General features: G+C 49.0%; 9 protein-coding genes, 1 long non-coding RNA gene and 1 other non-coding gene across 23 annotated transcripts in view; 6 read left to right on the top strand and 5 right to left on the bottom strand.

Moving 5' to 3' along the window:
* The first annotated feature begins 108,062 nt into the window (after positions 1 to 108,062).
* LIG3 (DNA ligase 3) lies at positions 108,063 to 121,647 on the top strand. 3 transcript variants are annotated; one of them, XM_039562724.1, is made up of 20 exons: positions 108,063 to 108,110; positions 108,329 to 108,891; positions 109,381 to 109,497; positions 110,361 to 110,558; positions 110,954 to 111,105; positions 112,001 to 112,167; positions 112,796 to 112,873; positions 112,973 to 113,141; positions 113,746 to 113,901; positions 114,303 to 114,434; positions 115,216 to 115,295; positions 115,691 to 115,778; positions 116,656 to 116,733; positions 116,984 to 117,107; positions 117,432 to 117,574; positions 118,327 to 118,401; positions 118,983 to 119,129; positions 120,113 to 120,287; positions 120,903 to 120,994; positions 121,116 to 121,647. In XM_039562724.1, the coding sequence occupies exons 2-20, from the start codon at positions 108,348 to 108,350 to the stop codon at positions 121,347 to 121,349; spliced, it is 2,949 nt and encodes a 982-aa protein (XP_039418658.1). In that variant the 5' UTR covers positions 108,063 to 108,110; positions 108,329 to 108,347; the 3' UTR covers positions 121,350 to 121,647. The 3 variants fall into 3 exon arrangements, with proteins under 3 accessions (XP_039418658.1, XP_039418657.1, XP_039418659.1); XM_039562723.1 differs by having other exon boundaries at positions 121,113 to 121,647; XM_039562725.1 differs by having other exon boundaries at positions 108,068 to 108,110; positions 108,464 to 108,891; positions 121,113 to 121,647.
* A 234-nt stretch (positions 121,648 to 121,881) lies between these two features.
* Positions 121,882 to 149,458, bottom strand: RFFL (ring finger and FYVE like domain containing E3 ubiquitin protein ligase). Of its 5 annotated transcripts, XM_010402483.4 has the most exons (8): positions 148,958 to 149,042; positions 147,361 to 147,423; positions 132,923 to 133,107; positions 128,352 to 128,756; positions 126,733 to 126,822; positions 126,184 to 126,391; positions 124,953 to 124,976; positions 121,882 to 124,432 (listed from the first exon to the last, which is right to left on the bottom strand). In XM_010402483.4, the coding sequence occupies exons 3-8, from the start codon at positions 133,100 to 133,102 to the stop codon at positions 124,251 to 124,253; spliced, it is 1,089 nt and encodes a 362-aa protein (XP_010400785.1). In that variant the 5' UTR covers positions 133,103 to 133,107; positions 147,361 to 147,423; positions 148,958 to 149,042; the 3' UTR covers positions 121,882 to 124,250. The 5 variants fall into 5 exon arrangements, with proteins under 5 accessions (XP_010400785.1, XP_019143140.1, XP_010400782.1 ...); XM_019287595.3 differs by lacking the exons at positions 132,923 to 133,107; positions 147,361 to 147,423 and adding an exon at positions 149,354 to 149,458 and having other exon boundaries at positions 148,958 to 149,036; XM_010402480.4 differs by lacking the exon at positions 147,361 to 147,423 and having other exon boundaries at positions 148,958 to 149,036.
* A 5,775-nt stretch (positions 149,459 to 155,233) lies between these two features.
* Positions 155,234 to 161,334, bottom strand: RAD51D (RAD51 paralog D). Of its 3 annotated transcripts, none has more exons than XM_039563030.1 (11): positions 161,233 to 161,334; positions 160,543 to 160,652; positions 159,878 to 159,939; positions 159,603 to 159,721; positions 159,298 to 159,379; positions 159,060 to 159,194; positions 158,542 to 158,637; positions 158,268 to 158,358; positions 157,462 to 157,532; positions 156,427 to 156,594; positions 155,234 to 155,770 (listed from the first exon to the last, which is right to left on the bottom strand). In XM_039563030.1, the coding sequence occupies exons 2-11, from the start codon at positions 160,622 to 160,624 to the stop codon at positions 155,687 to 155,689; spliced, it is 990 nt and encodes a 329-aa protein (XP_039418964.1). In that variant the 5' UTR covers positions 160,625 to 160,652; positions 161,233 to 161,334; the 3' UTR covers positions 155,234 to 155,686. The 3 variants fall into 3 exon arrangements, with proteins under 3 accessions (XP_039418964.1, XP_039418963.1, XP_020440353.1); XM_039563029.1 differs by lacking the exon at positions 161,233 to 161,334 and adding an exon at positions 160,969 to 161,075; XM_020584764.2 differs by lacking the exons at positions 159,603 to 159,721; positions 161,233 to 161,334 and having other exon boundaries at positions 160,543 to 160,962.
* Positions 161,335 to 162,622: 1,288 nt separating this feature from the next.
* On the top strand, positions 162,623 to 173,673 carry UNC45B (unc-45 myosin chaperone B). 2 transcript variants are annotated; one of them, XM_019287577.3, is made up of 21 exons: positions 162,623 to 162,809; positions 162,971 to 163,054; positions 163,179 to 163,348; positions 163,616 to 163,652; positions 163,921 to 164,096; positions 164,647 to 164,736; positions 165,203 to 165,370; positions 165,593 to 165,761; positions 166,038 to 166,208; positions 167,048 to 167,219; positions 167,467 to 167,767; positions 167,938 to 168,032; positions 168,700 to 168,841; positions 169,282 to 169,422; positions 169,608 to 169,735; positions 170,204 to 170,270; positions 170,600 to 170,713; positions 170,804 to 170,919; positions 171,782 to 171,899; positions 172,000 to 172,155; positions 172,872 to 173,673. In XM_019287577.3, the coding sequence occupies exons 3-21, from the start codon at positions 163,187 to 163,189 to the stop codon at positions 173,136 to 173,138; spliced, it is 2,790 nt and encodes a 929-aa protein (XP_019143122.1). In that variant the 5' UTR covers positions 162,623 to 162,809; positions 162,971 to 163,054; positions 163,179 to 163,186; the 3' UTR covers positions 173,139 to 173,673. The 2 variants fall into 2 exon arrangements, with proteins under 2 accessions (XP_019143122.1, XP_010400788.1); XM_010402486.4 differs by having other exon boundaries at positions 162,623 to 163,054.
* A 1,475-nt stretch (positions 173,674 to 175,148) lies between these two features.
* On the top strand, positions 175,149 to 176,493 carry LOC104691097. Its single transcript, XR_752101.3, has 2 exons — positions 175,149 to 175,337; positions 176,081 to 176,493. It is a non-coding gene; the product is annotated as an uncharacterized LOC104691097 (long non-coding RNA).
* LOC120411039 lies at positions 175,532 to 175,627 on the top strand. The gene has a single exon (XR_005603426.1). It is a non-coding gene; the product is annotated as a Z30 small nucleolar RNA (small nucleolar RNA).
* Positions 176,494 to 177,403: 910 nt separating the features above from the next.
* Positions 177,404 to 180,989, bottom strand: PEX12 (peroxisomal biogenesis factor 12). Its single transcript, XM_039563112.1, has 3 exons — positions 180,837 to 180,989; positions 179,895 to 180,439; positions 177,404 to 179,233 (listed from the first exon to the last, which is right to left on the bottom strand). The coding sequence occupies exons 1-3, from the start codon at positions 180,960 to 180,962 to the stop codon at positions 178,834 to 178,836; spliced, it is 1,071 nt and encodes a 356-aa protein (XP_039419046.1). The 5' UTR covers positions 180,963 to 180,989; the 3' UTR covers positions 177,404 to 178,833.
* A 127-nt stretch (positions 180,990 to 181,116) lies between these two features.
* AP2B1 (adaptor related protein complex 2 subunit beta 1) lies at positions 181,117 to 258,958 on the top strand. Of its 4 annotated transcripts, none has more exons than XM_039562792.1 (22): positions 181,117 to 181,185; positions 185,322 to 185,379; positions 187,348 to 187,453; positions 189,410 to 189,545; positions 191,139 to 191,384; positions 203,108 to 203,298; positions 205,298 to 205,519; positions 206,523 to 206,643; positions 208,756 to 208,851; positions 213,383 to 213,498; positions 214,582 to 214,747; positions 215,723 to 215,821; positions 218,601 to 218,860; positions 222,820 to 223,012; positions 232,361 to 232,402; positions 234,135 to 234,281; positions 235,508 to 235,653; positions 238,108 to 238,237; positions 246,561 to 246,645; positions 247,369 to 247,455; positions 255,513 to 255,667; positions 256,699 to 258,958. In XM_039562792.1, the coding sequence occupies exons 2-22, from the start codon at positions 185,343 to 185,345 to the stop codon at positions 256,771 to 256,773; spliced, it is 2,856 nt and encodes a 951-aa protein (XP_039418726.1). In that variant the 5' UTR covers positions 181,117 to 181,185; positions 185,322 to 185,342; the 3' UTR covers positions 256,774 to 258,958. The 4 variants fall into 4 exon arrangements, with proteins under 4 accessions (XP_039418726.1, XP_039418729.1, XP_039418727.1 ...); XM_039562793.1 differs by having other exon boundaries at positions 181,149 to 181,194; positions 256,699 to 256,943; XM_039562794.1 differs by lacking the exon at positions 181,117 to 181,185 and adding an exon at positions 181,217 to 181,240 and having other exon boundaries at positions 256,699 to 256,943.
* Positions 258,959 to 260,604: 1,646 nt separating this feature from the next.
* On the top strand, positions 260,605 to 267,807 carry RASL10B (RAS like family 10 member B). The gene is given in 5 exon segments (XM_039563063.1): positions 260,605 to 261,253; positions 264,194 to 264,526; positions 266,969 to 267,093; positions 267,444 to 267,622; positions 267,625 to 267,807. Coding segments are annotated over 4 exon segments (609 nt in total). The 5' UTR covers positions 260,605 to 261,253; positions 264,194 to 264,310; the 3' UTR covers positions 267,714 to 267,807.
* A 1,972-nt stretch (positions 267,808 to 269,779) lies between these two features.
* GAS2L2 (growth arrest specific 2 like 2) lies at positions 269,780 to 275,232 on the bottom strand. The gene is given in 7 exon segments (XM_039563062.1): positions 269,780 to 271,577; positions 271,580 to 272,268; positions 272,436 to 272,706; positions 273,059 to 273,155; positions 273,656 to 273,763; positions 273,924 to 274,162; positions 274,800 to 275,232. Coding segments are annotated over 7 exon segments (2,286 nt in total). The 5' UTR covers positions 275,158 to 275,232; the 3' UTR covers positions 269,780 to 271,053.
* A 1,625-nt stretch (positions 275,233 to 276,857) lies between these two features.
* The window catches only part of MMP28 (matrix metallopeptidase 28), a 15,991-nt gene continuing 12,498 nt past the window's right edge, over positions 276,858 to 280,350 (bottom strand). Inside the window, 4 exon segments of the mRNA XM_039563091.1 lie at positions 276,858 to 278,689; positions 278,692 to 278,793; positions 278,796 to 278,930; positions 280,022 to 280,189. Coding sequence (XP_039419025.1) covers positions 278,538 to 278,689; positions 278,692 to 278,793; positions 278,796 to 278,930; positions 280,022 to 280,189 — 557 coding nt within the window. The 3' untranslated portion in view covers positions 276,858 to 278,537.

Genomic DNA, 280,350 nt, shown 5'->3' with positions numbered 1-280,350 from the left:
AGGCCAGACCAGCAGCTCAGCTCCAGCCACATCCCTGGATGTCCCTGAAGCACCTGCAAGACCTGCGGAGAACAGCCAGGAAATCACAGGAGAGGCTTCAAATTTGGATTGTGCTTCAGACCAGGTTTCCTGATAGGGAATGTCCTGGAAACGGCAGAAGGATGGGGGTTGACCTCCAAACAGAGCAGCCAACCCAGCCCTGAACAGGAGCATCCAGCACAGAGAAGCAAGGATCAAACCACTTCATCCCAAGACCTACAAGAAGTGGCAGCATTTAGCAGATACTAAATAAACAAAAACCGCCAGGGAGCTGCTAAAGCATCTCTCTGAGAGCCTGGAAACCTGCAGAGGGGGGTCAGGAGTGATGTGGGGCCATTTAGAGCATTGAACTGGATTAATTGAAACACCAGCAGGTTGAGAAGTTGGGATGGGGGCATGAATATGGGGTGTGAAGGATATTTCATCTCTCTGTGCTTAATTTTAGCCAATTAGCACCCGTCCAGGGAAGGGGGGGAGCTGTTAAGTGCTGAATAACAAGAGTGTGAGCTCAAGTGTGAAGAGGTACAAGCAGGAACAGAGAGCCCCTTTCAGCAGCATCTCCGTCAATATTCAGAGCTGGAAAAACACCGTGAAATTATTTCTCCTGCATTCTGGGAAAGGAAGGAAATCTTACAGTACAAACACACTAATGGGCTACGCAGGGATCTGAAGGAGGATTGGGGAGGTATTAGAGCAGGCTGCATTAGGGAGGAAAAAAAAAGAGCAAGAAAAGAGACAGGATTTTCAGGGAGATTTCATCCAAATCGATTAAGTGAGAACTGTAAAGGGGCAGCATTCCGTGGGGATGGAGCTGGTAATTGGCCCACGGAGCCCAAACAGAGAAAAGCACTCAGAATGCAGGCTGGAAGGGGAGCACGTGGCTGCCAGGTTCCCTTCAGCCAGGGGCCAGGAGAGACCACGGGGAGAGAAGTTTCTCCCGTGCTAATCCTGTGCACAAACCTGTGAAGCCCCACTTCTCTTCCTCTTCATCCCTCCTTAAAAATACCTGCTGCTGCAGTTCATGGAAAACAGCGCCAGTGGCAAAGCAGGAGCAGGCTTATCCCGGGAAGCAGATCCTGGGGATGGCTGTGTCCCATGCAGTGCTCCTTGTGTCCCCTGCCCGTCATCCCAGACTGAGCCCTGCGGGATGGGAACAGACTTTATGTTCCAAATGTGCTCCAGGTGGAGGGTTCAGGCCCCCGAGGGGAGGGGAGGGAAAGCAGCACACGAGGTCTCAGCAGCCTCTGCCTCAAACAGAATAGGGAATGAAAAACAGGGAGCAGGGTGAGAGCGGGCCTGGAGGGGAACAGACCCCACACAAGGGCTGTGACAACATCAGAGAGAGATTGTCACTCAAATCCTGCGTGTTTCAGATTTGTTCCCTCAAGGAAAGCAAAGAACCCACTCGTTTCTGGGTTTGTGATTTCCTCTTTTAGCAAAGAAATGCGAACTCAGAGCGAGAGAGGAAAAAAAAGCACCTCAAATGACCAAATCCAGTTTTTAAAATGCACTTTTTTGAAAAAAACCCCTGTGACTCAGGGGGGATTCATTAAAAGCAGCTCCTGTCTGCTCTCAAATAACCCCAGTGGACAAACCGTACATTAGGATAGGACAGGGATGAGGAAGCTGCTCCTGGAAAATGTTTCTGTGTCTCTGTGGGTTCACAGGTAACATTGACTTGGCTCACAGCTCAAGAGCTGGACAAGATTAGAATCATGGGCCTAAGGAAAAAAAAAAAAAAAGTCTTCTTTCTCACTTGTTTATTCTGGATATAAAAATGCTCTGGAAAGTGCAAACCAGACTGGTGGATCCAGCAGCAGCTCCATGGAGATCCTGATTCTGCCCTCGTGTCCTGGAGAACAGGGAGGGCTCTCCTGGCAGGATCAGGGCTGAATTTTGGCATCTCTGGCTCTAAAATCTCCGAGGGCTGACTGGGGAAAAAAGCGCTGTTTTCACATGTACCATTTCTGGTTGTGTTTTCTGTCAAGTGTCCACAAAATGGGTGATAGAATGTTTGGAAATTATTAATGGGTGTTTTAATGAATGATTAATCAATGCTTCCAGATTACTGTAAAGCCCAAACAGTCAATAGGTTGCTTATAATATTCTGTAATACCTTCTTCCTGACATGCTTATAATCACCTGCTAAATTATGCTCCTCGTGTCTTTAATGCCTATTAATCATTTATTAATCTTTTATAAGCCACTTGTGAATGAAAGCAGAATATAAACTGTGAGATCCCTTCCGTTCTGCCAGCTGTGAGCACCACGTTTTTGGGGGTTTAGGGAAGGATCCATCAAGCAGAGACATGATTTGAGCCCAATCCTACGTCTTTGTGGCTTTCTGGGCCATGGGTAATTCGCTACCTTGGGCAGGATTTGAGGGAGAGTGGGACTGGCAAGGGCAGCTGAGAGTTTTGTGGTTCAGGTGATGTTGAAGTGGTGCTTGGAAAAGATGAAATTGTCACGTCCACAAAAGCTTCATGGAGAAAATCCTTGCAGGGAGAGAGAGGGAGGAATTAACTTCAAGGCTTAAAGCAAAGAAAGGGGGGAAAATCTCCTCTGTGTAAGGACAGAGGATTGAAGCAAATGGACCACAGGTAGGGGAAAATAACTGAAAATTGGTTCGGGTAATCACAGGAAAATCAAAAGATGCTCCAACACAAAGTATGAGAAAAAGAACTGGCAACACAACACATCTATTTCTCCTCTCAGATAGGACCCATTCTCATCAAAATATCTCTGCATTTGGGGGATCACACCAGGGTCGCTGGAGCCAGGAGAAGCTCCATCAGCAGATCCCAGAGCTGACAGCCAGAGGCTGCCATGGAATTCTCTCCCCAATTACTGACACCTGCAATTTCTCACAACAACCCCTTTTTAACCACTTTTAGGGAGGAGCTCTGCAGGATGAGTTATGACAGGACCATCACAACCATCTCAGGCACTCAGGACCACTCTGTGCAATCCCTCTCCCATTCCATGCCCTTGGAGCACACAGAGCCAGCGGCTGCAGGGTCAATCAGGTGATTTCTCCCAACTGCTGAGGGTTTAAGCAGTGCCTGAGCTGTAAATCTGCCCAGCCCAGCCCCTTCTTCCCTGTCTGCCCAGGGGCAGCTTTGCCTTTTGGCTGTTCCTTGTTCTGTCAGCACCCAGCACTGCCCAACCCGTCCAGGTGGGACCACTCAGGGCACCTGGAAGGGCTGGAAGAGCCTCAGGAAAGGCAGGGACACAGAAAAATCACTTGGGGGGTAGGAGAAGCGATGATCCTGAGGTCATGTGGCTCCCCTGTGCAGATTTCCCAGGGCCTAATAATGAGGCTTCACTCCAAAGACTCATTTTCCTCAGCGTTTTCCTTTCCCTGCTGCCCATTTTCACCAAAAACGTGGGAATTTCACATCTCTGAGCTCTTCAGCCCTTTTTCAAACTTGCTTGAAAACAAACAGGTTCTAAAAATTTGTGCACTTGGGGTGTGCCAGGCAGACCCACGTGCACACAAAATGGATTGAAATCCCTCCTTTCCTTTGGGAAACGCCTTCTGCTCACCCCCAGCCATGAGGAACTGTCTCACTTTTCACCAATGCTCTCAGAACTGTGCAAGAAGCCACTAAATCCTCATATTTCTTGCTGGGCAACAGTTGAGGTTCATGGGCAGGCCCTGGCACAGGGTGCCCAGAGAAGCTGTGGCTGCCCCATCCCTGGAAGTGCCCAAGGCCAGGCTGGACAGGGCTTGGAGCAGCCTGGGATAGTGAAAGGTGTTCCTGCCCACGGAAAGGGGATGGAATGAGATGAGCTTCAAATTTCCTTCCATCCCAACCCATCCTGTGATTCCATGATTCTGGGATTAAGGAGGTGTCATCCCACGTCACTCCTCCTTGTTCCAGCAGATCCTTGCTGTTGATGCCCTGATTAATTTGCATTAAATTTCGCTGCCTCATTTCATGCCCTGCTTCCTTCTCTCCTCAGGGCTGGTTTTGGGTGCTCTGCTGCGTCACATCCTGAAGACGTGTGCTTGGAGGAGCAAATACTGTGAGGAGAAGAAATCCGAGCCTAAATTAAAAAGAAAACATAAAAATAAGAAAATACAATCCCCTTGATCAGTATGCCTGTCACTTTAGCGGCACTAAATACATTAAAATGGGATCTGCACACCAACTTAATTAAATGAGCCAATTGGAAGTTGCTGCCAAGTATTAGTTTAAGGTAGAAAATACACTTATTTTGGAGCTTATGCAGATTGAATTTGTAGGGCCTTGTGGGAAATGTGAAGCATTTTTTTGGGGGGGAAGACTCACAGTTTGGAAATTTATTGCAGCAATCTGAATTCTGCTTCATTCCGAGTGTCGAGCACAATCACAGTTAGAAGGAGTCTCTTGGCTGCTTCCCAGGATCCAACATCCCTTGGAAATTGATCTTTTCTTCCAAAGTGCTGCGGAAATGGATCCGGCTCTGCATATCCGGGGGCAGGGGATGTGTTTTGGCCACCAAGGAGGCGTTCCAGACTCTGGGAACATTAAATGGGAGCTGGGATTTGGTGTCCAGTATCACCGTGGGTGCTGTTGCCAGCTGCAATGTGATTACTGGAATCCATCACGGATTCCGGGCTTTCCTGAGCCGCGCGACGCCGCAATCAGGAATTAGTTGAGGAGCAGAACAATTGATTTGAAGCTGTTTCCGTAAATCAAACCGCCCGTTTCAGCTCGCTGACGGCCTCACCCGGGGCTGTGTCACCTCACTGGCACGGCAGGAGCACGAGGATGCTCCAAGCTGAGGAAGAAAGGTAATTCCAGAGGCAAACCCATGGAGCTGGACTCAGATTTTTCCCCGAATAAAATTAAACCACTTTGCCTCTGCGTTTTCTGAGACATTTCTTTGACCCAGAATTAAATGAATTATTATTTTTCAGTGATGTATTTTAAGATCTGAGTGTGGTTTTTTAATGGGAATCTAGCAGGCTTTTAAATGCATTGTTCCAAACTGATGGGAGGAAATGTTTCACTTCTCAAATATCAGAGGCTTTGATTTTTTTTTCCCTGATGTTTCTTTTCTACCCCACTTTGAAAAGAATAATTTGGGGAAATCAGTGTGGATTCAAACATTTTACTAAAGTCTTCATCTGATGTAATTTTTCTTGAATTTCAGTGTTTTGATAACATTTCAGAACTGGGAGATAAGTAGGTCAAAATTAAGGGGAAAAAATCTCTGCGGTGCTTTTTCCCTCAATGTTCTTTATTACGTGGCTGTTTGTAATCTGGTACCAGGCTCCGCTCGGCTCTGCCCGACTCTCCTCAGACACCCAGAGGTTACAGAGCTCTGCTGCTCCTAATTAATCCCGGCCTGGCAGGTGCTTTAACAAGCACAGCTCGCTCGGGCTGAGCCACAGCTCAGTGCCACAGCAGGGTCCCAGTACCAGGGGGTGACAGGGTGGGCTGCAGCCCCCAGCCCAGTTAGCACTGGTCACACTGGGGAGGAGGGACTGAGGGTGCTGCAGCCACCAGCCCGGTTAGCACTGGTCACACTGGGGAGGATGGACTGAGGGTGCTGCAGCCACCAGCCCGGTTAGCACTGGTCACACTGGGGAGGATGGGCTGCTCAGGGTAATGCTAGGGAGCTCAGGGGTGACCCTGCTGCTGAGGGCTTGGAGGGGGGCTGTTGGGATGAAGTTTCCAGCAGCATCCAGGTGAATTTTCATGGGACTTTAATGAGCTCCAGACACCCCACAGCTGTGCAGGACATGGCAAGAGCTGGGGTTTAGCTCATTTTCTCTCCATGAGACAGCTGAGTTTTCCCACCGTGGCAAAGCCAGCTCCGAGATTTCTGCTGGTATCTGCTCAGGCTGAGCCTGCTCCTCACCTCACTGATAGGAGCTCAGCCCAGACTGACCCATCCTTCCCTAACCCACTAAAAAACCCACAGAGCAAGGAAGTCTGACCTCAGAGGGCTGTTGGGAAGGCCAGCAGCACAGCCAGGGAGAGTGGTCAGCAGCCAGGCCAGGCTGCTGGGCTGGATGTGCATCACACACAGAGCTGGCTCTGCCAGGGACAAGCCATCCAGCACAGGGACTCTGTCCAGCTGCCCTCCCACTGCTCACCACTGGCTGAGTGCTCTCCAGCTCTCTCCCTTTTTGTCTCACAGTGCTCTGTCACAACATCTATTCATGCTACAGGACGCAGTTTATAAAGGAATAGAAGGAATTTCCATCTGTCACATCTCCTTGTCCCTTTGCTCCAATCCATCTCTCCTCTGAGGTGGATGGGAGTTATCAGGCTAAATGCAGACTTCATGTTTACCCTGCTCAAGTCACCTTGGGAGTCTCAAAAGCCTCTGCCACTGCTGGCAGAGACAGGAGAGTGATGTCTCTCCTCTAAAGTGGGCACCAGCAGCTGGGTACATGAATCAAAGTGCCCACTTTTCTCTCCAGAGTACCCAGGGAGTGTGAGCAGATGGATCTCCTCCCCTCCCCTCCCCTTCCCTCCCCTCTCCTCTCCTCTCCTTTCCCTGACTAAGCCCCGCTGGACACACACTCCCAGCACTGAGATGTTGTTATCTCTATTCCATTGCCTGCTGACCCCTCGAGGAAAATCCAACTTCAAGCCAGGTACCAAAGCAGAAGCTCAGCTCCAAACCCACTTCTGCCTGTGTCTAGCCCAAGCAGCTCAGAGTACTTGTTTTTAACTACTCCTGCTGATGAATGGTTTCTCTGCTTGCCATGGGTGAGTGAGCACCACCGCTCACAGCAGCCCCACAGAGAACGTGCAGGGAAGCTGTAAGATTGTGTACTGACCTTTCAGCAAACACGTGTGCCAGGAAATACCAGCCAGGCTGCGAATGTTAAACAAGTCACGGCCAGCCCTGCATTTCCTATTACCCCAAAGTCCTTCAGCCTGAATCCCGAGTCCAGCCCTGCATCTGCAATCATTGTTATTCCAGGTCCTTCTCTTCCATGCTGGACTTCGGGGGCTTGTCCAGCCTGGACACGGTGACTTTCTGAGCTGACTGCTGTCACAGCTGCCACCAGCTCCATCTCAGAGGTGACCAGTGCAGAACAGCACAATACCCCCAGGAAAGCCCATCCATATTGTCCAATGTCACTCAACATTGTGTACTTTTCCAAGACCTGCTGTAGCCAAGGACTCTCCTCTGTTTCCTGGAAAGCTTGCCCAAAATCTTTCTTGGATTTTCCATCACTGCCTCAGGGAATGAGGTTAATGTGGACCCACATGGACTGCAGAGCATCCCGGAGAGGGGAACTGCACGTGCGACATTTTCCCAGCACTTGGAGAGCTGCAGACATTCCCCCCATCTGTGAGTCATTATGGGATGTACCTCACCGCAGAGTCCCAGTCCATCCCAGGACATGTGCAGGTGTCTCCCAGACCTGTCTGTTATGCCAGGTGTCGCGTTTTAGCCATTCCATGCTATATTCCTGTGTCAGGAATTCTATCCCTATGGACTTAACATAGCCAAGGAGTGGTTTGACATGCACAAAAGAAACAACCCCACTCAGAGTAGAGCTGGCAGTGAATTTTGATGCAGCTTTTTAAACCTCTAAGTCAGTCTTGTTTCCCACCTTTCTATGCTTTGGGTGATCAGATTGGCTGGAAAAAAAACCTGGGACCAAAGCCGAGGATGAGATTTTGGAGATGGTTCCCTCATTCGACCTCTGCGTGGCACCTGTTGCTGCTCCCTTTATTTGTCACAGAGGATGTTTTATTGATGGCATCTCCCCCTTGCTGGCACTCGTTGGGATTCCAGGCACTCCTTGGCCTGGCTGAGATCTCAGTCCCAGCCTCTCTCTCATGGCTGGGCCTGACCTTCTCCGTGTGGCATGGAATAACAATCACACAGGGGATGGGAGTTGCCTTCTACAAAGGGTTGGTGTGAGCTTGGAGAGTTCCCTGCCTCCCCTCCCCACTCCATCCATCCACGTGTGGCTCCAGGACATTCCCAGCAGGGACTGCACATGCAGAGGCAGAGCCAGCATTGCTGACCACAGAACCTGCAGAAAGCCCTGGATTTTGGCCACCAAACAATCTCCTGGGAAAACAGAAGCCAACAGCAACTCCCAGCACAGCAACTCCCAGCCCTGGATCTCCACTCACCAATTAGATTTCCTCCCCCAGCTCGCAGAGGGAAAGGCAGAGAGGAAATGCCAGCTGCTGTTGGGCACGCAGAACAGACTCGGTGCGTGTGCTTAAAGCACTAAAAACTGCCTTCCTGCTGAAGGAGGGAAAAGACTTTCTCTTAATCCCTCCTTGCAACAGTAATCAGAGAGACGAGCAGATGGTGCCAGAAATGCAGGAATCTGCCCATTAAAATAACTTCAGAGCCGATGACTTAGCACCAAGAAACAAACACCTTCAGAAGAGCCCTGCTCCAGCAGGGAACAGGGGCTGCTGCCACGAGGAAATGAGAGCTGCCTTGGAACGACCCAGCTCCAAGGAATGACCCAGCTCCAAGGAATGACCCAGCTCCAAGGAATGACCCAGCTCCAAGGAACGACCCAGCTCCAAGGAATGACCCAGCTCCAAGGAACAACCCAGCTCCAAGGAATGACCCAGCTCCAAGGAATGATCCAGCCCCAAGGCATGACCCAGCCCCAAGGAGTGACCAGCCCCAAGGCATGACCCAGATCCAAGGAGTGACCCAGCCTCAAGGAGTGACCCAGCCCAAGGAGTGACCCAGCCCCAAGGAATGACCCAGCCCCATCTCCCCAGTGAGGCCAAAGCGGTTGTCCAGGAACTCCTTGGGCAGCAGATTTGCCCAGCAAGATTTGCCCTCCTCTGCACAAGGTGCCAGTCCTGTTCTGCCCTCCTTGTCACCAGAAGCCCGTGGTGTCTCCCAGGGGAGCAGTGCCCAGCTCCAGCACTGCTACTGCCGCTTCCAGAGTCCATTCAGCCCTCAAGAAGAATAAGCAGAAGGAGAAGAGCCTTTCCAATGATGGATTTCTCTCCTACAATTCCCATGGTAAGCTCTGTACATCAGCAATTTCTCTCTCTTCCAATCAGACCCAAGTCATACACTCATTTCTCAGTGGATTTATAAGGTTTTGTCCTACTTCATTTATCCAGGAATTACATTCTTCTGCACAGGCCGGCTGAGCAGCTTCCTGCAGGTTTTCCATAGCATTCATAATGCAAAACAGGAGAGTCAGCAGTCACCATACTGCCGACCTTGCAACCTTGCATGGCCAGCCCATCTGTCCCTGGACACAAAGCAACGATGTTGAAATCACAGCCCCCTCCTGGCTGCGAAGGCCAGAGGAACCAGCAGCTCCTGGGGTGACAACATTTTTGCTATTCAAGGTCTTAATTTCCAGTGGGAGTGCTGCCATCTCCTAAAGCAGCATTTGAAAAGCAGCATCCTGCAGCCCAGGTAACAGCCTTGCATTCTTCTTTCCCTTTCCCTGACCTCATAAATCTTCCAGGCAAAATTTCCATCCAAATAGCCGTGCTCCCACAGACATTTATGCCGAGTCACACCTGCGCCAAGCCGTGCTGCTCCACAGAAAAGCGCTGCATCCCAAATATTGCATCAACTCCAGCTCTGGGCTTCCAGAAGGGTGAATGTTTCTTTATTTTTAATTAACTCTTTATATGACATGGCATTTATTTCATTATCTCACTGAATGGCCAATTAGCTCATCCCAAGGAACAGGACCTAATTAACCAAGACAAGTAAAGTGAACTTCCACAACCTCCCTCTCCTGTAAATAAGTTGTTAAATATGTAATTACTCAGCAATAACTACCTCGTTAAAGCTTGGGTAAATATTCCTTCTCCCTTTCTTGGATTTATTTTTAAAGAAATCTCCAATTAGTCTCTTTGAACTTTGCTTGTTGCCATGTCTCAGAAGATTGGAGGGTCAAACCACGTTTTTTTCCAGCATCCACAGGTTGGAAGTGGTTGTAATAACAGCACCTCTCTCTCCATGGGTAACACTCACTGGGCAGTGGAAGCTTCCCAGAGGATGAATAAAAGGAGTTCCAGCCCACATCTGTGGCTTTGACACCCTCTGGAGAGTCTCACAACTGCCTCCCTTCCCCAAGCAGCTGAACTCAGCTTCCAGAGGCAGGAACTGTACAGAAAGCAGGAGGTTTCTTTCTGTTCACTTCTTGACCCCTGAGGGCCTGATTTGGTTGAAATCTGAATTTATCCCTCCTTCCTTTCATTATGATTTTCCTAATTGAATTATTTTAACTATTTCAGCAGCAAAGGGATCCCCTTTGCCTGTACTGGACCACAGGAGCACAGCTGGATCTCTGTCAGCTGGGTCATCCCTGCTCTGGGATGTAACTCCAGACCATCCAGACAGCTGCAGAGGACAGAGGGGAATGAGTGGCTCTCCCTGAGCTGATGCTTGCAAACAGCTTCTTTCCTTTGACAGTTTTTGCACAGGTAGCTCGGAGCGCTATTTTACACGGTGCCTGATTTGAAACACAGAGATGAAGGGTCGTGAGATGAAAGGGAAGCATTAATCTCTCCTGTTGACTCAGCATCACAATGAACTCCATCCCTTGATTGCTTTTGCTTGTGGCTGGAGGTCAGCATTTTCAGGGAGGAGTTCTCCAAAAGAAGACATTGTACTGGGAGGGAGCGCTAACGCAGCTGGGAGTGCCAGGATTTTTCCATGCTGGTGCAGAGACACCTGGGAGATATTCCATAAATATTCCTCACCCATGTCCCACTGAGCTCCTGGGTAATGGGAGTCAGAAAGGGTCATCAAAGGCCTTAAAGATCACCTCTCTCCGTGTACACAGGTCTTAAGGAGAGCAAAGAAACAAGATCTATGATTCTCAAAGTGTTTAGGGAGTGACTGGATGTGCACTCAGTGCTGTGGTTTAGTTGATGTGGTGGTGTTTGGTCAAATATGGACTCGAAGACCTTGCAGGTCTTTTCCAAGCTTAGGAATCCCATGATTTTATGCTTCTTAGTGGATGTCAAGAAGAAACAAGAGGAAGGTCTGTCTAAAACCCCTTTTGGGGTCATCTCACCCCTCAGGGATGTGCTGCTGATGTGTCGCTCCGCTGAGGAGCTCCTGGATTGAGCACTGCAGGCAGCAGGATCAGCCCCTCTTGGCATAGCTTGAGATGGAGATCCCAGTTTTCCTGGAGCAGAATCCATGGAAGACAGAAAAAAAAGACAATTTAGATGATGCCCCTACCTAGCAATGCCTGATGGCCAAAAGCACTGGCTGTGAACTCGGGCAGAGGCGTGACGGGAGGAGGCACCAGCTCCCCTCACCACTCCATTTATTTATTATTATTTTGTTTTCTATTTTCTCCTGGTGGGAAGCACAGCCATCCGTGGGGATGTAGAGCATGTTCCTGCCTGCTGCTGGCATCACTGGGATGGCAGGGTCAGAGTGAGCAGATCTTTACAGATGTTATTTCCTTGTTCTTCAGCTTAATGGGGCGTTCCATTTTATTATTGTATTTTTTCTTTTTTTAATTTTATAAGACATGTTTCATTAAATCTGAATTATGGCAATTCAGGGAAAGAAATTAGCCCATTAAAATTATAATGAAAACATCTTATAAAAAAAAGGCTGTCAACTGCCATTTCTGCTCTGCTGGGGGAGGAAATAAGGAGGAGAGAGAAATGTGTTGTCTCTGAGCAGGGACAGCACCTGGGAAAGCAGGACCTGCTCTGGAACAGAGTCAGTGTCAGGGAGAGCCAAAGGACTCCAAGAGGTTTTTCCATCCAAAAGCCCTTTTCAGGTCTTTCAGAAGGTCTGTGAGAAAAGAGGAGCATTGTCCTACGTTCCTGGTTGGTCCCACTTCCTTCTGTGCAGCTGGACAGCAAAGCTGAGCAGGGAATTCGCGCTTGGATTTCCCTCCTATGACAGTGATGGGCACAGGAACTGCAGCTTCCTGGGGCTTTCTGGAAGAGAGAAAGTTTTGTGCTGGAGATCAAGCCCAGGCCCTGCCAGACAAGGGAAGAAGGAATCTCTCTGGAGCCTCATTTAGGAAGGTTTTGCACTTTCCTTGGAACAAGTTTCTCTTGCTGTTGTCAGAGACAGCTCACACCACCAGGGCCAGGCTCAGGTGCTTCCATACAGTGCTTTGTTCCTTCTGTGGCAATGACATTCCCAGAGGAGGAAAGAGATTTGGGCAGAAATAAAGTGGGAAGGAAAATGAACTCCCTTAAGCTGCCTCATTGATGGTTAGAGGGGGGTAGCAAAAGAAAAGCCAGCTCTGTTCTCCAGTCCAGTTGCTGGGTGATTCCTGCCACTGTCCAAAACTCCCCACACCCTTCAGCAAAATTGTTCTGCATTTCTGTTTTCAGCAAGGTAGTGAAGGCATTAGCTGGAGAAAAAAAACCCCTCTGCCTGCAGGGGGATAAAGGTCAGCTCTGCTGAAATGAAATAGAGTTTGAAACTGCGTGTCAATTAGACACACACAAAAGAAACTAATAAAATTAATCCACTAAACTGCAAAGCTGAGGTAAAGCAACCCTGTAAGATATATAGAAAAGGAGCTGGGGAGGGGCTGGTAAACAGCAAGAGAAGTGAGGAACAAGATAAAAGAGGTACAGAAAAAGAAATAATGAGTAAAAGAGGAGCTGGAGATAAATGGGATATTCATTCTTGAAAAGGGAAAAGCGAATGAAATGAGATTGGGATGAAAGGCAGAACCCAAATAGTCCAAAATACACCAAACATAAGAAGGGGGAAGGTTTCTTCTTCCCAGATGAGATAATGGTGTTAAGAGCCCAGGAGAGCAGATCTGAGTTTGTAAGAGCACAGTGGAGGGGCAGCAGCAGCAGGAGGAGGGGGCACCTGCATGGGGACAGTGCAGAGTGCTTTGCTCCACGGGAGCTCTGAGTCAGACCTGAGGGCATCTTGCATGGACCTCAGCCCAGAACGAGCGTGGATCCAGCGTGGATCTGATGACAGAACTTCAGGGAATTAAGGAACAGTGTAAGACAAGGTTTCAGATGCCATAGACAAGCTGCTGTTGGGTGACACAGCCTTGCACAGCCCTCAGTCTGTATCACACAAATCTGGCACCAACTCGCAGTCAGCCTGAGGTGGACCAAAGACAGCAACCTAAGTAAACCCTTGGATCAACTTTAATTTATTCTGCCCATTTGATCTTTCAAAAAAGCTGCCTGGCCCTGAAAAGCTCTCCATCATTTCCTTTGGAGGAGTCTAGAGCAGGATTTGAAGAGGCAAACATTTCACCCACAGTTTTTTCCACCATTTAAAGCTTCCTCCACCCCAGATCTTCCTGTGTTTTGGCAGCGCTTCTGGTCACAGGCCAGGCTGTCTGGAGGCACCTTTGCCAGTGCCTGGATACCCCTCCTTGTGCTTCCACTTTAATTTTACAGTGGGAATCGCTGCTGAGCTGCAGGGCATTCCCTGGGTTTAATGAACATCAGGGGCCTCCTGCCTGACGCCTCATTAGTGCTTCCCACAGAGCCAGCCCCACACCGGAGTCATTATGGATTTGTTCCAGGCGCTGCCGAAGCATTTCCATATGGAGAGGCAGGCAGAGGAGCTGACCCTGCAAACGTGGAGTCTGACATCAAATGCAGAACTGGAGATGGATGGGAGAGCAGCAGGAATTCAGTACCATCAGAGCCTGGTGGATCTGCTGGGGCTGCAGGGATGGAGAGGAGGCCACGTGGCCCACTCTGCGCTGAGATTTCGGCTCCCTCACTGAGGCTCTTGCATGAATCCATTGTGTTTCTCAAAGAGTTCCTACCCCTGGCAGCAAAAACCTTCCTGGGTGTATCAGCCGAGCTGGGAGAACCGAGGGCATGAGGGATTCTCTCAGTGAGGGCCTGAGTGTGGGGTTCCACCGAGAAAGACGAAGAGAACGCAACACCTCCCTGCAAGAGGCAAACACCTCGCTGAGCGGCTCGTTAGGAGAAAAGGAGCTTGATTAAAGCTGGAATCAAAGAACAGCAATGTTAATGCTGTAAATACATGTGCAGGGTGTCCTGCAGCCTCACTCTCACAGGCTGGTGCCCCGGGTTCTGCTCTCCCTTGCCTTTTGTAACAGGAGAGACAGGAACAGGCTGATTAATAAGGCAGCAGAAAAACAGAGAAACATCTCCAGAGAAAGGCACACATTCACTTTTAACTCAGTTCCATATTTTTCTTTCCCCCCCCCCGATGAATTTTGACACAGATCTTTTCCCCTTTTCCTGTTTATCATTTTGGAATAGAAAGCTTCTGCTTTCAAAACAACTTCTCTCCAATTCCCCCCTTTCCTTCTTTATTAATCTCCAAACGAGGGAGTGAGCAGGTTCTCAGCTCCTCCAGTGAGGGACATGTTCAGTTCACATTTTCTGATCAAAAGCTGGGAGGTGTTTATCTGATTTCTGTCACACACACTACCTAGGCCAAGGCATGTCTGGGGAGGTGTACTCATGATGTGTATCAATGTGTGTTTATTGCAATGGCTTCCTCACCCTTTTTTTTTATTTATTTTTTTTTTCTGGAAGAACTTTATTCAGCTTTACCCATGGATCAAGCCCTGGATCAGCCCCAGGCTCCAATCAGAGCAGGATGGATGTGTAAGAGGAGCTGGCTACAGCTGGGTGGGGTGTAGGGAAGCCCTGACACCCTGTCCCAGGAAACCCGACTTGTGATGGATGCTCTGGCAAGGCAGCATCTCCCAGCAAATCAAAATCTGGAGTTTAGCCTGAATCCACGATATTTAACACCCCAAATGCAAAAGCATGACCGATTATTTACTAACTCAGGCCATGTTAATAAAGATAATACATAATTATCCCTGAAATAGTTCAATGCAAAGGTTCCCTCAGCAATAAACACATCACATTTCTTCTCTGTTTGATGGCCTAATTACAAGTATCACCGTCCATCTGAGTTAGAGCTAGATTAAGGCTCTTCTTGCATTTAAAGTAGCTGTTAGCATTGCTTAATAGTTAGAGATGACTAATTGGCCATCACACTGGTGATGAATGAAGCTGAGGCACGAGGCAGTGCATGAAAATTACCCGTGATTATTGCCAAAATTCACAGTGAGGGATAAAACCCTGTGTACACACATCCCACATCCTGTGTAAACCCCAAGGCTGAGCTCAAATCCCCCACCAGCACTGGAAACCAGCGGAAATGGGTCCATTCTGCAGCCAAGGCTTGGACTTGTGCTTCTCCCCCTGTTCCCACCTGCTGGGGTGTCACTGCAGGTGTGACAGGAGCTGCTTGTCACTTTGCAGCCGGTCTCTTCCTCACCAGCAGCACTCAGGAATAATCTTGTCACGTCCCTCAAGTTAAACGTGGTTTATCCAACTCCATGTGGTGCCCGTCCCTCCCCCTTCCAGGCCCTGGGGGAGCAGCTGTGTGTGGTTCCAGGTGCTACTTTTTGGGAAAACAGGGGAAACAAGTCCCTGACTGCATCGGCTCAGTGCTGGTGGTGTCCTGGTGTCACCAGAGCTAAATTCTTGCCAGCAGCTGTTGCAGTGCTGTGCTTTGGATTCAGGTGTTGATAACACACTGAGGGTTTGGGTTTCTCCTAAGTCGGGTTTGTCCTAAATCAAGGACTTCTTTCTTGTCTCCTGCTCTGCCAGTGAGGAGGTTTGCAGAAGAAACCTGGAGGAGACACAGGTGGGAGAGGTGACCCAAAGTGGCCAAAGGGATATTCCACACCACAGAACGTCCTGCCCAGTATCAAAACTGGGGACAGTTACTGGAAGGGCCAGTCTGGGTTCAGAAGGGGGGTGTGGCATTGCTCAGCAGGTGGTGAGCAATTGCATTGTTTTTTCCCTTATTATTATTATCATTTACCATTATTACTGTATTTTTACTTCATTTTCTATTACTAAACTGTTCTTAAGCCACATATTTCACTTTGATTCTCCTCCCCATTCCACTGGGTTGCAGGGGGAAGAGGGAATGCTGTTTAATTTCCAGCTGGGCTTAAACCCCGACAGGGGTCTAAGGGTGCCAGCGAGGCAGGGACTGGCGAGACAAGGAGTCTCTTCCTTAACCCAGTGAGGAAGTTAATGGGATAACAGGCTGGGAGAAACCAGCCTGCTGCTCCTCACGGCTGTGGGAATCTCCTCTGGGGGAATCCAGGCTGCTGGAGAGGCTTCTGAAGTCATTGTGTGTAGAAGATCCTTCCCCTCAGTTATTAGTGATATTTCTGAGGGTGCAGGGAGCTCTCTGAGGGTCAGGGCTCAGCCCACAAAGCCCCTTTGTGCTCAACCCTCGAGGTGGCTCGGGCTGAACTCATTCCTGGGTGGTTCTAAAGGCTTTTTTACCATGCCACGTTCACAAGCGCAAGGAGTGCTCAGCAAAGTGCTTCAACAAAGCTTCGTTTCTTTCCTGGAGCGCATGCCAGGAGTTGGGAACAATAAAACACTTTTCTGTCTGACCTACTTTCTCCCCCCCTCCCAAACAAGCTTCTTCCCCATCTCTCTCCACTCCCTGATACAAATCTTCCAGATTAAACTTAAAGAACGTGCTAGTGAGGCTAAGAAAAGACTTTGCTCTTTGCTGGCCTCATTTTTAGGACACTGATGATTGCAGAAAGCCCCAATTAAGGTGGGAAGCAGGGATTGGCCCACTGCACGCCAAATGTGAGATAAAGGTTGATATCTGTTCAGAACAAGAAAACAACAAAATCTTCTCAGGAAATTTCTGAGCTCTTAGTCTGGATGTTCATCCAGGCAAATCTGGGATGTGTGATAAGAATCCATAGTCTGAGTTTTGCCTACATGAAGAGGAGTTCACAAAATGCATCACAGGAGGTAAAGTTTGCATGGCAGGGACTGAATTCCCTCAGTATGACCAACCAGTGGACACTGATTGATCCCAAACAAGATTATGGAAACTTAGGGGTTTTTTCAGTTAATTTTTGGGGAAAAATGTCAACTTTTGCTGAGGGACATCCTCACTGTTGTGTTTTGGCACCTTCTCACAGCAAAGCCCAGGTTCATAAAGGGATGAGAGAGGAGGTCAGTTTATTCCTGTAAACACCTCCCACAGGAGCGTTGGGTTAAGGAGGATCCTGAGCCACATCCAAGCCCTCACATCTACGTGGAGAGCCTTTTGCTGGTGTGTGCCAGTGGGAAAGGAAAATGGGAATGATCCCATTACCCCTGAGGGCTGCTACAGCCCATGGTAGGTGCCAGCCCACGGGAGATGCTCTTAACAGTCCCCAATTGTCTGAAACTTCATAAATCTCAAAAATTACCCTAATGGCAAATGTAAATTTTAAAAATCCCTTGCTTCTCGCAGTCCTGTCATGCATTGCTTGGCAATCAGCTTGTCCCCGGGATATGAGGAAGCATCTGTGTTTGTAGGGTGGATGTGGGAGGAAACTGGCTTACCCAGGAAAATATTGCCCATTTCACCTTTTATTTCACACATTTAGCCACTGAGATGAAACAAAACTGTGTCGAAAAACTAATTTCATCTGCTGCACAATACCATTATTACCATAATCTGGTATAAAAGGGGGAACTTCACAGCACTGGTAAATAGATTATGAGAGTCATTTAAGATCCCGGCACATGCCAAGAGCCTCACATTTTGCAAACAAGGGATTACAAAACTAATGCTTCCTTCCTGCTAAACCCAGACACTCCAGCTCAGAGTCACCTGAGGAATAATGAAACATCTGACTGCTGTGGTTTGGTTTTTTTTTTTTTTTCCCCGTTTCTATTTTTAAAATATTTCTGTCTCTCACCCCACCCATAGCCTGGAACTGCTTCTTCAATTTAGCAGCAGAACTTCAGGAGGGAAAAGAGAAGACTTTGCCTGTTCCTGCCTCTGCCACCAGTTGCCTTTGAGAAAACCCCTTTGCTGTCCCTGCCTGGCTGTGCAGCACCCGGGGCTCTCCTCTCTGTTTGTGCAGCACACGGAGCAGGGGTGCAGCACTGTCAGAAGGTGCTTGCAGCCCAAAGCTGGCAGTAATTAGCACCAGCCACGGGCCCCAGCTCCAGGCTGCTCACATCAGCTGTCAGCTCCACGGCCAGGATCTGGCTTTGGCCAGACAGCCCCTCCCAGGACGAGAACCAGGGCTGCAGAACAGGGGGCGAGTTGTGACAACCAGATGGAGATCTGTAAACACACAGACACCACTTTGTCCAGGGGCTACAGTTTTCCTCATTCCCTCAAAAGAAACAGTCCATTTTTAGCAAAAGCCTTCCTGCAGACACGTTTCTCATTGCCCTTCCAGTATCAGGCTTTATTTTCCTTACTCCCTGTGCTGTGGCCAGGGGATATTTTCCACATGTCCTTCACTCCACACCCCACAGGCTGTGCACGGCTGGTACCTTGTACCTCACACTGAGCTCGTGCTTTCCTTACAGCTCTCTCCATCTTTTCCCCAGCTCCACAGGGAATTCTTGCCAATCATATTTGGTGCAAGGGTCACTTCCTGACCCAGCTGCCCACAGCCACTCACTGTGTGATGAGGCATTAACACTTCTGTTCAGGGCTGGCGCCCCGAGGGGCTCCTGAGATGAAAGAGAACTCCTGTGCACACCAGGGTAACTATTGGATTAAAAGGAGAAATCAAAACAGCCAGATTGGGGCTTGTTTACAGACACGGCTCGCTCCTGCCGGAGGTATTGAAGGCAAGACTGCCTGGTGAAGTTAAAACCTTTTGCCTCCAACTCCAAATCCTCCAGGAGGGGCGTGATCTCTAAAAAATCCCACCTGGAGGTTGCAGAGCAGCACAGGTGAACTCGCTGTTCCAAAGCACCTTTGGTGCAGGAGTGCAGAGCCCTCCTGGAGACCTCAGCACAGAGAGCCACGGGGTCCCAGCCATTTGCCTTCCCTGAGTGCTGCTCCCAGTTCACCTCGTGCTGGAGATGAGCTCTGAAGTACCAATCATGCAAAAATCGACTTTATGTTTGAAGGACAAATGCAAAGTCTCTCTTAATGTCCTTTTATAACCCACTCTCCATCACACCTGACACAACCACTCCTGTCAAATATTGTAGTTTAAATAGTGCTGTTGGTAAATGATAAATACATTTGGATAACCTTGCACCCTGGAGAGAAGAGGGTGCCCTGGATTTATTGCTACAGTGTTTAATATTGCTTTATTTTGGCCAAAGAGAAATACTGGAGATGTTCATAAAGCTCAACCCTGTAAATCAATAAAGACATTCTTGGTGAATCTGATTTTTACCTGGGAAAGATTTTAGCTGCATTGCTAAGAGGTGCAGGGGAGTGGAAGCTGGTTTTTCCCAAAGGGAAAAAAGCAGGGCATGAAGTGCTTCCCACTCCAGGTGCCCAGAGGTGGGAAGGCTGCTGGCCTGGAATATCTCCCCACAGGTTGTGAAACCGCCCAGGTGTTCAGAGGCAGCAGGGTAAAGCCCCTGAAGCAGGGGAATCCTTCCAGAGCACACCTCTGAGCTGGCCTGAATTCCTCTGTGGGCAGCTCTGGGATTATCCCACCTCGCAGGGCAGGATGGCCTTGGCTGTGCAGTTCAGAAGGGGAAAATAAGATTGTAAATGTGAATGACCCAGAGCTGAGCATGTGATGACCCAGGGAGCAGAGGCTTTGGCAAATCTATCCCAGAAAGTAGCAGGAAAGTTTCTGCCTGTGTTCCTACAGCTTGTTTATGTTGGACTCTGCTGCTTGCTTCTTTGAACTGCCTCGACTGTGAAGGTTTGTTGATGGGGTTTTTTTTGTTGTTTCTCTAATAAGCTGCGTACTGCAATTTATTCTGTATCACAGAAATGTCTCTGAGAGAAAGACAACTCATGCACAGAATTACTCAGACGTACATCCCATCCTGCAGAGAGGAACAATGATCGTGCCAGCGCAGCAGAGGCTGCGGAAAGCTGTAACGAGGCTGCTGGAAACGACAAGAGGAAGGTTAGACGAGCTATAGAAACAAAAGCCAGAGCCTCTGATCAAAGAATCGAATTAGAGACAAGAAAGCAAGAGACAGCTGGCTGACAGTCAAGCAGCCACCCTGTGGGACTCGCAGAACACAATTTAATCTGTCTTTGCTTCAGCTGTCCAACCATAAAATGGCTGTTGGCCACCTTGCCCAGTCAGTCCACGGGAGGCTGGGGTCAGACGGCCTCTCAGGAGGTGTCTGCTCTCTTTCCAGCCAAGTGGATCCTGTATTGCTATGAAGGTAAATAAAGATGAAACTCTTGAACACACGTACAGTGAAATCAAATTTGTAAATTATTTTGTATTTCACTCTTCACTGCCTGGGAGCTCTTGCTGAAGCTTTTTCAACTGTGGAGAGGTTCTGGACCTTTTTCTCCAGCTGAAGGTTGGAACTAGGGCCTATTTGAGCCTTAGAAGGGCCCTTTCCTCTTCCTCACCCCTACTTCTGTGAGATCTGTCTGGACATCATCCCTTTTAAGGCCATTACTGCTCCACCGAACAGGGCTGGAATTGGCTGAGATGTGCAGAAGTTGGGGAGTCAAAGCACCTGCAGCTGCACAACCCATTTCCAGGGAAAACAAACCCAAAATCAAGCTGGCTGGAGCAAAGCCAAACCAACTGTCTCATCTCAATCAGCAGATCAGTTTCTGTCTGAACAGTCCTGTCTCCTTTCCCACACAGCTTAAGTCCAAGGGAAATTATATCAAATGAGAGACAATCTGATTTTGATTTTTTATTCTGTCTCTGTCACCTTTGCTGTCTTAATACCCCAAGGGCCCAGTGGCTGCAGGCTGAGACTGCAATATTTAAATGGCATCTGAAACACAAATATTAACAGGGAGAGGAACTGTTCCCTGAAGAGCTGACCGAAGAGCAGGGCTAATTCTCCATCACTTAGATCCAAACCAGGAGAGCATGGGAGGAACCACAGCTTCTTAGACTCAGTGCAGAGGTCAGTCACTGTGCTTTTCTGAGCTTGAGAAGTGCAAGAGGCCAGAGCAGAGCAGGTTCTTTGTGACCAGAGGTTCTTTGTGACCAGAGAACCCCCAGGACTGACTCTGGCTCACACAAAGTCTCTGCTGCACCTGGCACCAGCCCTGGAGAGGAACCTGCACCACTCTTGGGGGGTATTTAAGAAATACAAACTAGAAAAGCACAGGACCCAGGATTAAATTTCAAGCCAAACCTGCATCATTTACAGCAACACCTCCAGTTTGACCACAGGGGTTTCCAGATAACAAAATGAAAGCCTTTATCATCCCATGCTCTTAAAATACTCACCTGGAAGTGAATCCCTCCTGGCTGCCCAGCTTTCCAGGGGGGCAGAACCTTGTTCCCTCACAGTCTCAGGGTGATGGCTCTGCCTGTGACAAGGGGATGTCTGTCTGGGCACACCCAGGGGCCTGGCACTGCACGTGTTAATGCAGATCCACTGGAGCCCATTCATCGATGTTGATAGGAGTCCACGAGCTCCTTAACCCCTGTTCAGCACTGTCAGGCTGAATAGATGGTTTGCTCTCGTGTTTGCAGCTTTCACTGCCTTGTCACAGAATATCTCCAGGGGCCAGAGGCCACACCACAGCTCCCATCAATCCAGCTGTGTGCCCTGCAGGGCTGCATTAGCCCTTTCTGTCTCTGTCAGACTCGGGCAGGCAGGCAGGGATGTTTACTGATATCCCCAGCACAGTCAATCTCGGAGCCAGCTCGGCTCTGTGACCCCTCTCTTCACAAATCACATTGGTTGAAGGCTATAATTATGGGTTATAATTAGAAGTGGAGCTTCATTTAATGGAGGCAGCAACGTGTCAGGTGTCCCCAGAGTCCACCAAGCTGCGAGCTATGATTCCTCCTCACTCCCGTCAGCTGCTGCTGCTGGTTTGGAGCACATCAAATGCCTGCTGAAGTTGAGGGTGACCTAGAGGATGATCTTGCCTCAGATGTTGTATCCCCAGCTAAGAAGTCAAGATCTAAACAGGAATTTAGCCCATCATTGCACCTGCCAGATCTCACAGGACAATGGATTGGATCCACTGGCTCTCAATGGTTCCCACAGGAGGATCCCTCCCTTTTCATAGCAAATCCATCCAACTCCAAAGAACATGCAGTGCATGCACTTTTACTCCCTTCCCAGATCACAAATTCAAGCAGAAATGAACATGTTGTAGAGGAAATTCCCATCTGTATGAAGGAATGGAAGATGATCCAGTCTTTGTTATATTTATTGTCCTGAGAGAGGTTTGTTCTACCTCCCAATAACCCTCCAGTAGCAAACAAACTCTGGAGAAGATTCAGGGGACCTCTTCGTCTCTTGATCAACCTGACCTTTTATGGCCTGGTAGACTCCAAAGCCAACCTCTTCTGGACTATCAGCACTATGAGAAGAAGGTATTGCCATGGAGCAGGATTAAAATCCAAAGCAGAAAAGCACAAAAAATACCTGGAAGAAAGAAAACAGCACACAAACCTAGTCAGGACAAGTTCCTGATGCTCTGCACTGCCCAAGTGGCCAGCCCTGTGTCACCAGGGTGCAATGACAGCCCTTGGCAGCCTTTGGGTGCAGGAAATCCTTGGCCTTTCTGCAGACTATGGAAAAAGCCAGCAGGGTCTTTGTTGTGAGATGACTTCAGGACACAAGGAGTCAAGATCATTTCTCATCAAGTCAAAGAAGTGAAGAGCACATTCCAAATTCAATTGGTGTCAACTGGAATTCAGCTCCTCTTCAGGCACTCAAAGCAGTGAAATTACACCAGGAATTTGCTCTGCAGCCTGGGCAAGGAGCTGGTAAAGGTGACATATTTAAGTCTCAACAAGGGGATGAGATACCACTTCCTATTTGGAAATCTTTGGGGTGTCTTTGGAAAAACACAATGAGAGAAATTCAAAAGAGAACTCACTGTACCTTGGAGTTGCTTTTGCTTTTTGTGCTTCTGAGAAGAAACCACCAAGGGAAGAAATAGAGCCACAACTTCCAGAGTGAGGTTCCCAAGGGCTCTCTCATAAGCACTTGAGTGGTGGCACCTGAAAATGAGAAGAACACGCTGGGAAGAACCAAACCCAGCCAAGGTGTTTCACAAGAGACCTGTCCTGCTCTGATGAAATCATTCCAGCCAGCACTGGCCTCCAATCAAAGAGGAATTTTAGAAGCAGCTTCCCAAGAATTTTGTGTGATAATCTGGCTCTCTTTCTCTCACCCTGACAGAGCAGAGACTGGAGAAAATGACGAGGATTTTATAGCTCTCTGCGGTAAGCAGTTAATAACTCTCTGAGGCGATAGATCTGGGCTCCACTGCAGGGCTGGAATAATTCACAATAAAATATGACTTTTCATTTATCACCTTGACACTTAATAAATACTTCCTGGTGAAGCCTGGGGAAGAAGGAGAGAAGGGAGAGGGGGGACAGCCCACACCTGTGGTCACCAGGTGCTTTCAGTGAACGCGGCACATGGGGAAGGATGGTGAGAGACCAACCAGCAAACACAGGCCTGGGAACTGGTGGGGGAATGGGGTGATGAGGCTTCAGCTTAATGGGGATTTTTTTTGTTCACGAGCATCCTAAGAGGCCCCTTCTGAGCCAGGCTGGGCCTCTGTGGACACTGATGTTTCTAGTAGTGATAGCAGTGGACAAAGGGTGAAAATGCTGAGGCAAAATGGTGTGTGGCCCTTTCTCCTCTCTTGTGCTGCCATCACCCCACTGTCCCCACACGAGGAGGGCTGGAGCATCCCAAAATCTCCGTGCTGCTGGCCCTGTGTGCCAAGATGCTTCTGCAGCTGCCTTTGTTTGGAAATGAAGGTGCCTCACAGATGTACATCCTCCTGTCACTGCAGACAGGCAGCAAAACATTGTCTGTGTACTCCGAGAAAAGAAATAAACCCGAGGCAGAAACTTGTCTGGAGAGAACCAACATCAGTTTGCCTGGGGCAGTCTCAGAGTTCTGCAGCACAAGGATCAGCCTTGCCAAGAAGGCGTCTTTGCTTCCCCTGCAAGCATGAGGGATTCCCACTGAGGTGCCACCTGAGAGCTGGGACGGGGCCTCCAAATCCCACCTGGCCCCAGAAGGAAGGGGAGCTCACCTTCAGAAAATGTAAAATCAGTGAGCACCTCTGGCAGGAGCTGCTGTTTGCTCCCAGCCCTCTCAGAAACCCCAGTGGCCTGCCAGGTGAGCGGCAGTGCCCAGGTTTGCTACACGGGAGAAACCTGCATCCTCTTGGAGTTTCCCTCTGCTGGATTCCCTTTGCCTTGAGCTGTCTGTGGAGACAGCACAGACACCAGCCTTAGTGTAGAAACACAGCTCCCCAGGACATACAGAACCAGGGAGATTGCTGGGAACATGATTTGCCTGTGGCTCCTTTGCAGTGTCTTTCCACTGCCTCCCGTCTCCTTGAACATCTTTTTGTCTACACAGATGCCACTTCCTCCTCAGTCCTTTGCATCCACACACTCATCATGATCAATGGAAGAGGCCCTTGGCTTCCCCCACTCTGAACAGGCCTTCACACAAAGCCCTGATGGACACAGAGCCCTGGAGGTGCCCAGTTCCCTTTTCCCTCCGTGGCTGTGTCCTGGTTTGGATGAGAAGCTCATTCCTACAGCAGGCAGGTGACAATGTTGCTGTGTTGCTCTAAACACTCTGCAAGTGTTTTAGCAACACAGGCAACCAACAAACATTCTCCTGTGCGCAATATCGACTCAGTTAATTGGCAAGTGAGGTGTTGGACTGGCCTCCTGCTTGGCTTCAATTGTGGATGCACCGAGCTCTCTCTCCGCTCATCACGCTGTCAGTGGGAAAGGCTCCATACAGGGTAATCACAGCCTGCTGCAAACTCGGTGCTCAGGAAAGCTGCAAATCAAAAGAAAATAGCAGACAAACACCGAGGGGAGATGGAAGGAGGGGTGGAGGGGGCCAAACTGGAGAACACGGGCAAACTCGCAGCCTGCAATTGTAGCTGCTCCTTCTGGGAGCTGCTGGGCTCCTGAGGAACTTCTTTGAGTTGGTTTGAGGCTTGTGTTTGGTGGCTACAGGCAGACCCCGATGAAATGCAGAGGAAGGGGAGAGCTGAGGACCTGCAGGAGGGAGTTTCCTTGTTGTTCAGCTAACGGGAGAGGGGACAGCTGGTGCTGCAGCGTAGCAAACTGGAAGAAAGGGGTTATTCTGCCACTGCCTTCTCACATAACCTCAGGCAAGTCACAGGTACTTCCTTTGCCACAGCTCCCACATGGCAAATGAGCACTGTGGCCTCTCCTATGCCTCTCCTGCTGTTACTGCTTAAGGACCAGATTTTCTAAGGCAATTTGCACCCCTGAGGATGCATGTGTGTGCCCAGAAGTATTTAAAATTGTTCTAAGCAATTATGTGCCTAACTCACTTGGGTCTTGTCCCATTTCAGTGCAGCCTCAGGCATCAAAATGCCTCTGCAATTCTGGCCCTTGGACTCTTTGAAGCAGCAAATTGTCTCTTGCTATGAGTGTCTGTATAATTGTGAGTGTCTGTGGATGCACGTACTCACATCACTGTCTTATGATGGCACAAGGAACCGAGGAGCTACAGAGCTCCAAAGCTAAATCTGTCCCCCAGGAGGTCTCACTTTGCAGGTTCTTATTGCAGGTGCAGTATCAGCTCAGCTACAAAACTGTGGATCTGATTCTCTTCCCACTTTGCACCCAGGCCACACGAGACTGTGCCTGTTCCTGCCTCAGGAGCTGGGCAGAGCTGATGGATGGCCCTGGTGGTTGTTGGCTCTCTGGAAGGGGTTCTCAGAGTCACACAGAAGCACACGGGGAGGCAAATAAACTGGGAACCTCTTCATGAGGTTACCATGAGCCTGGAGAGACGAAAAGCTGTAAGAACTGTGGCTGGCAGAGGTGGTTAATGCACCAGCCCCTCGCTTCCCCTGCAGACAGGCAATGAACTCACAGCAGCCAGGAAATCCCACACATTCGGAGATCACATCCACATTGGTGGAAGTGGTGTCACATCAGAGAAGCACAGGGCAGTCTGGCCACCGGGGACAAGGCTGCTCTCCATCATATCCATTCCTTTGAACAACTCTTCGCCAGCTCCAGACATGCCAGGAAGTGTGGGGGGCTCAGGGCAGTGCAAACTCACTGCTCAGCTCTGACAGCTGCCTGGGCTCGGGCCTGTTTGCTAGGCAGGCATTTGGACAGGAGTGTCAGCCTTTCTGTTAAGCTCTTGTTCAGAGAGGATGACAAAGAGGGGGGGAAAGGCACGTGGGTGAGAACAATCCCTAGTGCTGGAGCCAGGCCACGAGGCTGGCAGGTGTATTTCATGTACACGTCACTTCCAAACTGGAAAGCTGCAAACTGAATTTGTTAGTACAGGGCTTACTCTGCCTTTGTGCACTCTGTGTGTAACCCCAGCCCCCAGATTCGGCTGGAAAACAGACATTTCCATTAGCAGTGCTTAAAACTCGGCTCTGTCAGCACTTCCACTGCACGTCTGGAGGAGTTAACTCCCCATAAAGCACCCTCTCCCAGCTGGAACACAGCACACAAGAGGGGGAGATAGATCTGCATAACTCCCATTAGCGCTTTACATTCTTATCTCTGGGGCCCCGGAGTTGGAAAACACCTCCCCAGCTCAGTGCAGGAGCAGCATCCTTCCCAGATTTATTCTGCAGACATTTGGCTGGGGATTTTACTTAAGGTTTCACTCGATTGGCAGACGTTGTTTTTCCGGGTGGCTTCTGTTCCAGCTCTAGGTTTTTGTAAAGCAGCTCTGAGATGCATTGGCAGAGTGTGTTGGGTGTTAATTACCAGCTACAAGCACAGCCTCAAATGCAGAAGGATTTTTTCATTCACAATCTGGCATGGAATAACAAGGAGAGCAACAGGTTGTGGAGAAGAGTTATCTTCTTACCTGCCTCCAAATTGGATGAGAGTTTGGGAGCCAGGTGGGGAGAGCAAAGTCTGTGCCAGGGCAGCAAGGAGGGACAGATTTAGGAGAACACTAAAGTTTAGTCAAACTGAACACAGTTTCATGTGTGTGATCATCTGCTGCAGGATGAGCTGCATACTGGAACACTATGGAAACCCATCCAGGGAATCGGGGATGCTACAAATCCATGCAGAGCCACTGCAGATGTTCCAAGATCCTGGCTCCCCGACAGCCCTGCTGGTGCTCACAGCCCTGTATTTATAGCCCACAGTGCATACATTCCCTAGATCCACTGCCTGCAGGCCAGGGAAATTTGGGAAGGCAGTACCTCAGATGAACTTCTGTCTGAAGGAACAGAGGATCCATCCATACAGGAGCGATGTGAGAGCTCAGCCTGGCTCGCAGCAGAGAGGGAGCTGCTCCAATTCCAGGCACAGAGAGGAAGGCGAGGAACAACCACAGCACTTTATCTACCAAATATTTCCATGTCTCACATGAAATTGGATTTTCTCAGAGCCTGCATCTCCCTCCCCAGGAGTCAAGGTTGGAAACATCCTTCTGAGAAACACCGACGAAGGCAAAGAGAAACGCAGAGATATTTCAGCCTCACTGGGGGAGGGGGGGGGATGTTTCAAGGCTGCAGCAGAATTTCTCTCTCTTCTCACTCCTACCCTTATCTCCAAAGCTCTTCATGTTGTGCAGAGCCCAGCACCTTGTGAATCCTGGAGCAGAAAATAAACAGGGAGCAGCACCAGCAACAAGATTCTTATTAGAGATCACTCATGTCCACGTCTTGGAGCAGGCAGAGACAACCCTGGGAGCCTGCCAGCACACGGGGAACGCTTTCCTTGAGATTCCTGGCTGGATGTTGAACTTCCCCTCCCTTTGCCAGTGTGATTGCTGCCTAGGAGCAGAGAACACACCATTTCTGCCTTGCTTTGGGGAGGTCTCTTTCCGAGGGCAGCAGGGGAGAGAGAGGGGGGGAGAAATAGATATTTATGTTGGGAAGCCTCACAAAACCTTTGTTCAGGCTGTGGGGAATGAGCTTTCCATGGTCCTGCTGAGCACTCAGAGCTGTTTGAAATCTTGGTGCTTAGGGCAGGATTGAGGTGAATAAAACCATGGGCAAAGAACAGGAGCCCCAGAAGGAAATAAGGTTTGTGTCTTAGAGCAGTGCCTTAGAAATAACCAGGCTGGAAGGAACTTCCAGTGTGTGAGGAGCTGGTCAAGGGACAAGCTCTGCTCCAAGGAGCCTGAATCCAACCAGCTGAGATAGGGCAGGGGGACAGGCAAAAGGAAACCCCAGAAATACAGCAGTGCAAAGAGCAGGGAGAGCCCTGAATGATCCACTCCAACCTGCACACTCGAGCCCAAGCAGGATTCAAGCCAGTGCATTACCAGGAAGAGAAACCTTTAAGAAGAAACTTATCAATTACTATTAACTAATTAAATGACCCTCTTTGAGACACAGGTGTTAGAAGATGGAAAGTATAGTTTTTTTGGGAAGAAATAAACTCAGTCCCTGTCCTCAGTGTCTGTTTCTGTGCTGGATTTTTCTCCCTGCAGCTCCAGGTCTCCTGAACTTTGCTGGGGATGCTGCCTATTTTTAACCTGCCTTGGCACTTGTGTTATCGTTCATGTCAGAATGAGGCCAGGTAATGTATCTTCCCACCAAAACTCCCCAGATTTTGTTAATTTAGACACTCTAGTGTGAAGCCTACCACACTTAGGGAATGCTCCAGAAGGAATGGCTCAGTCCTGTGCTGAGAGCAGACTCCTGGCTCCCAGCCGAGGGGAAGTTTGTGGAGGCACATGGACACCCCATGTGCCATTGCCAGGGAAGCTCCTGCTCCTGAGCAGGACTATTTTTGTCACCTGCACGGGTCTCACTCCAGAACTGTGCTTCAGGAGCCTCAATATTTATGTGTCACCGATTTGTCAGCTGCCTGGGAACATCTGCTACAGGTAGGAAATCAATCCATGGCATTAGCACAGCCCAGCACCACAGCTTTCCATAATAAAACCTCTCTAGATTTCAAGGCTAAGAGAGCTTCCAAGCAAATTCCTGGGGTCTTGTATAATCCTTCCCAGCCTGACAAACTAATTGCCCTATAATTCAAACACAATTGCAATCTGTACTGGAAGGGATTATATGCAGGGGACAGGGGTGACTCTCATTTCCTCTGTTACATATTCTGAGCCCTTTTTTCTGGTATCAATTCCATTGAAAAATAACTCTTGGAAATTATAAACGCCCAAACCCCCATTTCATTAAACCTGTGTTAAACCCACACATAGATCCAAAGGCTCCCGAGGAATTGCTCCTCCTGTTGGAGTTCTCCAACAAAAGCCTCCCTGCTCTGCCTGCTGGGAATCCTGCCAGCCTGGAGCCTGGGAACTGGTGTAGTAATAAAAATGTAACATGATGTATTGTAAATTATACACGGGATGGGAGCGGGGAGGGAGGTGCTGCGAGTAATTGTCTTTCACCCCTCGCACTGAGCTCCAGCACTGCCTAAAGGTCTCTGGCTGACAAGGACTTGGGAGGAGATGGCTTTGTCTGCTCTGCACCTGCCAGGCTGAGCCTTCCCCGCTCAGAGCATCAAATCCCAGCAGAGCACGCCTTCCATGGAAGTGTTCCCTTGGGAAAAGGGTGGCAGGACCCCCTCCCTGCACACCCGCACCCAGCTGGGAGCACACAGCACACAATTAGCGGTGCCCAGCACAAAGGATGGGTCTCTGAATGGTTATTTACCACAGACATCAGTCCCTCGTAGCTTCATTTGCTTCTTCCATTTGTTCTGCAGGAAAGAGGAGGCTCCAGCACAGTCAGCAGTCCTGGAATGAGGACATTTGCCTGCTCCCAAACAGGCAGAAAAGAAGCTAAGGAGGGATTTCAGTCCCTTCCCTCTCCTCCGTGCCACAGCTTCCCTCCCCCGGACTCCCTGAGGCTGGCTGTCTCTCATTTTTACAGAAACTGTAACAATATCATACTTATAGCCATATGGAGAGCAAATTTTAAAGATTCTATTAAAATCTCAGCTGTTTGGTGGGATAGAAAAGAGACTTTCCCTCCTCCAGCCTTCCAGACTGTCCCACAGCCCAACTCTCTGCCCCAAACACCCCTTTTTTCTTTGCCTGCTGACTCCAAGGGCACATCCCACATGTGAGGCTCTGGCTCCCACATCATGCATCTTCCCTAGGTTGGTATTCCCACATTTCCTTGGCATTCCCCTCCTGTGGTAATAACTGGGAGCAGTTTGTGGCCAGCACTACCCACATGTGCCTGGAGGTCACAGCTGGCAGACAGCAGCCAGGAGAAGCAGGAATGAACTCAGCAGGAAGGAGAGGAGAGGAGAGATCCTGGTACCTGGAGATTTGCAATGGGACACGAGCAGCTCATTCCAGCCTGGAGTTGTGCATTTAATGACCTGAGGACAGGAGGATACACAAATTTCACAAAGCTCTGCCTAGTGCTGAGGGAGTACCAGGTCTCCCTGAGGGATGTGAAGGGCCTTTCATCAGATCCCAGCAAGCAAAAGCCAAAACAGAGTACAATTTTTGGAAAAAGACAGGTTTTGGGAGGTACTTTTTCTCTCCCAAATGTATGAAAGGTCTTTTCTTTTTGTTTCAAAAATGCCAAACCTTTTCATTGCCCCAGTTCCTAATAAAAATTCACCACTTCAATTCAAGGCTGCTTATTTTCAGTTTTCCTGAACACCCTGTGGGAAGCTACACGGAGTAAAATGTTCTTTTAATTTTCGATTTTGACTCAAAGAATTTTTTGTTTGCACCCCAAAGGTACAGCTTTACTCTGCTTGGCTCCAACAAGAGCCTGCTCCTTGTGTTTTTGAGGAGGGAAGGGAGGAGGGAAGGAGGGAAGGAGGGAAGGAAAGAAGACAACTCCAGCCTGGCTCACTGTTCACCACAGAGCTTGGGAAAAGCCATTTCCTCTCAGACTCCATTTCCCTTCCCAATAAAGGAAGGGCAATGATAATTCTCCCACCTTACACAGATTTTATGGGATACCTATTGTGCATCCTGTTAGTGGGATTGGGATTGGTCCATGCTTTTAGATACCCCCTAGAGAGACCCTAGAGTGGTGTCCAGGCTGCCTGGGAACTCCCCATGGAAAGGGCAGGGGTTTGCTCCAGGCTCCTTTTAATTCATGAGATGGCTGAGCAGGAATGCCTCTCCTCCTTGCCTGGGACGTCAAACACCTGTGAAAGGGGTACAAAGAGCCCTCACTGCCCTGTGCCACCCTCTGGGTCCCATTTGGGATGGAAGGAGGATGCTGTGCACAAATGAGGAGCTGCTGTGCAGCCTCCCCTGAGGATGACTTTTCCCAGGACAAGAGCCATGAAAGCAGCCACACCATCTGGGAGGAAACAGGAATCAACCCTGCCAGTTTGGATGGAGACTTTTCCTCACAAGCACCGTGGGGGTCTGGCAATGCCAGTTAAAGGCAAGTCCTCTCGACAGGTGAGGCTTTGGCCCCTGCCCAGCTATGCCAGCATGGCAGGGCAGCACAGAGGCCCTGCACACTCACAGGCCACTGACACCCTTGCATCCATCCCAGGGATTCCTGCAGCAGGCAGGAATCTGCTCCCTGCTCAGGGGGGACAAGGGCAGCTGCTCGACAAGGCAGAGCCCCAACACATCCCAGCCCGGGCCAGCCTGAGAAAAGGAACCATCTCCTGCTGCAGCAGCAGTGAAAATCCTTCACGACTGTTAAGGCCACAGGGAAACAAATGTTTTTCTTTTTTTACAGCCTCTCATCCTCTCCCCTCCTTCCCTGGCTGGTACAAGGCTGAGAAAAGCCAATTGCAATTAAACATTTCGCTCCTCCACGAACGGCTGGGTTTGTAAACAATAGCCACACAAAAAACCTGCAGCTCTCAGCAAAAGCAGCCCAGCTTCCCTCACAAAATATCCCAAGTCTCCAGCAGGAAATGGCTGCTCTGCACATCATCCCGAGCTCTCCTGCAGCACTCCCTCGCCCCTCCAACCCCTCTTTGCCCCAGATTTAGAGCCTGTCAGAGCTAATCTGAGGCAGTGGATGCAGGCAGGGAGACATCCTGGCCTGGAAGCCGTTCTCCTGGAAAAGCACTGCAAACCTGCTACTTTAGATAAATAAACAGCGCATCCCCTGCGAGACATCGTCTGCAAAGCACCAGCGTGCCGTGCCTCCGCTGCCATAATTCCCCATGTCCTTAGTGCCCGACAGCCTCCATAAAGAGCTGGCAGCTTTATGTGCCACTTAAACCCAGCCTATTACCACAGCAAACTTCACTCCACAAGGCTCAAAAGCAAAAGGATCAGGGTGAGCACCCAGTCCCACCTCACACCCTGCCAGTGGTCCCAGAACAGAGCTTGATCCTCAGTGCTGGTTCTGGGGCACCACATGAACCCCAGGACTGCTGGGAGAGTGTCCAACCCAACCTGCACAATTTATAAACTCCAGACATGAAGGATGCTCCCCGTGGGTGGAGGTTTTCCATGGATAGACAGACATGGACACTGGAGCAGTGAATGAGTCTTGCCTCACTCCAGGGCTTGATTCAGCTCAGGCTGCTGTGCCTGAGGGACACGAGGGATGCTGGCCGGATGGCAGCCCTAAAGATAAAGGGGTTGACCTGCATTTAGGGTGAAACTGGACGAGCTGCATGGATTTACAGGCTGCTCCATGCCAGCTTGCAAACACAGGCGGGTCCTGCAGGTCTCTGAACAGCAAGAGGAAAAGGTACTTCAAATCTCCCAAACCTTTCCAGCCTCCCTGTACATAGGTGTGTGCTTAAACACAATGATTTTTGTTTTAAGATACTGAGAAGTGGGGCTTTTTTCCCCAAAATTAAACCACAAAACACAGGGCCAAGCCAATTGCCCCAAACTATCCTATCTGTTGTATGGATCAGAGTTTCTGTGACAAAGGCCAGAGTGCTTGTTTTATTTTCAAACAAGTTTGATTTTTAAAAGCTCAGCCACTCAGCACCAGCCTTCCAGAAGAGCCTGGAGCACAGCAGCTCCTCTGGATCCACATGGCATGTTCTGGAAGACCCCAGCACCCAAGCATTTGAAGCCCCTGGAAAAGCTGCCCTTGTTTAGGAGAGGAGAAAGCAGAAAAGCACCTGATTGTGGCAGGAATGTAATCCTTCTACCCCAAAAGCAAGGAAAGCTTTAAACCAGAGGGAAAAAAACCCTCAGAAATATAATCAAACAGAAGGGGAAGAGAAAAGCAGAAAAGGGTTGAATAAATTCCGCTTTTGGTTTGAGACTTGTAACGCCATAAATGCTACTGAATAAATCACCAGCAGACCAGAGAGCTGAAATAATACAGGGGAAAACCTGAGTTGCCATCCATCACCCTCCCCCTGACACACAATAAATGCCTCTCCTCCAGCCAGCACGCATTAGCATAGTCGGCACAGCACGCCCAGCACTCTGACATCCCCCTGCCCACGGATTATCCTGCTCCTTGCTCTCCAAAGCCTCTATTCCTGCCACCTGGGGTCCTTGCTGCCACCCAGGACACTGGGCTCTCTCTGCTGTCACCACGGTGAGCGTGAACTACAAATTGTGCTATGAAAATAAAGGCCATGGGGAGCTGCTAATCCCCACGTCTCCCTGAGGATGGTTGCTGGCAGGTGAGCAGCAGAAGTGGAAATGGCATTTCTGAGCCCCCTGCAGCAGTTCAGAACCCAGGCAGTGATGTCTCACTTTGCAAGATCCAAGAATACGAGGATGAGCCAGTTTGGCACCACAAGGGAGCTCAGAGAGGGTGAAGGTGCAGTCGTGGAGCGAGGCCACCCTCACACAACTTCACACCAGCTACAGACAAACTGCAGTCCTGTTGAGGACATTCAGGATCTTGGGACATAGCAGGAGTTGTGGGAAGCCAGGTTTATCCCAGCAAAGCCAAGCCAGCAGCTGCCATGGGTGTTGTCATGAGCTTTGCTGTGATGGAAACTGGCCCCAGGCAACACGAGCCCAGCGGTGGCTGCAGTGGGACACTTGGGCCACGACATCTCCACCAGCCAGGGCTCCATCCTGACACCACCCTGAGGGGTGAGGGTGTGGTGGGAAGCATTCCCTCTGCTCCCTGGATGGCTGGAGCTGGGAATGAGGCCAGCCCCCAGCGAACCACAAGGGGCAGGGGCAGAGGGAGAGCGGTGACAGCTTAAGGGACATCTTAAATCCAACTTGAAACAACCTTTACAGATGTTCTAAAGGTTTGCAACCATCATTGGTGGATTAAATCCATTTCAGGAGGAAATACCTTGCCAGGCCTGAGTGATTGCCCAGAGTAAAGATGGAGAGATGTGAAAATGGGTGATAAATATTAAGAGAGGGAGATGAGAGACATATAATGGAATGCCTGACACAGCCTTAATTACAGCCTTGGATATACTCTGAGAAAATATATTTAGCTGATAGCAGCACTGGGGGTTTGAGGCTTTCTACAACAAGCTTAAGTTAAAATAAACATTTATTTTAAGCATAAGCAAGTCATTCAACTAGTTAGTTTAAAGCTGAGCTAGGTGAATAGCTTACAGTAAATAATCTGCTACATGCATTTATTCAAGTTTCTTTTCAGCCTAAATTTCCTAGGAGAACAAAAAAAGACCTGTTATTGCTGTGCAGTAGTCATTTCCTCCTAAGAACTCTCCAATTTCCTGCCCAATTTCTCTGAGATTTACCCAGAAAGGGCTTGGAAGTGCTGTGGTCCTCCAAATTGCTGATGATCCCCACTCCTGGAACAGCTTCCAGAAAACTCAGATTGGATGGCTTTGAGTTTCTTAAAGTCATCTTTGCTTGTTTATACCTGTCCTGACTCCTAAGACCAATAAGTGCTCCCTCAGATAGCCCAGCACTGATCCGAGGTGGATTTTGGTCAGGACATCATTTTTGTGGTAGTGTCTCATGGCTCCTTTTCCCTCCTGCCCCTGGCTATTTAAAGGCAGGAATTTTTCAGACTGACCCTTCCAAAATACCCAAATACTTCTCGCCTAAATCCTCTGCTGTTGATTATTCCTAATGCCAGGAATTCCTAATTCCCCTATCACAGCCCTGTGGGGAAAAGGGAGGGATCTCTGAATCAGGCACTTCCAAGCAGCTCCTGGAACAGTTCCTCATCCCCCCCACGCCTCTGGAAGAGCCCATGGAGCAGCTCACTTCCCCTCAGAGGATGTGGGATCACCCTCAGCCCGACACCCGGACACAGAGCTGGGCTCTGTACAGACAAATTCCCTGAACAATTCCTGCCCGGATGGATCCTGCTCTGTGGCAGGATGAGGAAGGGCCTCGCTGTGTAAGTGCTCACTCCAGCAGTGTCCATCACAGGGAAGGACCTGGGGACATCCTGTCCATTCCACTTGCTCCAAGGCAGGAATCTGACCCCTCACACGTTTGTCAGAGCTGTCTGATCTGTTCTCAAACACCTTGGTGACAGAGCTGCCACACTGCCCTTCCGTGCCCTCCTCCTGTCACTCCCCTTGTCATCTGCTGCCCCGGTCCTCCAGGACTAATGGTGTTTTTCCTGGGGAATGAGTCAATCCATGATGGGCTTTTCAATCCTCTGCTGTGCCAGAAAAGGTCATGCTCAATTCAGCTGCAAATGCCACTCCCTCTGTGATCTCCTCCAGGCTAGGAGCTCTCACAGCCCCATGTACACCAGGAGGCATCACAGACTGGGCCCCAAATACCCACTTTTTTCAGAATTTCAAGGCTTTTAGAGAGGCCTGGTGAGACCCTTCCATCCTCTTCAGACCATCAGGGCAGCAAAGGCAGGGAATTCCCTTCCCTCCTCCTTCCCAAGGTCTCAACCCAGCCCTTTGAGGCAAAAGGAATTACAAGAGGTTCATCCTTTATTGCAGGCTCATTTTTCCACCAATTGTTTCCAACCCAAAGAGCTCAAGAGGATGGGATCCCAGTGGCAGGTGCAGCTTCCAAGACAAGCCCAGAGCCTGAGGAATCAGCTTGTGTGCTCAGCCCAGCCTTCAGCAAGGCCATGCCAGCCCAGGCAGCTTCAGAGCACCCAGAGATGGATTGTGCTGTCACCTGTGCCTCCCACTCCTGGGTACCACCCAGCAGAGCCCATGTCCTGCTTTGCATAATGCCCGGCCTGGGAATATTATCCACCTCCTAGATCACTGGGACTGCACACAGCTCCCCTTTGCAGGGAATGCCAGGGCCAGCCCTGTTCAATCTGCTTCTATAAACTGACCCAAGGAGCAGTGAATAAGCAGGAGGCAGCTGTCATTAGAGGTCAGGGGTTTGTGTGGATGTTTTTCTCCTTTATAAAAGATAAATACATTCCACATTATGCTATGGATTTTCATCTTGTCGACCTCTCATAAACTAAGCAGGGTCAGGCACTGGGCAGTGCTTGGATGGGAGATCTCAAGGGAAACAAAATCCACAGCAGAGGAAGAAGAGAAATATTTGTGACTTGGCTGTTTAGGGAGTAACGCTCCTCTCTCTGAGCCAGCCCTGAATCCCCATTGCAGGCAGGGTTAATAAGGCAATCACAGCTGCAGAGCTTCCCTGCTCCCAGTGGAATGTGAAACCAGGGTGAGTTGATTCACAGGAATCAAAGGGAGTTAGGAACAAGAATTAAATGGCAGTCAAGTATTTGAGCTCCTTTAAGGAAATACCAGCCTTGATCATAAAATCTGATGTCTGTCTCACTCCAACAGGTATTAGCCAAGGGGCAGCTGTTTAATGCTCCACATAAAAGGCATTTTAGCCTACTTCTTCCCCTAAATTTAGGCAGCAATTTTATTTGAGTCCAATATGTTTGCTCCCCCTACTGAACCGTCCCACGTGCTCAGTGTATGTTTTCCAACAGCTCCCCACACGGTGTTCCTGAGCTGGCTGAATTTCCCCAGTGAGCAAAATGATTTCTATGCTCAGTAGCCCACAAAGCACCTCAGAATCTTTCAGATGAAAGGCCCTCATCGAGAAGTGTATAATAAGATTCCATTATTGTATCATTTATTCTCATTATGGCTAATAGCAGTGCTTGTATAAAATGTTCTCCCCATGATCAGAACCGACTCTCCAGCAAACAGCCCAGCCCTCGGAACTGAGGACAAAGGAGGCATCAGGGAATCGGTGCCCAGAGTTCACTCAGCTCTTCTCAGCTCCTTGCACCTCCTGCTTTGAAGATTTTAATTAGAAGCCCACGGAACAGCATTCCTGGAACAGCTCCAGAGGGATAAAGGACAAAGAGACCGGCTGGGACCCTCCACTCATGGCAGGCACAAGGCTTTGCAGAAGTGAAATGCAGATGGAACTTGCAAAGGAAGCAGGAGGAGAGGCAGAGTGGAGGTGTGGGCACACACAGCACAGCCAGCAAGGAAATGGGGTGGCTGGGATCCCTCAGGCTCTGGGTTTGGGGTTACCCAAAACAGAAAACAGGGTACTGAACAGAAAACAGGGTACTGAACATCCAGGGTGTGCTGGGGAGTGAGGCAGCACTTCCAGGAGGAAATGTGTGGGAAAAAGAGGAGTCTGGATTTAGCAGCAGTAAAATAGGGCAGAGAAAATTGGGCAAAATAGCGTGGAGAGGGAATGCCAAAAGAAAAGAAGGGGGAAAGAGGATGAAAAGCACTGCTAACTCACACTGACCTCTGTGCAGAGCTGCAGGACTAATTGCCCCAAACAAATACAACAACTAAAGCTGGGGAGATTTACAAGCAGGAGAGCTCAGAGAAACAGCTGGTGCAGTGGGGTTTGGATGGGTAATGGGAAGCATTTACAGTGTTGGCAAAGCAGGCTGACAGGCCAGAGAGGCCTAGGCATCATTTAGGGCCAGAAATAAAAGAAATGACAGCTGGAAGATCTCTCACCACCGAGAGAGACCCAGATTGAGGGATTTCTGCACCGTTCCTGCTCTCTTCCCTGTGTGCCCCAGATGCCGTAACTCCAGTGATTTGTGTTCCATTCAGACACTTGTGGCCTCAAAAATGTCAAACAGTGAAAGGACAAAGAAGAAAACTTCATCCAGGAGCTGGAGAAAACAGATGGGCAGGAAGGCATTTCTGACCTCTGTCATTCCAGGCTGAGGGAGACCAGGGAAAAGATTCACTCTGTGATTCTGTGAGAGCAATTAGAGCTGGATTTGATGCTGGAGCCTGGGGACTCTTCAGGCAGCAGCAATGTTTGGAGATGGTCCAGTATGAACAGAAGTCATTTTTCAGATGGAAGGGGATGAAAGATATGGGACAGTTGAGATTTGGCTGCAGGTGCAAGGGAATAGATAAGATACAGAGAACAGAGTGGTTCTGTGGTGCCCTGTGCTCAGTGAGAACAAGAAAACCAATATCCAGTTTCACTGCTGGGAGTTCATTTTCCTTGAGCACTAAGTGATAGTAAAGAGCACGAGTTGTGCTCTCCTTCTGGATCATGGTTTGTCTCCAAATGAAAGGGGGCACCATCAGGTTTATCCCTGGGTGATGCAGGAATTCCTTGTCCATTCCTCTTCACCAGAATCATTCGAAGATGACCCAGTTTCCAGGGGTTTGCTCCAGATCCAGTAGCCAGCAAAAGACCCAATTTCTGTGGCATCCCCACAGTTAGGCCAGGTGAGATCTGGTCTCTGGGGACTGGCAGAAAGAGGAGGATGCTCTGCTCAGCTGACAGGTGCCCTTTTTCCAGGATGACACATCTGAGCACCTCCATGGAAATTAAAATAATCCTTTCAAGATCTTGTCAGAGCTGCTCACCAGAACTGCTCTGATTAACAAGCAGTACTGAACAGCAGCTCCTTTGTCCGTCTGATCACGGCCGCTCCTCAAGTGATGGATGAATTAAATATTTAATGGCCTGGGTGACAGCTCAGGACAGCTCAGCTGCTCTGTCAAAATGCTCCTGGAAGGCCCCAGGTACCTTGGAGCAGTCAGCAGGCACAGGAGGGAGCAGTGGGAGGGTTGGCAGCAGCCCTGGCTGCTCTCCAGGCTCTGTGGCTGGAGGAGCCATGGCTTGCCAGCCAAAAAGATGGATCTGAGCAGGATGGGAGGATTTTAACCAGGATTTACGCTTTTCCAGAATAGACATTCTTTCCTGGGCTGCTACCAAACTGACAAAGGGGCTTTTTGCAAGACTTACCCAGTATTTATTCCATTGTGTATGTCTCCATATAATCCTGGGCCAGGAGAAACAATTCAGGGGCTGCAAAGCACACAGACGAGCTGGGATGCTAATTCCCAACTCCCACATGGAGAAATGCAGCACTGCGCAAGCAAGAAAACACCGTCTGGAACGGTCCTGCTGAATCCCATGGAATGCCAGCTCCACAGGTTGGGTGGTGAACTTTAGACAGTGAGCCCTGGGGCTCTGAACATTAGAGAGGTGCAAGAAGAGGCCTGGCACAGGTGGAGCTGGGGAGGAGCTGTGGCTGTGCTGATTCCTGCAATCCCTTTGGTACCTGCTGTTTGACAGCTGGGATCCTGGCTATGGGCTTCTGGCTCTGCCCCAGAAATCGAACAAGCCACAGTGACTGTGGTTACAAACAGGAGCACTTTAATTGCAACAAGGACCCTGCTAATTTAGCAGAAACCCTTTCAGCTCAGATAACTGCGCTGCTAATGAAATCAGAGCCATCACCACTCCTGGCTCCCCATGGTAAAACCTCTCTCCTTTCCAGGGAGTGAATCTCACCATTGCTTCAGACAGAAGTTTTAATGGGCTTTAGCAGCCTTCAAGAGAAAGTGCTCGAAGGACAAAATAAATCATCTCTCTTACTGTGCTGTCATAAAATCCCCCTGCCCCTTAATATTCTTCTTGCATCACCTTCTGGTTCTGCCATTTCCCTCTTTCAATGCTTAGACTTAACTTGAAAGAGCAGATCAACCCAAGGGGAATAAAAAAAGACTCCCAAAGTTTCCATTCCTCAGGCCTAGGATTTGGGAGAGCAGAACTGCAACACAACTCCAACCAAGAAACTGCCACGGGGAAACCCCTGTGACAGCTCTCCATGGGGAACACTTAGGGAAAACAGCTCTTTCTCCTCCTCTTCATTCTCCCTGCTGCTTTGGTGGGACACTGACAGTTGTTTTTAATTGGCTTTGGAAAAGGTTTTAGTCTTGTAGGAATGGGGGGCAGAGGGCAGCCAAGATGGCTCCAGAACTCTGCTCTGCAGAGGGAGTCTCCAGGACAAATCCTTGGAAGGATCCTGCTGGGCTGTTCCCAGACCTCAGGTACTGCAAGGCACAGGAAAAGCTGTAGATATCCAGAGCAGTCTATGCCAGACTGTAAAAAAGACAAAAATAAGGCAGCAAAGCCACCTCTGCATCCCAGCTTTTCTTAGAGCAGTAACAACAGAGCTAAACTGGGTCCCAAGTGTTGGCTCATATTTCCAAACACTTACTAACTATTGCAAGGAACAAGTGCCTCAGGGCTTGGCTGTATTTATGCTTTTGCTTTTCTTTAATAAAAGCTGCATTTATAATGCATGATTAATTGTTTTGCACAAGCCTCCCTTTTATGGGAACCTGTGAAATGTAAGTGATTTTTAATACCACCTCACAGACATCACTCCTTCTTCCCACCCCCATTACCATTAATCCACGTTGGAGAGAGATGTAACATTTGTCACTGCTTTATTATGAAGTGCAATGTTGCAAGTTATTTATGAGCCTGCTATTTATTGAAGTATTTGCTGGTAGTTTTAGCACTTCAACTTAGGGTGAGAATCAGCCACATTTTCCCCACTGCGAGGCAGAACCTTCTGCTGTTTAACCACTTCACTGCCTCTCTCTGGCTGTGCCCCCACAGCAGCCCAGGGAGGTGTTTTAGGGCAGATTCTCACCCCTGTCACCTCCAAGGGACTGGATAAGGAAGTTCAATCCCCTCTTGTTCTCTGTTGGAGGAAGGTGATGTTCGGAAAGGAGCCAGAGGCAACAGGCAGAAAAAATATTGTTGCAATAAGAGCAAAGAGAGAACAGGAGCCAGTGCTCAGTGCTCCAGCTATCCAGGGAGAACAGAAATCATCTCCATTGAAAGGTGTGGAATTATGAGAGCCACTGAAGTGTTAGACTGTGGGGTTTAGACATGCAAGATGTGGAAACTGAACAATCTGTTACCCTGCTTTATCCAAGCCATATAATCTACAGAAAAGCTCCTGGTCCATGGCAAACACAGAATGAACTCACATTATTCCACCATGAACAGAAGAAGTTCATCAGGGTTCAGACTGCTGAGAGACCCCAAGCCTAGGACTGAGCTCAAAGAGGCCTCTTAACTCAGAGACACAACTCCCAGCAGCTCCTGAGCTGCAGCCACCACTCCCACAGTGGCTGTGGGCAGAGGGATCTGAGCCGAAAACCCCACGGAAAGCCCAGTATTGCCTCGGCTGAGCTCAGCTGCTTTCACATTTGCTTTTTATCAACTGCAGCTACCTAAGCAGTCAGTTTTCAGCTCCTGAAATGTCTTGCTGGAAAGTGTTTACAGCACTTAGCACTTTGTGCTGTGATCCCTCACTGAAATGAAAGCCCATATTTTATTGAGGGGAGCAGACACTTTGCAGGCACAGTTTTACTCCAGTCTAACACAGCTCCCCGGCACAGGCAGGATGCAGGGATGCTGTCCTGGTCTGGGGTGTGCTGCAGGTACAGCTTTTGAAGGGTGTCAGTTAGAAGGACACAAATTCTGTTCAAAAGGTTTAATAGCCATGGGCAGAAATGTTTGAATGCGTTTCCTCTTTTTCTATACATTTTTGCTCTACTCCTGCTGTGCCTGTGAGCTCTCCTGTTATATTTCCTGCAACACCTTTGCTGACAGAAAATGCTATTCCCTCTAAACAAACCAACTTGATTTTCATGAAAATTCCATGTTTTAAGAGAAGCCTGCTGATTGGAAGCATTTTGTAAAAAATCAAAACAAATCTGGGAACTTTGAGGTTTGGCTTCAAACTACCTTTTGTTGTGAATAATTCAGGAGGGGAGGACCCACACTCCCACTGCATTTGTCAGAGCAAAGCAGAGTCACCTGTAATTTCTGAGCACTAAACACTCTGAAATGCTGCTAACAGAGCATTTGGATATTTCCAGGGATTGTTCCAAAGAGAAAGCAAGACAGAAAAGCACTCAAAGTCTTTTAACTCCCCTTTTAGCAGACTTGTTCCCAGCTGATCCAGCTGACTCCTGGACCCCCTCCAGAGGGTAAAATGACATAAATTCTCCACTCAACAGCATTTTATCCTGCACCTCACACTCGGCCGGGTTCTTGCCGATGGGAAGTTGGAGTAATTTCAAAGTCCTCAGAGCTGGTACAGATCTACTGAGGAGGCCTCAGTGAAGAAAGGAGGGGTTTGATTGAGCCTCAGTGGTTGCAGGGCCTCCAGCTGGAGTTCAGGAAAGGGAGTTCTCCACGGTGAAAGCAAGGAGCAGCTTCTGTGCATCACACAGTGGGTGTCAGCCCTGCTCTGCCCTTCCAACCCAGCACCTTTCCTTCCTCAGTTTCCCTCTCTGCAAACCCTCTTGGTGAAGCATCACTTCAGCCCCCCAGGTGTGGCTGAGCTCCAGAGTGGAAGCAGAAGCTCCAGAGCCTCTTTTCCCATCCCTCCTGAGAGCCCAAGAGGAGAGGCAGGGCAGGATGCTGCACCTTGGAGCTTCTATCCACAGACAGACTGGGCTGGCAGGAGCCGTGGAGTGGACACGGGATGAGCAGCTTTGCTAAGAGCAAGCAGGATAATAAGCACACCTTAATGACTGCAGAGGAACACAATCTGACCTCATCTATATGCAAATTGTGGTGCCTTCTTCCTCCTCTTTCAGGGCAGGTGAGCCAAGTATAAAGTGAGGATCACAGCGGCGCATTTGCATTCCAGCAGAGCTGCTAGGAACTCCTCTCTGCTTTGTTCAGTGACTTAGGCTGTGTTTAAAACACAAAATCCCTTCTGAATAGAAAGCAGCTCCATTTGGCTGCCACCTGCTATGGAATCACCAGAGGCTCAGGAAGTTCTCAGCCACCGGCTCCCACACCCTTTGTCAGCAGAGTTTGACTCCGTGTTCTCTGCCGTTGGGCTCCATTGGCATGGAAACCAGGCTCTGGTGCTGAAGAATCCATCTGTTCCTGCTGTTCCCTCCTCACCTGAGGTCAGGCAGTCCTACTTTGAGTGGTTTGGGTGCCTGTGAGTTGAAAGGACCTAAGAAGTTAGAGATTGGGAGAAAAAGATAAAATAAAAGTGAACAGCAGATGTTCTTCCATCTCGGGATGGTTCCCTGCAGAAGCAGACCTCAAGAATCCCAAAAATTGTGTGCCAGGCTATTTTTCTTTCCAAAATTAGAGGTGAAATGCAGCAGGAGCTCAGCAGGATTTGCCCGTACAAATAACTACGCTCTCCAAGGTTTCGCAGATTTGTGTTCCTATAGGCATTTTCTCACCAACCACAGTAAAATCCACATCCTCCATAAATTGACACAGCTCCCTTGTCCACCATCTCTCCCAATTTTCTGGCAGCTACTCCAACTCCTCCTGAGGACCAGTTACCTTTGTCCCAAATTCCCCCAGCTTGCTCCTATCTGAACCAGTCTGCAGCTGGATGAAATTTGGATGAACTTCCGAATTTGAGGCATTCTGCTCCTCCACAGTCTGGCATTAACCTTGCACAGTGGCCCACAGTTTTCAGGGGAAGAGAGTAAAGAGGAAGTGAGTTGTATCTTTAAAGGAAAAAATGAACATAATATTTTTATGCAAATTGCTTTCAACTCTGAGTGGGGGCAAGAGAGAAAATGGGGGAAGAAATCCATTTAAAAATCTTTCTGCTTCTATTATTTTCTCCTTTATGTTTTCACTGTGGCTTTAGTGGCTCTTTAAAGATGTACTACAAAGCTTTTAATAAAAGCCAGAATGAAAGGCAGAATCCTCTTTAAGATCCTAAATCAGTCTTGCAATACGTGTCTAGACTCACCCGTTACTAATACATTAACTTTTTAGAAGTGAGATATTGTAACACCCCCTAATCCCTTCAGCTCCTGCTAAATTCCCTGTCAAGGAGGGCTCTGTGTTCCTGTTTGGATGGGAAGCAGCAACATTAACAATGACCCCTTCCAGAGAACATTTAAAGGGCGAGTAGATCACTGCAAGTACTTTTCATTTGTGCCTCTCATTCATGTGGAGTCCCTTCCACCACTCCATGAGCACTGAGGGAAGGATTGCTTTGAACTCACTGAACAAAACAAGCGGGAGTTTGGTCCTGGTGCTGCTGTTGGCACTGATCCTACCAAATCCAGGGTTACACTTCTCCAGCAACAGCCATTCCATCCTCAGCGAGCAGCAGCAATTTCCTCTGGTCACAGCTCCGCAGTTTCTCTTCTCCAGGAATTCAATTTTCAGTGCTGCTGGCTTTCCAAACTGTGAGTCCTTGGCAGCTTTTATCAGCCCCAGTAACACGTTCAACTGTAATTTGCAGTTTGGAGACTTAGCAAGGTTTCTAGTTTGCTTCCGGGCCTAAGTGTAGCATCCACAAATTGTCTCTTGAGAAAAGGTAACAAGCAGTGTCTAAGGAAGCGTGGATTTGATTTTTTTCTTAAAAAGACTCAACATTCTCAGTCCCAAGCAGGAGCTGCAGGGATTTGTTTCCAGCGGAGATGCCAACCTGCTGATTCTTCTGCTGGGGAATGCCAAGGGCAAAACAACAGGTCACCGAGAAATCACTGGGTTTGTCTGGAGCTACAGAAAGAAATTGGTTGTGAACTCGGATCCCCCAAGATCCCAGCTCCGTTCCTGGCCTCCCCACTTCCCACACAACCACAGGCAAATCACTTCATCTCACAGAATTCAGCTACCCAGCTGTGAAGGGAGGATAAGAAGCCCTTTGTTCCTCCAGGCCCTTGTTTGACATTGCTGTGCAGACTGCAACCCCTGTGAGGCACAAGCTCTTGCTCTTCCTTTGTATGTACAACTGTTTGGTTTTTTTTAACAACCACCAAATGAATCCATGATCCCAAAGGCTTAGGAGAGGTATCTGGAAGCACAACAGAGTGAGTGTGTTGCTCTCCTGCATTGCCTGCAGCCTTTGGATGCCGGCTCAACTTCTGAGCAACTGCCCCAGCAGCCACAAACCTCAGGAGCCCCAGGCAGGCTGCAGCTAAATTTGGATCCTCTCTTCCATGCTTCAGCTGGGATTTTCACAGATTGATTTCTTCTCCCCAGTGCAGCCAGGCTGCTCAGAGGGATCCCTTGTTTCCCTGGTCAGTTATTACCCTCCTGCAGGGAGAAAGGGCCCTGTTTGCACTGGGAACACCAGACAAGCTGCTCTGAGCAAAGCAGAGAGTGCCAAGTCCCTCCATCAAAGCATCAAGGCCAGAACCTGCCCTGTGTGTGCCAGGAACCACGGGACACCACCCCTGGTGCTGCTGAGCCTCTGTGCAGAGCCAGGGGAAGGCCAGGAAGAGCAGAAATCCTGACGCAGCTCCTCTGGCGTGCTTTGTGCCAAGGCCAGCTGTCCCCTTTCCCCAGGGTCCCATTGGGAATTCACTCAGATGTGTAACCCCATCCCCTGCAGCATCACTTTCTGGAGGACTCCAATTATCAAACCCAAGACTCGGCCCTTGCCAGATCAAAAAAAAAAAAAGCTCAATGAAACTGAAACATCTTTGCCCTGGGGCCACTTGATGCTTCCTTAACTGCATCACTCCATTAAGGATGATACAATTTAAGGCTGAATGTCTGGTTAGCATTAAGATTGATAGCACCTGGTTAGCCATATTCCTTGGATATTAACAGCAGAGCTTTATCTTGGTGATTTCTCATTGCTCCTAACAAGATGAAGGACTCCAGGCTCAGCAAGCAGGAAACCAAGTTTGACTACTGCCAGCAATTAAACAGTCAAAAAAGAAGCCAAGATCACTCTGCATCAGCAGCCAGACACCCATCAGATGAAATGATTTCTAGGATCCCATGCACACTTTACTCAGGTTCCAACCTAAGCTGTGAAACCACATTTCAAAGGCAATTAAAGCATCATAAGCAATCATGTGTGAATGTTCCTGAATGCAGCTACTAAATAAGAAACAATGACAGATCAGCAAAGGAAGAAATCATAGTTTAATCTAATCTCTAATGGGTGCTTATTAACTAAATGATTACCTCAGTTTAGAATGATCCACTTGTTACAGACTGAACTCTATCACAGTTTTTGCCATGTTGGATCCAAGGCTCAGCATTCAACAGGTTTCTGGGCAGTGAAAATGAGATTCATGTACAGACTGACCATGCCTGATCCTGCTGGAACATCCTGTGTTGACTAAATCATCTGGACAGAGGCCACTGGCACAGATTGGAAAGTGGGGCAGCAAACCAAGGAGTCACAGTTAAAAATGGGGGTAATATAAGAGCACAGAAGAAGTGAAAAAAAATTTCATCCAGCCCCATGATTGCTGCAGAACAGAGAGAAATATTTACAAAAGCGCTCCCTAGAGGAAGAGGAATGGCTGTGTCTGAAAGAAGACCAAGGCAGCCAAGGCCTGGTGGGTTGCTGGAGAGAGGTTTGAGTTGCTCAGGCTGAGAAGGCAGGTGGGGCAGGAACTTGTGGGTGGAATTTAGACACATTCACGATGAGAAATGATGGAAAATGTCACCTTGCCAAACACTGCTGCTGTTCCCTGCAGCCATTAAACCAAGGCTGAACACCCTGGTGAAAGAGAGACCAGCTCAGCAGCCCCCTGGGTCTCCCAGGGGACACAACACTAGGGAAGCCTCCCCTGTCCACCAAACCCCCAGCTGGAAGAGCTGCAAGAACAGCAGCAATCAAACACTTCTTACAGCCCATGAGACAACCAGAATGGCCTTTGCCCTCAGAACTATAAGGCCAAGCTCCTGCTCAGTGCTGCAGTTGATCAGCTTCAGTTTATGTGCAAAAAAAACCCCAGCAGAGGAGCTCAGCAATGGCTGGGGCAGGGCTGGCCAGCTCTGGGCCCTGCTCTCTCTCTAATCGTGGCCACGAGCACAGGCCTAGCAGAGGATAGATGGCAGCGCTTAACTTCACATTAGAGTGGGTAAGTGCTGAATAGAAAAAGGGTCTGATCTTACATCCAAACCCTGCAGGGATAGGGCAGGAATTTAACTGAAGAGAAAAAGCAGTGTTCACCCACCTTTCATCCTCCTCTAATATGCTCTGTCTTTCCAGACAACTAATTCTGTTCTCTCAGGGATAAGCCAACATCTTGCTGAGCTATTTTTAATCCTCCTCAGCTACCCAGGTGGACAACTGTATTTGTGGAGAGCTCCCCAGGCAGGCTCAAACACGCTCAATTACTGAATCCTCAGGTCTTGGACTCCAGCTTCTGCTTCTCCAGAGGTAAATGTGTCACTGCCTCCTCGGGGCCTCTGGCCTGACACACATTCCTTCTTCCTGGAGCTCACTTCATTAACCAGCACTACCTACCTCTCACTTTATTGCTTCTTTGGCTTTAAGGGTGTCTAAAGTAAGGGTTTATCAAAGCAGATCATCCACAGCTGGCTCAGTGCTGCAGCAAAACGCTCACTAATGGCCCAGCTGGAATTCAGCTTTTGGTCTCACACCTGCCCAGGTGTCTCTGTGCAGAGTCAGTGTCTTTGTGTCACTGCCTTGACATTGGCCCGAGGTGTGAGGTGGGGGCTCAGTTCTGTCCTCTGTGCATGGAACAAAGGCACTCATTTGCATGAGTAACCACCCACCATGCCAGGCCAAATATTGTCCTTGTTTTCATTAGAAGATTAATTTGTGCTTGGGAAGAAAAGATTAAAGCGAGTTGTCTTTACTGCCCAGATGGAGGAGGAAGAAAATTGCTTTTGCTGTGTCTTCAGCAGTGGATTCACCCTCTCCATACCCAGTGCTGGACCACTAACTCATGGTGCTTGGACACAAACAGGACACCCTGGGATAACAAACAGTCCCTGATGGTTTGTGTCTGCAATATAGCTCATGTCACACCTCGATGGATTGTCTTCCAGTCAGATTTATTGCTCCAAAGCAAAATGGCTAAAAGGTAATATTCTGGGGCATTTTTTTCATTAAAAAAAAAAAAGAAAAGTGATTTATATTAGGAGGGAAAGACTGGAAGGACACCACTTTCTTTTTGCAGTTGTACATCCAAGGACCTGATTGAGCACTGGTGTTGGTTAAGGCATTGTGGCGTCTCATCCAGCACTACAAAAATTGTTCTGCCTCTACATCTTTTCCTAGTTGGAAAAAAATAGGTGATCTGTGCATTTATTTCAAGACAAAAATATATTTTTGGTAGATATAACTGCTGAGATCCAAGAGACACTCCCACCATCAGCCAAGGTGGAGAGGTTTGCATCAATCTGTTGGTCATGGGGGAGCTCATCATAAATCCCAACTTCTGGCATGAGCTACAAGAAGTTTCACCCCAAGGGCAGCACTGTGTGTGATACTGTGACCCTTGGATTTAATGTGCATATTAACACATCCCACATGTCTTTGGAAAAGGCTGCTGAGCAGCAAAGGACATTTGGAACTGCTGTACAGCAAGACACAGACATTTGCTGCTGTGTGACTTGCAATGCATTCTAATAATCACACAATTAGAGCTGCAGTCCACTCACCCTGCCAAAATGAAGAAGTGAAATGATTTGAGAATTCTCTCTGATGATCCTCGCAGATCCCATAAGGTGAGACCACCACAGGGCTCCTAAAGCCAGCAGAGGAGTGTGGGGTACTCAGGAATAGCAGTTTGTGTTTGCTAATGAACGATGAACCAGCACCAGCACAGGACAGACATCCAGGGATGGGACCCTCTCCAACAGCCCTCTGCTGCCAGGGGATCACCCTCTGAACTGAATCCTCAGCCTAGACACCTCCTAGGAAAAGAGAAGGGAAATCAGAGCTTCATGTGAGCTTCTGTGAAACGGATTTATTGCCAGTTGCTTTCCCAAGTCTTCTGCTCTCCTTCTTGCTGCAGTCCCGGTGTGGCAGAGAGGAACATGCCCCTTTTCTTCACTTCTCCTTTTCCCAGTGACCACAGCAAGCACAAGGAAATGCAGATTCCAAACAAACCTGCTGGGCAGCCCCAACCCAAGGCCAGTTCGGGCTGTTCAGGGGTCAGCAGGTGTTTTCCATGAAGGGAGCAGTTTGGGGATGGGCAGGATCAAGTGGCAGGACACAGGGAGAAGTGACACACAACAGAACAGCAGTCAAACACTGAACTGGCCAAGCAGACAGACAGACAGACATCTGCACTGCAGTGTGGAATGGAAAAGCTGGATGTTAACACCTGCACCATTTGGACATCCAGTCTCATCAGAAGGTCCTTAAAATCTGAAATCTGCTTTCCCTGAGTACAAATTACAGACAGAATGTCCATAGCACAAACTGCTCTGTGCCAGACGCCCACAGCCACTTCTCAGAGCCTTCCTGCCAGTATCAGATGTGTCCTAGATACACCAGATGTGAGCTCAAACCATAGCAAGAAGATCAGGACTGATGTGAACTTGATTCAAATCTCATGGGAAGTCAGTCTGGAAGGCAGAGGGAGAGAAAGCTGCAGAGCTGATGAACTTGGAGCAGCCTGTGTTGCTAAGGAGACACATCACAGCATCCTCCAGCCGGAGTTCCCTCAGTGATGAAGGGCTCCATGTCCCAAGGGGATGAAGCCACCTTTAGCCAAGCTCAGGTTAATGTCATGGCATGTCCTGGCAGGCAGGGGCAGATGATGTCCCAAGCCACTGGACCCGAGGGAGCAGATCTTCAGCAGGCACCAAACCCAACCACGGCCGTGAGTCTGGTACACACCCTCTGCCTGAGGCTTCAGAGCAGGATTTCACATTATCTCATCTTCCTCTCTGCTGAAGGTCACGAGTTCAGTCCTCAGCACCTTGGTTCTCACAGCTGGAGACAGGACAGAGCTGATGGCGGGACAAGCCTTGTGAAAAGGCAGCACTGGCCAGATGGCAGGGTGGCTTTCTGTGACACCTCTCCTGGCACAGCAAACTGTGACTCCTGAGGCTTCTCCCACCTACTCAGTGGCTCTGCATGGCTGGTTATTAACGCTGCTGCCAAGGATTTGCTTATCTCCTGCAGTGGCTGCTTTGTGAACGCCTGACAGCTTTCAGGATTGCTGCTGGAGACTTCCAGGAGGAAACTGAAAGGTGGAATCAGGCTAAGTTGTTTCCCTGTTCATAGAGCAGCTGCAGTTCTCAGCCATCGGAAGCAGGAGGCTGTGGATGGACAGACAACACCCCCAGGCTCTGTGACACTCCCAGGAGCACATCACACCCAGGACCAAAGCTTCAGCTCCTCAGGCTGGAGCCAGGCTGCTCTTGGATGAGAAGAAGCCAATCTTGAGGAAATGCAGCCTTGTGTCCTGTCTGTCCCTCAGTGAGTGGGGTCTGGGCTCTCACAGGGGGTTGGGTTGTGGGTCTGGAACAGGGCCCAGCCATGGATGGGGTTGGACCCCTCCTGGAGCTCTACAAACACACCAAACAGGCAGCTCTTGGCTGCCAAACACAGACTTAGGGCTTCCAGAGGGAAATTTGACTTTGGTGAGCCTTTCCCAGGCTTTGTTGGGATTGATGCTGCAGATCCCAGATCGCACTGCACCTCACACTGAGGCACTGCTTCAATGCACCCAGCATTAAGGCCCTGCCAGTCACAGGGCATGAGGGCTTCATCCCACCAGTCCTGTCCCTCTCCCATGTGCCTCAAAACCACTGGCTTGCACAGGCAAAGAACCTTGAGCCACAGGTGGCTGCAAAGTGCTCTGGAAATTGCCAGCTGCTGGGGCAGGGAGTTCCCCATAAATGTCTTTTTAAAAATTGGTTTAATGAGGGAAAGTGCACTCAGCATTCACAAACTCTGGCGTTTTTGTGTTACTGGTTCTTATTTCATCTATTATTTACAGAAAAAAATCTATTTGGGAAAAAAAAGAAGCCCTCTCTTCTGAACTCTTTCCAGAACTGACTCAGCAACTTAGTTTTTATGTTGGCTACTTTCTTGCTTCTCTTCTTCTTATTGCTAATTTTTTAAATTTTCCACTTAAAACCCTTATTTGCATGATAGGTCTGTCCAGCCTTGAGGAAATTTTTCTTGTCTTTAACTTTTATCTCATTTTCTCTTCACTTTTTTTTTTTTAATTAATTAAAAACCAGCTTTGAATTAGTTCACTGAAGCATTCCCTTCCCCATCTTCCCGTTCCCCCAGAGAGCTCCTCCCACTCTGCTCCTGCTGGATCCTTCTGCGATCTCAGCACATTGGCATCACAGGAGCAAACAGCCATGGAAAAGTGCAGATTCACCCCTGGAAATGAAGTGCTGACGGATTCCCAAGCATATCCTAGGACAGGGATCCCGAAAAAGCCAGGCTTTGGCTCTTGACCTGTCCCAGGGCTGGCCCAGGGGAGTTGTGCAGTTCATTAAATCCCGTTACTATGCAATAAACCCTAAACCGTAACCCTAAATCAACCCTAACCCAACCCAAACCCTAAACAAAACCTAACTCCAATGTTAACCCTAACACTAACCCTAGCTCTTCATCATGCAATAAACCCTCAAAGCTAACCTTAAATAAACCATAACCCAACCCAAACCTAACCCAACCTTAACCCAACCCTAACCATAACCCCAACACTAACCCTAACCCAACCCAACCCTTACCCAACCGTAACCCAACCCTAATTTTTATTTTCAGGGTGGTTTTGGTGTCGTCTTCCATGCTTTTAAGGCATTTTCACCTCAGCAGGATCAGTCAGGATCACACCCTCTCTGCTGTGCAGAGGAACATCTTTAACAGAAGGAATGAGCCTCTCTTCCCACTCCTCACCCTGCCCTGGCACAGCCTTTTAGGAAAGGGAAGAAGTCCCTGTCAGGATGGCTCACTTGGCATTTGTTCCGATCCTGATGAAAGGAATGAGAGAGATTTGTCTTTACAAACAAACTATGGGTTTGCTGATAGGTGAAACCAGATACTGAGAGGTGAAAGAAGCAATGGGAGGAACCACAAATTCCGTAGGAAAAGAAAAAAGGGAAGGGGAATATACATTAGAAGGGGGTCTGTATGAGGCGATTCGGGAAGTCTGTACCTCTCAAGTACCTCAGGCAATGGGGAAAGAGAGAGGGAAATGTGGCCGGGAAATTGGGATAAAAAGGAGGCTGCGTCTTCTGACAACTTGAGAGACCCCAGGAGAAACGCCCCATGGCCTCTCCCTTTATTCAAATAAAGTTACAGGACTCCTCTGTCTCCTTTTTGGACAAAAGCCTCTGGGGTTTGTGGATTAATTCCCCTGACACTAATGAGCCCCAGTTCCCCACCTGCTGTGCCACGGCCTCCAGCGATGCTGCAGACGCCTCAGGAAAACACGGGCAAGCCACGACTCCAGCAGCCACAAATCAAACTGGCACCAATCTGGGATGCTGCTGATCTCGGGTGAGTGGCTCCCTGCTCACATTAGAGTGAGGCAGCTCACAATATGACTTTAAATTTGCCAGGTAGTTACTGAAAAATACGGAGAGCTGATTGCTTTCTTTGCTAATTGTGGAATGCTGTAGAGACATGCCGGGCCTTGGGGAAGGAGGGAACGAAGGGTTACATGGCTCATGCGCCAGCTGAGGCATCAGTGGTGCTCCTTCCCTTGTTCCCACTCTGGAAATAGCTGCTGTTGAGCAGTAATACCAATATTTTTCAGCTCCATTTAATGCTAGCAGGATCATGCCTGCACTGAGGTCACCCGAACGACTGCAGTGTTTTGGAGAAGGAGATCCGTGTTGGCTTTCATTGTCTGCCAGGCGTACCTGGCTCATCCCAGCTGCTGCAGCAGGGAAAGCCACACAGGCTAAAACTGAGCTGGCTTTTCCAAAAGAGCTCTGTAATCCCACTGCTGCCCCAGGGAGACTGTAACCACCAGAACACAGCACCAGGAAAACATACAAGGATAAGGAGCAGCCCAAACATCAGGGTGGCTCTCCCTGACAGCAGCCAAAAAGAAGTGTCTGGGAAAAGCACGAGAATTAATAGCAAACACACCATTTTCCCCCAAACAGCCTCTCAGATTCCAACTTCTGTGTCTCATTCAGAGTTAGGCAGTGCTTTCATGTATTTAGTATCTCTAAGCAGATTTCTCTGCCATTAATCAGTGTGACATTCCCTGATATTGTATAAACCATCCTGCAGCGAGGAGTTCCTCAGCTGAACTATCAGTGCCAGCACCAACCTCTTTTCATTTCTTTTGATGCTGTCACCTACAAGGGGAAGCTTCCCCTGGTGCTTTCTAGTTCTTGTGCTGGAAGTGCACATCCAATGCCTGCCCACCCTCCACAGGCTTCTGACTCCACAGCCCTTCCTCACACACCCCTGCCATCAGAACTCTCTCAGGTGGAGGACTCAGAGCTGCGTGCTCACCCCTCGCACAGAGGATGTTATAAAATTCTGAAATTCTCCCAGTTATTCTGGATCCTTTCTGAAATGGGAAGCCCAGAACTGCACAGTGCAGGTGGGCTGCCAGAATGAACTGACTTGGCAGCAGTTCCCACATCCCTGTTCCACACTGTGATCACTCCTGACACGTCTTTGCTATGAAGAGAAGGGATCAAAGTGGGAGATGCATCTGAGTTCTGCCACTTGCTGCCATTCAGGAAAAGAGGCTGGACAAGATCTTCCTAAACAAAGGCTAAAAAATCAGTGTCCCAAACACAAAACAAGTCCCCAGAATCCTGGGCCCAGCCCCAGCCTCCATTATTTTGGGGCAGGAGAGGAGGAGAGAGACAGAAAAGGATTAGCTCTGCTCTGCTGAATAACTGGCGTGATCCAATTAGAGGCCTGTTCTAGGAACATGGACACAGCTAAGGAGAGGTGAAGCCAACTGAATCCTGTCCCTGCCCTCCTTTCACAATGGATGCCAAGTCTGGACTCCTCAGCACAGCTGCCCATCACTCAGCTTCCCACCAGGCACAACCAAGCGTGAAATCCTGGCCGGCAGAACGGGGAGCACAATCACCCACCACGGACCACAAAGCAGGAAGAAGCAGATGGAGAAGCCAAACCTTTCCCCCAGCCCCTTTTCCATAGGAAGCAGTTGCCCAAATCCTGCCAGGCAGTGCCAGCATGGAGCTGGCACTTCATTACCCATCTCCTGCCCAGCCCTTTGCCATCATTCCCTGCTCCCGCCATGCCTCTCCCTGGAAGCTGCTGCTTGGCCAAGCACAAGAGGCTCTCTGAAGAGAATCAGCCACGTGCCATTATCAGCTGGCATCTGCAGCCTTATCGAGTGTCTTTGGAAAGCTCCTCAACTCAGGGCAGCCTCCACCTTTTTAATTTCTAAAAGGCTGATGCTAAGTAATTGTTTAATATCTCCACAGCATTTGCTCCCCTTTATCTCGGGATCCCTGCTGCAATTCATTGACGGAGCTGTCTTTTCTCTTTCTCTATTCCACCGTGGATGTATTAGAAAATGCTTTCATTGTGGGCAGAGATACTTGCTGCTAATTGATGCTTATTATTCCTTTTAAGACTGTAATTGCTTTCTCTTGTCTAAATTTACTCCTTTCTCCTCCCCCCAACTCTTCCTCAAATTGCTTTGGTTTTCTCTTCTAATCAGCCCAAATCCTGGTGTTCCAAAGATTATCTGAACCGGTGCCAAAGGTTTTGCTGTTGCTTTGACAGGCTGGCTTTTCACATCTGTGGAGTTTACCTCAGCTCCTTGAATATTTACGGGCAAATTGGGTGGCCTACAACTGGTAATCTCTCAACTGCCTTAATGAGGGCAGACTTTAGGTGTCAGCTTCCATGCAGACTTTTGATTAGAAGGCTACAAAGGGTCCTTAGAATTATCTCTTACACAACACAGGATTTCTGAGTCAATTCTCTCAGCGGATAATGAAACAAATGGAATAAGTGGAAGGAAATGCAATTTTGTTTGGAACTGAGAGAGAACCTGTTTTTTTCTGATAAGCCCCATTATTTTTTCCCCAGACCTTTACTGGACTGACCCAAGGGAGTTTCCAGCCCATCACTCCCTGAAAGACCATACTGCCCCTCACTGAAGCCTTACCAGCCATACTTATCCTGATTTACGTCTTTAAAATTTTCCAAAGCCTATGGAGGTCTCTAACTCTGTTTCTTATCTTCATTTTCACGCTGTATCCACCTGATGCTTAGGGCTGAGCTCAGCAGCTGCTTTGAGCCACACAAGTTCTTCCCAGGCTGTTCCATTCCCCACAGGCAGCACAGGAGCTGTCCAGGCTGCCAGGACAGGGTGCAAAGCAGAGCTTTCCCTACACAGAGTCTCTGCTCTCCATCTGGACTTATCTCCAAAAAATGAAATGAGGGGAGGGGATGCAGAAGGAGGAGTGAGGATGATGAGCACAGGAAATCTCCCCACTGGGTTGACAGGAACGAGTGAGTTCTGAACATCCCTCGTCAGGAAGCGGGCACACGGCCGAACTCAGACCCACCCAGCAGCACTCCCAGCTGGCCCAGGTTTGCTCCCAGAACGGCTTCTGGGAGTGCTTGAAATCCTCCCATCCTCACCCATCATCCATTCCCTTGTGTCTACACTGCAGTCTGAGAGCCAGGGCAGCACAGGCCACCCAGGTCCCCGTGGGGGAGAAGCCACAGAGGTGCCTAGTGAGCAGCTGAGTCCCAGCCACGAGCAGACACCACATAAATATCCCCTGCATCCCGAAGCACCACGCTGGAGCACGGAGGCACGAGAACAATTACTATCACACAGCAACATTTACTGTTGGGAGCTTGCTGCATTTCATTTTAAACAAGTTGCTTTTGCAGCTCTAGTGACCTGAGGAGCCAGAAATATGAACATTAACAAAGGAAACAAATAAATAACGTATTCCAATTACAGCTTTAATAAGATGCAATGTGCTAGAAGTCCATGTGGATGCAACAGTAATTTCTAATTAAAACCACGCAATTAATTATTAACCTAAAAAAGTTCTAGTATTATTCCAGTGTGCTCAAATCAGAGTGTGCTCTCCGAGTGAATTCAGGATTATGATTGTTAATGCTGGGGGTGTTCTTCTGTTGGCTTGTTTCTAATCTCATCAAGGGAAAAGGTAATTTTCAGCCAGCAGAACTGCACAGCTGATTGGAGGCCATTAGGAGCTGCTGAGCTCCATCCCCCTCGCCCTGCTTTGAAGGACTACACCTCTGTCTCCTGAGGGAAACCTTCTTTAATCCCTCTCAGACACCCTTGGGAGCTGCTCAACAGATCCAAATCCAGCTGGTGGAGGGACCCCCTTCAGCCTGAAGCATCCATTGAGCATTTCAGGACACAAAGTGCTCTTTTCACGTGGAACGTGAGCTCTTCCAGGGGAACTGGTGAGGTTATCCAGCCTACGACCCCACAAACTGGGAGTCCTTGAGAAGGGAAATTGCGCAGAGCACCATGGGTTTGCTGTGCATCTCTAAGAGATCCTAATTTCTTCAGGAATTAGTAAGGAAATTTGTGGGCATTGTCTGCTGGGCCCATGTCCAGTGTGATTGATGCCAAGTGAGAACTCGCTACCCATCAGCTGCCTTTCCATGGAACAGAACGATGCCAACAAATTTAAACCGACCCCAAAGCAGTAAAATACAAACAGTTCAGATAAGGAAGAGGATTGGGCAGGTAGCTGGCAAATAAATCTGTGATTGAGGCACTTCCATGAAGACTTATCCTTCCATGGAGCCCGAAAGTAAATTAGGATGTTTGCCCTTGAAGCATGAAGCTGATAGCAGAGTAGATTACTCTGACTGGTATAAAAAGTGTGCCAAAAAATTAAAACCCAGTGGCTCTGGGCTGCTGGAATAGAAGCGCCCTTGGGAAAGGCCTGAGGCACCGAAAGTTCCGAGTTGGACATCAATAGCCTCGCATTTTAGAGCAGGGGGGCAGATTCAGCCCTGGTGGAAGTGAGCAATTTCAAACTACCAGACAGAGTAGCCTGATGGATCAAAGATTGGATTGAAGCTTAGGAAACCAAAGCTGATTTTTCAGCTCTCCCAAGTAATCTGGCTTCTCTCTGTGTCTTTGCTTCAAGCTCAGTGGAACAATAGTGTCCCTCCCTGTGCACAAAGCAGAGCACCTGGCAGCGTGGTCCTACCACAGCACAGAGATATTAATAGAGGAGCTGCGCTCCTGGATTTAGTTCCCTGTTTTGGATGAAGATGAAAACGAGCTGAACTGTGAATCCATCTAACAATGGCCAAAAGCTGCCCGGCTGGAACACGGCGTGATGACAATCCTCAGAATGCTTGGAGAGATCTCCTGCCAGCTGAACGGCTTTTCTGCAAGACAAAGGACAGCTTTAGGGGGAAAAGGGGAGCCTGAACATGAGGGATGGATGTAAAAAAGCTGGAGAAATAGCTGAGGGACTCTGCCCTCCCCTATGGAACCTGCTAGAGACAAGCACACAGCCATTCAACAGCCACACACAAACCCAACGCTGCAGCTGGCTTGTCTGGGCAAGGCTGTTGGCAGATTAATCCTTGGAAGCTCCCAAGGAGCCTGTCAGCACTAACACAGTGAGGGAAGCAGGGAGAAAGGAGATGTGGACTTGATGTGCCTCAAAACTCATTGATTACAATCTCCATCTTCGGGGCCAAGTGGTCACAAAATCTGGAGAGCTCTTGGAAATGCCTTGTGCTGAGCCCCACACGAGGCATTCCCAGCATTTCCCAAGTCCTGAGCTGTTTTCCATGCCACATGGAGGGTCAGCCTGGAGTCAGCCTGGGAGAGCTGTGGCTTGTTCAGCCTCTTTCTCTGGTGAAGACCTTCACCATACCATGGATTGCACCATCTTCTGCCCAGATTTAGCAACTTTTCAACTGTCTGGAGACCATACACTGTGGGTGTGGGATGTGATGTGTTTTGCACTTCTTTGGGATGGAAACTTGTTATGGATTTGGGATAGAATGTTGTTTTGGATTTAGGAAGGCAAGTTAGAGTCCTGCTACCAATAATGCCTCTTGTACACCTGCCTACTTGAGAGCTTTCCTTTGAGTCCTCCTATGCAGGACACAAGAAATTCTTTCCACACCTTCCACTTCTAGAGGTAAAATTACACAAGAAAGTTGCCTTTTTGAGTATTTAAGAGTGTACAGAAACTTGCCACTTTCCACAACACAACCCAATAACCAGCAGAGCAGCACAAAACCCTGCAGCATCTCTAAAGCATTTTCCCTCTCCACCCAGTGCTTTCCATTATGACCCATTTTCTGGCTTTTTTTTTCCCCTTCTCTTATTTCAAGTCAAAGCATTTTGACACCCTGCCCTTTGTGAACGCTGTGTGTCAGAAGATCTGCAGGGATGGCAAATCGTGTTTGCTTCTGTCTAATCTGTGCAGGCAGCTGGGCCACTTCCATCTATAATTGGGTGCCTCTGGGGGAGTGTCACTGTCACAGCTGTAGTGGTGGGCACCCCTGTACTGCAGCAAGCTAGCACAGCTGGTAGGCTAAGACAGAGGAGCTGACCTGGACCTGTGTTCTTGCACCTAAAAATAGGAAAAGATCAACCTGCAGTTGAATTTAGGAGGAGGAGAGTCAAAAAAAGTCACTTTTTCTTGAAGGCAGCAAGTAAAAGTCAGACTGTGTCAGAGCTGATGCTCAGACAGCGCAGGAGAGCAAAGCCAGGCTTACACCAGGAGACAGCTGGTGACAGTGTCTGCACCACAGTAATCTGTGTTTACAGCAGGGCCACCTTTGGCTTGGAAATGGCACTTAAATAGCAACTGGTTTGTTCTCCTTGTTTGCTTTAAACCTGTGTATAATCACCTCCACGGCTGCTGCCTGCCATTCTCATTTGGTAAATGAGACAAATCCAGATGTCTCAGCTTGTAAATAAGGGAACATGTAAAACAAGCCACACACCAGCTTCAATAAATACCCCTCTTAGATGTTTCAGATTTACTCATTCTTTGGGGTTTTGTTTTTCTTATTCAAAAAACAAGGTTCCTCCTCCCTATTTTCTCTTGCCACATGTGGCAACTACTCAAAAACATGAGGGGAAAAAAGCAGCTTTGTTGAACACAAAACAAACAAGCATTTGCATCTGGCAGTTCCCTTTGCATAAAGCAAGGCCCGTGTGGGATTTCAGAAGGAAGGGGGATTTGTCAGGTAGGCAGGAGCTCAGAGCAGCACTAACGTGTTCTGACACCCTCGCTTCTGTTTCCCATATGACAGCCTTGTTTTACACTGCGGTTTGAAACACTCAGGCCTTCCCTGCATGAAGGGACAGAAGTATCCATGGCTCCAGGGCTTTTCAGGGAGACCTGAGGTCCTGTGGGGAGGCAGCTCAGCACAACCAGGTCATTCGGGATCGCCCTGCTCAGCCGAGGCGGGACAGGCTGGGAACGCAGCCCACAGGAGATGTGAGGGGGGTGCAGAGCAGGAGAGGTGGTCCAAGGAGAAAAGGATGGGAAGAAAGTCAGGAAGGGCAGAGATCCACATTGCCTTTAGCCCCCAATATCTGCTTGTTCTCTTTGGATTTGTTCCTAAGACTGGACGCCTTTGAAGGAAGAAGAAAATCACCACAGCCCAGAGGCATTAGAGCGAGAGGAACACCTAAGTCCAGGATAAGTTCTTTCTAATAACCCATATCACACACCAGAGTTTCTTATTGCAAGTGCACAAATACATGAAATAAAACCTTTCTTCATACCTGCAGGGTTCCCCATCCCAACAATCCCTCTTTTTCTGAGCACAGTGTTCTTAAGACACTTTAAACCCTTGTTATTTGTTATGCACCATTATAATCCTCTTCTATCTCTGCGTTATTGGCAGGGATTTGGAGCCTGAGCATGCAGCACAGACTTTGATGCCTTGCTGAGACATCTTGTTACTCACTGTGTAAAGAGAGAGGAGCAGCTGGGCCCAACCCTGGCTGTGAGAAGACCCAGGACAGGGTATGGGAGAGCTGGAATTACACATGGTCCAAAGAAGCAGTAGCTCCACGTAGATGGAGCCAACTTGGAAGACAGTGTGGGCCCACCTCTCCAAAAAAATCCTGTTTAGTTATTTCTGAAGATGACAAATGTTTCTTGAGGGAAGAAAGAAAATCTCAGGAAGAAAATTGCTATTCTTTACCAAAAATCCCAAATAAAATAACAACAACTTAGCTAAGCCCAAGAAAAATGTAGCAGTAAAAAGAAAAAGAAATGCAGCCTGTGAAATCCTAAAAACGCAGAGGCAGATGTGAAAGGACAGAAATTCTTCAACAAGGATATTTTTACAGAAATCTGTGAGGCTTCTAAACACGAGAGCCTGTTTCTTGTCAGTCACCCAATATGAGCAAAAACCACTGAAAAGGGCTGCTCCACTTTTGGGGCCAAAGAGGAGCAGATGGGCCAGTTTCTCACTGCAGTGATGAAGGCAAGGAAAGAGAAGGAAGGGAGGGTTCTGGTTTGTGCTCAGCAGGGACAGCCCTGATAATTTGAAAAGCTCCAGAGATGGCCACTAAACCAAAAAGAAAGGGAAGGTGAAAGCTCTCAGAGGAGAGAAGTTGCAGCCCTGCTTCAGCCACTTCCAGCTGCTGGGCAAATCTGGGGGGGAAAGTGGGACTCATTCCATGGAGAATCCTGCTGCATCCCAGCAAGTAAAGGCAGGAATCAGCCCTAAAGCTGCAGAGGAACCTGGCTGGGCAGTGCTGGCCCCCAGACACTGCTCCAGCAAGGGGCTGCCGACCAGGGCTCTCAGCTGCTTCGCTTTTGTTTTGCTGAGAAAGGAGCAGGTGTTGAGGGAAGGTTTTTAAAGGCCAAATGCTTGGAGTCCAAGCTCCTTCCCTGCCCACAAAACTGTTAATTTCGTTCCATTCCTTCAAGAGAGCAGGCAGAGCCCCAGCTGTGGGAGGGAAGCTGTGCAGTCCTGCAGAGCTGTGGCCACCCCACACTTCGGCAGAGAAATAACCCCCAGCAGCCTCAGGGGGAGAAGAGAGGGGCTGGAGGCACCTCCATGGGGCTTTCTTGGGCTTTCCTCCAGGTAATTTTGGGCAAGATCCTTCTTTGTGCTGGCCAATGAATTGCAGGCTCTGATTGTAGAGATGACCAAAGAGTGTAGAGTGTGGGAGAAAGGGCTGCAAGTTCCCTATCCCCAAGCACTGCTTGGGTCTGTACATGGGGCTCTGAACTGTAAATATGAAGCAGCAAATGGTCAGCCAGCTCCCCTGAGCCAGCAGCTGCACCAGGGTTTGGCTGCCAGCATTTAGAAACACTCAGGTTCCAGGGGGTCTCAGCAGGGCAAAGACACTGGCAATGGATGTGCAGAGAGGCCACCCATTCACAGCCCCATCCATCTCATCCCATCTCATCCCAAAGAAATCCACCACAAACCCACAACCATGGCAACCCAGTGGGTGTTTTAGCCTGAAGATGGGCTCCAAACCACCAAACTCAGGGCAAGGTGTAGATCCCCACAAGGAATTTGCACCATGAACAAAAGCAAAAGGCATCTTTGTGGATTCCTGCCTGTCCTGATTTGATTTGGAAACTCATCAAAGCCATTAAGGGACAAACAGCAACCCTGAGCCTACCTGTGCAATCAGATAGGCACCTGCCAGAGTTAAGAAAACAATGTGTTGCTTCATTTCATTGCCTGCTTTTATTGTTTTAATGGAAGCAGATTTTCAGCACACACGAACCAGTTCCCTTTGCAAACAGCTGAACTGCTGGGCTCTGTGAGAGATTCGTGTGTACAGTGAGACTCAACTTGTTGACAGAGATGTTGGAGAAGTAGTTTCCCTGAGAAGCTGCACGTGGTGGGTTTGATTCTGCATGCACGAGCTGTACTCAGATCATCTCCATGCTTTGTTAGAAAGAAGGAATTCGACCAACGTGGCACTGATCGCTCCTCGTTACCCCAACCCTGTGATATGAATGGAGCTGACTTTGTAATCTCAGCACTGTTAATACTGATTAAAACCAAATTATTACATATTTGTGTCAGCCCTGGCAGCAGAGTCTCCCCTGTCCCTCAGCATTAGCAAGTGAAGCTCTGGAAGCAGCTGATGCCCAGGGAAGCAGATGATGGCCCTGGAGAAGGGGAAGGGAAGCAGCCCCCTGAGAAGGGAGGCGACAACAGCTCCTGGAGCCTGTGGTGCTCCAGGGTGGAAGTGTCAGGACTTGTGCAGAGCTTTTCTGTGCCTGTTGCTCGCTCCTCTCTGGATATCCTCCCCCTTTGGATGCGGTGGATCCAGCACACACAGAGGATTACAGTAATTAAACCCCTGCCACACTCCTTGCTGGAGCAGGCAGCAAGGCCCAGGGATGCTGTCACACCCAGCTCAGTGGGGAGTGAAGTGATTGCTGTCTACAGAACTAATACAACAGGATAAAGGTGCTGTACAGGCTGGGGATTATCTCCTGCTACCCAAATCCAGCACAATTGGTTCAAATCCCTACACCTCCTCTTCTTAGCAGATCCTGGGCTATTTACATTTTATTTAGGAAAGGAAAATGTTCCAGGGAAAGCCAAATAAAATCCTAACTCTGCTATAATTCCACACTGGGTTAAAAACACAATAAGGAGTTTTATAGTGGTCTCAGAGAGCCCTGGCCTTGCTCACAGCCCTGCTGGTGCTATAAAAATGTGGCGTGAGACACCCCTTGCCTCAATGACACAGATGTCTCTTAGGTCTTCCAATCCCTCTTTGATGAGACATCACAGAGCTCAACAGGAAGTCCTACAAAGTATTTTATTTCTGAGGGAACTCTGCTAAATTGTTTTGTTGAACTGGTGTAAAATATTTCAAGTTTACAAAAGAAAACCGATTTTCAAAGGGTAGAACTGTTGGGAAGTGATTTAATTGTTATTTTTCCAACACAAAAGAGTCCAGCAAAACCTCCAGTGAAATGGATTCCTACAGTAAAGGGTCATTTTTGATGAACTGTCATTTTTCTCCATTGTGAATTTCAACATTCCTCGAGAATCACTATCTCCAGTCTTCATGATTGAGATAAGAAGACTCAGAGTTAACTGAAAGGTAAGAACTGTGTTTCCAAAAGAGTTCCCATTTCTTCCACTGAAATTTTTGATTTTAAAAGATTTCACACATATCAAAGGTGGGAACAGCTTTAATAACTTTTCCCCTACTCCATTTCTCAAGTAGATACATCTTCAGGCCAGTGACTCTTACAGCCTATGTATGGACTTCAGCTCAACAGAATCCCAACTTCCAACAGTGAATTAATGTTCTGGGAGTAATTAGAAAAAGCCTTGGTTTTTTTTAAACTCTGATTTAAGACTGGATGCTGCTAGAGATGTTTGAACTCCATCCACCAAGAAGAAACTCTGCATATTATTCCTCAAAAAAAAACCCCAAAATTCCACTCATTTTTTTCCAGCAGGCAGCACTCGGAGCCAGTCACAGCCTCAGAAGGCAGAAGAAAGTGGAGTTCAAACCAAGGGAAAGGACAGGGAAATGGAGTAGAAACGAAGAGGTCTGAGGAGGGGCACCATTATTAACTCCCATTGCTCCCTCCCTAGGCAGAGCAGCCTTTGACATCTGATCTTGGGGCACCTCACTGGGTTCAGCTGACAAATGGCTCTCTCTGATTCTTAGAAAGGAAGAAAAATAATAATCCCCCCTCCATCCCCTTTGGGTCATGCTACCCCATCCAACTTAGAGAAACCATTTATCATTTATCTGATAGCTTCAGCACATCTGCATAGTAAATGGCACACACCCAGAGAAGCTCTCTCTATTTCACAAATCCTTAGCAGTGCATTTTTTAATAGAAAACATCAATCCCGAGTAGCCCGAAGGAATGATCCCTCTTTAATCATCCACCACGCTGAGGACTAATTTTAGACAAAGGCTTGATGCTCCCAGTCACCTACAGCATGGAATAACTCAGATGATTCCTAAATTCACAGGGAAAGGTTCAATCGCCTTTTCAAAGCTGGATTGCAGATCCTGTGTTAATTACTACAGGAAATTACATCTCCAGTAATACTCAGCAAGGCTTTACAATAAATGCTGTCTGATCTATTCCTGCTCAGCCTTGAACTCTTTGTGGAATATTTGTAAATGTAATGGGTACTTCATTTCCACCACTGCTCCTGAATAATTCATACAGGGGAAGATCCTTGCATGGTTCCGTGAATTGAGAGACTTGGGGTATTTTGTTCTCTAGAGTAAATGGATTAAAACAGGTTTTTTTCAGCTATGAAACCAGGTAATTTATCACCACAAAACCAAGCATGGTTCATACATCATTGGCTCAACTGAGAAACACATCTGTGAGTCTGGATATCAGAACACAACGACCAACAATTTTAAATCATCCCATGTTGTCCGAAAAACCAACAGAGTTGCAAAATGAAATGTTGAAAAACTGCCTCGGATCAGTCAAAATATTTGATTTCCTTTTTTTTTTCAGGCATTTAATTCAACCATTTTGTTCCCCCACAAAACAGTACATTTTGAAACATCACTTTGGAAAGAGAAAAAGAAATAAATCAAAACTCCTTTCCATTCAGAAAATGTCATAACTGGGAGCTCCAGCACTTTCAAGATATTCCTCCCCAGCTCCCTTCCAAGCAGAATTGTCAAAATTGGTAAGATTTCTTCAGCAATTTCTGTTTCATCAAAATGACATTTTTCCAGATAAAACTGTTGTGACAAAAAAAAAAAAGTCAAAACCAAAACTCAACAAAACCGAACGTCTCTGATGCAGTTGCCTTTGACAAAAACAGATGTCTCAAAGATGCAAAACCTCTCCTTGGGTGAGTCCCAGAACATCGGTCTGACACATCCAGGTTGAACATTCAAGTTCCTCTCAGGTAACAACAGAAGAGAAATGAATCAACCTGAACCTCAGGGGCCAGAGATACCTTCAAATATGTTCCAAGCCAAGTGGAGACTTCCTAAACTGCAATTCTTACAGCATCTTCACCATTTTAGTGAGGAAATTCCACGTTCCAGCCTTAAAACGTGGGGACAAGAACACGGACGCTTTGTCAGAGTCTGTCTCTGGAGGTGAGCGCTGACCTCTGGGTTCTGCACCCGTGCAGGATTTGGTGTTGGAGCTCCTTCCATGGGTTTTGGTGCAATTTGCACTTCAATCTCTGTTCTTCTGTCTGCTCCCACCACGCACCAGCTCTCAATTCCCACCTGATCTCTTCAGCTGGACGTGAGATGTGCCCAGCCAACAGCTGCCTTATCACTATCAAAGGAAGTCAATTAATCACAGCAAAATTCCGGGTGTCACACAATGCCGGAGTTTCCAAAAGCTGTTTACAAAGCTCTGCTGTGGGGCACCACCTCCATTTTCTCAGTGTCAGCAACAAATCTGCTCAATTCACCTGTCAAAATGACTCCTCAAACCCCTCTGCCAAGAGAAAATGCCCAGGAACGCAGCTGGGGAGAACAAATCATTTTGTCTTGGGCTCAGTCATCATCACCAGCTGTAATAAGATTCCCAGGACCTCATGCTGCTCGTGTCAGACACATCCACAACCCTGTTCCCGTGGAGGGATTGCTCAGCTGGAGCTCAAGGCACAGACACAAGGTCGAGCAGGATATGCTGAGGGAAGTTCATCACTCCATTGCTTCTCCAGGCAGAGAAGATGGAAGTGCTCTCCACAGCTGAGCTGATCCCGCAGAGTGGTGGTGAAAACACTGAAAATCACCTCTATTTCTTCTCCTCCAACAACGCAAACATAACTCAGGTGGTCACTGTTTGCTTTCAGGGAAGAAAGGCTCACTCTACACAGTCACCCCACCAACCTTCATCTCTGCAGCGGCGTGAGCAGGGTTTGGGTTTTAAAGCTCTGCAGTGTGTGGGGCAGGAGGGGCCTGACCACTGACCCCTGGGCAGGGATGGAGATGTGGAATGGCACATCACAGCTCAGGGCTGTTAAGCAGAAAAGTGCAGCGAGTTTTCAAAGGACAACAATTTTTTCATGTTGAGCAGAAGAGGTCACTGGTACCGCAGGTGCCTGTGATGGAGCAGGACAGATGCCTCCTTCCCGAATCACAGGGTTGGGATTACCCTTTTAACCAAATTCCAAGCCCTTATCTTGGCCAGAAAAAAATGCCCTGCACAGATGTGCAGAATTCAGGAGCAGAGAGGGCCTGATGTAGTGTCAAATCTCATTTCTTTCCATCACAGATGCCACATTTTTCTTCCTAAGCCCTACAAAAACCCTCCCTGGATGGAGGCAGCACATCCTCAGCCCACAGCAGCCAGCCTGAGCAACCTTGGTGTGAGCAGCTCTGTCTACCAGAGGAAAATTTCACAGTGAATCCCAAAGCCTGAGGAAAAGTCACCAAATTTTGCCAGTGATTATCAGGATAATGCCTGCCCAGCAGAAGTAAGAAACTTGCTATGATGGATAGCTCAACAAAGGGGAGTGTTCAGCTCCAATTTAATTAAAAAGGTATTTGGGAAAATGACAAATGCACCACGGAGCTCAGCACTGTCTGGGACAGACCTGGAGCTCTGCGTGCTTTAAAAAGCAATTAAGACAAGACAAGAATCACCATTAGCCTTGGGGAAAGAAAACCCACAAGGCATTTTTAGCCCAAGGCAAGAAAAAGAGGGGGGAAATGCTCCCTCCAACCCAGAGCACCCCCTTTGAAGGCCAAGCTGAACCCTCCAAAGCTCAGGAACACAAACAAGGTTTGGCTCTTTCTGACCAAGCTCAGCCAGGCTCTGCTCTGTGAGGGTAGCTCAGTTCAGTGTGAGACAGGGCCATGATTTATTCACACAGTTTTGAAATTCTGGGGCCTAAAATGACTGAATGCAGAGAACAGGTTGTAAGAAATAAGTAAGCAAGCAGCAGGGCATCCTTCCTCTGGCAGCCTCATTGGATGGCTCCAGTTCCAGACTCTTCTACCTGAAGACGTGTTCTGCCCTGTCCCTGTTGGTAGTTCTGGCTGAACATCCACATCTGCTTTCATAATCAATGAGAAATTGAAAATCTCTGACTAGGAATGCTAAGAATTCACTTTGGAAGCATGTGATTCCTCATTTCTGATAATTATCCAAAAAAGCAAAGATATAAATGAATGGTAAATGTGTTGTTTCCTTATTGCAACATAAAATAAAAATCATAAGTGTCTCACTCAAATCAAAATGAAAGCATTTGTTTTGACACATTCCAGTTTAAAATGATGCTGGAAGAGACGTGTTTCCATTCAATGTTTTGATTTTGACAAAAATGTTTCCAAAAAAAAAGAAAAAAGTTTTCCTGCAGTTTTTTCTGCCAGCTCCCAGAGGGATCAGTCAAAGCTTCCTGAAGCTCAGAGTCATTAGCAAGCTGTCACAGAACTGAGACCCTAAAATGCATTTGACACATCAGATCACAGCTCTGTCAGACCTGGCAAGCGTGCCAGTGCTGGATCTTCCCATCTAACTCTTGGATCAGACTCCTTTAGGATTCACTCTCTTCTCTGATTGAGCAAGAGAAAGGAAATTTGCCTCATTCATCCCTTGGGAATGAATCCCCCCTAGCCAAAACCCCAGGTTCAGCTGCTGTGCAGAAGGAGGAGCCCATGGATGATCTCCTGACGTTCCCACTGTCCAAGAAGCACAGCCACAGGCAGACATTCAATCCTTCCAGGGGAAGGAGAGCGGCAGCACCCAAGACTTCAAAAAAAGAGCAGTAGAAAACACATCCTGTGGTCACTCTAAGCATGAGGCTCTGAAGAGGCAGGCCCTGGGGATGTGGTGGGTACACACCTGAAGGGGCTCTGCCTGGGTATGCCACAGCCTGGAGATCCCGTGGAAAAGCTGCAAAGTGCAAAACATGCAGGTCTTGGCAGAGCAAAAGGTTGGAGTTGCCCCATCTGGCAGCTGAGCTCGCTTTTCCTACAGAGCCGAGCTATTCTGGCTGCTCAGATCACAAAGCTCTCCGGCTGCTCTCTCTTTGAGCATCAAGATAATGACTTTCTGGGAAAGAGATTGTTCCTGCTCCAGTAAGCAAACCCAAGGCCTCCACAACACGACCCCACACTCGGATTCCTTGTTGCAGTTGAAACAAACATATGTTCAAACAGCCCTGACTCGAGTCCATGGCCAGGTGGCCGCACAGAGCTGTTGGTGCAGGCGGATGTCCCCACTTAGGCACTGGCAGTTCTAGGGCACAGCTCCTTTCCCTCTTCCAGGCAGCCAATCCCACCAGAGCTTTGGGGGGATTTCCTGCTGGGAAGTGGCACAACTCCTGTGGCACATTTCCAGGCTCAGGAGCACGGGGAGCTCAGCTGAATCCCGAGTACGATCTCTTATTGTCACCACTGTGATCCTCCCAGAAAAGAGATCAGGTTCTCCTCGGACAGGAAGCATCACAAGGGGCACAGTGTCCTGTACCTGGGACATCAGGCTAAGAGATCAGAGCTCCAGCTGACCCTGCCCTCAGTGAGCTGCAGAAACCTGAGGGTTTAATGTGTGGATTTCTGCACCTGCTCTGGGAATGTCCCACCTTCTTGCACCCCACACTCAACTGAGACTGATGTTATATTAATAAATAAAATGATCTCACCCCAGATCTGACTAAAGCTCTCTTTTTTCATGCAAGGACATTCACTGCTTCCTTTTCCCCAGCAGAAACTTGTTCTCTAGGAAGGAGAAGATGGAGTAAAACACAAATGAGGAATTGACATTGATTAGCTTATGCAGCAATGCTAAACCATCCACTCGGATCACCCAGACCCTCTGGATGATCATTAGCTCTCAGGGTGTTTCAGCCAAGTTTGCAAGATGCTTTATATCGGTCAGGAGAGACTTTCCATTCAACTGACACAGTTTAAAGCATTTTGGATGGGGAGGCACGTACGTAGGAACGTGAGCCTGAGCACAGATGTAGAAAATTGTAGGTGATCAAAGGTAGTGCATCCAAGGCAGGATTAAAAGACGTTTAATACAGCTTTTCCCAATAAGCCTGAGAGATGAAAGAACTGCCACAAGGCCTTGCTGGAGGCTTAGAAATTGCTCTGTGAAATCAGCTGCAATTGGTAATTAAATGGAAACCTTGGGGGTGTTCTGAAGACTTTTTCATAGCCTGGCATAAGGGAACTCATCTTTAAATTACGTAGACTTCTACCTTCCACGGAGGTGGAGGTAAAACACCATCCTGCTGCTCCTGCATGTCCTGCCTCAGAGCAGCTGGCTCTGCGCAGGGGCAGCTCAGCCTCTCTGTGCCAGGATCAGGGCACACATTCCTGAGTCTGAGCCCCTCAGGACGTTCCTGTCTTCCCAGTGCCTGCCCTCAACTGAACCAGCTGTAAACCAGGGAGCTTGCCAGGGAACTGTGCCCCTGCCTCACACAACTCAAAACCAGCCATGCTCTAAAGTTCCCAGCAGCTTCCAGAGCACCTTCTCTTTCTTGGAAGTGCACACAGCTCCTCCACAACTGCTTCCAGCCCAAGTCTTTGATCTGCTCCAGGGACAGCCCAAGGCAGGCAGGAGATCCCTTGGTTGACTAGGATGTGGGGGGGAAAAAAGGAACATCCTCATCCTGATAAAAGACAGGAGAATGGCGGTGGGTTTTTTAATTGATTGTGATGGATTGGAACTTCTGAGTGTGCACATCTGGAAGGGAAACCAGAGCAGAGCAGAAAGCTCAGCTTTGTGGGCAGAGCATCCACACGGGCCTCAGGAGATTGTGATTGGACCCTCAGCTCTGCTACCACTTTGCTCAGTGCAGCTGAGGCTGAGCCCTTCTCATGGCCCATTTCCCTTCTCTTTGCAGTAAAAGGGGTCGGTCCTTTTTGATCTACTTGTAAGAACGGGTTACTCACAGTTTGCTTGAAGAGTTCCTAGGATAACAAGGGCTATAAACAAAGCCAACCTTCTACCCTGGATTGCAGTTCAACAGCGTTTAGAATCCTGTTTGATGCAAAGTGCTTTGGTTCCTGTTGCAGCCTTTCATTTCTAGATGGAACAACACTCACTCTGAAGCAAAGTACTCTTTCAGACAAAGCTGAATCTGCTGAAAGTAGCACTGAATATCCTTTTTTCAGCAGAACAACAGCAGGTGAGGGCAGCTCAACTGCAGACAGCTCAACAGCTGCTGAAAAACAAACTAAGACTAAAAATGTCTGAAAAATAATTAAAAGCAGGTTCGGTAAAAGAAATAGAAATAAAAAAAGGTGCTGAATCTTCCCTGAATACAATGCAGGTGGCCAGAAATAGCTGCCAGAGGGAGAGATCGACAGCTGATATAAATAGTAGTGACTCATGGTGTAATGGGGATCCAGTTCAGGGGAACAAATCCCTATCAGTGGCTCAGACAAAGCCTCCTACAACAAACACCTCCGAAGGCGCAGGCCTAAATACCTCCAGGGATTTGGAAACACAGAGCTTGGGATAATACCTCTCAGGCAGAAAGCCCTTTCTGCCAGTCCCCTGTCCAGGAAGCATCCAGTGCTGTGGACGGCTTTGGTTTGTGGCCCAGGAGAGATGGATTTATGCAGAGCATAAGGATACTCTCTCAGACAGATGTCAGAAAAAATCTCCATGCATCAACTGTGCTGTGCTGCTGCTGAAACCTGTCTGCCAAGAGTCCCTCCTTGAGGGCCTGGGAAACAAATAAATGTGCTTTCGTTTCCTGAGGACTCCGTGCTTTCCTAGCAGAGCCCTGGGCCTTTCCACCCTTGGTTTGCAGAAGGTGCCTGTCCTACACTTGCTGGCAATGGCACACAAGCATTTCACCTCTGGCACGCAGCCACTGCAGGATTTTTGCCAGTTCTATTTGGCTCTGCAATCTCATATAAAGTTCTCCAGCACATCCTACAGAGCCACCAGCATCCAAACCAAGCATTCCCAGTGGACACAGCCCCTCAGACTCATGACCATGGTGGTGGGCAGAGCCCATGGGCAAAGCCAAAGCAACCAGAGTATGATGAGGGAGAGATGGAGTTCTTTGCCTTGAGCAGAAGTCTGTTCCCATCCCTGGGATGCCTGGAGCAATGTTGACTATCCTTTACCTTCCTTTTTCTCTCAGGGTCCCTGTAGCCATCACTGGAGGAGATGCTCTTTGCATCCGGCATTTCCAGCCTCTAAAATTGCTGCCTGCCCTGTGCTGATGTAGAAGTCAATCCCAGAGGCAGAGCAAGCCTGAGAAATAAAGAAATCTGACCCAGAACAGGCAGGTCAGCAGCTGGATATTGCACAGAAATGGCAGTTTCTCCAACACAGGGATGCTTTTCTTGCAACTGCCTTTAATTTTTTTGCCCCTCCATATAATTCTCTAATAATCACCCTATTAACAATGTTCCATTTGCCACACAACTTGGGATATTAATCCTATTAGTTGGTACTAATCCTCTGCAAAACAAAATGGAAATATTCACTCTCTCATTTTCTCAGGGTAAAAAAAAAAAAGGAAAGAAAGAGGTGGGGAGAAGAGAAGACAAAGATGCTTTCAGAGGTTTGTGGTTTTGTAAGTTAATTGAATGGAACTGGGTCTCCTGTGGTCTCCATATAGAATTCCATTATCACGTAATGGGGAGTCACATCCAGCCTGTTGATAAGAGACAGTCTGTCAGATTAAGCATTAACTATCATATTTGGAAACCATGCCGTTTTCTACCCATTGGGGCATCCAAACACAATATCCCATTCAATATCCCATTTCCCTTTCCTTCCCCCAACACCTTTTCCTTTACTACACACTAATTAAAGAACAAGGGGAGGGGGAGACTGCTCCGTGCCACCGAGCCCAAGATAAACTTTGCTGAGTAGGGAGAAAGAAATGTAGTGAGCATCCCAGAGAGCAGAGGTCTTTCCTATAGGCTTTCATTTTTCCACCCACCCCCTCTTGTGCTGTATTTTTTTCATATTTCTGTGAAGAATTACTGGCAGTTTCCATCCTCCCCTGCTCCACAAGGTGAGACTGGCACCTACTGGAATGCGCCTGGAAAGGCTGAGACTGAGAAGACAAAAATAAACCTTTTCTCAGCTTAGTTTCATCTCCAGCTTCACATTATTTTTCCCCTTCATCAGGCAAACAAACAGCTCTGCAGACACAGCGACAGCACACGCTGGATTTGACACAGCTCCATTTTTAAGCTGTTCTGTGGTAATTGGGGGAACTATCACGAGTCACGTCATTTCTGTCAGCCCATGTGGAGGGAACCACAGGCACAGGTCCTGACAGAGCTCCCAAGGTTCCTGTGGGTCTGTGAGGCTGCTCCCTCTTCTCTCATGTCTCAGCACCTAATGGAAGCAGGAGCAAACATCCCTGCAGGTACAACATTCATCTCCAGTAGCTTCATCTCCCCTTCCCTCACATGCTTTTTCCTAGGGAGGATTTCCTTATGGGATCTGTCCACCCTCTGGGATTTAGATTTAGATCCCCCACATGCTGTTCTTCCATGATTATCCCCTAGCCTTAAACTTACTCTTTTATATCCCACTTCGAAGTCCCACTGACCAAACTCAATCGAGCAGCAACTTGGCTTCCTTCTGCCTTTCTCCCTGCTCCATCTGTTCTTGCTGGGCCCACTCTCCAGCCACACCACCAGCCTTGTTCCCACTCCAGACCTCCAAGATGGCTCATACAGACCTCCAGCCACCACTGCTGGTCTCCTGTGAGCCCTGGAGAACACATCCTGAATCCATCACTGGCTGATCACCCACGAGAGCTGCTCTTTCACAATGGTTCCCTCCTAGTTTTGCTCTGTGCCACACTGTGTATTTTATCATTAACTTCCTCACCTGGAGCAGAGAGCCTCCCAGCTCAGAGGCTGTCACACCAAAAGTCCCAAAACAGGCACCACAGGTTAAGCAAAGGCACATAGAACAGGGAAGTGAAATGGCTTCATGGCACAGCATGATTTGGAAAGAACAAGGGAGAATCAGAGGAGAAAAGCTGGAGGACAGAGCAAAAGCTGCAGACTTGTAGCTGAACAAAGTGCAGCTGGAGGCTGGGAACGTCTCCTGGACTGGAGCTGCCTCCTTTGGAGGGATGGAGCATTATTAGGAGCAAGTCCTCTCTGTTTGCACTGCCTGCCCCCAAGGCTGCTAACCTGAGCAGGAATGACTCACCAGAGCAGTAAAGCCACCCCAGCCCAGCGAGCAGACGCTTCCTGATTAGCAAATCTAATCCTCCCTCTCCAAACCTCTCCATCAGGGAGCTCTGGGCCCTTTTGTTGGAGAAGCAGCGGCTTCTCAGCACCAAGAGCTGGGGCTGCCAGACCCAGTTGAGCCCAGCTCTGGCTGGGGAGGATTCAAGCACTGCTCTGTCCTCGGGAGCTGCCTGAGAAACACAGAGTTCAGCACGTCCTAATTGCTCTGGGTTGCACAAACAAACAAACAGCCCTTTGTTTGCACAACAGCTCTCAGGAGAGGCCTCACACACAAGGTGGGCTGGGATGTTTCTCTCCAGCTCCCAGATTGATTGGCTCCCAGCTGGAAGGAACAAGGGGAACGTGGCTTGGAGATGCCCAGCGGGCTGCCCTCGGCAGGAGTGCCTGGGGCTGGCTGAAGGACATAGACATTCCTCCTTCCAGCAGAGCTCCAAGATGCCCTGCTGCTCTCAGGAACATTCTGAATAATGGCCAGGAATCATAGAGGAAAAGGAGCTCTGAGGCAAGCTTGGAAGGGCTGTTAGAGTGAAATTCCTTTGGATTTACACGGAGGTAAAACAGAGTCAATTCCGCATTCAGCTGGACTGACTGATGGCATCCAGAGCCTCTGATGGGAACTGGGACAAAGAGAGGAATCGGGTCCAGGGGAGGACGTAAGGGTTCAGCCACCAGCCAGCTCATTGCCTGGCAGCAATTCATAGCCTGGTTCTGAAATCAATACAGGCTGGGAGCACTCAGCAGCCAGACTAAGCCAGGTCTGTCATTTCCTGTAATTCTGAGCTGCTAGATTACTTTCTTCGGGTTTTCCAAGAGGAACAGTTAGTCACAGTGGTGAGTTACTCCCCTCTGTAGGCTCTGTTTTCTGTTTTTCCCCTTCCTAATTTTCACCCCAACTTCCTTTCCACTCCTGGAGAGCAGAGAGTGCTGTTCCAGCCTCCCATCACAGCCTCTGCTACCTCAGTGCTGTCAGTCTGTGAGAAGACAGAAGGTTTTGCCGGGTTTTAGGGTATAACTTCCTCTCCAGCTTCATGGATGTCCTTCCTTAACCCCTTTCTGAAGAGGAGCCAGCTCTACTGATGCTTCCAGGAACAACTATATCCCAATCACCACCAAGCTTTTTACAAGATCCACAGCCCATGGATTCAGCCAAAAAGGATCAAATGATCAAGTGGAGCATCCAGTGTCTTGGATTATCTCCTCCCCTGTGTTTGACAGTACAGGAGAGTCACCTGTGGGCAGCACATACAAACAGCTGCTCTGGAGAGGCCTGAGATAGACTCGATGGGACAATGGCCTTCCATTTCATGGGACAGTGGCCTTCCCTTTCATGGTCCACATTTGGGATCTATGGCTCCAAATGCCAATAGAAGGCAGAAGATGATGTTTTATTCTCCTGAGAATAGAAGGCCTTTCAACCAACTACCAGTACTGAGCTGTGACTCTTGCTGCTCTGAAGATACTCCTTTGTGTAGCTGGTTCTTTTAGGAAGAGGAATCACCTGCCAGAAAACTCTAGCTGGGTATCTCACTGCTAGAAATGGCTTGGGAAAGAAAAATGTTGACCTCTTTCATCCTGACTGGTCAAGGGAATGGTGGCTCTGGTGATGGATGGTTGCCTGTAATTCCCGCCTGCTCATTTAATCACTGAGAACAGGCAGCAGCGCGAGCATGCTCAAAAGAGAGAGCAGCAGGCAGGGGTGGAAATCCCAGCAGCTCTGCTGAGCAGGGAGGTGTGAAGGGGACAGGGGACTGAGAGTTCTGATAGCAGGGAAGGAACCTGGGGCATTTCCTTGGATGAAAAGCTAAAATCCAGTGTGGTGGCTCTGCTATTCCAGAGGCTGCAGCCGTGCTGCAAGGAAAGAGCAGCCCCCAGAGCCACATCAGCCACAGCATGTGCTGCATCCTGCCTGCCACGGGCAGCTGCCTGCTGCAAATAGAGAGGGGCACTCAGGCATGGAGGGGAAAGGAGGGATCCAGCCGCACTCAAAGCTGCTTTTGCAGTCTCTCAACATGAAAGCCAAATAAATCTGCTCTTAAGGGAGCCTCCCATCCATCAACAGCTACACACTCACAGAGTTCAAGGCCAGAATAGACCACATGGTCTGATCTCCTGCCTAAAAGAGGGTGGCCAGGAAATTTTCTCTGTTTCCTGACCCCAGTAGCAAGGCCTGAAAACAAGAGCACCCAAACTCTACCCCTCAGCTCAGCACACGTAGCCATGGGAGCATTTCCAAAACAAAATGTTGTGGTGTGGTGTGTGGGGGTCTCCACAACATCCCTGGAGCTGGCACCAGCCTCAGCCCCCCAGTGGGTCAAATTCCCCAAATTACAAATTAACAGTGTTGTGTAGCCATTGAGGTGAAAACAGGAGAGGCCAAAATGGCCTTTCAGCATTTCTGGGCCCCTGCACAGCCAAAACCAAGGCAGCTCCGTGGCTGCTGGAGCGGGGAAGCAGCAGGACTGAACAGAGACAAGCCGTGCTGTCAGTGAACAGCCTGCTCCGACAGGGGAAGGACGCATTGCGAACCCGGTCCAGCCCGGAATGTCTATGGTTGGTGTAGCAGGAGTACCCTCTAGTGGGAGAACAGCCTGGAGAAAGCCTTTCAGATCATCACACACACACACAAATGCAGGGGTTTAGATCTAAAGAAAAACTGCATTGAGAGTCACCATAAAAATGGGCTTGAAAACAGAGGGAAACGGAATATCTTAGGGAAATAAAGTCATAAAGTCTGATTATCACTTGCAGTACTGTTTTTTACTTTTCCAAGAAAGCCATTTAAAACCTGCTTCTTCAAGTATATCCGTGCAGGGAGAGCCCTGGGCTGGAAAGCAGACAGGAGTCTGCTCATATTCATGAAGCCAGGCCAAGACTGTTAAAATACCCAAAGGTCACAGCAAAGCCTAGGGCTGCATGTCTTAATCCTGCTTACTGCCTGAAAGCTTCTGGGTGTGGAAGGAGTCTCTGTACTCATGGCAGAGGCCCAACACATTTCCCGAGGACATCAGAGCTGGTGAAGTCGTTTTGCTTTGGCTCATGGATGAAAGGTTTTGCTGTTAGAGGAGGGGGGGAAGCTGGGCAAGGACTGCTGTGTTGGACATAAAGGATGCAGAGGATGCTGTGCTCTGGATCCAGATGGGATCAATATGCTCTCCCCAGTGCCCTGCTCTAAGATCACACCGACACTGCCTTGACAGGTGCAGCATTAGAACCTCAATAGAGAGGAATTATGTGGTTCCTTCGGGGCTCTTCCCATGCAGAAGCCTATCTAACCTGAATGTTTTATATATATATATATATATATATATCTCCCTTCATCCACTATTGAAATGCACCTACCCCTACGGAGACCTTTGAGGTGTCTAAGGCTCCAACCCTTCTGATTTGGGCAGGGATAAATACAGTAGGGGAGCCTGAGCCCTGGGGTTTTTTTCAGCTTAAAGATTTAAGCATTGTTTCCTGCAAAGCAGCAGTTGTAAAGAAGCGAGTGGATTTAAAGAAACACAGTCCACTTTTACAGCCAGGGGTAGGAAGGGAGCTAAAATCATCCATGCCAGATTCAAGGTGGTTGTTCCTATAGAGATGGTCCAAATTAAGCATCTCACAGGAATCTGTGCTGGTGTTCACACAATGAGGGTGAACCGGGAGGGAGAGCTGGGCATGGGAATGTGTCAGAGACCAGGTTAGAAATGTGGGATGGGGGACAGGCACAGGGAAGGGGTGGGTTAAGCCCAGCACCCCTCCTGGGAGATGGCACAGCCATTCCTCTGTATGATGTGTCATGTACAACCCACAAGTTGCCGACTTTCTTCAAGCTCCAGTTACTGCCAGCAGATTTGGCTGGGGACTCAAGAGTTCTGATTTCTGGTCATCAGCTCTCCAAATTCCCCTTCGATCCCACCTTCCTCTCACAGGGCATCCTCCCAAAGCGGGGATGCCCCTCAGCAGAGCTCAGCACCACCCTCCTGGGCCACTCAGCATCCACTGGGCTGCTCCAGCCCACAGGGACTGCCCCAGCAAGGCACAGCATGAAAATCAGCACAGAAAGATGCCAGTCCCAGGCACTGATTCCACCCTAGATGCTGCTTATTTCACTGGGAAGCCTCCTGGAAAAGATATTTACTCACCATAGAGAAGGGAGGAGCCTGGCCCAAGGTGACTGGGCTGCAGAACTGGACCAGAGCCCAGAGCTCTCCCAGAGGTTTTCTGAGAGGCAGAGGGAGGGAGGGTTTGGCTCTTTGGAGGGTTACTCTGCCTTCCAGAGCAGAAGGCTGTGAATTCCCCATTCCCACACTGCACGCTCAGTTAAAGTGACAGATGACTGTGTGCATGCACGAGCCTCCATCACCAGAGAAAGGGTAGTGCAGATGATTTCTTGGAGAGAAAGGATTAAAAAAAAGAGAGTAATTTGGAGTAAATGAGGAAAAAAAGGAGAAGAGATTCTCTAGATACATAACGTGCCACTGCAGAACCAGGGACATGCCTAGGGAAATTTTTTTAAAGTTTTTTAAAAAAAGCAAAGCTAAAAAAGAAAAAGGATCCTATTAAGATTAATGCTTTCTGGCTTTCCATCTCCCTCCAGCATGGCTCTTCCATTTCCATAAACCCATTATCCTCACTGCTGTTTCACTTAATTGGAAAATGTCTATTGCAACCTAGCATGTTCCAAGACAAACCTTGGATGTATATATAACAGGCACTTAAAAGCTTTCAAATATTTCAAATTTGCTCAACACAATTATGTGAACAAAAACCCTGTGGGACTTTTTTTTTTCTAGAAAACAAAAACCACCAAAAAAGAAAAAACCCAAGCCCCACAATAGTCATAAAGCATGTGTTCACAGGGCTAGAAACACCATTACATTTATCCTGATTAGCATTCCCTAAGCTTTTATGTTCACACAGTTATTGCCAGTGTAGGGAAGAGGGGAGAGTAGGAAATGACAGTCAATGATTTGGCTGCTGAAGGTCAGGGAACCGAAACAAGGAGATTTGTTTCACTGCAGTGACAGCCATCAAACAGGGACAGCGTGTGCCAGGTCCCCTTGGAGCTGCATCCTCCTGGGAAACCCCTGGGATGTGCTTGGGGAGGGCGGGAGGGAACAGGCAGCATTTGGGCAGTGAGCAGTGCTCCCAAGTGGAGCTACCTTAGAGGAATTGGGATTTCCTGGTGGTTTCTGGCAGTTCTACAACTGTTAAGAAGCAGATGAGCTCCTTCTTTCCACTCCTCCTGCTGTCTTCCTTTCCCTGTCCCCACTGACCTCTCCCAGAGCACTGCTTTGGGAGGACCAGGGCATCAAGACACATTATGTGGATTCAGATGCTCACTGTGGGAATTGGCAGAAGAGGCCCTGGAATTTGTCACTAGCTGGCCACAGGACAGCAGCTGTGGGAAGCAGGGCAGGAATAAGATAAAGTTTTCTCTCCTGATAAGTGGTGGCTTTGCTGTTTTTTAGCTGGAAAGGATCTGAGTCCTTGTGTGCGCCTATGCATGTAACAAGTTTACAGGCCCTTTAGAAAATAATGGCTGATTTTTACATTCTCACATATCCCAGCTCCTCTCCTCTTAGCTGGATTAGCTGACAGTGACTAAACTTGAACCCTGCAGTACTCAAGGTAAGTGCCAGCCCTGGCCCTGAGAGGCTGTGTTAGAGAACAAATCTCTCAAATATTTGTTCTGCTCTCCTCTCCAGCACATCTCGGCTGCTGTCCACATACATTATTGTCCCTCTGACCTGCCCACTGTGTAATGACATCACACCACTCCAAAAGATGAGATTTCTTCTTGCTGTCTGTGCAGCTGGCTCTGCCCAGCCATGCCTGTGAAGAGAAAGCCAGAAATGTGTCCCATCTGCAAGAAATGCAGGAAATCCCTTGACGATGCCTCTGAACGCATCAAGAGACCTGCCAGGGGTATTCCTGGCCCTGCACCTTCATCCTGTCTGTTATGGAAAGAGCTGAACATGCCAGGAGTTTATCAAGTCCAACCTTCTCCTTCCTCATCCACATCACCAACACCTTTCCTTGGACCTGCCTTTGCCTTTCTGGGGCAGTCCTGAAAGCACGTGATCCCCAGCTGAAGGCAGAGCTAAACCTTTACCTGGCAGCAGGAACCGAGCTGCGCCCTGCAGGGCGGGCTCTGTGTCCTCAGAGGCACATTCCCTGGGGTGGATGGCTGAGGCTGCTCCTTTTCCAGCACTGCTTAACAGGCACTAATCCTGCCTGGGGAAAGAGCCCAAGGTGCAGAACGGGCTTTGAAATTCATGAGGAATCTGCACTGGTGGAGGTGGAGGTGGTGGTGGATTGCACAGAAGCATCCAAGCAGCTCCCACACTTGGGAGGTGGCTCCTGTTGGGTTTGTGAGTGGAACGGCCACAACCTCAGGCTTGTCCCACTGCAGTTGTGTGACAGGTCTGAGGTGGGGAGGTGGCACCCACACCAGGCTGACCTGAGAATCACTCTGCTGCAAGGGAACAAGGAATGACAGGGCTCTCTAAGGTAACTCTTGGACATAAGAGCAGCTAAAGTCCAGCTTTGTGTGGCAAAGCTTAGCTAAACTTAAAAACCAGTGTGTGCTGAAGCCCAGGTGTGAGGAGACATGCAGCCCTAAAGCAGCTGTGGAACATTATTAGCAAGGGTTGAGCACCAAAGGGGAGAGCTAGGGAGAAAGTGAAATAAAGATTCCTGCCAGCCAGGCAAGGGAGAGCCAACTCAGAGAGCTTCTCATAAACCAAAAAATTATCACACAGTGGGAGAAAAATTTAGCTTGTTTTCCTGACAAGCACAATTCGACTCCAATGGCTCCACACCGGTTCTGTCTCTGTTGCCTCCTCCATAAAGACATTAAATCAACTGTAGAAGCTGCTTTTTAAACTACCAATATGATGCCACTGTCCATGCTGCTGACTGCCTTAGATGCAAGTGGTACTGAAAGCCCTGATAGCTTATCTGTAAAGAGAACAAGGCTCCTGAAAGACACTTCTGCTGTGGAATAAGAACAAAAGACCATCGGGACACAGGGTTCAGGCAGGGAAGAAGAGGCCAAGCTGTCTCAATGACTATCCAAAAGGCAGGAAGGGAGATTTAAAGAGCAGCAACTCAGGAGCAAACAAATAGAAATATCTCTGCACAATTTACTATTTCCTTCCCCTACACTGAAGTTCTCCTTGACCAAGACACAGATTTATTGTGCAGCACAGATGTCCAGACAGTGCAATTTACTGTTTCGAGACAGAGGCCAGGGATAAAAGGTCACAGTGCCAAGCAAAAGGATATGGTCTGGTCATGCTGAGAGCATGAGGAGCGAACAGGAAGAAACTGAAATTTTGAAACACAAGCAAAGAAAGCAGAAACTCAACTGACATCTGATTTTGCAGCATAAATGTTTTTCAGGGCAACTAATTTCCTCTTTTAGCTCTCTCTTAGTCATATCTTCACTTCTGCTAGTTTCAAAATCGCTGTTGGTCCAATCTAAGTGGCTTTCAAATATCTGCTATTCCAGATCCAAGCATAAATGGGTTTTTTCAAGGCCAGCACTACATTTCTCTGAGGTAGAGATCATGTCGTGTCCCCAGAACAGCTGGGGAGCTTTACAGCTCTGCCCAGCAGAGGACATTGAGGGCTGATCTGCCTCGCTGCTGCCTGAGGCATGTTGATGACCAAAGGCAGTGGTGTTATCTCAGCGGTTTTGCTCTGACCCTGCTGGCCCATCACCCTGACAGAACAGCAGCCCCAGGGCTGTTCTTCGCTTCCCAAGCCCTCCTCTGCATCCAAACACAATTTCCCAACGTGATTTCCTCCTTCCCCATCTTCACAGGAAGAAAAAAAACTTCTTTGCTTTCTCCTCTGGTGGAGGCTGCACCTGATGAAGCACCACTGTTATTATGGGAATGGACTGCTAACAGCATTTGGGCCTCTCTTAGTAATGAGGGCAGGGAGAGGGAAGAGGGAAGTAATCAAAATCCACACACCAGATGGGCTATTCCAGAGGCATTTTTCTCCCCAAGCACCTGTGAAGGGCACTGGCTTTCAGCAGGCACACTTTTTGTAATGAAGTTAAACCCAGGGAGCACGGTGGGACAATTTGTGTCTGCTCACAGGCAGGAGGAGAGAGGGAAAGGTATTGTCCTCAGAGTTTTCTGGCACTAAAGGAATTCTGCCCTGCCTTGGGGCCTGGAGGGGGGCCCATTTCTCTACCAAGCAGAGATTGATCCAGTCTCCACAGGCTTGTCCATCCTTTCTCAGTTATAGACTAACAACAAAGGGGACAGGGAACAGATGGAAAAGCTTGAGGCAGCTGCAGTGCCACAGAGTCACACTGAGTGGAAGAGAAGCCAGAACCTATCCCCAGCCCTCACATCATGACATTCACTGCTGCACTTGCTCAAATCTCACTGTGCCCTCAGGCTCTGCAGTGGTGAAACACTTCTTTGGATAGGAAACAACTCTCCTGCACTTCACAGAGCTCAAAAGTGCCAAACAGGGCCCAGAGTGGAGCCCTCTCCACATCTCCAGGGAGCCCAGACACTCTCTGGCAAAGCCATGGCTTCAGCCATTGCCTGGCCTGTGCAGGAGCTGCTTCAGGCAAGTTGCTACAGGGAGAAAGGATGTCAGGACAGCACTGGATGCCTCTGGATACGGAGAGGTTTTGCAAAATGAAGTTTGCAAAAGACTGGAAGGGTAAGTGCTGGGTGGGAGATGCTGGGCTGGGAGGGTGAAGTGTGAGTCAATGCATCTCTGGGTAACCCGCACACCCCAGCCAGGGGCCATGCTGTGATCCACTACAATCAGCAGTGTCTCCATCACAGCGCTGTGTCTGTCTGCTGCAGAGACGAGGACACTTTGTGGGTAGCTTTAGTACAACTGCCAGCACGAAGGCAAGAAAAGCACTGCAGTTTAGAATTTTTCCCAACCAACTTGCACCTTCCTATACCCCAAATTTCCAGCTTTGCATTACTCGTTGAACTGAGTGCATCTTCAGCACTGAAAGCAGCTCAGCTTTCAGCTCCGGTTGCTGAGAGCAGAAGACAATCAGCTGCTAATCCTGCGTGATGTGTGTGAGCTGTATTTACCCAGCTCTTACCTGCAGACACCATGGGATGGGACAGGCAGAGCTCAGCAATGCCAACACGCAAAGATGCTCCCTTATCTCTAAAGCTGACACAGCGAGGAGGGAGCTTTAATGTTTGTGCTGCAAACTCTCCCCTCACCCCAATCTGTTTGAAAACCAGCTCGCAGGAAATAGATGCTCTAAAGTAAAACAGCAAATCCCAGCTTTCGGTGTATGAATTAGGCAGCAGGAAATTGTGGGGAAAACCTGAGGCATTTGGCTTTGCAGGACAGCAAAAATCCCACCCAGCTGTGCTTGTGTTGAGAGGAGAAGGAGCCGTGGCCACAGGGCTATCAGCAACACAACAGAGCACCTGAGGATCGTTTCAGAGCTCAGCTAGGTTTGCATTTTTACAGTGATAAAGTAGCAGGAGTTCCTCGAGCGGGAAATGCTGGAATCAGCTTTACCTTTATTTAAAAGGGAATTTAAGGTGAGACTTGGGAAAAGGTTGGTGCTTGCTCTATTTATTTGTATCCCCTTTCTGGTCCTGTTTGCTTTCTAGTCAAGAACTCTGCTTCTTCAGTGTGCATTCAATATTGAATTGCCTCTTAATGTACTAACAGCCAGGCTTCTCTTGAAGAATATCCTCCAGCATACAGAATCTGCAGCATTTGTCAAGGAGAAAAGGATTAAGTGAATAGGGACTCCAGCCAAGTTTCCTTGATTTTCTTTTCTTCCAGGTACTGGTAGATAAAAAAAAAAAAAAAAATTCCTGGATCACTTATTTATTTATTTTTCCTATGCCTATGTAACCACTTTTTGTTGACAAAAACATTTCAAACTCACATCTCAGCCACCTCCATTACAAGCAGGACTTATCCAAGGTCACAGAGCCACTGGCAGGGAATCAGACTCCATCTCCCAGATTTTATTCTTATAAATCTGGCACCATGAATATCCCAAACTCACTCCCTCAGAGCTGATTTGGAAAAAGACTGAAACACCCCCTTGATGTTCAGAAAGGATTTTGACCCTGGAATTTAGTTACCAGCATATTCCCCAAGGAAGGCTTCTTCCCAAGGAGGCTGGCACACTTGCTGGAACGTGATGCTGAGTGCAAAGACATTTCTCATCAGGGAGGAAGAGAAGATCCTCCCCAGGAATTCTGATTGGGAAGAGAAATATTCCCTCCATCCACAGGGCAAGTGATAAAGGTAACCTGCAGGGCTAGAGCATTCCAAGAAGATGCAGGACTCTGCAGAGGGAGGAGGACTGGTATGATGAAGACAAAATTTCTGTTTCAAGGCTCTCTGAACTCAGTCCCTCTTTTTTATCTAGGAATTGCTGCCCTCTCTGAGGGGAGAGGGCTCCGTTTGGAAATCCTAAAGCTGCCTACAGAGAAAAATATCACTGGAAAAGTCCAGATCTGTTTATCCTCCCACACGTCATGAGGCTGCCCCCTCGAGCGGGATAACAGCTAATCCTGGGGATGGAAACCCCCTTCCCACTGATCAAACAACAGTGTGGCAAAAGCCCTCCCATTCCCATTCTCCGAGTATGAAAAGCTTTAATCCTGTTTAAAAAGCCTTTAAGGCAGCCTGGCTTCCTACCCAGCTTTTCCAGCAGCAAGGCAAATCCCAAGTGCCTTTAACTCCATTGCACTGTAAACATGTGAGCACTGAACAGTTCTCAGAAGCACATTTCTGAGCGAGCCTGAGGGAACTTGGGCAAAGTAAATAATGTGGCAGAAAGCCTTTCTAGAGGTTTCATAGCCTCTAATTTCCTCACCCAAGGGTCACAAGTACAGCAGCTGTCACTTAAGGCTCTCAGCAATTCACACATCCCAATCCATCTCTTGCTGTTCAGTGTTTGAGAAACACTCAAAGCCATCTCCTCCAATTGTCCCCAGAGTAAATAAAGTTCAAGGCAGTATGACAAGAAAATTAGAGGCCATGAAGTCATGAGAAGCAGCTGTAAGGTAAACTGCCTTGCCTAGTGCAAGGTGCATTAACTTGCAGCTCCCTGTCTCGAGTTTTTGCTCAGGAGAGATCCAGGATGGTCCAGAAGTCACCCAGCTGCACCATGGATGTGGCTACTGCAACCCTGACAGGTGGGGACACAAAGGGCACAGCACTCGAGTGCCCTGTAATAGGATTTCTCCAGCCCAGAGAGAAGGAAAGCAGAGGTGGCTCAAAGAGGAGTGCTGGAATGAAGGTCTGGAACTGTGGGATGTGCCTCTGGAAGCAGGACTGTTCGTCCAGGAGGGACTTGGGTGAGTGGAGGAGCAATGCAAGAGCAGAAATGGAAGCTGAGCATTAGCACAGAGACCACAGCTCGTTATGCAGCAGGAGTGAAACGGGAAGAGGACTAGAAAACCTAAAAGGTTCTAGGAAGGGATAAAGGAAAAACAAGAGGGCAAATAGAGTAAAACTGTGAAGGAAATGAGCAGCACAGCTGGAGAAGGACCAGGGTGCATTTAGGTGGGAATCTTAGGCCTACCACAGGGCTCTCACAGGGAAAGGGCTGACACAAAAACATGAACAACACTATGACAGATGTGACCTCAATGTGAGAAAAGTTCTGTTGATCCATCAGATTTGATCACATGAAGTAAATGCAGAATGTTCAGAACCAAAAGGAGGCAAAGGTGGAGTATGAGAAAATGGCAGGGAAAGAGGGCAGGCAGGGTGGCAGATGAAGACAGGAGACTTTAAATTGACTCAGTCAGCTTGGGGAGAGAGTTAAGAAAGGTAGTAGGAGGCTGCGGGTCAATTTTGAATCCCAGTGGAGAAACTAAAAGGTATTCCTGGGTAAGAGTGCCAGATTTCTACAATCTTGGGCTGGAGGCAAGAAGTGAAATTTGCTTTTCAGGAGATCTAAGCACGAGGATGTTCAGGACCAGCACGAGGATGTTCAGTGAGCAGGTTTAACAGATTTGCAATTGTTCCCAGGACAGAGCCTCCAGCTCCTCTGCTCTCCTCCCAGCCAGGCTGCCCAGGAGCTGGGAAGCTGCACTGGCACAGCACAAAGCCTGGCTGAACACACCTCCCCAGCAAATGGCCAAGAGGTCCAACTTGTTGTGGCCTTGGCTAAAGAGATCTGCCTTTAATCATGACAGCGGATGAGCTTCTGGGCTCATTCTCTAATGCAGAGACACAGCAGAAAAAAATTGCAGCCTAAAAGTTGTGCTTTTAGAGAAAAAGCTTTCTCTGCTACATACATCATTACCCAACAATACAGAGTAGCTACTTAGAGTATCTCTGCGTTCATTTAAAGACCTGATTTTAAAAGCCAGCAGCTTTATCCATGGTGTAATGTGTCAAGTGCAAGCTGAATTGACACTTATGCAAGTCAAAGCAAATGTTTTTAAGATGTGACAGCAGAGCCATTACCAGCTTCATATATTTCATTCTACTTTTGTGCACACAACCAAGCATATTATTGGCTTTTTATTTCCCTCCTTGTTTGCTTCAGGATTCTGATTAAAGCAAGGAAATATTTCATGAGCTGCCAGGTTATGCTTAGACCATTAGGCCCATCTATGAGAAATATTTATTGGTTTAGGAAATGGGAGAAAAGGAAAGCTGGAGCACTGGTGATACATCTCATCTGCTTTGAAAACAGAGCAAAAGCCTCTCAGATTCTTGTTAGCCAAAGAGATAGGATGAAGTTGGCTCAGTATCAAAAGCTGTAATGGCCAGATGATACAGAGCCCTGATCTGGTCTAAAGCTCCTGGATCCGTTCAGCTTTGGACTGAAAATGTTAATGATGATAAAAGAATTTATGCTTGGTTAATGTTTTGTAATAAAACCCCCCAGGTCTCTGAGAGTCCTTTTTTCACTCTTCACTCTCCTGATGCTGTCTGAGGTCACTGTAGGTGACTGCACAGCCCCTCAGCCTTAACACTGAAGCACTGAGTCTCCTTTGGCAGGAGCCGGGGGTTTTTACTGCCAGCAAATGCTTGCTGTGCCTGCCCTGGGATGGCAGGGAGACAAGCACAGTCCAGGAGTCACAACCACCTGCAGTTCACAGCACAAACACAAGCAGGGCACCCAGGCCCAGGTGAAATTACAACCTGAAAGACCCATCCTGCAGACAACAGACAACCCGGCTGAGCACAGCTGGGGCTCATGCACATTCTCCCATCACCCAAGAGGAAATAAGGCACAGAAGTGAGGCATTTTGTCTCCAGACTTGCTAAGGATAACAAGACACTCTAAGGATAATCAGGATACTTTTCCAGCCATACTGGAATGAGCACCTGCACAGTTTCACTGCATCTTAAAGGTGGATGCAGTCTGAAACCTGAATAGCCACAAGTAACAGAACCAACTCAGGGGCAGAAAAAACCAAAGCTCCTCTATGGGAACACATTGTCTTCCCTTTCCATTCTGCAGGAGCTGGTCTGCAGTGGAGCTGGAGACAGCAGCTCCTGAAGATTCTGCTGCTTGAGCTTTCCCAGAGGTGAGGGGAGGGTCACAGCAGAGGTGACAGCACACGGGTCCCCATCTGCATCTGCAGGGCAGGTACAGAGCTGAGTGAGGAATGGGCAGGGGTGAGAAAAAGAGGTGATTTATTTAAGAGGCTTCTAAATCAGTTCCCCGAGATGGCTGACCTGCTGACAGTGACTTAATCAGCACAAAACATTTTCTTGATTTGTCACCAGGGAACAGCAAAATATTCTCGGAAGAGCTTCATCTTTTATCTTAAGAACTATTTACATCAAGGAGGTTAAGACACAGCTTTAACCACACAGACAGCACCACCTCTGGGTTTGCTGTTCTTAAACACTACCTGGGAACAGAGTCTTTCTTGTCTTGACTTGCATCTGCCTACCCACAAAAGAAAAAGCTCTGTGCTGCATCATTTTTATTCATGAAGATAAACCCATTGTGTATTTTTCTAATGATCTCTTAAGTCTGCAATTTGCACCGTTTTATAGCAGTAAAACTTAGAGATGCAGTAAGCCATGTATTTAAGGCTGGTAACTTAATGGGAAAGGCATTAACTACCATTTCCGATTTTTAGTTATCTTCCCCTCCCCATCCTTTGTAATTACCTTGTTACTTAACAGCAGCATCAGCAATTTTATTGATGTGCTTTTAGCACAGGCCACTACCAGAGGACAAGAGTGCTGGAGCATGTTACTGACTCCAGAGTAAACTTTATCTCCTGCTCTTTTTAAAAAAGGATCAGAACATTACCCACCTCTCCTTCACCCTTAAAAATCTGCAAGCATCAGCAAGGCCTGCTTCCCAGGCAGTTCTAGTCTTTTAACAGATAAGAGATCACTTTAAGCCCCCAAGTCACAACTCATGTTATCCCAAGAGATAATATCCTCTAATAAGCTTGACTTTTTTATTTCTCTTGTACCCTTTTGTGGTGAGGGGATGGGGGGAACTCTGCAACCCCACTATGATCAAGTCTAATCATGACAGAAGTTCTTTTGAAGAGGCAAACAAGTAAAGAAAAACTTCCCAGAAATCTCATTGTGATCCTGCAGTTACTTCTGACGAGGGTGACACCGGCCTGGGAGCCCTTCACTGCCTCCTGTTCCTCACTCCTGCTCCCCTGGCTCTGTGGGATCCTCCCCATGGCCAGGCCTCTTCCCAAGGAGACCCCATGCCCACAACAGCCAGCTGGCATCGCCCTTTGCCAGCACTCCTGCCTTGCTAATCTACCTTCACAGCCTCCTGAGGCCATCTTATAAACCAAATAATTCCACATTTGGCAGTGTTCAACAAGCATCCGAATGACTGAATTTTCTGTACATCCCCACAGCTCCTGGGGAGAACAAGCACTGTCCTGGATCAGTTTTTATGACTGGCAGTGGATTTGGGGAGTTGTATCCACCACACCATTGTGCACGTTGGCCTGCACACATGCAGCAGGAGAAGACAAAAGGTCTAGCACAGAGCTTATCAGCACACGGCAGGCATTTTAAGCCATCTTGCAAAGGAAAAAAAACCATGTTGTGCATGTAAGAGAAGGAAATCGTAATTGGAAACACAATTGTCTGGTAAGAAGGGCTCCAAAATCAACAGCCACTCCAATTTATATGGTGTTTTATCAAGCCAAATAGCCCCCAAGGGCTTTGAAAGATGAGCCTCTAATAAGGCTTATAAAACAAGCCCTCCATAATAGAGGCTGGGGCAGGGAGGGGGGGTTAAAGGCCTTTTAGCATGTGAATTGTGACAGCAATGTAAGCCTGTCAAAGCTCCAGCTAACAAAGGCTCCAGAAGCTCCGAGAGGATCTGCAGGAGTTCCAAGTGCAGAGGTTCATGGGGAACAGGTGGGGCAGCTGGGATCCAGCCCCCAGACTGGGCAGCCAGTGTAGGGTCTGGTGTGGGACAAGGCAGCACTCTCAGCCCTGTGACATTGCACTCTCTGGGGCTGAGCCACATGTGCAGGACACACTCTCAGTCCATAGGGCACAGCTCTGGTGGATCAGCTCAGGAGACGCCCCCCAAGCGAAGTGGGAAGATCTCCTGTCCCTTCCCCACAGTTTCCAAAAAGAAGCTGTGCCTTGATCCTGCCCATTGAGACTTTGCATGGAAGAATGCAACTTTAGAACTATTTTATTTCGTCTTTCCCCCTTCCCCCACAGGAGAGGAGAGAGCCTGAAGGAAAAACAGAAGGGACATTTTTATTCCAGCCTTTATGGTGTATCTGGGAGACAATACTGCAGCAATGAGTGTGTGACAAGAAACATGAACAGGATGGGGAGTGTGACTGTAAAACGTGCCTTAACATCCCCTGCAGGAGCACATCCTCTGAGTACCATCCCTCCATCATCACTGTCCTGCCCAAGCGCTGATACACAAGTCAGGGAAAGCAAAACCAGCCAGTACAGGTCACACTTCACTGCACAGCTTTGCAAACCACGCTAAGAAACCCTCAGAGGAAAGAACCAACTAGTTTCAAGTCTATTTTGAGTTGCACAGTGGGGTTGTAAATACATTGTTTCTGGCAGTTCTACAGTGGTTAAAAAATATATCAAGTAGTCATGGAAAACCCAAGACATGTATTTGTTGCAGAAAGAAACATCTCTTTTCTTCTGCAACAAAGGCAACAAGTGCTTTAATTTGGTTTCCATTTTCTGGCTGATGCTGTTTTGTGAACAAGTCTGTAGTGGCAGAGCTGTGCTTGTGGAGATGATTCCAGAAGGATGTGCCGTGCTGTGAAGGTGCAAGGCTGCACATAGCCTGGTTTTAACCAACACACACACACACACATCTACCAGTCAGCTGACAGATTAAGTAAGGCTGTCACTAGTTTCAATGCCTTTAAGATCATCTTGCTGAAGTCTGGGGGAAAAGATCTGTTTTACCATTTTCTTAGACTTATAAATAATTGATATGTGAAAATCACAGTGATTCCAAGACTACAAAGCACACCCATGCATAGGGAAAATGTGTCATTTAGGAGTCACATCAGGGCCTCCAGTGCATCAAAGATCTTGCAATCTTCCCCACACAGGAACCTTTAGGATTCCTCCACAGCTCCAGGTAGACTTCCACACCTTGGCACAGACCTGTGGTCCTGCAGGCTCCTGGAACACATCCCTGCCCTCTTTTCTCCAAGCCATCTCAATTCAGCCACAGAAAAGGGATGAGCTCTCTGTGAAGCTCTGCAGGCCATGGCAAACACCCCGCTCCTGGCACAGCAGTGACCTGGCACCCCCTCCCCACCCTGCAGGACTGGGAAGGCTGCCTGTACTGGGACAAGCTGGCTGCCACCCCGAGGGACTGCTGTGGAGCCACGATGGATCCACAGCCAGCCAGCAGTGGTGCCTGTGCCTGGCCCTGGCCCTTCCTGATCCAGACCTGCTGGCTTCACTTCCCAGCTCTATCCCGGACCTGCCTTGGCACTGTGCACTTGGAAAGTGATTTCAGGGCCCTGGTTGTTGTCACTGGAGCTGCTCTGCTCTTCTTGCCGGGGATTACTGCAGCACTCATCAGCAAGGCCACAGCCTCTGCTTGTCCTGTTGTCACTGTCACCTCCCTGCTCATCCTCCCTGCATGATCCTGCAGTTCTGCCTGGAGTCAGTAACTCCAGAGCTCCAGAGGAACAGGAGCAGCCAGACAGGCAGTAACTGGCCTAAATAGGACAGCAGCTTCCTCTGAAAAATACAGCTCAGGTATGACTAATGTGCCAGAATGCTCATGTCTCAAGTAATCCCCTGCTCAAGACTTTATCAATAATGCACAATTGGATTGTGGAATACAAAACCCCTGGAACTTAATAAAAGGACTGGCTTAAGCACTGAGCTAACATCATTGGGATTGATGAGTGAGGACAGTTTCAAACAAATTACCCCTCACAGCCAGATAAGACCTGTCTCCAGGAGACTGGGTGAAAGACAAGTAGCTCAGCGTAGCTGTTCACCTGTCCAAAGTGAAGAGGTTCTGAGTGGAAAACAACAGCTTGAGGAATTAAACACATTTCCCAAGCAGACTCTTCAGAGATGAACGCTCATAGAGTGAAGGGGAGGTTCATCTAATGCTATTTTAAACATTCCAGTACTTCACAAAAATTTGTCTGAACGTGGGAGGTGGGGCCAACAAATGTGACTTTTACCCAACTCAGTTTTCCCTCACATGTGAGGATGCCTCTGCTAAAGCCTTTGTGCCCAAATGCCCCAGGACTGTCCCAGCCCAGGCATGTGCTCAGTGTTGGCAGCAAGAGGGTCAGCCCCAGCCCAGCACCCTGACCCCAAGCAGATGTAGCTTAGCCCCGGAACAGATGATACCTCTACAGGAAAACAGACTCTGAGGGAAATGGGACAAAACCAGCACAGAAGGGAAACCTCAGAGGCAGCAGACACCAAGGGTTGAAAGGACAGGGAATGTACACTGGGTATGGGACAAACTGGAGCCAGGGCTTTTGGAGGGAATGTATCAAACTCTGCAGCGTGCAGAAAGAAGGAAAGAAAAGTTAGAAGAAGGGAAGAAAACCTATGAAAAGGGGAGGTTCTTCAATGCACACACAATTAATTTGTGACCTGCAGAGCTAAGGCATGCATACCACTCTCTAAGACCTGCCAACCAAAATCCCAGCTTCTCAGGCTTACGGATGGAGCCTGATCCACCCATATCCTGGACCCTGATTGGATTGTTCTGAATTCTCTCTCACCGTGTCTGTGAGAGGCATCTTCAGTGAATACCCCCTCCCTGGCTAGCTGAAGACCAGGGCTGGGGTTTGGGTTGCATGTCCCTTATAGAGTCCACCCTTGTCCACTCCCAGAGGCTCTTTGGAGGTTGTACAAACACTCTGTGGTGTCCTCAGAAGGCAGCGAAGGATCAGCACTTCACATGACATCAGCCTCAGCCCCCTGCACTCAGCACCCACAGCCCACCCGCAGCAGATCCAGCAGAGCACCACAGGAGCCTGTCAGGAGGGATTAGTCCCACATGCCTCCCTCAGCATTAGCACAAACTAACAGGGCAGCATGGAAAGCCCAGCAATTCCCAGGAACACCTTATTTATTGCAATCCAGGGTAAGAACAGCTCATCTGGAGCCAGGCTCCAGCCCAACTCTGATTGCCAACTATGGGGAGACAGCTGAAATTACAGTAATGCAATTTCAATATCCTCGCTGAGGTAAGTGCGCTCAGTCGCCTCAAGGCCTCTGTAAACATTAATTATTAACTTGATGTCTGGCTTCCCTGAGGTATCCATTATCCTGTGTATTAATGGCCCTTCCAATAAGGCAGGGGGCAAACAGCTTGCAGATTACCTGATAGTATTAGTGAAAGTTTGCAAATTGATTTGGTTGGATTGGAAAGTGCTTGGCAGTTAACTGATCACAGAATTTGGAGAAAGAGCAGGGTACAATAAAAGATGTTTTCTTTCCTCACAGCTTTATCTGCTCAGAAAAGAAGAGGAGTCAGGCTGGCTGTTCTTTTGGATGCTTCTTTCCTGTCTCCCATCCAAAGTGTAATGAAGGAAAGCCTGAGGCAGAGAACCCAGCTGTAGCAAGAGGTAACATTAATGCTGTTCTAAATGCCTCCTCACAAAAGTTAAGTCAATCTTATTCCTAAGACCCAGCTCTTCCACATTTTCACTATCAGGGGATTTTCACATCCGTATGGGATAGGCCTGAGGGGTCAGATTGAAAGGATTTCAGTGAAGAACCTTCAGTCCACTCCAACACTGGGATCCTCAGAGCTGCCTAATCCTTTAAATACCTCCAGATCCACACACACGAGTGAGGCAAGGGCGACAGGCTGAGCATGCACACATGTACCATTTGCACTTCCTTCTTGCATAAACTGCTGCTCAGCTTATTTTCTCCTCCCAGAAAGCTGCTTTTACAACCCTCTGAAACACCTCATTTAACTGGAGAAGTATTTGTTCATTAGCGCTCCTTGCAGCAGGAAGCACATGTCAGCGTGGGAGTTCAGTCCCCCAGGATATGACAAGAGAATTCATTCCACAGCACAGGGACTCTGGAGACACTCCGGAGGCTGCAGCTCAGCTCTCATCCCAGTTCCACCAGCTGCCACCTCCACCCCGGTCAAAGCATCACACAAGCAGGACAGCCACGTCCACAGGCTGCTCGAGATAAGACCAGCCAATATTAAAAGCCAGCATCTTCCCCTTGGAAAGATAAGGCAAAACTGGCAGATTCTCATCTCTGTTTTTCATCCAGAATACCACATGCTTGGAACAGCCACACGCACAACAAGCAGCAGTCACGTTTCCAGTCTGCCGTGCTCTTTGCTGGGCCCCTTGTGCTTGGAGAGAAATCTGTATTCTCTGATTCTATCTGGATGCCAGGGAGTGATTTAAAGGGAGACCAAGTAACAGTCCTTGATAGAGTGTTGGTTACATTGCAGTTTGGTGTTTAGTCAGCTAACGTCTGTTCTTCAAGCAGAGAAACACGATACTGCTCTTTCATGTAAATTTATGGAAGAAGTTATGATTTTATCCTATATCCCAATAAGGATTCTGACTTAGCTTTTAAAAGGAGAACCTTGTTTGTGCTGGAGTTTTGTGTCTGTTATTTTATCATAATTTAAAATCAAACTAGTCAGACACTAAGTTACTTCCTGCTGAGAAACGTGCAAAAGCTCCCTTTATTCCTATATCCTCTTTACCGCTGGCATCTTGTATTTATAGAGTGTAGATGGAGGACTTAACATCCATGTTTTCTCCTTTTAAAGTCTCTCCTTTGATCTAGTTATCCATCCAGGAGATTGCTTTGATCCTTGCAGTTTTGCTAATTCCAAATACGCAATTATGCTTATCTAGTCCTGGAGGATCTAAGTGTTTCAAGCCGTCCCTCATCCACTGCTGGTTTACCAACACAGCCCAGCTTTAATTAGAAGGAACTTGTTCTTGCCCAGAGCACTGCAGGCTACAGACTCATCTGCCAGCCTCAAAAACCCAGGAGGACCTGTTTTTCCTTCCTGGCCACATGGCAGGGAAGCAGGAGAGAGAACAGGCTGGGAGAGAAGAGCATCTCATGTGCTGAACAGTGAGGTCAGGGAGCAAGTGGAAGAGTCCAGGAAGGAACCTTCAGTCCAGTCCAACACTGGGATCCTCAGAGCTGCCTAATCCTTTAAATACCTCCAGATCCACACACACGAGTGAGGCAAGGGCGACAGGCTGAGCATGCACACATGTACCATTTGCACTTCCTTCTTGCATAAACTGCTGCTCAGCTTATTTTCTCCTCCCAGAAAGCCACCCAGTCATGCTGCTGTTCTCGCTGTTCCTCCATATTTCAGTCACTCAGAAGCCAGGAACCAAGGGGATGTGAGAAACTGGACATCACAGGCCATGAAGGAGCTGAACTGAGTAGGGAAAGCAGCAAAAATGGGGAGCAGTTCTCCAGAAGCAGAACCATCTTTCACCTCCCATCAACCACAAGGAGAGTGAGCTGAGACTGATCCCAGGCCTGTTTGCTGCTTGTTTGAAAAATCTTCTCCCTTACAAAACCATTACGCCATGTGAATGAAGGTTATCTAAATCCTGCATGATCTCTCCCCCAGGGAGCAGGGAGGGAGGCAGAAGAGGAGAATGCCATTATTTCATGATGGGATCTGTAGTAGGGGATTTCCTTTCAGCTTCCAGAGGTTTGGAACAAAATGAGATGCATCATCCTAATGCTTCACTGCTGGGTATTTTGACACCACATTACTGCTTAGCACCTGAAACTCATCTGGTGGAAGACGTGACCACAGCCCTGCTTTCCTCTCTGCTACCAACTCCTTATGTGCCACTCCTCATTCTCAGACTAAGAAAGAAATTAAAATCTTCCCTAACATGTTAAAGAGCGATAGGGAAAAATACAAAAGGAAGAAGATAAAATCTGAAGAGGCAGCAAGCAGCCACAACTGAAGCACAGCATTTAAATAATTATCTCGTTATAAGAGCCCAGGCAAACCTGCTGGAGGGGCAGATTTCTCCCATCTGTGGGACTGCAGGTTCCCTTCCATCCTCATACGAAGGTTTTTATATACCTTATATAAAGGTATTTCTATTCTTGCAAATTGAAGGCTCAGGTGGCAGTTTCTTGCAAAAGCTTCTCCTACCACCAGCACGAGGAAGAAATAAAGTCTGAGAATAATGGTTTAGCACCACTCGCACTTCCAGCAGCTTTCCAAGAGGCAGGTTACACATGGAAGGCAGGAGATTAGCTGCTAAATTCCTTTTCTATCCTGCAACCCCCTCAGCAGCAAGGCAAAGAACAATTTTTCATGTTTTGCTTCAAACACGACTGACACTGCCAGGGCAACCCCAACAACACGATGTCTGTAAGCCAGCTGAGAGATGAGAGAGGACTTTATTTTGCCAGTCTGCCCTAATGAGAACTTTGCAGGAGCTCTCAGTAGTTCAGACAGGTGGGTGACTGAGGTTCAGTGTCTGCCCTCGCAGGGTGAGCCAGGATGCCAAAATGGGGCGCAAAAAAGAGGCCTGCAGGGGGAAAAGCCCCCTGTTAGTGCTGCTGTGTGCACAATCCTGGTACACTGCTCCCCTGGAAACCCTGCCAGGAAAGTTGCAGCAGTGGAAAAGGAGAGTAGGTGGCAGGTGGTGGAGCTTTTATGAAGTTGGCTTTCCTTGCCACACTGCAAAGCTCTCGTGCAGGCACAGTTTGCTTCCTGCAGAACTTCAGTGGCCACCATTAGCTGAAGTTTCAGGCAGGGTCACTGAAATCTGCCAGCACACTGACTCACAGCTTCAAAGCTACAGCCTTCTGAACGAGCTTTTCCAAGCTGAATTACTCACCTGACATTTGATAAATCTCAGTGAACTCCTTTTTGTTGTAAGGGAGAACCTGTAAAATTCATTCTTCTTTGTATTACAGAAATTCACACTGAGTCCTCCTCTGGAAAAGCTGAACACTGTGTTTATGCTGCAAGAAGGCAGCACAAACAGGGCAGCTTCCTGCCCGGACAGATTTTAGACCATCAGTCCTAAATCTGAGATCTGCCTGTTGCATGTTTCTCAGCTTTACCTATCAGTGCTTTGCCTGAAAGAGATTAGTCAAAAGTTTGTTTGTAAATTTAGCATGGTGTGAGTTTAGGCTCCCAAAATCATTAAGCGCTTAGAAAAGGGGCTTTTTATAACATTTTAAGTAACAGGCCTGATAACAAAGTTATGGTTTTTGTGACTGACTTGCAGTGAACAACTCCCACTATTGTCTCAGCACTTCGGTTTCAAAAATCTCTGTGTTACTGTAACACCTGGCCTCTCTAGGTGAGCCAGATACATTCCAGATTGTTCACTAAAAGTTCATCTTACTCTGAAGAAAGACTGAAGAAAGGTGATTCTACAGACATTGCAGTGAATTCTATTGAAAACTGTGAATTACAGTACCTCACTTTTCTGTCCTTGAGACATTTGTCTGCACAGGTGGTGCACCTTTGGTGGAATGAGGTGAAAACAGAGGGAAAATGGAAGTGTATAGAGGTCATGCATCTTGGAAGGAAAAGAGGGAGGGAAAGAAGGAATTGGGAAAAGATACCATGGTAATACAAAGTGTTCAAATCTCATTTCTTTGCATAGAATATAAGCATCAGACATCAGACAGGTAACATATGTGGTCTGAAGCAAATGCGAGCACCTAACACGCTCCATCTGCACAAGCAAACAATCCAAGCATATTTGAGATGATAGATGCAGGACTGGCAGGTATGTATCACGTAACTGTCTGGAGATTTGACTATCAGCTAAACAGGAACACTGCTAAAAAGCACCTGCCTCACAGCACAGAAATTTAGAAGCTCATACTCTGGAATCTGCCCAGATTCAAAAGCTGCTGCATTTGATTTCTATGCCTGTTTTACCATTACTTCAAAGACAGCCAGTTCTAAGTCACTTGACATTTGCTCTGAGAAGCCTGAGCAAACAGCCAAGGCTGGATCAGGGCGTCTCTGCGGTGTGAGCTAACAAAGAAATGGACAAACATGTCAAGTCAAAAGCCAGAAGCTCTGGGACGTGCATTGGGCGAGGCTGCAGCTCTTAATAGATCCAGGGAGAGGCTGTAAGAGTTTCATGTGGAGCACAGCCCTGCCAGCGGGCTCATTATCATGGCAGGCAGCTTGGGCTGTTGGTTAAGGCATCTTCTACGCTTCAGGGATGGCTCTGCAGGAGAAGCACATGGGAACACGGGGAAAACTGGAAATTTGGCTGTCCAAAGCATCTTCCACTCTTATGAACATGTGATCTGCACAGCTGCCACATGCACACTTACCCTCCTCCCAAACCAGCAGCTTCCCAGCTGGATGAGGCTGTGGAGATGGTGAGCGTGGGGTTTATATTACAGAGCAGAGACTCCTCACAGCTCTGTTAAAAATGCAGCCTGACCTCTGTTCTAAAGCACTTCAGGGAATCTTTGTCCCAGAGCTTGAGGAAAAGGTAGAGCTTTAAATTAAAATTGCATTAGTAGTTTCTTTGGTGGTCTGCAGAGCAGGCAGGAGAGGAGCTGGAAATATTTTTTTTTCCATTTATAAGGAGTTGTATCCCCAAATTATATGCAGTGCTTTAGCATGGAAACACAGATCCACTAAAAAAATAAAAAATAATGTTTAAACACTGTATAGCTCAGCAGAGAGGAAATGGCATTACTGAAAGACCTTGTGCATTAATCGCTATTTCTAGCACTCCTGGAATCCTCTGTGTCTTTGATATCTACATAAAAGCATAAACCTCTCATTCTTTCTGAAATAATTCTTTCAATGCAGTTTCAGATACATGAAATGTACAAAATTTGGGCACTTTTCCTTGTAGCTGCACTATTTCCAGGTGATTTCTTGTTACTGCTTAGAGAGCTTTGATCTACTTTTAGCTTAAAATCAAGGTATATTCCACACATTGGTTTTATACTGAGAGGGTAGTCAGAAATTAATCCATAGACACACTATTTTACTGCTTTTGCACTGTATTTCCTGTTTTAATGCGAGATTGTTTTGATGGAAGGTAGCAATCATTTAAACATTAAGAACAGTCATCTTGGGGACACAGTTGTCAGATTTAAGGATCAGAAATTATATAGGTAGCTGTAAAAGGATAGGAAGTGAGTAGATCAATATTATGAGGTCCAGTAATTCTTTGAAGTATTAAAGTGAAATGGGGGAACTGTTTGCAAGAACAACTTGATGATTTAAGTTATGCAGTAGCTCCAGGGGCAGGTGAGAAGCAGGTAGCAAGCTCTGTAGGGTCCTGAAAGGGTTAAGGACACCTTGATCAAACAGGTTTTTGCCCTGAAGAAAAGACAGGCTGAGGAGGACTTGCAGCAGGATCCCATTCCTGGCTGGAAAACCCTGGCAGCCACTCCCTCTGCAGGAGAGCCACTGGGGAAGCATTTGTAGGGAAAGACCCCTGACATTACACAACCCTTTGGAGGGTCCTGGCAGCACCCTCCACATCTCTATTTACATGCAGGGAGTGAGCAGCCCATCAGTGAATTAATCCTCCATTTCCATCATGCAGTTCAGCACGTTTATGAGCAAAGCCCTGAGCACACAATAACATTCTGCTTGATACCAGTCCTAAGAGAATCTGGCATTGTTTGGAAGCATTTGGTCAATGGCATTTTGGTGCTCATTGTGCATGCAGAGGAGGAAGGAGCATCCCAACGCAGTAATTACAACACAGGCTCCCCATAAGGATGTGGATATCTGAAAGCAAGCCCAGGATGCTGCAACCCCACCAGCTTGGAGATCTACTCAGAATTCAAATTAATTCAAGAGAAAGAACACAGTGCACAGAGAAATGCAGAGAGTCAGAGCAGACCAAACCCGCACATAGAGTTGGCCAAAGTTTCCTATTCCACTTCAAATTCCAAGCAGAGACAGGAGAGTGTCATTTGTTGTGTGGGAAGAGTGATCCAATCACGTCATTATTCATCCCAGCCAACTCTAAGATCCCAGTACAGGTGAGTTAAATTCTTAATCTAAGGTGACTTTATGCATTTCACTGGGATTTCAAAATCCAGCCTGTAGACCTCAGCATTCCAGACAGGTTCAAAAAGAAGTTACTTTATTTAGTGATTTTTCTAGGACACAGACACTTAAGGTTGCAGCATAAAAGTTTAGAACCTTCAATCATTTTGTGGTTCTTTGAACATGACAAAGTAGCTCCCCCTCACTGTGCAAGTCCAAACCAACAATCCAGAATTCTCTCCCAGTCCCACTTGAGGACAAACTTAGCTAGACACACCTTTTTATCTGCCTTTGGAAGGTAACTTCATAGCAGGAAAAAAAAAAAACAAACCCCAAACTAGTAAGATTATTTAATGAATTAAGAGAACAACTGCTTTTGGTTGATTTTCTTAGTTCTATTATTTCCCAACCAAGTCTTTGTTGATAGCTCATAGCAGGGTCTACTAAGACCCTGGATCCTGGTATGAATCCAAACAAAGTTCCAGCTCAGAGCACTCCTAAAGGAGGTGGGAATGTCCCAGACTGGTTCAATTATAGCAGGTAATGGAGAGTACACTGGGAGGTGGAAATCACTTTAAGGAGCACACTCCCAGGGAAACAGCCATGCTGGTTCTCCCAGTGAAGGGCTAAGGCAGGATCATTCACCTCACGTGTTTAGGGACGCTGCCTTCTGGTGCTCCAGAGCCTTGGGCACATCTGAAATTCAAATTGGAAGCCTCTGATTTGAAAGGTTTGTCAAAGCCGTGGTCTGGTTCTCAGCAGTGGTTCTCAGCAGTGCCATTAGTCCAAACCAGATTTAAGGTAGCATTTGCAATTCAAAGCATCTCAAGACAACGACATAATCCTTACAGGGAGTGGAAACTTTCCTTTCCTACATTTCCTAGCAGAAAATGGTATCCTAAATTAGCAAAACCAAGACAAAGTGTGGAAGGTCCCCATAGGAGAGAGGTTACCCCACTTGTTTCAGATTCAAGCTGAGAGGTTCCAACACCAGGTAACCTCAGTTCCTGTACTTTCTGTGGAGTGAACGCAGCAGCTCCACCTGAGCTGCTTCCAGCGATAACTCTCCTCACTTTGCGTAATGAGGTCCTCCCATCTGTCGCCCCAGGAGTTGTTTAACCCCCAACAGTGACTTATTCCAGGCTATCAGCCAAGTGAATGCTTAAGTGGAATCTATGTAGCAATGATCATCACAGGCTGGTATTCATCTTGTCTCAGAAATTGTTTAGGGCACAGAGGTTAAGAAGAATAGAGTGCAGGCTTAAAAAAAGATTTGTTTCTAAGAGACATTTCACTAGATTCATCCAATTTAGTGAGGAAACTGAGGTTAGGGGAATGCCTTTTAGGAACTATTGTCTCATGGTAATTTAACACACAGGTTTTCAAAAGAGGACAGCAGTTAAGCAAAGTCGCAGTTCAGTCAGATAAGAAATTCTCTCATTAGCATGGAATAGATGTCTCTCATTAGTATGGAATAGATCTAAGCACCTTAGAACAGCTGTCAGCCCCTTTACAAGGCAGATCCCATACCCCTTCCGTTTAGACTCCTCAAGCCAAGCTACCCAGAGCTTTTCAGGGCTCCTGGCACAGCACACACTTACCAACTAGTCTAAAAATACCCCTGAAATCGAGAAGGGAAAGATCCTGGTCTAGATAAGGTAATTAGAGCTGGCTTAGAAAAAACTCACTGATCGGACAAGCATTGTTCTGCAATAGTGCTACTCAGCATTCCCATTCTAAGGGGGAAAAGACTTCAGGAACAGAACTCCCCGTTCTGAAGCTGAACAGAGCCACATCCCCTCTCTCCCCAGGCAAAGAACCAGCAGAGCTCCTGCTTGACGTGCTTAGAACAGCCCTTAATTGGGTTAAGTGAGTTTCACCTGCAGCAGGTGGGTGTTTCTGAGCACCTGCTCAGACAGGAAACGTGACCCTGTGTGTGGAGAGGATGGTGCAACTGCACACGGAGTGGCTTTCCCCAAAACACCGACAGCAGATGTTATCTAAGGCACAAAAGCTCTTTTAAAAGGAGTTTTCAACGTATTTGTTTCAATGTGCTGCTGTTTTCACTCACGTGCGTTTCAATGAGATTCCAGGGGTGGAATAATGAAGGGGGACATCCGGGAGGCAGGAAGGAAGGAACGGGAAGGGAAGACAAGCCTGGACTTTGCCAGGGTCCTCAGCTGTCTGGAGAAAGGGGCCAGCAGGAACCTCCTGAGTTCAGCAAAGCTACTCTACCTGCACCCCATGGACAGGGACAGGCTGGGCCCTGATTTTTTCCCCTGCAGGGAAGGACCCTGTGGTTCTGACAGCAACAGAGTGAATGTGGAGTTATTTGGCTGGAGACACAAGTGGCAGCTCCTCAGTTCATCTACAAAACCCTTCAGAACGAAAAAGGAGCTCCATTTCGCTGAAAGGACAGGGATAAGATATCCCAGGCAGCAATAAATCGGCCTCCCCCAATGTGCTCTGAGGAATTACAGAAACAAATAGCCCCAGAAGCAACATTTGCAGATAGGTCAGAGGTTCTGCATTTGCTTTGGCTTTGTTTATATCCCATTTCCCGTGCCCCGGGGCGACACGAGTGAGACAGAGGCATTGTGACAACCCATGCACCCTCCAGAGAGGGAAAAGCAGCACTTTGCCATCATTAGGACTCGCTCACGCTGCTCCTGTAGGAACCCAAACCCCTGGTTCCAGCACTGACATCGCGGTGCGGGGTCTTTGAGCAGAAGCAACAGCAAATAGTCCATCCCTGGGGAGCTATTCCCTGCATAAATAGCTGCATAAACAGCTCTGCAGTGGCACTCACAGTCTGGCTCAGGAGACTTTTATGTCTCCAGTTTCTAATGAGGACCGGTTTAATTTTTTTTTAACATCCCATCTCCCCAGTAAAAGTCATCTCCGATGTGGAATAGGCTCTGAGACTTGCAGTTCCTTGATCATAAGTGCTTTCAAGTGATGTGGCAGGGTGATCAACGTGAAGGTTGGATTAAGGTTTAGACTGCAGCTTTTGGGAGTCATACAAGTCACTAATTACACATACAGCCCTCAGCACGGCAATGGTAACATCACAGAGCTACTTCAGGGAAGATTCAAAGAGAAGTAACACAGTTTAGCACTAAAGTAAGAAAGTTCCTGTAGCATTAAAAAGCAGAATTTCACTCCAAGCAGAGGTTTGTCTGTGCCTCCTGAGCTCTGTTAAAACCCAGAGATGACAACGCCTGAATGTGCTGAAGAGCCCAGGCCAAGAGCTGGGGTCTGCAGAAGTCACCCAGTAACTGAATTTCCATTTGCCTTCCAAAACATGGTCTTGCGCTGTGGAAAGCCCAAGACTACTATGTCATTTAGGTAATATTTCATTTAGCTAAAGAGATCCCTCAGCTTCCCTGGGCAGGACAGAATGGAGCGAGTGTCATTACTGCTCCTCAGGTATCAGGGTGAGATTAGATCTGCAATCAGGCACGGCTCAGCCCCACACCGCAGGCAGCAGGGCACAACCGAGATTGGATTTGTTTAGGAGTTTCTTTCATTTCACTTCGGATGTGTGACACCAGTCCAGACCAGCTGTGCAGATACGAAAGGTGTGGTTTGAAAGTACCTGGGAAAGTGCACAGCAACCTGGGACTACTCTGTACTGAAGAACAGAGATTTCCTGGGACACAAAAAGAAGCCAAAGCTGCTCGGCCCTGTCTGTTCTCCAGTCGTACACAGCTGCCACTTAGAACAAGGAAGAAATGGAGAAGAGAAATGGGGAATTTGAAACCTGCAGGATTCCTGGCTGTTAAGAGAATAAACAGTGATTTTCACCCCACAACCAAGCACAGATCCCAGGGGACAATGCAAGGTAGGCACCATTTTTTTCCTGGGCACAAGTGTTCCTTTGCAGCACTAAAAGTGTTTTAATAAAATGCTGTTTGCATTCAAAAATAGTCTTTTAACCAGTAGCCTTGAAGGTTTTTCAAAATAAAAAAAACTTTGTAGTCTGTCTTGAAAACATTGATGATTTTCTGAAATTAATTTGGATGTCTCAAAGAATGGTATCACAATGATCTCTGGTTTTAGCAACAGTCATTGCCTGAAAAGGTCAATTTAAAAACATCAACTGTGGTTTCAATTTCATTCTAAAGTATTCAAAGCTAAAATTTTCAATTAAAATTTTGAAAAAAGTCTTCTCCCTGCAAGCAAAAATGACAAATTAATTTGGGAAATGCTCTGAAACAAACTCCCCGAAAAATATCTGCCACGCTTTTATTTTAGATTTCCTTTGTTTTCCAAAATTAGGTGTCATCTTTCAATCAGCACCACCCCAGAGGATGAGATTTGTGTTCACTACCCTGGCATGTGTAATGATGCCAGGATAATTCGCAGCAGATGTACATTTGGGGAGAAATTATTTTCCTCAGAATCTATTTGTGTGGGAGGATGAAGTATGGTTATAATGAAGGTGCTGTGGGAGCTGAATGACTTTGCATCTCAAGTACAGGTGCACTTGGGTGTAACTTAAACATAGTTTGCAATCTCTCTAAATGGAGCATTTATAGCCAATTACACTTGTCATTCACCTTGCAAATACCTCTATCTAATTTAACAGCATATGCAGCAAGCAGAAAAATAAAGGATTTTCTATTAGGTGACAGCAGAATAGAGGTGGAGGTACCAGCTCTGTGTCTAACACACGTTTGGCAGATTTCTGAACCGAAATAGAATGAATTCAGAACGTGGCCTCCAATGCCCTCATTCTCCCTGCATCAGAAGCCTCCTGTCAAATGTAATTTCCTCCAGGAAGACATGTATCTAGCTGAGATTTTCCAAAACCTGTCCAAGTGATTTGGACACTCACTTCTCATTAGTATTAACAGCAAATGAACATGAGCATCTCTTAAGTGCCTTTGGAAATCTCTTGACACATTTTTATTTTGGTGGCTGTTAAATGACTCTTTGGGCAATCTGCACTAGAAATGACAAATTTCACATTTGTTTTCCTGCACTCGGATATTCCTAATGTCCATGTACCAGATGTCAAAATTTTCCCTCAAAAAGACAGCTTAGATGTGGTGAGAGGGAGGGCAGAGACAGACTTTTGCTGTGTTTGGATTAAAGGACAAAGTTCACATTCCAAAACTGTCTCCTCCACAGAGGGCTGCATATACCAATTTTAGGATAATACCACATTCATTGTCATCTTTTTGTCACTGCCCTAGGCAGAGATGTCACTGCAATGGGAGCAGGGATGCAGAGGGGTTCCATGGCTCTGTGTCACGGGCTCTGAATCACAGGCAGTGCCCTGGAGAACAGAACAGGAGGGAAGGAAAGGTGAACCTGTGTGGGAACACCTGGTCCATGCCCTGCAGCAGGGAACAGCTGCTCCTCTGAGAGTTCCTCAGATTGTCAGTGGTACACCTTAGATCACATCCAGTCCCTCTGACTGTTCCAGGAAACAGTAAGAGGAAAATGGGAACTGAAGAACAGCAAATTATTTTTTAAACTGACAACAGATTATATTCTCCCCTTTCCCCACTAAACTGAGGGAGCAGAAAGAGGCTTGGAAAAGATTTCATTCCCGCTGTATCCAGCTTCCACTTTTCAGCCCCACACAAGCCAGAAGAAAGCCTTGCGAGCCACTTCTCCATCCAAAACACTGCAAATCCCTTCAGACTGAACCATGGAGTTTTTCCTGTCCAAGCCCTCCCTAACAAAGTCAGTCTTACCAACAAACATAAATGCAAATAAGTGAGTAATATTGAGCTCTATAAATCCATTTTACGTGGCTTCTTGATCTGTTATTTAACTGACATCCCTTCCCTTTTGGCCAAATGTATTTCATGTATATATGTCTGTTTCCTATAATCTTTTCCATTTCTCTTATCGCTTATATTTTAATAAACCACATGTACAGATTCAGTATCTTCTTTAGCAGCCAGAGAGGGAGATATATTTGTTCATTGGGGTTATTAAAATTCTAAATATCTCCCTCCTTTTATTTGATTTTAGTGAGATTCCAGACATTTTCTCAATACGAAGAAGATTGGATTCATTGGAATATAACTCTGACAGAAGTCTTCCAAGGAAACTTTAATTTTAGTTCAAACTCCATTAATTTAAGATATCCCTAGAAGATGTGGACAAGGTGAACCTTTTTTTATGAACTATTTTCAACCCTAGTTTAAGATGTAGCTAAAATGGGGTTTTTTGCTTCTTAACACTGAGGAAAAAGCTCTAAAACCCTTGAGACCATTATTTCACTTTCATATATATTTTAACTCCTGACAGAACTCCTGATGACCACTTGGCTTAAGCAAGGACAGACTTAAACCTTTAAATCTGACTTTTTGGGCATTATCTTCCTGGTATTAGTGGAATAAACTACTTAAAACAGAGTTCTGCTTTCCTGGGGGCCTCTCTACTGGTCTGTCATTGCTGCCTTTTACATAGAGAGCACATTACATTAAGAGGCTCAGCTCAGCAATTCCAGATTTGCTACCAAGGGAGACTCCAGCAGTGATTTCTCCCTGATCCTTTGCGAAGCAGCAGTGATTTGTCTCCTGGTTTTCTCTCACTGAACTCCGTGTCCTGTGGTTTTGTGGATATATTCACTGGATAAATTGTTCTACTCACAGCTGTTTGAAGGTACATCCAGCCAAAGGGGGAGTTGGAAGAGTTTATTCCAATAAGAATCTAAAACCCAAAGTAATTTTAATTATTCCCCTTGCACACAAACCTTCCCACTCACAATAAGAACAGTGGATGCACGTTGCAGCTTCAGGGGAAGAAAGTGCTTACAGGGAAAACTTAAGAGCATTGACCAAAATCAGGGCCTGATGGGCCACTTGAAACTTTCTTATCACTTCCTAATGTCATCTCAGACCTGTTAGCCACAAAAAAGATGTCAAGATCAAACTGAAAAAGGGTGGATTTACATTAGATACTGGGAAGAAATTGTTCCATGTGAGGGTGGGGTGGCCCTGGCACAGGGTGCCCAGGGCAGCTGCAGCTGCCCCATCCCTGGAAGTGTCCAAGGCCAGGTTGGATAGGGCTTGGAGCAACCTGGGATAGTGGAAGGTGTCCCTGCCCATGGCAGGGGGTGGAATGGGATGAGCTTTAAGGTCCTTTCCAACCCAAACCATGCTGTGAATTCTATGAAGAAGCAAGTTTCAACTTTCCACCAATTCCTTTGGAGCCACAGTAGAAAATCAGCAAAATTAATGCTCCAGGCTGCAGAGTCTTCATCTACTGCTCAAGAGAAGGAGAGCTGGCATTAAGAGTGCACCAGCTTCGCTGCTGTTATTCCCAGGCCTTTCCAGAGCAACCAAACAGCAGTTGTGTGTGTTTCTCAGAAAGGAAATTTATCTCAAACTCCCAGTTTCTCGTGGCAGCCTTCTGCCACCTGCCTGTGCTTGCTGCATCTCTCACGGCCAGGTCATCAATCTCCAGTCCCTGAACCGCTCTCCAGAGGCAGCCTCCTACTCCCCTCACCTGTCCCTGCTGCCATCCAAACCCCCTCCAGGCTGAAAAGAGCCAGGAGCAATTCATCTCACCCTCACTGAGGCCTCTGAAATGTTCCTCTACTGATTGAAGACTCTGCCTAGTTTAGCTCATTTTGCTGACTTTTAGGCAGAGTTAGGGAAGCAGATCCCACCCCTGGCAGGTTGCTCAGCTGCCTTATTTAAACCTGATAATGATGTGCTGCAGTGTCAGCCCTTGCCTTTCCATCTCTTTTACCAGGCTCAAACACACAATGAATGAGAGATCTCACCGTGGTGCCATGAACTCTGTGCTCCCAGCAAGCTCTCTCTGAACATTGCACATTGTTACATCTGAACACCTCATCTTTACCTGGGTTTTGTTTTCTTCCCCTCTAAAATCCCAGTGTTCATACAAACTGTTGCACCCAGTCACTGCACGTTCTGTAAATCATTTCTCAAAGCAATTTGAACTATTAAAAATCAAATCTCATTAAACTCACATATTAAACCTTTCATCCAAGTCTGCCAAATGCATGGTCCTGGAGCTGAATGCACTCAGCCAAAAATCTGGAGCATGGGGGTGGTCTGGGTGCCTTCCACATAAAGTCCATAGCAGGAAGTCCTCTCTGAATCCTTCTGCAATTCCTCTTCTGTGACTCAAAGCTCCCAGCTGGATTTGGTTGGGGGAGCTTGTTCCTTTCTTTTGTTTTGGGGTTTCCACCTCTTCTGGGCCATGAGGGACAGGAAGGTGTACTTCCATCCTGAGGTCATGGATTGAATGCATTGTCTGAGAGCAAATATTGCAATGTAAAATATTGCAAATGAATGCAGACTGTCTGTTCACAGCCAGATCCCAGTGATCAGAAATGCCTGTGTCAGACTTCATCCCAGTTTTGTGCCTGGGCATAGTTGTTACACTCAATCACAGCTCCAGATAGTGTGGGTTTTTTGATGTGCTGGGAAGAAGAGGAAGACTGCCTGTAGCTTGCTTTGCAACCAGCTGGAGGCCAGCAGAAAGACAGATATGTGGCTGGTGAAGCAAATTCTGTACCTTATGTCTCATACACTGCCTTTGAGGTACAGCAAAGCAGGTCAGAGACTTGGCCATGTCAACCTACACAGCATCCTTTCCATGAATGAAGGCAGGAATCCTGTGGTGGCGTGTACTGCATCCATTCCAGCCTCCTCAGCAGCCTCCTGGCACAGCACAACAGCACTTCCATCAGAGAAACAGGGGAGGCTGCCACCAGCAGAGAGCCAACAGCTGGACTGCAGCTGTGTGCTCACCTGTACTGGGATGAAGGGCTGTTCTCAGGGGCCTGGGGGGATACAGCAGCACCTCAGGCCCACACAAACACAGCGTGGGGGGCTCGGAGGGACAATTTCAGGATGTCATAGGGCAGCACTTCAGGCCTCTGCAGGTACTGAGGGCCCAGTGACACGGCAGCACATCAAACCTGCACCAACATGGCACAGCACTATTGAAGGGGCAACTTCATGAGGCTGGGCATTGGGCAATGGCTCAGAGCTGCACAAACACGGCATAGAAGTCTTGGAGGGACCATTTCTATGGCCAGTTGATCCAACAGCACCTCAAAGCTGTGCTAACACAGCACAGCACTCTTGGGGAGCCAGTGTGGTGCAGCCAGGGGTAGGGCATCCCCTCAGACCTGCCTCGACTTGATGTAGTGCTCTGAAAAAGCAAACTGGGAGGTCAGGAATACATCATTGCCTCAAGGCGGGACACACAGGATACAGTGCTCCAGTGGAGTCACTCATGTGGTGCGGACCAGCCCTCACCTCGGGGCATGGACCTGGCACCGCCTCAGGGCCCAGACTCGACATCACCTCAGGGCACAAAGCCAGTACCGCCCCAGAGCGTGCAGCCTCTATTGCCCCAGGTGCGGTGCCGGTGCCGCCTGGGGGCACGATCACTCCATTGCCTCAGAGCACAGAGCCGGTACTGCCCCAGGGCGTGCAGCCGGTGCTGCCTCAGGGCGGGGACCCAGTGCCACCTCAGGGGCACGGACCCCTGCACCGCCCTCAGGCGCTGTCCCGGCGCCGCTCAGGGCACGGACCCTGCACCGCCTCAGTCGGATCCCGGTGCCGCCTCAGGGCACGGACCCTGCACCGCCTCAGGCGCTGTCCGGTGCCCCGGGGCACGGACCCTGCACCGCCTCAGGCGCTTGTCCCGGTGCCGCCTCAGCCGCGCCCGAGGCGGGAAACGGCTCCCGGCGCGTGCTGGGGGCGGGGCGAGACGGGCGAGGGGGCGTGGCCTGGCTTTGCCCCGCCCCTGGCGCTGTTCGGGGCGGAAGGGGCGGGGCCTGGCGCGGCGCGCGCGCGCGCGTGGCCCTACGGAGGCCGGGGTGGGCGCGCTCGTGTCCCGGCGCGGCGGCCGCGGCCTGAGGGGCTGGGGGGGGGCCCTGGGGTCCGGACGGAGCGGGGGCGGGATGGCGGCACCGTGAGGAGCTCGGTGGAGCGGCGGGGGGGCGGCCTGGGGCATGCGGCGGCGATGGGAGCCGGTGGTTGGCCCGGGACGGGCAGGCGGGAAAGCGGCCTCGGGCGGGAGAGGGCCTGGGAGCGAGGAGGGCGCCGTGAGGTGTTGGGGTGTGGGGCAGGGGAGCGCGGGCCGGGCCGGGGGTGAGGGTTGGGACCGCTGAGGGTGCTCAGTGTCTCCTCTGTCGCTCGCAGCACCCGCAGCGCAGGCTGGATGCCCACGGGCGGCAGGGCACTGTCACACGCTGCCCGCGCTCTCGGCAGGGGCACAGCGCTGTTCTGCCCTCGCCCACAGCTCTCCTTGCCCAGACCCTTCTCTTGCTGTGTCAGAGTCAAGCCCGGCCACTGGTGCCAGCTGCTGTTCCAGCCTGTCTCCCTGCCAGCCACAGACCAGCGCGGCGCTGCCGGAGCGTTTCGTCTCTCCCTGCTTTTGGGCGCACGGCCGCGCTCAGCCCGCACAGCTGCGGAGGACATGGCAGAGCAGAGGTACTGTGTGGACTATGCCAAGCGAGGCACCGCGGGCTGCAAGAAGTGCAAGGAGAAGATCGTGAAGGGGATGGTGCGCATTGGGAAAATTGTCCCCAATCCTTTCACGGAGTCCGGGGGGGACATGAAGGAGTGGTACCATGTCAAGTGCATGTTTGAGAAGCTGGACAAGGCCCGGGCCACCACCAAGAAAATCGAAGACATCACAGACTTGGAGGGGTGGGAAGAGCTGCAGGATGAGGAGAAAGAAACAATCAACAAGTACATATCAGGTGAGGCACGAGGCAGTGCCTGGGTCGCTTTTCTCCTTGCTTTCAAGTTATGCCACAGGTTGTCACCCAGCTGTGTCTTTGCCGTGAAATCCTCATGGATTAATTTGTATGCCTTAGGGACAAAGTGTGTGGTGCTGCTGCAATCCCTGTCTCAGCCATGTAGGAAAGGGAAGAAATGGTCACTTTTACAGTGGTACTCCTCAATTCATTTGTCACAACTGATTGTGGGCAAGGCCTAGGTGATTTAATTCAACAGCAAATAAAACCCATGAGGAAGCATCAGTTATTTTCCATTTTCACCTTTTTCTGTGATCTTTAAAAAAAATTACATGTTTTTTTAACTTCTGTTATCTAAAAAAAACCATCAACATTTTTTTTCTCCTTCAATTCTCATTTCTGTTAAGGCTTCTTACTCTCTAGCATACATAATATGTTGAGGGACGTATGAGATTATTCCTGACTGCCTCTTTGAACCTTTCTGCTTTCCAGAAGCCAATTCCAAGACTGGAGGTACCCCGAAGAAAAAGGTGATAGTGCAGGCAAAGCTCACTGCCACAGGACAGCTGACCACAAAAGATCCACCAAAGAAATTCTCTGGATTCACTGGTAAGAATCAAGAAACTGGTTCTGGGAAATCAGTTTCTTCTAATCTCAGCATCAGAGGTTGCCTCAGATCAGCAGGTTTTTTTCTGTAGGTGATTTAGTCTTAGTTTTTTTAAATTCTGGTTTGCCAGAAGGTGTCAATGCCTGCTTAGGCTGTCAGTCTTGAAAGATGTTGGAGTTTCCAATATTCCCAAGGAAACAAAGGTTCTGCCATTCCCCTCATTGTCAGACTGACTCCATCTGCCTGCATCCATTGGCTCATTCCAGTCAAACTGAAGGCATAGCCTAAAGTTATCCCATCTGAAGCTCAAAATCCAGGAAAAACTGGTGAGGGATTCTCAGTTAGGGTGTTCATGGAAGGGAAAACTTGTCTTGAGGAGCAGCTGCCAGCAGGACAGTCCCTGTGTGAGCTCTGACTGACCTGACACCCACCTGGAGCTCCAAACTGCCCAGAGCCACAACACAGCCAAAGGCATCACCTCCTGTAGGGGATTGGTGTTAGGAGAGAAAAGGGGATTGGGACATATTCCCCCATTTTAGAAATTACCTTAGGCAAACATCTTGCTGTGAAGGGCAAAAACCTGTGAAGTAGAAAAAAATGAACAAATAAATAAAACAGAGGCATCTGGAAGGAGAAATTCCTTTACACTATGGTTTAATCATATTTTTCTGGTAGAATTAAGAGCCAGAAAATTCTGGTGTAACGTGAAGGGTAAAAATAGTTTGAAGGTTTTTATAAAAGTCATCAATTTTAGCTCTGAAGCTTTGCCAGCACGCTGGGATTGTTCCCAGCTTGCCAGGCAGAGGCAACTTCAACATTTGCTCCTTATTGTTAAAAAAAGCAACTTGTGATGTGTTTGATGCAGCCAAGCCAAAGAATTCAGAAGATGCCCCTGCAAACTCTGCCCACAAGTCCAGCCTGTCTGCATCCAAGTGTGATCCCAAGCACAAGGACTGCCTGCTGCGGGAATTCCGGAAGCTCTGTGCCATGGTGGCCGAAAAGCCAAGCTACAATGTGAAAACACAGATCATCCAGGACTTCCTCAGGAAGGGATCTGCAGGAGGTATGGCTCCTGCTTGGCATTCTCAGCCCTCTCACAATCAGCCTCAAAGTCTGAGTTCAAAAGGAAAGGTGAAATTAAAATCTGATTGTTGTGTGGTCCCAGCCTTGTGCTGTGGTGATTTCTGAACTGTGGAGATAATCTTTGAGAAGAGAACTCCTCTTTAAATAGCAAATTCAGACAAAAATGTCTCACTCGTGTTGTAGGTGCCAAATTTAGTGCTGGGATCAGATTTAGAGGCAAATTGTGGGTATTTCCCCTAAGAACTCCTTTCATGTGGAGCAAACAGAAGCCCCGGCTGTGGGTTTTATCCCAGGGTTATTCAAATGGGCACAAACCAGAGCCAGGACATGAAAATAAATCATCAGAGTCATAATGTGACTTTTTTTTTTTCCCAGATGGTTTTCATGGTGATGTATACCTGACCATTAAGCTGCTGTTACCAGGTGTCATTAAAATAGTTTACAACTTGAATGATAAGCAGATTGTAAAGCTGTTCAGTAGGATTTTTAACTGCAACCAGGAAGAAATGGTCCGGGACCTGGAGCAGGTGAGTGCAGACAGCAGCTCTCTTAATTCCTGCTGTTCAGCCCTTTGCTTATGGGAATTCTGTAATGGTTTGGGTTTTTTTTACTCCTTAGCTTGACTGTTAGAATGGGAGCTGGTGATGTATTTTGGTTTTCCTTGGCTTTAGCAGTTTTTGTAGCATTTTCTGCCATCTGGAACCTGTAGAAAATCATGCTTGACCAGAAAGCAGGATAAGAATCCACCTGCAAAGCTTTAGAAAGCAAGACTAAAATTATCTAGGCAAGGTGGGCTGCATCTGTTTGTCTAAACTCCTTTGTCTGGTACATTCCTACAGAACTGATTTATGTGACTCCTTTTGTACCATCACATATCAAAACCTGGGATTCAATTAACAGACCTGTCACTGGCAGCTGCAGTTGGTTGATACAATTAAGTTGGTACAGTTGCAAATGCTCAGCTGTGCACTGAGTCCCTGTGCACAGGAGTTGGTGATTGACTGTGCACCCTCTGATTCACTGCAAGGTGCAGAAAAGGGGTGAATTAGATAGTAAAGGTAATTCTTTCATCTCTGTTCATTGCCTTGCTATGTAGTGCCTTCTAGTGACATCACTAGCCTGTCCCACATCCTTGGATTTACAAGTGGATTCATCCTGAGGAAATAAAGGGTCTGTGCTGCTGCAGCAGTGAAAAATAGAGCCATGAAATGATGCTGGTACTCTTAATTACCTTTTTTGGCAAATGAAACAGCTGAGCAGCTTTATGTGTCGTGGCAGCTTCCTTGAGTGTTTGATTTCTTTGCACAATCCCAGCATCAGTCCTGTCCTTTATCCTCACTGCAACCATGCTGAATCCCCAGTGGCACCCCCATTCTCTGGCCATGCCTCTCATCCACACCCTGGTTTTGTTTTTGGAGACAGGGAGATGTTTCCGAGACCATACGGATCTTCTTCGAGCAGAGCAAGACTTGTCCTCCAGCAGCCAAGAGCCTCCTGACCATCCAGGAGGTCGATGAATTCCTAATCCAGCTGTCCAAGCTCACCAAGGAGGATGACCAGCAGACTGTCCTGCAGCAGATCAGTCGCAGGTGAGGGCAGGAATCTGCCTCTGAAGGTTTGCCCAAACACTGGGAGTGGTTCTCTGCAAGCTGGAGTAGGTGAAAACTTGATTATGAGCCACCGAGACTGATTAATTAGCATCTGTAAGCTGCTGTTAGTGGTGTGATTGAGACACCCTTGACAGCAATGGAGAATATTTATGGCTCTTGTTCATGCCAGAGAACTTCATCCCTGCCTGTCAGGACTCTTCAGTCAGTACCAAACAAGTGATTTGCAGAAATACACTGATGGTGTTTAGCTGTTAATTAAGTTGTTGTTCTTAAATATGTTGGGGAAAGCCTTCAAGACTTTTAGACAAAAATTCTTGCTCTGAGGCTGAGGATTTTACTATTAGCTACTCTTGATGTGTTAATTAAGTAAATTTTGGAAGGTACATCAACACCGAGGCAGAACTAATGTTGGCATAAAGATGCTGGAAAGCCTTTTGGATATCCCCTTGTGCCTCTGAGGTGTCACTAGTAACGTGTGTTCTCAGTTTTGTTTAAACCCTCCACACAGGGAGGGCCTTTTTTTAAAGAGACCTGGATCAGTTCCTTCTTTTCAGCTGGAAAGCTGTTCAGTTCAATGTCTACCATTGCTGAATCTTCTCTTCTTCAGGTGTACGGGCAACGACCTGAAATGCATCATCAGGCTAATTAAGCATGACTTGAAAATGAATGCTGGAGCAAAGCACGTGTAAGTGCTTTAATAAACCCAGAAAAGCTCATTTCCTGAGGCAGCAGCAGCAGCAGGCCTGGGGCTGATCAATGTTCCCCCCTCCCCAATGGGTTGCAGGTTGGATGCTCTGGATCCCAACGCCTACGAGGCGTTCAAGGCCTCGCGGAACCTGCAGGACGTGGTGGAGCGGGTGCTGCACAACCAGCAGGAGGCCGAGAAGGCGCCGGGGCTGAAGAGGACCCTGAGCGTGCAGGCCTCGCTCATGACCCCGGTGCAGCCCATGCTGGTAGGTTGGGGCCCCTCCTGCCAGGCAGGCAGGGAGCAGAGAGCCCCAGCTGGAAGGGTCAGTGCTTGTTCAGCACGGGCTGACTGTGCAGGGCTCAGTGTTGTTTAATGCCAGTTCAGAAAGCATCTCCTTCCACGAGGCCAAGTATTCAGTATGCTCAGTACTTGCACCTTCAGTGCCACTGCCAAGCTAAAACCTTGCCTTGCTTTCAGTCTTGCTCTCAGTCTTTTATATTTGTTTGCTGTCATTGCAGAAGTTGATCCTTTCTCTGGAAGTAGCGTTAAGCTTTCCAGTGGATTAGAGATTCAAATAAGTCAGGCTTTTTGTGTGAACAAAGCAGAGTTAAATATTTACTTCTGGGCTGAGCACACTCCTACAAAAGGCACAGTGCATTTTAAAGCATTTGGAGGGGATAAGCACTGAAAAGCTGTAATTATCTGGGCATATGCAGATGATGCTAAGTGAGCGAGTAATTAAGGAAAACTTGGACTTGCTAACAGAGATTAGCTGCACAAGGGAATTCATTGTAGCTCGTTCATGAACTTAGGGAGGAGTAGCTTTATTTCCCATGTGTCACCTGGGTTCTGGATCCTCTGTCCCCAAGGCTGAGGCCTGCAAGTCCATCGAGTACGCCATGAAGAAGTGTCCCAACGGGATGTACGCCGAGATCAAGTACGACGGCGAGCGCGTGCAGGTGCACAAGAACGGAGATCACTTCAGCTACTTCAGCAGGAGCCTCAAACCTGTGCTCCCCCACAAAGTAAGCACCTGGGCACTGCCTCATCCCTTGTGCCAGCTCACCCACTGCATTCCCAATAGTTCCTTCTCTTGGAGACTTACTTGTAATTTATGGAGATGTGTAGGATCTGGAAAAGCAACACTTAACATTGTGATCATTTAATTTTGATGCACATTAAGAGCTTGGAACCAAATTTCATCTGTCTTCTGTAGAGTCCTCTTTGTGCACTGCATTTTGGGAGCCTTGGTGCCAGCTGGATGCCTTGGTTCTGTTTATTAAAGCCTCATTTTTCTATTTGTAGACTGCTGTGGGTACCAGAGCAGTGCAGATGTGCCACATGTGCCTCAGATACTTGTGGAGAAAACACCTGCATTGAGTGAATCCCTCTCTTCAGCCAGTTATTTTTCTTTTCTTTTCCCAAGGTAGCCCATTTTAAGGACTTCATCCCCCAGGCTTTCCCTGGTGGGCAAAGTATGATCCTGGATTCAGAAGTTCTCCTAATTGACAATAAAACTGGCAAGCCACTTCCTTTTGGGACTCTTGGTGTGCACAAGGTAAAAAAAAAAATTAAAAATGCTTTGTTGTGTTTGAAGGCTGTTACTCTGCTGATTTAAACACATTCTGTTAATTATCACAGCGTCATTTCAGAGCTCTGGTGCTTGTTAGAGCATCTGGGGGGAAAAAAAAGATCCCTGAGAAGGCTGATATTGAAAAGCTATTGCTCTAATACAGTAGATTGGATATTAACCTGACCACTGGCAGCACATTAACAAAACTTCATCTCACAATATTAATACTAAAATACTAATTTTAAACTAAGGTCATAATAATACTAAAAAATCTTTGGAAAATCTTGCAGTTCTGTCATTGTTTCTCATGGCTTGAGCAATGTATGGCAGCCTGGGAGACCACAGGGATGCAGTGATTATTCCATATAAGAGTCCTTGTGTCTAGACTGAATGGGGGTGAGGAAGAGGACAGGAAAATGAAAATTGAACTATAACTGCTTAAGTTAAAAGTAGCCATTAATCTGCTGTCTCTAGAAATGTGTTGGGTTTTTTGCAGCAGTAGTGACAGATGTTGCATTGCCCAAAGTCATTAATATTTTTAGCATTATTTCCCATTCCTAGGAAATGAACATTTTTTATCTTCTTAGCTTGTGCTTTGTCACATTCAATGTAAATCTTAATTCTCAGAATACTTGTAGAAGAGGCCTAAGCTTATCATACCTAAAACATTATAGAGAGAAAAATCCATCCTTTTGTTTTTATTACTTTTCTAAAATTGTTTGCTGTGCCTGCAGAATTCTCTGGGTTGATGTTCATTGTGTTTCAGAAAGCTGCTTTCCAAGATGCCAACGTTTGCCTGTTTGTGTTTGACTGCATCTACTTCAATGACGTCAGCCTGATGGACAGGTGTGTCTGGCAGGGGAGAGTGGCTGGGCTGGTTTCCCAGGATAAACTGGCTGGAAAACTCCACCAGTGCAGAGAGACCAGTTCACCTGGGCTGTCAGACTGGCCACTCACTGTAAAATCAGGGCTGCCTGGGAGGGATCTTGCCGTGCCAAGGAGTTTTACTGTGGAGCTCCTCTTGCTCTCCCAGATATTGGGATTAGCTGCATCTCAGCTGCTCATGTCCCCTAAACACACAATTAACGTGGAATTTCTGTTCTGTCACTTCCTGGAGGAAAGTAAGAACGAGTTGTCCTCTCTGGAACTCTGGGATGAATCATTGAATGACTTAAAGAGCTTTTTCTCAGTGTTGCTGTTGGGATTGTTGCTTGTCCCTCACTGTCCATGCCCTGCTCTAGGCCCCTGTGTGAACGGCGCAAGTTCCTCCACGACAACATGGTGGAAATCCCCAACCGGATCCTGTTCTCGGAGATGAAACACGTCACAGTGAGTCCAGGGTGCCCTTACAACCCTAACCCTGCTCCTTCACCACTTGGCTTTTTTTTAATGATTTAAGTCTGCAAATTCACCCTGGAAAAATGGTTCTGCTTCTGCTCTGTGTGCAAGACTTCCTGAGCCAGTTCTGTATTCCCATCTTGTGCTGGCTCCAACCCCTTCAGCATAATCTTAACTTGCATACCTCAAGTTTTTTGGCTTGTTAATGATTTTCCAGCCATTGTCGCTCTGACACTGTTAGGAGGAGCTAAAGCCTGTTGTCACTCAGTCTGTGCAGTGCAGAGCTGTGACTGCAGCGTGGTTGAAGGGAGCCAGACTGCTGCCGCTTCCCAAACTGGCAGCTTCAAGTGCCACACAGCCTGAGACACCCTGGCTGCTAAAAGCTGCCTTTAGGCAGTAGCATGCTGCGCTTTTCCTTTGCTTATGCACAAGCCTGATGTCCCATTATTTTTCCCCATTGCTACTGATTTCTGTAGCACTTTGGCTTTGGTGGAGAATGCTTGGAAATTCTGGGCAGAAGAAGGTTCATAGGTCCCAAGGCAGTTGGATAGAGAAGGAAGCTGGTGCTGCTGGCTGAGAAAATCTGATCTGGGACATACTGGGACACAGTCAGTGGGGCAGCCACATCTCTGGGGGGTACTTTTTAACTAGACAAACCTTTTCTTCTGGGGACATGTTCCCAGCTTGGTCACTGAATGTGCAGCAAAGAGGACGTGTACAGGATCCTCTTAGGAGAACTGTTGTGAAACTACCTGTTCATCTCTCTGCAGTTGCTTTGGGTTTAGTGCACCACTGCTCCAAACAAAAAGCCTGCAGACCTCAGCCCTTTTTACAGTCCTGAGCTAACCATGATCCGTCTCCTTTCCAGAAAGCTTCAGACCTGGCAGACATGATCACCCGAGTCATCCGGGAGGGGCTGGAAGGGCTGGTGCTGAAAGATGTCAAGGCAAGTTCACATTCACTCTTTACTGGTGTAAGCTGGGAATTGGGGAATGACAGCAGAACCAGCTCTGAGACAGAATCACACCCTAAGCATTCTTGAAACATCTCTGGGTTCCTCTCAATGCTGCCATCCAGTCTAAGCTGCTCCTCCTCCTGTGCTCAGGAGCTGCTGAGCTGGGTAAAGGCCAGGGCTGTGTGAGGTGCTGCTGCCACCAGGGGGATCTCTCTGAGGGGTTCTGCCTTGCTTTGCACAGGGTAGTTATGAACCAGGGAAACGCCACTGGCTGAAGGTGAAGAAGGATTATCTCAATGAGGGGGCAATGGCTGACACAGCTGACCTGGTGGTGCTGGGGGCTTTCTATGGACAAGGCAGTAAAGGTAGGTCTGGAGTTGGCTTAAGGCAGAGATCTGTTTGTTCAGGGAACTCCCAAGGTATTCCTGTTGCAGGCCTCCAGAAGGAGAGTGGCTGGAGCAGGGATTGCCTGCTGCAGCCCATCACGTGCTGGGCTGTGGGTTTGCTGTGGGCAGTTGGCACAGCAGAGCTGGAGGTGTTGGGCTGGGCTGTTGCACAGTGCAGAGGCTCTGTTCAGCTTTGAGTGGAGCTGATGCTCCACACCAGCCCAGGCCCCTTTGGCTCCCAAAGATGGAAAAGGGTTTTGGCTTGTCCTGTAGAAGGTGTGAGCCCCTGCTGTCCCTGTGCAGGTGGGATGATGTCCATCTTCCTCATGGGCTGCTACGACCCCAAGAGCGAGAAGTGGTGCACTGTGACCAAGTGCTCCGGTGGCCACGATGACGCCACCCTGGCACGTCTGCAGACAGAGCTGGACATGGTGAAGATCAGCAAGGTGAGAGGGGAGAGCCAAGGGCTGAGCTGCCCTTGAGGTGCTGCTTCACTGCAGGGTGGAAGTGCCCTGCCAGGAATGAATCAGAGTTAAAGCACATCAACCACTTCCCACAAGTGAGGTGTGAGTGCAGCCAGCTCCTGCATGAGGCACTGCCTGGGATCTGTACCCAGACACTGAGTGGGAAGCCAGGCACCATCTGTTTCCTGCTAGGGCAAAGTTTCTTTGGGAAGATAGCAATTTTTTATCTGGGTTTTTGGGCACATTGTGATTGGCGAAGGCAGTCACTAGATGGGGCTGTGGGAGGGAAGTGGTCAGTCAGACTCTGGTCTGGTGGCTCCATAACCTGGGGTTGGAGTTAAGATTTCTGTAAATTGCTTACCTTGCTTTTCAAGACTGGACAAATAAACAAAGAGCTGAATTTTAAAATTACCTTGACATCCTGAAGGCCATTTGCATCAAAGTTGTAGAAGCTTAAAAAAAAATCTGTAGTTTTACATGAATCACAATTGGAGCAACTGTTCTTGTTTCAGCCACAGAATGACAGGAAGTGAGGGCTGTTTCAGGTAATATTTGTGATTTTCTAGATGAGAGAAACTGCTGCAGATCAGTGCAAGTTTCATCCATGCAAAGGCAATGTAATACTTCTATGCTGATCTACTTCTAGGTTGTGTTTCAACAGCTTTTTTTGTAGAATTAGGTTTATATATGATGATAAGTGTCAAAAATTTTAATTTTGTGCTTTGAATTAATAGGATCCTAGTAAAATTCCAAGGTGGCTAAAAATTAACAAAATCTACTACCCAGACTTCATTGTCCCAGATCCAAAGGTGAGTGCTGTCATAATCATTTAGCATTTCCCAGCCCTTACTCTGGAATCTTCTATAAATCCTTTAGGACAACTTAGAAGTTGTCTCTGTTACAAAATTAATCTTCATACTTGGAACGGGAAATTAAGCACAAGTTTTTATCTCTCAATCTTGCAGGTGCATTTGAGGCTAAGAGCTTCATGAAGAAATCACACCTGCAGCAGTTTTGGGAAATATTCTTGTGCATTAAATCCCTTCCAGAAGTGAGCTTACTTTAAATTTGAGATATATGAGAAATCCGACTTCAAACGGTTGAAGCACAACTGCAACCCAAAAGTTGCTGTTGTTGTAGGGAATGTGTCAGTATGGTCTGTGCCATGTATCCTGAAACAGGAGGTGTTACTTAGAAATTGGCATTTTGTGTTAGTGAAGGATCTCTGGCTTAGTGAAAAATGAGCTTTTTCTAATGAAGGTGACCAGGAAGGGCAGTTTGTGTATGTGGAACCGTGCTGGGGTGGGGTGTGAGCGGGGCTGAGACACTTTGGAGCTGCCTCCTGAGAGAGCAGGGGAATGTGACGTGGCTTCCTCCCTGCTGTGTTTAGAAAGCCCCCGTGTGGGAGATCACCGGGGCCGAGTTCTCCAAGGCCGAGGCTCACACTGCGGACGGGATCTCCATCCGCTTCCCGCGCTGCACCCGCATCCGCGACGACAAGGACTGGCAGACAGCCACCAACCTGCAGCAGCTCAAGGTGGGTCAGCACAGGGCCCCACAGCAGCTCAGGGTGGGTCAGCACAGGGCCCCACAGCAGCTCAGGGTGGGTCAGCACAGGGCCCCACAGCACAGGGAGAGCTGGTTCTGGCTCCAGTCTGTGCTTCAGAGACAAATCACACAGCAGGGCATGCAGTGAAGGCACCTGCTGGCTGCTGCCTGCGATGGCACCTTCCATTCTCCCTTCATGCCAGGCTCGGGCTGGGTTGTTCTGCTGTGGAGGCCTCTCAGGTCCCTTGAGCTGTTGTGGTGTTGTGCCCTGTGAGGAAAGTCTGTGCTGGAAATTGGTTCTGTCAGCTCTTGTGCCAGGGTGAGGAATTGCCTTCCTCAGAGTGACCTTTATTCCCTCCATGGTCACTCGGTTTCCTGTCAGTTGCTGAGTTTGGGAGAGGCATTTGGGACGTGCCTGTGGGTGTCCTGGGGCACAGGGGCCAAGTGGCACCAGCCAGGCCCCCTGGGCTGCAGCCACCCCTTCACCCTCCTGTGCTGAGGGAAGGGGCCCAGTGCCAGCCCCAGCAGTGGGGGACAGCTCTGTGCTCAGAGGATTTGCTGCAGTTTGGGGCTGGCAGCAGCTGCCAGGGCTGCTTGTGCCATGGAAAGCAGGAGTGACGCAGCCCCCTGGGGCCTGTCGGGATCCCTGTGGGGAGGAGAGAGGAACAAACCCCTCTGCAGATGGGCTCTGAGCACTGGGCACTGCTCACTCTTCAGGCTCTGGTGAATGGGGCTGTCTTGCTCTGTGGCAGATGATGTGGATGTGGCTTTTGTTCCTCCCTGTGTGGCTTCCCTTAATGCCAGACAGAAGGGTGGAATGCTGGGGCAGAGCTGACAGGAAAATGACTGCAGAGGTGCAGGAAGAAAAAGCATCTGAGCAAACACTTCAGGGGGGAAAAATCCAGAGCAGTCTCTGCATCCCAGTTTGTGTCCAGTGTCACACATGATCAGTGCTCTCTTTCTGCTGGGCAGGAGCTGTACCAGCTCTCCAAGGAGAAGGCTGATTTCAGTGTGGTGGCTGGAGAGGAAGATGAGTCCACAGCTGGCAGCAGTGGAGAGAATGATGAGAATTCCAGGTCTTCCACACCTCACAGCAGTATTAAGAGTCCCCCAAGCAAGTCCCCTGCAAAAGCCCAGAAGGCAGAAGGTAAGATGGTGCTTTCAGGAGAGGAGCCTGGGCCTGTGTCCTCTGGGTCCTTGCCTTCTGTCAGAGGCTTGATGATCCCACCTTGCACATGAATCTCAGGGATCTTGGGCAAAGCTGTTCAGATCCTTGGCTTGGCCCAGTATGAATTGAGTAGCACAGCTCTGAGATGTCCAGGGATTGGGAAAAGATGGATGGCAACAGCTCTAATGATGCTGTTCAGGTTGGTGTTCGCTGCTCCCACTCCTGCAGGTCACAGCCCTTTGCTTTGACAGTGTTGGCCATGAGTGTTTGATTTTATTTGGGTGGAATTCATGTGTATAAAGGGACACGTGGCTGGAGGTGGTTTCCAGGTGAATTGAGCTGGAACATGAAGCAGATTGCTGAGCAGTTTCACACAGGACAGAAGGGTGACAGCAGAGGGCAGGTGGCAGCAGCAGCCTGGGAATGGGGGCAGGAGGCTGCCCCTCACCATTTCCAGTAGAAAAAATGTAATTCATGAATTTTCCTGAAAGAGGGGAGGAAACTTTCCCCTTCTACTCTTTACTCTCCCCCCACATTAAAACACAACCAAGTATCTGGACAGAGCACACACATGAGCCAAGTTTTTGTTTTTAGAGAGCAGAGGAGTCATTGGATCCCCTCAGAAAGCCGAGGAGAAACGAGGGGAGAAGAGAAAAGCATCGGAGATGGAGGACAACGGAAAAAAGGTACAGCCAGCTGGCAGGCTCCCACGGCGGGGTGGGAGGACGCTGGGGCAGTTGTTGTCTGTCCAGCTCCATTCCAAGCAATGTTTTGCCCAAGCTCTGCTTCTCCTTCCCCCCTCAGCAGCCGCTGCTGGACATTTTCACGGGGGTGAAGCTGTACCTGGCCCCCTCCGTGAAGGACTTCGCCAGAATCCGCCGCTACTTCATCGCCTACGACGGGGACCTGGTGCCGGAGTTCGACACGGCCTCAGCCACCCACGTGCTTGGGGACATTGATGCCAATCCCGGCGCCCAGCGGGTGACTGCCAGGTGGATCTGGGAATGCATCCGCAAGCGCAGGCTGCTGGCCCCGTGCTAGCAGAGGGGGCAGTGCTGGCACAGGAACAGCTGGGAATAAATAGGGAGGTGGAAGGAAAGGGGAGATTCCTTCTGGCAGATGTGGATAGACAGGAAATGCCCTCAGAGGTAGCTACAGAGATCCGGAGCAACCCTATGGAATGAATTTTAAAAACTCTGAAGAAATGTCACTGCTGAATCCCCTTTTCCTGCCCATTCTGTAGACCATTGCCCTTATCCAGGTGCTGGTTTAGTCTCCTTGGGTTTTTAAAGTTTGGGTATTTTTATAGATAAAGAAATAAAACTGAAGCAGCTTCTCCTTTGCTGTCAGGACTTATTTTCCACAGGTTCTTCTCTTCCTGTTCAGGAAAACAGACCATCAGCTCCATGGGACTCTTGGCTGTGGTGCCAAGGTCATTTGAGTTGTCAGGTAATTTTTTCCCCCTCCAACCTCTTCTGCACCCCCCCAATAACAACATTTAAACACCTGGGATCCCAACTTCTGGCTGAGGTTCAGCAGTAGCTCTGTCTGCTTGTAACAGTCAGAAACAAAGTTAACTAAACCACATTTCAACTTTATTATAAAATTATAAACCAGACTTCTGTACCAAAACTAGTAAGTTTAACCATCATAGTACCAGAGGATTTAATAGTGAATAACATGCCCTTTCAAGTAGAATATTAACTCTTTAAATCTTTAAACAATGTACAGTGTACATAAAGCACATAAATATTTCCATTTACTTTATTAGTTCAGAACATTATATTCCTTTGGATCATTAATCAGTTTCCTCCAAATTTTCATTTTCCTTTAAAAAAACCTCATATCCATAAGTAGAGAATCCATTTTTATAAGGGAAGCAAGAAGAGTCCTCCCTTCACAAAGCACATTTTGGAGTCACAGGGTGGGTGGATCTTTTCATCCCTAAAATTTCAGGCATTGATCTGCAGCTTGATTTACCTGCTGTAGAAAATAAGCCTACCCTCTACAAGGAAAAGCACATCTATCCATAGGGGAATCATCTTCCTGCTGAATTCCCCCAGCCCTGAGTTTATTGAAGAATATGACAACGTGAATTTTCACAGTGAGTTTCCCAAATGAGGCTGCTCAGCACTTTGTGTGTTGCTGCAGCTCTCTGAGCTCCCTGTGCCCTCTCCAGAGCAGAGTCTTACCTGTCCTCTCGTGATGCATTGACTTGTTCAGTTTGTTCTTGTGCTGGAACCTGTTAAAGTCAAAGATTAAAGAACAACCTGACCAGGGACAGAGGCAGAACTCAGAATGCTGAGTTCAGTGAACTGCAGCAGCTGCTGCATGTTTGTGGAGCTCTGAGAGCACCTCAGCAGCGCCTCTCCTGCTGCCTCCTGAGCCATGGATTTCTCACCTCAGGTGCTGTTCTGGCTGCAGCTCCCAGAGCAGACCCTGGCTCCCTGAGCTGAGCTGCTCTCGTGGCACTGTCCCTGTTCAAGAACACCCAAGGGGAATTTGCTGTTGCCACTTGCCCACTCACTGCACAGGAGCTTCTGTGCTGTCCCTGTGGCTGCCCTGCAGTGCCTCAGGAGCTGAGGGGACGCTGGGCCTGTGCTGTTCTCTGCTGCCAGCCAGGTTTGAGCACGGAGCCGTTCCCTCTCCCCACAGGCAGCCCGGAAAGCTCTGCTGCAGGGGGGAATCAGCTTCACAGCTGCCTTGGGATGAGGGAACACTCCCATGGTGCTGGACACTCAAGGCAGCAGGATGCTGAAGCTTGGCTGTGCAGCAGCCAAGTGCCCTGCATGCTTACAGGCCACTGAGGGGAAAATACACCAGCTACAATCACCTCCAGCAAGAACTGCCAGACTTCTCTAGGAAGTCTCTTCCAGCTGAACACACTGCTCAGGAGAGCTGTCAGGGATCAGACCACAGCCTCCCTCCTCCCCACCCTCACCAGCAGGAAGGACAAATAAATTGCTTTTGATGAGCAGTGGAAGTTAACAGAACTGTAGAACTGAGCACTGGGGAGGATGGGGGAAGCAGAGATTGCTCATGGATCCAAGGGAGACAAAGGCTTTTTTTTCTTGATTCCCTTTTAAAAAAAGAAAAAGTCACCTGTCCTTAAATATGATTGTGTAGCAGTGGAGTCCTCACGGCTCTGCAGCTGCGTGGTTTCCTCACTAAACCCTGGGGAAGACTCAAGCCTTGGATTTGTAGCTCCCTCAGCAAGTGAGGCCAGTTCAGTTTGAGCCCCACCTCTGGCACGTGCTGTGAAGTCAAAGTTGACAAAATCAAACCAGAAACCTCCCTCTGGCACAGAAACACAAACCCAGCACACAGGGCAAGGCTAAGCCTTCCCAGCCTCCCTCCCCTGACAGTTTCCATTAATACAAAGACAACCTTGATAAAAAATTACACACTTTTCCACAATTGCACTAGGCTGGAATTAGGGAAAGCAGGGGTGGTCTTGCCTGTCCTGCAAGCATAACAATTTTACATTAAGTTAAAAATAAAATTAACAAGCACAGTGACATTTTAATCTTTGAAAATCAACTTTTTGCTGGGTGTAGCCTGAGCAGCAAAACAAAGGACACTTTTTGAGATCCCAGTTCACTTTTATTATTCGGAGGAAAATACAAAGCCTCTGGAGCTGATCTTCCTGGTGGAAAGCTGGGTGTCCATCTGTCCTCAAATTATCCTAGGATGGAGGTGGTTAATGATTGCTGGCAATGAGCTCCAAGGAGTCCAGGCACTGTGGTGTAAAGCACGATGGTGGGACGAGCAGAGTCGGGCATGGCTTGAGCAGAGCAGTTTTCCCCAGGCTTCCTCCTTCCCTCCCTTGCAGCGGGGTCCATTGCTAATCTCCAAAGTAATTATTTGCAGGGATGTTGTTGGCCCTTTTCCTAAGAGCACTGAGGCTTTAAGGCAGCAGCAGCCCTGACCCCACAGCCACCCTTAGGTCCTGAAGACGTGCACGGCCCTGATCACGTACTGGCGGCAGATGGGGCACTCGCTCATGCGCTTCCCGCACTTGGTGCACGTCACCATGTGCCCACATTCCAGCAGCACGCAGTCGGTGGGAGCATCCATGCAGATCCTGCACAGGTTGTCCTCGGTGCTGGGGGGCCCAGCAGCACCTGAGGGGACAGGAGAGCACGGGTGGGTCAGACAAAGGGAGGCGTGGCGGGTTTGTGCAATTCGAGTGGGCTCTGCTGAAGGGATTCCCTAAGGGATAAGGTCTGCGAAGGAATTCCCCTTGAGGCTGCTCCAGCAGCTGGCGAGGAGCAGAAGTTTCAGCTTTTACACATTAATTTCTGTGAGATGGAAACAAATACCACTGAGATTCTCAGTGATGAGGCAAATGAAGCAACACGGGTTTCTCTTCCCAAGCAACAGCACAGGAGGAAACGGCCTCAAGCTGTGCCAGGGAGGTTTAGATAGAAATTTTTCCTAATATCCATTTTCAAAAGGGTTGTCAAGCTCTGGAACAGGCTGCTCAGGGCAGTGGTGGAATAAACAACCCTGGGGGGGATTTAAAAGCCATGCAGATGTGGCATTTGGGAGCATGGTTTACGGGTGGCTGTGGCAGGGCTGGTTGGACTCAATCTTGGAGGGTTTTTCCCAATAAACAACTCCATGATTAAGGATCTCACTCACCAGTTTGATCATCAGTGTCCAAAACTGCAACAGAAGAAGAGAGAGGGCTTTGGTGAGAATCTGAGAAGCTGGGATAGAAGTGTTACTAGGCAGGGGCTGAAAACCCTGAGGGAGTTGCTAAACCAAAACTGCTTTTTGCTGATGCCCATGGGAGGCTCAGGCTGGGGCTCTGATCAGGACAGGTTCAACAACTGGCAAGAAACTTCTCCTATAGAGAGCTTACACAACAGCTAAAGCCTTCCAGAGATAAGGGATCCCAAGGGATGTGTCAACTGTTAAGACAGCCTTGGAACATATGCAAAGTTTGGCTTCCCAGTGCTGCACCTGCAGCAGCCCCTTGTGCCAGGTCCTCTGCTGTTACACAATCACCAAATGGCTGAGCACAGACACAGTGAGTGAAGTAAAAGGATAAATTGCATCAAAAGCACAAGATAATGAAAGAATATAACCCCAAAGCTGGTGTCTTTAATCTTGGATCATCCATAGAGAACAAAGCCTAGAGAGATGTGTTTAAGAGAACAACACTGCTTTGGACAGCACTGAGAAACAAACGTATGAAATCAAAGTGTTAAAGTAAGTTTCTCTTGTAAGTAATTTACAAATATGTGTCTTTTTTAAGAAATCCCTTGGAAGTGCAAACTGGCACCTGGAAGATCAGGCCAGATACATTCTCTATGCACCTGTGTCCCCTCACAGCCACCTGTGCAGGCCCAGCATGTGCAGCAGGAACAGACTTGTGGTAAGAAAGTGAAACCCCAGCTACCCACAGCTGGGCAGCCCTGGAAGGCACTGCCCTGAATCTGCCAGCTGCTCTTTGGTGGCAATTTCCTGCCTGGGCAGGGCATTTCCCTGCTGGCTTTGTCAGGTACCATGAGCCAAGAGGTAAGAGCTCACCCCAGCACATCCAGTCGTGTACAGCCACCCACCAGCTGCTCTGAGGCTGAGGCAGTGCCCAGTGCGATCTGTCAGGGCCATGCACAACAGCAAGGTGAAGGATGCACAGCCCTCGTGCTGCTGCTTCAGCGCAGTCCCTGTCCAGAGCATCCAGAACTCTCTCCTCAAACAGCTACAAGAAGTGCTGAGCAGAGTTCAGCTCCTTCCATTCTGTACAAAACACTCCCTCCTTCCTCCTCACTCTGCTGCACCAGAAATGTGAGTTCTACTTCCTTGTACAGCTGTCCATAAAAAGGCAAAACCTGGGAAACAGGCACATGTTTGCTACGTTTCTTACCCAGATGTTGAAGGTCCTTCTCTTTGTAGAGGCGAGTGACCCTCTCCAGCAGCTCCCACTTCTCACAGCAGCCTTTGTAGTTGACGAAGTTGCGGGCGAGGATTTCCTTCAGCTGTCGCACGGAGAGCGCGTTGATGTCCCCGATGCTCGTCAGGTCAGACAGCGAGGCCTTCCTGCCCAGCACCAGGTTATCCTCAGAGTCAGTAGACTGGGAGGGAACAAACAGGGAATCACTCGTGCCCTCAACACCTTGAACTACAATTTCAATCAACTTTCAGCATGTGTGTGAGCAGGAATTCAGGTTTGGATGTACAGGCACTGCTTACTCTGTGAATTCCTCCATCAGAAACACAAAATCTGGAGATAGAACTAAGTAATTTCTATTACAGTGTCCAAGTGACACCAATTCTTTCCGTATGTGGAGGACAAGATGATGCCACAGAAGGGGTTGACTGGGTTTGGTCAGTCACAGTTACTGTTCATCTCTGGTAGCAAATCCAGCCTAGGAAACCTGGTATTCCCTGTCATCCAATTCCAGGACACACAAACCTGTGTCTCGTCCTCTGCTGCTGCTGCTTCTTCTGCTGCATTCTCAGCTGCTGTTCCACAGGCTGGGCTCGGAGGCACATGGCCATTGGCCTGGAAGAGGAAATAAAGCTTTCACCAGCTGTGGGTTTCTGGAGGGAAATCAGCTCCAGGGCAGTGTCACTGCAGTCCCTGACCTCTGGAAGGACATGGGCAGGACAAGGCACAAGCCAGGCACACTCACAGAGGGTTTTCCCTGTGCAGCAATCACACAAAGCAACACTTGCTGAAGCTGAACCTTTAAAGCCCCAGTACAGAACTCCAGGCTGGATCAGGAGCAGCCCAGATTTATACACCAAATTTGTATGTGTGTATATGCAGTCCTTCCCTGATGTCACACTGTGCTGGGGTGTCATGGCAGAACTCTGACAGCTCTCAGTGCAAGGCTCGGTAGAACCCTCCTCTAACACAGCTCAGACCTTCACAGTAACCAGGAAAACACCTCCTCAGGTGAGCTCTGGAGTGAGCAAACAGCAGACACCGAGTGAGGGAGCAGCAGCAACAGGGCCAGAGAAGGAAAGGTGCGCAGTTGCTTTGAACACTTGATAAACGAGCAGTGTAATTTCGGCTGACTCACCTGCAGGAGCCACTGTTCCCCCTGGTTTCCGACTGACAAAGAGACTGTAACATTACCACCCTTCTCATCCAAGTGTTAATATTTACAGAGCACAAGAATAACAATCAGGATCAAAGAGCTTGAAGTGCAGCAGGATGTCATGCAAGTCGAGACAAGAAGCTGAAATGTATCATGGGGCAGTGAGGGAAGACAGCAGAGCTGGTAAAAACTGGAATGGCAATACCCAGAAAACCAGGGAATGAAAATGCCTTTTAATGATTTGTAAAAAACATTCTCCCAGGAGAACTCTTCCTCTGAACTAGATATATCTGCTGAGGAAGCACAAGGTACACACATTTTTCACAGCTCTGATCCATAGGGAACTGAATACACCCATTAACTTTGTAATAAGACAAGGAGCAGATGTCAAACACTGAGTAAACTTCCCTTAGCAGAGAGCAGAAAGGCAAACAAAGCAAGGTCAATAAAAAATAATTAAGCTCAAATGCCCCTGCCAAGGTTCATCAGAACTGCAGGTTCATCATAAACCAAGACTTGGCAACAGATTCGGGGTTTGTCTTCTATTGATCTGACTGCAGGAGATACCAAAAACTTCGCCCACCCCCATCATCTCTGATCAGTTCCAGCTCCAGAATTGCTTTAGACTGTGTTTGCTATGTGGCACAGGAATTAAAGAACAGTATCAACTGTTTAATTACACCTACAAACAAGTGCCAGAAGTCATCAGCAAGTACCAAAGGAAGCAGTCACAGGAGCATCTTGTGGCAATGCAAGTGTGGACCAGAGCACCAGAGAAAACACATGCCAGAGCAATGATGTCCTGAGAGTGAATGCTCAATATATTCAGCACTGCCCACCAAATTCAATTCCATAAGGAACGGCACATCAAAGTTGGTGACAGCAAGTCACAGCTTTACTCAGCAAAACCACATGCAACATCTCAGTAGTTAATCCAAAAATAGAGATGAACGAGTTTGCAAAAGATGGTTCTGGCCAGAGACTGTACCTGTTGGTGTTCCTGAGCTTCTGAACTTGAGATGGGATCTGCAGACACTGAGGGCTCATCTTGTGAGGTAGAAGAGGCCAGGCTGGTTGGGGGGTGACTCACAAAGTCTTGCTGTCCATGGGCACTGGTATTAAATGTGTTTGTTCTTATCTGATCTTCCTGGGTAATTGCAGGCTGCTGGCCAAGGATCAGGAATACCAGGTCCTCCTTTTCACGACAGAACTCTGTGGAAATCTCGTGGAGTGCCAAGTAATCTCGCAGGTCCTTCACCTTCATCTTGATCAGCTCCTCCCGCTGAAAAGCCGTGGCTCGGAAGCGCTGGCAGAGGTGGCAGAGCAGGGGCCCACCTTCGGGCTGGTTTGAGCAGGACGTGCAAAAGTTCTTCTTACAGTCCAAGCAGATGTGCTGGGAAAGAGAGGGGGAAGGAATCAGACCCATCCCGTGCCCTCTGCCAGCGGGACACGGTGGCCGCAGGCAGCGCTTCCCTCCCGTCCGGAGCCCAAGGAAGCAGCAGCTGCTCTTAAAGCACAACCAAAACCTGCCCATTCATGAAAAAGTGCCAGGTAGTTACCCATGCTCCCAGAGAAGGACAAGGATTGATCCCTGAGCAATCCCCAGATTTCTCACAGTTCTTAGAGAAGCCCCATTCCCACTCCATTTACCCAGAATGAAACATGATATCCTTACAAGATTCCCTCATGTGCCAGGAATTTTCTGCACCTGCTCATGCAGTTCAAGCCAGAGGAAATCAGGAGATTGAGGCAGCAGACTTGGAAGCGAATTCCAGCTAGCTGTGCACATTGTTCTGTGCATTAAGAAGCTCCAGCACTGGGAGGAAACTACTTAAAAACATTTCTCTTTCATAAATACCTGCTATGAATGACCTTCCTCCCCCTTTTTTCCCTCCTCCAATTTGCTGCAATCACGGAATGAATTTCCTTGTTTCACCATAAGAGGGACAAGGAACAGCAAGGTCAGACAGACATCAAAGAATCTGATATTTATTTATACAAAAATAGCCTATTGTGACAACAATACACACACTTTATACCAGTTAGAGCTAGACAGAAAGTGTTGGAAGTTTTGGAAATATTATGCCCCAGACAGTTAAAAACTTTACAGATTAAATTCTGTTGTTAAATGTTTATATTTGATACTGTTCTGATCTTGTCACGCGGGGCTTGATTTTCAGAAGTTCCAAGCACTCACAGTCTGTGTTGACTTCTGCAGAAACTTGACTGTTTAACCCTCTGGAAAGGCAAATTCTACATTTTCCAATAGGAATAGCAGCAGAACAGCCACATTACATGCCTGTTAAAAAGTCCTGAGGGGAGAAAGAAGTGGTTTCAGTGCTGGTTAAAAATGCTAAGTCACAGTCTCAGGGAAGCCAAGCACCTCTGTGAAATTCCTGACTACCTGATCCTTCAGAGCTGTTCAAGGAAAAATAGACAGGTGGAGTTGGAGGAGTAATAAATACAAACTCAAAGACAAAAAAAACTGGTTTATGAACTGCTTCTAGTGATTGAAGAACATCTCTAACTTCCCAGCTGAAAGAAAGCAGATGTTGCTCATGTTTCACAGGATGTAAATACACTACTTGCTTACAAAAGCTCCTTCTGACCCCCTTCTCAGCCTGGAACCCCCCCTGCTCCCCAGTTAACACCTCCAGGCCTCTCATTTACAGCCTGTACTACACTCTCAGTGACAGGAAAGAATCCCAATTTCCTGCTCAAGCATTTTAAGACATGAAAATTTGTACCACACAGAGAAACTCTTGAAACCTCCTCTCAAAATTGCCATTTGGGAGCCTGCCAAGGAAAAGTGACTTTCACCAATCACAAAGCAAGGCAGGAAGGGCCATTTCCACAGAACATCCAGTTTTGAGGAGTTTTCCTTAACTTCATCACTATAAAAGCCATTAATATGTAATTGACTTTTTGTGACCCTGTGATTGCAGGAGCAATCCTGTTCCTCAGCATATTTTCAGGGCAGAGACAGGAACTGATGCTTGTGTGTCCCTAGAGCAGGGGAACAAAACAAATCCACAAAGGCAGAGAAGTGGAAAATAATCCTGTTGATAACACTTGCCCCTCTCAATCCCTCATCTCTGACATGGGAGCAATCAGAAGAATTGAGAGAAAAAAGCCCCAACAACACAAAAACTGCACAAAACAACCCAAAACCCCCAAGCACCCCCACTTTTCTCTGGCAGGGGAAGCCTCCCCATACCCTGCAGATTGCCAAACTGGCTCCAAAGGGAACCCCTGTATTGCCAAGGACCTTCCACCAGCCAGAAAAGCCCTACTTGAGCACTCCCATCTTTAGGTATCACAAAGCAAACACAGCACACGGGCAGTTCTATCAAACATGTTCCTGCAATTAACACTAATAACAGCCTGCCTCAGTTATCAAAGGATACATTTGGGAAGTGAAAATAAACCCAGGCATGTCTCTGACTTAGCAGCTCAGCATTAGGATTTATCTTCAGAGAAAAAAAACCTCGCCAGCCTGTATGTGAGCACCAAGTGTTTAAATGTGGACATTTGGGCCACATCTCAGCATCAAGCAGCTTTTACAACTTCACTGAACTCTGACTGAAAGGGCAGTGATTCAAGGCATTGGGTTCTTCAGAAGGATTAGTTTCAAATGTTGCAGTACATTAAAACTTGTTCCTAAAAGGTCAGGCCACGTCTGACTGCTGCTCACTGACAGCACACCAGGATGGTCAGACAGCCCTGAAATGTTTTTTTTTTTTTGGTTTGTTTGTTGGGTTTGGGGCTTTTTTAAGCAATCTAGGTGGTCACCAGTGCAGAAGGAATTAATTTTTATCCACTATATTTCAGAATAAACATTAACTAGACACTGGAGTTCAAAGGTGCTGCCTCTCCCAGGAGAGAATGCAGTTTTCCATGCTCTCCTTGCAGCACAGTGAGGTTTCATATACTCCTCCCTCCATAGCAACAGCACAGAAGAATTACCACAGCTTACAAACACACCAGTGTGTTCTAAGTGATGTTTCCAGCTCCCTTGGGAGACCTGAGGGATGAGCTCTGGCAGCTCCTCCTGCAGCTACCAGGCTCCAGTCACTCCCAGAGATCACTGCTCAGGAGCTGGGGCAGCAGGAAGGTGGGAGGGGAGTTTGGGAGCCCCCTTTGGAGTACAGAACCTCAGACTCAGTTTCACTGAAGGTCTGGAGTGGGAGCAGCCGGACACAAGCACAGGAACAGAGAGCAGCTCCCACAGGAAAAGGGGGAAGCTGCTGAGGGCAGGAATGTTTTCAACAGCTTTAGCAGATCCTCTGCAATTTGTGCACCAGAGCTTTCCCTCTCCCCAGTGAAAGTTCACCTGGAGGCAGTGATGGCTCTGTACAAGACACTGCTCTTAAGGGCAGCTCATATAGAACAGGTATTTTAGGAAATACTGGGGATAATGGAGCTGTGGTTCTGCTGCTGAGCTCACAACTGCCTGAAATGGTTTCATTTCAGAAGCAGAATTATCTCTATCCACTGTCTGCAATCATGCCCAACAGCAAGTGCTGGATCCAGGGTAACTCTCTCTGCAAGTACTTCTGAGGACACGTGGCTTAACGAGGACAATGTCAAAGACAACATTACAGTCACGAGCAGGGATGGCCCCATTGCAGCTGACCCAGCACCAGGAGAAGTCCAAAATGTATCACCAGAGTTTGATTCCTGAAGCAACTGCACTTCTCAGTGCAAAAATGCATCACCACCCCTGTTGTCCTGGGAGTAGAAAGCAGCAGCTCTGCCAAGACTCACCATTCTTCAGATGTGTGTCCTCATGCATGAATAAAAAAGTGCAAGGAAAACCAGTTTATGAACTTTCCCATATAATCTAAAAGGGCTGTGGCCAGAATTCACCATTATTTTTAAATTCTCACATAATTAAGTTCAGTAACTATAGATCTGACACTTCTTAAGCCACAGAGTGTGGACACAACAATTTTCCTCACTGGAACATTACAGGACCCACTATGTCCAAATAATGCCTCAGGCAGGGTATGCTGTTGAATTAAAAGTCTTGTGGTAGCAATTATTTTGGCATTTATATACCCACAAATCAAGTTTACAAGTAAGATAAAACAGATTTGGGTTTGGTCTGGGGCTATTTTTGCTCAGCAGTTCTACACACACCCTCAGAAAAACTTCACTTTTAGTTTGAGCAACAATAGTTTGAAAAAAAGGCAGGAAGATCTTCCTTTACTGAAAGCACAAACACAATTAAAACTTCTTGCCACAATATTTATTTTTAAGGATGTTAGTGTTTTAAAATAAGAAATTTAATAACTCATGTTCAAGTTAATGCTCCTTCAAGTGATTAACAGCAGTTTGGCTTTCTTCATTGAGATCTGGAAAGCCAAGTCTGCTGAAGGATTTCCAGTCATTTAATGATGCCTGTTAATTGTGACAGAATGACTGAAGACCCAGAACCAAGGTGAGGTGTCTTCTCCCACGTGAAATGTCCTCAGATCCGAGAATATGTGTAATAATGCGTGTCTCTCTTAAGTTACTGAAGGCAGCTGCCCCTGGCAGGACAGGCACTGGACTCACCTTCCTGGAGGAGCTGTCGAAGTGCATCCCACAGGCTTTGCAGCTCTGTTCAGAAGCAGTGGGAGAGGGGAAGGAGCTGTAGCCAGGGTTGGAATAGGCCTGGGCTCGGGCTGTTGGTGGCGGTGGCATCTCCTCAGTGGAGCCATCCACACAGAACCAGTTACAGCAGCTCGCCCACATAGTACCTGCCAGGGAAAACCACATGTCACAGGTGGCACGGGACACAGGCTGGCAGCTGAGGTGATGTCTTGGTTTGAAAGACAGGTGTCTGACAAGGAAGGCAGGAACCTCCCTTGGAATGGAGAATATGACCCCCCCTTCCCTCCGAATTATTATAACCTTGCAATTAAGGGGGTTTTCAGGTAAAGATATGGGAAAATAACAGTTCTTTACTAGTGTGTATGTGTATAACAAGGCAAACAACAACAACAGTGGCAGCAACAACAGACAGAAGAAAGAATAAACCAGGAAACCCAAAGAACGGTCTCTGCCCGCTCTCGGAGCCATTCCCCTCGGGTGCAGTTCCGCTCGCAGCCGGCAGGGGCGCTGGCGGCTCCCGGTGAGCGGGGCAGGTGCGATGGTTCCCCCGCGGCTGCAGGGGGGCGCTCCGGAGCGAGCTCGGGGAGCACGCGGCACCGGTGCCCCGGGATCCCGGGAAGGGATGGGACAAAGGCCTCACAAACCCCTGGGCAGCCGATCCCGGTGTCCGGCTGGAGCTTCGGGAACAGCAGGCTGGAACGGCAGGGACGAGCACAAATCCCGGGCTGGTAGACGAGATGTGTCAAAGCTCCGCAGGTGTGCTGGAACTGCGGGACAGGCAAGCAGGGGTGGCCGGGCTACAGTGTAGCCAAAAACCGGAGCAGTGGCAGAAGGATGGCGGCTGAGCAGCAACAGCCCGGCTCCCCAACACGGCAGACAGAGAGGGTCCCTGGAAGGGGAAAAGGGCTAGGGGATCTCGGGGGTTTCCCCTGGGGAACCCGAGCAGATGGTGAAAAGTCCCTTTTTTAGTGAGGCAGGGTGTTAATAAGGCCCCAGTGCAACAGCCGCTCCAGCGAGCAGAGCTCCGCTCAGGGCAGAAGGCAGCAGAAGGCAGCAGAAGGCAGAACCCCGCAGCCGTGGTGGATTCTCCCCACAGGGACTGGAGCCTCCTTCCCCTTGGAATGCCGAGAGAGCAAGGCAGCTAGGGACTGCCCCAGCCCCCTTTTTCCCACCCCCATTCTCTCGGTATCTCTGCCCCTCCGAGAGAAACCCTCGGACAAGAGGAGTGCAAGCCAAGCGCCCTCCTCCCCTGAGCACGGCAACTTCTTTTGTCTCTGTTAAGTACGCGGTCGTTACTATCTCCTAGCGACATATGGAAGAAAATTCCCTACGAGAAAGAAAGAAAAGGAAGAATCCTAAACCCCAACATAAGTGCACACAAACCCCACACGCCCAGTCCAGCACAATGCAGCTTTGGTGAGAAGGGACAAATAAAGTTCAGGACAGTTATTACTAGAATTTCATAAAGTTAAGAGATTACAGTGAAGATAAGATAAAATTTATGTTCTACTTGGCTATATCAAATTCTCAGTTTGCTGTAACAGGCTGGCTCTATTTCACATCAGCTGTAATACTTTGGGTTTTGTGCACACACAAAATGAACACACAAAAACTCCCATGACGTGGCAGAGAACAGTTAAATAACATCAGCAGCAAGATCATAGATGGCTATTAGTCAGCTTTATCCTAAATCCCTCTACAGATTTACAGCTATAAATCCAAAAAGATAAAATAAAAGCAAGGACAGTGGAGCCACTGAATTCACATATTGTGGTTCTTAGCTGAATTTACAGCATTACAAGGCTGACTCATCACAGCAGGTCAATGTCAATAACGTAAGAAGAATCAAATACTGGCTTTGGTAACTTGCTTGGGAAAACAACTGCAGCTGAGACACAAAATCACTTGTTTATTTTTCAAGTCAAATTTTATACATATATATACACATATACACACACACACTTACCAAAAATCCCAACACAGTCCAGTAAAAAATGCTCAGTTCCAAATTCTTCTGAGACCACCTCTGCAGCAAGCAATATTCCAGAAATTAACTGCTAGAAACTTGCTTTTGGGAGTTTACAAAGAAATCTGAATTCATCTGGGCATTCAGTTTCTGGAGCACACACCATGTGTCATCACTTACGGGTAAACTGAATACAAATTGCCTCCTCTGCATTTCTGCTCTCACATGGGAGTTCCTGAACTGTTTCTTTTATGTCTTAAAAATAAGCTCCCTCACTGATAGTGTTCAACAACTGCTTGATTTTATAAACTTCTGGAAATGAAACATCTCTCAGCTGCACAGCCAATTCACTGCTTTTTACTCAGTAAGTACTGCCACTGTAAAACTCCAGATTCCCAAGGGAACAGGGCTGGTATGAATCCTAAAGGTTATTGGGTATAATATGTTCTTTTTATTAAGCTGTGCTAAATCTTTGGGGCTGATGTACTTGAATTGGGAAGGTTTTGCACTCTGGTGCTGTTCCATCCAGTATCTGTTGTTTTAGTGGCATATTTAATGCTTTCAAAACCCGGCTGAATTTGGCTGGTCAGAGTCCCGGCTGTCCTGGACAGATGCCTTTCAAATCGCACAGTGTGAGCTCAGCCAGGAGCCCTCCCTGCAGGCTCAGCACATTGCAGTGTTTAAGTGAAAATCTACCCATTCACGACATGGATTCGTGCTGTAACTGATGTGCACGTTGCTGCAATGGAAGTTACACCTGGGTTAGCAACCAGATCTCAATAAATAGTGTGGATTGCACTTAGGCTGGCAATGAGATCCCAATAAATACATGGAGGGAAGCATTGCACGAACAGAAATAATCTATCATCCATCTGTATTAGCTTTGCCCTGCAATCAAACACGCACTTTAGATGGCACAGATAAAAGAAAAAATTACCCTTTTTCTCTCTGCACATTAACTGCCAAGCTCTCTGTCCCACTCACAAGTTAACAGAGCCTTTCTATTGAGAAAATACAGAATTTCTACTTGAAATTATGCTCTTTGGAGGTTTAATTTGTTCCTAGGAATGACAAATCTAAACAACATGAAAGCTGCACAGTCCAACAAGCATTCACGGCCTCCACAGCAGTGGAAAACTGCGTCCAGAGTTAAGCTCCCTTCCTGTTTCAAGGACCCCTGCAAGCTGAAGGCCACCCACGATAACAGAATACACAAATGCTACTGCCTGCCCCCAAAAACTTTGTTTTCCTAAAAAAAGACAGCCTACTAATTCACTCTGGAACATTGCAACATGTCAAGCATTGGGAAGAAAAACGCAAGGCCGTGCATAAACCGGGATAAAATAAGACAGAGCTCAGCATTCAGCTGGGGTTGTAGCTCTGTGATTGCCAGGAATTAAAAGGCCAACAAAAGGCTCAGACGTTGCTTTAGAAGAACCTTAATCCTGCTCAACTATAAAGGCATGGAAGGGAAATGCCCATAAACAAACAACTTAATAACCAGGACTGTCCTCTGATCCGTAACATTTTTCCAAAGGTATCTCTGTTCTTGAATAGAAAGGAGCACACATCTAAAACACCTCTGGTAGCTGTCTACAGCTGCACTAAGACAGCAACAAGAAATACAGGTAAGATTCAGCAGCTGCTTCAAGAGTTTTCCATTGTTCTGGACAGGATCAGCTTTAGACCCAAGGAAAAAAGCACTGCCACGGGGAGAGGACTCAAAGTTACAAGCAGAATGCCGCAGTGGAATTTCAGGATGACAATTTCCTTGGTAACTCTAAAATGTTTGCTACAGCCAAATTATTCCCTTATTTATTTTGTTACCCATCCAGAGGTACGTGGTCAGCACCATCCAGGAACTGCTCATTTCCTGCATGGATGGATGGTTGTTACAGATGTGGCAGAGTCTGAGGGTCAGAACTACAGCCCTGCCCTGTGCAAACCCTGTCAATCCCCTGCAAAGGAGCTGCTGTTCTGCACCCAAGGAGCTCCACAGCTACACCAAAGGGACAAATTAATGCCCAGACAAAAAGAACCAGCCAGTGGAAAGAGCTACTTCTGTGTTGTGCTTCAGGGCTGGGAAAATACTTAAAGTAACTTGACTACCAACAGTGTGACAGCTTGGAAAACTTAATGACAGGATTTCAGGAATTCTCAAGCAACATCTTGAATTAAAGATGTGGACTTACTGGCATGGCTGACATTACAGGCACTACTGATAGCAGCATTATCCTTGGACAAGGTGCCTGTACTGGCTAATGGAGCCACAGAAACAACTGCTCGAGCCACGCAGCTGAGCTGGGTTTGGCAAACTGGAAGCTCCATGGCAGGCACCCAACAGCGACTGCTGGCAGCCAAAAACCACCTGCCCTAAATCCTAAATGCACGTTGTGCTTGGAGCATCTGCCAGGGCAAAGGGAGAAGGAGTTTCATCAAGGGTGGAGACACAAGATCAAACAATCTATCCCGGACTTGCAAACACATCCACCCACATGGCAATCAGCACCTTGGGAAGGGGGGGGTGTTTCATCTTCTTTCTTCAGTTGCTTTAAGGAAAGCCAGAAGAAATCCAATAAATGGCAGGGAGTTGTTTGCCATGGACAAAGTGGTGCCAGCACTCCACCTTGCTCTGCTGGACTGCTTTTAGTGATTTGTTTATTTATTTTTCCAGTATGAAGCTGTGCATGCCATGACTCTCTTCACTGAATTTAAGCAGGAGAGCGAGATTCATTTCATCACCTGTTCATTAACACGTTCTACACAATGCCATGAGTTCTGTATTAATTTAATTCTGAAGGAAATACCACTGATGACCATGTTTTCCTCCCATACACAGCTGAAAACAGGATTCATAATGCAGGCCTGGATTCTTATACTTTCCATCTTCATTTCAAAAAGTGTTTGAACTCAGGTTCTCACTCTATATGCAGTATCACTGCCATAACCTTGCTAGCTGGACTGTCAGGGATCACTGCCTCCACACAGGATTTATTACACATGCTATTTGGATTTCATCAAAGGGCAGGCTGTGGCTGCAGAGGGGAACTGTGGTTTATGTTTGAACATAAAACCTGCCTTTATTTTCCTAGAGTACAAACAACAAGGGACTAGAGCAAGCAAAGGAACATCTCAGAATCAATGAGCTTCCAGCTCTGTATAATAAAGCTCTCGAGGACTGGGTCTGGCTCCTTTTCGTGACTGCTCAGGAATTCAGCAGCTGGAATGCAGTAGCACCAAGGAGACACTTGAATCAAGGGATCAAAAGGAACTGAGCTCCCAGAAGCAGCAGATTTTACTCCCACACGAGGAAAAACCACAGCAACAAGTACTTCTGCTCCTGAGAGGCCTTTAACCGCTGGAACATCAGGGCTGATGACCCTTGAGGCTACTGCAGATGGAGCTGGGTGCCAAAAAGGGAGGGAGATGCAAGCGAGCAGCTTTGCCAGGGCCGGCTTCCCTGCAGTGCTGTTTGCTCATCAGCCCCAAGAGCTGCCCTTGCACTTCCTCGTTTAGAGAGCTCTGTTCACCACAACGAGCTGCTTTTCCATCAGCTCCCTGAACCATCCAGCTGCTCTTTGCCCCTCATCCATTTAGAGACCACCCTCCTTGCTACTGCAGAACATTCTTACTGCCTTCAGAACCTGCTGTGATCAGCTACAGATGCTCTACAGCAACACAGGTCCAACCTGGCATCCCCTGTGTGTCCTCCACAACAGCAAAGCCCCATTCCCTGGTAAGACACAACTTTCAACACAACACACTAATCCTGGCATAATGCTGTTCACAAAATCATTCACTCCTGCCACTTCCAGGAGCTTCAAGATCAAGGAAATTGCCAAGAGGCCAGAAAAAGGCAGTGTGGCTTTAAAATATTCATATTGATAGCTCACTTTTAAAATTATTATTTTTGTTATTAATCCATGCTGTAGCCCCTGCAAAATGAATCAGATCTCACTTTGATGAATGCTGTTTGAAATGGTTGAAGTATTTAATGAGTTAATCTCCTTGGTGCCCCATCAATAGTGTTGCACAATTGTTCACTGTTACAATTTACTTCTTTTTTTTATTATTTCAACAGACCTGCACTGATAAGAAATGCCTTGCTAAAATTAGTTTCACTATTGACCTACCACTTACAATCTGAATTCATAGCTAGGTCAAAAAATAGTATTTACTTGGTAACAGAGCTATAGAATAATCTGCTCAAACGCCACTTAGGCACAAAGTATTATTTTTATCAGCCTTTGTCCCAGGCACAGACCTGAATTATGATAAATGGGAGCAGCCATATGTTGGGACAGCTGGAAAAGTCAGCAAATGAGCCACTTGCAGAAGGGACAAGGGAAGGAAGCAGGTTGCCAGTCTGAGCATGACATTTGCAGACGTGGTGTCTCAACCAGTACAGAGCAGGAGAAAAGGAAGGGATGGGACACAAATCTGTCACAAGGAATGCACATCTAATTTACTGTATAAAATAACTGGATTGAGAATGTCAGATTTTTATGTAAGGATAGGAAAAAATATGTTTATGAGTAAAGGTACTAATTCAACTGTGCCCAAGGTGACGACAGCATGCACACCTTGAAAAAATGAGTAAAAAATGAGCACTGGAAAAATGAGTCAAAAATGAGCTAGAAACAGGAGTGTTCCGATGGGAGAGACACAAGAAATTGTGTTATGGAGGGAGGAAACATTTTTTTCATTTTGTTCTGTGCCTTCCAGAAGTCTGGAGACATTTCCCATCTCTAATCATCTAAGTATGCAACAGCAATAATCCTTACAAAGACAAATATTTAATTGCTCACCAGTCTGATCAGCAACTTTGATGTCAGTTTAAAACTCTTCAGGTGAGACCCTGGTCAGCTACAAAGGCAGAGTGCTCAGTCAGTCCGCACCGAGCACAGTCAGAACAGGGTGTCCAGGATTTCTGTGTCCTTTTGGCCAGGATCCTGTGCATCCAGGAGTGCCTGTGCTCCCGGGCACATCAGGGGATGCCCTTGAACAGCATCCACATCCTCATGTCCAGAGGCTGCTTCCGCTGGCCAGAGCAGGCTGGCACTGGCACCCCATTCCGAACGCTGGCTACACCTTCCCCATGGGATGCACACAGTCCCTGGCTGGAAGCGCAGCTTGTGCTCTCCAGCAATAATCCATCTTCAGCCCCTCTTCAACACAGCTCCACCTGTGCTTCTCCACCTCGGAGATGCCTCCAAAAGCCTCTGTGTGTGGGCTCAGGAACCTCGGCAGGCTCAGCAGGTCCCAACAATCCAGCCAGGAGCAGATCCCGGAGCGCGGCACGCAGCTGGATTCGGCAGCGCTGCTGCTCCGAGCGTGCGAGCCCAAAGAAAGGGAATCTGGCCACGCACCAGCATTTTAATGAAGGAAGTGACATCCATTTACCACAGAGCAGAGAGTAAACAGGGCAGCCCGCCGGGGCAGGGTGCAAGGCAGAGCAGGAAAAAGCTGCAATGGGGCCGCAGGCGTTCAGCACAGCCACACACAGCTCTGCTGAAACGCCAGCACCTTCAATTAGTGCTGAGCCCAGAGAAGCACCAAAAGTCACTTCCCACTTGCGTGGTACAGAGCAAACCATCGTGCAGACAAAGCCCCTTTTATGCTGCTATAACCTGGTTTACATTGAGCAAAGCATTTGCCAGGTAAGCCCTTGGAAAACTGGCTTAGCTGAGAGGAAAATTACGAGTTCTTATATACATGAGAAAAACCCAGCAGGTATTCTAAGAGCATTTTGCAGCTGTACCAGTGCTTATCAGCATGCTCAGAGTAATCTGCAAGCTTACTCCCAGCAACCCTTGATGCTGTTTGGGAGGTTTACAGACAGATCTCCACCTGAAATCCCACCAGCACTGTTACAAGCACAAAGGACCTCAGCTTCGAGCACCTCTTTGAAACTAGAGAGCTGCAATTCCCATTTGAAAATGGAGAAAACTGGTTTAGAAAGCTGTGGGATTTAGAGAGTGTTGCCCAGAAAGCTAATTCAAAACAGACACCACCTTACTTGACTCCCAGCTTTGCACCTGGAATTGCAAACTCGATGCTTCCCCACTTTCCCTCTCCTCTGCAGCACAAGCAACACCATTTTAATTGGTGTTTCCCCCATTTTAACATTAGAAGCTTGGAAATTTCCCCCATTTTAACATTAGAAGCTTGGAAATCCTGTTTTGTAAGGAACTGGATACCTGGCCTGAGTATTATTTTAATATAAGCTGTTTATTTTGACCCAAAGTTGCATTTTATATATTGAAAAAATATTTAGATTAAAAGCTCTTCTTGCTATTAACTGTAATTAGGTCTCAAGACATGGGCCAAGATGGAAAGTCAACCGCCTTTTTCCTTTGCAAGTTAGTGACATTCTTCCAGCAATTTCACACAAAACAAAACAAAGTGATTAATGAACTCATGTGATTTTAGAAAATTATTTTTCTTACCCAGTCTATCTCAATTCCTTAGTCCCATACCTCTTCCCAAAGAATGTGCTGTGACCTCAGACTTATCTCCCTTCCACTCTCCTGTTATGCTGAAAAACAGTTCAAAAAGCTGCTGTGCTCTCTCACACTGGTTTATATTCATCAGCAAGACTGAATTAAGTCAGTCGTAATATATAGCAGGAACCAAGTCAGGAGGAGAAGAAAGGAGACTCTGGAGAAGTAAGATTCCAGAGTACTGTTTTGTTACCATTCCCAGCATCCTGCATGGGTGGATGTGTGTCTCTATCCTTAGTCTCACGCCCAAAAGTGTCACTGAAGGTGGAAGCTCTCCACCAAAATGTCAGCAAGGAGCAGTCCATGAATCCTGAACTATCCCCTACCAACTCAACCAGTCCTTTTCATTCTGGAGAAAGAGGTTCATTCCTATCCTCACAGGTTTTCTTGGATTCAGCTGCATGGGTCATTGCTAAAACTGTAATTGCAATAGGTAGCAATAAATTGCTCAATGAAAACCTGAACATTTAAATAACTGTGCAGCTTCCCTAACCAGCCCTACTCCAGGGAGGATTGTTATTCCATGCCATCCAGATTTCATCCTAAAACCCACCTAGACCACTCTTCCATGACAGCCACGTGGCAATAGCTGGGGGAGGTTTCCAGGATGTGTGCCCACCTGGAAGCCAGAAAGTGGCTCCAAAGGCACAGCAGGAGCTTTTCAGGGAGTCCTCCTCCTCTCCACACTACAAATACCTCCCTCTCTCAGCAAATTTTACAATGCCCGGAATAGAACCTTGCTGAAAATAAGTTTCTGCTGTGCTGCAAAACACTGCTGTGAACTAAGTGACTTCAGTGTTTGGGTATTGCAAACAAACAGGAGCAGATCCACAGTTTAACCACAGAACAGCTTTGAATCCCCTCTGCTGGAAGGTGATTTCACCATGGAAGAAGGTAACCACTGTCAGAGGGTTTAATGATACCCTTCTCCTAAATGGGGGAATTCAGGGAGCTGGAGAAAAAAGGGGAGAAGAAAGGATATAAATTTGCATTTTCATCACATCTCGAGTTCCCAACTTCAGGTAAAAAGAGATCAAGCTATTTCCATTGAAATCCTTGGCCCCAAAGGCCTGTGATGACAACTACACATCTTGTTTCATTATGACAACTGGATTAATTACATATTCACCAACAGTTCATCTTTGGAATGAAGCACAAGCATATGGGGGCAGTTGAAGGGAGAAGAGAAAGGTGCATTATCCCAGATTCAGCTCCTCAAACTGGAGGTTGGACAGAATCAGCCAGAATTCCAGTAAGTTTCCCTGAAATTGGGATTGCAGTTGGCCCTAAAGCTCCATGGACTCTGGGCTATCACTGTGTCCCAGGCACCCCAAACTGAGAGTGTTTGCTGATAAATTACAACACCAGTTAGAAATCCTGAAAATTACTTGTCATGCCAAACTATGGGTTTATTTTTAACCAGGAAACTTCTAAATTTCACCCCTCCAAAATCAAAATATAGCCTCAAAATTCTTTGCATGCCAAACCTACTCTTCTCCCCACCTTATTCCAGGAGCTGCTGGTAGAAAATCAACCTAAACCCCATGGAATTTATACAAGTGGAAAAGTGTACATGCAGTGGGACTGCAGGCACCACAGCTCTGTGCAGAGTGGCAGGCAACCTCTAACCTATTTAACTGGAGCCTGAAACAACATAATTTTTATTTGGCTGGACTGAAACAGATCTGGATGTATATAACTGAGGCACATCATAACAAGTGCAAACACTGCAGACTCATTTCATAGCTATGCCTATTCCAAATTAATCTGAATTCAAATCCAAACTAGGTGCTGAAATAGAACAAAATGCAGCTGCAGATCTTCTCCCTCGGCACACACGTACAAACACGAGCACAGCCATCACATCCGACACGGTGTGGGAAGCTCTGCCCTCCCAGGCTGCAGAAACACTTAGAAATTAGTCAGCAGTTAAAAAAAGGTCCAGGATGTTGAATACACACCTGAGGACTGGTTTTGTTCCTGAGATAACAAAAGGTAATGCCATTAAAAAGTGAGTTTATTTATAGTTTAGTCACCTTATCTGTCGACAAGGGAAAACATCCCTCTTATCTGAAGGAAGTTAATACAGGTGGAACTTTGAGAGGGACTTTGAAGTTGTACTCTTAAAGCATTTCCATAAATATTATTTTTGTGCCAATCTCCATTTAGCATGGAAGCATTTGAAATTCAGAATTGCAGCCCTGGAGAAGAGCTCGAAAACTGAGGGAAAGTTCAAGCCTTACTACCCAGTGTCTGCTATCAGGACTAGCATGAACTCTCTACAGCATTCATGGGACAGATGTTGTGGAAAAGTCCATTTCCAGCCATTTGCAGTGTTTGTTTCTAGGGCTAAAAGGTTCTACATTGGTTCCTTTACCACCATCCTTGTTCCACTGCTGTGCCTCTCTCTCCCTCCAGCCTCAATATCTGCAGAGCATTAAGGACTGAGAAATCCAAAACAAAGCAGCCTGAAATCTTGGCTTTATTCAAACAAACATGAACAAATCCAATAGCCATCTGGTCCCATGGTTGTGGTTACTGAGTTGAGGGGGCACATCCTGAGGAGATTCTGCAAGAGCTCACACAGGAGCTCACAAACCATTCAAGTAAACATTTGTCTCTGGGAACTAAAGCCATGATCCAAAAAAAATAGGTAGTTCTCCTTTATTGCTACATCTCTTTCTCTCTCTCTATATATATAACGGCAGAACATTCAAGTTCTTTGTCAAGCCTTTTCATCACCTGTGTGAAGCACCAACAGAGGCAGGACCGGCATCCTTTGATGGCAGAGCTCACCTAAACCCACCCAATTCATGGGATCAAACAGAAAGTGCTGAACGTGGAATCACTGCAGGATCCAACCTGCAGGGAATGTATTTTTACCAAAGACTGAGAGGACAGGAGGTAAGGAAAGCTTCAGACAGGGACCTGCATCTCCTGGATTCCCTACCTTTGTCACAGAGGGGAAATTTCCCATATATGGCCCAAGCCAACAGGGTCACATTTCAGTGCAGGCTCTTGGCAAGCCCAGACATTCAGACATCATGAGTCAGTGCTCCAGAATCACTGGGGTTTATAAACCAAAAAATCTACTTCATTTGGGGTTTTTTTAATTCACCTTCTGTTGGGGTTTTTTTCCTCAACCTTTGCAGTACACAGGCACCATCACATTTTCATTTTGCTTCTCTGTAACTGGCAGGAGCATTTCTTTCCATTCTGGGTTTTCTTTTGCTTTGCAAAATGACAGACAAGATTTTCATATTGGACTAAATCATGGTATTGGGACATGAGGAATAAAACCAGACCAACTATCATGGAGATTTGGAACAGATATAAAGCTGTCTTGTACTTTCACATAGCCCTCTAACAACAAAGACTTATTTTTAAAATAAAACCTCAAAACATCTTCACTTCCGTCCTCAGATCCCAAACAAACAACAATTTATCTGGTATTTCAGCACAAGCAGACATGACTGCCGCCAGTAAGAAGCTCCCTATGACAATATTTTCCACCACTGACCTGATAACATCAACATGACCTTTCTTCTCTTTTGAACTCTACTTTTCCCAGTTCAATAGTTCAGCAGAAACTGACCCATTTTTTGACTACACAAACAAAATCAGATACCAGACATTCCATTTTAAAAAGAAATTGTAATCTGCATTTCAAGAAATACCATTGTGTTGATAATTGGGATAATTTTCAGATTAGTAATGGGACAAATGGGGGCAAATGTGGGACAATTCAGGGTGAGGATTTTTGGTTTCAGTCTCCAGCTCTGTCAGTTTGGGCCACTTCAGTTCTCTGTGCTTGAGTTTTCCATAAGCAAAATACAGGTAATGCCCCATCAGGGAATGGAATCAATATTTCATTTCTTTAAAGCAGTACTGTATTCATAATGGAATTAAATACTTTCAGAGAACTACAGAGCTCATGGAAGGGAAGAAATGCTGAGAGTGAACAACCTCCTCGCACTTGTGCAGAGCATCCTAACAATTTTACGTTAGAACAAAACACATAATATTTTTAAAAAACCAGGACAAAGCAAGATAATATTTAAAAAAAAAAAAAAAGACAAAGCAAGATAATTTTGAGGCCAAATTAGTGTTTCACACATGTACAAAAGACAATGCAAGTCCCATTCATTTTTTGGTGGTTTATTTTTTGGTTGGAATTGGTTTGAAGGCTTTCCCAGTTCACAATGAAAATTATGGTCAACGTGCAGAATAAAATAGTGCTCAAAGTTTTTTGCTTAAAGGGACATTTCAACTTAAAAGTGTCACTGACAAATGTGGCCTTGTTAAAAAAAACCAACAAAACAAAAAAAAGACAAACATTCTTGGGACTTGAGACAAGATAAGGTGTGAAGGAGGCAGCACGCTGTCAAACTGCTGGTTAGGAAAACATCAAGGGTTTTCAATTTCAAATCTGTTGTGCATATTGTAAAAACTCTCTTTTCCTTAGGAGTTTAGAAGATTTGGTCAATACATTTAATCTGTTTCCTCCATAATCAAGTATTAAGGCTGATCAGGCAAGCACACAGGGGACAGTAATACCCTTTTCTTCACATTTTCTTTTATTAGGGGAATTTTTAGGAAATGCTACCATGGACTAGATTTAATTTCAAGCCTGCAGCTCTTATTCCTGCGAGAGAGATGAAAGCTTTAGCTCATGTTCTTAAGAGCCACATCCAGAAGTAAAAAAGCAAGCTCAGGCCTCCAGAACAATGTCTAACCAAGCGACTTTGGCTTTGGGCAGAGCAGCACTGAGGGAGACAGGCCTCATTCCAAGAACGATCATCTTACTTCCCTCAGACAAAGTAAAGCCTTTCATGAATCAGGCTGGGCTCTGGCCTACATTCTGTTGTATGAAAAGGCTTCATTATATGCAGTTGAACACATTGTTTGAAAACCTGATATAAATGGCCTTTACCACAGCAAGAGCTGAACAAACTGAAATCGTGCAATGTTGAGGGTTCCAAGGGACCAAAATGGCAAAACTGTAATAAATGTGTTGTGTGTTATCTCTAAAACACACATAGTTTAAACCTTGAAATAGGTTTTCACTCCTGGCAGAGTTCAGAGGTGGTATCAGGGTGATCAGATAAGGTTATTTGCAGATTTAAGGTGTCTCTGAAGGCAGATAAAAAGAAATGCTGCAAGTGCTTTGTTTCTAAGTGTGTTATTTTGCCATACACATGTAGTCATTTACAGGTGCTTTGAATCCCAGCTGCACACCTTGTAGGCATTCCACGTCGCTCCTGAAGCCCAGCAGCGAGCTGAACAACGTATTTCAATTCTTTCCAGGAATTCCTTCACTCAGAATGACATTCCTGACTTAGGTATTTTACACTGCAAAAATCTGTCTGTGATTTGTATTCAAGTCAGAGGAGCAAGTAACAAATAGTATAAATAACAGCAGGAATAGAAAAGTAGTTTGCCAAAAAGAAGGTTGATGGTTTGGGCTTTATTTTTATTAAATTCATGCTTCAATTCCCTCTTGTTTCTACTCTGCGTAAGAGACATAATCTTGCTCCTCCTACCCCAGAGCTCTCTGCACAAGAAGATGCACAGTGACAGACTAGGTCTGACTGAGCTGACAAGGAACTCCATGATCCCCTACAACGACTGATAAGCCTTCCCATCTGAGAAACAGAAGGGATGGATTATGCAATATCAGCCTCTGTCTGACTGGCAGAAACCTGGCCCTGAGCTCCAAGAGCATGAAACAGCCCCTACATAAAAACCAGCTACAGTTTCTACTTTTTGGATTATACAGTCAAAGGGGACTTGGAAATCTACACTTTACTTGGAATCTGAAAAATAAACTGTTTCCAAACTCTCCTGCAATGCTTGTGCAACGGCCTCAAGACAGGCAGGGATCTGGCCAGCTGTGCCACCAGCTACAGAAGCTGCATTTTAGAACTCACCCTTCTTTGGAACAATTGGAACTTTCTCCAGGCCAAAGTCTGCACACAGAGCTCAGTGTTTCCCTGCAAGTACACAACAGCTCCATTATTGTTTAACTACCAAAAACCAGCTCCAACAATCTATCAAGCTTGACATTCTATCCATCTCTGCTGCTAGCCCAGACTGCTGGGCATATATATAGGAAGAGGTTCATGGATTCAGTAAGAAAAGTTATTTTGTTAATCTAAACAGAGATTTCCCTTCTTTTAACCATTAATTTGCCATTTTAAAAACTGTTCAGGAACCCAGAGGCCTGCTTGTCCTCCAGATCATCAAATTCAAGTGTCTATAAAGAAATCTATTCCAGCAGATGAGTAAAAGCTCCTTTTTAAGATACACATAAATTCAAAGGCAATCCCACAGAGAAGGAATTGCTCACTGCCTCAGAGCTGCAATACCAGTTGTGGTTCCAGCCTGGCCACGATTATTTTAACACCAAGCTACAGCAGAGCATTAAGCTGCTGCTTATCACCCTCCGTGCCCAGGGACAGCACAGCTTGGCAGTTTCCCCAGTAATCACAGCTCAGGCAAAGTCCTAGGAAACAGCAACCCTTCCATGGAAGCAAACATATCAATGCATGATGCAGCCTCATGGAGGATGACCTCAAACACAGGAATTACTCAGCTGAGTGACGCCAGCAAGCCGAGTCTCTGGGTCAAGGACACCTGGGAGCCATCCACTGGTGCCAGCAGTCATTTTTCTCTGAGCAAGGTATTTTGACAGCAGCAAAAAGTAGCATCACATCAGTTTCAGTCTGGAATTCTGTGGGATGCAGTTCCTGACTCATATGGGGAAAAGCCAAAGCAATAGAAGTTCAAGTGGTGTGGATTCAATGATGCCACCTGTGACACTGCAATTTGAAATTATCCATGTGTGTATATAGAATACATAATGCCCAAAGGAACCATCCTTCTCCAGCAGAGGTTACCACGCAACAAGCTACTCCCAAAAGAGAGTATGTAAAATTTAAATTACATTTAATGAGTTTCTAATCTCACTTAACATCAGCCTAAACTAAAAGATTCAAAGCATATGCTCCTCAAGTATATTCTTATAAGCACATCCCACAACCTTCTAAACATAAATAAAGAGGTGGCAGCATTAAAAAAGGCTGATGTTTAATGAATATTTTAATTTCCACTGAAATAAAATGTGGAAATTCCTATTCCAAGACTATTTGGCAGAGGAGCCAGAGGGCATTAGAGAAAGAAGCCTGATTAATATTTTTGAGTGAACTGAAAACCTCAAGAGCAATTAATGTGAAGAAGTTGTAGATTTTACAGACACTGAAAAGAATTAACAGCATCTCAGAAAACAATTCTTTCTTTAGAAAGTCCCTTATGGGAGCATAAATTTAACAAGCCAGAAAGGCCTTTCAGAGGTTAGAAAAAGCCATCTCAGTTCCGAGGAAATCAGCTGAGAAAGAAGGAAAAACCTAATACAAACTCGGAATTCTTGATCTGACAGTCAAACGCTTGGTTTCTTAAAGAAGAGGGTAATTTTTCAACTTTGCAATGTTGTTTGAAGACTAAATAATCAACTTTAGAGGCACCTACCAGCAGGGGGTTGGAAACCTTTGCATGCAGGTGAGTCCTGGTCCTGACATCAGCCCAGCAGTGATGGGATTCTCCCCACCTGTGAAACAGAGATTCCACTTATTCACCACTGCAAAGCATTCCCTGCTCCCTGAGTGCCAGCTGAGGGAAGTTCACACTGCCGTTCCTGGCTTTTGTAAGGACAGTGCCTGGGAAGGGGAGGAAAACAGGCTCCATGGGAAACCACAGAGAGGTACTGTCAAGGATAATGACTGGAATTACTTTGGGGAGCAGGAGCCAGGCTGGGGTTTCACAATAGGCAATCAGGGGAGGGCTGGGGAAACATTTGTAGCAGGTAAATAAATACATGGAAGTACAGAGCACAAAGCACAGGCAGCGAACAGCAGCATCACACACCTCACCAGGGCTCTGGCTGTAGCACTTCCAGAGCTCAGTCCACACTCAAGAATCCAGACTACCAGCATTATCCAGGGAGTTTAAAGTCAGGTTATGCCTGTAGTCAGAGCTCAGCCTAGAGAGAAGAACCAATTTCCCTTATTTTTAACTACCTATTTTAAACCGAAAGGTCCCCTCTCCCTGCTCAGCAGCAGGTCACACACAGCTGTGTCCAAAAAAGGGCCCCCGTGCACACACTTCTCTGCATCTCACCTTATCCTGCTGCCCACAGTGTGTTTCATTAAGCACAATAACTTGGTTCAACGCACTTTGGTTTCTTATCTTCAGGTCAGGCTCTGTATCCCTCAGGACTGGTCAGAAAGTTTAGAGAAGATATGGAGCCAGAGAATCTTTAATTAGGTGATCTTTAAGGCCCTTCTAATCCAGTCCACTCTGTGATTCCATATCCTATGAAAACACACTCTAAGGGACAGGAAAGTAGCCCAACCCTAATTAAACACCATTTTTCCTACAGTGAAACCAACACACCCTAGGTGAGGAGAGCATTTTACCTGGCCAGTCCTGAGGACACAAACTGCAGTGCTGGGTCAGACACAGCCTGCCCAGCTCCACTGCCCGCTCTGTGCTGGCCTGGGAGAGCCAGAGGACAGGCAGGCACACAGAGCAGACCGTGGAAATCTGCTTCCACCCCTCCAGGCAAAACCTGGTTCAAAGTCAAAACTACAGGTTTAATAACAGCACTGGCAGCTCAGCTCAGCTCATGCTTCAGCTTGATTGAAGAGTTTACAATCTCAGTCGTGATTAACAACTTTGGTGCGAAGTTGCACAAGAAGTGAAAATGACACCATTTAACAAACAAACAGAACAACACAAACCCACCCTGAAGTCAACAACAATAAAGAGAAAACTGAAGATGTGCAGAAGACAGATTTCAGTCATAAACTCAACTAGTGACCACTGTCCTCCCAAAAACTCCTATATATGATTCCTTTGTACTCTCAGTGCAGAGCAGTGCATTCAGCTCTCATTTTAGGAGCCAAATCACATGGTACCTGACAATGAGAAACAGTGAGCCTCACTGAAAGCCATCCTACTTTTTCTACCCTACAATTAAACACAATACTTAAATGATGGCTTCAAAACTATTCCAATTCAGCAAAAACTTGAGCAATTAAGCATTAACCCATGAGGACCACTGTCAAGGCAATCAGCCTTTAATTAAAAGTTCAGTTGCTACAGCTGAGTGGATAAGCAGACACAGAGTGCTGCAGCTGGGTAATCCTGCTCCAGGATCTCCAGACCCCCACGGGAAACACAACAGCCCAAGGTGTTTGTTTTGGTTCATTAGACCCAGTTGTGCCACCGAAAACAATTATGATTACAGAGAAGGACTACAAGATCCCCCTCCCCATCACTGTGGGCACAAATGTGTTAAGGAGATTCAGTATTTGATAGGTGGAGGTAGGTAAACCCAGGGATCTGGAATTTGTAATAAACATTTAAAGCTCATAGCTTTCTGCTCCACTTCTCAGCTCTGGAAAAATGAGGTAACAGTGGGAAGACAAAGAGTTAAAACTCTTTTTGTTTATGCAATCATGTATATGCCTTAATGATCATCTATCTTAAAATCTGAGCTTCAAAGTGTTGAAATACAACCCACCACAGCGTAAACACAATAAAATACCAACTTACAATACACCTGTCATCTCCCATCCTAATGATGTGGAGAGCTAAAAAAGCTTCTTGTACATCCATTAAGTTCTTCAGCAAGCCCACAATGAGGTCAGAAAGAACAGAAAACTGCCACAAGTCCCTGCACAGCTGTGAAACAGTTCTCCCAAACCAACAGCCAAGGTTAGGTCCTGTGCTCCCCAAGGAAGACACGCTGTGTGTCAGAGAAGAGGAAGTGAGCTCAAATGAAACACAGAAACAAACCCCTTTAAACCCCTTTTGTCTCAGCCAATTAAACATTACCCTGAGCACAGCTTAATCTAAGAGGCACAAAATTAAACCGTTCCTATCTACCTGTAGTGTTACACTTGACTAAGCACGCCTGGCTGTCCTTGCAGTGTTGGGAAACACAGGAGTTCTTGGTGTGAGGTTTTTTTCTGGAGTGCAACTGGTTCTTTATCACAGGGTCAAACACTGAGCCTCTCCATCCTCAGCCTTTTAACCTGAGGAGACTCAGGCAGGACTCTGTTCTCACTGCAGAGCTGACATTTATTAACCTGCAGACACAGAAATACTGCTAAGAAACCGGAGGATGAGTCAATACTTTCCCCACAGGAAACACCTTGACCTGCTTACAGGAACAAACTGCTCAGATGACTTCTATTTTCTGAAGAACTTTTGCTTTCTGCAGCAAAGGAAGGACTTGCTCAGCTTTCACTTTGCAGTACGCCCCCAGTTTTGAGCAGAGAAGGAAATAATTTGGGTCCTTAACATCAAATTACACTTTGGACATACTAAAATGCAAAGAGATAATAATTTAAGCAGAGAGCTCTACAGAAGGCTGGTGCTTATCCAGAATTCCTCAGCTCTCATAGCAATTTGAGCAGAATAACCTACTGAACCCCAGAGGGCATTTGGGAGCAGAATTCAGAAAGGAAAGAGTTGCTCATAACCACTTTTAAACATGAAAAAAAGAGGTTGCACCAGAGTCCCACTCCCCCTCATTAGGGAAATCCTGTGAGGGAGCGCCTTGACCCCATCTCCCCAAAACAAAACCCAGGTGCTGCACCTGTCCCAACCCGAGCAGCCCCATTCCCCTCCGCCCTGTGCCCGCCAAGCTCTGGCAGCCCCTCCTGCCCTCTGTCCCCCTACACCTGCCAACAACCCAATCCAGAGCCATTCCCGCACCCCACAGCCCCTGGATAACCCTCAGTGACAACTCCACAGCCTCATGGACCCCATATGTACCTGCCCCCCGCCCTTACCCCACCCACCCCTTCTCCACCCTGGCAGCCCACATCGCCCCACACCGCCAAACCTTGGCGGCACCCTCAAAGCCTCACACACCCCCCCCAAACCTGGCAGCACCCTCAAAGCCCCACACCCCCAAATCTGGCAGCCTCCTCACTGCCCCACACCCCCAAACCTGGCAGCCTCTCCCACCGCCCCCTTCCAAAGCGTCAAACACGTCCCCAAACCTGCCAGCCCCCTCTGTACCCCAATGCTCCACACTCCCCAAACCTGGCAGCTCCCTCAGTGCTCCACCCGCCAAAACCCCGTCAGCCTCCCCCTGAAGCTTCACACACACCCAAACCCCCCCAAACACGGCAGCCCCCCTACCCTCTCAGCCCCTCCCAGGCCTCACAGCCCCACATACCCCTCACACATGGCAGCCCCTTCAGTGCCCCACAGCCCCTCCAACACCAGCAGGGCCCCAGCCGCCTCACCTTCCCCCTGAGGAGCCGCGTCCCGGGTGGTGGCGGGGCCGGCAGGCCTGGAGCGGGCGGTCCCGCCCCAATGCCTGCGCTCGGCGGCGGCGGCGCTATGGCAACTGCCCGCGGGGCCGGGCGGCCGGAGCGGCCCCAGGGGCGCCGGGTGGTGCCGCACTGCCCCCTGGCGGCCAGGAGGACTCAGCGGCGCCCTCAGCGGCTCCGAGGAGCGCGGGTTCGAGACCCGCCGCGGGCAGGTGGGAAGAGGAGGGGACACTGCGGGGTCCTCTGTGCGCTGGGGGAGTCTCTTGGGTGTTCACGGAGCTTATCAGCATTGTACGGGAAGTGAACATACACGGAGAGATCACAGAATCAGTCAGGATGGAAAACACCTCATCAAGCAGACCAGAGCACTGAGTGCCACGTCCAGTCTTTCCTTGAACGCCCCACGGATGGTGACTTCACCACCGCCCTGAGCAGCCCATTCCAATGTTTAATCACCCTTTCTTCCTCCTGATGTCCAACCTGAACCTCCCCTGGCACAGCCTGAGACTCTGGTTCTCTCATCCCGAGATACAGAGACAGACACACATCCCTATACATATATACACACATCTATATGTGTATTTTATACTTATCAAAGGGCAAATAAGCCCTAAGTGCCAAAAGGCATCCCTGCTGCTTGGAGTGAGATGTGCCCTGTCTGCCCTGGGATGGGTTTCACTGCCCTGCTCCAAGCATTTCCAGGAGTTTTCCAGCTGTTTTGGGCATGGGGAAGAGGCAGGGGAAAAGGACATCCTGAGCTCTGCGTTACAGAGCTGCAGGAGTGCCTGTCTGAGCATGAAGGGGAAAGGCCGAATGAGGATATTTAGATCAGAAACTCTTTTAAGCCTGATTTTACCATGCAAATTTAGGGCAAATGAGCTTGAGCAGGAAGTCAGGTTTTTCCAGATGGGGTAATAAATTCCCATGACCTGAACCCTCCTGCTGTCCCCACACTGTGCAATAACCAGCACCCACAGTGACACCTTCCCTGCAGCAACACAGCCAGAAATTCAGGACACCACTGTGACCTCAGAGCACACCTGGGAGCAGAGGAGCTGCCACAGGAAACCCAGCCAGACCCCAAATCACACCACCCTCCCCAACCTACCCAGATGTTTCCCAAAAGGCAAAAAACTCCCACAGCTGCAATTAGCTGAATACCAAGGAGAGAAAATCCCCCCCAATCATGGCTATGCCAATGGAAGCTGGGATGGGAAGCTTTGGAGGAGCCCAGACTTCCCACCATCACCTTTCCTGGCAGACTGGCAGTGTGCCTGCTGAATCACCACCCCGTGACTCCCTGGTGACTGAGTGCAAGAGTGGAATTTCTTGTAATTTCTCAGGGAATCACAGGGAAGATGCACACATGGTTGGTCTCATGCTGACTCTAATGAGGGTTCAAAGCAGGTTGTTCCTCCTCTCATCCTGCTGGTTAGGGGAAGGAAACATCTGGAAAGACCTCTTGGCTCAAATATAACCCCAGAGGTTTCTATTTGGCTCTTCCCTGCTCCACACTCCCCCACAAGAGCTTTGCTTCCCCTACAGAACCTGAGGCAGAGAGATAAATTCGTAATTGAAATTTGTGTGTACCAGCTCTTTATCCACAGCTCCAAGAGAGGAGCTAATAAGGAATTAATTAACAAGAAATTAGCTAATAAGGTAAATTTCTGGTTACATCAGCACAGGTCTCCAGCAGACAGGAAAACCATCCTCTTCCTCCTCACCCCCTCCATCCAGGCTGCAATCCCCAGAGCCACACCTCCCTCCTGAGCTCGGAGAGCCCAGAAACACAAAAAAATCCACAACTTTAAAAAGTTTTCAGTAAAAATTATGTATTTAATGTGCCAAGCACAGCCTTAGAGGGCTCCAGGAGCTGTGCTGCTGCATAATTAGTTTAATGAGCACGCTCTGATTAGTCCGAGCTCCCAAATTCTCTGTCAGATGCCTTGAAGTGCAAGCCATGGCTCGGCTCACCTGCCAAGGAGGTCTCTTATGCTGAGGATGAGGGTGTCTAAGACATCTGGGATCAAGAGGAAACACCACATCCAAGCCTCCCCTCTCCTCAGGAGGTTGCCAAGAGCAGGCAAGAGCAGCTAAAAAGCAGCAGAGCATGCAAAGATTATTTTACACATCACCACATGCAATTGAATAGGTCCTTGAGCATCAAGCAGGGCCAGCTGGTACCAGCCAGGACCCATCTGCCTCAGCTGATGCAGATCAGAACCTTCATCAGTTATCAGCAAGTTTTTACACAGCCCAGCTGTGCCCCAAAAACACCAGCAGGTCCCCACAGGGCCTGGTGTTACTCTGGGGAGAAGGGAAGATCAAGCATCTCATTATGCCCCAGCTCATCAGCAGCCTGTCCCACCCCAGTCCTGCTGGGGACTAAAGCTCAACATTCTAATTAAGATCAGAGCAGCTGTCATTAATTGAATTCCAGCTCTCAACAACCACAGCAATGTGCAACAGCTTTTTTTTTTATTTCTGAACCAAGCCCACTGTGGGCCCGAGGATGATCAGAACTCCAGGACCACAGGGCAGCGAGCCACGGGGGGAACAAAACCAGACTGGGGAGCTGTGGGGTTGTGCAGGCACAATGCAGCTGGTCCCAAACAACACCTGAGGAGAGGGCTGGCTCTGGGGGGTGAAGGCAAGCCTGCAGCAGAGTGCAGGACCTGGCTGTCCTGCTGCCCTCACAGCCCAGGCACTGCAGGCAGCATCTTCTGGACAGGGAGGTCTCCAGGGAACCCCAGACTCAGTTTTTCCACAGGGTAGAATAACAAGAGATTTTTTTATGTTGGTCCTTCGCAGGGCTGCAGGAGTCTCAGAGTCAGTTTGTAAAACCTTCAGTGCTTGCCTGCTTTTGTGCAGCTCTCTTGAACCTTGTGACATTTGCTTTTCCGTCCCATCAGAGTCCCTGTGTGGGTGTCACCGGGCTCGGTTCCAAATCGTCACCGTTTCCGATGTCCAGCTCCACCTGTATCCCTGTCGGCTGAAGGAGGAACAGAGCAAAGCTTATCCTCACACTGCTTGGACTCTGCATCCCTCCATCACCTGTCTCAGAGCCAAAAATCCCAGTTACATTGCCCTGAGGATTTCCTTCTGCTGGTGCCCCTGTTTTAACTGGGTCTGCTGAATGCAGAGATAGAAACAGGCAATGCAATTTAGCAAGGAAAGAACATCTTGCTCTCAGGCATCCCCAGACACACCATTATTTAGCACATCCAGGATGCATTTCGCTGCCCAGCACACCACCATACCCAAATTTGTTTGGATCAAGCAGCAGAGCAGGCTCAGAGCCAGGAGGCTCAGGCAGTGCTCAAGCTGAAGTCACCTTTGAAGGTGTCAGAGCCATTTCCATGGGATTCTCACTGCCCACACACCATCAGGAGAGTGAGACCAACATCAGGAATACAGTGACCTGGACTGGAAGTGCTGCCACTCACTTATCCTGCCTTTAAATACCAGCCCAGGCTATTGGAAACAGATGCTCTTCTCTTCTGCAGCATCCAGCCAGGCTGCACAAGCTCCTCTCCCACTGCCAGGGCTCACCCAGCGAGGCTGGGTCCTGCCCCACTTCCACAGGAGCCAGGGCCAAGTCCCACAGCTGCTCCTGCATTCCCAAGGGATGGATCCAGGGAGCCTCACCTGCCGGGGTGACTTTGCCAGGGAAGCAACACGCTGTGTGGTGGCTTTCTCCCAGGTGGCTTCTTTGCTCTCCAGCAGCACCCGGGTGCTGGGCACGAAACTCCAGGAGCGGCCAAGGGCTGGCTTCAGTGGGCCAGTGCTGCTGTCCCTTGTCACCTGGTTGGTCACCTGCAGCACAAACAGATTTATCAGTGCCCAGGAAAAGCAGTGCCACTCGGTGTAATGGAACGCTGGAGGTCACCAGGAAATCCTGGCCAGGCTGCTACTTCTAGGAAGGTTTTCCCTTCTCCATCCTGAGCCCTCCTTCAGCTCCTCTGCCACCCGCTGTAAACACAGCCCGGGTAATTGCCCCAGACAGTACTCAGGGAGCTCACTCATATCTGCAAGCTGCATCACTTCTGGTGCTGAAGTCACCACAAAGTTTTACTTGGGGCCTCCAAGTGTCCTTCCAGACATGCTGTCCTTGTCATTTCATCAGAATGAAGGGCAGGACTGTCTCGACACCTTCCAGTGCCAGGCTCAGCAGCCCACCATCTTCTGGTGTGGCCTTCCCAGTTCAGACACATTAATTGTGGTCCCACCCACCCGTCTGGGTGCATTGGTAAATGCAATTGCTTGGCCAAGAGCTGGGGAAGGCTCGAGCAGGGCCCTTTCCAGCTCCTGTGGGATGATGCAATGCCCTGCAGTTCCTGCAAGGTGACTGAAAGGTTACCCAGGAAGCTAGCCAGCCCCTTAAATGAACAGTGTTTTATCAAAAATAAACACAACCAGCCTTTCCATCTGCCTGTACTTAACTCTGCCTTGCTCAATGCCGTGCTGGATGAGGACAGCAAGAGCAGGAGGCAGCACATCAGCCCAGGTCTTGCCCCATGCTCAGAACAAGACATCTGCGGGCTGCAGAGATGTCAGGGAGCAGGGCACTGTGGGGTTCAGGCTTAGCTGAGAGTGGGGTCCCCTCTCCCACAGGCTCCACAGCCTCCCCATGGCTCCTCGCCACACACCAGCACATGAAGGACAAAGCCCAGCAACACTCACCACAACAGCAAGGCTGAACTCCCTGGCCAGGGTCTTCAGCTCCCTGGAGAGCTGCATCATGAGGGCCAAACCTGGAGCAGGACAAAGCATTTGGCTCTCTGGGGATCAGCCCCCAAAGTGCATCTTGGAAGCAGCTGACATCTGGATTTGCAGGAGCACTGGATTCAGTGCCAGCGCTCGTGTTCATGGACACCTGCACTGGACCATTCCTCAGCCTGTCCTATCTTAGATGGCCCAAGGTCAAAAAACCCTACAGAAGCACCAGAAGCTCCAGACAAAGCTAGCCAGGTTGATTTAGCAGGTACAGGACCCATCTCTCCAGCTCACAGCTTCATTTCCTACAGCCCATGGCTGTGAGGGGACCTCCTGTGATAGCACTGGCTGCCACCCAGCTGTGCAAGACCCTCTGGAAGGTGCTTGAGGGGGCTCCTTGGTATCCTCACTTCTGATTTATGGTCCTTTCTGGCAGAAAGAGTTCTGCAAACTGTGCCAGCAACCATGCTGTATTTGTGACACTGTAAGAAGTTTTCATGTATGGGCAAAGAGTTCAGTGCCTCCCCTGGATGGGTTTCAGGCCACTGCCATGAACGTGCATGGCCACAGCCAGCTGGAGTGTTTGCTGCTAACACTGCAAACAGAGCCCCCTTTTATCCAGCCCCAAAGGAAAAGCTGGGAGCAGTCACATCCACATCCACATCTGTCCTGCCCCACCCCCACTCCAAGCACAGCACACATGGGTGGAAGAGGCTCTTCAGGACGAGCAGAGAGCTCTGCAGCCTCCTGGCACACACAGTGGCACAGCTCACCCTCTGACTGCCTGCCACCCAGCAGAGGGTAAATCACAGCCGACACCGAGTCCAGCACCATCATCTTGAGAGGTCCCATGGAGCTCACGACCTGCAAGGAGGTACCATGTGCAATGTGGAGTAATAAATCCAGCAGTTTTGGAGGCTGTGAGCTGCACAGAGGCTCCAATGCCCCCAGGATGAGGCAGTCTGGAGTCACTTGTCAGGCACACAAGCTCTGCTGCCCTCCCTGCAGCTCTGGGGAAGGGAGAGAGGCCCAGAGCCTTGCTCCTACCTGCTGGGAGAGGCGATCCCGCAGCTCCTGCAAGGCACTCAGCAGCTCATAGATGCTGAACACACGGACCACCTGGATCCGCTGCAGAGCCTCCAGCTGCGGCACAAAACACAGCCTCAGTCTTCCCAGGACTTGTTCTATTCCTCCTGCCCCAGCTGCCACCAGCTCTCTGCATTCACACCATGCCATGGAGCCAGAGACCCTTACTCTTCCACATTTGCCTCCACTCCATTAACACATTAATTAAGTCCCTATCGCGCTGATGGAACAAGCAACATGGATTGAGCTCAGGGAGCGAAGTCCTGCAAGTCCAGTAAGTCCCTCCCTTCTCCCAAGAAAAACAACAAAGGGCAGTGTCTGTCCTGAGCATAGCACCCCCCGAGCCATGGAAGGAAGAGTCTGGACCCAAAAAAGGGGACAAAGGCAGAGCTGGAAAGACAAATCATCTCTGGGGTTTTCTGCAGGCAAGAGCAAAGTGAGTTTTAGAGAGCAGAGGGACCAGCTCCAGGGGAACTTGCCTGCTCTTCCTCATCCTCTGTCTGGGCTCGGAGCATCTGGTAGAGACGGGAGGCAGTGAAACCCCCCGTGGAGTCGAGAAACAGGACGTGCTGCTTGAGGCCCAGAGACACGCTGGCTGCAATGCCCAGGCACACCTGGGGGAACAGGGACGGGGTGTGACATGTCCCTCTGCTTCACGTGCCTGATGGCACCGTCTTCACCCTACCTGTCCTCTCCCCTGCCCTCCACCCCACTCACCTGTGTCTTCCCGCTGCCCGATGCTCCCATGAGCTCCGTCACTTCCCCCGTGTACAGCCCCGAGTCCAGCAGCTGGTCCAGGCTTTGGGGTGGACACAAGGTGGGATTATCAACACCCCTTCAGCCAGAATGGCAGGGGCACCGGGAGGCAGCACTCCCCAGATATTTGTGCCTCAAGTCCCCTTCCCAAATGCAGACAAGTGCATGGGGATGGCTTGGAGACTGAAATTCAAAGCCTGTGCTGGCAACCACAGCCTTGTGCAGCAAGCCCAGCCCCGAGCAGAGCTGGTGGGAGATGCACCCACCTTGGGCTGCCAGTGGGCAGGATGGCAGTGGAGCTCTTGAGCTCCTCATAGAGGTCTGCTCCATTGGCAGGGAAGGCAGAGAACTGGGCCAGGAGCACACGTCTGACTGCAACCAGTGCCTGGGGGAAGAGGGATGTCTGGAAACGGGACTGAGCAAGTCCAGGGCCAGTATCTGCTGCAGAAGGTCCCCCCAGATAAGCCCATCCTTGTCCATGAGCCAAACAGCTTTGAGCTCCCTGGTTAATGTACCAGGACTTAGGAGTAGTCCCTTTTACCTTGTAAGACAGGGAACACTTCTGGGCAACATCCTCCAGGTCTGAAGACACAAAGTCCACCACTGCAAATAACATGAAGGACTAGAGGTTGGAAGCTGAGCCTGATCAGACCACAAACACCAGAAGACAACCAGCTTGGACAAAACCTGCACCAACAGGCAAAGTGTCTGTGCCCTCTGTCAACACTGCAAGTGGAGGAGTTTTTCCTCTGAGATGGCCCCATCACAAAACAAATTGTTTCTTGCAAAACAGAGCAGGGAAAGAAGCTGGTAAACATTTTCCTTGTTTTGCTCAAGAGCAGCCCAGCACCTTTTCCTTCCCCTTTAAGGGCAGGAGGTGCCCGGGGTGCAGCATTCCAGGAAGTTGGGCATTTTTCAGAAGGAAAACTGCACAAACCCTCCTGAAATACCATAACAAAAGCCATAATTGATCAATCCTCAACAAGCCTCTGCAGGGATCTCTATCATGTCCTTACACTCTTCTGCTCCTGTGGAGAAGTCCTGACTCACTGCATCCACCCAAGAGGACCCAGAAGACATCCAGCAAGGAGGACATGGAAGGATATTCAACCACCACCATCCTCCCAGGATTTGGGATGATACAGGTCCACCAAGTGCAGAGGGGATGATATTCCCCAACCCGAGACCCTGATGCCAGCCCATTACCTGTCTTGATGCCATTGGCTCTGAGAAGCTGGATCATGTCTTCAGTGAGACCAGGGCAGAGCCCAGCCCGCAGGACCACCATGTCCACAGCATGGGAGAAGAGCAGAGACCTGCAAAGGAGATGGGAGGGTGGAATTCATAGAATCATTGAGGTTGGAAAAGATATCTAAGACCATCAACTCCAACCCTCGACCCTGCCCTGCCAGGTCCAACACTGAGCCATGCATGGTGCCTGCCCCTGGAGCAGGGGAGAAGCCACCCAAGCTGTGTCTGGGATGGGTGGTTACGGTGGGTGTTTAATTCCCCTTTGGGGCCAAACAGCCCAAAATGCTGCACGGGGGGCACGGGGGCATCGCTGCGGCTGGGGCAGCACAGCGGGCGGCTGGACCCCATCCCCGGGCAGGGACATTCCCCAAGCCGAGCCACCTCCGGCCGAGCCCCACGCTGGTTCCGCCCCGCCGCGGGCTCCCCCGCAGCCCCGGCCGGGGGCCCGCGGTCGCTGCCCGCTCCCTTCCTGCTTCCTGCCGCCGGCGGAAGGGCCCGCACCGCTCCCCGGCCCGTCGCTCCCAACCCGCTCGGCTTTCCCTTCCCCAGCCCCTCCGCCGGGATTAGCACAGTGCTGAGCTCCCTTCCCACCCAAACCATCCCGGCATCTGTGACGCTCCAAGGGATGGGTTTGTCCAGGCTCACCAGCCAGCGGTGGGGAAATGGAGCTGCACGGAGGGCTGAGGGGCTCTGCTGTCCTACAGGTGTGGGGAGCCTTGTGCCCCTCCTTGGCTGTACTGGGGGCTTGAATTTCTCCTGGAAAAGCTATTTTTGGGGTATTAATTATTATTCTGTATTTCTTTCCCAGCCGAGGCCTGAAGAGGGCTCTCGGCACTCACTGCTGAGCCTGCCCTGCCCTGCCCTCTCAGCTCTGCCTTGAGCATCAGCAGCACCCAACACCCTTTGATTTTGTAACTGAGTTTACCTGCAGTGCTGCCGCTTGTGACACAGTGTGGCTTCATTCTGCCTGACGTGAGAAAGGCACTGCTATATCCCAGGAGTACTGAAATGAAGCCAGCTGAGCCTTCCCCAGTACCTAAAACCATGTGGGAAGGGGGTTCTGGTGTGTTAATCCAAATGAATGCTGGAAAAGCCACTGCACTGAGGCTACCCAAAGCAGGGGTGGCATCTTGCACTTTCCACAGCTGTTGTCCTTGTACCTTGGAACTATTCCCAAACAGGTGAAGGTGTGGGAGCTGCGCTTGATGAAGCTGCCTGCAGCTGTGGTGCTGATGATGTGCTGTGAAGGGATTTGCAAATGGCTTTGGAATCACCTCCTGCCCAAATGCCAGGGACCAGGCAATGCTGCTGGTGCCAGTCAAACAGGAGACATGGGCAGGGCAGTCCTGTGCCAACCCCTGCTGCATAAGAGCCACAAGCCACAACACAGATCACAGAATTAAAGACAATGATATTTTTCCTCCTGGCAGTGTCTTGGTCAGCCCATGCTCTCCTCAGTCATTTCCCCATCCTGCCAGTTCCCCCCTTTGCTTTATAGCTGGCATGCTGGTAGGTACCCTGGGGAAGGCAAGGCCTGTGTTTGGGGGGAGATAAGTCACAAAGCAGAATTCCTTCATCGTGACCCCTGGGAAAGAGGGGAGATTGAAAGGATCAGTTCTCTTAGAGCTCAGTGCTACTCTGTCTACTGGTGTCACTCAAACTGAGCCACTCATCACACAGTTCCAGTATGTTCCAGTCCAGACCTCTGTGTTAGTCAATGTCACTGTGTTGCTGAATGACCACGTGTGGGGCCAGTGGCAGCGCCAGACATGGGTGAGATGTCCAGCGGGATGGGCTCCCGCAGGCCCTGCAAGGAGGAGGAGGCAGCGCTGGCTGTCAGTCAGCTTTCCATCCCAGGGAATTCTGGAAGGTGCTGGGCACTGCTGCAGCTGCTGGCCTGGGGCCACTTGTCCCTGAAGCTCAGCTGTCTCATGCTTCCCTAAATGGAAAGGGAAAAGGGTCTGAGCACTGTGACAGGGGTCAGCCATCCCAGCCGTGGGCTATTTTGGCATGAACCCCCGCTTCCTGCTCCCCACACCCTGTGCAGCTCTGCAGGCAGAGGGAAGCTGGGATTTGCCTGGCAGGTGGGAGAGGATTCCCTCCTGCTGCAGAGGGGTGCTGCCTGCTTGCAGCCAGGTGCCCCCTGAGCTGGCCCTGGCTTCCAGCCGTCCCCAGGCATATAAAGCACGAGGGGACAAGCAGGGGACAGGCTGTGGTGACAGGTGACACTGACAGGCAGCAGGAGCTGCCAGGTCCTGCCCAAATGTGGAGTGGGAAGTGAGCTCTTTCCTGAGCCACACAGACTCTCTGTAGTGCTGGCAGATTTCTTTAATTCCTTTTTTTGTTGTTGTTTTTCTTTTTCTTTTTTTAATTGACTCCTAAGGATCTACATTGGTGGGAAAAGCTTCTGAGAAGCCACAGCCTTGAAGAGCAGTTTAGGTCTTCATTTTCAAAACTCTTCAGTCTGGTAAGCTACTTTTATTAATATGTGTTAATTATATGTCAGTCTCATGGTGGAACTCAGCTTGGGGGAGTAGGCAGGCGACTGAGGCAGTTGAAAATGGGACACAGATTAATGTTTTTCCTTCAAGCTCTCCAGATGGAGGATCCCATCCAGCTGAAAGAGGAGGGCAATAAATATTTTCAGGCCAGTGAGTACGAGAAAGCCCTTCAAAGCTACACTCAAGCCATAAAGCTCAACAAGGACAAGGCGCTGCAGGCGGTGCTGTACAGGAACAGGGCAGCCTGTTTCCTCAAAAAGGTGAGAAGATCTCCCCTTGCCTGGGCAGTGCTCAGGGGGAGAGGAGGAGGAAGGCAGCCAAGGGCACTCACTGGCTGTGGACTGGGTGGTTTGTCTGTTTATTGAATAGGGTGTTTCCAGCTGGTCTGAAATGACATGTTCTGGGCTTGTGCTGGAGCTTCACTGGGGTGTCCCATGGGGAAATGGGAACAGAGAGGTTCCAGTGTCCATCAGGAATGGGGACATGCTATTCCATGGCTAACAAATCTCTCCTTTCTGGTTCAACAGGAGGAATATGCCAAGGCAGCCTCAGATGCATCTAGAGGTAAGGAGGGGGCTGTTATGAGGAGAGCTAGGTACACTCGCTCAGCCTGCTCTCACATCTGCTTTTGGGACACTGTGGCCTTATTCCTTGATGTCCACTAACACCCGAGTGCTGATGCCACAAGGGAATTCCTGGAGGTTCAAATGATGTTGTTCCAGTTTGGTGCAATCAGAGCTGACCAGGCACTGACTGATGCTAATAACAGAGCAAACCACAGTTTGCACAGGCAGCAAGCTCTGATGCCTGGTGTTTTGGATCCCTTTCCCAGCTATTGACATCAATGCTTCGGATATCAAAGCCTTGTACCGGCGCAGCCAAGCCCTGGAAAAACTGGGGAAGCTGGACCAAGCATTCAAAGATGCTCAGAAATGTGCCACCCTCGAACCCCGCAACAAAAACTTCCAGGAGACCCTGAGACGACTGGGGGCCAACATCCAGGAGAAGGTAAATGCCAAGGGAACAGTCCTGGGTTCACAGACCAGAGGTGGGAAATCCTTTCCCTGGGTTACATCAATGGATTGTTGGTCATACTGGAAACTCGTGGCAATACAGGGGGATAAATAGGCTCCGTTAACTGGAAGTTCATACTTGATGTGTGTAAATCTGAGGATTGTGTTGAATGGTTAAATTGAAAAGTGTGGCAGCTTCCTCCTGAGGCCAGCCTGGTCCTGAGTGTCTTGGAAAAGTCTCGGCATGGGACTGAATCAGCTTCGGGGTGGGTGTGGCAGTTGCCACGTTGCTACAGTTACCCTTACAGGGATGCTGTGAAGAAATCCTTGCACCACTCCCTACTGTGAAGTCTCAGAAATTAATTTTTAGGCCTGGCTCTGCCAGGTGGCAATGGGTAATGGATGCTGATTGCTGAGAAATGGTATCTGCTGTTATTCAGCTTAAACTGCCTTTGGTTTGAGGGTGGGGAGCATTCTTGAAGCGAAAAAGGAAAGTTGCTCCTTGATTTCCTCCTCCTCACGCTCTGTGCTCTCTCTTGGCACAGCTGCGCATTCAGTTCTCCACGGACTCGAGGGTGCAGAAGATGTTTGAGATCCTGCTGGATGAGAACAGTGACAAAGAAAAGCGAGAAAAGGTGAGAACTGCCCTGGACTTGGCAAAATAGCTGTTTGGTGTCAGAGACTGCAGCAGGCAGCAGAACACTGCGTTCCTTTCCCCACCTCTCCTGGACGGAGGATGAGGGAAGGAACTGGGAGGTGAACTGCACTCAGAGAGAGGGGAAATGTCCCAACGAGGCATCACCCCTGTGCCAAGGGAAGGTGGCCCAACCTCCCAAAATACCAAAGGCGGGATCAGCCTGGGCTTCTGCTCAGGTCCACCTCTGCCACCCTCCAGATATTCCCTCCAAACAGTGACCCACTCTTCTTGGGCAGAGCAGAGCTGATCCCTAAATGCACCTGGATAAACTGTCTTGTGGGGTCTGAGCTGATCTGCTGCATCTGTTAGGAGATGGCTCCCACCAGGATCTCCCAGAGTTGCACGGAGAGGTTCTGGAGGCTGGGCTGTGCCACTGACCCCTGGTTCTTCTGCCTCCCACCCAGGCTGCAAACAACCTCATAGTCCTGGGGCGGGAGGAAGCTGGTGCCGAGAGGATTTTCCAGAATAACGGGGTCAACCTGCTGCTGCAGCTGATAGAAACCAAAAATCCTGAGCTGATCCTGGCAGCCGTGAGGACACTTTCAGGAATGTGCACAGGACATAAGGCTCGGGTAAGGAAAGGGTGCTTGGACCTTCACTGCTATTGCAGCTGGGGAGGGGGAAATTGCAATAGTTTGTGTTGTTTGTGAGCAGTGGGGGGAGATTAAAACTCTGCCTTGTACTGATTCAGGATTCACTGAGGAAAATAGTTTCTTTGTCTCAGCTGAGCCTAGAGGACACAGGAAGGAAAGGTCTTTGCTAACACTGTCCTGCTCTCTCCTTCCTGGGCCCAGGCCACTGCCATTCTCCATTACCTGGGCATCGACAGCATTTGCATGTGGATGTCGGTGGACAATGAAGAAATCTCCCTGGCTGTCTGCAACCTCCTGCAGACCATCACCGACTGCCTGCTGGGCCAGGGGAAGGAGGAGCACCATGGCAAAGAGGAGGCTCTAGTGCTAGGTAACAGCACATCACCTGCTCTACATTACCTCTGCCTGCAGGAGGAGTGGGCCAAGCAGGGAGGGCTCTGCTCCTGGGATTCCACCTTATTCCTTGTTCTTTGGTGAAGTGGGGACTTTACCCTTCAGCTGTCCAGGAGGACAACCTGCACACAGCTCTTATCCTCATGGATAGCTTAAATATTTCTGTTCTAGCCACACAATGGCTTTGAATGGTTTTGACTGAGGTCACCTGCTTTCAGAGATAACTTCTCATAACTGTTTTGCTTCTGTGTAGACACTAAGAAAGATTTGAGGATGATCACAACGCGTTTGCTGGATATGCTGGTCAGTAAGAAAGTGTCTGGGCAAGGGCGAGACCGAGCCCTCAACCTCCTCAACAAGAACATACCAAGGAAGGACCTGAAAGACCATGACAACAGCAGGAGCATCTTTGTCATCGACAATGGTGAGTCCTTCCCTGCCATCCTGTTGTGATTTGGGAGATGTGGAGCTGTGTGTTCTTGCCTGAATGCCTGAAGAACTGGTCCCACCTATAAAATAAATCCTCTCTGGCTTTTCTTGGTGCATGCAAGCCTGGAGCAAAGTTAGACTTGTTAGCAGGAAACAGTACTGAGAGAAAATCAACTGTGTATAAGAACAGGAATTTTTGAGTTTCTAAAGGACTGCCTAACATCTCTGGTTAGTTTTCTCCAGTGTATTTGCTAATGTTGGGAGGATTTGTCTTGGATAAATTGTCTGGTTTAGACAGGATGAGATGACCACCTGCTGAGCTTGGTGGACCCATAAACTGGTGTATTCTAAAACTGGTCAAGGGTGAGGAATTTGTGTGCTGTGTGTTTTTGTCGTAATTCCAATGCATGTGTGTGTTACCATTTTGATGGAAGTTATTTAATAATAATTCAGCAAAAGGAGGGTTAAGTTATCCAGAATCACTTGAAAGTGGCTGAGTTTTCCTCAGTCAGAGCCTCCAGCCTTGGGGGTCAGTAGGTTTAATGTTTCCTGACAAAAATAACAGATCCAGCCAGGGGCCTAATGCAGTTTTGCTTATCTCACTCTGAGAGCTGGAAAAAAGCCTGATTCTGCAAACCTGTAATCTCACCAGCAGAAGCTCCTCCCCAGTAAATATCTGAGTGTCTTTTTTGCTTAAGACTTATGTGATTAGGCTGCAAAATATTTGAAAACCATCCAAGCTGGCTATTCCACAGCAAAAAAGTAACGAATGGTATTTTGAGTTTTGCACAGACCCTCTCCCCTCTGACAGCCATATTACTCCATCGTTTCCAGGCTTAAAAAAGATACTGAAAGTGGTGGGCCAGATTCCTGAGATGCCTGACTGCCTGCCACTGACAGAGAACACGCAGCTGACTGCCTCTGTCCTCCTAAATAAGCTCTACGATGACCTGCGCTGCGACCCGGAGCGGGACAACTACCGGCTGATCTGTGAGGAGTACATCAAGTGAGTCAGGGGTGAGCTGGCCCAGAGGGCAGGAGCAGGGGGTCTTGAGGATGAGATCAGTCACTTGAAGTCCTCTTATGTTCAAAACTGGGGCTCTGGGAGATAACTATTTGCTTGAGATCTTGCTGGATCACAGGCTTTGCAGAAATTTGCACTCCCAAACACCAATATGATTCAGCAGTGCAGTTGAGGGAGGATATTTCCTCCCCACTGCTGTTCCATACCCTACTCCCTCTATCCCATGCAGGAGCAAAATCGACCCACAAGACATGGATAAGACACTCCATGCTATCCAGATTGTGTCTGGAGTTCTGCAAGGGCCCTTTGACTTGGGCAACAAGCTGCTTGGCATGAAGGGAGTGATGGAGATGATGGTTGCCCTGTGTGGGTCTGAGAGGGAGATTGACCAGCTGGTGGCTGTGGAAGCCCTCATCCATGCTTCCACCAAGCTGAGCCGAGCCACCTTCATCATCACCAACGGGGTGACGCTCCTGAAGGAGATCTACAAGAAGACCAAGAATGAGAAGATCAAAATCCGAGCTCTGGTGGTGAGGATGCAGCCCTGCCTCTATTGCCTGCCACACTCAGCTGCCTTATCCCAGACTTGGGAGAGGAGAGAGATTCTGGGAATGAGAGATGGGCTTAGGCTATTTTGGGGCAGCAGCACGAGAGGATTAATAAGCCTTTCTCACCAGTATGTCCTCTTCATCCTCCTCAGGGTCTCTGCAAGCTGGGCTCAGCAGGAGGCACAGACTATGGCCTGCGGCAGTTTGCTGAGGGCTCCACTGAGAAGTTAGCCAAGCAGTGCCGAAAGTGAGTGACTTCACTGATTTCTTCAGTTGTTCTAATCTTTGCAAAATACAATATGTTCCTCTCCCACGAGATCTTGCCCACATGTTGCCTTCATTTCCTGTGCTGTCTGCCAGCTGACAGTGCCCCCAGAGCCACTGCACTGGGACCTGGAGCTCCTCTGTGCCTGAAGCAGCCATATGTTCCTCCTGCCTCAATATCCAGATGAACCTTCTCCCTCCCTCACTGCCCATGGGAGACACGAAACCCGGTGCCTCCCTCTTTGCCAGAGTGGCACAGCCTAGTTAATGCTACCTTGAATATGCACAAGTCCTTTCTGAAGGTGAATTTGCTGGGTGGAGTAACCAAGGAGGTGGGATGAAGTTAGGAAGTGACTGAATGGGTGGTCATTCCTGCAGGCATCTCGTGTTTCATGGGATGGAAAAGGCAAAGCAGTGCTGAGTAGCTGTCCTGGTCTGTCATTCCCAGCAGCATTTAAATCCCACAAGTTGGACCATGGGAGGAAGGTCATGTCTCAAGGGGAAGCACCCCCAGTCTTAGGAGCTGCAGCAGAACCTGAGGACATATTTGGGCCTGAATCAGCCTCAATATATATTTTTCCTCCCTTTTTTTCTAGGTAAGTTAGTCCTGGCTCCCGAGATAGAAATGTGAGTGTTTTTCTCTCTTCCAGGTGGTTGTGCAACACCAGCATTGATGCCCGCACCAGGAAATGGGCTGTGGAAGGGCTCTCGTACCTCACCCTCGATGCAGATGTGAAAGATGACTTTGTTGAGGATGAGCCAGCCCTGAAAGCTATGTTCGATTTAGCTAAGGTCTATCTTCTTTCCTTGTTCCCTCATTCCTCTGGTAGCATCAAGTTCTCCCAGCTCTTCAGCCCTGCACTGTGGCCCAGTCAGAAGGAGCTGTGACCCCAACCCCTCACCTGTGGTTCAGCAGAACTTCAGTCTTGCCTGTGCCCCAGGGACACCTCAAGGCTGTTACCATCCTGCTTTCTTCTGAAGAAGGTTGCTCCTACCTTTACTGTCAGCATCTGCATGAAAACCAAAGGCATCAAGGTGTTGACAGCACCTCATGATGTTCAACACCTTGTTTGACTATGAAAACTTTTGTTTTCCCTGCCATGGGCTGTAAAGTTGGGCATAAAGCTAAGAACATTTCCACCAGTGCAAAACACCATGATGGCAGCGCAGAGGGATCTGTTTTCCTGCTGTGCCCTCCTCACCCTCACACAAGCTTTTATTTTCCTGTGCAGGCAAGCGACAAGACTATCTTGTATTCCGTGGCTTCTGCACTGGTGAACTGCACCAACAGCTATGACACCAAGGAGCTGGTCCCAGAGCTGGTGCAGCTGGCAAAATTCTCCAAGCAGCACGTGCCTGAGGAGCATCCAAAGGTGGGTTGTATCCAGCTGGAGATGCTGCTCAGAAAGACTTTCTTTGGTGTAGCCATTGTCACAGACTTCAGGTCTCCTGTCTCCAGACTGAAATCGCTTTGCTCTCCAACCAGGCTTGGCTGTTAGGTAGCTGGATGGTAGAATGGCAGCTAAGGGCTAATCCTTTCCCAGTGTTTTCTCCTCAGGACAAGAAGGATTTTGTGGTGAAACGGGTGAAGCGGTTGCTGAAGGCCGGGGTTGTCTCTGCCTTGGCCTGCATGGTGAAGGCTGACAGTGCCATTCTGACAGACCAGAGCAAGGAGCTCATTGCCAGGTGCCTTCACTACTGATGTAGGAGCTGGGAGTGCTGGGCAGCCCCTGTGCCATGGGGATGTCATCTGGGCTGGCTCCTTGTTTGTGGGGAGGTGCATTCTGCCTGAGAGGGGGTGATGAAAGGGAGGTGGAGGAAAGATTTTAAACCAAAGTTTTTCTTCAGCAATATCATAAAAATCCACGTTCTGACCTTGAAGCTGGCTTACAGGGATGCCTTGCTAGGATGCATTTTGAATTTTTAGTTCTTTGTATCGATTCTGACTGGAAGAGAGTTCATCTTACAGATCTGGAAGCTTCTTACTGTGCCATTTGCTGCTTCCTCATAGAATGCTGTGTGCACTGGGTTAAGCATCTGGAATTTACCTGGTGGCTCTAGCACTCCTGCAAAACCTCAGCCCCCTTTCATGAGGGCTGTTGGCTGTTTGCTGTCCCGCGTGGCTGTTTCACTGAGTGTTCTGTGCCCTTGCAGGGTGTTTCTTGCCTTGTGTGAAGACCCCAAGGACCGGGGGACCATTGTGGCTCAAGGCGGTGGGAAGGTGATCACTTTTATGTTTGAAGTTCCTGATGTGCTGTTAATGTCTGCTGGGCGCCTGTGGTGTGTCTCCAGTGAGGGGCGGTGACAGAAAAGCACAAGCTGTCGCCCCCTGGGGCCACGCTGACACTGCAGTCCCACCTCTGCAAGGCTCCAGAGAAGTGATGTTCTTGGAGTGACTGTGTGAGCTACAAGCTCTGGCGTGGTGCCTATTTGAGAACAAAAGCAAGACATCACAGAGGGCTACGGGATATTTTTAACTTGTTTTAGTCTGTTAAGGCAATCCTGTAAATCTTCTCAGAACACTGAATGCTTTTTCCTGTGTATCTCCAGGCCTTGATACCTCTGGCTGTGGAAGGCACGGATGTTGGCAAGATAAAGGCTTCTCACGCTCTGGCAAAAATTGCTGCTATCTCCAATCCAGATATTGCATTCCCAGGGGAGAGGGTAAACTTAAAAAAAAAATAACAATAAAAACAAAAGCATTGATACTTCCTTTAGCAAATGAAAATTGCTAATACATGCCTTCTCTTCTAGGTGTATGAGGTGGTGAGGCCCCTCGTCAGCCTGCTGAACACAGAGAGAGATGGCCTCCAGAACTACGAGGCTCTGTTAGGTCTCACAAACTTTTCAGGAAGGAGTGATAAACTTAGGTGAGTTTTACTGCTTTTTAACCTTCCTTCTTCCCCAGGAGTGAATGCGAATTACAGTGGAACGCTTGTTGGACTATGAAGACCAGCCAGTTTGAGCCACCTTTGGCAGAGCTACAGAGGTCTCAGAGCGAAAAGATTCTTGAAATAGGAAAAGGGGAGTGGCACATTTTCCTACAAAAACAGCAAAGACATGAACCTCATCTGCATTAGACAGGGAATGAACCATGCCATGAGCTCCAGTGCTGCAGACACTGATTTGTTTCAAGGCCTTCCCTGCAGTTAATATTTGATAAGATGGTTACTGCTTGACCTATTGTTATAAATGGTATTGTGATGTTGGCTTTTCGCATGTTACGTAATTGTTATGAATGTATTGTGGTGTTGGATTTTTTATCTTCCTTAATGTTAGGAAAACTTTACCTAGGTTCTGTAATGGAATACAGGATATAGAATGTCTATTGTTTATGTAGTCAATTTAGAGAAGATAGGCAGAGAAAGCCTTCACATTCCTGGAGTATCTTATCAGAGGAGAAGACCCGAAACCAGAGAGAAGAATTTATGGAGGGAGCAGAGACTGAATGGAGCCAAGGAGGAAGATAAGGCTGATGGGATGATACACAGAAACTCCAAAGAATTTATGAATTATGTATGGTTGTAATGAATATGCAATAAGAGATGTCCTTTTAAAGACAATCTTTTGGATGTAGAGTTGTGCCTTTGGATTTCTGCCAAAGCTGTAACACCCTTTTTGCTATTGTCTCCTAATTGTCCCTTTTAATTAAACTTTCCTTAAAATTTTACTGAGAGTGAACCTCATTTTTCACACCTATAATGTGGTTTTTTTCACTGCTCTTTGACACAGGTTGAAGATAATCAAAGAGAAGGCCTTGTCAGATATTGAAAACTACATGTTTGAGAACCACGACCAACTTCGACAGGCAGCCACAGAGTGCATGTGCAACTTGGTGGTCAACAAGGAGGTAACTCGCTGGGCATCTCCAGCCTTACTGCGTGCACCTGTCTCCGTGAGGAGCCATCCCTAATTGTGTTATCTCTGGGTATCTCTGGGGTTTTTTTTAGGTTCAAGAGCGGTTTGTGGCTGACGGCAATGACAGGCTGAAGTTGGTGGTGTTGCTGTGTGGTGAGGATGATGAGAAAGTCCAGGTTGCAGCAGCAGGAGCCCTGGCCATGCTTACAGCAGCACAAAAGAAACTCTGCTCGAAGATGACTCAAGTGGTAAGAGCATAACTCTGATTGTGGGCAGTGTGGATGTACCCTGCAAGGGTCCTGGCTCAGATGTGAAAATGCCTCTCAAAAGGAAGATGCAATTTAGTTTGATAGTGAGGAACCTGGAGAAGCTGGGACCTGGGTGTGCATGCTCTTAGTCCATTTTGGTAAATAACCTGAAATCCAAACCCTGTTTCACCCTGAAATGAGAAGAGCTTGATCGATAACCTAGTGATCCCAAAGAATCTCCCTTCCCTGCACAGATCTGTAGGCTCTGAGAACCCAGATCTTGCATGGCTGAGTATCTGAAGAGCTGTGATTGAGAACTCCTAAACCCTGTTGTGTTGCACACATAATTGGACACTGGAGCTCGTTAAGATAAAAATGATTAATCAAGCCAAAAGGGAAGCTCAGGAAGACTGGGGTGAGGGAGTGTCCTGGTCATCTCAGCTGTGTCAATAATCTGGTCAGATTCTTTTCACAGGGACTATGCAGCAGCCTAAACATGAAACATGTTTCATGTGGTGCCAGTGCCGTGGAAGATTCTGTCTTTAGTGTAAGAACAATTGGGTGCAAATGTTTGGAGTCAGGTTTCCTTAGTTAAAGAATGAAATAACCATAAGTGACATGAGTATTGCTCTTCCTACTGCTGAAGGAAGCAAAAGTCATATTCTTGGCTGAGATATTCTTCAGATCAGTACTAACGATCTCTCTTTCCCTTCCAGACCACCCAGTGGCTTGAAATCCTGCAGAGGCTCTGCTTGCATGACAACATGGAGGTCCAGCACCGAGGACTGGTCATTGCTTTCAACTTAATCTGCGCTGACAAAGAGCTGGCGAAGAAGCTGGTGGAGTCAGAGCTCCTGGAGATCCTGACGTACGTCGGGAAGCAGGAGGATCATCCCAAGAAGCAGCACATCATTAGCGTGGCACGTGATTGCCTCAGCAAGTGCATGGATTATGAGCTGATCAAACCTCTCTCTCAGGCGTGAGGGAATGAAAAGCACCAACAACGGCTGAGTGTGGGGAAAAAATAAAGAGAAATATGGAAAAGTGAGAGCCATGAGGAGAATCTAGTGCCATTGTCAAGGCACTGAATAGTTTGGGGACAACTTTGGAGGATCCATAAGCTGTGGGAGGAAAAAGAGGGAATTTGCCTGGGAAATTTGTGTCCACCTGAGTAATTCCCAGATGGTGTAAAATCCTTTCTCTGCCCCCATTCTGCTGATAATCATGAAAGCTTCAAGGCCCAGCTGTAAAAGAGTTGGTTGTGTTGGAGATGTGTCAGGAGGCTGTTGGAAGGACACTCAACAAGGCTGAAATCTGTTCTGCATCCACCTCCAGCTCCTGGTACTTCTGGAATTCCCAGCAGTGGTGGAACAGGGAGGGTTAAGTGCCTTCTGTTCTGTAGTCAGAAAATAGGATTTTAGCTGTGTGCTTTTTTGTTCATTCATTTTAAGCTGTGTGCCAAAGTGTGAAGATGGTGGACGAACTCTTAATAAACTCCCTACTTCGTTCCATGTGGAATTCCTGTTCTGATTTTATTAAGCCAACGGAGAATCTAAGGCAAGTCTCACTTGCAGTCTTGCATCACACGTGGAAAAATGGAGTAATTGGTAGCACAGGTTGAATTTTCACTCCTTGCAAACCATCCAGTGTTCCCAAATGCAGCAGAGTCACCACAAAGGTGTCACGCAGTGTTTGGCTCAACAGGGAATGTTGAAAATATCCCATTTATGAAAAGAAACAGAATGAGAAGCACTGCACTAGTGGGTCATCACATTAAACTTCGTTACATAAATGTTTTCATTCAAGCACAGATTCTTAATGCAGTCTGTGGACAGCACAAGAAATCACAGACCCTTTCTTTAGTCCTTGGGAAAGTCCCTAAGCATGTAATAAATATAATGTTACTCAGTCAAGATTTAAATATTAATTCAAACGTATTAAAATATTTCTGGTCATACTAAATATCAGTGATGCTTACAATAGGCATAGCATGATGAAATGCTGAGGTTAAGGGTTATGAAAGGAACCATGGAGCTAGTCTTTTCTTGCATGTAAAGGAAAAAAAAAAATGGACAGTGCCTCTAGTGTCCTGAGTTTGGAAAACATTGAAAATTTTAACCTAATAGGTTTGATGACCTAAAGGCAAATTCATTTGAATGGTGATTCCAGCTGTGTTCAATGAATGTAAACACGTTCAGTGAAATCACTGGTGCTTTATAATCACAGCAGGAGGATATCAGACTGTTCTTCCAAACCAAGGGAACCACATTCCCTGGCGGAAAATACGGTTTGTTATCTACTAGCCCTCAATCTTTGGATACTCAGTTTTAGGGATTTTGAATCTGGCTTTCGAAAGTACTTTACATTAACTCTAAACAGGTTTACCTAACCAGCATCTCTGACACCAAGACAAAATGCCATTCGTATTAAAGGACAAAGCTTTCCTTCTCCCACAGAAGCTTCTCCTTGGAGCAACTGGGTTCTACTAACTGACTGTTGCTGAAGTTGAGTGGAGCAATAACTTCCGCAAAAGCCATTTATTGGCATTTTTAAGCTAAACACGGACAAAACACCCATTTTACACTAACAGAGACCCCGCCGCCCCCTCAGGCCACCTCAGGCTTCCTCAGGGCGGGAACCGCTCGCACCGCCCCCAGCTCCTCTAACGCGCTTTCCTATTGGCTCCTGCCGGAAGAGCCGGGCGCTGTGATTGGTTGTTGCCACCGGAGGGGTGGGGCAAAGCGGGCGGCTCCGCCCTGGCGCGGCCGGGCCTGCGGGAGCGGAGCGCTGTGAGGGGCAGCGGGCACGGGGCACCGGGGCTGGGGAGCGGGGGCCAGGGGATGCGGGACCAAGGTGGGGCAGCTGAGGGCTCGATGTGTGGGGGAACGGGGTCAGGGAGGCTGCGGAGACGCGGAAGCGGCTATGGGGGCTGGCTGAGGGGGCGGGGGGAACCTGGCTGAGGGAGGGCATGGGGGGAGGATATCTGGGAACCTGGGGGATGCAGGGTTGGGGTAGGGCGGGCACGGGCAGAGGAACTGGAGACTGAAGGGCTGCAGGGACCTGGTGGGGAGGATACAGGAAAGGAGATGAGAAAGAGTGCAAACGGATGGCATGAAGGAAGGGAGGGATCCAGAGAGGCCTCTGGACGCTTGGAGAGACACAGACTGCAGCAGTATTTATAGGTATGACACGGTTTTTCCCTCAGGCTTTCCTGACCTTGGAATCCGGGTTTGTGTCCTGCTCGGTTGTTGCAGGGATGTCGCCTCCCTCCCTGCGCTCCCCTGCTACACGTGCTTCATCCTCGTAGGGGAGGAGGAAACTTCCCAGCCCCTGGCTTGGGAGCAAGCTCCTTATTGAAGGCAAATAGGTTTGCCCAGAGCAATGATGAGTGAAGTATAGTCTGAACTGGTATTGCCGAGACTCCGTGTCTGCTCTGACCAGGGCATGATCACGTAATCTTCTCTCTGAGCTACTTTAGGCTAAGCTCGTCTGCAGGAAATAGCTTTGCTGTTCTCGAAACTTGGATGCACCCTAAAAAAAATATTTTTAGCAATTTCTTTTAGCGGCAGAAAAACAAAGCCTTGATTTGAAAAGTAACTCAAAAACTTGTTGCTGCATCATTAGTGTGAGCTTGCAGTGAGCGGGTGGGGTTGTGGGTTTTCTCCTGCTTGTGACGTGGATCACGAAACTCCAGATACTCTGCCACTGTGTCTTCTCTGTAAGTGCAATGCAGACTCTGAGCTGCCTGTCCTATAGAAGCTCATTAGCAGTTCATTCAGCTGTATTCTCATTTAGTGATTGCCAGCAGGGAGCCAGGAGTATTTTTGGAATACTCTTGATGAAGTGCAACCCCTTAGGGGTTGAGGGAAAGGCCCAAGAAAAGAGATGGGGCTATTCTCTAATTCAGTTTTTTGTTCTTTTCCAGGTTGTGATGACATCTTTATATTGATTTCTCTCTTCTTGTGGAGAAGGAAGCATCTATGGGGAATATATACCTTGGAGTATGTTATGGTGGTTTTCCCTTCACAGGAGAAGCCACTTTGTTTCTGTTAAGGAAGCAGCAAAAACTCAGTTGCTTCATGCACTGATCTTTGAACACTGCCCAGATGAGCTGTGAATGTGCCTTAGGTTCACTAAAGAATTTTTAAAAGACTTGCAAAGTCAAGTTGTGGCAGTGAGTTACCAAACAACTCCAGTGCTGCTGTTAATGTTGATGAAATTGTATTTAGCAACACCAAAGCATCCTGAGGGCTTATGTGGTACATGACTCTATAGAAATCACAAATCAGTATGTAAGTCCAAAGGTTTGTTTAATAAAGTTGGTGCTCCCTGGAAAAACTTCTCTTGTCTGTCTTTAGCCCATCGTGGTTTTAAGAACACAATTAAAAAGCAGATAAATGGGAATTCTTCTATAACCCCAATTGGTTTTGTAGCTTTGTTTTAGAGCAAGAAACCTGACAAATGAGTATTTATTTGGCTGCTAAGGACAGGCGTTTTCAAAGGAGTCAAATCCAAGCTGGCATCCTGCAGCCATCTACAGGAACACACAAAATCTGCCAGGTAGCTGCTGAGCCTCCCACCATGGTGGGTTTAATGCTTGTTACTCAGCTAAGCTTTAAAGGACAATTTATTGTGTAAAAGAGTCATTACAGCTGCTCAGAACTGGGAGGCTTCGATGTGGGTGGTTCTGTGCAGGTCTTGGAGTTGGCCAAATCCAAGTTTGGCAGGGACAGGGTGTTGTGCAGCAGGGAGTGGAAAGCAGCCAGGGCCTGGCAGGCGGGCATCTGGTGGGCATTTTGGGAGAGGAAGAGGCATTAATCCCGGGAGAAGGAGCTGTAGAGGCCCTGGAGCAGTGTGGGATCAGGTAACTGCTGTGTGTTAGAGAATCCTTCTGCATTAGAGGGAGGATGGTGCAAAACCTGCCCAAGAGCCCTGCGGTGCTGGTGAGTGAGTCAGCACTGGTCAGTCTGTCCCATGCCTGCCCAGCTTCTCCCTGAGCAGCAGACACATAACTTGGAAAGTATAGGAAGTATAAAAAGAAAATAAACCTATCCTGAAAAGGAATCATCAGTCAAATGCTTATTTAAATGAGCTGTTGCATTGGAGTCACCAGGACATTAACAAGAAGTAAAAAGTGATTTGAAACCTCAGGAAATCTCACACCTTGATGTGATTTCTCTTCCAGTAAGATTCATGTGTTCTCAGTGGCTCTCTAAAGGAAGAGAAGTATCTTCATGGACCCCATAGCTACTGGAGAAGGGAGAAATGAGACATTTTTATTATTATTCCATAGGGGCACAGGTAGAAGGGTCAGGAAGGTGTACAGAGATGATAAAGCATCAGGAACAAATCTCATTTATTACAGTAGGTGTTTTGGGAAGAGGCAAATGACTGCATTTCCCCCCATTATTTGGTAACCTTGCTTTCTTGCTTACAGATGAGGGACGATATTGGAGATTTTTATCTTCTGAAGCAGAGCTAAAGTGAAGGGAAAATGAGATGCCTGGTTCAGTGAATTAAATGTTAGAAGATATCTCTTAATTTGGAAAGACCAGAGTGGGGTCCTGTACTTTGTGCAGCTAACTTTGCTCTCGTAGTCTCTAAGCACTGCCACTGTGGTATCTGGAGCACTGCTGCTCCCTAGAGTCAGGAAAACAATCTCCCATCCCGAAAAATCAGGTGTCAAGCCAAGAGCCAACCATGTCACACAGGTTTTCTTCCCTCCTGTGTTCAGTGGAAGGATGTTTTGTTCTGACATGAATGTGCTACATGGTTGGGGCTGGAATAATTGCAGTGTAATGCTCAGGCATTAAAGATTCTCAGCCTGCAAAATGCTAATCTTACATCCACTATCATCACATGAAAAGATGAAAGCAGCTTTAGTCTTGTCTCTCTTATGTAAATAGGGCCCCCGGAGGAGCAAACTGTTTTCCCAATAACCAGAAAAGAATTAAATTAGGTTCTCAATCAAGAAAGAATTTGGCTTTATAAAAGCTGATAATAACAAATGCAAAGACTTATTTAACAATAAACCACTCTCATCACTTGGCAGTTTCTGTTTTAATCTGTCATTTTCTCTCTTGTGCAAAAATTGTCACATTCCTCTTGTACCTCTTGTTCCTTTAAAGAGTCAAAAGTCTTGATTTAGAACCGCTGATGGGAATTAGAGGGTTGGTGCTCTCAATTCCAAGGTGAAGAGCCTGAAAATGCAGGAGACTGAAGAGCAGAGGTTTAAGCCTGTCTCCACCTCTGACAAAGCCAGAGCTCACCCTGGGCAGCACAAAGGCCTGGGAAGCTGCCCAGGGAGGAAGAACTTGCCTGGAGAATTTCTCTACCCCCTTAATTTGCTGGCTCCTGCCCTCAAGCAGGACCAGTGCTGGTCTTTGATCCTCACACCTGCATTCCTCTTATCCAAATCAATGTTTCCTCCCTTTCAGCTGGTCTTTTAAGGCATTTCTGTGCTGGCTGAGGGGCTGGGGCTGTGTGATCCCTCTGCAACTGCCACAGGATGTTTGAACAGCTTATCAACAAAGGGGAGAGCCTTGCCAGAATGTGCAAAGGCAGCAAAGCTGATGAACCACCGAGTTCAAAGGCGCTGTAGAGCTCCCTGAGGAGCTGTGGCAGTCCGAAGCCTTCCATGGGATGTAAGCAGAGGTGATGGAGGCTCCTGGAAGCCTTTCAGCTCTCAGGAGAGTAGAGTTTGACCAGGTGCTGCAGCTCTGTGGCATAGCCTGTGACTGGGCAGCGCTGGTGAGCCTTCACATAACTGTAGACACAGCGGTAGCAGAACACGAAGCCGGACGTGGCCAGGGCCGTGGCATTCACGCGGACCTTGCGGCACAGAGGGCACACGGTTTTCAGGCTGGGAAGCAGAGCTGAGCTGGGCTCGTGCTCCAGGTGCACGGGGGGTGGGGGAGTGGGGAGTGCTGTCAGGGACTTGATGGTCTCCTGGTTTTCCGAGGAGTACCACCAGTCCAGGAACTGCAGGAAGAACACGCTGACGGACAGGCCGGTGGACAGGGAGAAGGCAATGCCGCCCAGAGCTCTCCTCAGGGCCGACTGCACTCGTGATGTAAAGCTGTAGCAGAGAGAAGTAGGGAGAGATGGTTACTACTGCACATTTATCCATCTAGAGACCACAGGAAAAAGCACCTGGGGAGTCACTGCTTTGCACAGCTCCTTAATGCTAACTTGGTTGGTCAGCGTGTCCCATGTTTGCACTTTTTCGGATGTTTCAGGTTCTTTTTGTATTTTAAGAAGGATCCAAATCCCGTTTTGTTCAGAAGCCTAAATCAGAAGAGTTTGGATTAAAGGGTCCTGGACCACAGAGTGTTTCACTCCTGGATCACCATTTCACAGGATATTCAGTGTGCTCCTGACTAGCTGCTGCTTAGGAAAATCGAAGAACTAAGTTTCAATCCTTTCAGCAACATTGCTACAACTGCTGCCCCTCCCCTGTTGGAAAAGTGCAGGGGAAGACTAAACAGGATAAAGGCTTGCATGCCCAAAACCACCCCCAAACTCTGCAATTTTGTTACCACAACATCGTTTCAAACTAATTCCTGCTACCGGTTTCCTTATTTTCACTCACAATACACCCTTCTGAAGCACATTTTGCCAGAGGAATTTTCAACTTGAATTTTTGGACAACAAGGCACTTTTACTTGCAGCATCACCTCTAAATTAACATACCCACAGAACACCCTGGAGAGCAGCAGCTGAGCCAGGTTCTGCCATACCTGTGTGTTTGACTTGGGGTGGTTTCAGCCCATTTCTTCTCCAAGGCCTGGATATCCTCCGCAGTCAGTCTGACCAGGCGGACACCTGCCAGCTTCAGCATGGGGGAATGATGCTCAGCCTTCCCCAGGATGTAGCACAGTTGCTGGATGAGAAACCAGCCCTCCCAGGTCATGTTTACATAGGGGTAGGCAGCTAGAAAGGCTCTGTAGAAGCGCTTCCAAGATGACGATGGAGGGTGGATGGAGTACTCATCCTCTTCCCTCAGGCTGGACACCAGTTTCTCCAGCTTTCCTTTCAGGTAAGGAACAAGAACAAGCAGGAGCAGAGACTTCCAGTGCTGCCTCTTTGGCAGGCCAGCCGTGGCCAGAGGTTGCTGTCTGCCCTCTCCCATGGGGATCCTCTTCAAGCTGTAGAAGTTCTCGGAGAAGGATGCACTGCACCTGGCCAGGTAGTGCTGCTGGAGCAGCAAATCCAGAAGGACGTAGATCTCATCAAACCAGTGCCAGAGGAAACCGTATCGGCCAGGATTAGACTCAGCAAGCACCTATTGTGAAAGGGACATAAAACAGGAGGAATCATAGAGTGGTTTGGGTTGGGAGAAGCAGTAAAGATCATCTGGTTCCAGCCCCTGCCATGAGCAGGGACACCTTTCACTAGACCAGGTTGCTCCAAGCCCCATCCAGCCTGGATTTGAACACTCCCAGGGATGGGGCAGCCACAGCTTCTCTAAGCAGCCTGTGCCACGGCCTCACCACCCTCACAGGGAAGGACCTGAAAGCGAAGTAAAGTGCTAAATTATAAATGACAGCAGCTATAAACGACGCCTCTCATTCACAACACAAGCCAGGCGAGTCACAACTGTCCCGCTGCCCGTGAGTGCGGCCGGAGTTACACGCCGACATCCCTCCTCTCCCCTCACCCGCGGCCCGTCTCGCCCTCACCTTAACCAGGTGCTGCAGGGCGGGTTTCACGGCGGCCATCAGGCTGTCCTGGGCCACCGCCTCGAATACGGACGGCCGGTCCCCGCCGGCCGGGGCGGCCGTGAGGTGCGCGCCCACCTCCGCCATGACACCGCTGCGCCACCCCGCCGCCAGGCGGCGCCTCGGCCCCGCCCCGCCGGGCGCCGCTCCGTCCCGCCCCCCGGAAGCGCGGGGCCGCCGGCGCTCCGCCCGCTGCCGCTACTCTATGGTGGTGGGGCGCGGCCGCTCTGGGCGGGGGAGGGTTTGATCTCGCTGCTCGCGAGTCCGCCCGGCCCCTCCGCTTCCGGTTCCGCCGGCCGCCCCCGCAGCGGTGAGTCCGGTCCGTGAGTGGGGCCGGGGCTGAGGGGACGGGGACTGAGGGAGAGGTGGGAGGGGCACTGGGGGGCGTGGGGAGGGGACAACGGGGAGGGGGTGAGGGCCACTGGTGGGGTACTGGGAGGGGGACTGCGACAGGGCAGGGAGGGGCACTGGTGGAGTATTAGGAGGGGCTGAGGGGGTGCTTGGAGAGGATATTGGGAGAGGTGAGGGGCACTGGCGGGGTGCTGGCAGAGGGTGGGGAGGGGTGGTGGGAGGGGATACTGGGAGGAGGTGTGGGGCACTGGTGGGGTACTGGGAAAGGGCGGGGAGAGATGCTGGTTAGGGAGGGGCTGGCGGATGATGGGAGGGCGCTGGGAGGGGATACTGAGGGGACACGAGGGGTGGGGGGACTGGCGTAGGGTGGGGAGGGGATACTGGGAGAGGTGAGGGGCACTGGTGGAGTACTGGGAGGGGGAACTGGGACAGGGTTTGGAGAGTCGCTGGGGGGGCACTGGGAGTGGCTCTGGTGATGTACGGGAAGAGGATTGGGAGTCACTGGGAGGACTGGGGAGGTGGGTGCAGAGAAACTGGAGGGGTGAGGAGTGGGGGTCACTGGGTCCTGGGAAGAGGCACTGGTCTGGGGTGAGGGTGGGGGTGCTGGGGGATGGACTGGGGTGGGGCTCGGTGGGATGGGAATGAGCACAGTAAGTTCCTGAGATACTGGTGGGACCAGGCAGGGATAAGGGCTGGGTGCTGAGAGGGACTGGCAGGCACTGCTGGGGCTGGTGGTGCTGGGGAGGGGAACTGGGATTGCTGGGGAATGCTCCTGCAGCTGGGGGATACTGAGAGAGATCTGGGGAATGGTGCTGAGGTGAACAGGGGGCACTGGGATGCCAGTCAGGAGTGTGGATGCATACTGGGAGACCTGCTGGAGGGGTGGGAGGGGCTGGCAGCAAAGCTGGGATGGGGCTTCCATGGAATGGGGAGGTGATAGGAGGAGCAGGTGGAATGAGGATCACCAAGGGGGTGTTTGGTCCCCAAGATGGAAAAAAAATCCCTGCACCAGCACAAGTTCAGAGCTGCAGGCACAGCTCTTCCTCTGCCATCCACCTACCGTTGTTCTGTTTATCTTCCTGTTTCTCCAGTGGCCCTGGGCCACGCTTGGGCTGTCATGCAGCTCCTTGAGAGGCTTTCCAGGAAAAATGGGTGGCACCACTTACACTGGAGTTAAACCAGGGATCACTTGAGAGATTTAGGGATTGATGGTTTCAGTGTCCAGGAGCTTGGCTCAATCCCAAGGCCCTTAAACCTGCCACCTTCCTGTGTGAGATCAGTGCTGGGGAGCGGGTCAGGCTGACTGAAGTCGTCTGTGGGGTCAAGCAGGTGTCGGTCAGACACAGGGTCAGGTTTTCTGCATGGTTTTGGGCTGAGGAGGCTTATCTTGCCTTGGTTCAGTCTGCATTGAAATGTCAAGCCACTGTTTATAGCATTAAGCATTGCTGGAGCTTTCTGGAGCCGTTCATTCCTCTTTTTAATTTCTTCTTGTTTGCTGGCGTTGGATCAGGAGGAGCCTTTTGCTGTCAGCTTTGACCACCTCTTACCTGTTTCCATCTTAGCAAGTGCTGGGCACAGAACAATAGTGAGGAGGGGGCAATCTGAAGTAGATTCTTCTTCTAAAAATACCAGGCTATTTGTGATGTTATCATCTACCTTGGCTCTCCTCGGTGTCCAAGAAGCTGGCATTTTCTGCAGTCACACAAAGAGCAGTGTTTTAATTATCTGGGCTGTTTTGGTTCCATTTGCTGTAAAGCATGCTGAGATTGTTAGTGATGAGATAATACCCAGTGATGCTGGCAGGCTGTCTCTGAACAGTGTGCAAAGCAAGCCCTGACACACACGAAGTAGCAATCTGTGTGAGAAAAAGAGCTTTATCCTGTGCTGCACCTAAGTCAGCTCTCATTTACATCTTTTGAAGGAGGTTGTAAAGACTTGGGCTGTGCTTGGCCCTGTCTGGGTGTTTCTAGGATTCTTCATGTTTCCAAGTATATGAAAGGAGAAAAACAACAATAACTGAAAGGAGAAAAGCAACAAAATATCCCGTTCTTGGGGTTTAACGGCTGCCTCTGAAATTCAGCAAGGTTCCTTCCTCTCTGGGTGTAGCTTTATGCAACTGGGCTGATGTTTATGGCGTTTGGGTTTGGTTTTTTCCCTCGATTTTCTCTCTAATCTGCTGCTCTGGCCCCAGCTAAAGCTGTATTAGAGTAGCTCAGCTGAGACATGACCCTGGATGACAAATCCCCACATACCGCAAACAAAGAACATCGAGGCCACGTTCAATGCTTTTGCATGGCACTCTGCCAAATACTCCAGTTGAGAAAAACATTTTAAGTCTTCCTTTTAAGCCAGGCTCAAACCCGAAGGACTCTGTCAGCAGTAACATTGCAGCTGAGCACAGACTCTGATTTTAATTACAAAACAAGCGCCACAGCAGCCTCTGCTTTCAGGGGGAGCTGTGAGATTTTTGCTGGAAAAATTGCACTCGTTGTGGCTCGTGTGGCTTTTCCAACCCAGCCTCTGTTTTGGAAGGAGGTTAAAGCTCCTCTGCAGGAGGAATGTGTTTCCAGAGCTGTCTCCAGGCGTAGTTTGATCTCCAGCTCAGCGGGAACAGAAAGGGAGAGAAATCACACCAAACTCAGTAATTCAGCCTAATTGGATGAGGTGGCAGCCAGGCAGGCAGCAGCTCCAGGAAGCTGGGAAAAGCAACAGGTTGTTCCTCATCCAGATGTTGGGCAGGACGACCCCAGCACTGCCACGAGAAAGGGCTGGAAATTGGGGTGTTACCCCTCAGCTGCTGCTGGGAATTCAACTGCTGAGGTGTTAAACTGATCCAGGTGGATGGGGGGAAAAGGAATGGTGCTGGCATTGGGGCTGGTGAAGGGATGAGGAGGGAAAGGGTTAAGGAACAACAATCTGATTGCACTGCTGGGCAGTCCTGGAGTTCAAAGCTGTGCTGGTCCTTTTGTTGCTGAGCCAGCAAGACCTGCAGGGTTTAGAGAGGCAGGACAGGCAGCATTTAGGGAACAGATGATTTACTGCTTTGCTGGCAGCCTTTAAGGTCATGGAACGATTAAGAAAAGGGGAATTGGGGCAAAAAAATAGAAAAAGGAGGAAAGAAATGATAAAATCCTTTTTGAGATGGTTTTAGGGTCATAGTTCCCAGCATTGATACAGACTTTCATCAAAAGCAGTAAAACTGCCCCCTCCTCTGCTTGTTTGGAAAATTGTTTTATATTTGTCACAAAGCTAGCAATTGTAAGAATAAAATGATGGATATCCACATATGTTTGGGCAATCCCTGTATTCCAAGGCATTAATTTAGTTCTGTGGGGCAAGAGAAGTGCTGGTGAGACCACTCCCACGGCTCTGCTGAGCACTTGCTACTCCAACAGCATTTTTCCATCCTGTCCACAGAAAAAAAAGCGGAGCAGCACTGAAATAATGAGCTTTGTGTGTGTGTCTCAGAGGTGGGATGTCAGATCTTGGCAGAGAAATATTTCAATTTCAAGCTTGAGAGAACTGAAAAGTAATGGCTTTTCTTTTCAAAAAACCACTGTTTTGCATCTCTTGGGAACAAAAGGAGGGAAAGGAATGAAAAGGCCTGGGGTGGGTGTTGCAAGTGGGGTTAATTGTGCCTTCCATCAAGATGCAGCACAGGCAGATATCGTTAGGGGGAGATGACAGTTTCCTTTGTGTGAAGCATGGACTTCTCACTGCTAGGCGAGACACTGGATGTGCTTTTCCTTGGAAAATGAATCTGTGTACCCAGGAAAGACAGCTGCAGAGCATACCAGCCTCTGCTGATTATAAGGAGTTAAAAAAATGCCTTTTGCCTGCTGAGACTTGAGAATTTGGGAAGCTGGGCTGAGCACCACTGTTGTGTTTTTACCAAGCCCTTTAAATCCCTGGCTTTGCCAAGGAATACCAGCAGCAGGTGCACGATGAAGATTGGGGAACTCGTGCCTGTGGATGTGAAGCTTTTTGCTTCCTGCCTCGCTCACCAACCATCGAGTTCCTGCCTCACAAACTGGGTGTTGCCACCAAACAGCATTCGGAGCTGACTCGTTCTTTTCTTGTTCTTCTTATTCTCAGGTGTTTTAAGGAACTGGAACCATGACGGACTCCAAATACTTCACGACCAATAAAAAAGGTTGGTGTTGAGCTGGTGCAGTGGATTGGAGGTGGTGGGTGGCTATTTTTACACAGCTTTTTTAACTGCATGCAGGAGCACTTGTGCTTTTCTGGTAGCTCTGTCCCTGTTTCTCTTCTTAATCATCCAGGGAGAAACTTCCAAAGTAGGTCACATGGTGACAAAAGACAAAACTGGGGTATTATAAGGTTTTATGATGCACAAAATGACCCAAATTTCTGCCTTTTCAAGGATCAGAAAGCAAAACATTGGGATATGAGTGCAGATCTGGTCAGAGAGAAAGTTTTGGTTATAGGCTAACAAGTGCCAGACTAAGGGTGGTTGTTAAGTTGGGCACCACAGGATTAAGTTGATGTGAAGACTTTAATATTTTGGATATGTACATCAAGCAAACATAATGGGTTTTCCTGCTGCCATTTTCTCCAAAGCTGCAGCTGCTCTGTTTGACTTTCCTGTGCCTTTACTGCAGGTGTGGTGGTCATCTCACCTCAGGACAAACTGCTGCTCTTAAAAATGGGAAGCCTGGAAAGGATCTTTGGGATTATTTTACTCATTCAGCTGTTTCAGAGCAGGGGTTGTTCTGCTGACACTGTCCCAGGCAGACTTTCTAACCTGTTCTTGAATAAAACACCTGCTGAGTGCAGTTTAAGCCTGATCGTTCTCCAGTAGATGTGGAAAATGGTTGGTATTAACCTCTCCTTTGCAGAATGGCTGGGTGCTCCCTTTGAATGCTTGCCAGTGAAAAAACCCACACTGTTGATCTATTTGTGTGTCATTAAGCTTCACCATGAGCTCATAAATGAAGCTAATGCAGTTGACATCTTTCTAAGGAGCAGCTCTGAAGTTCAGAGCTAAAGGCAGGTTTTTAAGGGCTGGCTGCAGGGAGCCAGTCTGGGCTGTGCGAGGGCTGGAGCTGGCTCAGCTCTGCTCCAGGGCACAAGCTCTGGGTGAGTAATGCCAGGCTCTTCCTCAGGCAGGAGGGATAACGAGTGGTCTCTGCACTGCAGCAGCTTCTCTTCTTTTTTGGAGTCTCTGATAGTCTCTCTGTGTCAGGGTTTAATTAGTGCTGCTGCTCGGAGCAAGTGTAGGGATTGAAAGTTGGTGCTAGAATTTCGTCAGGGATATTTTGATGTTGGTGATGTGTGCTCAGGCTGTGGCTCCCGGTGGGAATGCTGGCTGTCCTTGCTGAGGAAAGCTGTCTGTCTGTCTGTTGGGAGCATTATCCTTCTCATACCACTGGCTCTGTCTGGAACAGGCCTGTTAAACAGCCTTGTGCACATGTTGCTTTAGTTTATAAACTTGCTTTGCCACTTGGGTGACCCAGCCTGAAGTGGCTTTCTACACAGTAATACCTGGAAGAATAAATCATGGAAAAGGCTGATTTGGGAACCTTGGAATCCAGGAAAGCTGTGTTACATGCAGCTGTTGTTAGTGGTAGCTCTGTCTTTTTAGCTTTTTTCCACTGGATTAAACACACGTTTTTGCTGTTTCAGCCACTGTGTCCCACAACATTTGGGCCCTGTTCCAGCTTTCTCAGGAAGCAGGCAACGATGAGCAAAACTTAAAAAGTCTGGGCAAAATTCCTAGCTTAGGTTGTTTCTTGCAGGCACGAATCTGGCATCTCCAAATATCTTTTCATCCTGGTTATGTAATGGTTGCCTCAGAGAAACAGACGCTCCAGGGATGTGATTTGGTGTCCTGGGAGTGGGAGAGCTGCCACACGCAGCATGCTTCTTGTTCATGGCATTTTCCTCTGCAAGGTGTAGTCATATCAGTCCCTTGAGTGTTGCAGCTTTGCTTCTCAGTGAACCATGGTCTCCATAAAGTCTGACAGCTTCCAAGTGGTGCTGGACCAGTTTTATTGCAATGACAGGCCAAGGAAGCAAAAACTCACCCTTGAACTACCCCTAAAACAAGACCCTTTTCTTCTCCTGAGAGGCTCAGTCTGGTTTTTTTGTCTTCTGCCAGGAGAGATTTTTGAACTGAAGGCTGAACTCAACAATGAAAAGAAAGAGAAGAGGAAAGAAGCTGTAAAGAAGGTTATTGCAGCCATGACTGTGGGGAAGGATGTCAGGTAAAAGCAGCTTGTACCTGTGGCAGCTCAGATTGTCCTGAGACTCAGGTGTAGTAACACATGTTGGTGGAGCAGCTCTGAGTTTGGCACCTTGGTGAGGATGGCTGTGTCCTTGTCTGTACTGTGCCCAAATCACAGGTTTCCTGAGCTCCTTCCTGTCACTGAAAGCAAGAGAAACAACTGTTTGCAGTGTGGGCTTAGCTCAGTGCCGAGAGCCCTTTTTATTTAAAACAGATCCAGAATTCGGCCATTTTGTAGGTCACTTTAGATGATGTTTTCTTGCTGCTTCCTGTCCTGGGTTTTAGTGTTACAAAGGTAATTCCAAGTTTTTCTTAGCCTTATCTAGCACAGCATAAATTGAAGCTACATGTTAAAATGCGTGATTTTGAAATTGAACCTGTGTCTTCCTGCAGCTGAAGGACACTGGCATTTACCTCTGCAGCACTGTCCCAAACATTGTTTTCTGAGACAACCAGAAAAACCTGTTGGAGTGAATGCTTTCTCCCTTCCAGCTTCTCCTGTTCCCAGAGCCTAGCAGAGAGTCAGTAATTCTGGATTCATGGCAGCGTTGTCTGTTGCCACGGAAATCAATATAAGGTTGCAAATTTAGCATCATGACTTCATCATAGAATGAAGGAACATATAAACTGGAAGGGAAAAAAACCCTAATCTTTTTTGCCAGCAGCACTTATCCTTCACCTTTAGATCCCCACAGCAAACCTGGCAGCTGCAGAATCTTTGTGTAACTTCCTATGTTATTCTGCAGTGCTGTTTACAGATGGCTGCTTGACATTTGAGTGAAATCCAGCTTGTCAGTGTTTAAGCTTCTAATCCCTCTGGGCTTTACTAGTCTGAAATCTGGCAGGTTCTTCAGAAGTGTCCTGCAGGACCAAAACATTTTAAAGCAACTTTTTTTTTCTCTTGTAGGTTCATTTCCAGGCCTGGCATGGTAGAGTTTTCTTGTTTGGTGAACTCCCCAGTTAAAGCACTTTTAGAAATTACATTAGTTTTCACCTCTTCTTATGTTAAAGCCACAGAAGAGATGAAATGATTATTATAAAAGTCATTGCAAACTGCTTTGAAAGGGAAGGTGACATTTCATTAAACAGCTGGGTGCTTAAAATGGAACTGCAGTTTTTCTGGCTTCCTTGATATTGTTACTATCCCCTCTGCATGCCATGCAACCTCACTCTTTTATCTTGTGGGTGGGAGTGTGGGTCTGCTGGAGGGCAGGAAGGCTCTGCAGAGGGATCTGGACAGGCTGGATCCATGGGCTGAGGCCAGGAGTGTGAGGCTCCATGATATGAGGTCCTGCACTCAGGTCACAACAACCCCTGGAACACTCCAGGCGTGGGCAAGAGCAGCTGGAAAGCTGGAAAAGGACCTAGGGGTGCTGCTCATCTGTGGCTGAACATGAGCTGGTGTGTGCCCAGGTGGCCAAGAGAGCCAATGGCACCTGGCCTGTATCAGGAATAGTGTGGCCAGCAGGACCAGGGCAGTGATTGTCCCTCTGTGCTGGGCACTGGTGATGCCACACCTCAAATCCTGGGAGCAGTTTGGGGCCCCTCATGACAAAAAAGCATTGAGGGGCTGGAGCACAAGTTTGATGAGGAGCAGCTGAGGGAGCAGCAGGGGCTCAGCCTGGGGAAAAGGAGGCTCAGGGGGAACCTTCTCACTCTCTGAACTCCCTGATGGGAGGGTGTAGGTGGGGGTCAGTCTCTTCTCCCAGGTAACAAGTTACAGGATGAGAGGAAATAACCTCAAGTTGTGCCTGGGAGGTTCGGATGGGATTATAACAGGCTGCCCAGGGCAGTGGTGGGGTTACCATCCCTGGAAGAGCTTTAGAAGGTGTGTAGATGTGGCACCTGGGGACATGGTTGTGGCAGTGCTGGGGGAACTGCAGGTCTTTCCTAACCTAACCAATTCTCTGATTGTATCCTTGCATTGTCTGTGCAGCTCTCTGTTCCCTGATGTTGTTAACTGCATGCAGACTGACAACTTGGAGCTGAAGAAGCTGGTCTACCTGTACCTGATGAACTATGCCAAAAGCCAGCCAGACATGGCCATCATGGCTGTCAACAGCTTTGTGAAGGTAACCTGCTCCCCTGGCACGTCAGAAACGGGTCCAGCACAGTGGCTGCCAGCATATCTTTGTCCATCAGCCTTTGGGAGCTTTAGCTCTGCTTTGGGGCTGGGCTCATAGAGGAGGGTGCTGAATCCACTAGATCTGGGTCCTTTCTCTCACTTGTTCCTTCTGGTTTTTGCAGAGGAGATGACTTCAGCACCCCTGGAAGTGGCTGTGAGAGAGCCTGCTCCAGGGAAAGCTGCTTCTATTGTTTTACCAACTTCTGGTATTGGAAAACAGATTTTATCTGTTTCATCTTCCAGCCTTTGTAGTATCTGAGACATGGATATCAAACTTCCTGTTTGGATGTTTCAGCTGTGCTCTGTGTGGAAAAGCTTTATCTCTGGTGAAACTGAGAGACAGTTCACTGGGAAAACAACAGCCCGATTGCTGTGTTGCCTTTAGTTCTGTTGTCAGGTTGCCTCTCCTTATCTAGGAAATGTTATTTCAGTCCCGTGTTGTGCAAGATAAAACCCAGTGCTTAGAAGAAGTTTGAGACTCCTCTTAGAGTGTTTTAAAATCTGAGACGCTGGGGAATGGGGCTGAGTTTCAAGTTTCTCTTGTGGTTCTTGAGGCAGAAAGAGGTGAGAAGATCTAAGCTGAGAGCAGGTCTGCTCCTCTGGCCAGAGAGGATGTCCCTGTATTCCTCTCTGGAAGGAATACTGTCTGTCTTTAAAGTGTTATTCTGTTAGAATGGACTAACAAAATGATATTTTCCATCTCATGCCCTACAGGGAAAAGTCTGGTGTCCCTTTTGGCAAACTGAGGGACAGGTGTTAGTGAAGAGCAAGTGTTGACACTGGCCTGCACTAACTCAGCACTTCACACACAGTTCCCAGTTCAAGGTTTGGAATGCACTGGTAGGACGTGTCACTTCTCTTGGAGGCTTTAAGAGTAGTTTTTCAGCTGCAGGAAATTTGGACAGTGACAGGTAAATGCTTTTGTAGGTTGTTCTGTAGCCATCCCTTTACAGGCTGATTTCAGAGGAGCCCAGAGATGTAGATGGACTGGATATATGGGAAATTATGTAGTCTTGAAGGTCCAAATGTTATATTCCTGTCTGCTTTTTCTTTCTCCTCTTCAGAAAAGCACCTCTAGAGCAGCCTTTGCTTTAGTGCTTCACATGTTGTAACTTCAGGGATGTTTGTGTTTGGCCTTTAAGAAATAGGCCTTGATGACTGTTGCATTGTGATTTTTCCCATTACATCTCTTGCTCCTTTAAACCAGGAAGGTTGGAAATCAGTGAATTACTTTGTCTTGGGGGTTATCTGTGGTGCATTTTTGGTGCTGAGAGCTGCCTCTCCAGCTTAGCTGTTGGATCATGTTGAAAGCAGCTTTGCTGAGAGAACGAAGGGACACCAAGATGACAATTTTACAAGATGGAAACATCTTGAGACAGTGTGAAATGTGTCTGTGAAGCAGCAACATTATCCCTGATCTGAAATACTTGCCTGGCTCTTAGCGTGTAATCAGAGAGATGCTTCTTAGGTAAGAGCAGCCTGGTTCTGGCTGCAGGGAATCAGTGGCTGCTGGTGCAGATTTGTTTCTGTTCTGGTGCAGGACTGTGAAGACCCAAACCCTCTGATCCGTGCCCTGGCCGTGCGCACCATGGGCTGCATCCGCGTGGATAAAATCACGGAGTACCTGTGCGAGCCTCTCCGCAAGTGTCTGAAGGATGAGGACCCCTACGTGAGGAAAACTGCAGCTGTCTGCGTGGCCAAGCTGCACGACATCAATGCCCAGATGGTGGAGGACCAAGGATTCCTGGATTCCCTGCGTGACCTGATTGCAGACTCCAATCCCATGGTAATGTATTCCCAGCACATTGCTTGAGTTTGTGTTGTTTGATAATCAGAAACGTAAAAGGTTTTTCACTGGCGTGATTCTGTTGGTTAGAGAACACTTGTTGCCTCAGAAAACAGGAAGTATATTCTTTAGTTTGATCTGTTTGTGCTTTTGGCTGTCTTGAGTGCTGCAAAAGTGTAACTTCCTGGCCAGGTGAGTCAGAAGAGCAAGAAATACGTGATGCTGCTCCCTTGGTGACAGCTTGGAGCTCTTGCTTTCGTGCAGGCTTTGGCTCTTCTTGGAATAAGAGTTGGGATGAATTCATTTGCTAATGCAGATAAATCCACTGGCTTGTAATGAGTGGAGAAAATCGATGCTAATGTTTTTAATAAAGTTAAATGAGTGGTCAGAGCAGAGGTGGAGATCATGACTGAGAATTTCACAGGAATAAATTACCTGCTAAATCAGCATTTAATTATGCTTGATGAAGGGTCCACTTCCAAGCCAGGTGTCTCCTGCTATTATTTTGTGACTAGAAGGTGGTGGCCAAGGAATTGAAGTGCCCCACTGCATCATCCTTTCATTCAATACTGTTTCCTATTTCCTGCTGGGATCCAGGGAGCATACCAATATCATCCTGCCCCTTAGTAGGGAAGAAAACTTCTGCAGCTCAGTTTAACTCAGAGTTTAAGGATGACGGCTACTTTTTTAGCTCTTTTAGAGCACAGACTCTGCTTAAAGACAATCTCACATTATTAGGGCAGGTCTAACAGCTCTTTCTATGCTGCATGAGTCAAACCACAGAATTTCTGTCCTGCTGGAGCTGTCTTTGGGCACCTCAGGTAAACCAAGTGCAGGTGATAAGGTGCCATCCCCTTTGGGAGGAGAGTGAAGGCTGCTGATTGCTCTTTGAAAGACTTCCTAGAGGCAGTAAAACTTGGTGTGTGTCTGTCACAGGCAGCAGTCAGAGTGGTGCTGTCTCTGAGGAGATACAGACGCCTCTTTGCTCTGATGTCCAGCTCTTTTACAAGTTGTTCTTTTTATCTGCCTGCCTGATTCTTTTTCTTATGCCAGGCTCCTGTGTGAATATTGATGATTACTTGAAGATGCTTTCTTTGTCTAGGCAACTCTGGGGCATAGAGAGAAACACCTGCTGTTCCAATTCAATGTGGAGGGTGTGCCTTGCAGCCTCTGAAGGGACTTGCTTGGGCTTCTTTAGTTCCACTTCAGTGCTGGCCATCGTGTTCAGCAGCTCCCAAGCAGCAGGAGCAGAACCTCCTCTTCTCCCAGCCTTGGTTGCAGCTCTGATTTTGTTCTGATTACAGCCACATGGATATGAGTTGAAGAGCTCTGGATGAAGAGATGTGGTACTTCAGGAGAAATAACAAGGTTTTGCTTGCCCTTTGTGCTTGTTGATCTCTGTGGAGCTCAGTGGTTTGGTAAATGAACCATTGGCTGACAGGAGAGCACAGATATGTATTTAAAACGTGCATCAACTTCATATTGACTTAATGAATGGAGAGAAGAGGGAAAATACCAAAGGGCAGTGTGTGCTCCATTTGCTAAATAAACCTCCAAAAGTAGCACAGGGCTCCTAATAAAACATCAGGAAAACTCATGAGCTCCTTGGTGGTAATGAGGGTGGGCTGGGACAGCTCTCTTGAAGCTGTGCAGGGTCACAGTACCTGCCTCATGTTGTACTCACCTGATCTTTCCAAAACTGAGCATTCACAGCAGGAAAATGCAATTTGGAGGAGTGATGGTGATGGTGAGGCCTGGGGTGTGTTTTCAGATCTGCAGGCTTTGAGAGGATTCTGGTGTTCTGTGTACTGGTTTCCCAGGTTTTACTGTAGATCGGGCATCATATTTTTGCTTTTTAAGGGTGCATGGGGAGAGATTTTATCAAAGGCTTGAGGCTCTCAGAGCTGCTGAATTAATACAATATTTAACCTGGTTACAATTTGAGTAGAAAAAGACATTCCTTCTAGTTAAGTTGATCCTCTGCAATTCGTGCCTTTGTGGCACAGCGATTGCCTCAAAAGTACAGGAATTATCCACCCCTCATTGAGGTTCATCTTCCTGGTCAAACCATCCACCTCATTGCTGCTTTCTCCGTGTGAAACTTCAGTTCCTGATGACCTTGAATTGTGATTGCCAGCTAAGTTATATTTGTGTTCAAGTTGATATTTATTAAGGTATTTTTCCTTGGAATGCATTCCTGCCTGGAAGGTCTTTTGAAATAAAATGTCTGTATCAGTATTGGCTATCAAAAGAAAGATTGCTGGAAGGAAGGGTACAGCTGGATGTATTCTGATGGCCTATTCCTCTGTAAATGGTGCATCTCAATCATTGCAACCTGTTAGCCAAGCTCATTCATATTTATATTATAAATGTTTCTCCTCTTTTGATGGCTTGTGGAAATGGGCAACATTAGATACTTAATGAAGCAGATTTTTTTAGATGGGAAATCCACACTTGTTCTCTCTTCTGAGAAATGAGGATTTTGAGCTGGAGCTAAAAAAGGCTGCAGCTGAAAAATAGTCTTCAAGAAGGGTTTTATTATGGCTTTGTAATTGGTTGCCTCTAGCACATGAGCAAGCTCTAAGCGTTTTAGCTGGGTGCTTGGTAGAGGAACATCTCCATCTGTGGCTCACTAATTGCCTCAGAATTGTGCAGAGATCAGGGTGCATTTTTCTCTGGGCTCAGATCACCTTCATCGTAGGGTTGTCTGACTAAGTTGGAGGTGACCTTGTCAGAAACATTTTGGGTTTGTTCTTCTTTTTCCTGTATTTTTGGACTAGTGGCATTATTCTGTGTTAATAAACCAGCAGCCTTTGGGGATGTTCAGGGTGTTGAAGTCCTGTTGAGGTGCTGTAGGTGCACAGCCTGGGTTCTTTCCCCTTTTTATCTGGGTTTTTTGTTGTCAGGATGTGGCCTTAGTTCCATAAAGTGATTTTTTTTTTTTTTTTTTTTTTTTTTTTTTTTTTGTGCAGGTGCATCCTCTGGGTGAATTAATTCAAATTTCTAGTTGCATAGATATTGATGTGGATGTATCTGGCAAGGTACCAGGTGGGCTGGTGGCTTTTGACATGACAGCAGAGTTATCTGAGATGTCTTGTGCAGGCAATGGCCCAAAAACCCCTACAAGGGCAGGGTTCAGCTGCACTGCAGAAGTTTGATTGTGAAGAAGTCTTTAATCTCGTTTTACAGACGGGTCTGAAGTGTTTGTGGCTGCCCTTTGTCAGTTGGGATCCTGCTGAAGAGGATCCTTCCATAGAGGGAGCTCTTACTCCTTCCCAAAGCTGTCTTGAGGCAAATCCATCCTTTTTTCACCCTGCATTTCTGCACGTGAAGCTCAGCAGAAGCAGGACTGGAGGAATATAAAGCTGGGGCCTGGCTGCCTTGGGCAGCTGCACTTGCTCAGTCCTCAGCACCTCTCTTGCTGGTAACCCGTGTATAATGCAGCTCAGAAGTGTGTTCTCCCTTAATCCTCATGTTCTAACAAAAACAGGATTCCCAAAGGAGATTTTTGTGCATTCTGGGTTACTGCAGAACTCTGTTCACACCCAGCAGCAGCAGTAGGTAATAGTGAGGGGAGAGAGGTAGGAGTGTTTCACACCTACTGGTGGCCAGAGGTTCTCTGAAGTCGTGGAAAAACCTTTGTTTTATTATTATTTTTTTTTCCTGATGCTGTCTTGGTCTGGCCTTTCTGACTTCCATCCAATGACTGCTCCTCCGTGGAGCATGGGAAGTGCTGAGCCCAGGAGAGGGAGAGCAGACCACGAGATGGCAGCAGCTGAAAGCAGAACGAAAGCTGACCATCTTTAGACACTTTATCTTGTAACTACTTCTCTCCTGGTTTTTATCCCTGCGCTTGGTTTTCTTCAGGAATGTAAATATTAGCAGAAAAACATGAGAGGAAATCCATCTAAAGCCAGACTGGTCTTTTAATATTTGAGTGGAACAACCTTTCTCTCCAAATATTTTCAATCCTTGACCTTCTAAGGTAACTTTTAACTCATGGAATAGATTCCTTGCCAATCTATCTGTTATCCACATGGCTTAAGTTAACTGATGTCACCTTCTCCCTGTTATTTCCTAGGTTCTGTTCAGTTTTTAATTCCTTCCTGTAGCATTTCTTCTTCCTCGTGCTGGCTCCAAGGTTTTTCAGGTGTGGCTGTTCTGCTGCTGTGTTTTTGTGAGCTGTACAGACTTACTGTGCTGTGTTTACCCTCTACATCACAATTTATTGGGAGAAACACTGCTGTGACTCAGCACAGAGTAACCTGAGATCACATAACTGATGAGTAAATGCACCAAGTGTGTGGAGTGTAATTAAACTCTCTTGTACCTGGGCGGTTTTTTGCCTTTAGCATTAACCACACTAAGAAGGGAATCTGAGATCTGACAGCTGGAGGTGGTGAGGTCCACCTTGATCTGATCCGAATTCCCTCCAGCAGTATTGAGTTCCCACAGCTCACAGGTGAGACTAAAAACCTGTAGATAGAGATCATGGTGCTCTCCTGCTGTGCCTGCAAGGGATGTAGGGTTCCTTCTCTGCCAGAACTTCAGTGTGTATGGGGGAGCTTCCTGGATGACCCTGTAGAGGAAGATGATCTTCCTTTTATTTTTCCTACTAGCTGGCAAGCAGAATGTCTTTGACATGATGCTCTGAGGAATGAGCCTCTTTAGAAACAAAAGGAGCTTTTGCCTCCTGGGCCTGTCCTCTGCAGGAATTTTATCCCTCTTTGTGTAATAAAGCTGAGAAAAGTACCCCTTGCTGAGGAACTGGTGATCCCCTGAGTCCCAAAAAGAATTTATGGGAGGCAGTCAGGGAAGTGGGAATTGTCTTACACAACAGGGAGTGGAACACCACCTTCTCCCTGGGCAGAGGAGATCACTTGTTCCTCATGGGGCCTCTCCCAGCCGTGTGTTTTCCCTCTGCAGCTGGTGTTTTTTCTAGTGGGAGGAGTGAGCTGTCACTGCTGGATGAATTCATGATTCCTGCTCATGAAGGTTGTAAGGACTTGAAAATTCATATCCCAGTATGGAGCTGAGTATTGCTGGGAGCTGTGGGCTCTGCAGCATCTCATCAGCCTGGGGCTGCTCCAGGATGACCTCTGTCCCTCTGGATGAAAAACATCCTTCTTTTTAAGGTGTTGCAGATACAGACTGGATCTTGAAGTCCTCCAACCATGCCTGAATTGGTCCTGTGTGTGGTTTGGGGTTTTTTTATAATGTTTTTGCTGCAAGTGGAGATAATATTTCCTTCTGGGAGACACTTGATGGCATTTGTGGGTGGAATTTCTTTTACCCAGTGATGGATATATTGCAGTGAGTGAGAACGTTGCTTGGGGCTGTTGAAGAGTGATGGTGTCACTTTGGAGCTCTCTAATGGATACTTCTGCTGTTTACTTCAGGCTGCCCAGGAGGAAGAGCAATGCTTTTGGTAAACTGTGCAGCCAAAAGCAGCAAGAAGCTGGGACAGAGATAGGGAGAAGCTATGGAGGAGCCTGTCTAAACAGTGGCTGTGTTCATGTGTGGTGGGATGCTTGAGAGAGGAAATGTGGGAGATTGCCAGGCAGTGCAGAAAACAGCTGTGTGTTGCAGCAGGCAAAGACTTAAAGTAGGGGAAAAAGGGAGAGCTGCCACCTGTGATTGGTGGCACAAATCTGGTTTCCCACTCTGATCCCCCTTGTTCTACTGGTGAAACCAGCTTTGGCTTTGGAATGAGCTCCTGCAACAGCTCCTGCAGAGGAATCTCACTTATTGAGCAGGTATTTTCTACAGGTTGTCATCCTAAGGAGATCTGAGGGAATCTCAAGCATGCATGTGAGACTTGGGTTTTTGGTTGGCTGGTTTTGGTATAAGGATACAGGTCTTGAGCATCTTCCCTCAAAGCTGTGCTCTTCCAGCACTGGCAGAGAAGCAATGAGTTTGATAATTTGTGAATTTCCATGGCTCCAGAGTTTGTCTTCCCAGACCCCTCATTTGTAAAGCTTAATTGACAAATTCATCCATCAGAGACTTGTCTCCTTCCAATTACAGCCACCAGTATGTGCCTGATTTCCAAAGCATTAGTCTTGCTGACCAGATCATTCCAGGATCTCTAACATCAATCAGTGTGCTGGGGATTTTGTTGATATGTGTCTTTGTGTTATTTTCCATTGGAACAGACACTTCTAGCTATTGACAAGCACCATTTGTCAGATAATTTTGTGGTTGTGATGTTCTGTAATTTCGCCACCCCCCTTTTTAGGGCTCTGTAAAGAATTTGGTGCTTAGCTGGTGCTTTTTGCTCAGATCAGAGACAACACATTTGCCACTGGGTGGTGCCAGCGAGGACCTCTGCAAGGAAAACTGCAAAAAAATAAAGCAAAACCTTCCTTGTATGTGTGGTAGGTGCCTGATCCAGACTAGGATCAGACCACAGGGATTTCTGGAAGGAGAATAGAGAGTTGCAGACCCTCTGTGTCTTCCTGTGGAGTTGAATTTCCTGCACTGGGGGCTCAGCTGTGCCAAGGAGAAGCCCCTTGTGATGGAGCCATCCCTGAACAGCTTCTTGCCCACCTACTACAAGAGCTTCAACAGCTGGGGGAAGCATGTTTCCCTGCCTTACAGCTCACACATCTGATTTTTGCAAGGATATGAGAGCAGGAGTGATGTTCTAGTCTGCCACAAAGTGCCATTTTTCTGCAGGGAAGTGCAAAACCCAGTTAGGGCAAGCACGCCGTGGGAAGTATAGCACATAACTTTCCTTCTATTGCCACCTCCATGAAAATTCAGCCCACTTGCAAAAAGCAAGCCAGGAGGTCTTCCCCACCAGGAAGTTTTTTGGGATGTGATCAGGAACTGGGAATGTGTGAGTCTCCCAGAGTTTTAATTTATGTCTGTACATATAAACAAGCATTGACAGTGTGAGAGGCTCATCAGGGCTCTCTGACTTGCATGGTTGAGCCATTTTATAGTCATTGAATCACAGAAGAGTTTGGGTTGGAAGGAACCTTTAAACTCCTCCTGTTCCATCCACTGCCATGGGCAGGGACACCTTCCACTATCCCAGGTTGCTCCAAGCCCCATTCAGCATTTCCAGGAATGGGGCTTTTCTGGGCAACCTGAGCCAGGGCCTCCCCACCCTCACAGGGAAGAATTTCTTCTGTAAAGTAAGAAATGTTAATGGTTCCTGGGCTGTTTCTAGGGAAGCAAAGTAAGGAGGGCTTGGAGATAAAAGTTACGACGTGGACAGGATTAGGGGTCATGTTCTCTGGAGAGCACCTCTTAGGGACCTTCTGGGCACACGGCGTGGTCATAAAAATGAGTGGCTCAGTGAAACACCCATTGATGGATGCTCTGAATCTCCCATCTGGAGGTCTGTGCTTAATGACACAGATGGACCATGCAAGCCCAAAATGCTCTTTGAAATGTCAGCACCTCTCCATTCTCAGAAATGTCTCACGGTGCCTGGCTCCCTTCAGGGCAGCAGCCTCAGCCTCTTCTCTGAGCCCCTTCATTTTTCCTCCTTTTTGTTCATTTTTGCTTCTTTTTAACAGCGTGGCGAGCCAGAGGTTCCTGTTTTAAGCAGCAGAATGTTGTATTTCATTAACTCCATTACACACTTGGTTTAATTTCCAATTAGCCTGGGATGCTAGGGAAATAATCTGATTGCTTCAACTGGTTGGCGTTCTGGATGTGCCAAGCTTCCCTCCTGTCCCCCCAGCCCCTGCAAAGCTTTTCCATGTGGGCTGCCAGGCAGACACACAGGTTTTCACCCACCCCCTTCCCTCCCTGGTGCTGTGTTTTATACCATTTGCTCTGAGCTAAAGGTTTGAGCTGCCAGAAGGAATCTCTTGGAAATCAGAGTGCTCCTACCTCTGCAGCTTCCCGCGAGGTCGGGTCTGGTCTCTCTGGCTGCAGAGGGAGTTTGTCTGGAGGTGGATTTAAAAATGTTGGGTTCTTGTTAAAGCTGTGAGTGTAGAGGTTTGGGTTTGTTGGTTTTGTTTAATAAGAGCCTGGGAGATTTTAGTTCTCCTCATCTCAGTGATGCTTCTCAGAGAGCCTAAATTTATTGGGCAATTCCAGCCAAAAGCAGGTTTATTGTCATTTGGCTCATCTGTGCTCCAAAGGGATGTTGCTGTGGCTACATTTGAATAATGTCATAATGTACCCAGGGTGAACTGATTTACATCCACAAGCCAGGGATCTGTTATTATTATTAATTATTATTAATTCTTCAATCTGCTCTGCATTTTTATTTTCTGGGGGATTTTTAGGCAGATCTTCATCTGGTAGCTCTTAGCTTAAAGTTGGTGTTCTTAATTGTGAGTCAAGTGAGGCGTTTTGCAGTTTTGGAATTTTAAGCTTTAAAAGCTTTTCCTGTTCATTAGTTGTTTGGGCTCACATACCTGTAGCTACAGGGTTGACTTCTTTTTTTCATTATTTTTGAGAGCTCACAATTACACCAGCTGTTAGTTTTATGTACTTTTAGTCTACTGCTTCCAATCTGTGGGATAAATTATACAACTCCTGGTTGGTTTCTCATTTAAAAAAATGGGGGGAATGTTTTGTAAAGGAGAGAATGTTTTATTTGCTAAAGAGACTTAGGGGTTTTTTTTTCCATCAGCCTGTGAAACTTGTCCAGTTCCTTGGTCCTATACCATTTGTAAAGCTTTAGCTTACTTTTGTATGTCCCCCAGCAATTCCATCATCTTTTATTTTAAAGAGAAAATAACTTCTTGTGACTTAACACTTTGTTCTTGCTGTTTAATGTAGTTGGACTTCATGATGTTGTGTTGCTGTGTTAAGGAAGAAGTGTCAACCAAGCTGAAGACTTAAGGTTCAGCTTTGATGTTGCAGTTTTTTGGTTTTGGCCAAAAACCATCTTTCCAAATATTTCCAGTGCCACTTCCATGACTGCCAAAGCACACACTGGATTAGCAGGTGATGTAATACTGCAATTGGTGTTGAATGGTTCTTTATGGACTTTTTTCCATACCTGAGTGATACCCCTCTTAGTGGGGAATGCTTCAGTGCTTGACCTGACCTTTTACTTGGTGGGAGCTGTTGGCAGAGCAGGAGCAGTGTGCTGGAATTGTGCAGTGCTGCCTTGTGCTGCTCCATGTTCCTGCTCCTAACGGAGCCAGTGGCAGTGCCAGGGAAGAGGTGAGCGTGCGTGCTCCAAGCACTGTTTGTGTTGGACAGCTTCCTGAGAGCTGTTTGCCTTTCAGCTGTGCTGTGGCTGTGTGAAAAGCCTTGAAGATGCTAATTGTTTTTGTTGGCATACCACAGCACCATAACGCATCAATATGTTCAGTGCAAATCGCCAGCAAGTCCTTTTTTTAATAAATATTGCTTAAAGCTCGAATTTATCCCCCACCCTTTCCCTTATCTCCTTTTACTTCGTTTATCTCCTTGTCACTGTGGTGCTGAGGTGGGAGGTGAGGAGCAGCTTTAAGTGTGGACTGTAGATTGTAGATCCCAGCTCCTCTGGCAGGACTGAGCTGCTACCAGATGTTTCACAACCCCTCCCAGTCCTTTCTCTAACGCCCAAGGAGACCACAGCCCATGTTCCTAAGTCCATCTTGCCTTCTGCCACTTCCTCATGGATGCTTTTAATGGAATTGTGAGTGGATTGCCATGTGGTGTCCCATCCTCAGCTTTGAATTGGACACATTAATACTCAAAAAACGGACCCAAAAGATTCTAAGAGCAAAACCTCATTCACGGTTTGGTCTCTGGGTTGGAGCTGCTGTTCTCCGTCCATGGGAACAGCATTTCTGTGCATCCTTTGTCTGTGGCAAACACTGGGATAGATCCCATGGACCCTGCAAGGAAGGAAACACAACCACAGCTGCTTTGACTTGTGCTTGCCCCAGGGTTTAGGACATCCTAGAAGTGTCCAAAACCATCTAAATATGGCAACTGGGGACGTGGTTTAGTGGTGGGCTTGGCAGTGCTGGGTTATTGATTGTACTCAATGATTTTGGAGGTCTTGTCCAGTCTCAATTCTATTCTATAATTCTCTTTTAGTTACTAATTTATCAATTACTGCAACAAAGGTAATGCCTGGCAGTGTGAGTGTATTTCCCAGAGCTCCTGTCCCTCAGTACAACTGACAGATCCCTTTCTCTGATACTTCAGCTCTGTAAATTTTTTTGTTAACTCAAATTTTTTTTGCCAAAGTAGTTTCATTTTCTAAGCGCTTTTCCATAAAGATTTTGAACTTTTCAGTTGCTTTTGTGATTTTTCTTCACTTGTAAACTTCCAAAATACAATGATATTAAGTTATTACTTCGTTTTTATGCTGTGTCACATTAACCATTCAGGAATTAGGCAAATTAAATAATGAGGAGAATAAGCAGCCTATCTTAATAAGTTCCTCATTAAAACAGTACAAGAAGAAGACAGCAGCAGCACTGATTGCTAATGATTTTGGTAACAGAAGGCTCACTGAACTAATGAAATTCATAAAATCTTGGATCAAAATCCTATCTCTGACCTCTAGGTGTGAAATGCAAAGCAATCAACATTACTGTGCCTGTGCAATGACTTTGGAATATATTGGTTTAATGACAAGCAGGAATGGGAACAAGGCAGGGAAAGTTCTGGTCGTGCTGTTCTTGTTTTCATTGTACTGCATCAAAAGCATCTTTAGTCATCCAAACAATCAGATGATTTTAGATAAGATGTTTTTTTGCCTTAATCTCATAGAAAATAACACTATAAATCTTAATTTGAGCAGGTATTTACTGGGAGTTAGGCTGGGCATGATATATATTGTAAAATGTCCTGAAAATGCCTCTTCTTAGGGGATTTCAGTTTTGTGTGTCAAACTCAGCTTTAAATCCCTTTTCCTGTCAGTTAAACAAATAAGACTTTAGTCTCATCTGCAGATTTTCTATTTCTGTCTCTGTATTCTGCAACTCTTCTATTTAAAAAAAAAATCTTCCCATGGAATCTGTTGGAATAACTGTTGAATTTGAGTGTGGAACTAAGAATTAGAAATTTGTGCTGCACTCCCACTCCTCATTTGTGTCAAGCTAGACCCTGGACCTCCTCTCTGTGCTTCCTTTCATTTATCCCTGGAAAAGGGAAGACCTTATCTAGTCCTAAGTGCAGCAAGAATATTTTTGGGGATGAGTTGTGCTGGAGTGCTTGCTTTACCATGGCTCCATAAAGCAAAAGCATTTTCTGGAGACTGTTTGAAATTGAAATATAGGTTATTAAAAATTTAGCAGGACTTGCCCATTTTAGGGGAATTGTTTGTTTGCTCTCAAACTGCGTGACCTGCCAGTGCTGCTGCAGAGCTGCAGGCTGCCAGGCACCTGCCAGCTCATTTCTGGATCACTCTTAAGCCATGTGCTGTGGGGAAATTGGGCAAGAGGCACACATTCCTGAATAAATAGGGCAACTGGAGGTTTGGGGACCTTGACTGTGAAGTTGAGCATCCCCTGGAAGCGGGGGAGGATCTGGAGCCTGCAGGAAGGCAGGGTGGAGTTGTTCCCTGTGGATGCCATCTCCAGCTCCTTCCGCAGCAAAGTCTCTTGGGATGTCCTGGGTTCATCCCAGTGAAGCTTTGGGCTCTGCAGGTTGGTTGTGAGGTTGTGCTGCATCCCAGAAGGCTCAGATAACTGGTGGGGCAGCTGGTGGATCTCCAGTTTGCTCCCTGTGTGTACCCAACCCCGGGTCAGTCCCTGCCAAGCCCCTCATGCTGTGCTGACAGGGAACCCCTCCCTCTCTTCCCGCAGGTGGTAGCGAACGCCGTGGCCGCTCTGTCAGAGATCAGCGAGTCCCACCCCAACAGCAACCTGCTGGATCTGAACCCTCAGAACATCAACAAGCTGCTGACAGCCTTAAATGAGTGCACAGAGTGGGGGCAGATCTTCATCCTGGACTGTCTGTCCAACTACAACCCCAAGGATGACCGGGAAGCTCAGAGGTGCGGTGGGTGTTTGGTGACACTTGGGGGCTGCTGGGGGTGTTCCAGCTCTGAAAAGACTTGTGCTGCCACAGTGCCCTGTTATCTCAAATAAGACTTGATAAACTAGATTTAAAAGCAAAGCTACTTTTGGTAGTTTGGGCTGATGCTGGAAACCTGCCCCATCCCTCTGCAGAACCATTTTCTCTGTTTATCTTTTTTTAACTTTTTTTTTAAATTTATTTTAAAGGCTGGTTCTTGTGGGAACTGGCACTAGTAAGAAGGGATCAGCCCAAGACTAAACCTGTTAACAGTGGAAGCACTGTTTGGAGGATTTTCTGGTTTAAAGCAGCGCTTTCATATCTGGTTTTGCTGCTGTAGGAGAAGCCTTTATAGGTTTGTGGGTTTCCAAAGTACTACAGGTCTGAGACTGGAATATTTTCCAACTGAAAATTAGTCTGTGATATGATAGAATTGAAAATAAAGGTAAGAAGTTATTTTTCTTATTGCTCCGAATTTACCTTTGTGCTTTTACCTTTAACTGCAATGACTAAACCTAAATAGAAAGAGTTTAGGGTTTGGGTAGTGGGCTGTTAGTTTGTGCACTTCAAGCCTCTTCCTCATCTGTCTCCAGAATCACAAAAAGCCAGATTGTGTTCCCAAGAAAACAAGGATTCAACCAGAAAAGCAACTTGGAACAGGGAGACTCTCAGATGATGTATTTAATGTAGCTGATGTGGGGACGGAGGGAGAGGAAGGGCCAGAAGCCCACGTGCAAAATCCTGGCCAGGCCATTTGGAATTCGATGGGTTTCTTCACTGACTCTTTTTCTTCCTGAGGCACAAAATTCACTGTTTCTAAGAAACCTGCCAGTAGTGGTGCTGGGTTTTTTTCTCCCCTTGTGTTCTGTTTCTGTGCCAGAAGCAGCTCTTAATGAGTGCTAGAAACCTACAGAGATCTCCAGGGTGTGAGGCCGATGTTATCCCTGCTCTGTCAGAGGGACCACTGCTCTGAACAACTGTGAACATGTCCCAGTTCCTCAGGTGCAATTCCTCTGAAGCGTGGGGCATCAAATTGCATGGGCAGGAACTCCTTTTACTCCTTTGTGTGCAGTTTATCTCCTGATCCTGGAGTCTGCCTGATTTCAGACAGCACTGGGAAAGCCACTCTCCTTTCCAGCAAGGCTGGTGTCACTCCCCTGTGCGTGGGGAAACTGAGGCACAGAGAGAGGAAGCAGCTGGGACATGCAGGTGACCTTGGGCAAGAGGCAGCTGGAGGTGCTCCAGCTCTGACTTGGACTCTTCTGCTCTTCACTGAGCTGTGCTGCTTCCCTTCCAGCATGGCTGAAAGCAAATCTTCCAGGGAGAGAAACTTCAGGAGGCGCAGATGGGAATAAGATGGTTCTGGGTTAGCAATCTGCAGGAGGGAGTGGGAAGAAACTTGACAGATGCTGTAAGAAAGACCATATGAACCCAAACTTCCTTTCTTTTTGGGCTGGGCTGTTTAGGATGCTGTTTGATTACAGGATCCATTATGGCAAGTGGTGAAGCTGAGATTTGGGAGATATTTAGGTCACTCCTTCCTTGTGTATTCAGAGAAAGGGAAATCTTTTTTTGTTGAAATGACAGCAAGCCCCCAAGCAAGCCAGAAGCATGTATCACCTCTGAATGGTTATATGGAGGCTAAAGTGTTTTTCCAGGAGCTGTTTTTGTTAAAGTTCTGTTTGTAAGTGACAGACAAGATCACACAAACAGAAAATACCACCAGGAAAAAGCAGGAAGTGTGGAATTGTTCCTGAGCTGACTGTGGCAGGAGAGAAACTTGAAGCTGTGAGAGAAGTCCCTGTTCGCTTCCTGCTGCGTTCAGGAAAACAGGACTTTGCCCATTCATTGTGAACAAAACCAAATCAAAGTAGTGTCTGAGAAGCTGCCTTCAGCCATGTGCAATCTCCTAAATTTAGATCTGAAATCTTTGACATCCTGAAATCCGTTTGAACCCTTCCTTGTGCCTCTGCCCCCAGCATCTGTGAGCGGGTGACCCCCCGTCTGTCTCACGCCAACTCGGCAGTGGTGCTGTCAGCAGTGAAGGTCCTGATGAAGTTCCTGGAGCTCCTTCCCAAGGACTCTGACTATTACAACATGCTGCTGAAGAAACTTGCCCCTCCTCTGGTGACCCTGCTGTCTGGAGAGCCTGAAGTTCAGTATGTTGCCCTGAGGAACATCAACTTGATTGTGCAGAAAAGGTAAAGGCTCAGGGGGTGTTATTCCTGCCTTGTCAAAGGCCATCTGGTTATCTCAGACCTCCAGATATTGCCACATGCACAGAATTTCTTTTAATCCAGGCTCAGATCCCTTGAGAGACAGATTAAACAGTCTCATGACTCTGGTAGCCTGAATTGATTTCCTTTACAGCATACTTGTGCTGCCAGTTTCATGCAGTATTTCTTTACCTGCCTCTCTTCACCTTCTCTTTATGAGTGGTCAGAATTGCCCTCTATAAATCAAAATGGCAAATAGGAACAGTTCACAGTGACCTGCAGGATCCCACTGTGCCTGTGTTACTCTGTTCAGCACAGAGCCACCAGGCTGCTGACATCCTGGTGTACAGTGGGTTGGGTTTTTTCCCACCAGTTTGCTCCCGTGTTTGTGTTTTATTGCTGCTGTTCCTTGCTGGAAAGGTGAGATAGCTTGGATAGCACTTTGTGATTATATTCAGGGCAGCGGTACTGTGCACTGGCATCTTGCAAGTGAAAGTGGAAATGAATTTGGAGGTTTTGCATTGAGATAAGGATGTTATTCTTTCACTGAAAATGTTGTTTGCTGCCTGTCGTGGTTGGTTCAGCAGTTCAAACAGAGGAAGCAGAGATGTGGCCCTAGAAAGACTTGAATTATGCATTTTTGTATCTAAACAATGTTTTTATCCAAATGTCTTTCTCCAAATTGGTGTTTGCACATCCTAGGCATAAAATCAGAGTCAGAGAATGGTTTGGGTTGAAAGGGACCTTAAAGATCATCCAGTTCCAACCTCCTCTGCAGTAACCTTTCAGGTTACTCCGAGCCCTGTCCAGCCTGATCTTAAACACTTCCAGGGATGGGGAGTCCATGACCTCCCTGGTCAACCAGGACAAAATGACACCATTGTGTTTCTCAGTGACTATTTGGGTAGATTTCTAAAGAAAAGATGCCTTTTGTTACAATAGTTTGGGGTTTTTACCACTCTTGAGTGACACATTATGTTCCCTGCAGGCCTGAAATCCTGAAGCAGGAGATCAAAGTGTTCTTTGTGAAGTACAATGACCCCATCTATGTCAAACTGGAGAAACTGGACATCATGATACGCCTGGCTTCCCAAGCAAACATTGCTCAGGTCAGCTGAGGCACTTCTGCCGTGCTCTGGGAGGGGAAAACCCTCTCCTGGTCCTTGTGTGAAGGTGTTTGCAGCTACTGCTGGAGTTATCCTGGCTTTTAGGCATCACTGTGCCTGGTAGAGTGTTCTGTGCAGTTGTTTAATGGGAGGTGTTGGAGTTTCCCCCATGATTTAAATGTTAATAGCATGGCATGGCTTGCATCGTGACCGTGAGGTGGATCTTGTTTCACTGATGACAATTCCAGGAGGAGAACTCATGGCTCCTGTCAAATGAGTCACTGCCAGTGCTGAGGTTGGAATGAGAGGCTTGTTTCAAGTGAGAGGGGTGTGCCTGTAAGGGAGGCATTCAGAAAGGCCAAACATTATTGAGGTGTGAATTTCAAGTTAGTAAAATTGTTAAACGCTTGCACAGGCGCTCTCCAGAGCTAAAAAAATCCTGCTTTTGCTTAACTCGCTTCCAGAGTGGAAATAGCACAAAGCTGAAGCTAAACTGAATTGAGATTTGCTTTACAGTGTAGATTCTGCTTGTGTTTGATGTTGGTTTAATGCAGATCCCCTCCTTGGAGGAGGTGTTCTCGAGTGCATCCCTGGCCATGAGGCCTAACACTAATGCAGAATGATGAATGCCTCTGGTTAGTGCTATTATTGTCCTATCCTAATTGTCACAGAGCAATTTCATTTAATGTGACATTTTGAAGCAGCTCCTTCAGCTCTCTCCTGTTGTTTTTTGGAACTGAGCAAGGTAATTCATGCCCTTTTTGTGCCGGGAGCATGGAAAATATTTTAAAAATCAGTTTCTATGAGAACATATTCAGAATTTTCTCTTTACTCTTGGTAGGCTCCACACTAATTTGAATTTATAATGTTCCAATAATATGGGCTGTTTACCTAAAAGGCAGTGGTGTCTGGAGGGCAGTCTGAGATCTGCAGACTAATGAATGAATGAATCTCTCCTGGTTCTGAGAAGGCTTTCATAAAACAACACAAGCTTTATCAGGAATGTGTCCTGGAATGAGACCTGAGAGCAGCTTCCACCCACGTCCTCCTGTGCTGCTTGTGGAGATTCTCCATCTCCCTGCCCAAGGCACCAGGGTGGTTCTAGCCCAGGCCTTGGGCAGTGTTTGGGAAGCATCAGCTGCTAAAGGCAGGTGCTCCGAGTGCTGTGCAACATAGATCATCCAAGGAAATAATAAAACTTCCAAACACACATGTCCTGTCTCCTCCTTGCAGATTTATCTGTCTGCAGTCTGGCCCTTCATGGTCTCTTTATCTTGTCATTCTTCTGAGCAATTTGCTTGGATGAGAGATTTTTCAAAGGACTGTCTGGCTTTGTGCTGCTCCCCTCTCCCTCACCATCTATTTGTGACATCACGATTAAATCACTGATGTCATGTTTGGCATGAGAAACTGAAATAAATTGAGCTTTTGAGGGAATATAAATTACATATGGTCTTTTCTGGAAATAACTGTTTGTAAGCTAAGTGATTTAAGACAAAGCTTTTCAGTTAAAGGTCTGTGAGATCCCAGCAGGTCCTGAGTTTAGCCCTTCATCGGTTTCCATTAGCAAAAACACCGAGACAAAATAATAAATCTTGTTTTTTAAGAGGGGAAGTATCTTCACTCTGTTATTAATCTGTGTATAGATGTTCCAGAGTGTCCTCAGATCTCCTCTGCATCTTCCATTTGGATTCACTGGGGATCCAAATGTTCATCTCAGCACAGAAAAGGAGAGATCAAAAATGCTTCTTGCCGAGAGCTTTGCACACAGCAAATGCATTTTCAGTGTAGGAAGGAACAGAAAACTTTAAGTTTGGCAGGACTGATTTTTCCCCAGCTCTTAATCAGAGGAATTGTAAATAATCAAGACCAGACCACTTTTTGACTTTGTGCAGCCTACACCAAGTGTAACCCACACCACTTTGGGTTACACACCAAGTGTAACCAAACCAGTGGGTTTCGGACGGTGAGCTGATGGCAGAGTTTGGCTGGATGTGTGTGGTAGCTGTGAAAGAACATCCTGCTCATCTTCTGGTGTCTGAGCAGCATCATCTGTGAGGGTGGGCTGTTCTCTGAGTGTCCCCAGGGTCTGACATTGGTGTGCTGTCCCCACAGGTGCTGGCAGAGCTCAAGGAATACGCCACCGAGGTGGACGTCGACTTTGTGCGCAAGGCCGTGCGAGCCATCGGCCGCTGTGCCATCAAGGTGGAGGCAAGTATCTCATCCTGGAGGTTCTCTGGGGTTCTCTGTATTCAGAAACAATGATGGGCTTTGCCACCTCATTTCCATGTTGCTGGAACTTCAGTGTTGGCCATCGAGTGGCCTGGATGCATCCTGGTTATGGGCAGAGCACCACTGAACAGGGTGTGAGCCGTGAGGACATCACGGGAGGATGGCGTGCTCCTCTCTGCAGCAGAGCAAGGCAGATAATTCATCCTTGATGGAATATTTTACTGCACTGGCCTTAGTGGAACGATGACCACTTATCCATCCAACTCCTTTAATAGCTGTGGCCTGACCTTTAGAAGGGGAAAGAAGAAGAGATTGTACAGAGAAACTCAGTGTTACGAAACATTTTGTGTCATCCCTCCCCTCCATTTCAGCAGAACAGAACACACAGGCAGAGAATTGCAGAGATTTGGGGCACTTAAATGCAATTTATACAAACAGAGTGACTCTACTTACGTAAATCCACACAACTTGTGGCTTCATTTGGAGTGTGCTCCCTTTTGCCTCAATGCTTATGCAGACAAGTTCGCAGGAACATCTGCAGTTACCCAAAACAAGTCTGAAATGTCCTCTGCTGGTGGAACGTCCACCTAAGTGCTCATAATAGAATATTGTTTTTTTTAGTGATATCTCTGTTAGTTTCGCTGTAAGTGAATCTGAAATGCCTGTCAGGAGCTCAGAAATCCTGTGAAGAGAGGGAAGATTTATGCTGTGGTGTTGGTACTTTGCAGTAAACTGATGACTGAGTGCAAAATGTCACATAAAGTGCTCTAATTTCAGCTGAGCTCATTTAGCTTTTGCTCAAGTGTGTTCCCATGAGCATTGCCTGACAGCAGATTTAAATAATAACCTAATCATGCCTGGCTTAGTGTGGTGTCAGTGCACAGGATTCTCTTGTTTCAGCTAAACTACTGGAAAGCCTGTGCACAGAGGACACCAACTTCTGTCCTCTGGAGAGAATCAACTGCCCTTTTGTGCAGCTCTCTCTCCCTTCCTTCAGCTCTCAAAGGTTTGTCACTGCCAGGGGCTTTCTTTGAAGTGTGGCCCCACAGAACAGGGGTTGCTGCTTCTGTTTCATGTCTGCAGCTCAAACTACCAGAGCACTCCTTCCCTGCTGCATCCAGGCAGGAGCCTGTCTGCATGGAGCCACAACAGTGACAGTAGGAAACCCCCCTGAGCGTGGAAAAGGGCTACAGAGAAGTTTAAAAGGAGCTGGTGACAGCCCTTTTTGTAGCAGTGCTGTGCTGGGGGGGTGGGAATTTGTTTTAGGTCTCAGCAGGGACTTTGTCTCTAGGATTTGGCCATGTGTCTGTCCTAGTTCCACATGGAATGGAGGGTGGTGTATTCCTGCAGCATCAAGGTGTTTTAGAAGTTTTTACTCTTTCCTGCCCTCATCACCCACACTTTTCCCCATCCCCAATACCACAACAATCATATTTGATAAGCAAAGGACTAACAGTAATGCCCCAGTGACCCTCTAAGTGTAATTGTGCCTCTCCATAAGTAATTTTATTCTTGGTTTTTAGCACTGCTCCATTGAAGATGCTGCTGCTAAGGGTGAGGTCTGTTTCCTGCTCTGACAAGAAGCAGATTTAAAGAGGGAAAATACAGAACAACTGATTGCAGTGTCCCCATCCCTAGGTTAATCCCTGTCCCCAGTGCATCTGTGTTTACTAGAGGCTGTTTGCACTGTGAGTTATGACTAATGAAAGAGCATCCTCACAGCCAGCACTGTCCACATTCCCAAGGCTCAGAAATCTCCTTTTTGACGCAGGACACAGCCAGTGGGAGCTGTTGATGAATGAGGATTCACAGAGCACCTCAGCCCTGCCTTCAAGGATCCTATCTTTTGTCTAATTGTCACACCTAGGGGAGTGAGACAGGAAATAAATTTGTCTGCTGAGAGGTGCACCACAGAGCAAACGTTACCTTTGCTCATTGTGCTGGTTTGGGATATGGAACCAGTCCCCACACTGAAGTAGCAAGATGTTGCCCAGGCTTGAGCAGTCACATTGTTTTGGGGGATGTCAGAACATCATGATTTTGCAGGGCAGGGCTGGGTTATTGATAGCTGAGCTCGGAGTTGGCTTGGGTTTATCTACAGCAAACTCTGGTGTAGCTACACTTGCCTGCCTTGTGAATTGGTTTGCCCCAGTGACAGCATTACAGGAAACCATCATGCCATGCTTTGATTGTAAGGAAAACAGGCACCACCCCTGTGGGAAAAGGAAATGAAGTGGATGCAGTAAGAATAGAGATTCCTCTGGAGCAAAGGAGAAGCAGAAGGAGCCATCTTAAGGGGATATTTGTCTCGTTTCCAAGAGACTCTGGCAGCAGCCTGGTTCTTAGAAACCATTGAGGCTTATGGCTGAGCATGATATGTGCTACTTCAGTAATCTTGTGGGCTTTCATTTGGTTTCTGCAGACAAACAAAGCAATTTTGACTTTGGTTGGTTGTCCTTCCTCACTCCAACTTGAAAGCTGTTCGAGTTGGGGCACTCTTTCATCAGTTTGCAGAGCTCTGCTGTCCCCAAGGATGTCCACCTTCAAAAAGTAGTGTGTTTACAAGGGAGGGGGTGAGCTGAGATCTGTTTTGTTAGAGGGACTGCTCTTCTGGGCATGCGCCTACCACTGCTCACTTTCTAAGGGACTCTTTGGCTAAAAATCATTGCTGTGTGTTTCAGAGTGGATGCTGTGCTTTTCCTGGAAAAAAATCATGCTAATCATGCTTCAAAGTGTCTAAAGAAAAAAACCCTAAACATTAATTTGCTTTTCCTTGAATTGTGCAGCTCTTAAAGCTCTGTTAGTTGTAGGCTCTGACAGGGCTGCACTGCTTGTTGCCAGCAGTGACTGGTGCTGTAGGTTCTGCAGAATGACCTTGGGACAGATTTACCCCCATCAGGTCACTCATTAAAATACCAGATGAAAGTTATTGAGATGAAGAGGTGAAATTTCAAGCTCTAAATCATCTCTCTTGCAAGAACTTTGAGCAGGGCTCCCACTGTGACCAAAGTCAAACTGTGTGGAGCCAGGTCTGTGGTCAGTCCCCATGAAGTGGAAGTGTCTTCCAGGTCACAGACTTCAAATCCCTTCTGGAGCAGAAGGGATCAGAGCAGGACACGGTCAGGTTGCCATTCACTGCCCCTGTAGTGCCATAGTACCCATAAAGCTAAGGAGGGAGAGGTGTCATAAAAGAATATTACACCAATCACACACTTTTATGTGATGCCTCTCTTCACTCTGACACCAGTTGTATTGGATTTTTGTTCTGTTTGGTGTGAATTTCAGGGGACAGTCTTATGACTTACTGCCACTTTGCAGACAGAGCAAGTGCTGGTTTGTGGTGTCTCCTCCCTTGGCTGATCCCCATGTCAGTGCTGTGCTGACAGGCCCTGTGGGAGATACCCACAAGGGCAGGAAATTACCAGAAGGTTTTAGTCTCTGACCCAAATTCTTGAGGCTTGTCCTTGAGATTTTTGCCCATTCTCAAAGAACTGATTCCTGTGACTAAAATGCCATTTCACTCCTCCTCCTCCTGCCCAGCCTTTAAGTGCTCTGTAAGTCGAGGGAGCTGTTAATTCACTGGAATTGAAAAATCCACCTACATTGCTGTTGTTTGTGCCCTACAGTGTTTGTCTGCAGCCCGAATCCTTTATGAGTGTTCCGAAGGCGACTGCCTTGGCAGTGTCGGGAGCAGTCTGCTTCTCACATTAATCACCAGCTGTGTAATGAGGCTTCATGTGTGCTCTGCTAATAACCAAATCACTGCCCTTATTTGAGCCTCTCTGGTGCTGAAGTTGGTTGCTCCTGTGATGTCCTGCCTCGCTGTGCTGTTTGGGAATAGACCTCCCTGAATTACCTGCATCTAATGCCACTTCTGGTTCCTGGAGCATGACAGTGTCCAGTCCTTGTTATCTTGCAGTGCCTGTGAATTGTGAACTAATTCATGTGAAAGCTGCATTAGGAGCAGCTGAATTGCTATTTCTAGCTGTATATCCACATGTTGTTAATGACCTCACCCCAAAAATACTGAACCTGTTGCTGCTGGGAGCTGCTTTTTGCTGCTGGTTTTGACAACACTGTTTTCTCCTGCCTTCTGGCTTTGCTAGAAACCTTCCAGCAGTCCCTATCAAAACTCTCCCAGCTCTGATTGTCTGGGAATTGCTTCTGATTCATGGGAAGCCCCAGAGAGCTCATTTAGTGGCCTGTATCAGCCCCAGGGTGATACAAATAGCAGTGTAGGCGATGTTCTCAAGGTCTCTCGTGTGGTGACCCAGCTATCTACTGGCACAGTTGCTTCTCTTACTTTCTACAGGAGCCAGCTGGTGTCCCCAGTGTAACAAACAACCTTTTGTTAACCTGTAGTTCTTTTCTGGACAGGGTTGGTAGCTCTTGTCCTCTTGTTTTCCTCCTCTGGGCCTTTTCTCATACGTGTGCCTTGTTCCTCAGTGTGTGCTGTGGGATCAGGAGCGTTTCTTCAGCTTTTTAAATTGTGTTTTTCTGCTCTCTCTAGCAATCTGCAGAGCGCTGTGTGAGCACACTGCTGGACCTCATCCAGACCAAGGTCAACTACGTGGTGCAGGAGGCCATCGTGGTCATCAGAGACATCTTCCGCAAGTACCCCAACAAGTACGTGGGAGTAGCCTCAGATTGTTTTGGAAGCACTTGTCTGCCATCATCAGAACAGAGCAGAACTCAGCCTACCAGGGCTCTGAAGTAAAGGCAGAAGCAGTGATCCCACTCCTAGTTTGGTAGGATTCAGGTGTTGGCTCTGGATGAGGTGTCAGCCTGGCTCATTATTAGTTTGAATTGAAAGGTTTTCCTTTGCCACCACTCCATACTGAAGCCTGGATCAGAAGCCAGTAAAGCTCTTGCAGAGGATGCCAGAAGGAAAATATGACAAAGTTTACAGCATCAGGCTGTTCTGGTTTTGCTAATCTCCTCTGGAAATCTATGAAGTGTAGAAGTCTCCTCACACAAGGCTGTGAAAGTTCATGGCTCCCGTGGTCCGAGATCCCAGTCAGGTTGTGCTGAACAAAACACTGCAGGCTTTTCCCACCAAGTGTTCCCTCTGGCCTGGGCAGAACTCAGCTTCTCTTGTGCTGGTTCTGCAGTAAGGTTTTGTCTTATCAGCCACAGAACTGCAGCAATGTTTTTCAACAGAGACTTCATGATCACCTAAAAAATAATATGGGATGTCTGCAGGCCTCCCTGGCAATTCCTGCTGTCAGTCTCAGAAATTCCCTGCTTGTGACAGGGATACCCACACATGGAATTAGGGGAAGCTAAATTACTGTGGGGTATTGTCTGGTTTACAGAGAAGCCTTGGAGGGAGTGTAATACCCAGTTCAGGGTTACCAGGCTGAAGCCTCCAGCGAGGCTGCAGGATCTGAGTCAGACTCATGGTCTGAACTGTTGGATCAAACATTCCCATTAGCAAACAGAAAGGGAGGCAGCTTTATCTTAAACTCCACATCTGGGTGGTCTTGCTGATGAATTAAACTGCAAAGACCCTGTGAGATCTCAGTGCTCAGCTTGGGGGGAAAAAAAAAGCCTGGGAATATCTTCTGTAGTTGAATGAAAATGCTGCTTGTTGTGTAGAAATACAAAACATGAATTCAGTGCAGGATTCTCTGCAGAATGATGTGGGCAGGAATGGAATAAAACAAGTCCAGTTCACCCCAGTAATCCACCTGGACTTTGATAAACCAGGTATGAAAGCATCATTGCCACTCTGTGTGAGAACCTGGATTCCCTGGATGAGCCAGATGCCAGAGCTGCCATGATCTGGATAGTGGGCGAATATGCTGAAAGAATTGACAATGCAGATGAGCTGCTGGAGAGTTTCCTGGAGGGTTTCCATGATGAAAGTACTCAGGTAAAGTTGCAGTGTGCATCTTATCTGTAGTGTTTCGTGCAGTGTGTTTATGGGATGGACAGTAAATGTTATTGCAGTGGTCGGACAATACCTGTCAGTGAAAGCTTCAATATTGGGCTGAAATAAAACTCTTGGGAATCTGCAGTTTTGCTTTATTGTCCGTGTCTCCAAAGCTTCCCTTTTTGGAAGGACAGGACAGAACTGAAAGGTGTTCAGATGTTTCATATTTCTTGGGGGAATGGCTGTACTGGGGACCAGGACTTAGAGGAATAGTGGTAGAGTGCATCACAATATGACACTGATGCCTTTTGCTGGTCTTAAAATCAAGGGTCAGACATGGTTAGAAGAGAAAAAGGGATTTTACCTTGGTATTTGTTTTAAGGATCCTTAGGTGCACACGTCCAGGTCAAATGCACTGAAATGCACCCCACAATGCCCCCCCAAAAGATCTGGTATATCATTATAGGTGTTACTAATCAGCAGATCTATCAAAGATTCCCCAATGAGAGGCTGGAATGAGCCCCCCTCTCCAAGGAACCTTCTCCTGGATGGTTCTATCTTAGTTTACAGAATGTGTTCTGGAGAGGACCTTGGGCTCTGGGGCACACTGATCCCTACCTACGAAGCTTCCAAAATGTTGAGTCTCCGAGCTGAACAAACAAGGCCAAGAATGCAGGCAAAAAGCACTAAGAATACAGAAGTTGTAAAAAGGTATAACAGGGGTCTAAAAGAAAAGACAAAAAATATTTGTGGCATCAACACAAACCTCAGTGTGCTGCTCAGGGACTTGTCTGCGAAAGTGTTTTGCAACAGGCAAGACTCTGAGTCTCATTATCCTCATTATGGCAAAGAATAGGGTCATGCTGTGAGGAAACTGAGGTCTTATGCTTTATATCAGTAAAAGACATGGAGATTTGGGAGATGTTGCTAAAGTATGGATGAGTTTTTAATCTCTCCTGCGCCTCTCTCTCTTAGGTGCAGCTCACCCTCCTGACTGCCATAGTGAAGCTGTTCTTGAAGAAGCCTTCTGAGACACAGGAGCTGGTCCAGCAGGTCCTCAGCCTGGCCACACAGGTAAGGCCAGGTATCCAATGACCCAGAGCCCTGCAGACTGTGCTGGCCTGCTGGGTGATGGCTCCCATCTGCCAGGCCAGTCAGCTTTGCAGTAGGTTGGATTCAAGGGTGTTCCCTTCTCTCCCAGAGAGACTCTATTTAAAAGCTGCTCTGTGCCTGTTACTATCTGGAATCTGCTTTCTCCTTCTTAGCTCTTGCTTTGTCTGAATTCCATCCCCATTCATTCACTAAATGGAAAGTTAGGGACAGTGTAGAATTATCAAGAAACCAAAATTCTTTCTCCTTGAAGGTGGCTTGCAGTTTAAACATCTGGAGCTATAACAGAGGGAAGGAGCCTGGCAAAGACTTTGTTCTGTGAACAGCAAAGTTTAAGCAGTGCTATGAGAAGGAAAGAACTGAAGTTTGGGGTTTTTCCTTTGTACTTGGATGCTGTCAACCATGGTGGCAGCTTTGCTGGAGGCTGTAGCAGTGGGTTAAGATCAGGGATTCATTATGCATGAGGTGCTGAGTTATGAGCTCAGATCACTGCAGGCAAGGCTGGGCTGGAGCTGGCAGACACAACTGCTGTGGTTCTAGAAGACAGAAGTGGAGATGTCCTGGTGGCAGGGGTGGTAAGATCTCAGCTGAGCTTCCCACACTCCTTGGCTGCAATGACTTGGGTAAAGTGCCCAAAAAAAGCGGCTTCTCTCCAGATCTGCTGTGTCAAGAGATAACAATAGTCTGCCAGCTGAATGTGATTGTTTCTGAGTAGAAAACCCGGAGTCAATCATCAGCTGGCCTTTTTGATCCTCTGCTGCAAGAAATTGTGGCTGTGGACTTACTGCACTTAAACCTTTTATTCATTCCTTTGGGGATTTGCATTGGTCAGCAGCAACAAACCCATGACCTGCTTTTCTTGCTTCAAAACCTGCTATTAGGCAGGATCTGAGCTGCTCTTCAGAGAGGAGTGGGCCAAGGGCACGCTGTGTCATTTGTCTGAGCCAACAGAAGAAAGGTACTAAGTGTTAAAACCCACTGTGCTGAGTCACAAAACATTTGATGGCACCCTCAGAATATAGCAGGCGTCTGATTTTTTTTCCCCTCTGTTTGTCACAAATGTTGATTCAGTCTGGCTTTTTGTATTTTATATGAATAATAAGTCAATGTGGGATAACTGGCTGTAAAACACTGAAAACCCTTAAACTTTGAGGTCTGATTTCTAGGTAGAGATGGTGTTTTTCACTTGAGTGGGAGAGTAATTACACGTGTGTTTCTTTCCCCAGCTTAGGTATCGTTGCACTTGGAATGTCTCAGGGTTTGTCTGCACAGCAGACTGCAGGTGTGGTTGTAGCAGGAGCCAGCTTCATCCAGGCAACACTGGTAAAAATAACAGTGGAGTAGCTGAGGATGGAAGAAACACAGGAATTGAGGTCTCAGACCTCTGCATTGCTCTTGTGGGGCAGTCATGGGTGAGCTGAGCTGAGCCAGGGGTGCTCAGAGAGAGACCCTGGAGAGGGGAGAATTGGGAGAGAAATTGGGAAAGGTTTGACCCTCGTTTCAGTTTCCAGTGTGGTTTTTTTGGCTGTGGGAAGAAGACGACAGCCTTGAATCTGTAGGTGCAAGTAGGAGAATGTGGTCTTTCATGTGTGTCCTTGCAGAAACCCTACCTGATCCTGAGTGCAGAGTCTGGGAGGGATTGTTGAGGGAAGAAGGGCATAAAGAGTCCATGATTCTACCATCAAACAAAACCAGTTCTGCAGAGACAATGTGGGAGACAACAGAGAGATTTATTTAGGTCCTTACAAGCAAAATGAGCTCAGCTCAGTCTCATTCCAAGAAGAGGTTTGAGAATGTCTTGAGGCAGATGGCAGATGCAGGTTCTAACAGGTCAGCAGCAGCAATGAGAGCACAGAAGACAAAAAGAAATGCCAAGAGGAAGGCTGGTGAGGTGTACAGTATTTTGCTGGAATTTTATAGGGAAAAAAAAACCCTCAGGAACATTTATCCTGTTATTCTGCTGATGTGAGGATTAAAAATCTGAGCTCTTGTTTCCGTGAACAGTTCACTACAACATAAAACCACAGCACCTCCCTCTCCCTAGAACATTATCAGCAAACCATCCCCACTCACTTTGCTGCTCTGGGCAGAGCTGCTCAAAGAGGAGAGAAATAATTAGCACTTCATGCAGAGGCAAAAGTATCTGCAGTAAAACAAGGGTCTTATTGACAGCTGGAGAACTGATGAAGTATCCTAAGTGTGTATCATTAGCATCTCTCCATACTTCATTAGATAACTAAAAGGCAGGATAAATAAGATTTCTTTTGCTCTAAAGAATACAGCTTGTTAAGATGTGGCTCTGCAGCATCTTTTTTGTCCAGCAGTGCCCTTGGGTAAGTCATATTTCCAGGGATCTTGGATCATTCTGCAGTATTGTGTGTCTGCTCTTAGTATGCAACAGTCATTGCCACTCATGTTCTTTTCTCCTGGATTTCTCCTAACACTTAGTGGCAGGAAAGTTTGGAAAGCAGTTGGTAGCTCTGTGGTTTGGGGGATATAAATCCTGGGCTTTTTGCTCCCTTACCAGCTGAGCAGGAAGTCAGGCATTAATACTTTTGGTTTGCGTTTTTAATTTTAAGATGTTCACCTCAACAAGCAGTTTGTAACATCATTTGGAGATTGGTGGCTGTGGCTGCTGGCTGGTTGGGGTTTTTTAATCCAGCAGAATCACTGCTGGAAGAATAAAATGATTACAGGCATTAGTTCACTTCAGCCCTGTGAGTGATGCATTGCTTTGTCTCAGGATTCTGACAACCCAGACCTGCGGGATCGTGGCTACATCTACTGGCGCCTTCTTTCCACGGATCCAGTGACTGCCAAGGAAGTGGTGCTCTCAGAAAAGCCACTGATTTCTGAGGAGACTGATCTGATTGAGCCAACCCTGCTGGATGAGCTGATCTGCCACATTGGGTCTCTGGCTTCTGTGTATCACAAACCACCCAACGCTTTCGTGGAAGGGAGCCATGGGATCCACCGCAAGCACCTGCCAATCCACCATGGGAGGTGAGCTCAGGCAGCCCTGGGGATCATGGGCAGGGTTGGTTGTTTCTTTCTAGAAAACAGTCCAAAAAAAGCAAAAATCTTCTAGAACACCCTAGTGGGATTTTATTGATAGTTTGCAGGTCATTCAAGGGGCAGTTTCATGCAGAATGTAATCCTGGGTATGGAGCTTCTGAATTCCTGGGTCACAAAGGCACAGGAAGTATCAAAGTTCCTGTGTGAGGAGAAGCTGGGATGTTTTTTGAGAAGACATTGGTTGTAAGTGCTCTTGACATGAGTTTGAGTAGAAAAGCAGCAGCTTTGGATGAGTGCTGCAAGGAGGACTAGAGTGAGAACAGGCATCTTTCAGAAGATGATTTGGTAGGAGCTTTGCTTCAGCAACAGCACAGCTTTATGAGCCTGTCTCCTGGAATGCAGTATCACTTTCCTGGAACAGGCAAGTACAGGGATCCTTCACTGCTGCAACGTGACATGGAGAAGGATTGGTGACACTCCCTTTCTCACTTGGTGCCTGTAAAGCAAGGGGAGTGCAAAAGCCATCTAAGCCCCATCAGTGTTAGGGCTTAAAAGAAAAGGGTTAGACTGGAGATGGTCTGCCTGACATTTGGGAGGTGGGGGAAATGCTTTGGCTCGTTGCCTGGTGCCTTGATGCCTCCCTGGGATCACAGTTCTGGCACCAGGTTAGTTCTGCAAGAGCAGGCAGTGCCTTTGTCCCAGCTGGGGCCGTGTTGCTGTTGGGCCTGTTCCTGTGGCCCCTCATTCAGGTGAGCAGTTGCTATTTTCCCTAATGGTATTAATTACAAAAATGAGTGCATTTTGCAGCAAGAGGCAGAGCACCCAGGCTTACCTCTTAATAATATTCCCAAAGTGACATTTGGAGTGCTATTTTTTGCTGTTGCACTGATAAATCAGTGTGCGATGCTGCTTCTTTGCTATTTTCTGACACCACTTCTCTGCTATTCTTAGCAGCTAAAGCTATTTCTGTGGTGGCTGGCTTTGGGAAGCAGAGTTGTTTTCTCCCTGCCTATGAAATCAAGTCTGGCTGCACTGACCCAGAATCAGCAAGCACAAATCTACCAGTTGGACAGGAAAAGCAGTGGCCACTTCCCTACCTCTCCTAATCAAAGATTTGTCTCAAAATGAGCCGGGGTAGCTTTGGCTTGCGGTTTTACCAGCTTCACTGTACACTGTTGTTCCAAGTCACTACAGAAAATAGCATTTTAGGGGATTTAGCTCAGAGAATTCAGCTTTTTGAAGGAGCAGTTTATTATCTTCTTGCGTGTACTGTGTATGTGCTTGGCTCTCGTTGCTCATGCTCAGTCTGCTGACCTTAAATATTTTCTGACTTGGGCAGAACCACTGCTTCAAAAAAACCCAGAAAACAAACCTCCAGGCCTCAATCAGCAGTGGGAAGCTGTGGGAAGGTCTGAGGGGTGCTCAGCAGAAGCGTGCTGCACACTGATCATGCTGATGCAGTGGTAAAATTTAAAAATGCCTGGGGTTAATTTAATGGCACACCAGGCTTCTCTGATGTGAGCTCACCTCAAGATGCCCCATTATTGGGGTTTTCTGCATCAGTTTAAGGCAAGTTAAAGGTGTCCAGTGAAAGATGAGTCCAAACAGTTGAGGTGAGGTGATTTTCTGTACAACTCCTGCACTCCAGTGACCATTCTGGTGGCTGACCCATGTGGTAGAGACTGATGGCACTGTAAGATGGGAATGGGGAGATGTCCACAGTGAATGTGGTTTAAGAGGGTGAGGACAGCGTTGCCTTGAGAGGTGCTTCCCTGGGTATAAACCTAGGAGGAATTTTGGTTGGCAGAGCACACTTCCATGGCATTTTGATTAATTTCTTTTTCGTTCAAAGCGCTGTAGGACGGCTTTCTTGCAGCTCTCAGCTGATGGGCAGACCCATTGAACAGCTCACAGATGGTGAAATATTCCTGCCTCTTCAGTGAGCCCAAGTGTCATAGAGCTGCAGATGTATCCCAAGGGTGGGGGAGAAATGTGATTGCTTGGCAGTGTTTCCTCCTGTGGTGGCTCCCACCACTCCTGCTCGGCCATAATTCAGCTGGGAAATTTGGGGAGATGTTAACAGGGCTCCTGGGAGAAGCAAGTCTGGTTAGACTTGGGCAGGAGTCTCTATTTCCCTATTTCACAGGCAGCTACAGGAAATTTTTGGTTCTGGTTCAGGCTGTGCATCCCTTGTGACTCCAACATCTGGGAACTGCTGGGGGCTGAACTCATAGGGCCAAATCTCCAATTCACACGGCCAAACCCAGGACTGTAAGGGGGAAATCTTGTATCAAGTCTTTTTGCCCTTTTTAACCCACATATTCTTTATTAATTTCTTTTCTTTCAAAGAAAATGCAAAGTTGTTTATAGAAATCTCTTTAAAGAGACCCATTCTCCACAAATGGAAGCTTTGGGGTTTTGCTTTTTTAAAGCAAACCCACTTAGCTTTGTCCTCTCCTAGTTTCTTGTTGGCTTTGGGGCAGCAGCAGTTACACAAGACACAGAGGGATTTCTGTGTCTCCATCAGGAGAGGGATGAGTAAGTGTTGAAGGGGTGGAGTGTTAGAGGGATTATATCCTGGGAAGGAACCAAGTGGTTTGTGCTGTGCCTCTCTCGGCGAGGCTGTTCCTGTTCCCAGGCTGGGGGTGGGAGTGGATCACAGTCACCACCTCTCCTCAGGAAATGCTTCAGGGAGCAGTTCAGCACACTCAGCACTCTCCCTGCTGAAGGCAGCAGCAGAAAGGACAGCTAATATTAGTGCTATTGGGGCTCTGAAGCTTTTAATGCAAAGAAGCTTTCAACCCTTCCTGCTGCTGCCTGGTAACTAATTCATTCTGCACTCCTTATGCTCTATCTTTTCCTCCTGGCACTGGAATTGGGAGCAGCTTATACTCTGTGGCTGAATCTTTCCCTTCAATAGCTGAATAAGGATAAGAGAATTTTGGCTACTCAGAATCAGGAGCTGCAGTGCTTGCAGAACAGCCCTGGTGTTAAACACCTTGTCAGAACACTAATTCCCACAGCAATTGTGTGCAGTTACCTGCTGGCTGCAATAACATGAGCTAGAAATCATTCTGGAAACAGGGTATAAAATGGGTTTTAATTATCTAAAATATGAGCATCTCTGGATTTAAAGAATAAATACATTGTAGTGAGTTCTCCAGGAGTTACAGTTATTTTTTTTTTACCCTCTCCTTGTTACCCAATTCACTGACAAATGAATATAAAAGATATAAAAGGTAGCCAGACTGCATATGATGATAAATTCTGGAAGCTGTATAATGAGTGTTTCTAGACTAGTAATTAGCATGCCTGCTAACTCAGAGGAAAGGAAATTATTGATAGAAGGGAGGAATCAATTTTAGATTGAGTTTTTCAATTAGAAAAGATGGATGGACCTTGTTGCTGGTCAGGAGAAGGTGATTAATCTAGATCTGAGGGAAGTGGTGGAGTTTGTACTGGTTAGGGTAAGGGCTCAAGGGTTTTATCAGTGTTAGATCTCTGAGAAAATCTGGATTATTTATTTTTCCCTGTGTTTCCATGTCATTCTGAGGCCCAGTGGGTTGAAAATCATCTCTGTAGGTTTATTCTGAGGTAGGAACTGCTTATTTTCAGTTCTGCAGCCCACGTAGTACCCATGGCCCTCTGTTTCAGAGGGGGTCTGTGATTCTCAAGGTGGGTAGGATTCACCCCTTGCAAGATTCCCTTTGCTGGGCTGAAAACCATGTACAAAGCAAGGAAAACCTTTGTGCTCAAAGTGGTGAAGAGCCACGTGCCATAACCCTGCCTGGTGCAGGACAGTGGCCACATCAGCTGCTGGGACCACCTTTTGCCTGGCCTCTGCTGCTGAGCCACCTCTTGCTGTGTTTGCCCATGCTGGGAACCTGGAATTGGAGACCAAAGGTGTCTGATATTTGTCCTTTCTGCTTCTTGTTCTCCCCCCACAGCACTGATGCTGGTGACAGCCCCGTGGGCACCACGACCACCACAAACCTGGAGCAGCCACAGGTCATCCCCTCCCAGGGTGACCTCCTGGGTGACCTCCTCAACCTGGACCTGGGGCCCCCCGTGAATGTGCCCCAAGTGTCCTCCATGCAGATGGGTGCTGTGGACCTGCTGGGAGGAGGGCTGGACAGCTTGGTAAGCAGCACATCCTCTTTAGCTGATGGAGATAATTGGAGCTGTGCTTATCTCTGCAAAGCCTTGATCATTTGTGCTTTTAATGCTCAGTGAGCCGAGCTCCCAGTGCTGAGTCCTGAAACTCCAGGAGGATTTAACCATAGTTATTGTACTAACTTTCAGCAGGCTTTTCCTGCTCTACAATGCACGTTGCTGCATGCTGTAGAATCCCCATGGTCAGTGGATATATTTGTTCTGTGCTTTTTCTGTCTGCAGAAGAAAACCAAAAAGTTGTTTTAAGGATGTAAAAGTCTTTCACTGCTTTCTATTTAAATCAGGCTCCCTTTCAAGGAGGCATTTATTCCACCCAATTCCCAGCCCTCCTGAATTTCAGTGCTAAAGCTCTCAGGCTGTAACCCTGTGCCTTCCCATTTGTGTATTCTCCAGAGCATGTCATGGTTTAATATCGGTGACATTTTAATTGCAGTGAGGTCAAGAGGGAGCTCCCTGTGCAGTCCTCCCTGTGCCAGCGCTGCTCACAAGGCACCTGCCCTGGCACTAACGGGGTCAGGCTCCAGCGGGAGCAGTCACACCTCCCTTCTGCTCTGGGGAGTGAGCTGGGCAGGAACTGCAGTGAGAACATCACTTAGCAAGCAGCCAGCAGCAGGGCAGAGAGGTCAGTGCTGTGGTTTTTAGGCTGGTGGAAGCCAAGCAGTCAGGAGTGGTGACTGTAAGGATCATCCTGGGAACTGTTCCCAAGGCAAGGAGCACAGCACACAGATCCCCAGCTCCCTGCTGGCTTCCCCACAGGGGTGAGAAGCACTCCTAGGTGCATTTGCACAACATAAATCAAATAAGACTGCGCCAGTGGACATAGCTGGGTGTTTTTCAGACCTGCAGTGGATTTGTCTTGCTTGAGGTTTGGCTTGTGGTAGTTGGGCTGGGTTATCTCTGCCTGGTTTAGGTGCACTTAGAGTTCTGAGTCAAGCTCTGAATAACAGAGGTGGGAGGCAGCTGGATGAACCCCAATTCAACAAATCCTTATCTATCAAATATATATTTTTTTAAGCTGCCATAAAATTATTAAAGCAAATGTTAAACCCATTTCCAGCTCCAGTGCTTCATGGGCTAATGAGCTGGAAACAATCTAACCCTTAATGGCACTGACACAGAGGTCAGAGGTGCTGCAGGCTCTGCACTCTCTAACCAGAGGTTTGTTTGGTTAGCAGGAACATTGCTTTTACTGGGGATTGGCAAAATGGTCAAGCTGGACTTGCTGGGAAAGCAGGCAGTGAGCCCAGAGCAGTGACCTGTGCAGCCTTTCCCTGCACTGCAACACATGCCTCTAAAAACCTGGGATTGGGAATTAAGGCATTGCAGAAGGTGGTGCTGCCTGTGGTGCCACAGGATGGTTTGCACTTCAATTCCTCTGTGCTGCCTTCCAGTCCTCTCACAGTAACCCTTTGTTTCTCATTAGTGTCACACAAATAAATGGACACAGCAGAACTAAAACTTGGTTTTGGGAGAAGAGCTGTCTCGCAGCTGGCATTAATGGGCTTAATTTAGTGACCTGCTTTGACAGTGGAGCTGTTAGTTGAAATGGTACCTGGCTTTTACTTAGTATTTTTCTCAAGCCTTAAGTACATCCGTGGAGTTATGGAGTGTGAGCTGACAAAATGATCCTGTCTGGGTGGGGAGTAGCTGTGCCTGGGGCTGCATGGCCAGCGCTCTCTCAGCTGAGTAGATGGGGAAGCACTAAAAACAAATTCTGAATCCTGGTGTGGTTTTTGAAGGTGGATACTTTTGATTGGAGTGCTGTTACATCAAAGCTCCAGCTTTTCCTTCCCTTGGTCAGTCTCTTTTCTCACGTAACAAGTGACAGGATCAGAGGAAATGGCCTGTGCTTGTGCCAGGGGAGGTTTCAATTGAATATTAGGAAATCTGTCTTCACCAGAAGGGTTTTCAAGCACTGGAATGGGCTGTCCAGGGCAGCGGTGGGGTCACTTAAAAATCGTGTAGAAGGGGCACTTGGGGACGTGGTTTAGTGGTGGCCTTGGCAGTGCTGGTAATGGTGTGGAGGTCTTTTCCAACCTAAATTATTCTAGGATAATAAGCTTAATTAGTGAGTGAATGGGATCTCTGTGCTTGTTTGTTGCTGTGGGCACGTGTTGAACAAGTCTCAAGCTGGGTTAACCCTAACCTGGTATTACCCAAATTGCTGGGAAGTGTCCTGGGCTGCAGGGCTTGCCAAGAGGATTGGCATTTGGACCTCAGGCTAATATTAAACCACATCTGTGCTGTGCCAAAATCAGTCTCAAACTGCAGATCCCACAGGCCTGATTTCTGTGTGTGGGGAGGAGGTGAGACACATCCCACTGTGCCTTTGAAGAAGGGCTGAGCTCTTCACCCTTCACCAGGGATCAAAAACACCTGGGGGCCAGCAATACCTGAATTGTTCTGCTTTGAAATTTCCCTTTCTGGTACTCCTTAAGGTTTTTAAAATACATTTCTTCCCCTGCTTTGTTGGGCTGACCGAGGCTGCACGCTCTGTGACGGCAACATTGCCTCAGTCCTGTGAGTGCCTCAAAGGCAGCTGGAGGTCTGGAAGAGGCTGCTGGCAGGATCTCAGCCAGTTTGTCACACCCACTCAGTGGCATCTGTTGATCCCCTCTTCTACCCCCTTGTCTTTGGAGGGGTGTCTCATCAGAGGGATGTTGTTGGAGTGAAAATCCCAGTGGGACTAACCCAGAAAGACCAACAGCAGCGTTAACTTCCAAGGAAAGCATCGTTCTGTATTTCCATTTCTTAAACTGTGGGGTTTTATTTTAATTCCGGGTATTTAAATAAAGACTGTGTGGTGTAAAACCTCATAAACACCAAATTAATATTGTTCATTTGAATTGTCCTCAGTATTGCTAGGTATTTATCCCCATGACCAGTGAGACTCCAGCTGCTTGAGAGGTTAATTTCTTTAGTGAGTAAATCTTATTTTATCTCCATAGTGAGTTCTGTAATTGGTATTAAATGTAACATGCATGCACAGATGCTGAGCATGTGTTAACAATTAAAAAGAGGAGAAAAAGGACCTTTGGTAAAAGAGCATTGCTTATAAGCAGAGCAAACTTGCTCTAGAACTTAGGGAGAGCTGTTTTCTGGGGAACAGGTTGTGCCCCTGTTTGCCACCCTGGGCAGATCTTGTTCTTCTCTGCCCAATTTTCTTTTTGTATAAAATGGTGACCAAGCCCACTTTACAAAACTATTTGGGCTCTCCAGCTCCACAGTAGCCATACCAGTCACTGATGGGGGAGAAACAAAACTTCTGGGACAGCAGAGTGCTGGTTGCAGAGCTGTGCATCCCGAGACCTGGAATCTGATGCTTTTTTCCCTGCAGGTTCCAGTCACTCTTCCAACTCGTGTGCAATGATGCAGTGCTTTGCAAGATGTCTGTCTGTGCTGACGTGACATTTTTGCCTTTAAACCTTGTTGTGTGTTCATTTGTTCTGCAAATCCAGGGAGCATGAGAGCTCTGTGGGCACACTGTGCTTCCTGGGAGCCCCTGCACTGAATGGGAGCAGGGCACTGTGGCCAAGAGCCAGGAAGGCTGGCTCTGGGGGCAGAGCAGTAAATCTGCAGGAATGGACAGGCTTGGATTGTCTGTTATGTAAGGATTTTATTTAATACTCTAGCCACTCATCTACAAGAATATTATTGATTCGAGACTGGCAGCTGGTCAGGTTGATTTATGTCCTAAACTGAAAAGCTGCTTGATAAACACTGAATATCCCCAGTTTTCTGTAATACCTGGACTGGTTTGGGCTGTTCCAGGTGGGGTTGTGCCCCTCTGTGGAATCAGGCTGGATTTAGGGGGGTCTGACCCCAAGGATCTGTTCCACACAGCTCAGGGCTGTGTCCCACCACTGCAGTGGGATGGAGCGTGGGAGCTGAGCACCAGCTCACCCCGAGCTCCAGGCACCATAGGCTTGGCAGCCTGGGAAGAAAGCCCTGTTGCAGCAGTCTGAAGTGCCTGTCACATCCCAAAGGCTGTGAGCAGGGGCTGCTGGTGTCACTCCCTCCCTGTCTGACTGCTTTCAAGTGGAGAATTCAAAGTCTGGCCTCAATGGACAACACCTTGGAGTGTTGGGGTTGATTAGGGACTCACCAATGTTTTGTAAAAAAGTGACCTCCAGTCTGCCCTGGCTGCCACATTCCTCTCCTGGCTCTGCAAGTGACTTGCTGCGTGTAATCTTTGGAAAGTTACTTCATTTACCTTTTCCTGGAACTGCAGTGGGAGCGTGTCTGTGCCAGGTCAGCCCCAGCATCCATTTATGCAGCGGATGTGATGTTTTCCCAGAGTGCTCCTCCAGCCTTTGACAAGGAGCTGAGTGACTCCTTTCATCTGGGCTGTTGAGGTTTGATGAACTACAAAGGAATCTGTTAAGATTCCTGACAAAGGACACGTGTCCATTGCTGGGGCAGGGCTGGTGTGGAAAAGGAGCTATTTTGGTGAGTTACTCATTCATATCTGATTCAAATCTGTTGTAGCAGTCATAGGACTGCTAGAGCTTTGTGAGCTGATTGTTTTTTACTCTTTGGAGAATGAAAATGGTTAGGACTCAGTTTTGCTTGCTGATGGAAATCTCTCAGCAGGGTAAAGCATTAGCAGCAAGTGCAGTGAAACTGGTGACCATGGTATTGGCAGCGTGACCTGCCCTTCAGCAACTTTGACACAGCTGTCCCTGGTTTGGAGAGCAGCCCTTCTGCTCTGCAAGCCTGGCTTGGTGTGCAAACACACAGAATAGGCAGCAAACGAAGCATTCCAGTGCCTCTGTGTGAGCCACAGTGGTGTCTGCAATGAGATCCCTGCAGCCCATGCACACACACCCTGTCCTGCAGCTCAGGGCTCTCTGACAGGATTAGGCTGCACCAAGGGGGCTGCCAGCAGCCCTGCTCTCAGCACCTCACCCCATTCCTGGTAGGTAAATGCCTTGTGTTCCTTGCTGCCATGTTACTGAGTGCAGGCAGCACCTTGAGCTCTGGTGCCTGACTCCTGATTTGTGGTGTGAGGGAGCGAGGAGGCAGCAACTGGCCCCTCTTAACCCATGAATTGTGGTCCACAGAATGCACAGCTGCCCTGGAAGCCCTGATTATGCTGTGGACACAAGGCAAGGCAGTTGCTGAGCAGTGGTTGTTGAAGCTTCTGTCCCTGGCTCCACCCTCCCTGTTATTTTTTGGTGCTCCAAAAGCCTCACGTCATTTTGCAGAAGTGATTGTAGCCCCTCAGGATCACATGAACACTTCAGCAGAGTCACTTCATTACAAGCTGCTGTTAAGATGCAAATAAACCCTCCTAATGCAGTAACTCCAGCATTGCTACACTTCATAAGTCAGCATAACTGCTTCCAGAGGGCTGGAATTGCAGGGCAAAGGCTCTCCAACTGCAGAGCAGCTGCGGCGCCGTCCAAGCCAACTTGTGCAAAGTAAAGGTGCTGATGCAGTTTGAGAAGAGGTGATGGCACTGGTTTTATTGATACAGGGTTGAGCCCAACCTCTTCTTTAAACCCATGTGGCTGCTTGGGTGCTGTTATGGCAGGACAGGTTTGGAGGGAATAAAGAGCATTCCTGCTTGAAGAACTTTTATGCATTTGGGGGCTGAGACTCCCTGTTCATCCTCTGCTCATCTCCTGAAGCTGGCAGCTCCTCATCCTGGGCAGAGGCTTTGTGCTCTTCAACAAGAGGCAAAGCTGCCAGGTCTGGGATGAGGATGAGGGGTTTGCAGTGCCACAAATTCCCTTGGACCATCAAGAGCCAGCCCCTGTCCACCCCACCTTCACAGCGAGCATTTCAACCCGAGTGGGGCTGACAGCTCTATTCACGTGGTCCTCTCCTCTGTGGGGCTGTTGCTGGTTCTCCTGTAAGGCAGATCCAGGTTGTCCTTCTGGCAGGAGTGTCTGTCTGCCCATGAGACAAATGGAAATGGTTAACCAGAGCTGCTAGTCCTGGGGAATTGCTTCAGCAGCACTTACGCCTGACTAATATCTGTTTCTTTCCTTCTGCACTCTGCCTGTCACTCCAGATGGGAGAGGACACTCTGTGGGTAATTGGTTCCTGTTCCCTCTGTCTTCCTCATTCCCTCTTACTCACACACATCACTGTTACTGTCTCTTCCATCATTCTGAGTTTGGAATAAAGTTATGATTTGGGCGTCTCACAGGAGGAGAAACAGACCTGGAGTTCCTGAATGGGGAAAGCGTCGGTGCCATGGGAGGGTGACAGGCAAGAAAAACAGAAAAAGAGACTTTGTGCTGCTGCAGTGGGAAGTGCAGCCCGCATCTGATGTGGAATTGATCAGTTCTTTGTTAACTTCCCCCCTTTAACTTCTGGTGCAGTAGAAATGCTGTCACTTCTCTCTCCACTCCGGGCAGAGCCAGCTCTGCCTGTAGGGACCTGGAGGAGCTGCAGCTCCTTGGCGCTGGCTCTGCGGCTCTGGAGCACATCTGCAGTGCTTGGGCCCGAGCACAGGAGCCAGGAGAGGCTCAGGCTGTGCTCTGCAGAGCGCTCCAGTCACCAAAGAGGGGCTGCAGCAGCTCAGAGCTTCCTGACATTGGAAAGAGATGTTGGGTCCAATCTGGAAACACACAGGGGCTCATGGTAAATTCTCTGAGCCAGTCAGGGGTTTTTTTCCCTCCTCCTTGTGAGAGCTGGAGTCTTAACTCAAGCAATAAATCCAAATTCTGCTTTCAGAATTTCAGGCCTCAAGGCCTGACATTTAGGGAAAACGGAGGACTCATGGATAGCTTGAGGAACCCCAATATGTCATTGCCTGTTCTTCCAGCCAACATCAGTGTATGAGCTGCTCCGAGGTCGGGCTCCTACCCTGCAGCTCCTTCTGATGAGCGTAGTAAGAAATGGTAGAATAGTTAACATCTGGCTTGATTATGCAGAATTATTCAGTCATTCCCGTAATACCCTTTGTAAAATGCTTGCTGCTTGATAAACCAGCCTTTCTGCTGCTGCAGACAGCAGTTGCAGAAATCCTCCGTGCACACAATTATATCTGGAAATGAACTGCATTCTTTCTTTTCCTCTGGACTTCGCTGCCTGTCAACATAAAGCACGAAGTTCATCTGCATGCAAGACTATGAATAGGGATGAGGTGTAATAGTTGCATTTATTACTCCTCAGTGAGCCAGTAACAAGATGTAAATGATCTGATATATTAATCTAAACCGTGGCTTGGCTTAGAGAGCAGTCAATAGAACAAACCTCTGCTCTGTCAGGCTGTTTCTGTGGAGGAGACTTTACAGTGTAATAAGACTTATTTTATAAGCTCAATATTAATTGGATTTGCATCCTCTGGCTGGCTTCCTTTGGTCTCTGACTGATCCTTCTTTTGAATTTGGAATCACTCACTTTCATCTGTTATTTCCTAAGTCAGCTAAGCAAAACTGGACAGCAAGAGCCTGGGTTGCTCCAGGAGAGGTGGTTGTTGGAAAAGATGAGGAGTCTCCTCAGCTTCTGCCATGACCTCAAGTAGGGATAAACTGAGTCCCACAATGGAAAAAAGCTCTTAAGGCTTCTTAACAAAAAGCAAATTGAGATTTGTTCTTCTCTAGCACCTACTTAGGGTGGCTAATGTTGCATCAGGTGGCTCCTGTGGGGAATAGGGTAAGGAGGGGTGCCAGGGGATAGAAGAGAGATCCAGGGAAGCACAGGGGTTTGTCACATTTTACAGGTTTTATGGAGGCTAGTTACTATCTGGTAAGTCACTGTCTTACACCTTTGCTGCTCTTCTCAGGGCAATTTATCCTTTTTACCTGTGCTCTGATGGAGAGGGGTATGAAGCTTTATGGTATCTCTTGAGCAGCATAAAACACATTTGCCGTGAGATCTCTCAGGGAACAGGCTGGAAGGGATCAGAGCAAAGTTAATTTCCAAGTTTTTTGTGCACAGGGAAAAGGTCAGAGCCTTTTTGGCTCTAAGCATGGGCACTCCTGGAAGCTTCTCCTTCAGCTATATGGGGCATTTGTTCAATATCCTGACACATCAGCGCTTACCTGAACAATGTATCTGGAGCCTTTGTTGACCCAGTTTGTCACATGCTTTTTTAAAAGCAAACTAACTCCCCAAACCTTTATCAAATGAAAGAGCAGAACCATCCACGAGGTGAGCTGTGGTGTTCTGGTCTGCCAGTCCAGCCTTTTCCTAATGGGGCTGGCTCCTACCTCACCCCTGCATTTGCATCATCCTCTGTGCACATTGTCAGGTCATGTTCCTTGTCTGAATGTGACCCAAAAAACCCCTGTTCTAGACAAAAAGAATTACCCTGGTCTTCAGAAGAAAAGCCTGGGACACAGATAAGCCTGGAGATGTCTCTGCAGTGAATAACCACTGCAGATCTGTGCTTGTTTCCTCCTGGCTATCAGTCATCTGTTAAGTGCATTTTAAATATTCACAGGAGTGATGTTGCACTTGCAAACAGCACTTGTAGCCAAGCCTGGGAGCCTATCCTGATCTCTGAATTCTCCTGAGCGTGTAGAGTGATGTGAAGGTTTGAAACATGGGCTTTATAAAGGGAGCTTGTGGGGGGAGAGCTTCTAGGTGGGCTGCAGAAGGGCCCCAGAGTGGATTTAGTGTTTATGGAGGAATATTTCAGTCACTTCAGACTGTGAACGCGTAGCTTGGCAGAAATTGGTACTGAAATAGCCTGGTGCACCATGAGGTCTCTTTGCCGTTGGTGTGCCCATTACATGATAAAGATGCTTTTTTCCTTGTCTGAGGGAGGGGAGCATCTTCAGAGCCCCCCTCTCTGAGCTGTGGTAAGAGCCAGCACGGATCCTATTCTCTTTCTTCCTTGTTGTTGAAAAGAGCCGTGTGTCGGAGGAACACAGCCAAGACGCTTTGTGTTTGCCCGTGGTTTGTAGCTGTTCCCTAGAAAACTAAAGCTTTCAGGAAGCAAGCCTTCCTGTCAGTTTTATTTTTATGCCATTTCACAGTTACCCCACTGGGTTTTGTGGAGCTGCTTGGGGCCTGCTGGCAGCAGCAGGGCTGAAGGGGAAGCACCGATGCATGAAACGTGAAGAAAGGAGGTTTTGGTGCAGAAACAGGCGCAAGGAGGGATGGATTTTTGTTCTCATTAACCTGCAGAACGCTCCTGTCCACAGTGAATGCGTGGGGTAGCTCTCCAAGTAGCTCTGCTCACGCAGCAGCAAGCAGCCCCTCTGTTCCCTGTGCTTTCCCAGCACTGCATTTCTGTCTGTCCTGTACGCAGGAGCGATCCGTGCTCGCGGTGCCCGGGCTCCGCTCCGGCCATCTGACACTTGGCTTAAATGATCTCGGTCTTCCTCTCCTCTCTCTCCTTCTCTCTTTCAGCTTGGCAGTGACCTTGGCGGGGGCATTGGAGGAAGCCCGGCAGTAAGTGCCATTCCATTTTTTTCCCCAATTTCAAAGCTGCTCAAAGCTCAGGGTTTTTCAGCATACCCTCACCCGTTATGTGCTGGAAGGTGCTTTTCAAAGGCCTGAAGATGTTTGAAAATGGATAAATGCAACTGCAACACACGGGTCCCCACCTTTGTTGATTTGAGTCCAGCTGCCACCTGGGCTTTCCTAAGAGCAGCCAGGGCCAGAGCTGTTCACTCATTCTGCTTAGCTCTTCTTCCTCAGAGCTTTTAGTTGGAGCACCAGCGTTAACCCTGGCAGTGCCTCATCCTTGTGCAACTGCTTTAGCAGCTGAAAGGCCAAGGATGCTCATTCCTACTCACAAAGCCTGGTCTGTTACCCTAACCCAGTGGCACCACAGACTTGCCTGAACTCAGTGCTTTCTCCTCCCAAACTCCACACAAGATTTTCTCCTGGACATCAGGGTCAGGTGCTCCAAGCTTTCCTACTGTGTGTGGTCAGTGCTGCCACTGGCCACCTCCTCTGTACCTGTGCTTTGTGAGTGTCCTTGTGCCTACGGCCAGGGCATTGGGAGAGTTTCAACCTGCTTTCAAAGCACCCTTGGCATCAAGCTCATAGCAGCTTCTTCCAGCAAAGCATGGAAAGGGAATGAAGCACCACTTGAAAATGAAGTGGGCAGGAGGGAGTGTGCTTCCAACCCACAGCCAGAAGTGGTGTCCCCTAGAAAGCTCCAGTCCCTCTTCCCAGGGCTCTGTATCCAGTAATTCAGTGAGGAAAGCACACTCCCTTCTGGAGGGAGGGAGGGCTTTTCAGAGACCCTTGTTATGGCTGCAGTCATTCTCTCTCCTCCTTTCCCTGTGAATCTGGCATTCCTTTCTTCCTTCAGCATAAGGGCAAAGGAGAGCTGGTGGCACAGTGCACCTGTACACCCAGGCAGCCCTCAGCAGGACATGGCAGATAGTTCCTGTGGTGGTCATACCTATAAAGCCAGGTCTCTGCCCTCCTGGGCCAGCTAAAACCCCCCGGGCAGTTCTGTCCTGGTCACTCTGCCTGTTTCTGGGCTGCTGGCTGGGGAATCCTGTTCTCAAGCATTCATCCTGCTAGGAAGAGAATTTGGAAGTGTAATTTAAGTGTGACTGTCCCATCTGAAGCTGGGCACCTAAAGGTTAATATTCCAGCTTTGGTGCCCTCATTGAAGTCCTGGGAGGGAAGGATTGCCTTTCTTGCAGGAAGGTTGTCCTCTGGCAGACTCTGCTTCATGTAATGAACCTTTTGGGGCCCAGTGCTGAGAATGCAGAGCTCTGGCTTTGGGTGGGAGTACACAACACGGTCATGACTCCCTTGCTATCTCTGGATATGCAAAATCTTGCAGATTCCTGAAGGCTGATGTTGTTGGGGGAAGATTTGAAGCATTTGCTCTTTTCCCTGGGTTTATGTAGGGTAGATCCACAAAGCATATTGTCTTAGGAGAAGGAGATATGGAGAAGAAAGATTCCTCTACAGCGGGAATAGATAACTGAAGCTATAAAAAATGATGTGGAAGCTTGGTTGAGGTGACAGCCGAGTGTAGGGATTAAGTGCCAAGAGGTTTGGAATTCAAATACATAATTTAGCACTATTGATAAATCAGTGGGGAAGCTGCAAATGGCTTTAAAATATTTAGGATGTTGCCCGAGTCCATGCTTTGTTTAATAAGTGGTGCTCACACGTGATGTTAATGAGTGCCTGTTCTTTCTGACTCCTCCAGGTGGGACAGACCTACATTCCCTCCTCTGTGCCAGCCACCTTTGCCCCTTCTCCCACCCCAGCAGTGGTCAGCAGTGGACTCAACGATCTCTTCGAGCTCTCGTCCGGCATAGGGATGGCTCCTGGAGGATATGTGGCTCCCAAGTCTGTACGTAAGGAAAAACAATCACCCCCAGTTTATTGCCTTCCCTTGGGCTACAACAAATCTGACATTGCTTGCTTGACCCATTTATTGTGAGTTTCTGGTGCTAAAACTTCAACTCAGTCCCGTTAGGGGTGCCCTGGGCTTTTCAGCTGTGTTGGAGACCATGTTAGTTATTACTTACAGACTTCTGGCATTTCAGCAGTTCCCTCGTTTTACCTGTGGCAGTATTTCTCTAAAGAATGGCTTAGATAAGATCCGAGACTTTCAGTTGTGTCAGAGCAGCTTTCCTGCAGACCTACTTCTTAACAAGGTTCCCCAGGAAACTGAGGGCAAGACACAGTTTGCAACAACTTTCCTGGCAGATTTGTTTTTTTGGAGGAATCCAACGTGACAGTGGAGGTAAAATCATGTGATTGGGATGATGGTGCCGCAGTGGAATGCAGAGAAATGTTCTGTCAGCAACAGAGATCGCAGAGGCTTTGGCTGTAGCCTGAAGTTGGGAGGGATCATGAGACACAGAACATGGTTCTGGAAACAGGCTGTGGAGCAGCCACGGGGAGCTCAGGCTGCTGAAAGGGAATAAACAAAAGTTAGCACTCAGATAGTTCATGGATGGATAATCTGAAGCCATCCTCTGAAATTGAGGATCTCAAGGTACTGCAGACCATACTCAAAGCTTTGGTTCCTTGCAATTATTATACCATATATAAGGACCAAGTACAAAAAACCCACATAACTTTGAGCCTCATTTTGCACCAATCAAGGTTTTTCCCACAGAGGTGATTTGGGAATCCAGAACCCCAACAGATAATAGTATCAGCCCTGTGATTTTATTTGGTTCAAACTTTAGTATTGTCCTGCCTCTAATAGTCCCACCAGTCTTTGGAGAAGGCTATCCAGCAGCAGACTGGGTGAGTCTCATGCTGGTGTGATGGACACAAGCTGTCACTGCTCTTGTGCACACTAATGCTGTAGTAAACTTGATTTCTTACGTGAGTGCTGTGACCAAATATGGATTAGGAGCAGCAAGCTTATTACTCAGTGGTGAGCTCCATCCCTTCAACACCCCATGTCCCATCTTCCCTGTGGTGTTTCTTTAGCCTTTGTGGGCTTAATGTGCCAATGTAGCTGGATTTCTGAGCTCAGGACTTCTGTTTATTGGAAGACTGTGCTTGTTTGTTATCTTCAGGCCAGGCTGCTCACGCTGAATGACATCTCTTGTGTTCAAGGTTTGGCTGCCTGCAGTGAAGGCTAAAGGATTGGAGATCTCAGGCACATTCAGCCACAGGCAGGGACACATCTACATGGAGATGAACTTTACCAATAAGGCTTTGCAGCACATGACTGACTTTGCCATTCAGTTCAATAAGAACAGGTAAGAAATTAATAGCAATGCACTGTGTTCAATGGGAAAGGAGTTTGTGCCTACACTGCTAAATCTAGGGAGGGCTTGTGCTTGGGTGTATAGTGCAGTCATGGAAATAGCTTGGATGATACAGCCTGACCTCCCCATCACACCAAAATTGTGTGAAAGGGCTGAAATCACAGACTGATAAATCTGGGAGGAAACAGGCAGCGGACAGTCCCAGCTCTGAAACAGCATCTGTCCCATGTAACCTCTGGGGAGTTTTTCAGCAGCTCATGAGCTGTTAGGTGGGATTGGTGGGTTTATAGCCAGTGAGTGCCCTGGGGAAAACAAGAGCACAGACAGGCAGGATCTGAGCTGCACAAGTATCAACCTGTGATGCCTCTGCCTCCTGACTTAATTGCTGTGCTGCCCCTCAGACTGTCTGGAAGCACAGGACTCCTTAATAAAGCTGCTTGTCACTGAAGGAGCTGCAAGCTGGGAGCCTGTAGCACATGCTCTCCCTGTAATAGGCAGCAGAACAATTTTGTCAGAAGCAGCAGCCGCTTGAAAGTTTAGAGCTTGGACGATACAATTCAGATTGTTCTTGGAAACCCATCTCAAACCATGGTGTCTTCCCACAAATACCCTTTCCAGAGAGTTTATCCTGTGCTTTGCTGTGTGTTATCTTCAGCAAGGACCAGGCTACTTCTTATCAAGACTGCAAAGAGTGTCTTGTGACTGACATGTTCTCTGTATTTCTTAATATCACTTCACTGGAAAAGGGTTCTCTCTACTGAAGATCCACAGAAACCATCTCTTTAATCTCACTGTTAGCCTTGCAAATTCAGGATTTCTTGGGACAAATAAGATTTACTTAGAAAAGTGATTATGCTAAGTAAGTCTTAGTAAATGTTCTCCCTGGACTGCCATCTTTTCTGGAGAGTTTTGCTAAGCTGCTATATGCAAACGTTTCATGCAAATTGGCCTGGAAAAAAAAAAAGGCATTTTGTTTGTGATTTTTTTTTTCCCCCCATATATCAAGCTGTGTTTTAGCCACACCTATGTGGTACTTCGAGGATGTAGAAAGTTTAAATGCTGTACAATAAACCAGCAGTTTTTCCTCCTGCAGCACAACCTACTACTATTTACTCTTTCACAAATGCTGTTCTCTTGTCACTTCTTTCCACTGTGGCTGGTGCATTAGAAAGAGCTGCAGAGGGCTGGTTCTTTAAGTGGAAATATTAAGGTTTGTGATTGGGAAGTTTCTATTGCTTTTCCCTCCTTTCCTGCTGCTGCTAATCGCATTCACTGCAGTCTTGGGATAAAGCATTAAAAAAAAAAAAAAAAAAAAAGAAAGCTGAATTCTGGTGTGCTGTAATAGCCCAGCCCCTTAGTAACAAACTGCAAGTTTGGTTTTCCTCTGAGTCCTAGGGAAAACACGAGGGGTTGTGTCCTCCAAGGTGAAACGGCTGCAGAAGGCGAATCGTGTGGCTAAGCCCTTGCTAGGAATGTTCCTATTTCAGCTCCCCAGAGCTGAAAACTAAGGAGAACCAAGAATGGGGCATTATTGTTTTCTGAAGGAGTGACAAACCTGATAAATGTGGCTGGCAAATGTGCAGAGACAGCATCAGGCTTTTAGTGAATAAAATGAAAATACACACCTATCCATCCTGCAAATGCCCTGAGACCTCTGAGCTGATGTGAATTCTGCTAAAGAGAAATGCATTTATGAGTGGACACCGAAACATCTGGGCTTCCATCTGCTTTTGGAAAGCAGCTGGTCCGTGGTACAGGAGTGCTGTGTGAAATGTGAGCTGCTTTCCCTCTTCTCCACGCTAAGCAGAGGTGCCTGTGGAATTAAATGTTCCTTGGACTGCACAGGCAAGTAAGCATTGCTGGGACACATCCCCAGTGAAGGAGCCTCCAACCAAGCGGCTGAGCCAGGTGCTGTCATTCAGGACCAGGCAGCTGGGTGTGTTGATTCATTTGTTCTGCAGTGCTGTTCCAAGCCACATGTTTCTCCTTGGCTGCTGTTTGTTCTGTGCTGCCTCCAGTTCCCTCTGCCACAGCTCCCAGGGATGCTGCAGCCATGCACTGTGTGATACACCCTACCTGCAGTGCTCTGGAGCTCAGGGAGAGAGAAACAACACCTGGCTCTGAGTCCACATCATTGCTTGCTGGGCAGGCTGGTGCTCAGCACACAGACCAGTGCCAGGCAGGAAATGGGAGAGTTCCCAGGAGCTGGTCCCTGGGGCAAGATGGTGAATTTGTCAGCAGGATCACTCTGAGTGAGTTTCCCATGCCTTGTCCTACTTTGTCTGCTCATTTGAACAGTGTTCCCTCCCTGGAGTGACAGCAGGGACAGCTCAGGGCTAGTGGGAAGATGAGCCAGGTAGTGCTTGACAAAAGGAACATGATATTTTGGACATATTTTGGACAATGCAGGGCTGCTCTCATCACCTCTGTTTTTCTCTTGCCCAGCTTTGGGGTCATCCCAAGCACCCCCCTGGCCATTCATACACCTCTGATGCCAAACCAAAGTATTGATGTGTCCCTGCCCCTCAACACTTTGGGACCAGTCATGAAAATGGAGCCTCTGAACAACCTCCAGGTAAGGATTGCCTCGTTCTGGGCAGGGGGGAGCTCAGCAGCTGCTCAACCCAGTTTGTTTGGCCCAGCACAGTGTGGTAAGATTCTAATCACAAAATACCACATGTAACCAGGCAGACCTCACGGATTTGGGCCTCAAGTCTGGCCAAAACTTAATCCTCCTCCTAGCTTCTCCCAGAAAAACTGAAACAGAAACTTCTTGAATTTTGTAACTTTCCAAACACCTCAAACCAGCTGCTTGCATCTGTGTAGAGTAAGGGCTGTGTTCCTGTAACACTGTTCTGTAAACTGGGTATGGGATTTGGCTGGACTTAAGAACTGGAACGGGCCTGAACAGAGAAAGAGCCTGTGGTGGAGCAGGCAGAGACAGCTGTCAGTAAGAATTGAGGCAATTAAAGGAATTGCAGGAAAGGTGGCAACTTCTGAGTGATTAATATGTCTCTAGTGCTCCTAAATTCCAGGATGCTTCACAAAGGCACATCCCTGCCCCAGATAGCTCAATCCAAGGCAAACAGTCTGTTCCAGGAAAAGCAGAGGAGAAATGACGTGAGCAGCCAATGTTTCATTAACGATGGTGCTGGTGCATGGCAGGGACAGCACTCCCTGGAGGAGCCTCTTTATCAGATTGGGGCTGTCAATCTGCAGGACAGATCCAGGGAGATGTTCCCTTCTGCTTTGGACCAGAGACTGTCTCCCGTGGTCTGGAAGCCATCAGGCAGACAGTTCTCCCTGGAAGGAGCTTCTTCCCCACTGCTGCCATGTGCAGCCACTCTGTGGAGTGGAGGTCAGCGACTCCTGCCTCTGCTCTGGGTCCTCCAGGATGATTTTCCCAGTATCCCAAAATGCAGTTAACTTGCACTGCAGCTCTCTCTCTCTCACCTCAGGTCCCTAGGAGGGGGGAACTGGGTTGGGTTCCTGCAGAGTACCAAGCCCATAGAGGGGAATATTTTGAAGCAGCTCATTCTGTTTTTAGTTGAAGGGAATGCAATGGAAGTTACTATTTATTCTGCCTGAGCAACTGTTTTTCCCCCTTCTTTTGACTTCCATTCTGGGGTTTATGACTTATTGATGAGTCTTTGGGCAAACAGCTTGAAATAGCTTCTCTGGCACTCAAAGGAGCAGTCCCACACTTGGGCTCCAAGCACAGTCATGCGACGGGGGAGGGCACAGACAGTGAATGAATTCCATGGCCTGTCTTCCACAGCTGGCCCTTCCAGCCTCTGGAAGAGCTGGATTCCCTCTGCAACCAGGGCATGAAGGGGAGGTTGCATTTGGGTCAGCTGTGGTAAAATCTGCCTCCTGCTCTGAAGGGAATGTAGAGGTGACAGTCCCAGTCAGCCTCCACAGCACTGGGGACTCTCAACAAGGCACCCTCAAGTTGCTGCTTCCTTTGATCAGGAAGGAAGTGAAGTATTTGGGTTATTAAATCTCTAAAGGGCTCGGAACACTGTTTGTTTCTTGTAGCATCTCCTGCTAGAACAAAGCTAAGAGAAAACATGTGAGGAAACCTCCAGCTACTTTCTATTGAGACAGTGGAGCATTCATTAGTGCCAGACTCAGTTGTTAATTTGCTAAAGCTCTCATTGCCATAGAAGTTGGCTGCCCTTTTACAATTGGGGAAGCTGCCATATGGAGTAATAGTATATTTCTCTGCAAAGAGTTGAATCATGATAGCAGATGCCAAGTTAAAAAGAGCACTCCCCTTACTTTTTTGACAGCAGTGGGCTTGATGGAGATCTATCAATGCCCTGACAGCCAAGGCTCTGGTTTTGTTTTGTGGGTTCATGTGGAAAGGATCTGTCTTGAAACATTCAGAAATCGCTTTGGTGACCTACTTAGGGAACAATTTATAGTGTAATATAGGAGTAGGGAATACAAATGTTCCTGTATTCATTGAAGAACCAAAACACTCATCAGGTTGAATTTACTTAATGTGTTTTTTTTCCTCAGCTAGGGAACATTGAAGCAGATGCAGGGCTGGTTTGAACCTGAGGACCTTATGTTCATCTCCTATTCTGGTGGGAGTTTTTTGGTTTTAGTAACAAGAAAAATAAGTCCTGAAGTAACCAAACTGATAGCTTTCAACTTTTTGTCATGTTAATTAGACACTTCAAAGACTAGTTGTACATTCCTTAGGCAACTATTTCAGAAGTAATGAATTCATGTCTTGTTCAGGTTATTTTTATTACCATTTCTAATCTTTCACCCAGTACAGCTCATTTAATCTTGACATTTGTAATCATGGAGAGAAACTAAAATATTTGACAAGGTAACGAAAAAGACGTTTTTGCAAGAAGATGAGGAAGACTGAGATATTTTCAGAGGCTTACTTAGGTAAAATATAGCTGAAGAGTCTTATGTTTGCTAGTCACCTTGCATCTCGTGATGCTGAACACCAGGCTTCTCCCTTGCATCCCAAAGTAATCGTGAACATTTTCTTGACTTGTTGACTCAGCTTTCACCCCCAGTCAAGCAGAGATTTATCCAAAGGGTAAAGCTAGACTGGACACAGCACTGCAGGGCTGAACAAACCCCAATCCCTGCTCTCTGCTTCATCTTTTTCACTTCTGTCAGATTCAAAAGCTGCTGTCAGATTCAAAAGCTGCCTTTGGAGTGCGCCTGTTGCTAAAGAAAATCTGACTTAGTTATTTGTGTGCTTCTAACTTGTGATGGGGGACACCCTTGCAGTGCCTTGTCAGCATTTTGGGGGCTGCCTGGTGCTTGTGGGGGCTGTGATTCCCTGCCCTCTGCAGAACACGGCACCAATAAATAACAGCAAGCCCTCACCCAAAGGTCTGCGAGAGGCTGTGTTGACCTTCCTGGGTGTTTGACAGCCATGGAGATGTTTCTGGGAGTTGTGCAGGTTTCCCTGGCTCCTGTAGTGTTGGCTTTTCACAGTCAAAGCAGTGGTGATACTGCTGGTGACATGTGGGCTGCTAGGGTCATACCAAGCAGGAGAGGTGAGTTGGGTGAGGTATCTTTGCCACCACGGGTGTGAGACCTTCAGCTCTCAAAGAGGAAGGTGGGTTCTGAAACAGGGATTTGCACTGGTGAGGAATATTAAGTCTTTCCAGATACTTCTTCAAGTCAAATTTGGAATTAGGAAATGCCTGGGCTGAGAGCCTTTCTATGCTAAAGAGAACCATTGTTCCTAATAATTGGCATTTTAACAGCTATGAAATGCTGTGAAATTGAAATACCCATTGGAGCACACCAGAACTGCTCTCCTAATCCTGGAAATGGGTGAAGTGGAGCCAACCTGCTGCCAGAGTTTCGGAGCTCAGGCCTGGCCTGTCATGGCACAAATCTAATAATCTTTTCTGTGAGACTATAGCCCCTTGCAGCAGACAGTACAGTTGAAAACAAGCTGTAGGCACTCCTGGAGCAGCAGCAAGTGTGCCTGGGGCTGGAGCTGCTCTCTTGGGATCCACATTCAGAATGCACCATCAGTGTGTCACATTGCCCAGCTTTACCTGCTGTCAGCTGCCAGCCCTGTTTGCTGCAGCTACAGAGCATGAAGCTGAAAAAAGCTTGAATTTTTCAAAGTTGGTTGGGTTTTTTTAAAAATTCTGTAAAATGATCCGAGTATGAAAAGGGAAGGATCTGCCAGCTGCATTTCTCCCTGAAAAGGGGCACTTGGAAACACAGACTTGCTGCAGGGCACTGTGAGGTGCAGAACACTTTTGTTTCTTGAAATGAGTTTGGCAAAACATTTTTGTAGAGACAGAGGAGGAAGGTGCAGCTTCTTTGCTGAGGAGATATCAGTGTTGCTAATGCAGTAGATGATGCTCATCCTTCCAGTCTCCACTCTGCTGTAACTCATCACCTGTGCTCCTCCACGCTCCTGCGTCTCGCAGTACAGACCCGCTGGAGCTCTCATTCATCAGAGCTGTTAATGTATCTCAGGTCACAAACACAGCACTCAGAACTTGGAGACAGATTTCACACATCCAGCTCTCTGTGAAAACAAGGCTGGGAATCGTTGTGAGCAGCAGTTCCAGCCAGCAGATGTTCACCCTCCAGAGCCTGCTTGATAAATGACACAATATCTGCCCGTGTGTGAGCGGTGTCAGAATCACTGACCAGCCACCACAGAACACCTGTGGGTAGCTAGATGGGGAAGATGCTTCCTGGGTTTGTTGCCTGGGTTGTTCTTTAACAGTCTCCGCATGTGAGAATCTTATTTCAGCAAAGAACCCTCCTGGGAACGCTCTGAATTAAGGACTTGGATCACAGCTTGGCATCTGTGGCCAGTTCCTCGCTCGGCTGTGGAAAGCTGTTGGTTTGGGGGTTAAGAGCGCGTCTGCCACATGGTACAGCACATTTATAAATTGTACATTTTGGACTTGAAGTGCAGCAAGGCACACGAGAGCACAACCCTCCCAGTAACTCTCTGTTCCCTGACCATTGACGTAACCCAGCCTCGCTGTGCGTGCACAGCTCCGGCCCCGGCTCCGGGCTCATCCCTGTGGGGTGAGAGCACACGGCTGGCAGAGGCTGCAAGCATCCCTGGGATCCTGAGAACCCTACCTGTCACAGAAAATGAAGTGGAGGAGCAGCATTCCCTGGGGGCAGAGCAGCAGCCTGGCACAGAACAAGCCATGACCTTGTGAGGTAAAAAAGACTCTGCAGAGGAGAGCTGTTCTTGCCTTAACAGTTTGGCTGTTACCAGGCTCTAAAGCAAAACCCAACTTAAGTAAATCCTTAATTTAGTGTAGGTGCTAATGGGATTCCAAGTGGGTATGTTGTGTGCTTGCTGCTGATGGAAAGCATCTGTGTTGCTTTCAGACTTGACTTTGAAAGTCAATTTTGTTGCTCAAGTCGGGGATTTAAATCATCAGAAACCTACACTCTTGAGGAAAATAACTGAATGTTGTTCTTATGAGGTCCCTCTTCCCCAAAATACCATGTTTGAGCTATTAGAGGGCTGGACTGCAAGAGAGCTCAGCAGAGGAGTGCTCATGCTGCAAGGTGAGCAAATGCATTCCAGGGGTTATTTATAGAGGTGTTGCTTCCTCTAGTCAGATCACGAACAAGACATGAGTGATTTGAAACCCCGCGCCAATTTTTAGTGGGCTCACCTTTTCAACAGTCAAGCATCACACAAAAATCTGACACCTTTTGACTTCTGTCCCTCAGAGCTTTGTAGGCTGTTTGACTAAATCCACAAGGTACTAACATTTTTTTCTCTCTCTCTAAAAGATCACAGATGGAAAGCCATTTTTATTAAAAATGCTTCTGGTTTAACTCTGAAATATCTGAAGCTAAAGGTCTAGCTAAAGATTTAATAGTTCATGGCCAGGTCAGCAGGTTAAAGCTGCAGAGCCATGAGCAAAGTTAGTCTGGACTGGAGGATTTGTTGAATGCAAGCAGAGGTTCCTTTCAAGCATGTCAAACCTGGAGAGACTTCTCAGCTCCTGCTATCACAGCAAATGTCATTGCCCATCTCAGGACAATGTTCCCACCTGAGGAGCACTGGATTTTCTGTGGCAAGTTGCTGTTATTACCTGCTCAGCTCCTTGCAGATGCTGCTGGGGTTCTGCTCTCTGCCCATGGCTGCTTTTGTAGCCTGTCAGGTGGCACTGGATTCTCCTGACATGGAGTGTGACCTTGGGAAGCTGTTACCAACTCAGGGAACCTCTTCTTGGTGTGAGTTTCCCCACCCAGGTGTCTGCAGGTGGCTTTTCATGGACCACATCTTGTGGATCACAGTGGCTGTTTGGGGGAAGGGTGTGGTGGTGAACGATGGAAGCTTATTTTGAGGAGCTCCCCAGTCATGTCCTAATGATAGAGGTTAAGGAGAGCTTTTTCCATCCTGTGTGCAGAAGTTACTTGTGACAGCTGATTCCTGCATGCTTACAGCTGCTTGCAAGGTGACACGTGATGTCATTCCTGAAGCCAGTGATGCAGTTTGGGAGGAAGGCTGGCATGTGGCTTCATTTTTCTTTACTGGGGAGAAATTGCACTTCAGAGCATCTTAATTGGGTAGCTCTCCAGAGATAGCCAAAGCAGCTTACTCAGTGTGTTTCTGCAGAGTTGAGAAGCAGGTCAGCAGATACCTTTTTATAGCATCCTCATAACTGCAGGACAGGGCTCGCATTTTAATTTGGAGTGTGCCTCTAGAACCGTGACTGGAGGGAAGGAGCTGCCTTCCAGCCCCTCTTGTAAGAAACTGCTGTTGTATGGCAACAACAATTAGCTTTTGTAGCTAAGTAATTTCTGTTGTTCTAAGGCAAGGCAATTAATCATTAAATCAGACTTGGAGAAGATCTTGGGTTGTGCAGTGTAGTCCCTGCTATGCTTTGTTGTTTTGCTACAGTTCCTCTTACTGAGAGCATTGTCAAGGCTGATTTTAAATAGTCCAAGCACTGGAGCTTCTCTCTTCCTCAGAGGAATTTAATGCTGCTTAATAATTCTCACTATTGGTTTTCCCAGACATTTAGCCTAAATTTTCCCTCTTCTGGCTCATCTCCATGACTTATATCCAAGCAGAGCATTTGGAATGGCTACACTGCTGTCCCTCCCCCAGCTCTCCCCTCCCAGACTCAGAGGTGCATTTTTGGCTCCTCTCCCAATGTGTTTTATCATATTTTGCAGAGGTGAATTGCTGAAGTCCACCCACCAATCTGCTTTTACCCCTCTGGTGCCTCTGGTTCAAACACTGAACACTCCAACTCGTGAGCGTGATGCCAGCCACCGGAGCATGCAACAACCCCCTGTTACAGAGAACCAACCCGTTTTTTCCTCACTTGCACCATCATTTACGTGGCTTTAGTGGGCTGTAGACTAATCCCTTCTTAAGCTGGTTTGCACTGTGGGAATTAAATTTAAGCTGCTACCTTTAGTGATGTCCAAAATATAGGAACACCACAGATTGTCACATCTACCTTTCTGCAGTTCTTTGCACTTCTGGGGCCTCCCAGTTGCCAGAAGAGTTTGTTTGGGAGCTTGATCTCCTTCCACTTGTCTCTGGCTTGCATGCATGTCTAATCATTCCCCTTCCTTATCTATCCACAGCTGGTTTTTACCAGCATTTGTGGGTGTCTTTCTAAACTCGCCCCTGTGGGACAATAGATTTTCCCAGTAGGACACCAGTATACGTAATTATTAATGTCAATGAAGTTTGTCTTGGCATAAATCTTTGTAGCAGCAAATTTATTCCTTTGGCTCAGCGTTTAGCATGGTCTGGTTTGTGTTTCAGCTGGGTGACAAATTGGAGAACTCCCTCTGGGCTTTTTCAAAGGATGTAGGAGCTCAAATGGCTCCTGAAAATCCCCACACAACAACTTCAGTTCTGGGTCTTTCTTTCAAGGCTTAAGATTCCTTCGTTGCAGGCAATGGCAGGTGTCTGCTGAGCTGTGCTCCCATGACACTCTCACTGTGTGGGCTGACGTGGGAAGAGCACGAGAGGCATGGAAATAAAGCCCAGAGCTGCCTTTTCCTGTGCTGTGTTGTGACAGGGCACCTCTCAGACCTCCAGTTTGTTCCTGCTTGTCCCAGCAGCTCTCAGCCTGGGGAAAACTGTTAGCAGAGATTAGTGGGGAACATGGCAAGTGTGTGTGATAAAGGCAGAGCAGATAAAGGCAAACTCCCTGGCTGGTGGAGTTTAATGACACTGAGAATTAAGTCTTTTGTCAAGTGATCTTTTGTTACCTGATTGCTCTGTAGCAGGGCTTTCTTCTTCCAGGAATCAACACCCTGCACATATTCCCTATTTAGATTTCACTGAGGGAAAGGCAGGAGCTTTGGGAGGTGCTGCAAGGAAGATGCAGGCAGTGGGACTCACTTGAGGCTTTCTAGAAAGTGTCTGGACCGAGACAGGATTAATCAAGGAGGTGAAAAATAAGGAAATGAAGGTGAAAATAAAGAATACACAGAGATTTGAAACTGGGGCATTACAAGAGTGAATGGCAAAGAGGGGTGATGAAGAAGCTGATGTGCAGTGTGACAGACGTGATAGCAGGTGTGTGCAACCAAGAGGTTGGGATGTACCTGTAAGAAATGAGGAGAGGGAGAGGCTGGAGAAGAGCAGGAAAGAGCCAGGATGCTGCTGTGAGCTCCTGGGTGGAATTGGCTCTGAAGCAGTGCAGTGAAAGGCTCACAGGAGAAGATTGAGCAGCTTTTAGTGAAAATGGAGCAGGGGACTGGTCCTTGTCTGAAACTGCCCAGGAGCTCAGTACCATCCCTCCAGGGAGTCTCCCATTCCGAGCTGGCCTCTGCTCAGAGAGAGCCCTCCAGGGTGATGAGACTGTGGGAAGTCTTGTGATCCCTTTGGATTTCCAGCTGAGAGAGACTCTTTAACCTCCCCGTTTCTTCTGTAACAGGTGGCTGTGAAAAACAACATTGATGTCTTTTACTTCAGCTGCCTAATCCCTCTCAACGTGCTTTTCGTAGAGGATGGCAAAATGGGTGAGTGCTTGGAGGTGTGTGGTCAGCCTCCTTCAGCCAGGCTGTGCTCCCAGGGCCCCTCTGGGTGCAGTCTCCTGGCTGAGTTTCACCTGTGCCTTGACCTTCAAGCCATTACATCTCAGCCAGTCTGCTCTGGTGGCCTGTCCCTGTTGTCCTCCAGCTCCAGTAGCTGCCAGGACCCAAGTCCCTTCCTCTGATTCTCTCTGTCTGACAAAAAAATCTGTTTTCTTCAAAGCTGATCTTTTTTGTATTTGTTTGGGTTGGGGTTGTTGTAGTTCTGGGGTTTTTTGAGGGGTTGGTTCACTTGAATGGGTCTAGGATTTGCCCCCATACCATTTTCACTGGAATTTGTGTATTCCTAGTCACCTTTATTAAATTTTTGTTTGAATTGGCTGGAAGTTGCTTGAAAAGCAGCTTTCACTAACATAATCCTAAATGTGTGGATCTCCTTCCTTCTCATCAAATCCTGCATGTTCTTGGCTTGTAAACAGCTCATATGGCAAAGACTGTCTCTCTTTTGGGGGAGGCCAAAATCATCAAAGCTTTGCTGCTTTTACAAAGAGACTGAGGTTGTTGTAGGAGTAAATCCTGGATCTAACCCCAGCAGGGCAAAAAGTTACCAAAAGCTCTTTTGTGTGTCTACCTTGAAACATTCTGTGGTGTGTTAATTAATGCTGTGAGGATCCCACAGTGCTGATGGGGTTGGTTTTTTTTTGTTTCTAGAGCGCCAAGTCTTCCTTGCAACATGGAAGGATATTCCAAATGAAAATGAGCTTCAGTTCCAGATTAAAGAATGTCACCTGAATGCTGGTGAGTAGCTTCATTCTGCCATGCTGAGAGCACTTTTGATGCATGGCCATTAAGCATCACCTTATTAATATCACCTTAGTAAAATAAACTAGTGGCTAATGAAGAGATAAGTGTTGCACTTTTGAATAGAGCAGCCTGGGATCCTAGGGCTTGTTTCAGTCAAAAACTTCAGCTGGCTCCCCATAAAAGCACATCTGAAATCCCAAGTCTTTGATTTGACCGATCTATTTCTTCCTTTCACTCTGGACCTTGTATTCTTGCTTTCCCTTTTATACTTTGCTTCCCTGCAAAGCTGCTCTTTAAATAGAGCTGAATACGGTGTTGGGGCTGTTCAGCAGCCCTGTCCTGCTGCTGTGAGTTTTGAACAAAGTGTTCCAGCCCTATTGCATCACACTGGGCCACTCACTTCACCTTTTGGCAGCTTCTTTCCTCTTTCTGTCATGGAAGGTCGACCCTCCAGACACTGCAGGGTGTTGGGAGGACAGGCCATATGGGAAGGGTCTGTTGTTAGCTGAGATATTGATGCATTTCGATGGTGTTTGGTCCTGTTCAGTTTGTTTGGCCAAGGAGTTGCCTCTGTGAGCATCTTGTACGTGTGACCTTACTACTGCTGAAGGATAAGGGGAGTGTAAAAGAATGGAATGGGACCAGCGTAGCAGCTCTGCTCCTGTTCAAGAGGTTCTGGACAGGAGCCAGGTGATTCTACCAAAAGCTGCTCTGTTTCACAGATGAAAGAAGTGTCCCTATTGATTACCAACCCTGTAACCTTTTTATTCTCTCATGCCTGCTATTACACAATGAACACCCTCATGCTTCAATAGCAGACAGAAACCACGGGTCTCTTTGTACTCATAATTATGACTGTTTTGGAATATAAAGGATAGAGCACACAAGAGGAGGGGAGAAAATAGCAGCTGTTGGACCTTATGACTTGATTTCACTGTGGGGTTTCAAACGAGAACAACCTCTGTGCCTTCCCCAGTCCTCCCTCTGCTCCTGACCGAGCTTGGCATCGCCTCTCCCCCTGCACTGCAGAGCTGCTGCTGCTGCTGGTGCCTTCTGCCCTGCCTCTTTGTCTCCAACCAGAAACACTGGAAGCTGCTCAGTTTGGTGTTGAGGTGCTGGCTAGCAGGGGACAGGGTTGGGAAAGAGAGAGGAGGATGGCTGGGAAGATTGGCAGTCCTGCAGCCTGGCCTGGCCCCCTCCTCCCTCTGGAAGAAAATGTTATGAAACTTGGAGTGACAGAATGCTCCCCATTCCAAGAGGGTTTGCCAGCTCAGGGCCAGACTGCTCACCCAGGCCTGGGATGCTCAGAGGAGAACGAGTTACCAGCTCTTAGGGAGCGGAGGGAACACCAGGCAGTTCCTCTGCAGTGGGATCTGCAGCCTTTTCCAGGGAAGAGCGTGGCTGCAGAGCCTCTCCAGAGCACGATCCATCCCTCAGGATGCTCAGGGCAGTGCAGGATCTGCCAGGATCTGCCAGGACCTGCCAGCTTCTTTGGCTTGTGCATTGCAGAAAGTGGGTCACGCCTCATAAACAGATTCCAAACACTTCCATCCACCGAGGCTTCTGTTTCTGTGTTTCCACTGCTGACACCTCCTCCCTCTTGCAACTCTTCCTTGACCACCTGGGCTTGGGCATGGAGCTGGCCAAGAGCTTGCAGGAGGGAAAATCAGGAAAATCTTGTGTGCTTGCCTTAGTCCCTTGGTTTTTAATCTACCAGTGCAACCCTGACTCAGCCTGCTCACCTTGATTACAGGCGGTAACCTCCTCTAGCTCAGACTGTCCTAAGGGCAACAAGCCTTGCCTGCAGAAGGGTCAGCCAAATCCAAAACCCATGGAGTGCTGGGATTCCAGCATCCTCAGGGGTGGTGACTTCTCACAGCCTGGCAAGTGAGACACAGCAGGGCAGAGGCAGAGTGGGCTGGATGAAATCTGGCAGGAGCTGAATCCATCTTATTTCTAGTTTACACCGGAGCAAGGGTGTGTGCCTGGCCATGTGCCTCAGCAGGGTGATAATTTTTCAAGATTCACAATCTTGATTGTTTAAATCCAGTGAAAATAGGCTTAAGACACCTCCTTTCTTCTAAGAAGAGCAAGTCTGGATATAAAATCCTTAGAAACTTGATCCTTGTGGAGGAAGGGCTGGTTCCTGTTCCAAAGACTCTCCTGTAGGAGATGTGTAACCACAATAAAGCTCTCGATTTGGGCTGTCAGTGGTTGTGGTGTTCATTGCAGCTTTGCAATGCCCTTGTGGCTGAGCTGTACAAAACCCTGCAGATTCCAGCAGCTCCTCACCAAACCTGGGGAGACGCTGGGTTTGTGCAACCTTCCAGCACAGGGAACAGCTCCGGAGCACCCTGGCTCCACAGAGTGAGTCGTTATCCCCAGTCCTTATCCCTGCTGGGATCTGCTGGGATCAGTCATTCATTCCTAGGTTGGGCCCACCCACCCGGTGGTGAGTGCTCAGGGACACCATTCATGCCTCAGCCTCACTGATCCCAGCCCAGTGACGCGAGTGGAGCTGGAGCTAAAAATACCTCTGCTCCCAGTGCTGTGCCCTAACACAGCTCCAGCAGCCACTTGGAGCTGTGTGGAGCAGCTGTGCTGGGGGAGGCTGGTCAGGAATGTGATCCCTGGCTTTCCTTCTCCCAGCTTTTCCTTCTCCCAGCTGCAAACAGCCTTTGCTTTCCCGAGTTCTCACATCTTTGCTGTGTTTCAGTGGGGCTGAAGTTTAGTGCTGACATCCTGGAGGCCCTACAGAGCAGCCAAGCAGGGCATGCAGCTCTTCCTCAGTGGAGAAACTGAAATTGGAATTTCTTTTTCTCTAAACACCCAGCACATAGTCCCTATTTAGCTTTTAAAGGCAGGAGACTTGGGAGATGCTGCAAGGAAGATGCAGGCAGGGGGACCCACTTGAGGCTTTCTAGAAAGTGTCTGGGCCGAGACAGGATTAATCAAGGAGGTGAAAAACAAGGAAATGAAGGTGAAAATGAAGAGTACACAGGGATTTGGAACTGGGGTATTACAAGAGTGAATGGCAAAGAGGGGTGATGAAGAAGCTGATGTTTAATTTGATGTGACAGTAGCTGTGTGCAACCAAGAGGTTGGGATGTGCCTGGGAGGTGTAAGAAATGAGGAGAGGGAGAGGCTGGAGAAGAGCAGGAAAGAGCCAAGATGCTGCTGTGAGCCCCTGGGTGGAACTGGCTCTGAAGTGAGTTACCTTGGAACAGGGGTTTGTTGGGGGCTGGGATTTTATCTATCAAAAAAGCAGCTTGTGAGTTTCTTGTACGGCCAGAGCTGTTTGTCACCATGCAACAGTCACCTCACAGCACCTCCTGTGCAAACTGCAGACTTCTCCCCAGGTTATTGCTTTTCTTCCTTCAAACAAAAAGGAGATAAACACAGGCAGGCAGCTCAGAAGCTTCTGTGGGAGTCTGTGCTCGCAGGCCTTTGTAGGTAAAAGATCCATCCTGTGCCCACAAGGCAAGCTAAATAGGATTGATTTGAGCTTTGGTGGCTCGCATGGATGGCAAAAAAACCTCCTGTCCCTGGCAGCTCACCCCAAAACAGTGCACAGAACAACCAGAGAGTCTTGGCTGCTGCAGGTAGCCCAGAGCTTGGCAAGTGAAGCCAAGGATAAGGTGCCATGCTGTGGGATGAGGAGCAGGTACCCTTAAGTGGTCTGATCTGTGTCTGTACCATCTTTGCTTCCAAAAGAAGCAAATCCTGGACCTTTGAAGGTATTCCCACCATTCCCAGTGAGTCAGGGGGAGATGAGTGCTTCATTCTGGGTTTGGGGGGCTCAGGTTCCCAGCAGTCAGAGATGGACCTGGCCTGAGGCTGTTCCTGGGGGCTGCAGCTCTGTGGATGTGGAGGAACAAGTTTCTCTGGAGCTGTGTCATGGGGCCAAGGTGTGCTTAGGATGCCCTGCACATCTTGAATTCATTAGAGCTGTTTTATGCTTCAGCCTCTTAGGAAGAGGTTGGGATAGTTCCCTGGAGAAAACCTCATTCAGAAATAATGAAAACACAAGGTCATGGTTATAGCCCAGCATTCTCATGTCTCATGAATCCAGTGCTAAATTAATTGATTTGGGGGATTTTAAATGAAAACACAAGAATCTAGTGCATGAAAATAGATTCCTTAACTGTTACAGCTCAAATATTCTGGGTGCTGCTGGTGCAACTGAGGTTTCCCCCGTAACTGAGTGTGCACTAAAGCTCAGTTTGCCTTGTTTACACTGGGGTTTTTTTTTCAACATGCTAAGTTTGACTAAATTCTAAAGGATCACTACATTAGGGTATGCAAATCAGATGAGCTAAATGTTTTTCTTTTTCCTAAACACTGCTTACCCAAACCCACAGAGTGAAAGAGGATGCGCTGACTTGCACATGGAGATTGCCTCCCGTTTAATGGCACTCAGTCAGTTGCTGTGTTGTTCAGCACAGGAATTTTGGGTTTATTTGCTTATTAGTGGCCCACAGTTTGGTGTGAAACAGCAGCTTTTGTGATTAGAGTTGAACATGGCTTTATTGGTATGCAGTGGTCACTTTGTTTTTCTCCCCCAAGTAATTTGCTAATGCCAGAACAAAGAGAAATTGGATTTTTTTAATGAAACAAGCTGGGGGACAATCATACACAAGCTTGCCTGGTATGTTGGCTTTTTCTGTATGTGCAAATCTTGTACCTGATAGTCGAATAAATTACAGAACTGGTGCATATTCCATGTCTTGGAAATGAAGGTACTGTCGTAACATTGCCCCAGGTGCCTCCCCACTGGATCAGAATCTGCCCTTGGGATTTGAATGCAGTTCTTGGCTGGATGCTCAGAACCATTCAGGTGCTGCTAGAAATGGCACAGGGATGTTCTCAGCTACCACAACATAAAATATAGGCATAAAATTTTACTTTCTGATTGCCACAAAGCTCAGAAAAGGTGCATTGAGTTGTGCCTGTCCTTCATGCAAAGCCCAGGTGCTGATCTTGGCTCTCTGAGTTCAGATGTGAAGTTCTTAAGCTGGTGAGCAGAAGATTTAAGCACATCCTTTGCTTTACCCAGGAGAAAAATGCTGTTAAAAAGTACTGGGTCACTTCAGTGCAGAGGAGGAGACGACTTTCCCTGTGTGCCCGTGTTTCCATGTGCACTGTTTGGTTGTGGGAGTGAAGTAAAGAATTCTGTTTAGAGAGGAAAATACAAGGAAAACAAACCAAAGGAACCAGCCCTGAAAGCTGGGCTGATGTCAGAGGCTTCCCTGGCCTCACTGATGGCCAAACCTCCCTGTGCCCTTCCCTTGTGCTTCAGGAGGGTTGTGAGAATAAACCTTGAGATCGAAGAAAGTCGCTGTGCAAGGCCAGGTGTGGCTTGTGCTGCTTTGCTGAAGGACTTGAGTGCTCTGGTTTGCAGAGTCCCCAGTCCCCAGAGTCACTGAGCCCTGCTCCTGCCTCCCTGGGCTCTGGGTGCCCGGGCTCAGCTCCCTGCTCCCAGCAAGATCTGCCTGGGTTTATTTTATTTATTTTATTTATTTATTTTTAAAGGCTGTGCTGTCACATGGCATTAGCGGTCCTGCCTTCAGCCAGCCACAGCCTGCTACTGTTGCTTAGCAACTCTGATGATCTCCAAAATCCAAATTGCTGATACTCCAGAGCACAGGAGGGATGGGAGCTGCTACCTGGGGGGAGAGGGGGTCAGCTCTCACCAGGCCCCAAATCTGTGCTGGGAGAGAGGGCAGGAGCAAGCCAAACGTCAGCTCCAGCCTGCTCACCATTGCTCTGGGTGTCGGGATGACCCAGAGCATCTTTTGGTGGGCCTTTTTGTGCTCTTCAGAGGGTAACTAAGGTCAGGGAAGCAGAAAATAGGCTTTCCTAGGGGTTGCCCTGCCTCACTTTCCCTCCCTGTATCCCCCTACAAGCACGTTCCTGCTCAGAAATCTGCCCCTCACCAGAGGCTGGGGATGTTTCCATTGCAAGACGAGCCATTGCACAAAGATTCTGGCGTAAGAGCAGCTGCTCTCAGCTGCTCACCTGCTGAGCTCCCCAAACACAGCTCCCCTGCTCTGCCATCTCACCCTGTAATGGGGTAGCAGCCTCACAGCTGCCAAAATTGCAGCTTCTCATTCCAATCCTGCATCCCTGCTCCTCAGGGAATGCCTTTACTCTGACAGCATCTCCCAGCAGAGGGGAAATTGCTGTGGCAGGTGTCAGGGTTGCTGGAGAAAGTCCTTGCCAGTAGTTCCACCTTCAGGATACACATCCAGAGGACTGAGATTTAACCACAGCCTGTCAAAATTGGGCAAACAAAATCCAATTTAATACCAGACAAGGATGTGCTCTCTGAGCCAGTGCCTGTGTTGGACACTGTGCCTTCCCAAAGGCCTGGAGGCTGCTGTTGCTGGCTTGGGAGCATGAGGATCTGGGAATTGGGGTTTCCTTCCTGGTGGGTGATGTCCTTGCAGCATGGATTAATCGCAGCCATGCTCCCTGTGAGCAGGGGACCTCTCTGCACTGGCCATTTCCTAAGTCTGGCTGAGTTTGTTGTGGAGAGGAGGAGTATGGGTGGGAGGAGGAGACAGGGAATGAGGGGTTTTAAGCAAAAGATCTCATTAGTTACATATATCTGCCAGTTTCCATAGTAACTGGGGAAGAGAGGAAACCTAAATCTGAGTGTGTCTGGGTAGCTGGATGCCTGAACCATCCTCGACCTGCAGAGAGCTGCTCTGAAGCCTGGGGAGCAAAGGAGTGCAGCAAAGGGTCTGGGCTGCCCTGGGGAGAGGCAGTGGATCCAAGTGTCTGCATCAGGGGCTGGATTTGTAGGGCCCTTTGTTTCCTCCTCCCACCATTGCTTGGTGCATGAACAGGCTCTGCTGTCCTCTCTCTAATCCCTCTGTGCACCAGCACACACTGGTGTCCATTCTCAAATCCAGCACTGGTGGATCTCTGTGTCTGTAGGTGCAGGGATGGATCAGAGCTGCAGGGTCACTTCCTGCTGCCTCCCTGCTGCTGTCCTGCTCCCTGTGCTCCTTGACATGGATCCCACATTTCCAGTCTCTGGGCTTTCTTTGCAAGTTGGTTTAAGGCTGTTTCTCTCCCTCATTTTTTGTCAGTAGTGCTCAACCTGCTCTGAATGACCCAGCACAGATCAAGTGTTCCACCTGCCCCAGCAGGGAGTTAAATTTCTCCTGTTGGGCACCAGCAATGGGAATTTGCCAGTGATGCTTATCAGGTGTGGAATCTTCCACCCAAAGTGTGACTGTGCCCCTTAACAGGCATCCACAGCCTGATACTTGCTTTGCTTTGTACTGAGACACCCCTTGGCATCCAAGGGCTGCTGGTTTGGGTCCTGGTGTTCTGTGTATTTGCCTCTGCTCTGGTCTCCTCGAGAAGTTCCTTGGAAATAATGTGTGTGACAACACCACCCACCCAGGTGTGCAGGTGAAATCACACCTCAGCTGCCAGGACTGAGGTCAGGCTGTGTGTTAAAGCTGTACCACAGCCCTGTGATGTCTAGAGACAGAGTCGGGGGGGGGGGCTTACCCTTTAAAGTACTTGCTTTTTAAAAAAGGGAAAGGATTTTTACTACCTTGTAGGACACTGATTTGGCCAGAAGTGTCTGTGTGTGAGGGAAGTAGAAGGGAGCTCTCATGGTTGAGACAGGACCTCAGAACCTGAGCAAGCCTCAGGCTGTGATCTTTGCTCTTTTCCACCTTCACCTTTTGACTTTTTTGGGCTGCCTACAGCTGCTTGGGGGTTGTAGATAAAGCAAAGTCCTCTTCCCCTCTGAAAATCTCACCTTGATCAAGTCTTGAGTGACCCAGAGCAGTAAGTGAGAGCCCTGTAAAATGGGTAAATTCTCACCAAGAGACCACAGCCTGAAAGGAATGAGGTGGGTCCATGGAGAGAACCAGAATTTTTTTCTCCTTGTGTGCTCCTTTCCCCAGGGAAGGAGCCAGCGTTTCCCTGTGCTCTTGCATCCTGGGAATGCTCCTCTGGGCTCTCCTGTCTCTGCAGATGATGGATCTGAACTAACAGATGTGTTTTTTCTCCCTTCCCCTCTGAAGACACTGTCTCCAGCAAACTGCAGAACAACAACGTCTACACCATTGCCAAGAGGAACGTGGAGGGGCAGGACATGCTCTACCAGTCCCTGAAGCTCACCAATGGCATCTGGATCCTGGCTGAGCTGCGCATCCAGCCCGGGAACCCCAACTACACGGTGAGGTGCCAGGGAGCAGAGGGCATGGCACAGCCTGGGCTCCTGCTGCCTCACCCCACACACCAAGCTGTTCCTCCCTGCTCTTCCTCCCTCCCTGCTCCCTCTCCTTTGAGGGAGGTGCTGTTAATTTGGCTGGGGGTGGTTAGCAATGCCTAACACGGGAGGAGTGAGGAACAGCAGAATTCCCCTGCTCTGTCACCAGTGAGCTGGGACAATGCCCGCCAGCAACGAGCAGCGACTTGCCAAGGTTACCCAGAGATAAAGCCAAGAGATATTAGCAAGGAAGCATTGCCAGGCTGCCCTTCCCCCTCTTATAGACAAAAAGAAATTTATGCCCCGCCGTGTTCCCGGCTGGCTGTGGCCCTGTGCTGGCATCAACCCGTGGCTGGTGGGAAGGTGCTCTCTGTCCTGCCTCATGCACCCCTGTGACTCTTCTCTGTGACTTCACTGCCCTTCTGAGGGACCTGTGTGTCTCTGGTATTAGAGGATTTATCTCCTGTTGGAAGCTGTGCCAGGAGTTGCAAGAGAAGTCTGTGGTCTGGGGAGCGGCGGGGTGAATGTGAGCGTTGGAAGGTGATTTAAAGTGTTTGCACAAGGTTTGATGCTGCAAGCCTGGTCTCAGCCTGATCTTTGCTTTAGAGAGGAGTGACAGCCAAGTCTGTGTCCATCAGGACTGAGCAGCAGATCCTTAGAAGCCCTGGGGTTTAGTGCTGTGATGTACAGCTTGAGGACAAGCACAGGTCCCTTGTCTCAGTTTGGGACCATGTCCCCTTTCTTCCTGCCTGTGGGGCCACCTACGTTTGCTGAGGAATTTGGGAACCCCACAGTGGGAGTTTGCTTTTGTTTTCCTCCTCCTGCTTGCAGCAAGCTCTGAAAGGGCAGTTTGGGGTTGGTGATGTAGAAAGCAGGAGAAATACTTTGTGTGATTGTCATCAGCCATGTCCAACCCATTCCCAGCTGCCTTTGTGGACATGGCAGGAAGCTCCTGCCTCCCTTTGCCCCAACAGTAACCTCTCCTCTCCTCTCCACAGCTCTCCCTGAAATGCCGAGCTCCAGAAGTGTCCCAGTACATCTACCAGGCCTACGATGCCATCTTGAAAAACTAACAGGAGATTGAGCCTGTGCCTCACCCTGCAGAAGGAGGGGGGAAAAAAGGGGTCCCCAGATCCTCCTTCACCACCAGCGCGGGGGGGAAAAGCACTCGTAACTGGAAGCAGCTGTATTCATGTGTAGGATTTCAGTCAAAGGCACTGATTAAACAAGGTAGCAATTAGTATCCACGTGCTAACGATGATAGGGAACAAACCCCTTTGGTATTTTTAGCGTCCATGGAGTTTCTAACCACTGCTTCAAACTACTCCCATGTCCCCCTCGTCCCTCACTCCTCCGTTCTCGTGGGCTTCTCTCCATTTTGTGCCAATGTTGAGTGTTTTCTAAATGGCTTTAGGTGTAGTTTCGATTTTGTAAAATAACTGCTCATTGGAAAAACACAAAAACACCGAGCAAAAACCACCCGTCCGCTCATTAAAACAAGGCAAAAGTGTCGAAAACCTAACACTGCACTTTATTTTATATTTTTATACTTTCTTTTTTTTTTGAGTTTTTCTATTGTAATTGGCTTAAAGGGAAGGTGATTCCAAGGAAGTCTTGGGAGCCCTGTTGGGCTCTTAACAGGGTGAGCACGGCCTCGGGGAATTAGGAACAGAGCCATCAGTTGGGTCTGAGGAGGGGGATGGAGCCCTAAAGAGGGGTTTTTATTAGTCTTGTGCTGGCAGACTCGCACTGCTTTGATGGTGTTCTCACTCCAGCCATCTCCCTGGCTCATGAGCTGCTGATTTGAGGAGTGAGGCTGCTTTTGTGTGGGGAGGAGCTGCAGGCCTGGGTAACAGGGCAGCAGTGGATGAAATGAAGGAAATGAGCCCTGTTCTTAGAGCAAAAGGCTCGTGCCAGAGCTCCAGGTGTGGTCTCTTCATCCTCACCCATCTGCAGCCCCTCTTCCTTCCCTTCTTTCCGTGCCTGCTGTGGCCAAGCTGCCTTCTCAGCCATCCCTGAGCTGTGCCCCCCTCTTGCAGCGCTGGCCCTGGCAGTTCCCAGGCTCATGGTGGCACATCCAAATGTGGCAATGCCACTTCCCTGCAGGTGTCAGCGAGGCCCCTACAGAGAGGGGCCGCTGCTGGCAGTGCCCCAGGATGCCAGGGGAGCAGAGTGGCTCTCCCTGTTCCCATGCTGTCCCCCAAAACCCAGGCTGGGGCATGGTGGGAGATGGTTTGGGCTTGGCAGCGTTTGCTCCCTGCCTGCCCGGGGCATTCAGCTTCCAGCTGGGCTGAGTGGAGCAGGTCATGGAAGCGTTTCTCCCGTTGGCAGCTCCACTCTTTGTGCCCAGAGTCACAGTGATGACCCAGAGCCAGCCAGGTTCCTGCTCTGAGTCCCTGTCCCGAGCAGCCCCATGCCCTGGCCCCTCTTTTCCGACCTGTCCCTTAGGGCCAGGATTGTTTCCCTTCCAGTCCATTGCTGCGGACTCGTCCTACTGCAACCACTCAGAGCTGCAGCAACAGCAGTGAAAGCAAAGCCTCTTGCATGTCCCTGCTCCATCCTTAGCTTCTCCTGCTTCATCCAAGCCCCAATCCAGAACAGCTTCTCCCTCCCCAGCATGCTTGGACATCTCCTCCCCAGCTAACAAAGCTCCTGCCTGTAGCAACCCCCATGTCGTCCTTTTGGATGCCGCTTTCCAAGTCAATAAATGTTTCACGGTGGGAGATCGTTCATCAGGGCTTTGGCACTGACTGCAGCCAAGAAACCAGTGCTGGGAAAAGGTCACAGTGTCCTGGGAGAAACTCCAGCAGGGCCCAGGAGCTGCACGACCCTGAGGAAGGTGGTGTCCCTGTGTAGGAACCCCTGTGCTCTGGCTGGGGGGAAAAAAGTGGGGCAGAGCTGGAGCAACCCAGCCCTTGAGCCCTGCCCACGTGTGCTGGGAGGTGATTTGCTCCAAGCCCTGCGGGTGTAGTGTAAAAATCATTAACAGAGCAATTAAGGAAGCACCAGTGGTGGCACTGAGCGCGATGCTGTGTCGGGGCAGGGAGGAGAGCGTAGCTTCGACGTGGGGAGGGGTTGCTGAGCACCCTCTTCTCTTGCCAGATTCCTTCCCAGCTTTCCGGGTGGGTGTCTCACCCCGGGGCAGAGCCGGGGCTCGTCGGTGCCGTTCCCTCCGCCCCTGCTCGTTCGAGTGTTGGCCGTTCGTGTTGCTCTTCAGGCTTTCTCTGCCCTCCGTGTCAATAAACTCATTTCCATGAGGCTCTGGCTGCGTGTGGCTCTGTGGGAATGGGGAGAGGAGGAGAGGAGCCATTCCCCTGATGCTGGCTCTGCCCATGGGAGCAGCAGGCTGAAGGCTGGATTTGGTGGGAGCAAGGCTGTTTGCTCACCAGGCTTCTTTTTCCACTACAGCACAGACCCCCCCCCCAAATTTGGGGTTTGCAGGGGGAGGAAGCAGTAAGTTTCCCTGGTCCTCCAACAGCTGCTTCTCCTCATCTCAAAGGGCAGCAGGGACACTCGGATGAGGAGCAGAAGATGGATGTTCCCGTTTAGCCCTTTTGGGGCCCCAGGTGGGCTGTGTGTGTAGCATGACCTGTTTTCCCTGAGGTGAAATGATAAAATCCTGGGAGTCACTGATGTGTTTGGATCTCTCTGCACTGGTGCTGTTGTTTTCCAGAGGGCTTTGCCATCACTGGTCCCATCTCAAGCAAGGTGGGTTGGGCTGCAAAACCTCTGTAGCAGGGCAGAGGCAAGCTCAGGCAGCCCCAAAGTGGCCAGAAATGTAACAGAACAAGCAGCAGGTTAGGGGAGTGTTGCTCTGGAGCAGGGTAACTTTTTCCCTTACCCTGCCCAATCTTGGTTTAGCAGCACTTGGATTTTTGGGAAGTTCCACCCTCTGTGGAGGGCAGGTACCAGATCACCCCGTGTTGCCCTACACTGGGATGGTTTTGTGTTAGAAGGGGGTGCATGTGTCAAGTGACAGTGACAGGCTGGTTTGGGGTCACTGATCTGGCTGTCATGTCCCTTCATGCACCCCTGGTGTGCCTGGGATGGGAAGTGATCATCATTCCCTGCTGGGGGTGAGCCTGGAGCTGCATTTGGCCCAACGGGAACAGAGATGCTCAGGGCTCTGCCCTGTCAGCTGCTGTCTCTTCATGTCCTGTGGCAAAGGGAAAGGTTTCTTCCTCCCTCCCTGTTCTGCCAGAGGCCCCTCGAGAAGAAACCGGTCTTTGCTGCTGCTGCTGCTGTGGGTTTGCAGCCACACTCGTGCCCTGTCACCAACCCCGGGCCGTGCTGTGCCTTGGGGGCTGGGTTTGCTTCGTCAGTAGCGTCACCCACGGGGCTCAGGGGACACAGATGCTGCTCCCTGAGCTGGGAACTGCCAGGGGGATTGGTCCCCACAGCCTTCCCTGTTCCTGAGGCCCACGCTGTGGCACAGGGACCTCCTGAGTTGGTCCTTGCTGCTCTGGCTGGAGCTGGGGCAAATCCTGCTGGGCTGGGTGGGTTCCCTAAAATCCCTGCTGCTCCCACTGGCCTCACACCCATCCTGCTCCGTGCCAGCGACAGCAGGTCCCTGACCCATGATGGGGTGTGGGCAGAGGCAGGGATTCAGGTGAGGATTTTGGATCTGGCTGAGGCAGGAGCTAACCACAGCCCCCCCAAGCCACCAGCTCTGCCTGTCTCCTGCTGCCACCTGCACACCAGGACAGGGGAGCTCTTGGATGGATGATTTTAGGTTTGCCTTGGACTCCTGTCACTGAGACTGGGATAAACCTCCCAGCCAGCAGGGATGTGCTGAGATCCAGCCCCACTCCCCTCCCCCCGGCTCCTCGTATATTAAATTTCACACATCAAACTGCAACTGAAGAGCATCTCGGAGGGAACTACTAAAAATAGCCCCGAGGCTGGAGCCTGAATTGTGCAGGAGAGTTCATGTACAGCCTGATCCCTGCGCTCTCCCCGAAACATTCCAGGGCTCGGGACTGCTTTGTGGCCATGTGGGGAAGGGAAGCAGCATCTAGAGCTGGTAATAACCCCAGGGACGCATAAATATTCCCCTGCTGCGACCATCGGGCAGCTCTGCAGGGAAATAACCCCCAGATCTCTGCCAGCACGGCTGTAATGTGGGGCACGGCGAAGGGGCTGTGACCCCCTTTGCCTGGTGCTGATGCCAGGGTGGCACAAAGGCTGTCCCACATTTGTCCCCCCCAGCCGTGGGGCTGTGTCTGGCGTCCTTTGTCCACCAGGAAGGATGTGGCATTGTGTTTCCACTCGCACCCCCTCCTCACCCTGGAGAAGAGCCCGCGGAGATGATGTTTTTTCCCAGCCAAAGGTGCTGACGAGGCTGGGGGGGCCCGGCCGAGCTGTCGCCGCTGATCGGGCTCAGCTAAGCCCGTGTGGTCGCAGCCAGACCTGTGGAGACACCTCGGTGCTCGCTGTGGTCACAGTGACCCGGAGTGGGGCTCGGGGTGCAGGGAGTCCATCAGCAGCGCGTCCCGGGGCCCGGACCATGTTCCCGGAGGTGCAGCCAGCATCTTCCCTCTGTCCAGCACGCAGGTAAATGCTCCGTGCGGGGTGACCCAAAAATGCAGACACTGCAACAGAAATGTCCCTCCTTTGGTGGCGCCTGCAACCAGCCCGGGCTCGGGGTGCCCCCCCGGGCACAGAGAAACCCCCAGCCCTGCCCGCGGGCCGGGGGCTGGCACAGGGGAGGTGAAGCGATGTGCCCAAGAGCACAGCGAGCAGCGGCGTCGGAGGAGGGAAAGACTCCTTCAGAGGGGTCCTGCCCACCTCCCCCGAAGGATTCTGGCCCGGGGGGATCGTCCGGAGAGGGAACGAGAGCACCGATGCCGCTGGGGGCCGGGGAGGGAAGGGGCGACGGCGCTGCACCCAGCACACTGCAGGGGGGACATGGGAGGGTCTTTTCCCATCGGCGCCTCCCCAGAGCCCCGGGAGAAGCCGGCGTCTCTGCTGGATTCCTGCGGCTCGCTCTGGGCATTCCCTGCCTCCTTTTCCCGGTGCTGCCTCCTTCCCTCCCGGGCACTGCCCGCATCCCTCCCCGGGCATCCTCTGCATCCCTGCCTGGGCAGAGCCTCTTTCCCTCCCCGGCCGCTGCCTGCATCCTTGCCTGTGCTCTGCCTGCCTCCCTCCCTCCCATCCCTCCCTCCATCCCTCCCCAGGCTCTGCCCGCCTCCCGCCTGGGCATCCCCGCCATCCCACCGGGCGCTGCCTCCATCCCTGCCCGGACACCGCCGGCCCCCCCGCCGTGCCCCGGCCGGGCTCCCCGCTCCCCGCCGCCGCCCCCCGGTGTCGCCGCGCCGGGCGGGGGCCGGGCCGGGCCGGGGCTCTGCAGCGGGGCCGCCCGCCCCGCGCCGGGCTCGCCGCATGGCTCCGCCGCCCGCCGGGGCGCCGCCGGCCCGGGCCGCCGCTCCAGGTACGGGGGATCCGCCGGGAAGGGCAGGACGGGGAGGGGGCAAAGTTACGGCTGGGCAGGGCCGGGGTGGCCGGGATGAGGGGACAAGGGGGTCCCCAGTGAAAGTTGAGCGCCGGTGCTCCCCGCTCCCCTTCGCCCGCCGGCACGGCGGGTGCGGTGTCGTCTCCCCCCCGGCATCCCCCGATCACCTCCAGCCCCAGCAACCCCGCGGGCAGGGGTGTTGCGCTGCCCACGGCGGCCGGAGCATCCCCAGGAGGGTCGGGATGCGGGTGCGGGAGGCGGGGGGCGGCATGCGGGGGGTGCGGGATGCGGGGGGTGCGGGATGTGGGGTGCGGGATGCCGCCGCCGCTCCCGCCCCACGGGGCTCAGGGGTCTCTCCTTCCAGTGCCCCCGGCGTGGCGGGGTGGCCAAGGTCGCAGCGGGGGCCGGAGCTCCCTTTGCTGGGAGCCCCCTGCGTGCCCCGCCCGGCCCTGCAGCCCGCGGAGCCCGGCCTGGTGCTGAGCGCCCGGGGATCGCGGCTGGTCCCTGCTCCACCACCCCGCCGTGGGTGCCCCGAAGGGTCCCCCCGCTGCGCCTCAGTTTCCCCCGGTAGCTGCTTGTAGGGCCGGGGACCGTCAGGTCGGCCTCTGATGTTTTTGGGGGTGCACGGTCCCCGTGTGCCAGCACAGAGGGGGGTGAGGTTCTGGCGGAGGCACAGCGGGGTTCAGCCTGTGCCCCGGTTCCAGGGATCGCTGCGAGCACTGGCTTTCCAGTTGTGTCGCTCCATGACCCTCCGGCCCCGCAGAGGAGCTGGGGATGCTGCTGTGAGGAGGAAGGGTTTGTGGGGACGGGGCTGTCCCTGCAGCAGAGTGGCCCCCGGGACCTGCAGTGACAGTGCTGTCTGCTGGCGGAGAAAGTCCCTGGCAGGGTCGGGCCTGGGGGCTCCCGCAGCCCCCGTTTCCCTGCATTTGGCGCAGAAATATTCCCACTGCCGGTCTGGGGACAGCCAGCACCCCGGGGAACAGTGCCAGCAGCACAGGGGGACACGGTCCCCAGTCCTGGTGTGAGGGGGGTGAGGGTGGTGTGAGCCATGGCCCAGCTGAAGCGATCCCGGGAAGCTTGGCCACTCCAACACCCAGCAGTGGGAACGCCTGTGCCCAGGCTCCCCCTGGGGTAAATAATCTCCATCAGACAGGCGGAACAGGGTGTTTGAACGCGACACTTTCAGCTGCTGCCCTGCACTTTTGGGGATGGTTTTCAGGGAAAATGGACCAGAGCATCACAAATTGGTCAAAGGATCCACACTTTAGGATAAAGCAGAAGCTGCTTCCTAGAGATGAGAGCGAGTGAAAGTGGGACCCATCCCCTTGCCTTTGCTGTCCCCATCACAGCTCCTGCTCGGGAGCGCAGTACCAGCGGGTGTTTGGTCTCCTCAGAGTCGGCTCCCACACCCCTGTGTGTGGGTTATCCCCCCGTGTCCCCCCACACGTGTGGCCCTGGGCTGGGGTCCCTGCGGCCTCAGCACACGTGGCGGCGGCTCTGGGCTCACCCTGTCAGCTGGATTGCAAATGAGTCCCCATCAAGTTAATTGCCCAGCCTCTCAAAGCCTGAAACGAAACATTCAAGCTGTCGCTCGCAGGCGCTGAGCGATCTCCTCCCGCCCGGCAAAAGGCAATTCCGGCTGTCCAAGCGGAGGGAAGATGGATTCCCCGGCTTGGGGCAGCACCGGGAAGGAGCAGCTGGTGACAGTGCCCGTGGGTCGAGTCCCCAGCACAGCCCCGGGCTGAGCAAACCCTGAGCCGCAGAGAGCCTTTCCTCGCTCTGGTACTGAAAGGGCTGAATGTGCCTGTGAGAACCTTCCTGGAATGAAGTTCACTCAAATCCTGGCTCTCCTTGGCTGCTGGGGTGGGAGTCTCCAAGGGGGACCTTGGGGTCCTGCAATGCCGAGGCATTGCCTCCTTGGGCACGTTGTCAGCTCCTGCTCCTCAGGGAAAGCTCCTGCTTGAAAAAATATCCCCTGAAGCAGCACCGGTGTAACTCCAGGGTGTCTCTCAGACCTGACCGGCTTCTCCTTGGCCTTGCAGTGACAGAGAGTCCCAGAGGGGAAATGCATCCTGAATGGGGCTGAGGCCCCCTGCTCGGGAATATGCAGCCTCGGCACCGCAGAGGCAGCACCAGGGCAGCGGCCGGCGCACGGCGGGATGGTGGCAACCTTCAAGATCGCCGTGCTGGGAGCCCAGGGCGTGGGCAAGAGTGCCATAGTCCGGCAGTTCCTGTACAACGAGTTCAGCGAGGTCTGTGTGCCCACCACGGCCCGCCGCGTCTACCTGCCCGCCGTCGTCATGAACGGCCACGTGCACGACCTGCAGATCATGGACTTTCCCCCCATCACCGCCTTCCCTGTCAACACCCTGCAGGTAGGGGGGCACCCGAGGGGACCTCCACCTCTGCGGGTCTCCGGTGACCTCTGTGGGGTTTTGGCTGTTAAACTCTGCGGGGTTCCAGTTCTGCCTCTTCCGGGGATGATTCTGCCTCCACATCAGGGTTTGGTTGCTAAATGAGGGATTGTGTCCTCGTGGATGCTGGCTGAGCAGGTCCAGGGTGAAGTGTGTTTTAAAGTTTGGTGACAACAAACACAAGAGAGGTGGCATCCCAGTCCAAGGAGCGTGGCTCTGGCATTGCCCACAGCCACATCTAGCTGGGATCTTGGAGCACTGGGATCCAGTTCCGTGGCTGTCAGGGCCAAAACCAGAGCATTGGGGTGAAAAACAGGGGTTAATGGAGAGTCCCTGATGCACCCACTGCCCAAGCCAGGCACAGCTTGTCCCCTCCTGGGGGTGGCCATCACCCCCTCCAGCATTGCCTGGGCTTGCTCTTGGAGTGCTGAACCCACCAGTTCCTCCTCTACCCCCTCAGGTGCTTCCAAAGCAGCCCCAAAAGGCAGTGTGGGGTTGGAAAGTGTTGCCACCAGTGCCCACCACTTCTGGATGGAGTTAATGGGGGAAAAGGGGATCTTAAGCTCATGCCATAGCCCCAGTCCTGGGGGCATAGCTGTGTCACCACTGTGGGGAAAGGAGCTGGAGGTCCCCAGCTATGGCTGTAGCCACACTGGAGGGCAGTGCCACCAGTGGGGACGATTCAATTAATTACAGTGTCCCCATGCCTGACGGGTCATGTAGTGCTCCAAGAGCCCCTGTGCCATCGGGCGGGGGGTGAAACGAGCACTCCAGAGGCAAGGAGAAGGTTTAAAAATTAATAGGTGAGTGCAGGGAACGAAAGGTCGGCGTGAGAAACAGCCCGAAATAGCAAAGGGTAATTTATTGACACGGCAGCCGGTGCTCACACACTCCATTAACTCCCTGCCTTGCTGCACTCCAGAGGAAGCGGCCGGTGGGAACAGATGGATGTTTCCAGGGAAGAGAGGGTGAGCAGAGGGATGGCTCCGAGGGGAAAGGAAAGGGCTGTGGTGAGGAATACAGCTCTGTCTGCCGGGAAACATCGCCGGGCTCAGCTCCGTGCCAGGAGAAGCATCCCTGCAGTGCTATCCTGGGAGAGGAGCAGGAGCCAGTGGCTCTCTGACATCCTGCTCCCGCAGTGCAACACTTCTCCAGCTCCAGCATCCCGGGAAACCTGCACTGCGTGAGGAAAACCATCCTGACATCGCAGCACCGGGGCAAGCTGCCCCCAGCATGGGGAAATGGCTGCAGTTTGTCCATGTCCCAGGTGTATCAGGACTCAGAGTAACCCGGAGGCTGCTGCTCCATCCTCCTGCATCTCTGAGCCTCAGGATCTCCCAGCATCTCCTCCCCTCGGTGGGCAGAGAGGGGCTGGGTCACTGCTCCCCCCCAGCTCCTTCCCGTGCTGCCCTCTGTGACGGAGATCAACCCACATCCCAGAACTTGCCTTTCCCCAGGTCCCTTTGGTCCCAGGTCCTCTTATTTTGGCTCATTTCGATGATCAACTCAGGAAGGGCTGATTCACGGTTCTGAAGGGGTTTGCTCGGGAAGAAGTGATGCTTTTCCTCCTTGGAGAACCTTTCTCCTTTCCAGAGGCCCTCAGGAGGGTTTTGCAGTGCTGCCTGCAGGGGCTAAGCCATTCCCAGTCCCACTGCTGGGATGGGAAAGTGCCTGGAAGTGAGGCAGATTTTCACTCTAACAGCACGGGGAAAAAAAATCCCATTGTTCCCAGAAACCCAAAAATTTCCTGACAGCATATATTTCTTACAGCTCCAGATTTTGGCTGTGGAGAGGCCACTTCTGCCTGCTTCTGCCCTGGATCCCCATCTTGCTCTCACAGACTCAGTTCCTGAGCAGCCTCTGCTCCTCTCTTGTCCCCATGTCCCCTCCAAACAGACCTGCTGTCACCTTCCCCCTCTGACCCACAGAGCTGCTGGTCCATCACCCTCAGACCTCAGATGGAGCTCAGCATCCTCCTCACCTGCCCTGCCCCAGAAACTAGAGTGCATCACTAATTAACACAGTTAATTAGCAGCTCTGGAGGATGAAGCTTTTACAGCCAGGGCAGGGGGCTGCATTGAGCCCCACTCCCAGCTGTAACCCTCACTCAGGAGTGGAACTGGGGCTGACAAATCCTGTTTCCTCTCCCCTGGGTTACCAAGGGGGATAAGGGATCTCTGGAGATGGGGGAATGGCTGAAGAGCTGTGGGGGCAGACACGGATGGGCCAGGGCAGAGCAGAGGTGGGTGCTGAGTGTCGGGGCTGGAGAATGTGCAGCCCCCTGCTTCCTGCTGGCACAGCAGCCTCCTTGGGGTGCCCATCCCCAGAGCAGGGCAGCACAGGGCATCCCCCAGGCACGGCAGCAGGGCTGAGCCAGGATTGATCCCTCTCTGCACCTTGCAGGAGTGGGCGGACGTGTGTTGCAGGGGGCTCCGGAGCGTCCATGCCTACATCCTGGTCTATGACATCTGTTGCTTTGACAGCTTCGAGTACATCAAAACCATCCGCCAGCAGATCCTGGAAACAAGGTAGGGACGGCTTTGGGATGGTGCATCCTGCCCTGCAGCTCCTGGAAGGGTGGTATAGCCCCATGGCTCCTGGCAAGGGGGTACAGCATCAACGGGGCACATCTTGGCACCAGAGATGAGGTATTAGACTGGCACAAAGCCCCTTTGCAGGGCTGGGAGCCCAAAAACCAAGAGAAGAGCAGGTGTGCCCTGTGGGTGAGCCCTGAGTGAGCAGCTGGAGATGGCATGAGGAGCGGCTGGCCATGGCGTCCTCCACTTGGCAGGCCACAGCCACGAGCCCGTTTGGGATGGGTTGAGCTCTGCGGGCTGGTGGATTGTCACGCCGTGCCCTGTCCCCTTCCCTCCTCCAGGGTCATCGGCACCTCGGAGACGCCCATCATCATCGTGGGCAACAAGCGGGACCTGCAGCGGGGCCGGGTGATCCCGCGCTGGAACGTCTCCAACCTGGTGAAGAAGACGTGGAAGTGCGGCTACATCGAGTGCTCGGCCAAGTACAACTGGCACATCCTGCTGCTCTTCAGCGAGCTTCTCAGAGCGTGGGCTGCGCCCGCTGCAAGCACGTCCACACCACCATCCGCTTCCAGGGCGCCCTGCGCAGGAACCGCTGCACCATCATGTGAGCCCCCCCTGCCCCGAGGGACCTGCCCCACCCCGGTGACCGCCAGCGGCTCCGCTCTCCGGGCGGTGGGAGCTGTGCTGGAGGCACCTTGGGGGATGCTTCCCCTGCGGTGACATTTGGGGACGGGGCACCTTGGGCAGGGCGATGCGGTGGCCAGGCTGGAGCAGAGGGGTGGCCAGGCTGCCTGGAGGTGGGGAGGGGTGAGGGAGGTCCTTGGCTAAACCCCTGAGCTCTCTCCAAGGCTCCAGGGGTTATATATGGCACTGGAGGGTGGAGGAGGTGCCTCAGAGGGTGCCCAGATTTTGGCTGTCGGGTCATCCTTGCCCGTTCCTGCCCAAGGGCAACGCTTGCTGCTGCCTGCCTGACCTCACCTGCCTCTGGAAGGGAATTATCCAGCACCTGTATCCTGGTGTTCTGGGGCTGGTTCCATCTCTGGGGCAAAGGGAAACAGGAGTCCCGTTTTTCCCCCTGTGGAGCTGGGATTTCTCCCTTTGGAAGCCAGAGCAGCCAGGTTACGCGGGCTGTCTTTTGGCTCAGTTGGGTCAGATTTCCAGGTGGAATTCCTGGATGAAAGCAAGGAAGGGGGAAAAAATACTAAGTCCCAGTCCTGCCCCTGACATCCCCAGGATGCTGAGGGCTGCCTTCCCAGGGCTCTGAGCTCCCCTCCACTCCAGCACAGCCCGGGAAGGCTTCTCCTCCCCCCAGCCTGGGAACACCAAATAATCTGGGAACACTCCTTGCCGGGCAGGTCACCCCTCTGCTACCTCTCGTCCTGGGCTCAGCAGGTGGCCGGCTTTGCACGGCTTCACCCCAAACCCCCGGGGTGTCCCGGGCAGGTGGGCAGCCCCTGTGCCACCGCAGCCACCGGCAGTGCCACCAGGTCCGGCCCCGCCGGGTTTCCCCACAGGGATGTCGCCTCCATCCCGGTGAGACACGGCCGTGGCAAGGCAGCCTCGGCAGCAATGGGGAGCTGGAGCAGCATTTCCAGTTGCATTCCTGGATTTTTTTTTCTCTCTGCCTATCCCTAATAGGAAAGTCAGCCCCACATTTTTATTTTTGAAATTATATTTTAATCTTTTGGTTTATTTTTGCACCAGACTTGCAGCTCCCCTGCACCCTGCCCTGCAGGGCGGGTGGCAAAGGAAATGGTGATGGGGTGGTGAAGGGCGAGCAAGAGGCCGAGGGGGTCGTGGTTTCTCCATGTGAGACACAGGGAAACACCATCCTCACCTCCTGAGGCAGGATCTGTGTCTGATCCATCCTCCAGCAAAACCATCTCCGTGATTCCTGCTGTAACAAGGAGCTGGAGGGATTCCTGCTCTGGGCAGCAAAGCAGGACACCCGCCCCTCTCTCCCACCACAGCCAGGTGTCCACGGCCCAGCAGCTCCACCGTGCTCTTGGAAATGCTTCCCATCAAAGGCAGCTCCAGCTGAGCTCCAGTGCCTCTCCCCACCCCATCCCTGCTCCAGGGCTGGGGGGACATCTTGCTCCTCCCTCCCTGTTTGGGGAATCAAACCCCTTGCTCCAAAATTTAGGGAAAAAAAAGGGAAAAAATTAGGAAAGGCAATGAGGGGACACGGGTCTGTCTCAGTGGCACTTGTCACCATCCCTGCCTTCATGGCAAACCCGGCTTCCCCATCCAAGCTCCTCCCATCAGGATTTATGAACACGTGTAAGTCCACTTATCGATCTCTGGCTAGAGCTTTATCCCTCCAAATTGTCTGAGAAGGAAATTCCTTGGTAAATGCTAATAATAAAGCATTTATGAAGTGCTCCGACGTACACATATCAACGACTAAGCCAATACATTGTTTGTTAAACCCTGTAGCCTGCAGTTTATAGCACAATTAGTTACAGGTTTTTATAGCATCTATTTAGTATTTTGAAGAAAAAAAAAACGAACAAAAAAGGTTATAAATATAATTGTTATATTCTATTGTACTTTATAGACAGAGGAAGTTATATTAGTAAAAATAACAACTCTCACTGCTTTGACAGCATTTCCCAGCTCCCGGGAAAACGAGGGCTACCAAGAGCTACTTTCCCAAGAGCCCAGGAAGGGATAGGTGGTGGTGGTGGCACGCTGGGTGCAGGCAGGGAATCCTAGGCAGGAAGATCCGATGTGTCCAGGCACAGGGATCGGACACGGGAGCATGGCAGCAGCCACGAGCACCCCTACTCACACCTTACTACAGAGTTACCACTCACCCAACGCCACCCTGGCCCTGCTGAAAGCAACCTGGGCTGAGGACAGGCTGGGATGTCCCCACCACTGTGCCCAGGGCAGTGCCAGGTTTCTGCCCCGTGCTCGTGGAGGTGAAGCCTGGGTTCGGTTCGGCCCCACCAAGGATGCTTCCCTCTCCCTCTCCTCCTCCTCCTGCCCCAGTGAGCATCCCGGTTGCCTGGACTTGGCTTTCCTTTCCCCCCTGGACTTCTTGTCAGAAATTCCCGAGGTGTCTACACCGCCTGTGATGCCCTGCACCTCCTTCTTTGAAATTGAATTAAAAATCAGGTCTGTCCCCCTTGTTCCATACCAGCCTCAGGAGTGTTTTTGCCAGCAGGTTTTACATTCCCGGAGTCCCAGCGCTCCCACTTGCTGCTCCTCTGCAGAGAAGTGGGGCTGACTTCATCTTCTCTTGGAAAATGGGGCTCTCCTGGGCCCTGTGGGGCTCTCAGAGGGACGTTTGCTGTGCCCACATCAGGATTATCCTCTCTGTCTCCCCACTCACACAGAAAAGATGTGGAAATAGAAGAGCTTTGGTACATCTCTATTGCACAAACAGCACTGCAGGGTCCATGGCTGTGGGCTGGGGGTGCAGCAGGGCCTGCTGTGACCCTCGGTGACATCCATCACCCCAGAGGGCACCACGGCCACCCTGGTTCTCCCATGGGGTCCCCTTCTGTGACCCCCTGACCCAAGTGACCCAAGCACTCATGAAGGCTCTTGGTGCTGTCGGACATGAGGCTCGTTTGTGCCATGGTGCAGATGGGGAACACTGAGGTATGAGATGGTTTGGGTGGATGTCAAGGGTGGGGTGTCCTTCCTCCTGCAGAAAGCATCCCATTGTCTCAGTTTGGGGCTGGACTTTCCCACCCAAACCAGTACAAAAATGTCTGCTTAGCAGGATTACCAGCACAGAAAAAAATCCATGGGGAAGGAGAGGGTGCAGCTCCAGAGAGCGAGGTGGGACCCCCCAGGTGGTCTGGGAGCTATCCCATCGTTCTGCCCTTGGAAACCTCGGGCACTGCAGCTCCGGCTTCAGCTTCAGCATCGCTCCCACCTTTGGAGGGAGGAGCTCGTCCGTCCGTCCGTCCGTCCCCACTGACTTTCGGGCTGGGCTCAGACCCACGACTCCTCATCATCCTCCGTCAGCCAGGCGCCGCTGTCACCCAGGGAGGGCTTGGCCGTGGGACGTGTGCTGCCGGTCTGGGGGGCTCGGGGTGGCCCCGGGGGCCGGTGCTGGCCCCGGGGGACAGGGGGGCGATGCCCCAGCGGGGTGGGGATGCGCGAGGGGCGCTTGCCCGGCCTGTGGTCCCGCCGGGGACGCACCTTGGGCCGCAGCTTCAGCTTGTAGATGGAGGGCACACGCTCGGGCTTCTTCAGGCACCGTCGGGGCTTGGTGACATTGTTGGCCCTGGGTCCCCGCGGGGTCTGGTCCCCCACGCCCGGCCCCTCTGCCTCCCCCGGGTCTGGGGCAGCTCGTGCGGGTGTTTTGGGGACCTGGCTCCCCATCCCCACAGGGCGCAGGGGCTGCCACCCGCGGGAGAGCTCCTCCACCACCCTGTCATAGCCGAGGGGCTGCGGGTTCCCACAGCACCCCCGGAGCCCCGCAGCCCCATTGCCAGGGCCGCAGGCTCCCCGCCCTCATCTGCTGGCGCCCGAGGTCCCTCAGCAGCCGCAGCCCTCGGGCTCGGGGCTGGGTGGCACTGCCGTGTCCCCTGGGGACCCTCCCCGGCAGCGCAGACCTTGCACCCCTCTGCAGGATGGGCCAGAGGGGTGGGGGGCCGGGAGGAGGCCGGGCTGGCTTTGATGGGGGGTTTAACGCTGCTGTCCAGTGTCGGGGCTTGGCTGGAGGAATTTCGAGGTGAGGGCTGTCGGCCCCGGCCAAGGGCTGCCTGTCTCCCTTCCCGTGGGCTCTGTGGGTCTCCCGGGGCATCCCAGTGCGAGGAGGCGGCGCAGACCTTTAGGGGACTGGGGGCACGGACCTTTAGGGGACTGGGGGCTCGGGGTGTCACTGTGGTGGGTGTCCCCGCTTCCTGTGGCCTGGCAGCCACCACAGATGATTTTCCTCCTTGCTGGGTGCTTCTTGGCGGTGCTGGCACTGTCCGCGGGCTGGGTGCTGCGGACCTGCCCCGTGCCGGTGCCACAGGGGGGGTTTTCCCTGGGCTGGTCCCTTGTGGTGCCCTGGGGACCCCCGCGCCGTTCGGGAAGCTCAGCCGGGGCGGGGTGGGTGCCCGGCCCCTCGCTCTGTGCCCAGGGGAGCTGGATCGAGCGGGTGACCGGGATGGTGGCGGCTGCCTGCCCAAAGGGACAGCGGGTGGCGGCTCCCGCATCCTGCAGGGAGAGACAGAGGAGGGGGGCCAGGGAGCTGCTGCATCGCCCCCATCCCGCCTGCTGCTGGGCACCTCCAGAAGGGAAAGGGGGGACAAATTCCAAGGATGTGAGAAAAACTGCTCTGAAGCCAGGCAGTTTGGGGCACAAAGCATCTCTGCACCACTTACCTGCCCGAAGGGACCCTCCGGGGCTGCGCTGGCTCCTGGTGAAGGCTGGCACCCGGCTGACGACCGGAGCCCTCTGGCGAGGGGGTGGCAGGGGACCGGGAGCCGGGGGGGACACGGAGCCCCCAGGTGACGGGGGGCAGGGGGCTCTGGGAGCGGCTGACCAGCAGCGCGGGCTGGGGGCTGCGGGCGGCCGCCTTCGGGGCCGGGCACAGCCGGACCTCGTGCTGCACTTGCTGCTGCGGGCTCCGGGCTTTCCAGGCTTGTTTGTGAGCTGTGGGAGAGCGGCGGGGCTCAGCACAGCACCCCTGTTCCCTGCACCCACCCCTGGGTGCAGCCCACCCAGCCATCGCACCCAGCACCCAGCCCCTCGAGGGTGCCGGCAGAAAGCTGCGCTCTCTGCAAAGGGGCTTTTGGGGTCTGGCTCCATCCAAAAGTCTTCCATGACCTCTAGTGGCCACCAAAGCCAAAGAAAGTCCCAAAAACCCGACGTTCCCCGGCAAAACAACGAGGCATGGCTGGTACCAAAGCCTCCCGCTCTTGAAAACGGCCCCGAGAAGCATCGAGACCAACCAGAGACTCCCCTCCCTCACCCAGCCGCGGGGTTTGGGGACGCGGGGACTCACAGAGCGAGGTGCAGCGACACGGGTCGTGCTTGTCCAGGTAGTGCTCCAGCGTGTCCCAGCCGCCCCCGACCCGCACCATGATGTGCTCCCGCAGGATCTGCACGGGAATGTCCATGCCATGGGACACCCTGCGGGTGGCACGCTCGGCCGAGCTTCGAGAGCTGTGGGCTTGCCCGAAGTGCCACCAAGTGTCCCAAAGGACAGCTGCATCCCTGGCACAGCTCCTGCGGCCATCCCAACAGGTTTGTTTCGTCACCACAAGGAGGATGGGGACCCTTTTGGAAAATTCCTGTCCTTCGTCATGCGCTGGGTTCTTAGGCCAGGCTTAGGGATCGATTCAGAGCATCCCAGTGCTCCCATTGCTGGGTAAGATCAGGCTTTGGCTCGGTGGGATGTCAGGGTTTGCCCCATACACACGGACAGTTAAATCCATACAAACACCAGTAGCAGGGCTGAGCTCCCCTGCTGCCTGGCTTTGGGAATAATGGTCAAAACTCCCACCCGGGCCCCATTTGGGGCACTATGGAAGAGGGGTCATGGCAGCAGAGCAGGATTCCTGATGCTTTTCCCCCAAAGCACAGGGTGAAGCAGACTCACCCGGACAAAGATGAGGGTGTCAGAGTCCCCCACACGATATTTCCCTTCAGAGATCTTGATCATGGGGAACTGGACGGGGCAGGTACAGCGGCTCACCAGCTGCTGGACCTGCGGGCAGCAGGGATGGGTGATCACCAGTGCTGCTGGGAAAGGTCCTGAGGTGGCCATGCCCGCCCCCATCCATCTCCATGCCCATCCCCATCCATCTCCATGCCCATCCCCATCCATCTCCATGCCCATCCCCATCCATCTCCATGCCCCTCCATACCATCTGGTCGAGGTTGTTGAGGTCCCGTGGTTTCCTGGGGGGCCGGGGCAGGGCGGTGCCGGTGGGAGGCAGGTCCAGCTCCTGCTGGAGCTCCTCCTCGATCTCCTCCTCCATCTGCACCAGGGTCGGGACGCGCATTCCGAAGCGGGAAGCGTGGCGTGCCAGCTCCAGCAGGCACAGCACGAAGTTCTTCTCGTTCTTCCTCAGCACCAGGTCCTCTGTCTCGAACATCAGGACATCTGGGCAGGGCAGGGCTGGGCTGAGCCAGGGGTGGCACGTGGGCATGGGGACAAAGGGGATGGGGGGCACAGACGGAGTCAAAACCCACCCAAAAGGGTGCTCTTCACTGGAGCCATCCCAGCAGGAATATGGTTGGGTTCAAGAAGAGTTGGGATAAATTAAAGGAGGGAGAGCCTTCCCTTTTGGGCATCTACAGCTGTTTCATTGCATCCCAAAGCCACAAAACTCAGTGTCTCAGTGCCCTGAGGATGTCTTGCTCTGTGCCACTCCCCTTTCTGGGCATCCATGGTGGTAGGACAGGGTGACAGATGCTTTGCTCAGAGCCAGGACTTCTGCTGTCCTTAGGGTTGGGATCGTGCCATGCCTGGCAGGGACACACCGTGCCATACACCCTTTCCTTTCCCATTGCTCCAGTGCACATTTGCACCCAAGCAAACACTCCAGCCATGTGCCAGCACCCTACAAAGCTGCTGCCAAGCCTGGAGGACCTTGTCCAAGGAATGCCAGCTCAGGGATGCATGCACATGGTGCTGTCCCATGCCAAGGTTTGGGTTTGGGGGACACATGGGAAAACACGGAGCGGCTGGAGGGGACCTGCACATGGAGACATGGGACAAACAGAGCCTGGCATCCTACCTTTGATATCCATCTCCTTCCTGCACCACTGGATGAAGTTGGAGACATTATCCCTGGCCTGGAAGGTGCCTGGCTGTGCTGTGAGGTTGCAGGTGACTCCGGCAGTGGGCAGGTGGAGGTGCCGGGCCACGCTGGGGCAGACGCGGGCGAACTCCCCGGCCACCTGCGTGACGTGGTTGGCGTGGGAGCAAAGCACAGCCCCTGTCTCCAGCACCTCCACGAAGGTGCCCACCTCGATGTCAAGGTCATAGAGCTCCTTCAGCCACTCTGCCAGGTCCTCCTTCATGGCGTACAGGTACTGCTCGCTGGACTGGTAGGGACGGATGCTCCGCGGCCCCGTGCCTGCTGTCCCCCACATCCTGCCGTAAGACTGGAAGGAGGCGGAGGGAAAAGGATGATGGGGACATGGGGAGCTGCCCCAGCCCTGTGCCCAGCCCAGCTCCCCAGCAGCCACACTCACCTGGTGCTGCTTGCTCCCTGCCACCCAGGGTGGTGACACTGTCCTGCTGCCCAGAGCCCTTTTGGGGTCCCAGGGCTGTAATGCTGCTCGGGGAGAGGAAATCACCCTTCGGGGCAGTGGTGTTTTGTTTCCTTCCCAAGGGCCGATCCCTTCTCCTTGGTGACAAGGGACTGGCTGCAAACACTCCCTGTTAACCCTTCAGCACCTGGTCCTCTGTCACAGCCCTGCTCATCCCCAGCCATGCCAGGGCTGGATTTTCCCCTCAGGGGCCCTGGCTCTGGGGCAGGAAGGATTTAGAGAGCAGCTCATCGGCACCCAATTTGCTCCTAACCACACAAGAGGGATTTTCCCCCTTCCCAATGCCCCTACACCCTCCTCCACCACAGGTGAGGTTACCTGAGGGCCACAAGGTGCATCTTCAGGGCAACCTGAGGTGAGAAGGGTTTATTTGCACACCCACCTTTGGGCTTTCTCTGCTCTGTGTTCCCTCGCAAACGCCTTCCTTCACTGCCCACAGCAGTGAGGTCTTTGGCAAAAGCCAAGCTCCTGCAGGGATGGAGTGACTCCAGGAGCTGGGGCTTTAAGGGAATAACTGCACATGAGTGGGCACCTCTGGGAATGTGGGGTACTCCCTCCCTAACCCAGGGTCCACAGAGCTGCCACAGCGCCCAGGTACTTCTGCAAAAACAAATCTACCAGGGAAGTGTTCACTCCTCGGGACCAAAACAGAGCCTCTCCTGGGCTTTGTGGGGCTTCTTGCTGTGTTGGGGGGTCCATCTTCTCCCTGGAGCCAGCTGCCGATGTCACTGCAGATCACTGTCCAGCCGGGGTCATTTTGGGGGAGGGAATGCAAGAATCCCAGCTATTCTGTCTGGGGAATGTGTGGCAGGCCGGAGGAGTCTGCGCCTGGCATTCCCAGCCAGGGAACCCAGCAGGAGAAAAGGACCCTTGAGAAGCTGGATTTCCATCCAGGGCACCCAGTGGTGTGGATTGAATGGCTCAGGGTGTGAGTTCACCTCCCCCAGGCCCCCCAAACTGATGGGGTACAGGTGACACAGCAGAGTGAGCCCATCTCTGCCAGAAATGCTGAGCTCAGCCCCAGCCCTGGCAGCATCACAGGGCCCCAAGGCATCCCACAGGACACAGCCATAGGAAACACACGGCAGCAAGCCAGGGAGGAAGAGGAAAACCCAAAAGCAGGAGAGGATTTGAGGTTGTCCCATCCTCAGCCTCCCATCCACAGCAGATGGGACGCCTGGCTTTCTCCTAAGGGGACAGCTAAAGGGATAATGAATGAATTCAGCCTGGGGAAAAAACCTTTTAACACATCCCAAAGCACTGAAAAATCCTCAGTAATTTGGGGATGAAGTACAAAAGAGAATTTCCATGTGTACATTACCATCAGTGAGTTTTCAGTGGGATCCATCTCCCCTCTTTGATCCTGCAAGCACGAAAGCTGAGGCCAAATTCAGCAATCCCCACTCCAACCCCAAACACCCACAGGCATCTTAAACACAGCCCTGTCAGGAAACTGGAGATTTGCTTTAAAAAAAAACCCCAAACCCAAAGTGTGACATGAAAACAAGTACAAACCCCAATGCCACATATCCAGAGGTTGGTTTTATTTGCTGTCAGGTCTCCAAGCCCTCAGGATTCCCTGCAGGCAACGTCACATTACTGTCATTCAATTCCAACCAAAATGCCCATTTCTTTGGAAATGTGGGAAATCCCCTGAGATTTTAGGCAGATGAAGACCCCGTGTCTGTGTCTGCACACGAAGGGCTCACTCACAGGTGTTACGGAGAACAGGCAGAGCTCTGGATCCTCATCCCACCAAACCCACAGCTCAGCCAGCACCTGGCAGCACCCAGAGCCCTCGGGAAGTAGCAGTCCTGGCACCCTGCTTAGGGCAAGCCCTGCTCTGCAGGGAGGATCTAGAATGGGCAAAGGTGAGTGAAAGAGGAATCCTTGGAGCTGCTGGCATCAGGAGGGCACCCTGAGGTGGCACAGCACCCTGGCACAGCACAGCAGGACCAAAGCAGTGCTGGGCCCTGAGCCCTGGGAGAACCACTGAAGAAATGGTTTCAAGAAATCATTTAATAAAGCTGAGCCCTGCCTTGCTTGGCACCAATGCCACGGAATTCCAGCCCTGGGACACGATGGCTCTTTGCAGACACCACTGGTGACTGTGCCCAGGAGCCAGCGGCGTTTCCAGGTGGGGAGTCTGCCTTGGGAAAGGAATGAGGAATATGCAGCCACACTGCCCCTGTGAGCCTGCATGCATGGACATGTCCCTCTGTCCTGCTCACCCTCTCCTCTTCTCCTCCTCCCCCAGTTATTTGTCACCCCCTTTCATCCAGGTGGGGCCCAGGGACTCTGAAATATGCTGATCCTGACTCTTTCAGAGACAGCAGAGCACAGACACTTCCTCTGCACACAAGGAGGGCTGCCAGGTGAGCACAACCCTTATCAGACACTGAGAACCCACCCAGGCACCCCAAACCCATCAGAAAGCCGGTGCTCCTGCTGCCTGTGAGCTGCACGGTGACATGGCCAGCAGCTCAGCTGAGCCTCCCCTTTCTCTCCACCCCAAAGAGGCTCCTACACCAAATCCCTCTGCTTTCAGCCCCAAAATCCCACTCTGGTGATGTCTCCAGCCAGTGCCTCAGCAGAGCACTGGGATGTGAGCACAGCCCAGCAAAGCATCCCCAACCCTCCATACCCTGGGGTCTGAACAAACAGCAGGGGCAAAGCTCCACATGGACCCAAATGTTTGTCCAAGTGTCTCTTGTCTTTTAGTTTTAAGCATGAAACATTCTCAGTCTGTTGTTTAAAACCATCCAAACCCCAAAGCAAGCAGCAGCGAGACAATGCTCCGCCTGATCGAGGGGAAATGACAGATACAAGCATCAACAAAGATATCAAAAAGCATCAACAAACCCCAGTCCTGCTTTGAAAAAAATGTATAACAATATCCTGGAAGTTGCCAGAAATGGGTGTGTTCACAGTCTCCACAGCTGATACCTTTTTTTCTGTGGCCTTTTCAAAAAAATATCGTGTCCCAAACCTCCAGCCCACCTGGCTGTGGGGGACCTGTCCCAGCTGCTCCCAAGCTCTGCTGGGGCACTGCTCCACCACCCCACAGCTCCAGCCATCCGTGGGCAGCCAGTCCCTGCCTAACCATCCTCAGACAGGAATCCAGAGTCACATAAAGAGGGACCCAGGCAGCAGCGAGCGATGTGGGGTCCAGACCGCCTTTCCATCCTGTCAGGCCGTGCTCAGAAAAGGACCTGCTCACTGTTGGCGTCCCAGCAGCCCATCCAGGCGAGCTGCGTGGCCCATTTGCCAGTGGCCACCACTTGCAGCTTAGCCTGGTCAAATTCCCAGTACTGGTCATCCCGAAAGAAGTAGATGGAGCTGTGGCGGTGGGGACGGCCCCGGCCGTGCCCGGGGGCAGCCCTGCCCAGTCCCGCAGGCTGCGGGGGTAGTAGGGCTCCACGCCCAGGGGCTCCTCGCTCACCACGAAGTACTTGGGCCCTTGAAGAGGACAAGGCGCCGGAGCTGCTGGAAGTAGAGCGCGGTGTCCGGGTGCCGAGGGAGCCCGAGGGCGCTGCATTTTCGGGGAAATCCTGCCTCCAGCTTGGAGCCCGCGTAGCACCAGCAGCGGCCGCCTGGGGGGGAACAGGGAGGGCTCAGAGCACGCCCCTGTGGGGTCCGTGGCAGGACCAGCTCCAGGAGATGTGGACAGACTCGGCCACAGGACCAGCCTTGTGATGTGTCAGTGACATGCATCCCACTGGTGACCCAGCCAGAACCACTGCAGGGCTGCCCCAAGGACCAGGCTGGGGGGAAACTGAGGCATGGTAGCTCAGGAGCTTGAAGGCATGGAAAGGGACCACCAGGGACAGAGCAAGGCTACCCCCATGCTGCTTCTGGCAAACCTCCCCCTGATCCTGCATGGCGAATGGGACAGACGGAAACAGATCCAACCCAGCCTGGGACATCCAAGACCAGCGCTGCAGCAGGAATTGCGATGGGGACCAGTGGCTTGGCCGTCCCCACAGCGCCCTGTCCCCACAACAGAGCAGACAAAAGCCCCTTTCTGCTCACAAGGCACAGCCCTGGGGAGGGACGGAGGGAGCGGCGAGGGCTGGGGAGGCAGAGGGGCTTTGGCTCTCACCCAGCTGCAGCAACAAAGCCCCTTTTCTGAACAGCCAGTGACTGCTTCCCATTAAAAGCTGGGCCTGACCCTGGCAGCCAGGCTGCCTGGTTTGACCTTCCTCTCCCCATCTGGCTGCTGGGCAGCTCATGGATGGAATCCCAGCTCCTGGGGCAGCTCATGGATGGAATCCCAGCTCCTGGGGCAGCTCATGGATGGTATCCCAGCTCCCAGGACAGCTCAGCCTCCAGGCAAAACACAGGGATCCAGGAAACCCCCACACACTCCCCTGCACTTCGTGTTTTGGGGGCCATTTTCTCCCCAAGACCCGCCACTGCACCTGGGTTTGCTTTGACAGTGAGTGCTGCCCTCCTGACGGGGAAACTGAGGCAAGAGGGGGTGATGTGGCTGCCAGGGCCATGTGGCTCATCTATGACAGGCACCAAGCCCAGGGTTTTGCACACCCAGGACACAGCAGTGCCCCAGCTCTGCGCTGGGAGGGGACCAAACAGGAGAAGCTGCTCCAGTCAGACCCAGACAACCACCCCACAGAGAGGAGCAGTGGCAGCCCCTCGGGGCATCCCCTGCCCAGGCCTCACCCACCTTTGAAGAAGTAGAACTTTCTGCTGAGCTGGGACCAGGCGCAGGCGTCGATGCTGGCGGGGAGGCCGGGCCAGCGCGGCTGCAGCGGCTGCGGGTCACTGGCGTTGCCACTCGCTGACACCACCCAGTAGTGGCTGCCCTTGAAGATGTAGAGGTTGTGATCCCCATCTGTGAGGCAGAGGGAGGGTGTTGAGGTGAGAAATTTTATTCATCCACTGCTGCCCAGCTCCCCTCTCCTCCCTGTGCAGCCCCGCAGTGCTTTGGCGATGCTCAGGGTTTGGATGCTTCCTCCTGCCTTTCCAGCCACCCCCTCAGCTGCCATAATTCAT

Source organism: Corvus cornix, chromosome 19, assembly GCF_000738735.6.
Source record: "Corvus cornix cornix isolate S_Up_H32 chromosome 19, ASM73873v5, whole genome shotgun sequence".
Taxonomy (NCBI): Eukaryota; Metazoa; Chordata; class Aves; order Passeriformes; family Corvidae; genus Corvus; species Corvus cornix.
Note: the sequence above shows the minus strand (reverse complement) of the source record. Positions and strands in the feature narration are given on the sequence as shown.

Bases quoted from the DNA above. Each gene is read 5' to 3' on its own strand.
- LIG3 (XM_039562723.1), top strand. From the start codon at position 108,348: ATGCCCACGGGCGGCAGGGCACTGTCACACGCTGCCCGCGCTCTCGGC. The intron at 113,902-114,302 runs GTAAGCACCTGG...TCTTTTCCCAAG, and splicing joins AACCTGTGCTCCCCCACAAA to GTAGCCCATTTTAAGGACTT. The intron at 117,575-118,326 runs GTGAGAGGGGAG...TTGAATTAATAG, and splicing joins ACATGGTGAAGATCAGCAAG to GATCCTAGTAAAATTCCAAG.
- RFFL (XM_010402483.4), bottom strand. From the start codon at position 133,102: ATGTGGGCGAGCTGCTGTAACTGGTTCTGTGTGGATGGCTCCACTGAG. The intron at 126,392-126,732 runs GTTTGTGTGTCC...GTTCCCTCCCAG, and splicing joins CAGCAGAGGACGAGACACAG to TCTACTGACTCTGAGGATAA. The intron at 124,433-124,952 runs GTGAGTGAGATC...CTGTCCCCTCAG, and splicing joins GGACACTGATGATCAAACTG to GTGCTGCTGGGCCCCCCAGC.
- RAD51D (XM_039563030.1), bottom strand. From the start codon at position 160,624: ATGGTGGTCCTGCGGGCTGGGCTCTGCCCTGGTCTCACTGAAGACATG. The intron at 159,380-159,602 runs GTGGGTGCATCT...TCCACCCCAAAG, and splicing joins CTGCCCACTGGCAGCCCAAG to CCTGGACCAGCTGCTGGACT. The intron at 158,638-159,059 runs GCAAGTTCCCCT...TTTGTGCCGCAG, and splicing joins CAGAGGATGAGGAAGAGCAG to CTGGAGGCTCTGCAGCGGAT.
- UNC45B (XM_019287577.3), top strand. From the start codon at position 163,187: ATGGAGGATCCCATCCAGCTGAAAGAGGAGGGCAATAAATATTTTCAG. The intron at 164,097-164,646 runs GTAAATGCCAAG...CTCTTGGCACAG, and splicing joins GGGCCAACATCCAGGAGAAG to CTGCGCATTCAGTTCTCCAC. The intron at 169,423-169,607 runs GTGGGTTGTATC...TTTTCTCCTCAG, and splicing joins TGCCTGAGGAGCATCCAAAG to GACAAGAAGGATTTTGTGGT.
- PEX12 (XM_039563112.1), bottom strand. From the start codon at position 180,962: ATGGCGGAGGTGGGCGCGCACCTCACGGCCGCCCCGGCCGGCGGGGAC. The intron at 180,440-180,836 runs GTGAGGGCGAGA...CTTTCACAATAG, and splicing joins CCCTGCAGCACCTGGTTAAG to GTGCTTGCTGAGTCTAATCC. The intron at 179,234-179,894 runs GTATGGCAGAAC...TCTCTGCTACAG, and splicing joins ACCCCAAGTCAAACACACAG to CTTTACATCACGAGTGCAGT.
- AP2B1 (XM_039562792.1), top strand. From the start codon at position 185,343: ATGACGGACTCCAAATACTTCACGACCAATAAAAAAG. The intron at 187,454-189,409 runs GTAAAAGCAGCT...TTGTCTGTGCAG, and splicing joins ACTGTGGGGAAGGATGTCAG to CTCTCTGTTCCCTGATGTTG. The intron at 247,456-255,512 runs GTGAGTAGCTTC...TCCCCTCTGAAG, and splicing joins AGAATGTCACCTGAATGCTG to ACACTGTCTCCAGCAAACTG.